This window comes from Ranitomeya variabilis, chromosome 1 (genome assembly GCF_051348905.1).
Source record: "Ranitomeya variabilis isolate aRanVar5 chromosome 1, aRanVar5.hap1, whole genome shotgun sequence".
Taxonomy (NCBI): domain Eukaryota; kingdom Metazoa; phylum Chordata; class Amphibia; order Anura; family Dendrobatidae; genus Ranitomeya; species Ranitomeya variabilis.
The window spans coordinates 1114613565-1114901922 of NC_135232.1; positions in this window are offsets into that span (position 1 = coordinate 1114613565).

Consider the following 288358-nt stretch of genomic DNA (forward strand, 5'->3'; position numbering starts at 1 on the left):
GTGTCAAATGGCTTCGCTGGTGGCGGTTTAGGAGTCAGGTGGAAGTTGCAGACAAGTTAAGGTGGACTCATTTTAACTAATAGAGGATGTAAAACCTCATGGTGGTGAGCAGGCTCGGCTTTGGTGGCCAGCCTCAAGGACGTTGTAATCGTAACATCAATCAGGGGCGGGCACAGTGGTTAAGCACAGGAGTGAGGATAATAGGGTCATTGGTGCCCTGAAAGTTTACTGGCTCTGCTTGAATGGCAAGCCAGTGCGTGCCACCCCTTTATGGCTGTCTGTCCTGGTGCTGTATGTCAGACAGATGGGGATATCGCAGTACTTGTGAATCCCAATGTACTAGCACTCCACCTGACTCCTACTGTGATTATCCTACTGTGATTATTTAATCCTGTGATTTGAATAAAAGCTGTGGCCATTTTGACAACCAAAATAATGTGTTTTGTGTATTTATTTTAGTACCTAGGTTTACAGTAGTTATGGTGGTTTTAAGAAGGAGTGGGGTCCATCCCATATCCAAAAGTCAAGAAACCACCGGAGACTAGATGGAGGTGGACATGACTTGGGGATGGGTGGACCGAGAACTCCTGCAGCTTTTGTTTGTATTGCGGTGTAGATTTTAAACAAGAGTGTTGTTGCTTTAAGAGGAAGTTTAGATGTTTGTGCCTGGTGTATTACTGTGAGGAGGGTGGGGCTTATATAGGGGAGGCATCTCTGGCTCTCCCTCTCTCTCTCTCACAGGATGGACAGGAGGAAACATTACCCGCCCTCCCGCCCTGTTTATAATCTTTGTCCTTAAACTTTTTAATTATTGCTTGTATAATGATAAATGTTTTATTGTATTTTTGAATTTGTCATTGTATATCTTGTACCATGTTCAATTGTATATTGGCTATAAAGAGTTATTATTTGTGGTAACCTTCTAAGCCCAAGGGAAGGGCAATCCTTCAGCCATGGTTCCCTGGAGGTTTCCTCCACAGGGGGTTTTTCCTCTCCTGAGCGCTGTAGGATGACTCTTTGTGAGTCGGGGGTTTGCCAAGTTTAGTCCCATTAATGCTTTTGCAGGGACTTCTAGTTTTTAAGTTTACAAAAATGATTTAATTATTTATAAAAAAAAAAAAAAAAAGGTGTCAAATGAGACTTGGAATATTTAACCCGTCACGGCTTTGTGGTTTAGTAATCAGGTGGAAGTTGCAGACAAGTTAAGGTGGACTCATTTTAACTAATAGAGGATGTAAAACCTCATGGTGGTGAGCAGGCTCGGCTTTGGTGGCCAGCCTCAAGGACGTTGTAATCGTAACATCAATCAGGGGCGGGCACAGTGGTTAAGCACAGGAGTGAGGATAATAGGGTCATTGGTGCCCTGAAAGTTTACTGGCTCTGCTTGAATGGCAAGCCAGTGCGTGCCGCCCCTTTATGGCTGTCTGTCCTGGTGCTGTATGTCAGACAGATGGGGATATCGCAGTACTTGTGAATCCCAATGTACTAGCACTCCACCTGACTCCTACTGTGATTATCCTACTGTGATTATTTAATCCTGTGATTTGAATAAAAGCTGTGGCCATTTTGACAACCAAAATAATGTGTTTTGTGTATTTATTTTAGTACCTAGGTTTACAGTAGTTATGGTGGTTTTAAGAAGGAGTGGGGTCCATCCCATATCCAAAAGTCATGTGATACTGACTGCTGAGCCGTGTATCTAATCCTGTCCTGTGATACCGACTGCTGAGCCGTGTATCTAATCCTGTCCTGTGTGATACCGACAGCTGAGCCGTGTATCTAATCCTGTCCTGTGATACCGACTGCTGAGCCGTGTATCTAATCCTGTCCTGTGTGATACCGACTGCTGAGCCGTGTATCTAATCCTGTCCTGTGTGATACCGACAGCTGAGCCATGTATCTAATCCTGTCCTGTGTGATACCGACTGCTGAGCCGTGTATCTAATCCTCTAATTGGGCACCTACTTGCGCACCACCCACAATAGTAGTGCCTACGGTTACTTCTCACGTGTATCTAATCCTGTCCTATGTGATACCGACTATTCTGACTCATGGATATGTAGAACGCAGTGGTGCCTGGATAGGCCTCTCTTTTCGGGCGCTTCCGTATTCACCTGTACTCACGTTCATACCGATTTATCAGATAGCTTAACTCAGCCACGATCTCATGTAAGAAGATTCTAGGAAAAGAGGATTGCTTTAACTGAAATTCTTGTATTATGATGAAAGTAGCAGGTAAAAAGGAATATTCAACAGAGGACATGTAGTAGGATGCATACAGATGGAGGAATGATGACAAAATGGAGAATAAGGGCGTGAACAAACATACATCACAGGACTACAGTGAGAGAGTTGGGACAAAATACAGGGAAAGGCAAACTTCTGCCTAGAAAGAGGGATTGAACACAAGCAATGCAAATATTAAATGATTTCCCAAGTCGTGAGACATGACACTCCCCATCTGAAATCCTTGGATTTCACGATGTCCGTAATTCTTCGAAGTCGTTCGAACCTGAAAAAACAAGAGGAAGAAAACATGCATGCAATAATGAACATCAAAGATTTTAAAGTCCAAACTCGTTGTTGTCGACACGTAGATCAAACCGAAAGATAAGTCCAAATATATTAAACCCATCTTCAGATTGGGGAAGCCGCAAACATGCCAACTCTTCCACCAACCCAGAATCCAATGAGAATGTTAACAGTTCAATAAACTGGGGAATGAAGAGGAATGCTCCCCGCCGTGAGCAACGTCCAGGAGCATGTTCAGTTCATGTGATGTCCTCCTTTCGTAGAAGCAGCACGAGTTCAGTGACCGGGCGGAAGAAGGTTCGGGTAGAGCCCCCTTTTGTCACCTTAACTTCTACCTTACGAGTCTTTCCGTCCTCACTGGGTAAGACCTTGGTAATAAGTCCCATTGGCCAGTCATTACGATGAGCCTCTTTATCCTTTAAGAGAACAAGGTCTCCTTCTTGGAGATTGGGACTGGGCGTCTGCCATTTGTGACGGTTTTGAAGCAAGTGCAAATATTCGGTCTTCCAGCGATGCCAAAACACATTAGCCAGGTGTTGAACTTGTCTCCACTGACGTTTGTAAATGTCCTTGTTATCGAAATTCCCAGGTGGGACTGTAGCGGCTCCAATCTTCTGTGTAAGGAGTGTAGCTGGAGTAAGTATCGTTGGAGCATCGGGGTCGGATGATACTGGAACCAAAGGTCTAGCATTTATTATAGCTGACACTTCTGCGAGGAAAGTGACCAGAACTTCATGAGTAAGGGGAAGTTTATGGTCCAGCAACATGGAGTCGAGGATCCTTCGTGCAACACCAATCATGCGTTCCCAAGATCCACCCATGTGTGAAGAGTGTGGAGGGTTGAATACCCAAGTGCATCCATTGTCGGACAAGAAGTTGTCAAACTGCAGTTCCTTGCAGGCTCCTACAAAGTTTGTGCCGCAGTCGGACCGGAGTTGCTTGGCAGGTCCCCGGATAGAAAAGAATCTTCTTAGGGCATTGATGAAGCTAGAGGTATCCATGGATTCAATAACCTCGATGTGAACTGCACAGATACTGAGACAGGTGAATAGGACAGCCCATCGCTTACTGTTCGCGGCTCCTCCACGGGTTTTCCTGGTAACAACCGACCATGGCCCGAAGACGTCTACACCAACATATGAAAATGGTTGGTCCATGCTCAGTCGATCTGCTGGGAGGTTCGCCATTTGTTGTTGTTGGTGTTTTCCTCGTAACCTTCGACACTTGACACATCTATGGAGAACTGAAGAGACGCACCTCTTCATTCCCATGATCCACAAGCCAGCAGACCTGATGGCACCTTCAGTAAGATGTCTGCCTTGGTGCTGTACTCGTTCGTGATAGTGCCGAATCAACAGAGTAATGACGTGATGTCGACCTGGAATGATGATAGGATTCTGCTCCTTATTGTATAAGTCTGATTTACTTAACCCCTTAGTGACGGAGCCAATTTTTTTTAAATCTGACCAGTGTCATTTTATGTGGTAATAACTCTGCAATGCTTCAACAAATCCCAGTGATTTTGAGAATGTTTTTTCGTGACACATTATACTTTATGATAACGGTAAATTTAGATCAATATGTTTTGTGTTTATTTATAAAAAATATAAAAAATGTGAGAACATTTTTTAAAAATTAGCAATTTTCTAAATTTGAATGATTATCCCTTTAATCCAGATGGTCATACCACCGCAAACCATTAATAATTAACATTTCCCTCATATTGGCTTTACATCAGCACCATTTTTAAAATGTTATTTTATTTTGTTATCATTTTAGGAGGTTTGAAAATGTAGCAGCAATTTTTCATTTTTTCAAGGAAATTTACAAAATTTATTTTTTTAGGGACCTATCCATGTTTGAAGTGACTTTAGGGGTCCCATATATTGGGAAACCCCCAAACGTGATACCATTTTAAAAACAGCACCCCTGACATATTGAAAACTGCTGTCAGGTAGTTTATTAACCCTTCAGATGCTTTACAGGAATTAATGCAAAGTGGTATGACACAAATGAAAATGTGTATTTTTACCACCTAAATGCCTCTAACTTCTGAACAGATTACTAGAGCTGTCAGACTGTAAGGCCGCTTTTTGGACGTGAATTGACATCGCAAACATCAGGACCACAAAATAATGATCTGAGGGCACAATTTTGGATAAAGAGGAAACCCCCACACTCTGTTAACCATTTATATGATGTAGTCAATATTGACAGCAGCATCTAAGGGGTTAAACAGATATGGACGGTGCAAACACTGATTGTGGCTGATGCAGCAAGTTGTCAGCTATAGTGTACAGCCGACAGCTGCTGGATTGTTACCTGTATGGGGAGACTATTCTCTTATATCTCAGGTCAGTTAAAAGACGTATTGGTGGTCATTAAGGGGTTAAACGTCCTCCCACTCTTAGAAACTTGAGATGATCGACTACTGGATTCAAGTCGAGTAGAGTGCTGTTTTTGGACATGCTGACTCCCTTGGTAATACTGCCAATCTCATGTGAATATTCTTCTTGTTGCACACACCTGATGATAACTTGTTCAGCATGGTCTAGGTCGTCGGCAGTAAGACGACTCTTACACACGTGCCAACCATGGCACCCTGAGGGCTTGTCCTTTGTAAAACAGCGAGCAATGTGAATGAGACGAGCTACAGTTCGTACAACGGAGGACTAGCTTGAAAAGCGTTCAAAACGATGAGACTTCAAACCTTGCCTAGATGTCATTGAAGTATAGTGAGCAGAGATAGTTTGTCTTATCTCCTTGTCAGATTCTGGTTCCACTAGCTCATAAGCATTTTTGGTGTTGTTCGCACAGAAATCTTCGTACAGGAGACTGGGAGGCGTCAACCACATGTTGTCACCAAGCTTAGAAGCAGCTGCGAGTCTTGTACCTCGGTCGGCTGGGTTTAAATCGGTGGAGATGTGATGCCACTGCTCAGGGGTAGAAAAACTTCTGATGCGCTCTACTCTGTTGCTCACATATGTATAGAACTGCTTTGTTTGGTTGTGAATGTACCCGAGTACCACCCTGCTGTCAGTGTAGAAGGTAAAGGAATCAATTGTAATGTCCATTTCGTCTTGTACAACTTCAGCAATTTCTACTGCCAATACCGCAGCGCAAAGCTCGAGTCTGGGTACAGAGTGTGCAGGCTTTGGAGTTAATTTGGCTTTACCCAGGATGAAACCACAGTGTACCTTGTTAGCTCCTAAGGTCATCAGATAAGCTACTGCGGCTATGGCTTCTGTAGATGCGTCAGAGAAAATATGGACTTCTCTTCTGATTGCAGTCAAAGGTGATCTTGGAGAATAACAACGTGGGACTTGGAGTTGCTCTAAGAACTTCAGAGACTTCTTCCACGCCTCCCACCTTTGCTGTTTCTGAGTTGGGAGCGGGGTGTCCCAATCCGTGTTCTCGGCCGTAAGCTGTCTTAACAGTATCTTGCCTTGAATAGTGATGGGTGCTACAAACCCGAGAGGATCATAGATGCTATTTATGACAGATAGTACTCCTCGTTTGGTAAAGGGTTTGTCATAGGGTGACACTTGGAAAGTGAAGGTGTCCCGTTTGATATCCCACAGTAGACCAAGGCTGCGCTGTGTTGGAGAAACATCGGAACCAAAGTTGAGGTCCTTTAGGTTTGTGGCATGGTCTTCAGATGGAAACGCGTTCATTACCTCTTGACTGTTAGAGATAATCTTGTGGAGTCTGAGGTTTGATGTGGATAGCATTTCCTGTGTCCTGGAGAGTAGGTCAATTGCATCTTCGCTTGTGGGCAAGGACTTGAGCCCATCGTCCACGTAGAAGTTCTTCTCTACAAATTGCCGAGCATCGGAACCGTACTCTCTCTCACCTTCCTGGGCTGTCCGTCTCAGTCCATAGATCGCCACAGCAGGTGAGGGACTGTTGCCGAAGACATGGACCTTCATCCGGTAGTCTATGACCTGATTGTTGACATTGTTGTCTTTGTGCCATAGGAACCTAAGATAGTTTCTGTTGTCTTCTTTTACAATGAAGCAATGAAACATCTGCTGAATGTCGGCCATTATGGCAACAGGTTCTTGTCTGAAGCGGATCAATACTCCAAGGAGGCTGTTGTTCAGGTTGGGCCCAGTTAGGAGCAGGTTATTGAGAGAGAGGCCTTCAAACTGAGCACTGGAGTCAAACACCACTCTGATCTGATTAGGCTTGCGAGGGTGATAGACACCAAAGGATGGAAGATACCAACATTCTTCTCCCTCCCTCAGTGGTGGCGCAGGTTCAGCATGATTTCTGTCAAAGATGTTCTGCATAAAGTCAATGAAATGCTTCTCCATCTCTGGTTTCCTCTTTAGGGTACGCTTTAAGGATGAGAACCTTGCAGTTGCTTGCTGCAGGTTGTTCGGCAACCTCACTCTTGGGAAACGAAAGGGTAAAGGAGCTACCCAACTGTTGGAGTCGTCTTGAACAAATTCTTTATCCATAACCTTTATGAATTCTTTATCTTCCCTTGTGGGTGCCAACTTGTTGTCGCTACTTGTAGAGTCGAACACTGATGACCCGAGGTTTTCATCCCAGGGCTGGTGCGTGTTCATGTTGTTGAAGGATTCCTGTTGCCACTTGGTGTTGCTCACTTTCTCTTTCACCCAGTAGTGATGTGGGCATGGTTGGAAATGAGTGCTGCGACCATTTGACAAGATGTGTGTTTTGTAAGAGGAGATGTTGTTAGGTCTCTTCATCTTATGTATGCAAACATTGCCTATGATTACCCAGCCTAGATCTAAGCGTAGGGCAAATGGTGCATCGTGTGGTCCGTTAATTTGCTGACGCACCTTGTGCAGCCGGAGAATGTCTCTGCCAAGCAGAATCAGGATATCTGCATTGTTGTTGAGGGCTGGTATCTTGTTTGCTATCCCCTTGAGATGTTGGTGATGAAGAGCAGCCTCTGGCGTTGGGATCTCTTCTCGATTGGATGGAATCTGGTTGCACTCGACCAGTGTAGGTAACGGTATCTCGACGGTGTTCTCGAGAGATGTCGCTGTAAGACCACTGGCCCTTCTCCCAGAAACCTCTGTAACACCACTGCAGGTACCTAAGGTGTAAGGGTAAGCATTTCCCTTTAAGTTAAACATATCAAAGAGTTCTGACCTTGCAAGTGATCGGTTGCTCTGATCATCCAGAAGGACGTACACCTTCACGGCTTTCTCTGGGTGACCGTTGGGATACACGTTCACCAGGCAAATCTTCGCACAGGACTTGTCCCAGAGGTCTTCTCCGCAGACTTCTGTGCATGAAGAAGATATTGTGGTATGGCTTGCAGTTTGAGCTGCGTCCTCTCCGCCATGGCTCATGGTGGGGGAAGGAGTAAGTGTAGAGTCAGGACGGAATGGGTGGAGCGCTTGTACGTGGTCCTCACTGTCACACTCCATGCACTTAATTGTAGCTTTACAGTCTTTAGCAAGGTGTTCAGTAGAAGCACAACATCTGTAGCATACCCCGAACTTCTTTAGAAGCTCCTTGCGTTCTTGGAGCGGTTTCTTCCTGAAGCCGATGCACTTTTTTAAGGGATGTGGCTTCTTGTGGATGGGACATTCACGATTTGGGTTCTCTATCTTTTCACCCTTGTTACTCTTGCTTGGGGCTGATGTTGGTAAGGGAAGAATATCCGTCTTCTTCACTGACACTGGACCCCTGCGGTTTCTGTCGTTCGAGCGTGCGCTGACGTATTTAGAAGGAGGTGAAGCTGGGCCACTGGATTCTTGGTAGGAAAAGCTTGGGTCGTTCTTGTGCTCTGCCACATCTTTTATAAACTCACAGAAGTAGGAGAATGGAGGAAATGACACTTGATGGTCTTTCTTGTATTTTGACCCTAGTGTAGTCCACTTTTCTTGCACGTTGTACGGTAGCTTGGAGATAATGGGATTTACTCCATGAGCAGTGTCCAGGTAGCTGAGGCCAGGTAGTTGGGTGTCTGCCTTGGCCAGCTAGAGCTCTAACAGCAAGTCACTGAGCTCTAGGAACTTTGAACTGTCCTTGCTTGATATCTTTGGAAAACTCTGTAGACGCTTGAACAGTGCATCCTCTATGGCTTCTGGACTGCCAAAGTTTTTCTCTAGTCTTTCCCATGCAGCCATGAGACCAGCCATTGGATTACTGGTATGTACAGACCTGAGTCTCTTGACACGCTCTGTGGATTGTGGTCCTAGCCATCTGATTAGCAGGTCCAGCTCTTCGGCAGCAGTGATGCCAAGGTCACTAGTTACGGTTCTAAAGGCATTTTTCCAACCTCTGTAATTTTCAGGTTGGTCGTCAAACCTTGTGAGACCGGTTTTAGTAAGTTCGCGGCGAATCATGTACCTTGCGAAGTCGGACATGTCTGTTCTTTCTGACTTAGGATGCACGAATGTGGGCTGAGTGGTGTTGTACATAGGAGTGGAGACGTCTTGGCCTTGAAACGTGGGTAAGTATGGAGTGGCATATGCATTTAGTCCAGCAACCGGTTTGGTGGGTATAGTCTCTGCTACATGCGGAGCTGGCACTGTGCGGTTGTCGAGAGTATAATGACCTGCCGGTATATTGGGTTGCGTGTAGATAATAGCCTGTGGAGTTTGATGAGATGCATGGTCTTGGCGCATACTGGAATTCGAAGGAAGTTCAAGTTTGGGAGCATTGTACTGACCTTGAGTGTAGGGTTCTGTAAGTGGATCGGCATCCTGGTTGTCATGCCCTCAGCCGCAGGCCCAGTCTCCGCTGTGCAGGGAGACCGGCGCCTATCACACAGCCTTACTCACCCTGTCCGTGGCTCCAGACGATCAGCGGCTTCTTTCTCTGCTAGGAACCTGCATCCTCTTGGCAGGTCTCCTGGAAATGCTCTTAGGAGCCGCGCCCTGCTTCCTGCACATACTTGAAACAGCAGGACACCTGTTCATTATTAGGGCTGTCTGTGTTGTGATGCTCTGTGTATAAAAAGCACCCTCCCCTTAAGGGAGGTGCTTGTGCAATGTGTTCATTCCATTGTTTGTGGCCTTCTGCTCAGGCCACACTCTGCTGTGCTCTGCTCTGTATAGTTTAATTTTGGTTGCTAATCCCTCTGTCTCCTCAGTATCCTCCGCTGGCAGTTCTCGATTCTGGATCCTCCTGGACTCTCCAGTTTCCACTTCAGGCTGGCTAAGCTGCTCCTCACTGAACCATCCAGATTTGGCTGCCGGCTGGATCAGCCTTTCCAAAAACTTCACAGAGCTTCCAGGATCCTCTTCATTGACTGAGCCTGAGTTCCACCATCTTGTTTATACGGTCTGTACGGGTCATCCCTCTGGTCCGGGTACTGCGGCATTTTGGCCATCTGGTGTTGTGACGGGGGAATCCCTGTATAGGGGTACACCTTGCCCGGTGCTCCACTACATGGTTCTGTGTTGTGGCCCAGAGAGTTCTTCTCTCAGGCACCTCTTTCTGTTTGTTTTTCATTTAAATAAATACCTTTGCTTTTTGGAAGCACATTCTCCTGTCTCTTGTGTACCGGGTATACAGCTACCACTGCTTCATCAGTGGTCTAGTGAGTCCACTATATTTCCCCACGCCCTGTGGGCGTTACACTGGTGTCCTGGAGAAGCATGAACGCCATCAGGAGTGTTAGTGATGATCTGCGGTTCGCCATTTTGGCTTAGCACGTAGTCTCTTGTGCGTTGAATAGGGTCCTCCGCCTCCACTTCACACAAACTGATGTTGTCTCTTTGACTCCCACTGATAGCTCGCTCCAGGATCCTTAACTCCGCCATGGCTGTTGCGTGCTCACATTCCTTCTCCAGAGCTTCCTTGCGTGCTGCATCCGCATCCATTTCTGCTCTCTTTTGTGCTGTGGCTGCATCCATTTCTGCTCTCTTTTGTGCTGTGGCTGCATCCATTTCTGCTCTCTTTTGTGCTGTGGCTGCATCAATTTCTGCTCTCCTTTGCGCAAAGGCTGCTTGTATCTTAGACGTTTCTGCCTTAGCACGTGCCCTTATAAGCTGCTTGCTGAGAGTGGAATGTTTTGATGAACTTGACCTAGATGAGCGTTTTGAGTGCTTAGACGATTTGGATGAGCGAGATGATGCATCTGGTGTCCGTGCAATTTTAGCCTCTATCTTTGTCTTAATGTCGCGTACGGTGTAGTCTCTTTCAGAATTAAGCTGCTGGAAACTTTGCAATTCTTTTAAAGTCTCTGGCAGATTCAGTTTCTTCAGGAGAATAATGTATTGGTCAGTCTTTTCCATATACCTTTGGTATGCTGTGCATAATTGTTCTAGGGCTCCCTCAAGTGGTAACTCGTGAGAAGCAGGCCTTGATACAGTGTCTATGTGACTCAGCACTTTCTCCCACAGTGAAGACACATCACGATATACGACACCTTTTGCAGTCTCTAAATTCTCCATGACTTTCCATGTAGGTTTAACTGTACGTTTTCCTCTTTCACTAGCTGGTGGATGGGGATCTGGGTCTCTTTCCTGTGTTTGTAAGTCTGGTAGGGACATTGTATACCTCGCTTCAGACATGATTTGTTTGCAGGCAGGAAGAGTGGATGATGAGGGTTATACTTCTCACTGTTTATCTGCAGTGTGTGGCTTCTATGCACGCTAGGGTCTGGCTGGGAACTGGGTTACTGTGTATCTGGGAAATGTCCTTTTCCACTGAGGTTCAGCACAGACCTTGAGTTACTGTCTCTGAAGGCAGGCTATTCCTTTTTACTATTCTGACTCATGGATATGTAGAACGCAGTGGTGCCTGGATAGGCCTCTCTTTTCGGGCGCTTCCGTATTCACCTGTACTCACGTTCATACCGATTTATCAGATAGCTTAACTCAGCCACGATCTCATGTAAGAAGACTCCAGGAAAAGAGGATTGCTTTAACTGAAATTCTTGTATTATGATGAAAGTAGCAGGTAAAAAGGAATATTCAACAGAGGACATGTAGTAGGATGCATACAGATGGAGGAATGATGACAAAATGGAGAATAAGGGCGTGAACAAACATACATCACAGGACTACAGTGAGAGAGTTGGGACAAAATACAGGGAAAGGCAAACTTCTGCCTAGAAAGAGGGATTGAACACAAGCAATGCAAATATTAAATGATTTCCCAAGTCGTGAGACATGACACCGACTGCTGAGCCGTGTATCTAATCCTGTCCTGTGTGATACTGACTGCTGAGGACACAGTACACGGGACAGGATTAGCTACCCAGGACAGAGGTAGCAGTGGTAGGTGTATATAGAGGCAGGTAGCAGTGGTATATAGAGGCAGATAGTGGTATACAGAGGCAGGCAGGCAGTGGTATACAGAGGCAGGCAGGCAGTGGTATACAGAGGCAGGCAGGCAGTGGTATACAGAGGCAGGCAGGCAGTGCTAGGTGGTATATAGGGGCTGGTAGCAGTGGTAGATGCATAAGAAAATAAAAACGCTGTACTTACCTTCTTTCCTCTACCAGGAAGTACTGAGTCATGTTCAGGGCAGAGCAGTGCGACGATCTCCCTGCTGTGCTCTGAACAGGTCGGCAGTGATTGCAGCCTGTACTGTAATACTAAGTACAGGCTGCAATCACAGCTCCTCGCTGCAGATATTTACCCTGGACCCTCGGCAGCAGCTTCTCCCAGCAGCAGCTTCTGCCATCGCACGCACTGAGCTGTGTGTGCGATGGCAGAGGGAAATAAACAAAATGGCCGCGATCTCCTCTCACAGCTGTGACGCGGCAGCTCAGTGGGCGTGGCCAAGTCACAGCTGAGAGGCAGGAGATGGGGTCGGAGCCCAACCGTTGGCTCCTATGTACATGGCTGCCGTAAGTGAGGTGTGCAAGTGTCGTGCCCAGACACTTACACCCACACTAATGAAAATGGCGGCCTCCAGTGGTGAAAGTAAAAGTGAATAAATAAAAAAGTATGAAAGAGTTACATTTACTTTTGTATTAAAAATAATTGATTGTATAATCAATAATTATTAATACAAAAACTAAAATCACGGCACCCTCCCTTTAAGCTCCCCAGATACTGCAGAGGTAATGCTACCTCTGCAAGCAGAATCAGCAGTACAGTCCTGCCTTCGACTTTAACTACCAATCTTCAAGAGACCCGGAGGCAGAGGATAGGTGAGGTCCTGAAGATAAAAAAACAGCCTTTTCAGGGGAAAGAGAAGGTTGATGGGAAATAAAAGATGATTAGAAGATGAAAACCTCTCTAAATAAGAACAGCTCTGCTCTGTCATTACAGACCTCGTTTAATGTATGCTTATCATCGTTTCTACACGTGCCACATTATATTCTCTCCATTCAAGCAAGTTCATGCAAACTCTGCAAATGCTATAGTGGAAAATCATACAATTCTCAGTAACATATTGATGCTTTACTAAAAAAAGAAAACATCTTTCTTCAAAGAGCCATGTTCAGAGAGACTGGCGGTCATCCAGAATTGTCAATAGAGAGGCCTTTATATCATTGTCAGATGAGCATTATTAGTATTTGCATTAAACATGGCCATTAAATCATGGCACAGACTCCTTTTGTTAAAATATAATGTGCAGTCATTTTGCTCCCCGCTAAAAGCAGTTTCAGATGGGAAGGGTAAAACTGCTCAACTACATGGCTGCATTGAGTTTGCATGATAATGATTTTGCAAAATCGAGGTTACGTTCCCACGATGAGTTTTTAACGTTGTGTATTTTCAGTGGGCAAAGTGATCAGAGTCTTAAAGTTCCATCAAACTGCATGAGATTTATAGAACTTTCACAACCATTGAGCTTTTTTTTCACACTGTGCAAACTGACTTGCCGTGCATTTGTGAAATCCTCTACATGTCTATTTTTCTCCTAGGCACGCTGAGATTTATGTGCGGATTTTCCCCTGAATTAAAATCTGTAGTTCAGAATTGTGTGATCAGCACATGACGGTATCAATAATATTTTGTCAAAGCCAAATGCCAAGAAGTATCAAAAACAAAGCAGCTTTGTGGAGCGCCCCCAGACGCAGGGCCGCGGGGTACTCGGTACCGGGCCTCTCTGTCTCGGTCCTGGGGTTGTCACGGTGGCTATACCCGGTCCGTGACCCTGCTAAGGGGCGTCCAATGAAAGATGTGATGATGGTGCGTGGTGCAAGGCGCGATGAATAACGAGGACACAGGGTTGGAGTCTCTTTACCTCTTTACTGAAGGCTTCAGGGTCCGCAATCCAGAGCACTGCTAACAGGGCTGGCTGAGACCGGCCGGTCCGAAGGCACATCCAGAGTTTCCTTTGCAGGTGGAAATCAGTGCCTACCTTTCAGCGCCTGGGTGTTGTAGTACCTCCCTGCTGAGCACCACGGGATAGTCCTCACAACTGTTGTGTCTGTTTCTGATGTTCTTCTTCACAACTATCGTTTCTGTTCTGATGTTCTTCTCCGTCCCCCAGATGATATGGATAGGACGCACCCGTATGACAGGTAGGACTGGAGTTCTTCCGGGACCCTAGAGTCGCCCCTCTCCCACAATTGCCTCCTATGTCTGCTTAGGTGATTTAGGTGAGACAGCCAACCTAAAGTCAACTGCCCTGCCGCTGTTTGAAGTAATGCTTGGAGCCCAATACTTGCTCTGCATTCCGGCCACCGGCTACGCGCCTCAGTAGGATGTTGCCACGATCTTAAGGCACGACTCCTACTGGTTCTATTCTCCTTTGTGCTGTGATCTCGTTTCTCACTTCTCCACAATAAACCTCTCTTCGTGTCCTTTCTTAGGATGCCACCGCAACGGGTGGAGGTGCGGCTCCGTAACGTTCTGTCCTTTTCGCTAGGCCGCTGTCAGGATCCCACCCCTGACAGGGACCCCCCTGAATCTTCCCCGCAACACCCTCTGCCACAGGATGTTGCCTGGGCAAAACCCAGTCAGCTTCTCTCTAACTTCCTATCCAACCCCCAGTTTTACCAGATTGTGAGGAGTGGCCTAATACATAGAACCCTTTGCTCCCCCTGGTGGCCAGAGTGTGAAGTGTAATGTGTGACTGTGATACCTGGTCAGGTGAACTCCTTTAGTGCCATCAGACGTACCATCACTCCCCTTAGTGGCGGATAGTCAGTACTGCAACGACCAGGACTCTGGGGCGCTGCAAAAACATAACACACCAACTAGAGAAAAAAACTCAGCAGAGTCAAAAACGCAATACAAAGGCATGTAAAAAACATATTAAATAAAGTAAGTAACCTAATTTTTAGGGGCAAAAACATGACCGAAAATCAGCAACATAAAAAACCTCACCAAATACTCATCATAGGAATGTAGTTTAGGAGGTGTTAGAGGCCAGGGTTTGGTGCTCAGAAGCTTTCTGCTCTGGTGATGTTCCGGATTGGCCCACGGGCAACTCCCCGTCCGACTGGGTGTGAGTGCTTGGGGTGGAGTCTGGTGCATAAAGGGTTTTGCGGCAAAGCACGTGGACAGGCTACTTTCACTTGTGTTTGGTGTATGTGTGGGTGGATATGCTACCACTCTGTGCGTTTTGTGTGTTTTGCACCATATCAGCTACCAGTGGGACGTCAGTGATCTGTGTCAGCATGTGTTCAGGGCTGGCCCTGTGCCATTAGAATTCCAGCACCTCCGGAGAGGAGATTTGCTGTGTGAGTTCATGGCTGGCATCAAGTCATTAGAATTCCGGCTCCTCCAGAGAGGAAGCTTGCTGCGTGTTCTTGCTGACTGTGAGTTTTTGCTATCTGTTTCTGTCCTATATGTATGCTATACTTCCCTGTGGAGTTAACTTAACAGGGTATTGCACCACAGAGCAAGTTCCACCCACGTGTTCTTTAGCAGTGGTTTTAATGGGGTATTGCACACTTCCTATGGTCCCTGTACCCCTTGGTGTTTTGCTGAGCTGGTACTTACCTTCCCTGTACCCCTCGGTGTTTAGCTGAGCTGGCACTTACCTTCCCTGTACCCCTCAGTGGTTAGCTGAGCTGGTACTTACCTTCACTGTACACCTCGATGGTTAGCTGAGCTGGTACTTACATTCCCTGTACCCCTCGGTGATTAGCTGAGCTGGTACTTACCTTTCCTGTACCCCTCAGTGGTTAGATGAGCTGGTACTTACCTTCCCTGTAGCCCTTGGTGGTTAGCTGTGCTGGCACTTACCTTCCCTGTACACCTCGATGGTTAGCTGAGCGGGTAGTTACCATTACCATCCCTGTAGCCCTCGATGGTTAGCTGAGCTGGTACTTACATTCTCTGTACCCCTCGGTGTTAGGTGAGCTGGTACTTACCTTCCCTGTAGCCCTTAGGGGTTAGCTGAGCTGGTACTTACCTCACCTGTACCCCTCGGTGGTTAGATGAGCTGGTACTTATGCAGCGCTCCAGAGTCCTGGTCGTTGCATTACTGTTGCTCCGCCACTAAGGGGGGCTATGGTACGTCTGATGGCACTGAAGGAGTTCGTCTGACCAGGTATCACAGACACCAACACACTTCACAGTCTGGCCTCCAGGGGGAGCTAAGGGTACTATGTATTAGGCCACTCCTCACAATCTGGTAAAACTGGGGGTTGGACAGGAAGTTAGATCAGAAAGCTGACTGGGTTGGAACCAGGCAACACCTTGTGGCAGAGGGTGTTGTGGGGGGAAGATTCAGAGGGGTCCCTGTCAGGGGTGGGATCCTGACAGAGACCTAGCAACCAGAGAGAACGTTACGGGACCGCGCCTGCACGATATAGCGGCGGTACCCCAAGGAAGGACAAGAAGCGAGGTTTATTGTGCTGAGTGAGAAACGAGATCAACGCAACAAGGAGAATACCAGTAGGAGTCGTGCTGTAAGACGAGGCAACATCCTACTGAGGCGCATAACCGGTGGCCGGAACGCCGAGGAAGTATCAGGCTCCAGGCAATACTTCAAACCTACGGCAGGACAGTCAGTTAGAGGCGGGCTGTCTCACCCAATTGACCTAGGAAGACACAGGGGGGGTAACAACAGGAGTGGGGCGACGCTAGAGTCCCGGAAGAGCTCCGAGCCTCCCCCGTCATATGGGTGCGTCCTCACCATAGCATCTGGGGGACGTAGAAGAACATCAGAATCGAGTTGTGAGGGAACACGAGAAACAGACACAACAGTTGTGGGGTACTATCCCGTAAGCACAGCAGGGGAGGACCACAACACACAAGCGCTGGAAGGTAGGCACAGATTTCCACCTGCAAAGGGAACTCTGGAGGTGCCATCGGACCGGCCGGACTTGCGCAGCCCGGTTAACCGTATTCTGGACTGAGGACCCAGAAGCCTTCAGTAAAGAGGTAAAGAGACTGCAACCTGGTGTCCTCGTTATTGACTGCGACCGGCATTACACCGCACCATAATATCAGCACCATCCCACCACCTTTCATTGTGCGCCCCTCAGCAGGGTCACGGACCGGGTCTAGCCACCGTGACAACCCCAGAGCAGAGACTCAGAGGCCCGGTACCGGGTACCCCTCGGCCCTGCGGCAGTGGGGGCGCTACAAACTTGGTGTCACGAACAGGATCTACTTAAGCCTGAAGAATCGGGTCATGTGTGCCTTGGAACTGTGATTTATTGTGCTTGGACTGTGACTTATTGCAAGGACTGTGAATTGCCAAGAGTTCCCGCCAAAAACCACCGCCATTGCAGCGCCACAGGGAGCGCAGAGGGAGAAGAAGGGCGTGCCATGGGAGGAGACTACCAAAGCGGCGCCAAGAGTAGCGACCGCCCCCTCCGACTTCTGCTGCGAGATGATGACCTGCCCAACAGCGGAGAAGGACTGCCCCCCGACTTGCAACAGTGGGGACGAAGTGCAGTGAGAGCTCGACCCCGGAGAAATGGCGGAGCCAGGTGCATGCGTTGCCACCGAATGCCGGACAGCGATGACGATCAGCAAGTGCCCGAGCGATGGCGAAAGGAAACCGGCTTGCCCTCACCCACCAGGGGCGGACCCGCGACCACCGCAGCGGAAAGATCTGAACTCCTTGGAACTGCTGGCGGAGGAGCCTAGCCTACCTATCCCGACCACGGAGCCATGGAGGGCGGAGCCACATTGGGAGGCCGCCTTGGAGGAGTCACGGTCCGGGCTGCAGCCGATTCCAGCGTCCTCGTCAACGGAACGGAGCGACATCGGTGGAATCACATCAGGCGCAGGTATGGAAGACGCTCCTGCTCCCCTGACCGATCCCGCTCCCGCGACCGATCCTCATCCCAACAGTAACCGCCTCTTCTCGGTTGAGCGGGTAATCCTCACCCCCGACGCGATGGGGAAGCTGGTACCTCCACTACCGACCAAGATGGGAGAACCCATAGATGTGGGTCCAGACGGGGTGATCCTCCGGTGGGACACCCCCTGGATCGAGCCGGATGGAGCGCGGGGGGAAGGCCTCACCCTTGCTGTGCTCACTTGGGAGCAGTACAAACAATGTCTGATCCTACATTGGAGAAACCGAACCGAGACAGAACAACCCGATACGCCAAAAATGCAATGCAGAAAGCCTGCACACGGCAGGAAAGACGTGGTAAAGCGGGGAACTGTGCTGGCCTTCCACCCGAAGAGGGGTTGGGGCTCTATACAGGAACCGGGGCTACCGACTGACGTCTTTGTTACTAGTTACAACGTGAAAACTCCCTGCTGCAACAGATATGGTGACCCATTGCAAAGGGGGGATCAGGTGACCTACACCCGCCATCGGAATGCACAAGGATGATGTGTTCGGAACGTCCAACGATGCGAGCCTGAGGGAGCGTCATCTGTTGCCCCGATCATGACTGATCCGGACTTGACAGACCTTGTTACTATCACCACCGTCCGCCTTGTAGTGGCTACCAAACTTGCGAGCAGGGTTAGCCTTCAAATCCAGACACCGGGTGATCTGACGGTACCTGAGGGACCAACCACCGGTACTGACATTGCATCGGCCGGGGACCAAGGACCGCCCCCTGCGCTGCCAGAAACTGAGTAAGCAAGAATGCTTTATAAAGTGTAAATAGTTAACTGTTTGTTTTCCTGCTTTTTGCTACTTTAAACCCGGCTAGGGTTAACTCTTAAAGGGATCCCTTTGTTGACCCGGGATCCCTTCTGCTGCTTTTTGTTTTGTTTCCTGTTTATTCATCATTGAAAGAACTGCTGAATCATGAACAATGCATGATTACAAACTTTTTGTACATAGTTTGCACCTTCTTAAAGGTGCTCTCTACTGGTTTTACACAAGGAAAGGACTCTTTGCGAAGACACTGGTCTTGGAACCAGCACCGGAGTCCTTACTGCGAACAGACTTGCAGCTTGAGAAGTTGCACTACCTCATAGAGACTTGGTCCCCTCTTAAAGGGAATGTTCACATATTGCACTTATGAACAGTGTTGCCTTAAGATGGTTAAATGGCAATAATGTCTTGAAAGAAAAGTTAAATGTAGCTAAATAGTTGATTGTAAGAAATGTTTAATAATGTTGATAGAAGAATGAGGACAGAAAGTGAACCCGTACGGGGTTAGTCAGTGAGTCCTCCTAGGAGCCATATAGAGATGGCTCAGTAATCTTGAACTGAAAGATGGATGATATGTTCTATACTGTGTATAGTCGCAGAAAGGCAGAAGGCCCGGGCGGAAAGGGGCGGTCCTGTAACAGAAAGGAGAGGCAGCAGGCCTGGAGCAGATAGGACAGGCGGTCCTGCAGATGTAAAGAAGGAGAATTGTCATGATCTCAATGGCAAGAGAACATAGCATAAGCATATATAGGAACTAGCTCTTGGAAGATGGGAACTGAGCTGACCATGAACTAAACCTAACGCACAACTAGCAGTGGCCGGGTAGCATGCCTACGTTGATTCTAGATGCCCAGCACCAGCCGGAGGACTAAATAATGCTAGCAGAGGAAAATATCAGTCCTAGCTCACCTCTAGAGAAATACCCCGAAAGGAGACAGAGGCCCCCCACATGTATTGGCGGTGAATAAAGATGAAATAACAAACGTAGTATGAAAATAGGTTTAGCAAATTTGAGGTCCACTTACTACATAGCAGAAGACAGAAAGGACACTTTCATGGTCAGCTGAAAACCCTATCAAAACACCATCCAGAAATTACTTTAAAACTCTGGCATTAACTCATAACACCAGAGTGGCAATTCCTGTTCACAAGAGCTTTCCAGACACAGTAACGAAACTACAGCTGTGAACTGGAACAAAAATGCAAAAACAAACATGGACAAGAGTCCAACTTATCTAGTAGTTGTCTAGGAGCAGGAACAAGCACAGAGAGGCTTCTGATAACATTGTTGACCGGCAAGCAACTAACAGAGCAGCAAGGTTATATAGCGACTCCCACATCTTGATGGAAACAGGTGAACAGAGAAGATGAAGACACCAGTTCAATTCCACCAGTAGCCACCGGGGGAGCCCAGAATCCAAATTCACAACAGTACCCCCCCCTCAAGGAGGGGGCACCGAACCCTCACCAGAACCACCAGGGCGATCAGGATGGGCCCTATGAAAGGCACGAACCAGATCAGAGGCATGAACATCAGATGCATTCACCCAAGAATTATCCTCCTGGCCGTATCCCTTCCACTTGACCAGATACTGGAGTCTCCGTCTGGAAACACGAGAGTCCAAGATTTTCTCCACAACGTACTCCAACTCACCCTCAACCAACACCGGAGCAGGAGGCTCAACGGAAGGCACAACCGGTACCTCATACCTGCGCAATAATGACCGATGAAAAACGTTATGAATAGAAAAGGATGCAGGGAGGTCCAAACGGAAGGAAACAGGGTTAAGAATCTCCAATATCTTATACGGGCCGATGAACCGAGGCTTAAACTTAGGAGAAGAGACCCTCATAGGGACAAAACGAGAAGACAACCACACCAAATCCCCAACACAAAGCCGAGGACCAACACGACGGTGGCGGTTGGCAAAAAGCTGAGTCTTCTCCTGGGACAACCTCAAATTGTCCACCACCTGCCCCCAGATCTGATGCAATCTCTCCACCACAGCATCCACTCCAGGACAATCCGAAGATTCCACCTGACCAGAGGAAAATCGAGGATGAAACCCCGAATTACAGAAAAACGGGGACACCAAAGTGGCAGAGCTGGCCCGATTATTGAGAGCGAACTCCGCCAATGGCAAAAAAGCAACCCAATCATCCTGGTCAGCAGACACAAAACACCTCAGATATGTCTCCAGGGTCTGATTAATCCGCTCGGTCTGGCCATTCGTCTGAGGATGGAAAGCGGACGAAAAAGATAAATCTATGCCCATCCTAGCACAGAATGCCCGCCAAAATCTAGACACGAATTGGGTCCCTCTGTCAGAAACGATATTCTCAGGAATACCATGCAAACGAACAACATTTTGAAAAAACAGAGGAACCAACTCGGAAGAAGAAGGCAACTTGGGCAGAGGAACCAAATGGACCATCTTAGAGAAACGGTCACACACCACCCAGATGACAGACATCTTCTGAGAAACAGGCAGATCTGAAATAAAATCCATCGAGATGTGCGTCCAAGGCCTCTTAGGAATAGGCAAGGGCAACAATAATCCACTAGCCCGAGAACAACAAGGCTTGGCCCGAGCACAAACGTCACAAGACTGCACAAAGCCTCGCACATCTCGTGACAGGGAAGGCCACCAGAAGGACCTTGCCACCAAATCCCTGGTACCAAAAATGCCAGGATGACCTGCCAACGCAGAAGAATGAACCTCAGAGATGACTCTACTGGTCCAATCATCAGGAACAAACAGTTTATCAGGTGGGCAACGATCAGGTCTATCCGCCTGAAACTCCTGCAAGGCCCGCCGCAGGTCTGGAGAAACGGCTGACAATACCACTCCATCCTTAAGGATACCTGTGGGCTCAGAGTTACCAGGCGAGTCAGGCTCAAAACTCCTAGAAAGGGCATCCGCCTTAACATTCTTAGAACCCGGTAGGTATGACACCACAAAATTAAACCGAGAGAAAAATAATGACCAGCGCGCCTGTCTAGGATTCAGGCGCCTGGCGGTCTCAAGATAAATCAAATTTTTGTGGTCAGTCAATACCACCACCTGATGTCTGGCCCCCTCTGTACCCCAAAAACACACTTAGAACCCTTCACACACAAAGAATTAGACCGCAAAACCTGAAAAACCCTCCTGACTTGCTGGACATGAGAGTCCCAGTCATCCGAAAAAATCAGAATATCATCCAGATACACAATCATAAATTTATCCAAATAATCACGAAAAATATCATGCATAAAGGACTGGAAAACTGACGGAGCATTTGAAAGACCAAAAGGCATCACTAAATACTCAAAGTGGCCCTCGGGCGTATTAAATGCGGTTTTCCACTCATTCCCCTGCCTGATTCGCACCAAATTATACGCCCCACGAAGGTCAATCTTAGAGAACCACTTGGCCCCCTTTATGCGAGCAAACAAATCAGTCAGCAACGGCAATGGGTATTGATATTTAACAGTGATTTTATTCAAAAGCCGATAATCAATACATGGTCTCAAAGAGCCGTCTTTTTTTGACACAAAGAAAAAACCGGCTCCTAAGGGAGATGACGATGGACGAATATGTCCCTTTTCCAAGGACTCCTTTATATATTCTCGCATAGCAGCATGTTCAGGCACAGACAGATTAAATAAACGACCCTTTGGGTATTTACTACCTGGGATTAAATCTATGGCACAATCGCACTCTCGGTGCGGAGGTAACGAACCAAGCTTGGATTCTTCAAAGACGTCACGATAGTCAGACAGGAACTCAGGAATTTCAGAGGGAATAGATGATGAAATGGAAACCACAGGTACATCCCCATGAGCCCCCTTACATCCCCAGCTCAACACAGACATAGCTCTCCAGTCGAGGACTGGGTTGTGAGATTGCAGCCAAGGCAATCCTAGCACCAAATCATCATGTAGATTATACAGCACCAGAAAGCGAATAATCTCCTGGTGATCCGGATTAATACGCATAGTTACTTGTGTCCAGTATTGTGGTTTTTTATTAGCCAATGGGGTGGAGTCAATCCCCTTCAGAGGAATAGGAGTCTCCAAAGGCTCTAAATCATACCCACAGCGTTTGGCAAAGGACCAATCCATAAGACTCAAAGCGGCGCCAGAGTCGACATAGGCGTCCGTGGTAATAGATGACAAAGAGCAAATCAGGGTCACAGATAGAATAAACTTAGACGGTAAGGTGCAAATGGAAACAGATTTACCAAGCTTTTTAGTGCGCTTAGAGCATGCTGATATAACATGAGTAGAATCACCACAATAGAAACACAACCCATTTTTCCGTCTAAAATTCTGCCGCTCGCTTCGGGACAGAATTCTATCACACTGCATACTCTCTGGCGACTTCTCAGTGGACACCGCCAGATGGTGCACTGGTTTGCGCTCCCGAAAACGCCTATCGATCTGAATAGCCATTGTCATGGACTCATTCAGACCCGCAGGCACAGGGAACCCCACCATAACATCCTTAATGGCATCAGAGAGACCCTCTCTGAAAGTCGCCGCCAGGGCGCACTCATTCCACTGAGTAAGCACAGACCATTTACGGAATCTTTGGCAGTAAATTTCCGCTTCATCTTGCCCCTGAGATAGGGACATCAAAGTTTTTTCTGCCTGAAGCTCCAAATGAGGTTCGTCATAAAGCAACCCCAAGGCCAGAAAAAACGCATCCACATTGAGCAACGCAGGATCCCCTGGTGTCAATGAAAAAGCCCAGTCTTGAGGGTCGCCCCGGAGCAAGGAAATCACAATCCTGACCTGCTGTGCAGGGTCTCCGGCAGAGCGAGATTTCAGGGACAAAAATAATTTGCAATTATTTCGAAAATTCTGAAACCCAGATCTATTCCCCGAGAAAAATTCCGGCAAAGGAATTCTCGGCTCAGATACAGGTGCATGACAAACAAAATCTTGCAAATTTTGTACCTTCGTGGCGAGATTATTCAAACCTGCAGTTACACTCTGAAGATCCATTACAAACAGGTGGACATAGAGCCATTCAAAGATTAGAAGGAGAGAAAAAAAAAAAAAAATTTCAGCAGACTACTTATTTCTCTCCTTTCTCAGCCAAGGATTTTAACCCTTTAGTGGGCCGGTCAAACTGTCATGATCTCAATGGCAAGAGAACATAGCATAAGCATATATAGGAACTAGCTCTTGGAAGATGGGAACTGAGCTGACCATGAACTAAACCTAACGCACAACTAGCAGTGGCCGGGTAGCATGCCTACGTTGATTCTAGATGCCCAGCACCAGCCGGAGGACTAAATAATGCTAGCAGAGGAAAATATCAGTCCTAGCTCACCTCTAGAGAAATACCCCGAAAGGAGACAGAGGCCCCCCACATGTATTGGCGGTGAATAAAGATGAAATAACAAACGTAGTATGAAAATAGGTTTAGCAAATTTGAGGTCCACTTACTACATAGCAGAAGACAGAAAGGACACTTTCATGGTCAGCTGAAAACCCTATCAAAACACCATCCAGAAATTACTTTAAAACTCTGGCATTAACTCATAACACCAGAGTGGCAATTCCTGTTCACAAGAGCTTTCCAGACACAGTAACGAAACTACAGCTGTGAACTGGAACAAAAATGCAAAAACAAACATGGACAAGAGTCCAACTTATCTAGTAGTTGTCTAGGAGCAGGAACAAGCACAGAGAGGCTTCTGATAACATTGTTGACCGGCAAGCAACTAACAGAGCAGCAAGGTTATATAGCGACTCCCACATCTTGATGGAAACAGGTGAACAGAGAAGATGAAGACACCAGTTCAATTCCACCAGTAGCCACCGGGGGAGCCCAGAATCCAAATTCACAACAGAGAATGCAGCAAAGTTGCTTAGTATTATAATGTTTTATAAGATGGTCTTTAGTGGATCCAGCGTGTACGTCCTTAAAGGCAATGTTAAACTATTGTTCAAAGTTTGCACTAAGTAGAATACCCGGTTGGGTAAAAGCAGTTATTTATAGTAAGTTATTTTAACCCTGTTTGTAACGTTCAAGTGTCCTCACCTCCCATAAAGGGAAGCTCTGTTCACATCTGCTTATTGTTATTGCATTTCAAAATTGTATGTCTTTTTGCTGACATGTATTGTTGTTTTCTTCCCAGTCCAGGAGTACTGGATTTAACCGGGGGGGAGTGCAGCGCCCCAGAGTCCTGGTCGTTGCAGTACTGTTGCTCCGCCACTAAGGGGGGCTATGGTACGTCTGATGGCACTGAAGGAGTTCGTCTGACCAGGTATCACAGACACCAATACATTTCACAGTCTGGCCTCCAGGGGGAGCTAAGGGTACTATGTATTAGGCCACTCCTCACAATCTGGTAAAACTGGGGGTTGGACAGGAAGTTAGATCAGAAAGCTGACTGGGTTGGAACCAGGCAACACCTTGTGGCAGAGGGTGTTGTGGGGGAAGATTCAGAGGGGTCCCTGTCAGGGGTGGGATCCTGACAGAGGCCTAGCAACCAGAGAGAACGTTATGGGACCGCGCCTGCACGATATAGCGGCGGTACCCCAAGGAAGGACAAGAAGCGAGGTTTATTGTGCTGAGTGAGAAACGAGATCAACGCAACAAGGAGAATACCAGTAGGAGTCGTGCTGTAAGACGAGGCAACATCCTACTGAGGCGCATAACCAGTGGCCGGAACGCCGAGGAAGTATCAGGCTCCAGGCAATACTTCAAACCTATGGCAGGACAGTCAGTTAGAGGCGGGCTGTCTCACCCAATTGACCTAGGAAGACACAGGGGGGGTAACAACAGGAGTGGGGCGACGCTAGAGTCCCGGAAGAGCTCCGAGCCTCCCCCGTCATACGGGTGCATCCTCACCATAGCATCTGGGGGACGTAGAAGAACATCAGAATCGAGTTGTGAGGGAACACGAGAAACAGACACAACAGTTGTGGGGTACTATCCCGTAAGCACAGCAGGGGAGGACCACAACACACAAGCGCTGGAAGGTAGGCACAGATTTCCACCTGCAAAGGGAACTCTGGAGGTGCCATCGGACCGGCCGGACTTGCGCAGCCCGGTTAACCGTATTCCGGACTGAGGACCCAGAAGCCTTCAGTAAAGAGGTAAAGAGACTGCAACCTGGTGTCCTCGTTATTGACTGCGACCGGCATTACACCGCACCATAATATCAGCACCATCCCACCACCTTTCATTGTGCGCCCCTCAGCAGGGTCACGGACCGGGTCTAGCCACCGTGACAACCCCAGAGCAGAGACTCAGCGGCCCGGTACCGGGTACCCCTCGGCCCTGCGGCAGTGGGGGCGCTACACTTACCTTCCCTGTACCCCTCGGTGGTTATCTGAGTTGGTACTAACCTTTTCTGTAACCCTCGGTGGTTAGCTGAGCTGGTACTTACTGTCCCTGTACCTCTCGGTGATTAGCTGAATCGGTACTCCTCTCCCTGTGCACCTCTGAGTTGTATTTGTGTTTGATTTTCTGCGTTCCATTCACACTGTGTGGAGTTAACTCAGTGTGTTAAAGGAGGAACATTTTGCAGGTTTTTTATCCATCGTTATTCACACTAGCAGCAGTTATTCATCTCTACATGGTGGACCCTGGGTTGCGATTGCACTTCAAGTTAATTTAATTTAGTGCAATCCGCCAACCCTAACAGGAGGACCTGTCACCACGTCAAAAAAAGGCACTTTTTGCTCGTATTTATTTCAGAGTATTCAAATGTTTTTAACTTTTAAAATATCTGCCATATGGTTCCAGTGATATGGGCCTTTTTATTTTGTGCTAGTTTTTAAGGTCTTTTCCAAGGCAGCATTACTCACGGAATAATAATACAGAGCATCCTAAAGACACGCCCCAGAGGATCAAGGAAGCCACGCCCCCTTAGTAAAGACTATACAACTGAACACCAAAGAAAAAGGTCCATATTTCCATAATTGTATGGCAGATTTCGAAAAAGAAAAAAGCTAAATACTCAAGTGAGCAGTGGGAATAAAATTTAGGCAAAAACTGGGCAATTTTTATTTGGTGACAGGTCCTTTTTAAGGAGAGCAGATTTGAATAAAATACAGCAAGATTTAGGGTGTGTGCACACGTCAGGATTTCTTGCAGAAATTTCCTGAAGAAAACCGGAAATTTTCTGCAAGAAATCCGCATTTTTTTTTTGCGTTTTTTTCCCGTTTTTTTCGCGTTTTTTTACCGTTTTGCAAGCGAAATTAGCTTGCAGAATGCTAAAGTTTTCCAAGCGATCTGTAGCATCGCTTGGAAAACTGACTGACAGGTTGGTCATACTTGTCAAACATAGTGTTTGACAAGTGTGACCAACTTTGTACTATAGATGCTGCCTATGCAGCATCAGTAGTAAAAGATAGAATGTTTAAAAATAATAAAAAAAATTAAAAAAATGGTTATACTCACCTGCAGACAACCGATCTCCTCAGCGGCGTCCGTTCCTATAGATGGTGTGTGTGCGCAAGACCTTCGATGATGTCGCGGTCACGTGAGCGGTCACATGAGCGGTCACGCGACCAATCACAAGACCGCGACGTCATCACAGGTCCTTCACACACACCAGCTATAGGAACCGAAGCGGCGGCATGCACCGGAGAGGCGGGAAGACTCCGGGGGCCATCGAAGGTAAGTATATCCCTATTTTTTATTTTAATTCTATTTTTTTTTACCAATTATATGGTGCCCAGTCCGTGGAGGAGAGTCTCCTCTCCTCCACCCTGGGTACCAACCGCACATGATCCGCTTACTTCCCGCATGGTGTGCACAGACCCGTGCGGGAAGTAAGCAGATCAATGCATTCCTAGGTGTGCGGAATCCCCGCAATTCCGCAAATTTAATGAACATGTTGCTTTTTTTTCCGCGATGCGATTTTTTCGCGGAAAAAAATGCAACATTTGCACAAAAAGTGCGGAATACCCTGAAAATAATGGGAGGCATATGTTAGCATTTTTTTCGCGTTTTTTTCGCGTTTTTATCACGTTTTTATAGCGAAAAAACGCCAAAAAAACGCGAAAAATACTGAACGTGTGCACATGGCCTTAGAGTGGACCTTAAACTGTGGAACAATATAAATAATTGACAGACAAAAGTTATTCTTCCCTTCGCTAGCTTTGCTTACCTTCTCTGATAACAAAAGGATTGGGAAGGTTAAAATACAAGAGCTCAGTCCTTCTCTCCCCCAATGACATATGTTATTGAGACACCCACATAAGATGGTGATTCAGTCTAGATGAAATGTGTACGGTTTCCCTGTGATTGGGTCTGTAGCCTGGAGAAATAATGAAGCTGTGGCCTGTAGTTGGATCAGCGCTATATCTTTTGCAAGAAGTAGATGGACAATCTGGATAATGACCCAGAAAGGTCAAAATGGAGCTGTGCCCTTTGGTGAGCTCAAAGCCTGGAGAAGGTATAGAGATGTAGTCTGGAAATAAACTCATACCAGGCTTTAATCTTTTATGAAGTGAGCTGTGAATTGGTTGCAAGCCTGGAGAGCTGTATACACTTTACTTAAACCATATATAAAGTCAGTCTTATTGCCTTATGTTGGGTTGGTTCTGCAGTCTAGAGCTGAAGTAAAGCTATTGCTTCACCTGCGACCAAATGTGTGGGAGTAGAGCAGACTCGGACTGCCACCTGATGATGATTCTGGCCTTGAGTGAGATTAAAGCTCTTGTCTACAGATGGGCCAGAAGTAGACTCAAGTGGACTCATCAGGAGTGAAGAGGAATGGAGGATTAGTGTAGGTACCTTTGATCATTATCTTTCATTGCCAAAATAATGTGTCCTCTTTTCAGAGCAGCAGTTCCTTCTTCAACCTGCTCTGTCCCCCAAGTGTTGGTTTGCCTCTGTGCTACAATGTGTCTCCACCAGCAACGACTGACCTATACTCTAGTAGTTTAGAAGAAAACGGCTAGTTAGACCCAGGATGATAGTAGTAGACGACTGGACAAAATTAGTCCATAATGATATTGGAGTTGATGAAGAAAGAGACTGTAAAGGTGTGGAAGAGCTATTGGCATCCCTTCTGAAAAACATGTGCATTGATGTAATGCTATGATTCTTATTTGTTATTTGATATGTGGTTTTACATAATCTGTGTTGCAACAGTTAATTAGCCTGTGGACAGGGTTAACTAATAGGGACAGCCTAGAGTTAAATGGGCATGTAGGGACTTAAGTTCTTGTTTAGTTTAATAGTGTGGAAACAGAGAGTTGAAAAGGAGTTACTGAAAGAGAAGGAAGCTTTTCTGTTATGAAGAAGGCCACAAGTTGGAGAGTGTGTTTAGCTTAGATGAATTAAAGATAGCAAGTTTTACAACAACCTCTACCAGCAACTGAATTCTATAAGGCCGGAGTACAGAGATTGAAAGAAAATATAATAACAAAGGTGTGGGAGGCATAATTCCTGAAAGCAGTTAGAAGGAGAGGGAGTTTCTATTCTGACCATAAGTGGACACAAAGGTACACCTGCAGTAGAGGATAAAGAAAGTGAAGGCCAGAGCTAGAAAACTTGGGAAGTATTCTGATATATGTGCAGAATATCAAATTGTACAATTGAAATGCAATAGTACAATAGCAAACTTTGCCACGAATGGTCCCTTACAAGATGGCTTCTCTATATATATGCCCTATCAGGGACTTTGTAACCTGGAGCAATGTCCCGAATGGAGGAAATCCTGTTCTGGTGTAGCCACTTCTCATTTACTTTATATATTGATATACTGTATTTCTCTTGCAGTGGACAGAAATATAAGCATAGCTGAAGCCTTCCCCTACACCAACAGCTAATCGCTATGGGTTAGACAAGGTGGCACCGCAATCAGCAGATTTTCTGGGCCTAAAACCACCACCTTTCCAATTTTAACTCTAAACTCCACATTTGGGAACCTTTATTGGAGTCCAGCTGCATCTACTAGATAACCTTTATGTTGACCAATGTTGCAATGTGAATGATAATGTTGCAGTACTAAAGAGTTCCATGGATTTTACCTTTTTACATGTGCGCTATTTATTTTTTTAAAAATTGGTCAAAATATGGAAGCCATTTTTACTTTTTGGGCACAATGAGTCATTATAGTATTGCGCTTACCAGTTTTTTTTTTTTGCACACATGTATCATGATTGATAATTTTTTGTCTTGTGGTATTAGTTGCAAAAACATTTGAAATTGCTAAACTCTGCCCGCATAGTGGAAACATTATACAAAAACAGGCGAGCACATGTAAAATAGACTTCGTAAAAGGCCCAAATAGAATAATAAATTGGGTACAAACAAAAAAAGGCGCAAAACACACAAAACTAGACAAAAAAAAAAACAGAAGCAAAAGCAATGATGAATCAGGGTCCATTTTTGCACGCATGCATCTGGTCTGTTTGGGTTGCCAGTGGGCACAGGTTCCAGTGTAGATGCCAGTTGCCTGCTGGTTTATTTTTGGTATTTTTCTCATGGATTTTCATGTGATGATGATCTTTTAAATTTATTTAGTAAATCACCTTTGGATCCTCACATCACATCATGTCATTGACCAGAACTCCTCCCCGGCAAAAACAAAGCAATCAAATAGTGATGCAAGGTTATATGACTTGCCAGATTTTCTATGGTTTCCAATCTAGTCTCGCTGATGCTTCTGCTTTCACGTCCCAACAGCTGCAGCAGATGTTGTGATATTTAGCACCATCTGTAACGGCCTCATGCTGTGTGGAATGAAGCCAAGGCCACATTGTGCAATTTCCTTTACGATTGTAATATTCTAGGAATATTTAACTCAATGAATGTGATATTAATTATAATGGATTTATTGAAAGCACATCTCTGACTAAATATAAAATTCTGTGCTTGCTCATAAATATTCCTTACTATCAAAGGTGGAAATGCCATAGAGATAACAATGTGGGACCCAAGGACAGAGAAGGCCTTGTCCTGGCTGACATCATCCCTTATGTTGTTAAGGTACCGTCACACTCAGCGACGCTGCAGCGATATAGACAACGAGCCGATCGCTGCAGCGTCACTGTTTAGGTCACTATAGAGATGTCAAACACAGCAGCTCCAGAACGATGCAGGAGCGATCCTGTCACGTAGCGGTGACTCACTTATCGTTCTCACAGGTCGTTAGCTTCATGTTTAACATTGCTGACATCGTTGCTTTTGCTGTCAAACACGACGATACACGCCGATCTGACGACCAAATAAAGTTCTGGACTTCTAGCTCCGACCAGCGATATCACAGCGGGATCCAGATCGCTGCTGCGTGTCAAACTCAACGAGATCACTAACCAGGACGCTGCAACGTCACGGATCGTTGTCGTTCTCGTTGTAAAGTTGTTTAGTGTGAAGGTACCTATAGGAAGTAAAATCTGAAGAACGCCCCGCCACAGAGGAGCTATTTAGTTATCAGATACAGAGGTTGGGGATTGGGCAGAAGGTCAGAAGAGAGGTGGAGAACAAAAAAAACACCAAGCCTTGATGCCCTGGGTAGTAAGAATTTGTATTGAATGGGGCATCTTATCATTTGTGTACATGTTTGATTATTTTTCAGACTTATACACTAAAGGTACCGTTACACTAAACGACTTACCAACGATCAAGACCAGCGATACGACCTGGCCGTGATCGTTGGTAAGTCGTTGTGTGGTCGCTGGGGAGCTGTCACACAGACAGCTCTCTCCAGCGACCAACGATCAGGGGATCGGCCGGCACTGACAGTCAGTGCGGGAAGCTGACGGCGGGGGACGTGACACACATCGGAATGTGAGTATGTAGTGTTTTTTTTTTTTACTTTTACAATGGTAACCAGGGTAAATATCGGGTTACTAAGTGCGGCCCCGCGCTTAGTAACCCAATGTTTACCCTGGTTACAGGTGAACACATCGCTGGATCGGCGTCACACACGCCGATCCAGCGATGACAGCGGGTGATCAGCGACCAAATAGAGGTCCTGATCATTCCCTACGACCAACGATCTCCCAGCAGGGGCCTGATCATTGGTCGCTGTCACACATAACGAGATCGTTAGAGGGATCGTTGCTACGTCACAAAAAAGAGTAACGTTGCAACGATATCGTTAACGAAATCGTTATGTGTGAAGGTACCTTTACACAAAACTCTTCACTCCCCTTCAATCTGTCATGTTTATGTTACTTTCATCCCATTGTTGCTACGTATTGTGGAAGGTCGGCTCACTCAGCTGCTTCCTGAGGTAGACCCAGGAACACTTTATATTCAAGTCTCTGGGTGGTTTACTGCTTCATAAACCATAAAGCCAAACTAGTAAAAATATAAAAACAGCCTCTCCTGGCACAAATGAAAATAAAAAGATCATACAAAAGTCCTCCCCAGTATGGCTCTAGCCTTCTGGGACAAAAAACACATGGCAGTTCCCATCGGAGCTTCAGCCTGGAGGCTTCCTTCCTCCAAACAGACCAAGCTGAAAACAAAAACAGTAGCTGGACATTTAACTCCCTCCAACCTAGTGCTGCCACTAGAAATTTCAGGGCCCCATACTGGCAAAATGTTCAGGGCCCCTCCGAGACTCAGCCCAGGCTCCACCCCTCGAACTGTCCCCAGCTCTACCGCTGTCTTTTGGAAAAACTCCACCAGATCACACATATAGCCAGCAGCTTTTGTTTTGGCCAAAAGATTTTTTAAGCCGGCACCCTGACAAGGTAGACTTTTTTGGCCGAGCACTACTCTACTCTAACCTATTGATCATTTTTTTCAAATATCCAATACAATTTAGGTATATTTTTACTTATTTTTAAATTTTTTAAATTACCAATAACATCATATACAAGGGACAAATTCCACCGCACCATGACCAGACACCATATTACCACCACATAGAGACCCATAAGACCACATACAAGGAACATATACCGCAACACCATGTCCAGACCGCATATTACCATCACAGTGACCGAATAACATCACATACAAGGGACAAACACCACCGCGCCATGTCCAGATCTCATATTAACAATTAGCCAAGGGAATCTCCTATATCCATAATAAAACATAACCTTTAATAATGACAATATAAAACCGTTTTCTGGACGACAAATGTGATAAAGTGCAAATAGTGCTCAAAATACCAGTGCTTAGTAATAAAAAATGGTTTTGTCTCACCAAATAAGTCGCTTTTTCCTTTTGCAGGAGAACTCAATTGTATACCGGGGGAGGGGGAGAAAAATGTTTTACTATTCTACCCCGGTCGTGCCCCTGTATTGCTCCCGCCCTGACAAGGGCAGTCCCCAAGTCAGGCTCAATAATTGTACCCACCACAAACTAGGTAAACTTCCCTACGCGTTTCCTCTCCCATAAGGGAGACTCATCAGGGGAAAATATAAATATAAATTGTGGGATCTTATTCTGTTTTAAAGCAAGAACCACTCCATCGGGAGATGGTACCTATGTGTCCAATGCGCCTGGTTTTGGGTATGGACTATTCATTATAGTCCCATATAGTCCCATTGGGGATGATCATAAAAGGTGAGTATAACAGTTTTTTAAATCCTCTTCCTGGCCCTCTAAATCCAGAAAAAAAGGTTGGCTTCTATTTTGCTATATCTGCATAAAATGAGACCCCCAAAAATTCAGATTGTGGCAAATCCCAATTTTTACATTCAATGAGGTAGTCATCTCATATATATGTCCTCAGTAATGTCTAAAATGAGCTCATTATGATCATTTTCTTTATTTTTATTGACTTTCATCCCAGCATTACTGTGAGATGCCACATGGAATGCAGAAGCATGAAACTAATGGGATTTTCTAATGATAAGATGACATGCGATCCGGCCAGGAGCATTCACCCAGCTGTTGCCATTAAAATTGGAGAGGCTGTGTCAGTATGAGAATCCAAACTTGTGATTCACATAATTATCTTGATACAGGGAAACAATGAGCTCTTTTATTGGCTCTATTTATACAGCCGTGACAGCCCTAAATAATAGTGATGTTTTACCGGTGACGTTATGATTAGTGTGCTGGGTAAATCTGCCTGCCAAATTCCATCGATTTAATAGAGACATTAGTAGATATGAAAAAAAAGACTAATATAAACAGAGAAGACATGAAATAGAAGGAGCTCTATGACTTGCCTACACTTTGACCCATTGTGGAAGCCAAGTGATGAATATGACTGCACTCAAAAATGAGACATGATGTCAAGTGGGAGCTGGACAAGAGGGCAGAAGGGAAATTGCCCGAGGACATAGTTGCTCTTTTTGGATGATATAATTACCAAAAGTGGGAAGTCTTTCTCATGGCACGAAGTTTTTGTATGATGCACTTTCTTATAAAGGTTTGATGACTAACAATGTTGGTGGTGTAATGGCATCATTTATATGATCTTTACCCAAGACCACAACATAGTCTATTGGGGGATGCATGGAAGCTTGAATAGATGACCACGGGAAATGTGGAGAAGAAGTGTGCAAGATGAGAAGTTAGGCCATATTTTCCGGATCCGCGGGGGCGGTAGCAAAGAGAGCATCTTGGCTAGGAGACTGAAAGTGATCTACAGGGTCAGTCCACCAAAGGTTTATCTAAACAGATCAACCCTATTTCTTATGTTTCACTTTATGAGAGAATTTGGATATCACAATGGATGTTGGTCAGCAGTCTTAGATCTAAAGCAGGGGTGCAACTATTGCCTGTGGTCCTCACTTGTTATCTATTGGATTTTATTAAGTAAATTGAGGCCAGTACCTCTACCAGGTCCTTTTCACTGCTGGCAAGGATGAACACACGACCATATGTGCAGTGACACAAAATGATTGAGCTGGACAGAGGATTCAGTAAAATGATGGATCGCTTCTGGGGTCTAAAATAATTTTATAGTCTGAAGTCATTTTTGGGTCCGGTCTTGGATCTTTACTTAGAGGTACTGTCTGCGTACTAAATTGCTTTTTTAGGATCTGAATTTATTTAGCAGTCTGATCTAGAGTCTGAAATTATTAACAGTTCAGGATGTATTTAGGCACTTGGATTGATTGTGGGGTTTACTCTTGGTTCTGAAATAGATTTGGGGTTTGGTGTAGGGAATTCATTTTTTCTTCGACACTGGTCTGGAGTCTAAATTATTTGGGGAATCTGACCTGGAGTCTCATTTATTTTTGATGTGTGGATTAGTTTTAGGGTCTGGGGTAAGTCTGATTTTTTTCAATTTCCAAACCTGTATGTAAGGAGAATGAAGAACAAAATTTCCACTAGTTACAGATTACGGACCACCAGTGTATTTTGTGTGTTTTAATCCCTTAATGACACATCCATTTTTCATTTTTGTACTTGAATTTTGTTATCCTCTTCTTCAAAGAGCCATAACCATAACCTTTTTATTTTTCCATCAGCATAGACGTAGAAAGCTTCTTTTTTTTGTGGAACAAGATGTAGTTTTGATCAACATAATTAATTTTACCACTCTGACGTAGCAATTACTAAGCGGGTTGGGGTACACTCACTTGGCAGTGATATTTGAATATACGATTTATCCATTTATAGTTTACTACACAATCATAAACCACTATGTCCACACAGTTCCATCACTGACACCCATCAGTGCACACAATTCCCCATGCTCTGGGTGACCTGCTTAACAGCTTTTCAGGCTTCACAGTCTGGCTTTATATTGGTCCTGTCCCTATTCCAGACCCTCAGTAGCTTCCTGGACTTTCAGGCGCTCCAGCCAGCTCCAGACTCTCACATGTGTGTCCCCCCCTTATATGGTGCAACCAGGAAGCATATAGGACCTTTCTGACACAGCAACACACCCCCTGGGAGGTATGTGGTTAAACAGACCCAACCATCATTTTTTGGTTAACCCTTAAATCCAGCCCTAATCAACTATACAGGTTTGTGGGACAACAAGACCCAGCATACTGTCCTAGATTTAGATCGCAGCAAACCTCTGTGAGATACATACCTGTCTCTCGTGATACCACTATTTGGTACATCACATACCCTCCCCCTCTGTTCAAACCTGTGGGGATGAACACATGACCACAATCCGGAGCCCCCATGAAGGACATCCCTGTCGTCTCGAGCTAACAGTTGAGGGGACCCTCTCCATCTATTATGAGTGTTGGCTTCTGGAACACGATCCCTCTTCATCACCTGATTCCATAGAGAGCTGTCACCAACTTCCTTTTTGTGGCAAATGCGGCATCAGACTTTATCATCCCACAATCCCGAGTCACGACTTGGTTAGACCGCCCCCGGAAGGCAATACAGCAGTGTGATTCACTTACCTCTGTATCTACGGTCAGGACCAACTCAGTATCATCACATACACTATTAGGTCTCTTGTCTAGGACCTTCAGCATTGGTTTAACAGGGGATTCACTACCCCTCCACCTAGAATGCCCACTATCTTCCGGATGTCTTTGGAAAGCTCTCAGCGCCTTTCTTTATCGGCTAGAGACCTGTTGCACTGTTTGTCTCTAGCTTCTGCTGTGGCCTGTCTATTACTGCGTGGATCCCCACTTCGTTGGGTACTATGATTTAAAGATGGCTTCCATCTTTGGCAGTGATGCTGTCTCTCGATTCTCGCTCTTTCCAGCCCTAGCTGCTGTACTTCTTTGAGGTGAGCCACCCTATACATGAGAGGAATCTGCATATTACCAAGACTCTCCACTGTCCCCACCATGAGGAACAGAACCATACCCACTTCTCTGGGTATCTTGTCTTTGCTATTATCGGTAATTCTTACCATGATCATGTGAAGGAAACCCAGATCCTCCCACGTCACCAATCCATGACGTCACTACACAGGCACAGCTCTCAGGTGTCCCCTTTGTCTCTCAGGTCAACAAGGGAACTGCACCTAGAGCAAATGGCCTCCGGGGAGACTGCCCCGCTACCCACGCTGGGTATTCTAAGATTCGCAATCAGAGTAAAAGGATCAGCCCAAAATTAATTTATGATTTAATTGCCTTAAGGGCGCACTAGGTAATTACAAAAGTATACAGTAAAAATATATCAAGAGTTACAATCAGAGTAAAATATAACAATAATAATACAAGGCTTAGAGGTATAAAGCTGGAGGTCAATTTACCAGGTTGAAGGTCGCTTGTGGAAGCCGGGGGGCTCAGCGTTCCGCAGGTCCAAGACATAGTTGCTGGGCAGCCCCCAGAAAGCGTGTGCTTGCTCCCTTCTGGCTGGCATATGCCCTGTTCCTTAGTTAGTCATCTTCCTCTGTTCTGACCCACTCTCCAAGTGTCCCAGCTCTTAACCCTGCTGTGTCCCTCCCCCTGTAGCTGGGTGGGCTTAGCAATCTCCACCCCTCTGCCTCCCTGCAAGATTTATTCCAATATCTAATAAATGGGATAACTTCTCTCAGGATGATCGGATCAGTACATGGGCAGTACCAGCGCATGTGGTTTGTTCTGCCGATCATACAGGGATCAAACCTGGACCCATTCGGTCGCTGTGGGAGGCTGGTCTCTATATCTCGGGTTTCAGAACTCCCACGGACTCGGGAGTCGCACTGTCAGATGTGCAATTTCTTTAGGATGAGGGGGATATTTTTTATGAGCCGGTACCTCAGACGATGTGTCCATAATTCACGATTCCATGTTGGAGACGGTTCAACTGGACGGCCATAATAGATGTGTATCCTGTGGCCACTTGACATGCGTGCTTTAATTAAGCCCCTCAGGCACCTCTATATCCCCTGCTGGTGTGGCTTCCTCACTCAGGCTTTGAAATGCCATCTGCCTGCTAAACTGTGCTCAGCCCATTACCATACTAAAAGGAACTTTATTCATGAGAAAAGGTGGGGGCCAGGAGCACTCCTCTCTGCAGACCTGTGACCAGGAGACAAAATGGAGTCACGCCAATCTCTGTTAGTATGCCCATCCAAGATGGCGGCTGTTCCCTCATCACACGTCACTCCAGACTTATCCACCATTTCCTGCATGAGTTATCCGATTACTTAAATAATAAGTAATCACGGCCAGGGGTGGGATGGGCCATGGAAAAGAGACTGAGAGGAGTGATGTACTGAAGAAGGAGGCTATGTATATAGGGGCTGAGAGGAGTGATCTCCTGCTGATGGAGACTATGTAAATTGTGACAGGGTCTCTGGTGTCGTACATGAGGGGAGATATGTGTCACAAAGATTGCTTTCCTGTGTGATGTGAAAGCCATAAGTGTTTTCTCCAGCATGATATGTGCTGAGAGCAATCCAGTCGCTTTATGGGCCTGGCTTTCATGGTGGGTAGGTCAGAGATGGACGGGATGCCTACCCACCATATCTCCACCTCTAGGGTGTGGCTGGAGGGGAGTTAAATGTCCAGCCAGTTTTTTTTCTCTGTGTATGTGTGTGGAGGAAAGCACTACACAGTACAGGAGTGATTACAAGCTCCTGTCAGTATGTCGTTGGCTCCTGGGTAGAGCAGTCGCACCAGCTGATGTTACTGCTCTACAAGTTATCGGAATCGTCATAAGGAAGTATGGATTATGGCGGATAGGTGAGGGATATGGTGGTTTATTATTTTTTCACTTTTCCAGGTGACATGGACAGAGATTAGGCATTAAGGTGAGTATATGGTTCTTTTTTTTAATATTTTTACAGAAGACAAGGGTTTCAGGGATTAGGTGAAAGGTGATAATATACTTTGTATTTTATTTTTATTTCAATATTTAATTATATATTTTAACTTTTTTTTTCTTTACTTTGAACACAGGCGTCGGCTGATGACTACGCCCTTCAGCCGCTGCCTGCTCCCTCTGTTATCAGTGACAGCAGGTGTATGCTGATGGGAGTAGTAGTCTCTCACCAGCCTATACGTGTGACCTGCAGTAAGCTTTTTACCGCGGGTCACAGATACAGCTGTGGGGTCACGCTGACATCTGACAGCGTGACCCTGCAGCGCTCTGTTCGACGGTAATGTTTCCACTGATCAGAGCAGCCATGTGCAAACAGATTTATTGGAAACTCGATCCTTTACCAAACTTTGACTGAATTTTGCCGATTTTGAGGAAAATGCTAGGGAATCTGAACACGGATCCGAATGTGCAAGGTTCGTGCCGACTTTGAGATTGGCGAATGATTTCCGAACAAGTTTGCTCATCTCTAGTGATTATGATGGGAGGAAGGTGCTTCAGATTGAAATGTCTTTCCATTGCATAATTAAAAATGAAGAACAGATTGATTGCTTATTGTTAATGGCCGCATGTGTTTTGCTGAAATTGTACAGCCATTATTAATTAGTGAACCATTTTTGATCATTTCTAAGCATGCAGCAGTAAGAGACTGAGTTTTATGAAGTGACTTGTTAGCAGCTATTCGGACTCGCAGCAAAATATACATGAGACATAAGAAGACTATTGATGGATTGCACCACTTATGGACCAGTACTTTTGGGCTTGCCCTTCAAGGCTATAACTTGCCCCTGATCATGGCTGCTCAAAATTGTGCAGAAAACCCTTGTAAAAAAATTGTTTTATTAGCAATGGTTCTGCTGCTTGTCCAGCAGGTGGCAGCGGTTGATAAGGTAATATTACAGAATCGTTAGACATTTCTGTTATGCCTCTAAACCAAGAGATTGGTATCAAGTACCGCAAGGTCCATATCAGTCATGTTCTGTAATACTACACAGGCCACGTCTGAGTTGTGATATTGCAGCCATACCTCCATATTTCTTTGATTTGAAAATATATTACACTAATTTGACCTATTAATGCTCTGTGGCTGCTCATCATTGGTATTGGAGTTAGGAAACAGGTTGGGAAGGAATGGCTTTAGGTTATTCACATCCCCCTTGTCTTCATATAGCACTGCTAGCATCAGATTGGGAGGGCACTGCATGTGGAACACTTGCCCCCTGTAACTGTACACATCAAAGTCAATGAATTTCCTTTTGGTTCTGATTAATTGCATAGACAGCATGGTATTTTGCTACAGCCGGGAAACAAGACCGGTTGCAGTGGGCAACTGCACCGCCGCATATGCTGATGGTGCCAGGCCTTTTGCCTCAGTGTTGCCTCACACAGGTTGAGCTCTGCAGAGCCTTTTGCTCTGCCTCCCTGCAAGACCAAAACTGACACACCCAACCCTCCGCTGAAGGGATTTTTACCAAAGAACCTGTTACCATCGTGGGGCGGGGGGGGGGGAGGGAACGGACTGCCCCACTACCATCCTGTAGTCCGTTTCAAAAATAAAAGCCCAGAGCAAGTTTTCTTAATTCTGCCTTGGACAAATAGCTTTTGACTAAAAGCTACTGTTACCATCCACCTTTCGTGTCTCCCCTTTTTCCTCATAGATTGTAAGCATGGGAGCAGGGACCTCACTCCTCTTGGTATCTGTTTTGATCTATGTGTTCATTGTTATTGTGTAATGTCTTTGTCTGTGCAAATCCCCTCTAAATTGTAAAGTGCTGCGGAATATGTTGGCACTGTAGAAATAAAATTGTTATTAATATTATTATTATTATTATTATTATTAAGAATGACAACACTCACTTTTATTCTGCATTGCAATCACAGCTAGGCCTGTGACTGCAATGCACTCTAATGGCCTCAATATGCTAGTGTGCGCATCCCGGGGGACATATAGCGACCCTCGCATATGACCCCGGTCACTGCCTCACAAGGTATAAATAAGGGCTATAAGCTGGAAGTGAGACAGTCTGTGGCTGTAACCACATGAGAGGCAGAAAGCTGCTAAGATTAGGGAAGTAAAAAAAACAGGTATGACACTGTTTCCAGAGTTCTGTGATGTTAGATGAATATGTCATTGGCTCACCTGGTAAGGTGGGATCATCAATTCATAAGTTGGGGTGCACATCATGGATTGAAGGTGAAGGCACAGAGTGCAGAACTTGCTGGATGGAACAGCCAGGACAGCAGGCATTCTGGATGGCAGGCAAAAAAAACAGAGCAGGAAACACAAGGGGACAAAAATAGTCCGTAGTTTAGACATTTAGACCAACTGAAGATGGTCATTCAAGACTTGCAGCAGAATCTGTAGTGTGAACAGCTCCAGGGAAGAGTTCATTAGGCTTTCAGTAGATAAAATGTCAATCAGCAATCAAATGGCTAATCCCTGGCAGTAGTAATGAATGGGAGGGTAAGCTTGTTTGTAGAGAAGATAAACTCTACTCTACTACAGCTATGTTTGTGTACAGCTCTAGAGAAGAGTTTGTTATACTTACAGCAGGCAAAGGATTAATTGCATATCTGTGTCAAGAGCCAAGTGCAGATTTGTAGAAATTAGAAAGTTGGAGGACTATGAGAGAGAGCTGGTGAACTAGAGAGTGACTGAGCCTGTGCAGTGATATATGCCAATCAGCCGCTGTATCAGCAAAGTAAAAGAGCAAAACCAGTCAGGATGTGGGTTCAGGTACTCGCTAGTGGTGAATAAGACCAAAACTGGCAATATGTTGGGCTTCTGAGCGGAAGACTCACTAGTATTTGCTCTCCAGGGGCCTGTTTTGACCAACTCAAATTGACGTCCTCAGCTAACAGAAATAGAAGTGCAAGAAGAACCCAGAGATAGTCTCAGCTTGACTCCGGAGTGAGCGGACGTGTCTGTCTGCTCTCTGCAAGACGGAGGAGATAGAGGAGATAATTACCGTGCTACTGGCAGCCCATTCCAGCAGCAGCAGCTACTCGGTTTGTTTGTGTTACAGTTTTGCCTGTTGCCTGTTTGCCTGTTCTTTTGGACTTTCTGAACTTTGACGGACCCATAATTTTAATTTTGGATACATAATGTGGTTAGTCATGTGCAAGATCTGTATCTAGTAATTACTTTATGTAATGCTGTTTGTAATGTTGTAATGTTTGAAATGCTGTTTTGTAACACTGCTGTAATACCATAATTTCCCTCGGGATCAATAAAGTGTATTGTATCATATTGTAGATAAGTAAATGAGTGTAAGGGTATGTTTCCACGGGGCCTATTGCTTGAGTTTTTGCTGCGGATTGGACGCTGTGTACAGCCCATCCCATCTCCACTATACGTACAAACACGCAGGTGGCAGACCTGTGTAACCGGACATGCAGCGTGTCTTAGTAGACCGCAGCATGTCTATTTATCTTGCAGAGACGCTCCGTCTCCGCAAGATAAATAACACAGTCTATGTATATGATGTGTTCAATGATCACATTCGGAATCACCACGAGTACAAAAGGGGGGCAGGGTTTTGGGCAGAGCGGGGTATCTGCTGCGTCCAAAGCGCTGCCAATACACCTCATGGACACATAGCCTTAATGTCAAGTTACTAACATGTTTCACAGTGATATGTGTGCTGTGAACTACCTCCATGGCTAAGTGTACCTCCATGGCTGAGTATAGCTCCGTGGCTGAGTGTACCTCCATGGTTGAGTGTACCTCTGTGGCTGAGTGTACCTCTGTGGCTGAGTGTAACTCCGTGGCTGAGTGTACCTCCATGGCTGAGTATATCTCAATAGCTGAGTATACCTCCGTGGCTGAGTGTACTTCTGTGGCTGAGTATACCTCCATGGCCTAGTATACCTCCATGGCTGAGTGTACCTCCATGGCTGAGTATACCTCTGTGGCTGAGTGTACCTCTGTGGCTGAGTGTACCTCCATGGCTGAGTGTACCTCTGTGGTCGAGTGTACCTCCGTGGCTGAGTATACCTCCATGGCTGAGTGTACCTCCATGGCTGAGTGTACTTCCATGCCTGAGTATACCTCCGTGGCTGACTGTACCTCCATGGCTGAGTGTACCTCCATGGCTGAGTATACCTCCGTGGCTGAGTATACCTCCGTGGCTTAGTGTACCTCCATGGCTGAGTGTACCTCCGTGGCTGAGTGTACCTCCGTGGCTGAGTATACCTCCGTGGCTGAGTGTACCTCCATGGCTGAGTTTACCTCCATGGCTGAGTGTACCTCCATGGCTGAGTGTACCTCCATGGCTGAGTATACCTCCATGGCTGAGTGTACCTCCATGGCTGAGTATACCTCCGTGGCTGAGTGTACCTCTGTGGCTGAGTATACCTCTATGGCTGAGTGTACCTCCATGGCTGAGTGTACCTCTGTGGTCGAGTGTACCTCCGTGGCTGAGTATACCTCCATGGCTGAGTGTACCTCCATGGCTGAGTGTACTTCCATGCCTGAGTATACCTCCGTGGCTGACTGTACCTCCATGGCTGAGTGTACCTCCATGGCTGAGTATACCTCCGTGGCTGAGTATACCTCCGTGGCTTAGTGTACCTCCATGGCTGAGTGTACCTCCGTGGCTGAGTGTACCTCCGTGGCTGAGTGTACCTCCGTGGCTGAGTGTACCTCCATGGCTGAGTGTACCTCCATGGCTGAGTATACCTCCATGGCTGAGTGTACCTCCATGGCTGAGTATACCTCCGTGGCTGAGTGTACCTCCGTGGCTGAGTGTACCTCTGTGGCTGAGTATACCTCCATGGCTGAGTATACCTCCATGGCTGAGTGTACCTCCATGGCTGAGTGTACCTCCATGGCTGAGTTTACCTCCATGGCTGAGTGTACCTCCATGGCTGAGTGTACCTCCATGGCTGAGTATACCTCCATGGCTGAGTGTACCTCCATGGCTGAGTATACCTCCATGGCTGAGTGTACCTCCATGGCTGAGTATACCTCCATGGCTGAGTGTACCTCCATGGCTGAGTATACCTCCGTGGCTGAGTGTACCTCTGTGGCTGAGTATACCTCCATGGCTGAGTGTACCTCCATGGCTGAGTATACCTCCATGGCTGAGTGTACCTCCATGGCTAGTTGTGATTTTGCAGGTGCACAGTGGTATCTCATTTGCGAGGAGTTACTGATTGCTTCGGGCACAGGCTGCCCACTAGACTTCATTCTAGGAACAGTAAAGCCTGCAGCAACCAGTCCATTGATTGTTGTAGCTTTTCAGAAACTGTAATAACCAAGCCTGTGTGTCCTGCCCATTTCTGCGATCCAGTGGGCGCCTAACAGATCCTCAGCCCCAAATCACAAGATCAGTAAGGCCTGGCTACAATACAGACATACTACTTGCCCCACAGAATGAGAGGGTGACACATGACTACAGGATCAGACTAAATCCCACTACGTAGCGTTCCACAGATTTTTATTTAACCTTTTCCTAGACATAGAACACGTTGAGTACATGTATGAGTGTATGGATTGAGCTTACCTCACACAATAAAGGTACCAGTTGAATTATACAGGTGAAATCTGCCTTTAACGGCCATAGTCAGAGCTAGCACCGATCACGGCAGTTTAACGGCCAAGATGCCATGCTGAAATGAGATGGCAGCATTTAAACAGACAGAACAAGAATCTCCTTCTCACCATACGTCACTATCGCAGGGTGCCAATGGGTCCCCAATGCGACCTGGAGCCTACAGAAAAATTCCATTGTGCTGTACAAGTGATAAAGTGATTCCACTAGTGGGGCAAAAATGCAAAAAAAAAATATATATATCTATATAAAAAAGAGAATTCAAATCACTCCTTTACCTTTAAGAAAAAACTTAAGCCATTATAGCAAAAAAAAACACAAACCACATATTTAGTTTCATTATGTCCATAAAATTTTACAAATTATTTTATTATTATTCAGTATTTTACAATATCACAGTAATTATCCTGCAAATGTCATCTAAAATAAAGTTTGGGTCACTTTTTTCGCTGCCATAATATGGAATAAAGGATAAACAAAATACCCCAAAATGAAGCTTTTAAAAACTACAGTTTGAGCCGCAAAAAAATAATCATCGGACAATTTTATTGCCAGAAAAAAAGTTACAGGATACAAATTTTTTTTTCTTATTTTTTAAAAACAGCTGAAAAAACGAAAAAATGTTTCATCACATAATCAACATAGTAAAAATGTAGCTTTTAAAACAATAGTAGTTATTTTTTGTGATCTTATACATTTTTATTCTTTCACAGTTGAAGATTAATATGCAACTTATCAAGATGACCATGCAATTCTTTATCTCTAAAAAGATGCAAAAAAAAAAATCCCAAAAAGCCAAAAAATAAGCCTTTTTAAATCTACGCCAAATCATCAAAGATTGTGCACCAATTTTTATCAATTACCGGCTAAATCTGCTACTAATTTAATAATTGATTAAAACAAACAAAAACCCGCAAATGATGAAACGGGGCCATGGATTTTATATGTTGCAAACTCATGCTTGCTCACTAGATGGCGCTCTTACACCTCTTTTCATGACTCGCTTAGACTTTCTGTAACTACAGGACATGTTACAATCAATATTTTCCTTCATTACTATGAAGTGAGGACGCCAAGGTTTACCATAATTACAAAAATCCGGAAGTTGAAATAAATTATTTTAAGGACTTTTCAGGGATTTTTTAAAAGTTAAGAATGTAATAAAATACAGAAATAATCATTGCTTCCCTTACAGGCAGATGACAGCTGGATAATATCTGTTACTTTATCTGCTTTCTAATGTTTTTTTAAGTATTTTTATTCTATAAAATTATTATTACAGAAATAAGTCGTTCAAATAACTCATACAAGTAGCAAAATGTATTGAAATTCTCGATAGAAGATAATTCTGTGAAGCTACTGACAAATGACTATACCTAAAATATTAAGAAAATGCGCATATACTCTTCTGTACTGAAGTAAATAGTAATAGTGTTATAAATAATATAAGGCACTTAGTAAACACTGTTTTGAATCAAAAAAGGGTATAAGTCATCCAACCGCGTCAATGTGACCCAAATCGGGACGGTTCTGTCCTCTACTGTTAAAACCTCACCTTGTGTCAGACGACCTCAATGTAGATGAGGGCAGAACAGGACCAGAGTCCGCCTGTTTCGACACCTGCCATGGGAAGCTATATAGATGAAATGCCTAGCTCAAAAAAGGAGGCCACATCCCTGTTTGTACAAGAAATTACAGCAAAACCAAAAAAAATGAGCCGGAATACAAGTTGGTATTACTGCAATGTGTAAGAGTGTGTTAACTCTGTGGCCATCTAACAGACGAAACCTAAGAGAGAAACAAAATGAACATTTAGTAAGTAAATAATAATAGTACATATAAATAACATAGCGCACTCAGTAAACAGTTTTTGATTAAGAAGCATAAAATCCATCCCACTGCAACAAGGTGTACCCCAATCGGATGGTTGGGTTCTCTAGTATTAAAACCTCACCTTGTGTCATATGACCTCAATGTAGATGGGGGCAGAGAAGGACCAGGGTCCGACTGTTCAGATGACAAATGATCGGAGAATGCCGGGATAACGTCAGCTGCAAAAAGAGAAAAATGCAAAATGGTTAAAATTTAGACCCCAAAATAATTCTGATCTGAGATTTAGACCCCAAACCTTGCACAAAATTATTTACCACCCTTAAAATGAACGGAGCTAAAATTCATCAAGCAGATTATGACAGTTTTCTGGATTGAAACTTTGCAAAATTTTGGGGCAACTTATAAGTGCCCAAAATGTAGTAATTTTGGCTGTTAAATGCCAATTTAGAGTCCACAAACTTTTAAAAGTGTAAGGAGATCAGCCAGGAGCAGAAAGCACCCGAGAAAGTCATAATCATTTACGTTACAAAAGTGGCATAAATTATGACCAAGATGTTCTATAGTCCTGGACTGACGTATACTTGATACAGATGAGCTAAATTCATTCAATTTGGTACAACGTACTCCAGCGCACCCTTCCTCAAGTCCAAAATGCCAGTCTTGATGAATCACTGGCCCAAAAATATAAAAAATCCAAAATCCCAAAATAAAAGCCAGAACAGGCTCCAAAATTATTTTAGACCTCAAATTAGAACCCAAAATAAATCAAAAGCAATCTCCAAAATGTGTGTAGATCCCCAAACTACTCAAAACCACCTAGACTCCAAAATTAATTCTGACTCCAGACCAGATTATGAAACTACCAGACCAATCAGACCAAAAGAAAAGTATTCAGGCCACATACCGGACCCAAAAATGAACTCAGACCCCAGATCAAACTCCTAAATGAAATATTGATCTATTTCAGACCAATAAAATAATTTAGATTCTACTAAATTAATTTCGACTGCAGATCCCCAAAATGTATAAAAATCCAAGATCCCAAAATAAACTTCAGAACAATCTAAAAAAAAAAAAATTTAGATCTCAGACCAGACCAGATATCAAAATAATTCCAAATCAGACAAAATATAGGTAGACCCCCAAACTTATCAAAACCAAGACCCCAAAATGAATTCTGGCTTTAGATACTAAAACTGCCAGATCAGACCCCAGATCAGAACAATGAATTTGCATTTGCCAGGTTAGTGGTGTAATTTAAAGTTTGAGGGACTAGATGTAAAATGATCAATATGGCTCCCAACTATCAAGAGTCTTTTATTGGTCTTTGTTTCATAAGGGTCAAAGGGACTTTTTTAGGCCTCCCCAAGCTCCAGGACACCCACTATACAGTGGCTTGCAAAAGTTTTCACCCTCTTGGTTTTTACCTATTTTGTTACATTGCAACCTGTGCTTAATTTTTTTGTAGTCCGATTTGTGTGTGTGATGCATTAGCACTAAATTAAATTTATGAGATCAAATGACTAAAAATTGGCATGTGTATATGTATTTACCCCATTTGCTATGAAGCCCCTAAAAATGTCTGGTGGAAGCAATTCCCTTCATAAGTCACATGCTTAGTGACAGGACGTCCCCCTGTGTGCAATCTAAGTGTTACATAGCCTTCAGTATACACACTTTACCCTTTCTGAAAGGCCAAAGAGGCTGCAGCACCATTAAACCATGAACCAAAACCATTAACAAGAGACGCCACTAACCAAACACCATGAAGACCAAGGAGATCTCCGAACATTAAGAATAATAAGTCAGGGTTGGGTTATAAAAAAAATCCCAATCTCAGATGATCCCCCGGAACACCATCAAATTCATTATGTTCAAATGGAAAGAACATGGTACCACAACAAACTTGCCAAGAGAGGGCTGTCCACCAAAACTCTCAGCAAACTCAATACCAACCAAGATGAAACACCACTGCCCCCTCACACCACTCCAACACGCGTTTTCGTCAGTGTTATATGTCTGCTTTATATTTATTTACTGTATATCTTTATATACTTATTATATATTCCTGACATTATTAAAGCTATATGGGTATTTATATCAATTAACTATTGCTCTGTGCACTTTTTTATCATTATTCATTACGAGGCAGTGAGGGTGATCATATGCGAGGGTCGATATGTATCCCCCAGGATGCAGACGGAGTCCCATTAGACCCGCTGAAGTGCATTGTAGTCACAGCAGGACACCTGTGAGTCACAAGGCAAAATAAAAGTATGTGTGGACCTGGTCAAGCTATTTGGTTAAGGCAATGTTCAGCAAAAACCCATTGAGGGCTTTTATTTCTGGAGCAAACTACAGGATGCTAGTGGGGCAGTTCGCTCACTCTGGACCAGGTCTTACAAGTGGCCCATGACCACAGATTCCATTTAAAAATCCTGCAGCAAAGGGTTCGGTGTGTCAGTCTTGGTTTGCAAACTGCAGAGCAGACAGCTCTGCAAAATTTAGCCTGGGTGAAATAACATGGAGGTGAGCAAAGTCAAAAGGCAGGCAGCGTTACACGGCAGTGCAGTCGCCCACGGCAACAAGTCTCGAACATGGACTATCTTTATGCCCCAGCTGTGATCAGGAGGACACTTATTATTTTCCAGTTGTGAGTTTCCTTGGACATTAAAAGACATTTGCTTTGAACTTTTCTATGGTTCATGCCTATTTTTTGCACTGCATCAACCCTACTGAACTACATATGGTGGAGAATGCGGGCAGTGTGAACTGAGGCATACCCAAAGCCCACTGCATGGCAGTTATTTGGCCTGAAACACTGCAGCACAAGCCTGCCAACAAGATGGAGGAGCTTTTGAATCAGTTGGTCCTCATTCAGCAATGGCAGCAAGAGCAGCAGCAACAGCAGCAGCAGCAAAATCACCAGCAGCAGCAGAAACTAATGAGCTGATCCTGCAACAGATTATGGCTCTGCAATAGGCACCCTAACCAGCAACCCCGGTCCATTCAGAGGCCCGGTACTTCCTCAGCGATGAGGAAGATGAGTCCTGAGGACAATTTGGAGGCTTTCCTCACTGTGATCGAGCACAGCAGAGTGGGAGAGCTTGCCGATGTCCCAGTGGGCTGAAGTGGTAGCCCCCTTCCTGACGGGAGATGCCCAAAAGGCTTTCTTGTATCTCAGTCGGGATGATACCCTGGACTATGAGAAACTGAGAGGTGAGATTCTAGCCTGATTGGGGGTTAAAAGATATGTGAGGGCCCAATGGGTTTTTCAGTGGTCCTTTGTGGAGTTTTGCCCCACCAGGTCTTAGGCATATCACTTGTTACAGCTGGTAAGAAAATGGCTTCAGCCTGAGACCTTAACCCCTTACTAGATGGTGGAGAGAGTGGTGGTCGACCGGCTAGTACGAACTCTGCCAGCTATTCAGCGTTGGGTGGGTCAAGGGGATCCCAGCACCCTAGACCAGGTGGTCAGCCAGATTGAATAGCATACAGCCACTCATGACTTTATATGGGACTCTGCTCCACTACAGTTATCATGTTGGGCCCCATCAGCCCAGGAGCCTGGGAAAGGTCTGTGACCCTCTGCTGGGGCCAACCAGGACCAAGCTAGTAGTGAGGAGGTACCCCAAAGTGAGAGTAGCAAGAGACCTGGTTCCCCTAAATCAACCCCAAGGTCCAGTCATGCCCCAGCTATTAAGTGTTGGCGGCGCCAAGGGCTAGGATATGTGGCTGCTAACTGCCCCTGACAGATGAACCCATGGACTGCGGGTATACTCGCCATATGTCCAAGTACGCATGGGCCATTTTCACTGTGGATTCATTTGTCCCAGCGAGTGAACCGCATTTGTGCCAGGTGCGTGTCAATAGACACCAGGCCAAGGCCCTCCTGGAGTCAGGAGCCTGACGACACTTGTGCCTGGGTTAATAATCTTGGGCTTAGAGCCCACAGGGAGAAATGTGGGTGTTGTATGCATTCATGGTGAATTCCGCGAGTACCCAACAGTGGAGGTCTCATTTGTTTTGTCCTGCAGGGAAATTAAACATGTGGTGGGGGTAGTGAAGACCCTTCCTTATTGGGCTGTCTTGGGAAGGCATTTGTCCCTCTTCTGGTGACTATGGAAAAATAAAATTAACCATTCCAGGGTAAATGATATTCCAGGTGCGGAACCCAAAGATCCCGAGTCAGGGTTAGCTGCCGTAGGGGTCGCCAACCTAGGGACAGAGTGTAACCCAGATAGGTTCCCCTAGAGGTATTGGCAGGACAGGTAGAGGAGACCCCCATTGATCCCCGAGCTGGAAGTGTCTCCTAGTAAGTTTGGGACAGCTCAACTCCAGGATCCCACTCTGACCCGGGCACAGGAAAGAGTAATCGAGGTAAATGGGGTAGCTCAGCAATCAGGTGCAGAGATGGTGTTCCCATGCATGGCGATCAACCAGGAGTTATTATACAGGGTTGATGAGGTGGTAGAACAACTGGCAGTGCCCAAATCCTACCTTCGAGTAGGAGTAGTGCTCAAAATGGCTCACACCCATATGCTGGGAGGGCATTTGAGGGCCAAAAAGAAGCAGGAGCGCATTTTTCACCTTTTTTTGGCCTGGGGTATACGCTGAGGTACAGAGGTATTGTGAAACGTGTCCTGAGTGCCAACTAACCTCACCCACCACAAACTACAGGAGTCCGTTGGTACCACTGCCCATTATAGAGGTACCTTTTGAGCGGATTGCGATTGATTTGATAGGGCCAATATTAAAATCTGCCCTGGGCCACCAACACATACTAGTGGTCGTAGAATACGCCACCAGGTACCTGCAGGCCATTCCGCTTCGGCACACCTCAGCTAAGCTTATCGAGTTGCTCTGTTGCCTTGGGCTACCAAAGGAGATCCTTACTGATCAGGGGACTCCTTTCATGTCTGAGGTGACGAAGGAACTGTGCAAGCTTCTCAAAATAAAACAGTTGCACACTTCGGTTTACCACCCCCAGACCAATGCGACGGACTAGTCAAGCACTTCAACAAAACCATCAAATCCATGCTGAAGAAGGTAATTTCCAAGGATGGAAGGGATTGGGACACGTTGTTGATCTACTTGATGTTCGCCATTCGCAAGTTACCACAGACTTCCACAGGATTTTCACCCTTTGAGGTACTATATGGCAGGCATCCTAGGGGTCTGCTGAACGTAGCCAAAGAGATGTAGAAACAGGAACCTACGCCACATAAAAGTGTAATTGAGCACGTGGCCAATAAGCAGGACCGGATTGCAGCGGTCATGCCTATAGTGAAAGAGCATTTGATGGATGCTCAGGCAGCGCAGCGCCACATATATAAAGCCACGGTCTGCTCCTTTAAAGCAGAAGATCAGGTTTTAGTCTTGGTATCCACCGCTGAAAGCAAGCTTATGGCCAAGTGGCAAGGGCCATATGAAGTTTGGGAAAAAGTGGGGGAAGTAAACTACCGAGTTTACCAGCCCGGGAAACGAAAACCTGAACAGTTGTATCACGTCAATCTGTTGAAAGTGTGGGAGGACTGGGAGCATATGCTTATGGATGTAACTCCAGACATGTCATCTGCGGACCCTCCGATATCAACCTGGACAGAGGCTAAGAGAGAGGTAAAGACAGGAGACACTGGTGCATCTTCTAGAGGATATGTTGAATCGCGGGGACTAGGACTAACTGGAAACTCAACAGATGGAGAGATGTAGAAGCATAGATAGAGCACACCAAACAAGGAACACTAGAATCTCAATTCCCATATGCGTGGAGCACAGCAGAGGGCAGCAGACCTAGGAGAAGGGAGCGGAGCCCGTAATACCCAGGACAGGTGTGTAGCAACCATTGCTTTAATTGATGTTACAAGCTGCTCAGAACCTCTGAGATCACTAATTGGCTGCAGCGCTGTCGACATGACGTCGCCATTGCAGACAAGAGCAGGGTGGACTCGGACAGGGAGAATAAAGCACAGGTTTTTTTCATGAACTCCAGTGTGGTACAGAGGTTCACCAAATCTGGAGAGCTCCTTAAAATATTCATGTTTTTCATATCAAATAATATTTAGAGTTCCCATATAATTACAGGATAGTTCAGCACTAACTGCACCATTGCATGGCATCAGCATGCAGGCAGCGCCTTCGCTATACCCACCTTAATTAGTATAATATAGAAATTTCAATGTATCATATGCAGAATATTGGAAATTCTATTGACTGATCAATTAACCAATGAAGTAAGCCACTAGAAAATCAATCAAGTAATGAGGCCAACATTTCATTTGACAGAAACTGAATAATACATAATATATTTAAAACCAATCTCCAATTTTCTCCTCTCTCTGAAAAACGCTGTCGGGATTGTAATTCAGTATTAAGCATAACAATTATGGTTTGCGAGAAGGAGAAAAAAATAATTGTAAAACTAATTGACTTAAATAGAAATCATTAGTTGCAGGTGAATCATTAACATTTTAACATCGGCTCTACGCTTACATAATGTATAATCAAATACTCAGCGGCTGCCAAATGAATAGCATTTAGTTATTGATCAATATGCGGGACGAAAATGTGATTATTCTTGGTAATAGCTATTTGAACTAAAGTGCAAGAGAAAGATATGAGCTTTTTACTGGCTCCTGTGGGGCCTGATGGTAGCAGAGGGTGTCCTTACTCCAAACTTTAATTCTTGTAGTTAGTGGGTCTAACCCCAAGAAGGACCACTGGGGCCAGTAGTTGAGGTTAGTCCAAATGTTAGCTCAGATTCAGGACCCTAAAAATTTCAGATACCCTTTGACAAGGGGCCACAACTAGTGTTGAGCGATACCGTCCGATACTTGAAAGTATCGGTATCGGAAAGTATCGGCCGATACCGGCAAAGTATCGGATCCAATCCGATACCGATACCCGATACCAATACAAGTCAATGGGACTCAAGTATCGGACGGTATCCTGATGGTTCCCAGGGTCTGAAGGAGAGGAAACTCTCCTTCAGGCCCTGGGATCCATATAAATGTGTAAAAGAAAGAATTAAAATAAAAAATATCGCTATACTCACCTGTCCGACGCAGCCTGGACCTCAGCGAGGGAACCGGCAGCGTTGTTTGTTTAAAATTCGCGCTTTTACTTGGTTACGTGAAGTCCCGGCTTGTGATTGGTCAGGGCGGCCATGTTGCCGGGACGCGGACCAATCACAGCAAGCCGTGACGAAATTACGTCACGGCTTGCTGTGATTGGTCCGCGTCCCGGCAACATGGCCACCATTAACCAATCACAAGCCGTGACGTCACGGGAGGCTGGACACGCGCGCTTTTTAAAAAGCGCGCGTGTCCAGCCTCCAGTGACGTCCCGGCTTATGATTGGTCACGGCGCCATGTTGCCGGGACGCGGACCAATCACAGCAAGCCGTGACGAAATTACGTCACGGCTTGCTGTGATTGGTCCGCGTCCCGGCAACATGGCCGCCATTAACCAATCACAAGCCGTGACGTCACGGGAGGCTGGACACGCGCGCTTTTTAAAATGGGCGCGTGTCCAGCCTCCCGTGACGTCCCGGCTTGTGATTGGTTGCGCCGCGGTCAACCAATCACAAGCCGGGAGGCTGGACACGCGCGCATTTTAAAATTTTAAAATGCGCGCGTGTCCAGCCTCCCGGCTTGTGATTGGTTGATCGCGGCGCAACCAATCACAAGCCGGGACGTCACGGGAGGCTGGACACGCGCCCATTTTAAAATGCGCGCGTGTCCAGCCTCCCGTGACGTCACGGCTTGTGATTGGTTGCGTCTCCCATGTGACTGCGACGCAACCAATCACAAAGCCGGGACGTAATTTTAAAATCCTTAAGGACCTGAAATTACGTCACGGCTTGCTGTGATTGGTTGCGTCGCCCATGTGACTGCGACGCAACCAATCACAACGCTGGAACGTAATTTTAAAATCCTGAAGGACCTGAAATTACGTCACGGCTTGCTGTGATTGGTTGCGTCCCGGTCACATGGGCGGCACGCAACCAATCACAAGCCGGGACTCACGTAAAGGAAAGAAAAGCGCGAATTTTAAACAAAGAACGCTGCCGCTTCCCTCGGTAAGGTGCAGGCTGCGTCGGAGAGGTGAGTATAGCAATATTTTTTATTTTAATTCTCTCTTTTACACATTTTTACATTAATGTTGTTTCGATACCGATACCCGATATCACAAAAATATCGGATCTCGGTATCGGAATTCCGATACAGCAAGTATCGGCCGATACCCGATACTTGCAGTATCGGAATGCTCAACACTAGCCACAACTCTACTGCATACTGTACAACATGCAAACCACCATATTCTGCCTGAATGGGACCTTTAGATCATCATAATGTTCTTATCTGATTTTATCAATGTCATAACTATGGTAATCATTGACTCAGGACCTCAATCATTGGGCCTAATTAATGAATTAAATGGCTGCTATGTTATATAGTTGTGACATCATTAAGGTTAGGCAGTATTTTTTTACTCTTGGTGCAAAGATCAGAAAAAAGTTCCATACAACTGACTGGGGGTCGGAATCAGCCAGACTATCTAGTAGTCTTATGTCATCCAGCATGTTTGCAGGAATGCCCAAGACAAAGGAAAGCCCTTTTTAAGAACTATAGTTTCTACATTAGTAAGTGTCCGTGAGGACAAATTGAGTACCTGTAGATTAGATGTCAGTTGTGGATCTTCTGGGTGGCTAGGCGATTCCTTATGGTATAATTCACATCTATCCAAACCTTTCCCTCCCCCTTTGATAGTCATGACCCTGACCTCGTCCCAAACCCCTCCCTCGCTGGCCCTTACTTTTGGCTTTGTTGTGATGAAGTGGACGAGGGCAAGGCCGCCCATGCATATCCATGATCTGGCCCAGCAAAACTTCCACACTCAGATTCCATCTTAACAAACGTATCTTTACTGTTATACATTTTCATTAACACAGCGGAACACAATAATAGACAGTACGAAATATGCCTATTCACAGAAATAACGTGTAATAACAAACTATCCCTCACTGTCCCTATCCACACGTTACCAGTTCCTTTGCTCCAAGAGGTTATCTTCCCACGTCGCAGGCCTGTCTGTCACTGCAGGGAGACGTTCCAGCCGAGGAGAAAACAACAGGGAGTGAACAAAACTCTGTCTCTCAGGTCCAGACTGTAATCCTTGGGGTTCAGCAGATAAGGGTGGAATGTTCGGCCTCTCAACAGAGGACCCGCTTACAGTTCATGGGCTCCAGGATCTGTGAAGATATCACCGCTGAGTGCTCTGCAGTGTGGGAGCTGGGAACAATCTGGATGTCAGTTTCCAAGAGAGAGAGATCCTCCAGGCAATCCTCTATATCGCATCAACAGGAGGAGGTCAGCACACACAAACTTCTCTCTGCACCGACTGGTTTCCCGGGCTCTTCTTCTTCTCCCTTCCCTTCCTGGTCACATGACATAACAGGGGGGAGCTTAGCCAATACAGTTTGTTTCTCTGTAATCACATTCGGCATAGGTATAACTTCTGGCCACACGGGGGCAGTGTCTGTCACAGATTCTATGTCAATGATAACAGAACAGTCACAGCCGGCCAGCTCATTACACGCCCCCCCACTTGAAGGTTGGCAGTCCCTGTCAATGACTGACTCCAGGGCGGCGATGGCTGTGGAGGTTGTAGGACCCGGCTGTGAAAAGGGCCACACATATTGGTCTCTGTAGGACTGTCCCGGGGGCACTCCTGCCGTGGTCCTCGCTGTCCGCCTAACGGGTGCTAGTCTCTCTCCCCGATCAGTCACTCCACTCTCCGCCCCAGTCGGTAAGTCAGTCGAGGAGGTAAGGGGTTCAGACGCGTCAGTCAGGCGAGCAGGGGTAGGGATGTCTTCCACCTCTACATCCCCGGTATCGGTGTCTCCCACAGTATTAGTGATATCCGTCTCTCTAGGCATTATAGCAGGGGAGTCAGGCTGAGAACGACAGGGGCGCAACATGTTACGGTGCAGGGTGCGGAGGCTGCCGCTGTCTTCGCCTTGTACTTGGTAGACGGGACCACCAGGGTACGGGTGTCCAACTATTCGATAGACTTCGGTCTCCCACTTGGGCCGGAGTTTTCCTTGCGGTTTCTTTATACGAACTAGGACTAGTTGACCCACACTCAGTAGGTCTTGTATTGGAAGTGGATCAGCATGGACCTGGTCCTGGATCTGCTGTTCCACCAGCCGGTAGACAGTTTCCATCCTTTGATGGTGTGCTTGTAGCCAGGAAGGATAGGTACCACAGGTGTCTTCATCAGGGTTAGACAGGTGTAGCTCATGGATGCTTTTGCCTGGGCTGCCAAAAAGGAGGGTGTAAGGCGTGTATCCGGTGACAGAATGGACTTGATTGTTATAGGCCCACAGCAGTTCTGGGAGGAATCGAGGCCAGTCGGGCTTTTTGTCTTCTGCTAAGGTTCGGATCAGTTGTAAGAGGGTCCGGTTGAAACGTTCACAGGCGCCATTCCCTTGTGGATGATACGGGGTGGTCCTGGACTTCTTGATTCCATACATCTGCTGAAGTTCTTCAATGACTCGCCCTTCGAAACACGCCCCTTGATCAGAGTGCAGCCACTCCGCACACCCGTAGACCTGAATGAAGTGTTGACAGATGGCCTGTGCAGCTGATTCGGCAGTCTGATCTTTGGTAGCAACAGCGATGGCGAATTTCGTGAAGTGGTCCACCATCACCAGACACTACTGGTAGCCACTATTCGCCGTTCCGATCAACAGATAGTCCACCATCAACAACTCGAGGGGCCTGGATGTGCTAATAGTCTGGATGGGTGCACGCTGCTCAGTAGACTTGTGGAGTTCACATGTACGATATCTTAGGCAGACGTTTTCAACCAGCTTACGGAGTCCTGGGCAAAAAATGAATTGCTGGGTCCACCGGAGCGTCTTGTCTATGCCGAAGTGGCCGTTCCTTCTGTAGGCTTCAGCCACCATCTCATGGGCTAGCTGCAACGGGACGACAATCTGCAAACATTCTTCCAGCATATGGGATAAAAGGGCCCTGCGATACAAGACTCCATCCTTCACGATCAGCCGATCCCATTGGGCAAGTAGGGCAGAGGCCCTGGTTGATAGTCGGGCTCTTACTTCGGAGGGTGGTTTCTCTTGTGTCTTCACGTACTGTTTCAGTAAGACGTGTTCAGGGTCTCGATCTTGAAGCTTGGCCCATTCTTGTTGGGACAGGGGGGACCCCACTACGGCTTCGATCCCACCTACAGCATACTGGCGGCTATCTTCTATTTGTTAAGCTAGCCGGGCAAAGTTGGGCAGTTCATCTTCCTCCAACTCTTCATCCCGGTCCCCCACTGGCGGGGATGATGTCACTCTGGAAAGGCTGTCAGCATTCTGATTCTCCGTCCCCGCTCTGAATTTAATTTTGTATTGGAATCTAGAGAGCCTTGCCATCCAGCGCTGTTCCATTGCCCCTAGTTTGGCATTTTCTAGGTGGGCAAGAGGATTGTTGTCTGTCACGACCAGCACCTCCGCCCCTGTCAGGTAGCCAGCAAATTTCTCTGTCATAGCCCAGGTCAGGGCCAGGAGTTCCAGGCGGAAAGAGCTGTAGTTGACGGGGTTCTTTTCGGTGTCACGGAGGGATCTACTGGCATAGGCTATTACGCGTTCCTTGTTATCTTGGACTTGGGAGAGGACCGCCCCGAGACCTTGAAGGCTGGCGTCGGTGTATAACTGGAACGGCAAGGTGTAGTCTGCAAATGCCAGAATAGGGGGTGATGTCAGAGCAGCTTGAAGCGCCCGGAAGGATCTTTCTTGGTCGGGCCCCCAGCTGATGCATCGTCCTCTGGGACTGTTCGCGGTCCCTCGGAGGGTCTCATGCAGTGGTTCCGCAAGCCAGGCAAAGTCCTTGACAAATCGGCGGTAATAGCCTGCTAGCCCCAGGAAAGCCTGGACCTCTTTGATGGTAGTTGGTTGTGGCCACTCTCGGACAGCTGCTATCTTCTCTGGAGAGGGTTGGACACCTTCGGCCGAGATCCGGTGTCCCAGGTAACCGATCTCCTGCTGGAATAGACGGCACTTGCTGGGCTTCAACTTCAAGCCGTGTTTCTTCAAGTGCTGGAACACTTTGCCAAGCTTGTGAAGATGATCCTCAAAGGTGGCGGCGTATACCACGATGTCATCAAGGTATATCAGCGTGAATTCGAAGTTGAAATCTCCCAGACAGCGTTCCATCAGTCTCTGAAAGGTCCCTGGTGCGTTACTCAAGCCGAATGGCATCCGGTCAAACTCGTACAGGCCCATAGGAAGGATGAAGGCGGTCTTTTCTCTGTCCTTCTCACTCATAGGGACCTGCCAATATCCACTGGCCAAGTCTAGAGACGAAAAATATTTGGCCTTTTTCAGGGCGGTCAGTGACTCTTCGATCCGGGGGAGTGGATAGGAGTCCCGGATCGTGCAAGCGTTCAGCCGACGGTAGTCTACGCAAAATCTCAGGGATCCATCTTTCTTTTTGACTATCACCACGGGTGCAGCCCATGGGCTCTGGCTCTCCCGCACCACTCCGGCGTGTAGCATAGATTCTAAGAGGCTTTTCACCTCCTGGTATTGTTGAGGTGGTATTTGTCGGTACCTCTCCCGAATAGGAGCAGCATCGCCCGTGGGAATCTTGTGTTGGATACTAGTGGTGTACCCGAAGTCGGTGTCATGCTTTGCAAAGGAGTCTTGGTGTTCTCGCAGTAGTTTCTCCACTTGAGACACTTCCTGTTTGGTGTACTGGGACGGGTCCAGTTGCACTTTTTCCAGTAATTTTCGCCCAATGTCTTCATCATCTGCTTGAGCATTTATGGCTGAGACAGTTACCGTCCGGCCATCTTCTATAGACAGGGTGAATTGTAAGGGTCCCATGGGGTTCACTTCTGTGGGTAGAGCATATACTCTGGCAAGTTGCGTGCCAGCCTCGAGAGCTACACCTACGTCTGCGGTGTTGTTTAGCCTGACAGGGACTCTTCCGTTCCTCACGACGGCTAGGGTGCGGGCGACCAGTGGGTTTAGCTTACCCCCACTTGGAGCCCTCGGCTCGATTAACACTTCAACTCCTTCAAGTTGTCGGTTGGTGTTAAGAGGCAGGGAAATGACTGTCTCTTTTTCAGCAGGCAAAGTAATCCGAGTACAGCGGGGCACTTTAATGGCTGCTAGGGGTAGTTGTTCCTTTGCCATCTGTTGAAGTCCAACGGTCCGGATTACGCGCTGGAGCGCCAGATGAGTCGGTTTATGTTTGGTAACTTTCTGCCAGTACTTGGGCCCTTTTCTTGTCAACAGCATAAGATCCAGGTCTTTCAAGATATTCATTCCGATTATTACTGGGGTCTCGGAGCCGAAGCCTTCCTTGACAATGACGATTCCTCGTTTCCCTAGGTCTTGTCCACAGGCCTTCGTATCCATCCAGGCGACTCCGGTTACTGGAATGGGTAGGTTATTAGCTGCAATTATCTTAATGGTGGTATCTGGATCACAAGCAGTTCTTGGTTTGAGGTACTTTTCATAAAACTGTTCAGAGATCGTGGTCACTTGCGACCCAGTGTCCATCAATCCTTGCACCACAACTCCCTCCAGAATAACTTCAAGTATAGGACTACTCGAGGCAAGAGTACTCCGTTGCTGGTTCTGTTTTTCTACACCCCGTTCTCTGTCCCCCCCTGCTGCTCGAACCTCAGCTGCAGGGGTGTCTAGTTTAACGGCGGCCATTGTGGTGAGACCTGGCGTGGTGGCTCTGCTTGTGGATGTAGCCGATATTCTGTTCGTCGTGGTAACTGATGGTTTGTTCGTTGAGGACAACGATTCGCCCTGTGGCGAGGGTCACCACATGACCAACACGGTCCCGCGGGACGGCTAGGTCGTATCCGCTGGTCTCTCTGTCGTTCTAGTGTTAACTGTGACACCTGTTGCTGTAAATCTGCTACCATCTGTTTCAGCTCCTCGGTGTCACTGTTGGGCTGTTTACTGTTTAATATGGATCTGCACGCAGCGCTCTGAGTCCCCACATCCATGACGGGTCCCCTAGAACGTTCTATGGCTTCCTGCTTGACTTCAGCGAAGGTGAGAGTCGGCGTCATCCGAATCAAGTCCTGTAGCATACGGTTAAGATACTGGTCTCTCAGCCCTATAACGAATTGGTCTCTCAGTACCAGGTCACGAGGAGCCATAGTAGCCAGTTGTTCCCCTTTTGCACAGACTTGTTCAAGGAGTACCTGAAGGGCATTTGCATATTGGGGAATGTCTTCCCATTCAAGCTGTGTCCGTCTAAAGAACAGGTATCGCAGTGTTCCCTGGTACGTAGTAGGTCCATAGGTCTTTTCCAGCACCCGCACCAAATCCTCCAACACACGCTGCCCCCTGACCGTCTCCAGTCTGACTGTCGTCCATGCCTCCCCCTCTAGCGTCAGTACCACCATTTCTGCCAAGGTCTTAGGGTCAATATTATACATTTCTCCCAGTATCCGCACTTGTTCCGCCCACTCTGGTACGGGGTAGTTTCGCCCGCCAAATTTCCTGACCTGGTTTACAATGGACACCGGCGGCGGTTTCTGACTGTATACTGGGCCTGGGTGGGAATCCTGCTGGGCACAGATCCTGCCGACTACGCCAGATGAAGTGGACGAGGGCAAGGCCGCCCATGCATATCCATGATCTGGCCCAGCAAAACTTCCACACTCAGATTCCATCTTAACAAACGTATCTTTACTGTCATACATTTTCATTAACACAGCGGAACACAATAATAGACAGTACGAAATATGCCTATTCACAGAAATAACGTGTAATAACAAACTATCCCTCACTGTCCCTATCCACACGTTACCAGTTCCTTTGCTCCAAGAGGTTATCTTCCCACGTTGCAGGCCTGTCTGTCACTGCAGGGAGACGTTCCAGCCGAGGAGAAAACAACAGGGAGTGAACAAAACTCTGTCTCTCAGGTCCAGACTGTAATCCTTGGGGTTCAGCAGATAAGGGTGGAATGTTCGGCCTCTCAACAGAGGACCCGCTTACGGTTCATGGGCTCCAGGATCTGTGAAGATGTCACCGCTGAGTGCTCTGCAGTGTGGGAGCTGGGAACAATCTGGATGTCAGTTTCCAAGAGAAAGAGATCCTCCAGGCAATCCTCTATATTGCATCAACAGGAGGAGGTCAGCACACACAAACTTCTCTCTGCACCGACTGGTTTCCCGGGCTCTTCTTCTTCTCCCTTCCCTTCCTGGTCACATGACATAACAGGGGGGAGTTTAGCCAATGCAGATTGTTTCTCTGTAATCACATTCGGCATAGGTATAACTTCTGGCCACACGGGGGCAGTGTCTGTCACAGATTCTATGTCAATGATAACAGAACAGTCACAGCCGGCCAGCTCATTACAGTCTGATACCTCAGTATCAATCGAGAAATGATTAGTTTATAGTTCCTGACCAGAATTTCTATTGTTAAAGAACACATAGGCCCGATTCTCCTTGAAATCTTGTAGCTCTCTAACAAACTGCTTATGTTTATGTTCTTTATTATTATATTGAAAGTGTTACATTGGCTTTAAGCCATAATCATCAACATTAACAGAAGTAAACACCTGAAATAGATCACTCTGTCTGTAATGGCTCTATGTAATATATGAGTTTCACTTTTTGTATTGAAGAACTGAAATAAAGTAACCTTTTGATGACATTATAATTTTGTGAGAAGCACCTGTACCTTGTAGATGATGATGATGATGATGATGATGAGGAAGCTGGTGTAGTACGTTCAGTAAAGATGAAGCTAGGATCACTCTTCTTCTGAAGTTGATCACTGATGAACCTGAAAATGCGAAAAAGGGAGGAGATGACAAGTTATGCTCTCTTTGTACTTTGAGCCTTGATCTGCCCATTTTTTCTGCTCTGCATGCTGTATTGCAACTTGGACTCCACTGGATTCATGCCATGAGCAATGTCAAGGTAACTCAGCCCTGAAAGATGTAGGTCTAATTTTTCCAATTCTGTTTCCTTTAGCAGGTGACATAGATCTTGAAGTTTTTGGTTGTCTTTGTTAGTTACTAGTGATGAGCGAGTATACTCGTTGATCACGTTTTCCCGAGCACGCTCGGGTGGTCTCCGAGTATTTGTAACTGCTCGGAGATTTAGTTTTTGTTGACGCAGCTGCATGATTTACGGCTGCTAGCCAGCCTGAGTACATGTGGAGGTTGCCTGGTTGCTAGGGAATCCCCACATGTATTCAAGCTGTAAATTAGCGTGCTCAGGAAAACCCGAGCAACGAGTATACTCGCTCATCACTATTAGTTATCTTTGGGAAGGTTTGCAGTCTCTTAAATAAGACACATTCTGTGGCTTCTAAGCTGCTGTAAGTTTTTTAGTCTATCTCATGCTGTAATAAGATCTGCATATGAATGGTCTACATGAACTGCTCTTATTGTCTTGATACTGATTCTGGGCCAAACCAGTTAACAAGAAAATCCAGTTGTTCCTTGGTTGTGAGGTTAAGGTCTTGGATTGACACTTGAAAGGTCGACTTCCAGGCTTTATAGTTCTCGGTACTATCATCAAACTTTTAGAGACTGACATTTATTAACTTCCTGTGAATTATATACTGCCAAAGTCAGATATTGTCTGATTTCCCAGTCATAGTTGCAGGATTAATGCATGGTATACCCGGGGAGGGAAAATTCCCTGGCTTAAATGACTGTGACGAATCACGGCAAAATGATGCGGCATAAGCTGTGGTTAAGTCTCTAGAGGGTCTGCTGGTTGAGGCCTAAATTATGGATTAATTCTGAAAGTTAACTTGTCAGAAGTAGGTGACATCCCTTGTCTTGGCGGTGCAACAATGTGGTAGATTAGAGGTGGCACTGATACAGACAGTAAATGTCTTAGCACAAAGTCAGTAGTGTGATCAGCTTGGTCTTCCACTTCTCCTGGAATGACGTAGTCAATATCAGCTTCCTGACCTATTGCTTCTTAAAGAACTTTCAGTCTAACGAGGGTTGTTGCTTCTTCCCTTTCTTCTAAGAGTATGTTTCATTAGGCTTCCATCTTGTTTCTTTGGTGTTCTATCTCTGTTTCCTTTCTAGCAAAGGAATTTTTAACTCTAGCTTCCTCTGCAGTGGCACAGATTTCCAGTAGCTTGTCAGACAATGTTGACTTCCTAGAGTGAAATGATCTAGAAGATTGAGATGTGATGTTTGTGACCTAGCCTCTTGGAGGTGTGCGATGCAGAGTTCTGCCTTATCTTTGGGATCTCGTACTAGTGCAGTCTTTTGCTTGAGTAGACTCTCCCCCTCAGCTAGATCTGCTGTGACATCATCCGTGTCACAGTAAGGCTGGTTTCACTTTTGCATTGGGCAGAGCTGCGGAGGGCTGCGTACTTCTACTGTGAAGCCCTGCCCACTGCCGAACCGAACTGCGTCGAACGCAATATGTTGCATTTTGTTGCAGACAGCGCAGCATCAAAACGACGCATGCGAACACATCCGCATACATCCGCATGGCCTGAGTACCCAATTTTAAAGATAGGTATGCAGGACGCATGCAGTCGTAGGTGGAGCTGAATGGAAGAGGTGCGGCAGTGGGTGGGGCTTCACAGAAGAAGTACGCAGCCCTCCGCAGCTCTGCCCAACGCAAATGTGAAATCAGCCTTACTCTGGTATGTGGCTATTAAATCTGCTGCATCGCTGTTAGAGCGTGAAAGAGCTGCTAAATAGTGATCATCTCTGCCCCATAAGTTATATAGGTTGTCATGGAACTCATCAATACTTCTCTCAAAGTTCTCTCTGACCTTTGATATCGGCTTGTTTACATGTTTAGGACGTACGCCATGTTCGGCAGTAAGCATGTGACGCTGCTCCCGATGCATCTATTGTGTCAGGAACATGATGTTCTTGCCTCACAGAGGGATCCACAGAGATTTTCGTGGACGTGCTTTCGCTAAGATGGCAGATAACTCTAGGGTTGCTAACAGACTATGCATAAGCACACTGTCACTGAAGACGTAGGTCTGCTGTTACTATTATCAATGCACATGTGTGAGATGTGTCTGAGGGATGTGAGCACAGATCTCTGTACAAGCAATGGTAGATAGTGTTACTCGCTACCCTTCCCTCCTATGCTTGACCAACTGCATGTGGTTGATCCAGGAGGACGATACAGTGATGAACTTTAACCACTTTAATTCACAGTACCTTGGTGAGATGAGGTAGGATGTCAGGGAAGATGAAGGGTTGAATATGACATAGAATATGAAGGATGAAGGATAGAGGTAACAGGAGAATCCTATCTTCAGTCCTGATGCTGCAAGATGGCACTGACCAGGAGAAAGGATGTGAGGAAACAAGATAGGAGGAGTTGCAGAGAGAGACGTATTATGGCAAAATCCAGTAATACATGAACTAAGCAAAGTACAACAAATACTGTAACCGTAATATTTATATATGATAATAACGAATGATGTAAACTGTAAAACATTAGGAAAAAACCTTTGCAGATGATTAGCTGAACAGCTAGTTAAAAATGTTTAATACTTTTCAGTTTAATTGTCTATTTCCCCAATTTCTTCATAAACTACCACATTCTGTGGCAAATTCCTCAACAAGGGGAGGAACAAGGGTCCACAAAATAACAATCCTTCTCTCCCCTTGATAGTAGATATTGGCGATGACTGACAAGCTGACAACATACATGTTGGCAGATGTCAATGGTTTTGGCACTGCCAGCAATTTTTCAGGAGTTTTGGATGGGGTGAAAGAGCACAGAATAAAGTCATGCACATATGGGAAGAACACGTCTTCAGGGAAAATTTGCTAACCATTGAGCTACTATGTTTCCTGTAAGATTACACATCTTGAAAATTGGTTAGTAGTTCTCCAACATTGATACAGTTGTTGTAGTTAAAGGTAATGTATCAGCATGATTTTGCAAGTTAAGTTAGTAGTATGGCTGTATAGTTCCCAGCAAAACAATCAAAATGATACCGGTCTTGTAGTAATCCAAAAAGCCAGTGCTGAGAAATCAAGCTTTGATGCCATATGCAAATGAGCCTGGAAGTGCATTGGAGGCACATAGATACCAGCCACACCCCCTAGTACACTTCCAGGATAATTTGCATGTGCTTCAAAGATTTATGTCTCAGCGCTGACACATCGGATTACTACAAGACAAGTATCATTTTCATCGTTACACTAGGACCTATATGGCCATACCACAAGATTCAGTAGTGAAATCATCATGAAAGGTTCCCTTTAATGGATATATACTATAGAGCATAGATCATGTGACTAATATGGGACCCTTGAAGAGCTGGGAATCAGCATTAGTTGCTCTCATCGTTTTTATGCTAAGTGTCCATGTGCTGCATTGGAAAACAATGGAATGGGAAATTAAAGGGTTATTCCCATCTCCAATATTATATCCCAATATGTAGTAGGTGTAGTAAATAATAATATTAGCAAATACCTCCAATTAGAAATGTAGTGTAGTTATTCTGATTCGCTATGTTTGTTTCCTCATGTGCAGGCATTGCAGGAACCTTAGGTATTTATTTATTTTTTTTTTTTATATAGCGCTAACATATTCCGCAGCGCTTTACAGTTTGCACACATTATCATCGCTGTCCCCGTTGGGGCTCACAATCTAAATTCCCTATCAGTATGTCTTTGGAATGTGGGAGGAAACCGGAGTACCCGGAGGAAACCCACGCAAACACGGCTAGAACATACAAACTCTTTGCAGATGTTGTCCTTGGTAGGGTTCGAACCCAGGACTCCAGCGCTGCAAGGCTGCTGTGCTAACCACTGCGCCACCGTGCTGCCCATGGTATTCATGGACCATAAGGAAAGAGACAAAGCGAATCGGAAAAACTATACATTTCTAATTGGAGGTATTTGCTAATATTACACTACTCAAAAAAATAAAGGGAACACTTAAACAGCAGAATATAACACCAAGTAAATCAAAGTTCTGTGAAATCAAACTGTCCACTTAGGAAGCAACACTGATTGACAATCAATTTCACATGCTGTTGTGCAAATGGAATAGACAACAGATGGAAATTATTAGCAATTATCAAGACACACTCAATAAAGGAGTGGTTCTGCAGGTGGGGTCCACAGACCAGATCTCAGTACTAATGCTTTCTGGCTGATGTTTTGGTCACTTTTGAATTCTGGTTGTGCTTTCACACTCGTGGTAGCATGAGACGGACTCTACAGCCCACACAACCGGCTCAGGTAGTGCAGCTCATCCAGGATGGCACGTCAATGCGAGCTGTGGCAAGGTTTGCTGTGTCTGTTAGCATAGTGTCCAGAGGCTGGAGGCGCTAACAGGAAACAGGCCAGTACACCAGGAGATGTGGAGGGGGCCGAAGGAGGGCAACAACCCAGCAGCAGGACCGCTACCTCAGCCTTTATGCAAGGAGGAACAGGAGGAGCACTACCAGAGCCCTGCAAAATTACCTCCAGCAGGCCACAAATGTGCATGAATCTGAAACTGACTCAGTGAGGATGGTCTGAGTTCCCGACGTTCACAGATGGGGGTTGTGGTCACGGCCCAACACCATGCAGGATGCTTGGGATTTGCCACAGAACACCAGGATTGGCAAATTCACCACTGGCACCCTGTGCTCTTCACAGATGAAAGCAGGTTCACACTGAGCACATGTGACAGACATGACAGAGTCTGGAGACACCACGGAGAGCGATCTGCTGCCTGCAACATCCTTCAGCATGACCGGTTTGGCAGTGGGTCAGTAATGGTGTGGGGTGGCATATATTTGGAGGGCCGCACAGCCCTCCATGTGCTCACCAGAGGTAGCCTGACTGCCATTAGGTACAGAGATGAGATCCTCTGACCCCTTGTGAGACCATATGCTGGTGCGGTTGGCCCAGGGTTCCTCCTAATGCAGGACAATGCCAGACCTCATGTGGCTGAAGTGTGTCAGCAGTTCCTGCAAGATGAAAGCACTGAAGCTATGGACTGGCCCGCCCGTTCCCCAGACCTGAATCCGATTGAGCACATCTGGGACATCATATCTCGCTCCATCGACCAATGTCACATTGCACCACAGACTGTCCTGGAGTTGGCGGATGCTTTAGTCCAGGTCTGGGAGGAGATACCTCAGGAGACCACCCTGTCGCCTCATCAGGAGCATGCCCAGGCTTTGTAGGGAGGTCATACAGGCACGTGGAGGCCACACACACTACTGAGCATCATTTCCGTGTCTTGATGCATTTCGACTGAAGTTGGATCAGCCTTCAATTTGATTTTCCACTTTGATTTTGAGCATCATTCCAAATCCAGACCTCCATGAGATATCAGTTGTGATTTACATTGATAATTTTTAGGTTTTATTGTTCTCAACAAATTCTATGTAATAAATAAAGATTTACAACTGGAATATTTCATTCAGTGATATCTAGGATGTGGATTTTAGTGTTCCCTTTATTTTTTTGAGCAGTGTATTATTATTACACATACTACAAATTGGGATAGGATCTTGGAGGTCAAAGAATCTAGATTGAGGGGTAAAAAAACATTGAGCCTTTCTGCCCTGTCTCTTAAAAAAAAAAAACAATGCCAAAATAGTGATTCCATTTTTATTATTATTGCAGTGGGTCCCCATATAATCTATGCATGCCTCTGGTGTAGAAACTGACTCTGTAAGATGCAGGGGCTAAACTTTGATGCAGGGGTTGAAATAGCATCCGTAAAAGACTATTAATATTAACACTTGTGATAGTTTGGGGCCCTGCTGGAGATTTTGCCATGGAAGGTACCACAAGCTTCAAGTTGCGCCACCAAGTAGATATAATAACTTAACATATAATATGTACTGTACATCTATTCAACAGTGTTGGATAGAATTTGCTAAATTTTAGGGTATCCACAAAACACCTGATAACAAAAGGTCAAGGAGAGAACTAATTTATGTAAATCAAATCATGAATATCCAGTCAATATTTTCCATTATAATTTAATTGATCAATCTCGTTGTGCAAATAAGTAGTAAAAGTCTGATCCTTATTATATAGAGCAGTCAGCCGAGTATATTTATGGGTGACTAACTGGTTAAATGGGAGCTTTCATCCAAACATGTATTAAGGTAGCTTTACCGTCACTGGTATAAAGAACACTTTCTTCACTAATAAAGTAATTGCAATCTTTAGAGGAAATACGAACGACTTCATGAGAACATTCATCATATTCACTCAACAGTGACATAATTTACATATTTCTGATAAAATTTCTCACCAAGTAATGGCAGCTGCTTGATAAATTCTAAGGATTCGGTTTTACCTCTTAAAAACCAATTGAAATAATAAGTGTATATTAGAATTATTTGTTATTTTGGGTGCTACATTATATTCTATGGTGGGGACTGCATTATACCTGAGGGGGTTGCATTATATTTTGTGGGGTGCTGCATTATATTCTATGAGAGGGGACTGCATTATATTCTGTGAGGGGGCTACCCCAACCCTTGCTACATAATTAAGATGTGAACTACCTTATATTATACCTTGATATTAGCGCTTTTTACGGCACAATTGGTGGTCTTGTATCTATTTCTATGTAGCTACATAGTGGGCCCCAAGAATGATTTTCTCTGGTGGGCCCAAGGTGCTCCAGTCCGACGCTGTTTGCAGCTCTCTATATATGTATGCACCTTAAGCTCTTGGGCTCCAATTCCAAACCTGTAACAGAACCCCCCACAGAACCATATGCCATCTGCAGTATTATTGTTTTGCCTCTATTGGCATGGAGGGCTTAAGACCTCCACAGTTGTAAGGGCATAGGTACGACCGCTACCTCTACACTCATTATAACTTTGTTACAGAGGCCATTATTCCAATTTAGAAGTATCTGGGGGTCAGATTACTACCATTGAGAATACCAGAAATACAGTACATAAGCATGTGATTTCCAAAAATCTCCAGGGGCTTTTCTGGAGTGTTCGTATATTTATAGGTTTCATAAATGTAGGCGTTCCGTACATAAGTGTAGGTGTTTCTTACTTCTTACATAATTGCAAAAAATAGAATTCCTAGCTGCATTATAACTAAAATACAACCATGTGTCCACTAAGTTTAGTCACAGCCTGGCCTCAACAGATCCTTGTTAAAGCATTTGCGATAACTACCATACTTTATGATGTATGGCAGGACTCAAGACCTTAACCCCTTTCGTACTGTAACAACTTACACTGCAATACTAATGCTCGATATAGGGCTGTCAGCCCAATATTACACTGAAGAAATCTTTCAAAAATAGAAATGCTTCTAGTTTATTTTTGTCAAGTACCAAATGCAAAGTTAATGATCAAAGAGAAATCTAAATCATCAATATTTGGTGAATGCTCGTCGCCTTCATACATTCTTTTAGGTACTTGTCCTTTGAGCACAGTTTGTGAAGGATCTTGGCAGGAGGTTGTTCCAAACATCTTGGAGATATAACCATAGATCTTCTGTGGATGTCGCTTGTGCAAATTCTTCTGTCTCTTCATGTGATCCCAGACAGACTGGATGATGTGAGATCAAGGCTCTGTGAGGCCGTATCATCACTCCCAGAACTCATCCTTCTTTACTCTGAAGATAGTAACATTGACAGTATGTTTGGGGTCTTTTTCCATATGAGCCAATCAGACCCCTCCCTAATGTTATTACATGAAGGATAAGTATCTGTTGTGATGATCCGGCCCCCACAGAGCCTGATCTCATCATCCAGTCTGTTTGAATCACAGGAAGAGACAGAAGGATTTGCACAAGTGGCATCCACAGCAGACCTGTGGTTAGTTCTTCGGGATGTTTGTAACAACCTCCCTTCCAAGTGCATTCAAAACTGTGTACAGTACATATTTCAATTTTTAAGCCATCCTCCAGTTATATCACTGCTAATTCTTAACATAGGAGGTTCACGATGTTCTGCTTTACTTCCATAAGGTTTGACACAGAAAAGCTGAAAATTTTGTATTCGGGGGGGGGGGGGGGGGGAGTTGCTCTAGTAGCATATTTTAATAGGTATGCCAGCACCCTTTTATATCACAGTTAGTTTTTTAGATGGAACAGGTTGATTTAGCTGTTGAAATTAGCCAGTCCCGTCATAAACAGCATGCTTTCAATGTTCACACAGACAATGCTATTTTGTGTCAAACCCAAGTCAGAAATGGAACTGCTGGTGCCATGGACTAGTACTGACAGTAAGAAGGGACCCGGATGACCATAAGAGCTGACACTCTACAGGAGAGAGAGGACCCTGCTGACCATAAGAGCTTACACTCTACAGGAGAGAGAGGACCCCACTGACCATAAGAGCTTACACTCTACAGGAGAGAGAGGACCCCACTGACCATAAGAGCTTACACTCTACAGGAGAGAGAGGACCCCACTGACCATAAGAGCTTACACTCTACAGGAGAGAGAGGACCCCGCTGACCATAAGAGCTTACACTCTACAGGAGAGAGAGGACCCCACTGACCATAAGAGCTTACTCTTTACAGGAGAGAGAGGACCCCACTGACCATAAGAGCTTACACTCTACAGGAGAGAGAGGACCCCGCTGACCATAAGAGCTTACACTCTACAGGAAGGAGAGAGGACCCCACTGACCATAAGAGCTACACTCTACAGGAGAGAGAGGACCTCACTGACCATAAGAGCTTACACTCTACAGGAGAGAGAGGACCCTGCTGACCATAAGAGATTACGCTCTACAGGAGAGAGAGGACCCCACTGACTATAAGAGCTTACACTCTACAGGAGAGAGAGGACCCCACTGACCATAAGAGCTAACACTCTACAGGAGAGAGAGGACCCCACTGACCATAAGAGCTTATGGAGCGCCCCCACACCGCCGCAGGGCCGAGGGGTACCCGGAGCCGGGCCTCTAGGTCTCAGTCCTGGGGTTGTCACGGTGGCTAGACCCGGTCCGTGGCCCTGTCTGTCAGTGGGGGACGTCCGGTGCAATAAGTGATGTTGTAGCGGTGCAGTTATGGGGTGCAGGTCGCGGTAAATAACGAGGACACCAGGTTGCAGTCTCTTTACCTCTTTACTGAAGCTCTCTGGGTCCTCAGTCCGGAATACGGCTCACCAGGCTGCGCAAGTCCGGCCGGTCCAATGGCACTTCCAGAGCTCTCCTTGCAGGTGGAAATCGGTGCCTTCCTTCTAGCGCTATGTGTTGCAGTCCTTCCCTGCTGTGCTTACGGAAAGTACCCCACAACTGTTGTGTCTGTTTCTCGTGTTCCCTCACAACAACTTAATTCGCAATGATCTTCCTCGTCCCTCCAGATACTATGGTAGGAACGCACCCGTATGACGGGGAGGCTCGGAGATCTTCCGGGACTCTATCTGCGCCCCTCTCCTGTTGGTACCCCCCTTTGCCTTCCTGGGTGATGCGTGAGACAGTCCGCCTCAAGCTAACTGCCCTGCCGTAGGTCTGAGGTATGGCTTGAAACTCTTTACCTCCTCGGCGTTCCGGCCACCGGTAGTGCGCCTCAGTAAGGTGCTGCCTCTTTCAGCACAACCCTCACTGGTATCTCCTTTCGCTTGATTTCGTTTCTCACTCAGCACAATCTATCTCGCTTCTTAGTCCTTCCTTGGGCACCGCCGCTATGCTGAGCAGGCACGGTCCCTTTACGTTCTTTCCATGCCAAGCCTCTGCCAGGATCCCACCCCTGGCAGAGACCCTACAGTCTCTCCCTTCACAACACCCTCTGCCACCAGGTGTTGCTCCGTTCAATCCCGTCAGCGTTCTCTCTATCTTCCTGCCTGACCCCCAGTTTACCCACTATGGTGGGGAGTGGCCTAATGAATAGCACCCTTAGCTCCCCCCGGAGGCCCAGCTGTGAAATGTATTGGTGACTGTGATACCTGCTCAGAGAACTCCTTCCGTGCCATCGAACGCAGCATGGCCCCCCTTAGTGGCTGAACCATGCTACTGCAACGACCAGAACTCTGGGGCGCTGCACTCCCCCCTGGTTAAACACAGTACTCCGGGACTGGGAAGAAAAACAACAATACAGGTTAGCAAAAAGACATACAATTTTGTTGAGTGCAAATAACAATAAGTATACTTAAGTAGGCTTCCCTTTATGGGAGGTGAGGACACTTGTAACGTTACAAACATAATTAACCTTATAATTTACAGGCTATGCATAACTCCTGTTACCCAACCGGGTATTCTACTTAGTGCAAATTCTGGAACAATAAATTAACATTGCCTTTAAGAAACATACACTCTTAGTTTACCAAAGGCCTTCCTATAATCACATTATAAGGCATTTCAACTTTGCATTCTCCTTCTTGTGAACCTGCAGGACCGCCTGTCCCTACGGCACCAGACCTACTGCCTCTCCTTTCTTCTACAGGACCGCCCTGTTCAGCCAGGGCCTACTGCCTTTCGCTACTATACACAGTATAGACATAACATTCCTTTCGGTTGAAGAACTCTGAGCCAGCTCTACTCGGCCCCTTTAAGGACTCACTCTCTAACCCCTACGGGTTCACTCTCTGTCCTTAGCAATAAAGTAACTTTTCAATGGGGACGCAGGGTTTACCTTCTATCCTCACCCTCATTATTACTTCTCTTACTTTCAACTATGCAGACCTCTACTTCTACCCCTACGGGCTCTCTGCATCTTTCCTGTCTTCAAAACATTATTCAAATTTCACATTTTAACAAATTCAACACATATAACTCGGCATGTAAAACAGTTACATTTTCTTTTTAAGGCATCATTACCACATTACTGTTCTGTAACAGTATCGCTTTCAAGTACAATTCTTCACATCCCCTTTAAGAGGGGACCAGGTCTCTCTGAGGTAGCTCGCCTTCTCAGCCTACCAGTCTCATGCAAAGTTCCGGTCCGGTATCTTCACAAAGTGTCTTTAACTAGGACCAGTAGGAACGGTTTCTTCGCAAAGTGTCTTTTGACTAAAACCAGTAGGGAGCACCTTTAAGAAGGTGCAAACTATTTACAAAGGAAAGTTCGAATCATGCACAGTCCATGATTTCTGCAGTTTGTGTAACTTTGTGGAACAAAAAGCAAAAATGAAAGTGAAAGCAAAAATAAAAAGCAATAGGGATCCCGGGTAAACAAAGGGATCCCTTTAAGAGTTAACCCAGGACGGGTTTTAGCAGCAAAACAGCAAGGAAATAAACAGTTAACTATTTACAGTTTCAGGTTTCCGAGGTTTAGTTGGACGGCTTCCAGGGCTGCACCTGGCACTTAACCCTTCTTGGCCTGGGCAAAGTGAGGTCCAGGGTTACACCCAGTGCTGGACAAACGCCGTTAATCCGTCCTTCATGTATGGTTAAATCATGCGCAGCGATGGAGGTCTGCGCAGCTTGAGTATGGGCATTTGCTGCAACAGAGGTAGCGGCCGCTGCAAGATCAGTCACTGGAACGGGGTCAGCAGCTGTGGCACTAGCAGTCGCTGGGGTGGTGTCGGTCGTCAGGGCAGGGTGGCTCTTCCTACCTGCTTCAGATGCGGTTCCTCCGGTGCCGGTCTGCTCCGTCTCCGCTGGGGTCTGGAACGCTGGCTGCGGGGCCTTGTTCTGCGACGCTGTCATCTCTGCTTGCAGCACCTCGCTTTCCGGCAGGGCCTTGCTTTCCAGCTCCGGAGCGCTGGGACTTCTTCCCTGCTCCGATCCAGATGAGGCTGCCGACAGATGTCCGGTGAGGCTCCTGATGATGGCCTTCTTCCACCCGGCCTCGGTGCTCAGCTGCGTCCGCCGGGGTCGGTCGCTGAGCTCGTCCACTCCGGCCTGCAGGAATTCAGCATCAGCGGTGGAGGCCTGGTTGCGGTGCCCCTCCGGGTGGCTGGGGGAGTCCTCTGCTCCGACCCCACGCTCCGGCTCCGGGCGGCTCGCCATGGCGTCCTCCATGTCGCTCGCTCCTTCTTCCTGGTCCTTTTCCCGCTCTCTTCTTCGTGGGCGGTTTCGTTTTCGTTGTCTCTGCCCACCATTAAGGATCAGGAGGCGGATCTCGGCTGCTGACGGACACGTCCTCAAGGGGCCGAGATATTTAGACTGGGCGGCCATTGTCTTTCGCGCTCTTCAGCTTGTTCACGCCCACTTCCACGCCCTTCTTCTTCTCCTGCGCTCTCCTTAGCGCTGTAATGGCGGCGGTTTTGGCGGGAACTTCTGGCGGCAAGTGGCAGCACACAGTCCTTGTAATAAAGCACAGTCCAAGCACGATAAATCACAGTTCCAAGGCACACATGACCTGATTCTTCAGGCTTAAGTAGATCCTGTTCGTGACGCCAAGTTGGAGCGCCCCCACACCGCCGCAGGGCCGAGGGGTACCCGGAGCCGGGCCTCTAGGTCTCAGTCCTGGGGTTGTCACGGTGGCTAGACCCGGTCCGTGGCCCTGTCTGTCAGTGGGGGACGTCCGGTGCAATAAGTGATGTTGTAGCGGTGCAGTTATGGGGTGCAGGTCGCGGTAAATAACGAGGACACCAGGTTGCAGTCTCTTTACCTCTTTACTGAAGCTCTCTGGGTCCTCAGTCCGGAATACGGCTCACCAGGCTGCGCAAGTCCGGCCGGTCCAATGGCACTTCCAGAGCTCTCCTTGCAGGTGGAAATCGGTGCCTTCCTTCTAGCGCTATGTGTTGCAGTCCTTCCCTGCTGTGCTTACGGAAAGTACCCCACAACTGTTGTGTCTGTTTCTCGTGTTCCCTCACAACAACTTAATTCGCAATGATCTTCCTCGTCCCTCCAGATACTATGGTAGGAACGCACCCGTATGACGGGGAGGCTCGGAGATCTTCCGGGACTCTATCTGCGCCCCTCTCCTGTTGGTACCCCCCTTTGCCTTCCTGGGTGATGCGTGAGACAGTCCGCCTCAAGCTAACTGCCCTGCCGTAGGTCTGAGGTATGGCTTGAAACTCTTTACCTCCTCGGCGTTCCGGCCACCGGTAGTGCGCCTCAGTAAGGTGCTGCCTCTTTCAGCACAACCCTCACTGGTATCTCCTTTCGCTTGATTTCGTTTCTCACTCAGCACAATCTATCTCGCTTCTTAGTCCTTCCTTGGGCACCGCCGCTATGCTGAGCAGGCACGGTCCCTTTACGTTCTTTCCATGCCAAGCCTCTGCCAGGATCCCACCCCTGGCAGAGACCCTACAGTCTCTCCCTTCACAACACCCTCTGCCACCAGGTGTTGCTCCGTTCAATCCCGTCAGCGTTCTCTCTAACTTCCTGCCTGACCCCCAGTTTACCCACTATGGTGGGGAGTGGCCTAATGAATAGCACCCTTAGCTCCCCCCGGAGGCCCAGCTGTGAAATGTATTGGTGACTGTGATACCTGCTCAGAGAACTCCTTCCGTGCCATCGAACGCAGCATGGCCCCCCTTAGTGGCTGAACCATGCTACTGCAATGACCAGGACTCTGGGGCGCTGCACTTACACTCTACAGGAAGGAGAGAGGACCCCACTGACCATAAGAGCTTACACTCTACAGGAGAGAGAGGACCCCACTGACCATAAGAGCTTACACTCTACAGGAGAGGACCCCGCTGACCATAAGAGCTTACACTCTACAGGAGAGAGAGGACCCCACTGACCATAAGAGCTTACACTTTACAGGAGAGAGAGGACCCCGCTGACCATAAGGGCTTATGTCATGATCTCAATGGCAAGAGAACATAGCATAAGCATATATAGGAACTAGCTCTTGGAAGATGGGAACTGAGCTGACCATGAACTAAACCTAACGCACAACTAGCAGTGGCCGGGTAGCATGCCTACGTTGATTCTAGATGCCCAGCACCAGCCGGAGGACTAAATAAAACTAGCAGAGGAAAATATTAGTCCTAGCTCACCTCTAGAGAAATACCCCGAAAGGAGACAGAGGCCCCCCACATGTATTGGCGGTGAGTTGAGATGAAATAACAAACGTAGTATGAAAATAGGTTTAGCAAATTTGAGGTCCACTTACTACATAGCAGAAGACAGAAAGGACACTTTCATGGTCAGCTGAAAAGCCTATCAAAAACACCATCCAGAAATTACTTTAAAACTCTGGCATTAACTCATAACACCAGAGTGGCAATTCCTGTTCACAAGAGCTTTCCAGACACAGTAACGAAACTTCAGCTGTGAACTGGAACAAAAATGCAAAAACAAACATGGACAAGAGTCCAACTTATCTAGTAGTTGTCTAGGAGCAGGAACAAGCACAGAGAGGCTTCTGATAACATTGTTGACCGGCAAGCAACTAACAGAGCAGCAAGGTTATATAGCGACTCCCACATCTTGATGGGAACAGGTGAACAGAGAAGATGAAGACACCAGTTCAATTCCACCAGTAGCCACCGGGGGAGCCCAGAATCCAAATTCACAACAGTACCCCCCCCTCAAGGAGGGGGCACCGAACCCTCACCAGAACCACCAGGGCGATCAGGATGGGCCCTATGAAAGGCACGAACCAGATCGGAGGCATGAACATCAGATGCATTCACCCAAGAATTATCCTCCTGGCCGTATCCCTTCCACTTGACCAGATACTGGAGTCTCCGTCTGGAAACACGAGAGTCCAAGACCTTCTCCACAACGTACTCCAACTCACCCTCAACCAACACCGGAGCAGGAGGCTCAACGGAAGGCACAACCGGTACCTCATACCTGCGCAATAATGACCGATGAAAAACGTTATGAATAGAAAAGGATGCAGGGAGGTCCAAACGGAAGGAAACAGGGTTAAGAATCTCCAATATCTTATACGGGCCGATAAACCGAGGCTTAAACTTAGGAGAAGAGACCCTCATAGGGACAAAACGAGAAGACAACCACACCAAATCCCCAACAGAAAGCCGAGGACCAACACGACGGTGGCGGTTGGCAAAAAGCTGAGTCTTCTCCTGGGACAACCTCAAATTGTCCACCACCTGCCCCCAGATCTGATGCAATCTCTCCACCACAGCATCCACTCCAGGACAATCCGAAGATTCCACCTGACCAGAGGAAAATCGAGGATGAAACCCCGAATTACAGAAAAACGGGGACACCAAAGTGGCAGAGCTGGCCCGATTATTGAGAGCGAACTCCGCCAATGGCAAAAAAGCAACCCAATCATCCTGGTCAGCAGACACAAAACACCTCAGATATGTCTCCAGGGTCTGATTAATCCGCTCGGTCTGGCCATTCGTCTGAGGATGGAAAGCGGACGAAAAAGATAAATCTATGCCCATCCTAGCACAGAATGCCCGCCAAAATCTAGACACGAATTGGGTCCCTCTGTCAGAAACGATATTCTCAGGAATACCATGCAAACGAACAACATTTTGAAAAAACAGAGGAACCAACTCGGAAGAAGAAGGTAACTTGGGCAGAGGAACCAAATGGACCATCTTAGAAAAACGGTCACACACCACCCAGATGACAGACATCTTCTGAGAAACAGGCAGATCTGAAATAAAATCCATCGAGATGTGCGTCCAAGGCCTCTTAGGAATAGGCAAGGGCAACAATAATCCACTAGCCCGAGAACAACAAGGCTTGGCCCGAGCACAAACGTCACAAGACTGCACAAAGCCTCGCACATCTCGTGACAGGGAAGGCCACCAGAAGGACCTTGCCACCAAATCCCTGGTACCAAAAATGCCAGGATGACCTGCCAACGCAGAAGAATGAACCTCAGAGATGACTCTACTGGTCCAATCATCAGGAACAAACAGTTTATCAGGTGGGCAACGATCAGGTCTATCCGCCTGAAACTCCTGCAAGGCCCGCCGCAGGTCTGGAGAAACGGCTGACAATACCACTCCATCCTTAAGGATACCTGTGGGCTCAGAGTTACCAGGCGAGTCAGGCTCAAAACTCCTAGAAAGGGCATCCGCCTTAACATTCTTAGAACCCGGTAGGTACGACACCACAAAATTAAACCGAGAGAAAAATAATGACCAGCGCGCCTGTCTAGGATTCAGGCGCCTGGCGGTCTCAAGATAAATCAAATTTTTGTGGTCAGTCAATACCACCACCTGATGTCTGGCCCCCTCAAGCCAATGGCGCCACTCCTCAAAAGCCCACTTCATGGCCAAAAGCTCCCGATTCCCAACATCATAATTCCGCTCAGCGGGCGAAAATTTACGGGAAAAGAAGGCACAAGGCCTCATCACGGAGCAGTCAGAACTTTTCTGCGACAACACTGCCCCAGCTCCGATCTCAGAAGCGTCGACCTCAACCTGAAAAGGTAGAGCAACATCAGGCTGACGCAACACAGGGGCAGAGGAAAAACGGCGCTTAAGCTCCCGAAAGGCCTCCACAGCATCAGGGGACCAATCAGCAACATCAGCACCCTTCTTAGTCAAATCGGTCAATGGTTTAGCAATATCCGAAAAACCAGCAATAAATCGACGATAAAAGTTAGCAAAGCCCAAAAATTTCTGAAGACTCTTAAGAGAAGAGGGCTGCGTCCAATCACAAATAGCTTGAACCTTGACAGGATCCATTTCAATGGAAGAGGGGGAAAAAATATATCCCAAAAAGGAAATCCTCTGTACCCCAAAAACACACTTAGAACCCTTCACACACAAAGAATTAGACCGCAAAACCTGAAAAACCCTCCTGACTTGCTGGACATGAGAGTCCCAGTCATCCGAAAAAATCAGAATATCATGCATAAAGGACTGGAAAACTGACGGAGCATTAGAAAGACCAAAAGGCATCACTAAATACTCAAAGTGGCCCTCGGGCGTATTAAATGCGGTTTTCCACTCATCCCCCTGCCTGATTCGCACCAAATTATACGCCCCACGAAGGTCAATCTTAGAGAACCACTTGGCCCCCTTTATGCGAGCAAACAAATCAGTCAGCAACGGCAATGGGTATTGATATTTAACAGTGATTTTATTCAAAAGCCGATAATCAATACATGGTCTCAAAGAGCCGTCTTTTTTTGACACAAAGAAAAAACCGGCTCCTAAGGGAGATGACGATGGACGAATATGTCCCTTTTCCAAGGACTCCTTTATATATTCTCGCATAGCAGCATGTTCAGGCACAGACAGATTAAATAAACGACCCTTTGGGTATTTACTACCCGGGATTAAATCTATGGCACAATCGCACTCTCGGTGCGGAGGTAACGAACAAAGCTTGGATTCTTCAAAGACGTCACGATAGTCAGACAGGAACTCAGGAATTTCAGAGGGAATGGATGATGAAATGGAAACCACAGGTACATCCCCATGAGCCCCCTTACATCCCCAGCTCAACACAGACATAGCTCTCCAGTCGAGGACTGGGTTGTGAGATTGCAGCCAAGGCAATCCTAGTACCAAATCATCATGTAGATTATACAGCACCAGAAAGCGAATAATCTCCTGGTGATCCGGATTAATACGCATAGTTACTTGTGTCCAGTATTGTGGTTTATTATTAGCCAATGGGGTGGAGTCAATCCCCTTCAGAGGAATAGGAGTCTCCAAAGGCTCTAAATCATACCCACAGCGTTTGGCAAAGGACCAATCCATAAGACTCAAAGCGGCGCCAGAGTCGACATAGGCGTCCGTGGTAACAGATGACAAAGAGCAAATCAGGGTCACAGATAGAATAAATTTAGACGGTAAGGTGCAAATGGAAACAGATTTACCAAGCTTTTTAGTGCGCTTAGAGCATGCTGATATAACATGAGTAGAATCACCACAATAGAAACACAACCCATTTTTCCGTCTAAAATTCTGCCGCTCGCTTCGGGACAGAATTCTATCACACTGCATACTCTCTGGCGACTTCTCAGTGGACACCGCCAGATGGTGCACTGGTTTGCGCTCCCGCAAACGCCTATCGATCTGAATAGCCATTGTCATGGACTCATTCAGACCCGCAGGCACAGGGAACCCCACCATAACATCCTTAATGGCATCAGAGAGACCCTCTCTGAAAGTCGCCGCCAGGGCGCACTCATTCCACTGAGTAAGCACAGACCATTTACGGAATCTTTGGCAGTAAATTTCCGCTTCATCTTGCCCCTGAGATAGGGACATCAAAGTTTTTTCTGCCTGAAGCTCCAAATGAGGTTCGTCATAAAGCAACCCCAAGGCCAGAAAAAACGCATCCACATTGAGCAACGCAGGATCCCCTGGTGTCAATGAAAAAGCCCAGTCTTGAGGGTCGCCCCGGAGCAAGGAAATCACAATCCTGACCTGCTGTGCAGGGTCTCCGGCAGAGCGAGATTTCAGGGACAAAAATAATTTGCAATTATTTCGAAAATTCTGAAACCCGGATCTATTCCCCGAGAAAAATTCCGGCAAAGGAATTCTCGGCTCAGATACAGGTGCATGACAAACAAAATCTTGCAAATTTTGTACCTTCGTGGCGAGATTATTCAAACCTGCAGTTACACTCTGAAGATCCATTACAAACAGGTGGACACAGAGCCATTCAAGGGTTAAGAGGAGGTAAGAAGCAGCTAGACAGCAATTAAGGGCTAGGCAGCAAAACTCTGAGGGGGAAAAAAAAAAAAAAAAAAAAAATTTCCCTTCAACACTTCTTTTTCTCCTGCTTCAGCCCAAACAATTAACACTTTGAAGGCCGGTCAAACTGTCATGATCTCAATGGCAAGAGAACATAGCATAAGCATATATAGGAACTAGCTCTTGGAAGATGGGAACTGAGCTGACCATGAACTAAACCTAACGCACAACTAGCAGTGGCCGGGTAGCATGCCTACGTTGATTCTAGATGCCCAGCACCAGCCGGAGGACTAAATAAAACTAGCAGAGGAAAATATTAGTCCTAGCTCACCTCTAGAGAAATACCCCGAAAGGAGACAGAGGCCCCCCACATGTATTGGCGGTGAGTTGAGATGAAATAACAAACGTAGTATGAAAATAGGTTTAGCAAATTTGAGGTCCACTTACTACATAGCAGAAGACAGAAAGGACACTTTCATGGTCAGCTGAAAAGCCTATCAAAAACACCATCCAGAAATTACTTTAAAACTCTGGCATTAACTCATAACACCAGAGTGGCAATTCCTGTTCACAAGAGCTTTCCAGACACAGTAACGAAACTTCAGCTGTGAACTGGAACAAAAATGCAAAAACAAACATGGACAAGAGTCCAACTTATCTAGTAGTTGTCTAGGAGCAGGAACAAGCACAGAGAGGCTTCTGATAACATTGTTGACCGGCAAGCAACTAACAGAGCAGCAAGGTTATATAGCGACTCCCACATCTTGATGGGAACAGGTGAACAGAGAAGATGAAGACACCAGTTCAATTCCACCAGTAGCCACCGGGGGAGCCCAGAATCCAAATTCACAACAGGCTTACACTCTACAGGAGAGAGAGGACCCCACTGACCATAAGAGCTTACACTCTACAGGAGAGAAAGGACCCCACTGACCATAAAAGCTTACACTCTACAGGAGAGAGAGGACCCCGCTGACCATAAGAGCTTACACTCTACAGGAGAGAGAGAGGACCCTGCTGACCATAAGAGCTTACTCTCTACAGGAGAGAGAGGACCCCACTGACCATAAGAGCTTACACTCTACAGGAGAGAGAGGACCCCACTGACCATAAGAGCTTACACTCTACAGGAGAGAGGACCCCGCTGACCATAAGGGCTTACACTCTACAGGAGAGAGAGGACCCCGCTGACCATAAGAGCTTACACTCTACAGGAGAGAGAGAGGACCCTGCTGACCATAAGAGCTTACACTCTACAGGAGAGAGAGGACCCCACTGACCATAAGAGCTTACACTCTACAGGAGACAGAGGACCCCACTGACCATAAGGGCTTACACTCTACAGGAGAGAGAGGACCCCGCTGATCATAAGAGCTTACACTCTACAGGAGACAGAGGACCCCACTGACCATAAGGGCTTACACTCTACAGGAGAGAGAGGACCCCGCTGACCATAAGAGCTTACACTCTACAAGAGAGAGGACTCCGCTGACCATAAGAGCTTACACTCTACAGGAGAGAGGACCCTGCTGACCATAAGAGCTTACACTCTACAGGAGAGAGAGAACCCCACTGACCATAAGGGCTTACACTCTACAGGAGAGAGAGGACCCCGCTGACCATAAGAGCTTACACTCTACAGGAGAGAGAGGACCCCACTGACCATAAGAGCTTACACTCTACAGGAGAGAGAGGACCCCACTGACCATAAGAGCTTACACTCTACAGGAGAGAGAGGACCCCGCTGACCATAAGAGCTTACACTCTACAGGAGAGAGAGGACCCCACTGACCATAAGAGCTTACTCTTTACAGGAGAGAGAGGACCCCACTGACCATAAGAGCTTACACTCTACAGGAGAGAGAGGACCCCGCTGACCATAAGAGCTTACACTCTACAAGAGAGAGGACTCCGCTGACCATAAGAGCTTACACTCTACAGGAGAGAGGACCCTGCTGACCATAAGAGCTTACACTCTACAGGAGAGAGAGGACCCCACTGACCATAAGAGCTTACACTCTACAGGAGAGAGAGGACCCCACTGACCATAAGAGCTTACACTCTACAGGAGAGAGAAGACCCCACTGGCCATAAGAGCTTACACTCTACAGGAGAGAGAGGACCCCACTGACCATAAGAGCTTACACTCTACAGGAGAGAGAAGACCCCACTGACTATAAGAGCTTACACTCTACAGGAGAGAGAGGACCCCACTGACCATAAGGGCTTACACTCTACAGGAGAGAGAGGACCCCACTGACCATAAGAGCTTACACTCTACAGGAGAGAGAGGACCCCACTGACCATAAGAGCTTACACTCTACAGGAGAGATAGGACCCCACTGACCATAAGAACTTACACTCTACAGGAGAGAGAGAGGACCCCACTGACCATAAGAGCTTACACTCTACAGGAGAGGACCCCACTGACCATAAGGGCTTACACTCTACAGGAGAGAAAGGATCCTGCTGACCATAAGAGATTACACTCTACAGGAGAAAGCGGGGACTCTGTTGACCATAAGAGTTACCACTCTACAGGAAAAAGAGAGAGGATCTGGCAATAAATGCTTACACTCTACTGGAGAGAGGGGAGCCCACTGGCCATAAGAGATTACACTCAGCAGAAGAGACAGCCTTACCCTATAATTCTGGAGGTAGAAAACGGCTCTGCCGTACAAACTGTGCTCTGCTGGGAACCGCTGATCTGTGATGGTCAGATCCTGACCACCACTGTACATGGTATGATAATCGCGGACCAATCCTCTCTAATATTAATAAGTTTTATATTTCAATTTCAGAAACACCTCAAATATCTAATTTTCTACCAAGGACCCTGGACCTAGACATCTGAAAAAAACCTACTCACATCAACATACAAGATGTGTAGCCAGTCCTCACTAATGTGGATAATTAGTGCTACAGCCTATTGAGTGACGTCTAATGAGCACTAATATGTTTAACTACCATTAATGCTATAAATTGTCGCTTCCAAGAACTTCACCGTTCTTGCACGGATCGTCAAGCTTCTCTAGAAAAAAAAGAAAAATACTATTTAAAAAATCTTACAGTCAGTGACTAATAATGCATTTGTCAGAAAAAAAATCCCATTTACTGAGGAATATTTTAGTTCATCTGTTTTATAATTAGTAATATCAACCTTATTCTATTAAATAGGGAAGAAGGTAAAAAATAAGCCCCCAATGATCCCGATGAAGACCCTGAATCATTTTTTTAATTGATCCCATAATTAGATGTTATTGGATAAATGAAGTATGTGATAGTTCAGCAGATCCTCGCCCTTTGTTGAATATGGACGTCAATAGACAATTCATATAGATGATACTTACTATCATCAAAGGGGTGATAGACTCTTTATTGATAGATAAATCTCGGACGGACAGAACAAATGGTAGTTAACTGGCCATGCATGACATTAACAGGGATGAGCTGGAAACAGCCTTGCAGGCATGTTAGTTTAGGAAGATGAGAGAACCATATGTAGTGAGATTAATTTCCAAACTTACAAGGTCAAATCTAAAATGATAATGTGAAAAAGTTGAGCTCAGCTATAAACGAGGTATAAATAACCAATACGGGCTCTGAAGGCTCATCATAAGAAACCGTTTTTCATAATGGTCCTTCTCCATTTTCAGACGATTATTTGAGGTCCAATCGTTGTACTATAACAATACATTTCCCATTTAGAGTAATCTGTCACCAGATTTTATAATACAATCTTCATGCATTATCAAATAGAGCTCATAGACCTGATGAGGCTGATGTACTTACTTTGAAAATCCTTATAGAATGGCATTTCAGTTAAAGAGTGATAGAGCTCAGAATCCCAAGTACGTTCAGTTTCCGTACACCCAAAAGTGTGGCACAACTAGCCATGCTGTTTTTTTCACTCACAAACCACAGAGACAGGAAAGCTTTCATTGCTTCATTGCTATGGCCACTTTTGCAACCAATTTTATTTATCGTTCTAATGCAATTAGAATAAAAATAATCCTCTTTGTAAATAGTATTATTAAATATTTATCAGTTTGTGCCTACAGCTTCAATGCAGGGCCGGGACAAAGAGTTGGCAGGGTAGGCACCCACTTAGGGTGCTACCTCTTGCCTTCCTTAGGGGGGCACATTTTCAAGGAAAAAAACCTGACAATGCCTGCTGCCACCTGGCACCTTCTTCCGGCCATGTGCATTCAGTACAATGATGCACAGGTGAGCATCAGAACACTAAAATACACAGGGCCAGACTGGCACTAAAATTCAGTCCTGGCATTTGAAGTTACACAGGCCCACTTGTCACATGGTGACTGTATAATATCTTTGTACACTTGTAGGTTACAAGAAGTGAGGGGAGTGTAACACGACTATATAACATATAATCACAGCTGTATCCAGCATTACAGCTCAGTCCTATTTATTGCTTTTAGTTGCAGTACCAAGAAAAGCCGCTACTTTACCTACAGAACTGGATCTCATAGATAATGAAGGGATTGTGGAACCTCATTCTGATGCTCCATAAACTTTGCCTACAGCCACTTTTGGTTCCGCTGCGCAGCACGAGACCCGGTGACTCTGAAGAGCGGTGACATCAGTAACGTCACCGCTCTTCAGATATTCCGGGTCTTGCGCTGAGCTCGGCGACTGTGAAGAGCGGTATTGTTACTACCGTCACCGCTCTTCAGAGTCGCTGGGTCTCGCCAGGTCTGGGCTAGTAGTGCGGGGGTCTGATAGACACCTCTCCATTACTTACACCAGGGATTGATAGCAGCTGACATTACGCAGCTGATATCAACCCTAAAAATCATTACACATACCAGAATTAAATGCTCTGGTGGCTGGGAAAAGCAGTAGAGTTAGCGCTATTCCCAGGCGCCGGGTGCTAACTACAACTGTAATCATCCTTTCCTGGTCTCCCTGCAAAGCATTTCTGCTGTATTTACATACACTGATCTCAGGCTGCTAAACGAGTGTGATCGACAATACTGAAGTCGTTCGCTTGTTTCCCGGCCTCTTTACGCCAACTGAGAAAGAGTGAAGGGAACAGAACAATCACAATTAGATCAATCTGTCCCCATACAGTATCATGTTATCAGCAGCACATCTACAGTTTACACCGGCGATGTGCTGCTGAGAACAAGGATTTCTGTTCCCACATAAACAATCCAATCACTCGATGAATAGGCAGCATTTTGCGTGTTTAGTATAATACACCCCATAGTCCTCCATATATTATAATGTGCACCTCAGTCCTCCATATAGTATAATACATTCCTCAGTCCTCCATATAGTATAATACACTCCTCAGTCCTCCATATAGTATAATACACTCCTCAGTCCACCATATAGTATAATACACTCCTAGTATAATACACTCCTCAGTCCTCCATATAGTATAATACACTCCTCAGCCCTCCATATAGTATAATACACTCCTCCATATAGTATAATACACTCCTCAGTCCTCCATATAGTATACAGTATACCCCACCATAGAATACAATGCAGCCCTCCTCATATAGTATAATGCAGCTCCCCATAGAATATAATGTAGCCCCCTCATAGAGTATGATGCAATTACCCCTCATAGAATATAATACAGCCCCCATAGAATGTAATACAGCCCCCAGAGAATGTAATACAGCCCCCATAGAATGTAATACAGCCCTCCCCATAGAATGTAATACAGCCCGCTGCCCCCCATAGAATGTAATACAGCCCTCCCCATAGAATGTAAGACAGCCCCCCCATAGAATGTAATACAGCACAGCCCCCATAGAATATAATACAGCACAGCCCCCATAGAATATAATACAGCACAGCCCCCATAGAATGTAATAGAGCCCTTCCCCATAGAATGTAATGCAGCCAGCCCCCATAGAATGTAATGCAGCCAGCCCCCATAGAATGTAATGCAGCCAGCCCCCTTAGAATGTAATGCAGCCAGTCCCCATAGAATGAAATGCAGCCAGCCCCCATAGAATGTAATACAGCACAGCCCCCATGGAATGTAATACAGCACAGCCCCATAGAATGTAATACAGCACAGCCCCCATAGAATGTAATACAGCCAGCCACCATAGAATGTAATACAGCCAACCCCCATAGAATGTAATACAGCACTGCCTCCATGGAATGTAATGCAGCCCTCCCCATAGAAAGTAATGCAGCCAGCCCCCATAGAATGTAATACAGCCAGGCCCCATAGAATGTAATACAGCCCTCCCCATAGAATGTAATACAGCACAGCCCCCATAGAATGAAATACAGTACAGCCCCAATAGAATGTAATACAGCACAGCCCCCATGGAATGTAATGTAGCCCTTCCCCATAGAATGTAATGCAGCCAGCCCCCATAGAATTAAATACAGCCAGCCCCCATAGAATGTAATACAGCACAGCCCCCATAGAATGTAATACAGCACAGCCCCCATAGAATGTAATTCAGCCCTTCCCCATAGAATGTAATGAAGCCCTTCCCCATAGAATGTAATGCAGCCAGCTCCCATAGAATGGAATGCAGCCAGCCCCCATAGAATGTAATGCAGCCAGCCCCCATAGAATAAAATACAGCACAGCCCCCATAGAATGTAATACAGCACAGCCCCCATAGAATGTAATTCAGCCCTTCCCCATAGAATGTAATGCAGCCCTTCCCCATAGAGTGTAATGCAGCCAGCTCCCATAGAATGGAATGCAGCCAGCCCCCATAGAATGTAATGCAGCCAGCCCCCATAGAATAAAATACAGCACAGCCCCCATAGAATGTAATACAGCACAGCCCCCATAGAATGTAATACAGCACAGCCCACATAGAATGTAATGCAGCACAGCCCCATAGAATGTAATACAGCACAGTCCCCATAGAATCTAATACAGCACAGCCCCCATAGAATGTAATGCAGCCAACCCCCATAGAATGTAATGCAGCACAGCCCCATAGAATGTAATGCAGCACAGCCCCCATAGAATGTAATACAGCACAGCCCCCATAGAATGTAATGCAGCACAGCCCCCAAAGAATGTAATACAGCACAGCCCCCATAGAATGTAATACAGCCCTTTCCCATAGAATGTAATGCAGCACATCCCCCATAGAATCTAATACAGCCCTCCAATAGCCCCACCATCCAGTTATCACTCATTGATATATTTTAAAAAAAAAACCACTCTCCTCACCTCTCCTCATGCCCCGCGCTGCTCCCGGCTCCGGTCTCAGCGGCTGTAGTCTGCCCACCCGACACACAGCAGGTGCGCGATGATATGATATCATCGCGCACCCGCAATGTAAGAGGCAGAGCGGGGAATGATGGGAGAGGGAGCTACAGCAGACGCTCTCTCCTCCATCATTGCATTCAACTTACCGGCGTCATAGACACACAGCCCCCATAGAATGCGGGGCGGGGATGCCGTGGAGTGTGCTGACAGCGGGGGGAGTGTGCTGACAGCGGCACACTCGAGCGGCCCACTACTGCCACCGGCCCTTCTGATATTTGCCAGAACTGCCCGATGGCCAGTCCGGCCCTGCTTATACATCACCAGGACCACCATCAGTACATGAATACATCACCAGGACCACATCAGTACATGAATACATCACCAGGACCACATCAGTACATGAATACATCACCAGGACCACCATCAGTACATGAATATGGAGCAGCCCCCAAGCGCAGGGCAGCGGGGTACTTGGTACCGGGTCTCTCTTGGTTCTGGGGATGTCACGGTGGCCTGACCCGGTCCATGGCCCTGCTAAGGGGCGTCCAATTAAAGATTTAGGTGATGGTGTAGGTCACAGTAAATAACGAGGACACAGGGTTGCAGTCTCTTTACCTCTTTACTGAAGGCTTCAGCATCCGCAATCCAGAACACTGCTAACAGGGCTGGCTGAGACCGGCCGGTCTGAAGGCACATCCAGAGTCCCCTTTGCAGGTGGAAATCAGTAGCCTACCTACTAGAGCCTGGGTGTTGTAGTACTTCCCTGCTGAGCACCACGGGATAGTCCTCACAACTGTCGTGTATGTTTCTGTTCTTTCTCTCCGTCCCCCAGATGATATGGATAGGACACACCCGTATGACGGGGTAGGCCTGGAGTTATTTTATAGGGACCCTAGAGACGCCCCTCTCCCACAATTGCCTCCGTTGTCTTCATTAGGTGAATAAGGTGAGGCAGCCAACCTAGAGTTAACTGCCCTGCCGTAGTTCAAAGTAATGCGTAGAGTCTATTACTTCCTCGGCGTTCCGGCCACCGGCTACGCACCTCAGTAGGATGTTGCCGATCTCGGGGCACGACTCCTACTGGTTCTATCGCCTTTGTGCTGTGATCTCGTTTCTCACTTCTCCACAATATCCTTCGCTTCGTGTCCTTTCTTAAGATGCCGCCGCAATGAGGTGCAGGCACGGCTCCGTAACGATCTGTCCTTTGCTAGGCCACTGTCAGGATCCCACCCCTGACAGGGACCCCCCCTGAATCTTCCCAAGTAACGCTCTCCTCTCACTAGATGTTACCTGAGCAAAACCCAGTCAGCTTCTCTCTAACTTCCTATCCAACCCCCAGTTTTACCAGAGTGTGAGGAGTGGCCTAATACATAGAACCCTTTGCTCCCCCTGGTGGCCAGAGTGTGAAGTGCAATGTGTGACTGTGATACCTGGTCAGGTGAACTCTTTTAGTGCAATCAGATGTACCATCACCCCCTTAGCGGCAGAGCGACGTTACTGCAACGACCAGGTCCCTGGGGCACTGCAAATACATCACCAGGACCACATCAGTACATGAATACATCACCAGGACCACCATCAGTACATGAATACATCACCAGAACCACCATTAGTACAGTAATGCAGCACCAGAAACATCTTCAGTTTTCTTGTAAACTGTATTTGTCACATGATGGACACAAAAAACCATCAGACGTATCCATTTATCTACTGCATAATGGAGGTCTATAATGGAGGTCTGTTTAGTTTCCAAATGCTGGACAGTTTAATTAAAATCAAATGGCCCCCACTATAATCAAGCTATATTAGTTTCTGCATATGATGACATGGGCTGTAGGAGGGCAACATGAAATCCCATCTGAGATAGGTGGACTTCTCATTGACATTGACCTTCATGTTGTGTGAGGTTCAGGTTCAGCACTGACCGCAAATTGTCTTCTATCAGTTCCAGGTCTATCTGACTTACTTGGGAGACCATCCTACTGTATTGCAGAAACAACAGTGTCCTAGCAGCTTACAGCCCGGAGTAAAGTCTCTACCTAATCCATCATTCCTTCTTTTTGTCTATTAGCTCATACATTGAAGAGGAAACACATCTTCTGGATATTTCCATTGCATGCAACATATTCATAATTTTATTTATTTTTTAATGCAATTTACCATTTTATGCCAATAGTATTATAAACATTTTAAGACAACTAATGTAATTGACTTTTTTTTTCTTGCTTTGTCAGCCGTCACAATCGTATCTCTGACCATTCCCTTGTATTTAGTGATAGCTTCCTGCAGTTAACCAGCCGATATCCCTCTCCCCTTAACAGCTTTATTTCTTTCCAATTAATTCATTGAAAATGTCTGCAAGGATTTGATTGATAATTGCAATAACGGCCCTCTTCTGCCGACCCGTCCAACACCTAAGAAATGATAATACCCCCAATCTGCATGATAGGGCTGAGCATCTCCTTTCACTACAGTGCACCTCTGAATTATTGCAGGGAGCGAGCTGTTTGGTTGAGTGTAATTTGAATACAGATTAGCTGCCCCGGTGTTCCAGAGCTTTGACATTATCATTACTGGGGACAGTAATTTGACTGATGAACACATAGGTTATCGCAAGGTCATCACCTTCACGGCATAGAATGGTCCATCTTCTCCATTTTGGAGGTTTGGAGAGCAAAGCTTTCAATAGCAAAATTAAGTCTTGTAATTAACTTGTCCAATAAGTTATTGAATAAATCCTTTACTAATTAAAGAACCAATATGGCTTTTTGTTCTAAGATCATGAAAGGCTTTATTAAAATCAATGAGGTAGCATTAGCTTAACAGTATTTCTGAACATGAATTAAAAGTCCTTTATCCAATTATACAGAAGGGGTATGCACTCCAGACAATGAGCTGGAAGCTGGGTTCTGAATTAAACATGTCACCCAATGATTTAAGCAATTATTAGATTTGCATTACATTTCTTTTCATAATAAGTATGTATTTGGAAGCTCAGTTGAAATATTCCTTGCATTCCGTACGGCACTCAGGTGATGCCTGGGTTAACCTTAGTCGGATTCTACACCCTTCTTACAAACTTCTACTCAGGGGAGGGGAGTTAACAGGTTTCCAGGTATCACTTGCACCAAGAGGACCCAATGGCTCCCCTATCGCATAAAGAAACATTAGTATGGTAAATGGCATATTGTAAGTATAAGACTCAGGGATAAATTTTGCAATGATGTCCAAAGTACTTTTTCAAATATACATAAAACGATTTCAGTGTGATACCTAAATGAATGTGAAGAAGGAACTTGGGAAACAGTGAGGAAAAAAAATCCATTCTCTTGGCTAGCTGGCATTTCTTGTGGTAACTAGACAATAAAATATCTAGATATTAGGTTTGAAGAAGCTCCGCCCCTGCCTAATTCAGGTTCCACCCCTGCCTAATCCAGTTCATGCCCTGTCTTTGCATTTTTGAGTACAATCTAATGATTAATCAACATTACTATGTGACATCGTGATTTGAATACTATCCTGAGGAAATAAGAACACCCTTTTCAATAATTAAAGGGATTGTCTCAGAACCCTACATTCAGGAGTGCACCAAACCTTAAAACAGTTTCAGTGTTATACCTTAATTAATGTAAAACGGGAAGTTAGGAAACAGTGAGGAATATCCCACTCTGTTGGCTAGCTAATAAGATATTCCTTGCTGTAACTAGACCACTAGACATTAGAATATCCAGATATTAGGTCTGAGGGAGTCCCACCCCTGCCTCATTCAAGTCCCACCCCTGCCTAAACCAGCTCATGTCCAATCTTTGATTATTTTTTTTTAGGACAATATAATGATTTACAAAATATTAACAAACATCACTTTGTGAGTTGTGAACACTGTCCTGAGGAAATAAGAATACCATTTTCTAAAATTAAAGGGATTTTCTCTGGATCCTACCATCAGGAGTGCATCACTTTTTAAAGGAGTTTCAGTGTTATACCTTAATGGAAGGAAGAATGTTGGGAAACAGTGAGGAGTGTCTGTTGGCTAGCTGAGCATTCCTCATTGTAACTAGACCACTAGACATTAGAATATCTAGTTATTTGGTCTAAGGGAGTCCCACCCCTGCCTATTTCAAGTCCCACCTCTGCCTAATCCAGCTCATGGCCAATCTTTGATTTTTTTAGCACAATGTAATGTTTTTATATTACATTACAAACTTTAAAGAACATCACTATTTGAGTTTGTGAATATTGTCATAAAGAAATAAGAACACCCTTTCTATAATTAAAGGGGTTATCTCTAGATCCTACCTTCAGGAGTACACTGCTCTCACGTCTCCTGGCTCCCTGTTTGCCAAGGGGGCAGTGCATTCCTGAATATTTACAGCTTGGGCCAGCAGTATGTGTCACTGTCCAGATCTGTATGCTCTGTGATTCTGCTAGCACAGGCAGCTTTGTGTCTGAAGCATTTGAGAAGTGCAGGGACACCGAATCTGGCCGGATCCAGCAATCTAGCCTGCTTCAGAGCAGAACTTGCAAGTTGTATGGCAAATATCTTCCAATCATGCGCTTCTTGCCTGAAAAGACTGCAGAGACCTTCGTAATGAGTTGTAAACTATAGAACTATTAATCCCTCTGTTCTTAAGAATGGAATGAATTTTAATAAGAGGTAAATTACTAAGTTGTTTGTCTTTACAAACACTTTGCAATTTTAGCCACTCAATAAGAAGAGCAAACCCTTCTATGTTTTCCTGGTCCTCTTACTTACGATTTTAGATACCATTGTGTTTCATAATTCTTATACATTTTCCTCCTTTAGTTTTTGAAATAATTACAGAGGGCATTATTACTTATTGTATTCTTGTAACTTAAATGTTATTTAATTGCTGTACATTTTTTCATTTTAAGTAATGCACCGTATTTTTCGGACTATAAGACGCATGGACCATAAGACGCCCCCCCCCCCCCCCAATTTAGAGGAGAAAAATAGAAAAAATATTTATTAACATGAAAATAAGGATCTGTCTTACTGTCCAAATTTAGCTTACCAAGGAATGGGGGGGGGGATGGGGGGGGGTCCTGGCGATACCATCAGGGAGCCATTGATCTCCCGGCGATGGGCTTCAGGAAAATATCAATGGTACAAGGCAGGAGGTGAGTCCCCGCTGTGCACATTGATCTCCTGGCAGTGGGTTTCAGGAAAATATCGTCAGTGTAAGGCAGGAGTGCAGTCCCAGCTGTGCACATTGATCTCCTGGTGGTGGGCTTCAGGAAAATGTTGGCGGTGCCAGGCAGGAGTGGAGTCCCCGTGGTGCACATTGATCTCCTGGCGGTGGGCTTCAGGAAAACAGCACCGATGTAGGCGCATGTGCAGGTGAAGATCCCGGCTCATCAAGCGATTAATAATTTTTCCTGATCTGCTAGTTTGTATAGATTGTATAGATCTCATAGCAAATATCGAACGAGGGAAAGATCCTGAAGATGGATTTCAAAGTGATGGGATTCTTTTATTCTCAGGATAATGGCTTCCCTGCCAAACTGGGTGTGCATATGTATGAGCTGTTAGGGGGGAACAGGTGCCCACATGTATAAAATGTCCATTGTCATTTACTAATGAATAAATACTGAATTTATCTGTTAAAGGTTATTACGTCCACCATCACAAGAATTTTTTTTATTATCCATGAATTACACAGATAGCCAATAGATATCAATTGGAGCCATGCAATTCCTCATTTCACCTGTGGAGGTGCTGTAGAAATATTGAAGACTTGCAGGTAGATTTCCTTGAAAGTTGAAGGTGATGGCTGTTCCCAGCAGCAGAATACCCTGTGATAATCTTGCAGTCAAGTGATTTTGTTAAGAACAAGTGACTTATCAAAGTAGAAGAACTCCTTTTATGGTTTATTAGTTTGTATCAGTGCACCTTTTACTTCTTGCTGTATTTAACCCGTAATATTATGTTTCATCTCCTTTCTATAGAACTTACTCCATTCTATCACTAGATAAAAATCAAAGACATTTAGTAAGACATTCTTTTTTATACAAAAATGCTATTATTAACGAAGAATGGACCATTAGACACGAGAACAAAGCAAATGCTAAAAGCCGAGCTCCTCACCTAATGAATATAATCACTGAATCATCGGCACAATTTGGCTCCTAAAATAGAATCGTCATTAAGATGTTATCTCCCAAACATATATATTCCACCTGCATAAAGATTACCCTCCGTTATCTCACCGCACATCCACCCTTCACTTAGCTCAAATGATGATCTGATAGTTGGCAAAACATCTGCCTTTGTCCTTGAATTTATAAGACCCCATGAGATGTGAAATCAATAGAAATACTGTACATCCAGGTAGAAGGAAAAAAATAATCAATTGTCAAAATTATAACCTTTTTTTAAAAACATTACTTTTGGGGTCCAATTTATTATTGCATTGCTGCCGTTTTTTTGTCTAGTTTTTGAAATTTTTTGCCTTATTTTTCTTTTACTTTTCGCCTTTTTTATTTTTTTATGTGTGTCTGGAATTTGTGGTTACCAGATGTTTTTTGCTAATTTATCAATTATGACTTTTTACATTTTTTTTTTTTTGCCAAATGGACTCACGTGGTCCCCATCCCCATCAATCTTTCACCGATTTCAGTGATTTTGTGTACGTCAAAAATTTTTGCTCGAAAATTTTCAACGTTTTTAGCTGAATATTAGCCAAAAAGGTTCAAAATAAAAAGGCTTTTTTTTTTCATTTTGTGCAAAATTTATGAACCACTTGAGCCATTTTGAAAAATTTGGGGCAAAAAAATGTCATCGAATCGAACAAGACAAAAAAAAAAGAAAAGTCACAAAGAAAAATCCAAATGATTAAATCGGTCTTTGAGTTTGCCACTTTCAGCCCTATATAATTTTAAATAGAATGGGGATTGCTAGAGCAAAAATATAAGGTCTGATTTAATCAATTTTTTTATACCAGAAAACTTTTGTAAAAGATGGGAAATGTCACAAATGTTTTGCGAAATGGGGAGATGTGTACAAATTTTGCTACTTTTAGCATTTTCATGGTTTGGAAGAGTGACACAGTTAGTGGATGTTTTGACCCATCCTGGGTCTTCATCATGAGGTCGTTAAGAAACAATAAGAAAGGGAAATTCATAAAGGGTGGTCTGTATAAGTCACGTGCGACTGTACTGTAAAAATCAAAAACACTTTCAACTTATCTACAGAGGGTTCAATGGATTCTACTTCTTGAATTCTTTGGATTAACGGTCCATTCCCCCACCTCCTCCTTTTACTGAGAACAGACCAATTTTCTTTATTTTGATACTCAGACGAGGCTCCGAATTAATTAAGAGGAATGTCCAACAGTCCTTTCGTTTTTTTTTGTTACCATGGTTGTCCACCACTTCTTTTTAAAAAGAAATCCCCCAACATAGTTTAAAAAGAAGAAAAAAAGTATACATACCTACTGATCCCCGGAAAATTTATGAGTTTCCTTTTCCAGAGTAAATGGGCCAGTGACCTCTGCAGCCAATCAGTGATCACAGTGATAACCAAGGCATCAAGCTGTGGCCACTGGTTGGCAGCAGTGGTGACAAGTCTACCCAACCAAAGCAGGATTTACACAGTCCGGTTCACAGTCTACTGAGCCATTTAGAGGTGAATATTTTACGATTTGCCCTACAGGGAATCTAAGTCTTTCTTTTCGGTCTTAGGATATTGGATATTCAGCTACCAACAAATGATGTTTATTTGTTGGAAAATGTACGGATTTTATATATTATCAAGAAAAATGTATCTCGGTTCAAACACCTTCCTAATGCTATTGAGCTCAAGATTAACTCCATACTGGCAGGTTCCCATTAATAACTAGCCAGTTTTTATAGGAGTTTTCCATGGGGATAACAAATATATATTTTTTAATCTCTGAATGCTAAAAAAGATAAAAAAAATTAAAACAAAACATAAGTAACACTTACTTTTACTTATCCTCCATTGGTCCCTCCCTGGGTCCCATTGGACTCTACTTCCTGATCCTGTTTCAACACACCAAACATGGCAGGCAGCTCCTAACTAGCCAATCACTGGCCACAGGTGTGACCCACCTCAGTTAGTGGTTGGCTGAGCCGATATTTCCAGTTCTTTCTTCTGGAATTATTACCAACAAAAACAGGCAAGATGGAGTAACAGATATGTGCCGAGACGCGCCATAATTCAGACTCAAATACCAACATAGAATCCAGTGCTATGTCTCATAAAATACTAAATTTATTAAACATGTAAAAATAGTAGAGCAGAATACAAAAAAATGGGAGGAACACTATATGGCAAAATACATGTAGGTAGATGAAGATATGTGCAAATAGTACTTAGACCACAGTGTGTTTGCCTATACCACACAGCAAGGCTGAGTGAAATGATTTACGCAAATAGCAGAAGAATATTCAAAGAATAGGCATAGTATGTACATCAAGTGATGTATTGCTGTCAGATGACCAGATAGTGTTGGATCCCCAGCCCCAACGCGCGTTTCACCAAAGCTTAATCAGGAGGCCTCCTCCATTGCCTAGAGCCTCCTGTTCAATAAACTTTGGATTTTATGAGACATAGTTAGCACTGGATTCTTTCTTATGGAAGTAGAAACCATCGGGGTCCAGATAAGAATCAGAATGCAAGCAGCAATGGAATGGGAAAGCTAAGTTTCACTTCTTTAATTTTTCTTACATACATCTACCATTTAAAAAATACTTTTTGCTATTCCCTGGAAAACTCCTTTAAGTCTAAGAATACACTGTAGCTTACCATGCAGAATGCCATAGTTTACCATCCCAATATTTAATATAGGATATCTATCACATTAAAAGTCTCCTTTATAGCAAAAGTCAGGAATAAGGGAGTTCATGTAATGCGTAATCATATTATTCTCCTGAAAATCTATATTCAATTCCGGAGTGGGGCTAGTTATATGGTGTAATCCGCTAACATACACACCGATGAATACAAGATGCATCAGAAGATTTAAGGCACCTGTTGTGTATATAAAAGAGTTATATCTTGTTTATTGTACAGTATAAAATCACAGCCGAGATTTATAGGGCCACTCGCCCATTGCGGGGAAAATCTCATTTCAATCATAAATGGCATGAGTTGATTTAAGAATTCATTCTTTAATAGTTCTGCAATGTTCACATTTAAACTCGTTCAATTCATCAGCGGAATATTCAATATGGGGCACAGGAAACTCATTTAAGCAAACAGCGACTTTTAATATAAATTTTCCAGGAGATTTCTTCATCGATTCAGCAGTTTAGTGCAAAATGATTTGTGCGATACATTTTCAAGGATCAATGCGAGCTGACTCAATGGGTAATATAAAACAATCATCATACCACGTACACAAGACGTCTCCCTGAACTTTGACTTAGCATTGAACGACCCCGCGAATGAAGAAATATCTGATGCGGTAATAGATTTTCAGCACGTCATCTACTCATGTATTTTAGAGACTTCATGTGTGAATCAGGCTATGTGCACACGACACGTATTTTTCTGGCGAATTCCACTCTGAAAACTGCCTGAAAAACGATAACCCAACACTCAAAAGAATGAACATAGGCATGACTTGCTGTTCTTATATTTAGGCTTTTGAGCGTCAGGTTTCCAAAGACACCAAGTGGTTAAAAGGAGTTTCCCAATCATTTTTCATGAGTTTCCCGCCCTGAAGACGCTCTATGCTTTATAATACTAGTTAATGGTAAGGCTCAAAGTCAGCCGGACTTCTATTTTAAGCATTTTGCCAGTGTTTGTGCATGGAAAACCTCTAACTGTATTTTCATTATTGCATGGAGTTATAAAACAATTTGAAAACTCAAGTAAAAAAATAGGCCACAAAAATTCTGGATAAAAAAAGCTGTAGTCCAAAAACATTGAAAAAGTGACAAAGGAAGCAACAAAAAAAAAGCTAAAGCAAAGTTATGTGTAGGGAAGAACAAAAAGTCTGAGGTCAAAAGCCAGGAGGGCACATTATGAACAGAGGGATGAGGCAAAGGTCACAGTCCATGGTCAGAATTCCAAGAAGGTAGTGGATCAAGCAGGGGCGTATCTAGGGTTTCAACTTAGGGGGGGCGAAACATCTGAGTGGGCCCCCTAACCAGCTAATCCTGATTACAGCTACGGTTGCGCACTCTTATTGTGAATATAGGGGAACCTCAGAATATGACCCTACTGTTACTGAAAATAAATCTATATACAAAAACGAACATTGACTTTACCGCCATATTGTGACCATATGCACAATAATAATGTCCCCTAAGTTCCCCCATGTACTGCTCCATTATACACAGTATCGTGAGCTTAAAGCTTCCCTATACACAGTCTAAGGCCCCCACAGCTCCCCTATACACATTATGATGATTCTATAACTCACCTATACACCGTATGATGTTCCCACTGCTCCCCTCTACACAGTATGATGATTCTATAACTCCCCTTTACACAGTATGATGTTCCCACTGCTCCCCTCTACACAGTATGATACCACTGCTCCCCTATAGATAGTATGAGCCCAATGCTCCCCTATACACAGTATAATGCTGACAGAACTCCACTATAGAAACTATAATGCCCCCCAGAGCCCCCTATATACAGTGTAATGGGCCAACAGCTCCCATATGCACAATATGCCGTCACAGTTCCCTATACACAGTATGATGTCCCTTACAGTTCCCCTGTACACATTATGATGATTCTATAACTCCCCTTTACACAGTATGATGTTCCCACTGTTCCCCTATAGATAGTATGAGCCCAATGCTCCCCTATACACAGTATAATGCTGACAGAACTCCACTATAGAAAGTATAATGCCCCCCAGAGCCCCCTATATACAGTGTAATGGGCCAACAGCTCCCATATGCACAATATGCATTCACAGTTCCCTATACACAGTATGATGTCCCTCACAGTTCCCCTGTACACAGTATGATGAGCCCACAGCTCCCCTGTACACAGTATGATGGGCCCACAGCTTCCTTATACACAGTATGATGGTCCCACAGCTCCCTTATACACAGTATGATGGGCCCGCAGCTCTCTTATACACAGTATGATGGGCCCACAGCTCCTGTATACACAGTATGATGAGCCCACAGCTCCCTTATATAAAGTATGATGGGCCCGCAGCTCTTTTATACACAGTAGGATGGGCCCACAGCTCCCTTATACACAGTATGATGGGCCCGCAGCTCTTTTATACACAGCAGGATGGGCCCGCAGCTTCCTTATACACAGTATGATGGGCCCGCAGCTCCCTTATACACAGTATGATGGGCCCGCAGCTCCCTTATACACAGTATGATGAGCCCGCAGCTCCCTTATACACAGTATGATGGGCCCGCAGCTTCCTTATACACAGTATGATGGGCCCGCAGCTCCCTTATACACAGTATGATGGGCCCGCAGCTCCCTTATACACAGTATGATGGGTCCGCAGCTCCCTTATGCACAGTATGATGGGCCCGCAGCTCCCTTATACACAGTATGATGAGCCCGCAGCTCCTTTATACACAGTATGATGGGCCCGCAGCTCCCTTATACACAGTATGATGGGTCCGCAGCTCCCTTATGCACAGTATGATGGGCCCGCAGCTCCCTTATACACAGTATGATGGGCCTGCAGCTCCCTTATACACAGTATGATGGGCCCGCAGCTCCCTTATACACAGTATGATGAGCCCACAGCTCCCCTATACACAGTATGATGGGCCCGCAGCTCCCGTATACACAGAATGATGGGCTCACAGCTCCCTTATACCCAGTATGATGGGCCCGCAGCTCCCTTATACACAGTATGATGGGCCCGCAGCTTCCTTATACACAGTATGATGGGCCCGCAGCTCCCTTATACACAGTATGATGGGCCCGCAGCTCCCTTATACACAGTATGATGGGTCCGCAGCTCCCTTATGCACAGTATGATGGGCCCGCAGCTCCCTTATACACAGTATGATGGGCCTGCAGCTCCCTTATACACAGTATGATGGACCTGCAGCTCCCTTATACACAGTATGATGGGCCCACAGCTCCCTTATACACAGAATGATGGGCTCGCAGCTCCCTTATACACAGTATGATGGGCCCGCAGCTCCCTTATACACAGTATGATGGGCCCGCACTCCCTTATACACAGTATGATGGGCCCGCAGCTCCCTTATACACAGCATAATGGACCTCCAGCTCCCTTATACACAGTATGATGAGCCCACAGCTCCCGTATACACAGTATGATGGACCTGCATCTCCCTTATACACAGTATGATTGGCCCGCAGCTCCCGTATACACAGTATGATGGACCCGCAGCTCCCTTATTCACAGTATGATGGGCCCGCAGCTCCCATATACACAGTATGATGGACCCCCAGCTCCCTTATACACAGTATGATGAGCCCACAGCTCCCGTATACACAGTATGATGGACCCGCAGCTCCCTTATACATAGTATGATTGGCCCGCAGCTCCCGTATACACAGTATGATGGACCCGCAGCTCCCTTATTCACAGTATGATGGGCCCGCAGCTCCCATATACACAGTATGATGGACTCACAGCTCCCTGTCATGATTTGGATACCCTGGTCATTTACTCATCCTCCGGCGTATTCACTATTTTGTGGCACTGCTGCAGTCCCACTGCTCAAACTTGTGAGTGCAGTCTCTGACAGGCCAGAAGTTAGAAGCTATGTCACAAGTGCTCAATGTAAGACTATGAGGCTATGTGCACTTGTTGCGGATTCGTGTGCGGATTTACCGCGGATTTCCTGTGTTTTTTGTGCAGATTTTGCCTGCGTTTTACCACCTGCGGAATCCTATAGAGGAGCAGGTGTAAAACGCTGCGGAATCCGCAAAAAGAATTGACATGCTGCGGAAAATACAACGCAGCATTTCTGCACGGTAATTTCCACACCATGTGCACAGCGGATTTGGTTTTCCATAGGTTTACATGGCACTGTAAACCAGATGGAAAACTGCTGTGAATCCGCAGCGGCCAATCTGCAACATGTGCACATAGCCTGAGAGTGAGAAAGAGGCCAGAACGAGGCTCCCACAGACTTACATTGATTAGTGACCTCTGCGCTGCTCCATGAAACACTGGAGCCACGGACAGGCCACAAACTGCAGGAGACAGAGCCGAGCGGATCCGCAGCAGTTTCCCATGCGTTTACAGTACAATGTAAACCTATGGGAAAAGAAATCCACAGTGCACATGCTGCGGAAAAAACGCGCGGAAGCGCAGCGGTTTCATTCCGCAGCATGTCAATTCTTTGTGCGGATTCTGCTGCGGGTTTACACCTGCTCCAATAGAAAACTGCAGGTGTAAACCCGCAGCGCAATCTGCAATAGAAACCGCGATAAATCTGCAGGAAAAACCACAGCGGTTTTGCCCTGCGGATTTATCAAATCCGCTGCGGAAAAATCCGCAGTCCTCCACAATACGTGTGCACATAGCCTAAAACAGATGAAAACGCCAGAAGGCGAGTATCAGACAGGCGGCAGGGGACATGAATTGTCAGCACCGCTCCAGCAATGAAATAAATAATAATGCTGCAGTGGTGCCGTAAATGTGATGCAGCTCCTGCTTACTGTACGGGGGCTCCTTATACTAATACTCATAAAAGGCCCAGGTAGTATGTATCAAAAGCCCCCGACCCCCCTCATCTCCAGCCTCCTCAGACAGGAAATATTACGTGATGGAGTACATATAATATCATAACTAAACATTATAATATTCAGCCCCCAGTGCCCTGTCCCCCACCCCCACTTCAATACCCCCATCAACTCCATCATCTCACATCCACCCCCTCAGTGCCCTGTCCCACCTCACCCACCTTCTGCCCTCACAACACCCAAATTGTCTTACATTCACCCCCCAGTGTCCTGTCTCCCCTCACTCACTTTCAGCCCCCACAATACCCCCAATACCCCAACGGTCTCACACTGGCATACCTGAATTTAATAAACCTAATAAGTTCCATCCCCAGCACTTACTGATACAGTTTACGGGCAGGACCAGGAAGTGAATTGCAAGATGTGGGCACTAGGACCCAGCGTGCCTGAGCCAATCCCAGCGTGCACAGAGGGAAGATTGCTGCAGCCATGGGAAAAGCTTCATGATCAGGTCAGAGGGGCGAAACCATTCACTGCAGGAGGGAGACTGCAGCCGGCCACTGTGCTAATAGCGTGCAGAATCTCTGTCAGATGGGAGCAGACATTATACTGCTCTGCTCCTATGCGGTGTTCTGCCTCGTCACAGGGGTGGCCCTGGCTCCCAGTGGGCCCCTTCATGTGACAGGGCCCGGGGCGATGGCCCCCCCAGTAGCTACGCTACTGGGATCAAGACAAAGGGGCTAGGAAAACGGATGGTCAAAGGCAAATCCAAGGTCGGTCAATAGAGATCAGAATACTAGAACTCAAATCACAGAGAAACACACACACACATCACTTGCGCAGAGCTACAACTGGCAGAGATACAAGGCAGACATTCAGCTAAACAGCCTGGGAATCATTCCAAACAGAAGACACCTGTAGGAAACTCAGCATGGCCCGGCCCTGATTGGGCAATTGGACTGTCACTCACCATACTGCTAGCTCAGCACCCCCTATAATAATAATAATAATATTTATTTATATAGCACCAACATATTCCACAGCGCTTTACAATTTAATAGTTCATACACAAGTCATAAGTAATAACGTTCAAAATAATTCAATAATTAAAGCAAAATAAGACAATCCTGCCTGGAAGAGCTTACAATCTACAATGAGGTGGGGGGAGACACAAAGTCGTGATGCTTATTTACAATGATGGTTCAGCCATCTTGAGGGAGTGGGGGATAGATAAAGGCTGCATAAGGCAGTCAACAGCCAGTATTTGTGGGGCAATTGGATGCAGTGGATTTTGATTGAGGGTCATTCTCAGATAGATAGTGAATGGGCTACACACACACACACACACACACATAAAATGAATTTGATTAGGGAACATGATAGGCCGCTCTGAACAGATGTGTTTTGAGGGAGCACCTAAAACTGTGTAAGTGGTGGATAGTCCAAATTTCTTGGGTTAGAGTATTCCAGAGGATTGGCGCAGCACAGGAGAAGTCTTAGAGTCAGAAGTGGAAGGTACAGATAAATGCAGAGATTAGTCGAAAATCGCTTGCAGAGCGTAACTAGTGGGTAGGCCGATAAACAGAAATGATTGAGGAGATGTAAGGGGGTGCTGCACTGTGGAGAACTTTGTGGGTGAGAGCAAGCAGTTTGAATTGTATCCTATAATGAATGGGCAGCCAGTGTAATGAATGGCAAAGAGCAAACGCGTCCAAGTACCGATTACCTAGATGGACGACTCTGGCTGGTGCATTAAGGATGGACTGGAGAGGGGAAAGTCGAGTGAAGGGGAGGCCAATTAATATAGCACTACAGTAGTCCAGTCAAGAGTAGATTGGGGCAACAGTGACAATTTTTGTTGTTTCCATGGTGAGAAAGGGGTGGATTCTAGAGATGTTCTTTAGGTGTAAGTGGCAAGAGCGGGCAAGAGATTGAATATGGGAGGTGAAGGAATGATTGGTGTCAAACATAACACCCAGACAGCGCGCCTGCTGCCAAGGCGTTATTATGATGCCACCCATGGAGAGGGAGATGTCAGTTTTAGGGAGGTCAGTGGACGGTGGGAGCAGAAGAAGTTCAGTTTTGGAAAGGTTGAATTTCAGATAGAGAGCGGACATGATGTTGGAGACTGCGGACAGTCAGTGGTGTTCTGTAGTACAGCAGGGGTAAGGTCAGGGGATGACGTGTATAGTTGTGTGTCATCAGCATAAAGAAGGTACTGAAATCCAAATTTGTTGATGGTCTGTCCAATTGGGGCCGTGTAGAGAGAGAACAGAAGGGGGCCAAGGACTGAGCCCTGGGGTACCCCGACAGTGAGAGGAAGAGGAGATGAAGTGGAGCCAGCGAATGATACACTGCAGGAGCAGTCAGAAACATAGGAAGAGAACCAGGAGAGAGCAGTGTCCTTTATGCCTATTGACTGGAGTAGGAAACAGCAGTCAACAGTGTCAAAAGCTGAAGAGAGGTCGAGAAGAATTAATAGAGAATGGTCACCATTACATTTTTCGGTCAGGAGGTCATTAGTCACTTTGATGAGTAAAGTTTCTGTCGAATGTAGGGGGCTGAAGCTGGACTGTGATGGATTTAGGAGAGAGTGAGTGGAAAGGTAATGGGTAAGAGGTAGACAAGGTGTTCCAAAAGTTTAGAGATGAAGGGGAGGTTAGAGATTGGTGGGTAGTTATTTGTGCAGGATGGATCAAGAGAGGGTTTTTATAATAATAGAGTAATGATAGAGTGTTTGAAGGAGGAGGGGAAAATGCCAGAGGAGAGGGAGAGATTGAAGATTGTAGTTAGGTGAGTAGTGACGACTAGAGAGAGACTGGAGGAGATGTGAGGGAATAGGGTTGGTAGTGCATGTAGTCGGATGAGAAGAAGAGAAGAGCCTGGAGCCTTCTTCATCTGTGATGGGTTCAAATGCGGAGAGTGAGCCAGAAGAGATGCAAGGAGGGATAGGAGTCACAGCACTTGGTGGCTGGGATGGGATTTTCTGATGGATATTCTCTATTTTCCCTATAAAGTGGGAGGCCAGGTCATCAGTACAGATGTCTGTGATAGGGGCCTGTGTTTTCAGACTGAGGAGGGAATGAAAGGTGTCAAAAAGTTGTGTTTTTTTGGGTTGTTAGATAGTGAGGAGATCAGGGTGGTGAAATAGGTCTGTTTGGCGAGGTGAAGGGCAGAGTTATAAGTCCTTAACATAAATTGGTGTGCGAGTTTTCCTCCATAGGCTTTCAGCACTCCTAGAGCATCGCTGAAGAAATCAAGTTTGCGATGTGAGCCAGTACTGTTTTAATCTGTGTATGGAGGTTCTGTGGGTGAGGGGCGCTACTTGCTCAAGGGCGCTTCTGAGAGTGTCATTTTGGTGGTGTACTGCAAGATCAGGACAGGAAAAAGAGGAGATTGGGGACAGTGATGAGTACAGGGAGCCTGTAAGTGAATGAGGGTTAATGACTTGTAAATTTCTGCAAGTGTGGTAGGTAGGAGTGTGCTGGGGTGGGTGAGGATTTGTGAGTGTGATGGAAAGGATATTGTGGTCAGAGTGGAGAAGAGGTGATTTATCTAGGTAGGAGCATTTGTGCATTTCTGAGGTTGAAAGTTGTGAGGCCAAGAGAAGTGGTTAGAGTTAGGAGCTGGGTGCCAGGCAGAGAAAAGGTTAATGAAGTGGGTAGGTGTCATGATCTCAATGGCAAGAGATCATAGCATAAGCATATATAGGAACTAGCTCTTGGAAGATGGGAACTGAGCTGACCATGAACTAAACCTAACGCACAACTAGCAGTGGCCGGGTAGCATGCCTACGTTGATTCTAGATGCCCAGCACCAGCCGGAGGACTAAATAATGCTAGCAGAGGAAAATATAAGTCCTAGCTCACCTCTAGAGAAATACCCCGAAAGGAGACAGAGGCCCCCCACATGTATTGGCGGTGAATAAAGATGAAATAACAAACGTAGTATGAAAATAGGTTTAGCAAATTTGAGGTCCACTTACTACATAGCAGAAGACAGAAAGGACACTTTCATGGTCAGCTGAAAACCCTATCAAAACACCATCCAGAAATTACTTTAAAACTCTGGCATTAACTCATAACACCAGAGTGGCAATTACTGTTCACAAGAGCTTTCCAGACACAGTAACGAAACTACAGCTGTGAACTGGAACAAAAATGCAAAAACAAACATGGACAAGAGTCCAACTTATCTAGTAGTTGTCTAGGAGCAGGAACAAGCACAGAGAGGCTTCTGATAACATTGTTGACCGGCAAGCAACTAACAGAGCAGCAAGGTTATATAGCGACTCCCACATCTTGATGGGAACAGGTGAACAGAGAAGATGAAAACACCAGTTCAATTCCACCAGTAGCCACCGGGGGAGCCCAGAATCCAAATTCACAACAGTACCCCCCCCTCAAGGAGGGGGCACCGAACCCTCACCAGAACCACCAGGGCGATCAGGATGGGCCCTATGAAAGGCACGAACCAGATCAGAGGCATGAACATCAGATGCATTCACCCAAGAATTATCCTCCTGGCCGTATCCCTTCCACTTGACCAAATACTGGAGTCTCCGTCTGGAAACACGAGAGTCTAAGATTTTCTCCACAACGTACTCCAACTCACCCTCAACCAACACCGGAGCAGGAGGCTCAACGGAAGGCACAACCGGTACCTCATACCTGCGCAATAATGACCGATGAAAAACGTTATGAATAGAAAAGGATGCAGGGAGGTCCAAACGGAAGGAAACAGGGTTAAGAATCTCCAATATCTTATACGGGCCGATGAACCGAGGCTTAAACTTAGGAGAAGAGACCCTCATAGGGACAAAACGAGAAGACAACCAAACCAAATCCCCAACACAAAGCCGAGGACCAACACGACGGTGGCGGTTGGCAAAAAGCTGAGTCTTCTCCTGGGACAACCTCAAATTGTCCACCACCTGCCCCCAGATCTGATGCAATCTCTCCACCACAGCATCCACTCCAGGACAATCCGAAGATTCCACCTGACCAGAGGAAAATCGAGGATGAAACCCCGAATTACAGAAAAACGGGGACACCAAAGTGGCAGAGCTGGCCCGATTATTGAGAGCGAACTCTGCCAATGGCAAAAAAGCAACCCAATCATCCTGGTCAGCAGACACAAAACACCTCAGATATGTCTCCAGGGTCTGATTAGTCCGCTCGGTCTGGCCATTCGTCTGAGGATGGAAAGCGGACGAAAAAGATAAATCTATGCCCATCCTAGCACAGAATGCCCGCCAAAATCTAGACACGAATTGGGTCCCTCTGTCAGAAATGATATTCTCAGGAATACCATGCAAACGAACAACATTTTGAAAAAACAGAGGAACCAACTCGGAAGAAGAAGGCAACTTGGGCAGAGGAACCAAATGGACCATCTTAGAGAAACGGTCACACACCACCCAGATGACAGACATCTTCTGAGAAACAGGCAGATCTGAAATAAAATCCATCGAGATGTGCGTCCAAGGCCTCTTAGGAATAGGCAAGGGCAACAATAATCCACTAGCCCGAGAGCAACAAGGCTTGGCCCGAGCACAAACGTCACAAGACTGCACAAAGCCTCGCACATCTCGTGACAGGGAAGGCCACCAGAAGGACCTTGCCACCAAATCCCTGGTACCAAAAATGCCAGGATGACCTGCCAACGCAGAAGAATGAACCTCAGAGATGACTCTACTGGTCCAATCATCAGGAACAAACAGTTTATCAGGTGGGCAACGATCCGGTCTATCCGCCTGAAACTCCTGCAAGGCCCGCCGCAGGTCTGGAGAAACGGCTGACAATACCACTCCATCCTTAAGGATACCTGTGGGCTCAGAGTTACCAGGCGAGTCAGGCTCAAAACTCCTAGAAAGGGCATCCGCCTTAACATTCTTAGAACCCGGTAGGTATGACACCACAAAATTAAACCGAGAGAAAAATAATGACCAGCGCGCCTGTCTAGGATTCAGGCGCCTGGCGGTCTCAAGATAAATCAAGTTTTTGTGGTCAGTCAATACCACCACCTGATGTCTGGCCCCCTCAAGCCAATGGCGCCACTCCTCAAAAGCCCACTTCATGGCCAAAAGCTCCCGATTCCCAACATCATAATTCCGCTCAGCGGGCGAAAATTTACGGGAAAAGAAGGCACAAGGCCTCATCACGGAGCAGTCAGAACTTTTCTGCGACAACACTGCCCCAGCTCCGATCTCAGAAGCGTCGACCTCAACCTGAAAAGGTAGAGCAACATCAGGCTGACGCAACACAGGGGCAGAGGAAAAACGGCGCTTAAGCTCCCGAAAGGCCTCCACAGCGTCAGGGGACCAATCAGCAACATCAGCACCCTTCTTAGTCAAATCGGTCAATGGCTTAGCAATATCCGAAAAACCAGCAATAAATCGACGATAAAAGTTAGCAAAGCCCAAAAATTTCTGAAGACTCTTAAGAGAAGAGGGCTGCGTCCAATCACAAATAGCTTGAACCTTGACAGGATCCATTTCAATGGAAGAGGGAGAAAAAATATATCCCAAAAAGGAAATCCTCTGTACCCCAAAAACACACTTAGAACCCTTCACACACAAAGAATTAGACCGCAAAACCTGGAAAACCCTCCTGACTTGCTGGACATGAGAGTCCCAGTCATCCGAAAAAATCAGAATATCATCCAGATACACAATCATAAATTTATCCAAATACTCGCGAAAAATATCATGCATAAAGGACTGGAAAACTGACGGAGCATTTGAAAGACCAAAAGGCATCACTAAATACTCAAAGTGGCCCTCGGGCGTATTAAATGCGGTTTTCCACTCATCCCCCTGCCTGATTCGCACCAAATTATACGCCCCACGAAGGTCAATCTTAGAGAACCACTTGGCCCCCTTTATGCGAGCAAATAAATCAGTCAGCAACGGCAATGGGTATTGATATTTTACAGTGATTTTATTCAAAAGCCGATAATCGATACATGGTCTCAAAGAGCCGTCTTTTTTTGACACAAAGAAAAAACCGGCTCCTAAGGGAGATGACGATGGACGAATATGTCCCTTTTCCAAGGACTCCTTTATATATTCTCGCATAGCAGCATGTTCAGGCACAGACAGATTAAATAAACGACCCTTTGGGTATTTACTACCCGGGATTAAATCTATGGCACAATCGCACTCTCGGTGCGGAGGTAATGAACCAAGCTTGGATTCTTCAAAGACGTCACGATAGTCAGACAGGAACTCAGGAATTTCAGAGGGAATAGATGATGAAATGGAAACCACAGGTACATCCCCATGAGCCCCCTTACATCCCCAGCTCAACACAGACATAGCTCTCCAGTCGAGGACTGGGTTGTGAGATTGCAGCCAAGGCAATCCTAGCACCAAATCATCATGTAGATTATACAGCACCAGAAAGCGAATAATCTCCTGGTGATCCGGATTAATACGCATAGTTACTTGTGTCCAGTATTGTGGTTTATTATTAGCCAATGGGGTGGAGTCAATCCACTTCAGAGGAATAAGAGTCTCCAAAGGCTCTAAATCATACCCACAGCGTTTGGCAAAGGACCAATCCATAAGACTCAAAGCGGCGCCAGAGTCGACATAGGCGTCCGTGGTAATAGATGACAAAGAGCAAATCAGGGTCACAGATAGAATAAACTTAGACGGTAAGGTGCAAATGGAAACAGATTTATCAAGCTTTTTAGTGCGCTTAGAGCATGCTGATATTACATGAGTAGAATCACCACAATAGAAACACAACCCATTTTTCCGTCTAAAATTCTGCCGCTCGCTTCGGGACAGAATTCTATCACACTGCATACTCTCTGGCGACTTCTCAGTGGACACCGCCAGATGGTGCACTGGTTTGCGCTCCCGCAAACGCCTATCGATCTGAATAGCCATTGTCATGGACTCATTCAGACCCGCAGGCACAGGGAACCCCACCATAACATCCTTAATGGCATCAGAGAGACCCTCTCTGAAAGTCGCCGCCAGGGCGCACTCATTCCACTGAGTAAGCACAGACCATTTACGGAATCTTTGACAGTAAATTTCCGCTTCATCTTGCCCCTGAGATAGGGACATCAAAGTTTTTTCTGCCTGAAGCTCCAAATGAGGTTCGTCATAAAGCAACCCCAAGGCCAGAAAAAACGCATCCACATTGAGCAACGCAGGATCCCCTGGTGTCAATGAAAAAGCCCAGTCTTGAGGGTCGCCCCGGAGCAAGGAAATCACAATCCTGACCTGCTGTGCAGGGTCTCCAGCAGAGCGAAATCTCGGGGACAAAAATAATTTGCAATTATTTCGAAAATTCTGAAACCCAGATCTATTCCCCGAGAAAAATTCCGGCAAAGGAATTCTCGGCTCAGATACAGGTGCATGAAAAACAAAGTCTTGCAAATTTTGTACCTTCGTGGCGAGATTATTCAAACCTGCAGTTACACTCTGAAGATCCATTACCAACAGGTGGACACAGAGCCATTCAAAGATTAGGAAAAAAAAAAAAAAATTCTCAGCAGACTTCTTATTTCTCTCCTTTCTCAGCCAAGGAATTTAACCCTTTAGTGGGCCGGTCAAACTATCATGATCTCAATGGCAAGAGATCATAGCATAAGCATATATAGGAACTAGCTCTTGGAAGATGGGAACTGAGCTGACCATGAACTAAACCTAACGCACAACTAGCAGTGGCCGGGTAGCATGCCTACGTTGATTCTAGATGCCCAGCACCAGCCGGAGGACTAAATAATGCTAGCAGAGGAAAATATAAGTCCTAGCTCACCTCTAGAGAAATACCCCGAAAGGAGACAGAGGCCCCCCACATGTATTGGCGGTGAATAAAGATGAAATAACAAACGTAGTATGAAAATAGGTTTAGCAAATTTGAGGTCCACTTACTACATAGCAGAAGACAGAAAGGACACTTTCATGGTCAGCTGAAAACCCTATCAAAACACCATCCAGAAATTACTTTAAAACTCTGGCATTAACTCATAACACCAGAGTGGCAATTACTGTTCACAAGAGCTTTCCAGACACAGTAACGAAACTACAGCTGTGAACTGGAACAAAAATGCAAAAACAAACATGGACAAGAGTCCAACTTATCTAGTAGTTGTCTAGGAGCAGGAACAAGCACAGAGAGGCTTCTGATAACATTGTTGACCGGCAAGCAACTAACAGAGCAGCAAGGTTATATAGCGACTCCCACATCTTGATGGGAACAGGTGAACAGAGAAGATGAAAACACCAGTTCAATTCCACCAGTAGCCACCGGGGGAGCCCAGAATCCAAATTCACAACAGGTAGGTAAGCCTGGGGGATGGTATATGACCGGTACTCTGAGGGAGAGGGGATAGAAGAGCCTGATGGTGTGGACCTCAAAAGAAGGGAATGAGAGTGATGGAACTGGGGGGATGACCTGGAAAGTGCATTTTGGGGACAGGAGTATGACTTCACCACCAAGTCTGTTTGCGGGTCTTGGGGAACTGGAAAATGTAAGCAGGGAGCCAGTGTCAGAATGATGAATCCAGGTTTCAGTGAGGGCCAACAGATATAGAGAGTTGTTTATAAAGTAGTCATGCAGGAAAGGAAGCTTATTGCATACAGACCATGGATTCCAGAGTACACAATTAAAAGAGGGAGATGAAGGAGTACAGCTAATGGTAATCAGGTCAGTAAGGTTTTGATGTGAGGTGGGGGAGGGGTTGAAGTTGGGGGCTGATGGACCAGGGTTGGGGCAGATATCCCCTAAAATAAGAAGCAGTAGAAAGAGAAAGAGCTAGAAAGAGAAAGAGCAAGTAGTTCTTGGAATTGTGACATGGTTTTTTGTGCAATGTCTTTGGGCAAGATGGACTGAAGTTTTCAGGAAGGTGAGACGTGCATGAGAGCTGTACATAGGAGAGGGAAGTAGAGAGGGGCTGATGTGTATTAGTGGTGATGGAGAGGGGATGGGGCAGTGAATGTGGATGGCAAGGGCACACAGGGAGTTAGAAATAAAGCACATGGCTAAAAGGAAGTACATAGAGTGGATTACCTGTCTCCTCCCCTGGCTGACTGTCATTGAATTAACTGCTGCTTCTGGATCCTTAGCTACAGGGATACTTTGCTGAAGGGTCACATTCATGCACCCCACACGCGTGCACCCCTTAGGATGCTACTAAATGTATAGGGCTGACTAGAGGGTCAGGTGAGAGGGATTGTAGGAGCTGGTTTAGGATAATTTAGCAGCTGGCCAGCACACCAGGGGGTGGATAGATGATCAAAGACACTAGGCTTGGCTTCATCTATATGCCACAACACCTTTCACCAGATAACATCTACAGTAACCTACAGGTACCATTACACTAAACGACTTACCAACGATCACGACCAGCGATACAACCTGGCCGTGATCGTTGGTAAGTCGTTGTGTGGTCGCTGGGGAGCTGTCACACAGACCGCTCTCTCCAGCGACCAATGATCAGGGGAATGACTTCGGCATCGTTGAAACTGTCTTCAACAATGCCGAAGTCCCCTTGCAGCACCCGGGTAACCAGGGTAAACATCGGGTTACTAAGTGCAGGGCCGCGCTTAGTAACCCGATATTTACCCTGATTACTATTGTAAAAGTTAAAAAAAAAACAGTACATACTCACATTCTGATGTCTGTCACGTCCCCCGGCGTCCACAGGGTTAAAACTGCTTTCGGCAGGAGCGCTGGTAATGCACGCGCTGCTGCCGAGAGCTTCCCTGCACTGAATGTGTTAGCGCCGGCCGTAAAGCAGAGCAGGGGGACGGGTCATACGTTGAATGGTCTGGCTTTTCCCATCACACTTGTCTGGGCAACGGGACGTGAGAACTTCTTAGCTGATCCACTTGCCTGGTCAGTTCCCAGATTGCGACCCTCACCTCAGCCAAGGAGTCAGACTGCTGATATTCAGCCTGGACTCCCTGTCCTCTGGGGCCATACATCCACACAGTACTAGAGCCCATATCATCCTCACATTTACAAGCTAAAGTTTCTGTGGCAACCTGGGCAAACTGAAGTGTCTCATTCGCCCATAACTGATCAAGCATTGTCCTTCTCAGCGATAAAACCATCAGTCCCTGAATAAACTGCTTTTTTCAGTATGGTAATAGGATGGGTGAAAATAGAGGCTCCAGCCTTGCATTTTTTTTACAGGTCTGTAACATTCTCTGTAAAGCAATTACAGTATATACTGGGAGATGCCTTTGTCTTCTTGCTGACACCTATTAAAGAAGCACTAGCCATCTTTCTTTCCGTAAACCTCCTCTAATATGGCCACAATGTCTTCTAGAGTTTTTCGTGTTGACACGGGATGTCACCGTTTAACAGGCTTCTCCCCGTAGAGCGTGCAGTGTGACGTTAGAGTGCAGCTCCTCAGCTACGTTGTACAGTCTACAGTGTATGTACATTGCATACGATTGGCTTGTTATCGCTGTCAAATTTTGCAAGTTGTCTCATTATGGACCCTGCTGACATGCTCAGGCTTGGAGCGTTTACAGTCGGTGGGAGAGCGACAGGGACTGGTGCTCCCCAGACCCTGCAGTCTATACGTCACTACCACCTCTAATCACGTTCTGCATTGTAATGCTGTACCCAGCTGGCAACACCAAATAAAATGTGGACGAGGAATGGCCGCAGGACGAGGGGTACAACAACCAGCAGACACACACAAAGATTAGATAACAGCATATGAATATTTACTAACCAGTTTATAAAACAAAGGGAAGGATGGTAGAGAAACAGTGTATACGTAACAAATACAATAACAGCAGTTACTCTCAAAAACACCAACTAATAGTATACATAGGTACACTTAAACAGAATTAACAGTTATATGCGAGCAAAATACAACACGATTAACCCTTTCTATGCATAAATCAATAAAACGACAGTGCCAGTACTTTAATAATCGCCTACCTGGGGCAGTATTTGCAGTGTTAGAAGAGGCCTATTCTCCTTACTAAGTGGACCTCTATAAGGCTATTCATATATGCGCATATACGGAAAGTTTTCAGACCCCTTTACATTTTTCACTGCAGCCATTTGGTAAATTCAAAAAAGTTCATTTTTTTCTCATTAATGTACACTCTGCACCCCATCTTGACTGAACAAAAACATAAATGTAGAAATTTTTGCAAATGTATTAAAAAAGAAAAAATGAAATATCACATGTTCATAAGTATTCAGACCCTTTGCTCAGACACTCATATTTAAGTCACATGCTGTCCATTTCCTTGTGATCCTCCTTGAGATTGTTCTACTCCTTCATTGGAATCCAGCTGTGTTTAATTAAACTGATAGGACTTGATTTGCAAAGGCGCACACCTGTCTATATAAGACCTCACAGCTCACAGTGCATGTCAGACCAAATGAGAATCATGAGGTCAAAGGAACTGGCCAAGGAGCTCAGAGACAGAATTGTGGCAAGGCACAGATTTGGTCAGTGTTACGAAATAATTTCTACAGTATTCAAGGTTCAAAAGAGCACAGTGGCCTCCATAATCCTTAAATGGAAGAAGTAAAGGGTAAGTGGTGAGTTATCTAGGTAGGAGATTGAACTGAGCTGGACAAAGACCATGAGAAGTGGCTAGAGATAGAAGCTAGGATGCAGTTGGGGAGGTGGGGCTGTTGAAGTCTCCCTGGATAAGGGTTCACAATTTTGAATACATGAAGTGTGGCAGCAAGGCAGAAAAATGGCCAAGGAAGTGGGTGGGTGAGCGGGGGGAATGGTATATGACCAATACTCGGAGGGAGAGAAGATGGAAGACCCTGATGGTGTTGAACTTCCAAAGAAGAATGGCATCCAATTGGCCCATGTTTTTTAAAAACAGGATTGTTGTTGGCATCTAGCAGTGTGGGGCTATCGTGAAGTTAGCAATGATCGTACGGCGGTATATACACATATTCCACGCGTTGTAATCTGGAGGTGGATATGCCATATGCTCACTATTAGTTTTCCGAGAAATAATTATTGTGAACAGCCTGCGGCCATGTTGGTAGATCGTAGCCCGATCATGTAATTGTCCGGACGATAGAGGAGAGCTGAGAGCTCTTCGCTCCAAAGATCACAGCGGGTTGTTCTGCATGACTCATGGCCTGTTATCTCTGTGATAATTTGACGGCCAATCCAATCTGTTGGCCATGGAAATGCAGCCTTTCCGCCTTATAGATACAGATGGTTTCCGAAAGCTGATGGCCGTCGCAGTCCCCCAGAACCAGTTGCCCAGTCAGCGTTACTTCTCTAAGAAAGATCCGCCTGTGCTACACCAGCTTGTCTCAGACAACATCACCCGTTCCCTGAAAAATTAAATGTCTGCCGGGGTGCATTTCAACACTGACACCTGTACAAGCAAGCATGGACAGGGGCCTTACATCTCACTGGTAGCTGTCGAGGAAAGGGGCTGCTCCACAAATCTTGGAATCCCTAAGGCTTGCAGGGCGTTTGAGGATGCAGAACTAAACCACTATACACCATAAGATGGAGAATTAAACTACTAGACAACAGGGGTTGGAGAACTAAACTACTAAACAGCTAGGGTTGGAGAACGATACAAATACACACCAGCACATGGAGAACTAAACTAATAGACAACAGGGATCGGAGAATTAAACTACTAAACAATGTGCATGAGCTCTGCAAACAGCTTAATTGCGCCACCATGAAATTTACAACATGGGATTTGGCGGGCTGCATCACGTTTGGCAAAAGAAAAAAAAATTGCCTTTTAATCTGCATGTGCTATGCAGACAGTTGAATTTCACCAACACTAAATGACAACGTGATATATGGCGTGCTGAATCATGTTAGCAACTGCCAAAACAATTTTTTTTACTGTGCAACAGCTCTACACTCAGAACAATTTCACCATCAAAAAATTGCAACGTGGAATATGGCTGGCTGTGTCACTTTTAGGAACAGAAAAAAATATTTTTTTAAATGTGTATGAGCTCTGCAGACAGTTTAATGTCACCACCACAAAATTACAACTTGAGATATAGCGGGCTGTATCATGTTTAGCAGCAATTTTTTTTTAATCTGCATGAGCTATGCAGACAGAATTTCACTGCCTCTAAATAACAAGGTGAGCTTTGGAATGCTGAATCATAGTAGCAACTGCCAAAACAAATATTTTTTTCCTGGCCACCAGCTCAAATCACAGAACAATGTCACCACAACACTAAATGACAAGGTGACATATGCCTTGCTGCATCACATTTAGCAACTAAAAATGTGAGATTTAGAAAGGTCTACTCATGCATGTGTAAGGGGGTGTGTAGGCAGCTCGTTTGAGCCCTGCATTCCTGTGCATGCCTACCTAATGAAACTGGGTATGTTTTGTGATTGCTGTGTGCCCTGTGTAGTTTATGATCAGGGCTGCCACTAGAAATTTCAGGGCCCCATACTGGCAAATTTTTTTGGGCTCCTTTGAGACTCCACCCAGGCTCCACCCCAGCCCCACCTCCACGCTCCACCCCTCGAACTGTCCACATTCCCACCGTTCTCTCTTGGAAAAACTCCACTTCTCACCTATCACACATTAATAGTTCCCATCACCAGATCACACATATAGCTGGCAGCTTTTGTTTTGGCCAAAAGATTTTTTAAGCCGCCTCCATATCACGGTAGACACTTTTGGCCGGGTGTTATGACCCCAATGGCGAGGGTCTCAGAGGAACGTGGAAGTCTGCAGAATACAAAAATCCAGCTCATAGGGCAGTGGTAACTGGGTTGACCATATATCTACTCCTAACGCCAACACTAGAAGTAGCCGGGGATCATTCCTACGTTGATTCTAGATGACACGCGCCAGCCGGAGAATCTAGCTACCCCTAGTAGAGGAAAACAAAGACCTTTCTTGCCTCCAGAGAAGGGGACCCCAAAGCTGGATAGAAGCCCCCCACAAATAATGACGGTGAGGTAAGAGGAAATGACAAACACAGAAATGAACCAGGTTTAGCACAGAGAGGCCCGCTTACTGATAGCAGAATAAAGAAAGGTAACTTATATGGTCAACAAAAACCCTATCAAAATCCACACTGGAAATTCAAGAACCCCCGAACCGTCTAACGGTCCGGGGGGAGAACACCAGCCCCCCTAGAGCTTCCAGCAAAGGTCAGGATATAGTTTTGGAACAAGCTGGACAAAAATACAAAACCAAAACAAATAGCAAAAAGCAAAAGGCAGACTTAGCTGATATAACTGGAACCAGGATCAGTAGACAAGAGCACAGCAGACTAGCTCTGATAACTACGTTGCCAGGCATTGAACTGAAGGTCCAGGGAGCTTATATAGCAACACCCCTAACTAACGACCCAGGTGCGGATAAAAGGAATGACAGAAAAACCAGAGTCAAAAAACTAGTAACCACTAGAGGGAGCAAAAAGCAAATTCACAACAGTACCCCCCCCTTAGTGAGGGGTCACCGAACCCTCACCACGACCACCAGGGCGATCAGGATGAGCGGCATGAAAGGCACGAACTAAATCGGCCGCATGAACATCAGAGGCGACCACCCAGGAATTATCCTCCTGACCATAGCCCTTCCACTTGACCAGGTACTGAAGCCTCCGCCTGGAGAGGCGAGAATCCAAGATCTTCTCCACCACGTACTCCAACTCGCCCTCAACCAACACCGGAGCAGGAGGCTCAGCAGAAGGAACTACAGGCACAATGTACCGCCGCAACAAGGACCTATGAAATACATTGTGAATAGCAAACGACACAGGAAGATCCAGACGAAAAGATACAGGATTAAGGATTTCCAATATCTTGTAAGGCCCAATAAAACGAGGTTTAAATTTGGGAGAGGAGACCTTCATAGGAACAAAGCGGGAAGAAAGCCATACCAAATCCCCAACGCGTAGTCGGGGACCCACACCGCGGCGGCGGTTGGCAAAGCGCTGAGCCTTCTCCTGTGACAACTTCAAGTTGTCCACCCCATGATTCCAGATCTGCTGCAACCTATCCACCACAGAATCCACCCCAGGACAGTCAGAAGGCTCCACATGACCCGAAGAAAAGCGAGGATGGAAACCAGAGTTGCAGAAAAAAGGTGAAACCAAGGTGGCGGAACTAGCCCGATTATTAAGGGCAAACTCAGCCAACGGCAAGAATGTCACCCAATCGTCCTGATCAGCAGAGACAAAACACCTCAAATAAGCCTCCAAAGTCTGATTGGTTCGCTCCGTCTGTCCATTAGTCTGAGGATGGAAAGCAGACGAAAACGACAAATCAATGCCCATCCTACTACAAAAGGATCGCCAGAACCTGGAAACGAACTGGGATCCTCTGTCAGACACAATATTCTCAGGGATGCCGTGCAAACGAACCACGTTCTGGAAAAACACAGGAACCAGATCGGAAGAGGAAGGCAGCTTAGGCTTAGAGATAGCGGAAGATCAGAAATGAAATCCATGGAGATATGTGTCCAAGGTCTCTTCGGGACAGGCAAGGGCAAGAGCAAACCGCTGGCACGAGAACAGCAAGGCTTAGCTCGAGCACAAGTCCCACAGGACTGCACAAATGACCGCACATCCCTTGACAAGGAAGGCCACCAAAAGGACCTGGCCACCAGATCTCTGGTGCCAAAAATTCCCGGGTGACCTGCCAACACCGAGGAATGAACCTCGGAAATGACTCTGCTGGTCCACTTATCCGGGACAAACAGTCTGTCAGGTGGACAAGACTCAGGCCTATCAGCCTGAAATCTCTGCAACACACGTCGCAGATCCGGAGAAATAGCTGACAAGATAACTCCATCTTTAAGAATACCAACAGGATCAGCGACTCCAGGAGCATCAGGCACAAAGCTCCTAGAAAGAGCATCGGCCTTCACATTCTTTGAACCAGGTAAATACGAGACAACAAAATCAAAGCGGGAGAAAAACAATGACCAGCGGGCCTGTCTCGGATTAAGGCGTTTAGCAGACTCGAGATACATCAGATTTTTGTGATCAGTCAAGACCACCACACGATGCTTAGCACCCTCGAGCCAATGACGCCACTCCTCAAATGCCCATTTCATGGCCAACAACTCCCGATTGCCCACATCATAATTTCGCTCGGCAGGCGAAAACTTCCTAGAGAAAAAGGCACAAGGTTTCATAACAGAGCAACCAGGGCCTCTCTGCGACAAAACGGCCCCTGCCCCAATCTCCGAAGCATCCACCTCAACCTGAAAGGGAAGTGAGACGTCAGGCTGGCACAAAACAGGCGCCGAAGTAAACCGGCGTTTCAACTCCTGGAAAGCCTCCACGGCAGCAGGAGCCCAGTTAGCTACATCGGAGCCCTTCTTGGTCATATCCGTCAAAGGTTTCACAATGCTAGAAAAATTAGCGATAAAACGACGGTAGAAGTTAGCGAAGCCCAAGAACTTCTGAAGACTCTTAACTGACGAGGGCTGAGTCCAATCAAGAATAGCTCGGACCTTGACTGGGTCCATCTCCACAGCAGAAGGGGAAAAAATGAACCCCAAAAAGGGAACCTTCTGTACACCAAAGAGACACTTTGAGCCCTTGACAAACAAAGAATTTTCACGCAAAATTTTAAAGACCAACCTGACCTGCTCCACATGCGAATCCCAATTATCAGAAAAAACCAAAATATCATCCAGATAAACAATCAAAAATTTATCCAGATACTTCCGGAAAATGTCATGCATAAAGGACTGAAAAACTGAAGGCGCATTGGAGAGACCAAAAGGCATCACCAAGTACTCAAAATGACCTTCAGGCGTATTGAATGCGGTTTTCCATTCATCACCTTGCTTAATGCGCACAAGGTTGTACGCACCACGAAGGTCTATCTTGGTGAACCACTTGGCACCCTTAATCCGGGCAAACAAGTCAGACAACAGCGGTAAAGGATACTGAAATTTGACAGTGATCTTATTTAAAAGCCGATAATCAATACAAGGTCTCAAAGATCCGTCCTTTTTTGCCACAAAAAAGAATCCCGCACCAAGAGGGGAAGAAGACGGACGAATATGTCCTTTCTCCAGAGACTCCTTGATATATGAACGCATAGCGGTATGTTCAGGTACCGACAGATTAAACAGTCTTCCCTTAGGAAATTTACTGCCTGGGATCAAATCTATTGCACAGTCACAGTCCCTATGAGGAGGCAGTGCACTGGACTCAGACTCACTGAAGACATCCTGATAATCAGACAAATACTCCGGAACTTCCGAAGGCGTAGAAGAAGCAATAGACACAGGCAGGGAATCCCCATGAATACCACGACAGCCCCAACTTGAGACTGACATAGCCTTCCAGTCCAGGACTGGATTATGGGTCTGTAACCATGGCAGCCCTAAAACGACCAAATCATGCATTTTATGTAAAACCAGGAAACGTATCACCTCGCGGTGTTCAGGAGTCATGCACATGGTAACCTGAGTCCAATACTGCGGTTTATTTGCTGCCAATGGTGTAGCATCAATACCCCTAAGAGGAATAGGATTTTCTAATGGTTCAAGAGTAAAACCACAGCGCTTAGCAAATGAGAGATCCATGAGACTCAGGGCAGCACCTGAATCTACAAACGCCATGACAGGATAAGATGACAGTGAGCAAATCAAAGTTACAGACAGAATAAATTTAGGTTGCAAATTACCAACGGTGACAGGACTAACAACCTTAGCTATACCTTTAGAGCATGCTGAGATAACATGTGTAGAATCACCACAGTAGTAGCACAAGCCATTCCGGCGTCTATGAATTTTCCGCTCATTTCTAGTCAGGATTCTATCACATTGCATTAAATCAGGTGTCTGTTCAGACAACACCATGAGGGAATTTGCGGTTTTTCTATCACATTGCACCGAATTAGGTGTCTGTTCAGACAACACCATGAGGGAATTTGCGGTTTTGCGCTCCCGCAACCGCCGGTCAATTTGAATAACCAGTGCCATAGTATCATTCAGACCTGTGGGAATGGGAAAACCCACCATAACATTCTTAATGGCTTCAGAAAGGCCATTTCTAAAATTAGCGGCCAGTGCACACTCGTTCCAATGTGTCAGCACGGACCATTTCCGAAATTTTTGGCAATACACTTCAGCCTCGTCCTGCCCCTGAGACATAGCCAGCAAGGCCTTTTCTGCCTGAATCTCAAGATTGGGTTCCTCATAAAGTAAACCGAGCGCCAGAAAAAACGCATCAAGATCAGCCAATGCCGGATCTCCTGGCGCCAGCGAAAAAGCCCAATCCTGAGGGTCGCCCCGTAAGAACGAAATAACAATTTTTACTTGCTGAGCAGAATCTCCAGATGAACAGGGTCTCAGGGACAAAAACAATTTACAATTATTCACGAAATTCCTAAACTTAAACCTGTCTCCGGAAAACAGTTCAGGAATCGGTATTTTAGGTTCTGACCTAGGATTTCTGATAACATAGTCTTGTATGCCCTGCACACGAGTAGCCAGCTGGTCCACACTTGTAATCAAGGTCTGGACATTCATGTCTGCAGCAAGCATAGCCACTCTGAGGTAAAGGGGAAGAAGAAAAAAAAAAAAACTCAGAATCTTCTTTCTTATAATCCCTCTTCTGCAATGCATTAAACATTTAATACTGGCCTGGCAAACTGTTATGACCCCAATGGCGAGGGTCTCAGAGGAACGTGGAAGTCTGCAGAATACAAAAATCCAGCTCATAGGGCAGTGGTAACTGGGTTGACCATATATCTACTCCTAACGCCAACACTAGAAGTAGCCGGGGATCATTCCTACGTTGATTCTAGATGACACGCGCCAGCCGGAGAATCTAGCTACCCCTAGTAGAGGAAAACAAAGACCTTTCTTGCCTCCAGAGAAGGGGACCCCAAAGCTGGATAGAAGCCCCCCACAAATAATGACGGTGAGGTAAGAGGAAATGACAAACACAGAAATGAACCAGGTTTAGCACAGAGAGGCCCGCTTACTGATAGCAGAATAAAGAAAGGTAACTTATATGGTCAACAAAAACCCTATCAAAATCCACACTGGAAATTCAAGAACCCCCGAACCGTCTAACGGTCCGGGGGGAGAACACCAGCCCCCCTAGAGCTTCCAGCAAAGGTCAGGATATAGTTTTGGAACAAGCTGGACAAAAATACAAAACCAAAACAAATAGCAAAAAGCAAAAGGCAGACTTAGCTGATATAACTGGAACCAGGATCAGTAGACAAGAGCACAGCAGACTAGCTCTGATAACTACGTTGCCAGGCATTGAACTGAAGGTCCAGGGAGCTTATATAGCAACACCCCTAACTAACGACCCAGGTGCGGATAAAAGGAATGACAGAAAAACCAGAGTCAAAAAACTAGTAACCACTAGAGGGAGCAAAAAGCAAATTCACAACAGCCGGGCCCTACTCTGCTGTAACCTAATAAATATTTGTTAAAATATGCAATACAATTTAGGAATATTTTTATTTATTTTTCAATTTTTAAAATGACCAATAATATCACATACAAGAAACAAATACCACTACACCATGTCAAGACCACATATTACCACCACAGTGATCGAATAACATCACATACAAGGAACAAATACCACAACACCATGACCAGACACCATATTATTACCACATAGTGACCAAATAGCACATACAAGGGACAAATACCACCGCACCATGACCAGACCACATATTACCACCAGTGACCGAATAATATCACATACAAGGAACAAATACCACCGCACCATGACCAGACCACATATTACCACCACAAAGTGACCGAATACTACAATACTGATCAGTAATAAAAAAACACAATATCATCACCATAAGTGCCATTATGCTCAGGAGATCTGTACTTAGCATGCAGTGTCTGTGTACAGGTGTGTCTGGTGATATTATACACAGGAGCTCTGTATATAGTATATAGTGCATAGTGTCAGTGTATAGGTAACACACTGACTCACCAGTGACGTCTCTAGGTGAAGTCCTTCATCTTTCATCTTTCATCCAGCGCATACCGCCATCACTTCTTTCAGCCAGGACTTGCCTCTGCAGGAAATAACACAGTTATCTCGCGCTCTGCTTGCAGAACACATTACTTAATTTTTCCCAACTTCTACATTACACCACATGAAGAAAAAAAGGCGACATAGTATCACTCTACACAGTAACAGGACCGCCCCCCCCATTTAAAGCAGTATACTCAAAAAATAAAATAAATACATCACTGCAGTAATAATATCCCTTAATTAGCCCCAATGGTAATAATATCCCCCATCCTGGCCCCGTGTGTCTCATTCCTGGCTCCAGCCATATGTTCTCGCATCCTGCCCTCATGATTATCCATTCTGCCCCATATGATCTCCCCATCCTGTCCCATATAATCTCCCCATCCTGCTCCATATGATCTCCCCATCCTGCCTCATCTGTCTCCATCGTATCCATCCTGCCCCATGATCCTGCATGATCTGTCTGCAATCCTGTCCCCAGTGTCTCCAATCATGCCCCCATGTCTTTCATTCTGCCCCGTGTCTTCAATCATGCCCATATCTCCGTTCTGCCCCCAGTGTCTCCAGCATTTCTTCCCCCATGTTTCCAGCATCTCTGTCCCAATGTCCAGCATCTCTGCCCCTAGTGTGTCCAGTTTCTCTGCCCCCAGTGTGTCCAGTATCTCTGCCCCAGCGTGTCGAGCATCTCTGCCCCCAGTGTGTACAGCATCTCTGCCCCCAGGGTGTCCAGCATCTCTGCCCCCAGTGTGTCCAGCATCTCTGCCCCCAGGGTGTCCAGCATCTCTGCCCCCAGTGTGTACAGCATCTCTGCCACCAGGGTTTCCAGCATCTCTGCCCCAGCATGTCCAGCATATTTGCCCCAGGGTGTCCAGCATTTCTGCCCCAGCGTGTCCAGCATTTCTGCCCCAGCGTGTCCAGCATTTCTGCCCCCAGTGTGTCCAGCATTTCTGCCCCCAGTGTGTCCAACATTTCTGCCCCAGCGTCTCCAGCATTTCTGCCCCAGCGTGTCCAACATTTCTGACCCAGCGTGTCCAGCATTTCTGCCTCAGTGTGTCCATCATTTCTGCCCCAGCATGTCCAGCATTTCTGCCCCAGCGTGTCCAGCATTTCTGCCTCAGTGTGTCCAGCATTTCTGCCCCAGCATGTCCAGCATTTCTGCCCCAGCGTGTCCAGCATTTCTGCCCCCAGTGTGTCCAGCATTTCTGCCCCAGCGTGTCCAGCATTTCTGCCCCAGCATGTCCAGCATTTCTGCCCCAGTGTGTCCAGCATTTCTTCCCCCAGTGTGTCCAGAAATTTTGCCCCAGCATGTCCAGCATTTCTGCCCCAGCGTGTCCAGCATTTCTGCCCCAGCATGTCCAGCATTTCTGCCCCAGTGTGTCCAGAATTTCTACCCCAGCGTGTCCAGCATCTCTGCCCCCAGTCGGGCAGCAAACCCCCTTTCCCTGGACCCTGTTTGAATGTGGGCCAGGCTTAGAGTCAGCTCACATGGCACGCCTCACGGTACTCACCCTGCTCGCCCGCCGCCTCCACCTGCTTGTCCGGTCTGCAGCCTGCACGTCGACCTCGGCCCGTCCTGCCAGTGTCCCCTGTCACTTAGTCTGGTCCTTCGTCATCCGGTGGTCCTCCCGCTGCCACCTGCCTCTTCTGCTTCGCCGTCTGCTTTGCCGTCCGCAGCCACGTGGCACACCACATGCTGCTCTGCTCCAGAATGAGGAAGTGGAGCAGGGCAGCGTGTGACATCACAAACTGGCCCATGATGCATCGGGCCCGGGCCACGGGCGGCGGCTTAAAGCTACAGTGCTCATTTCCGCTGCCTTACACCACAGTGTTGTTGGCATAATCGACAGCCTGAATAAAATGTCAGGGGGCGAGTGGAGTGCGGACCGGGCAGCCAGCGTGCTCGGGCCCCCCTTTTTGCTCCTCATCACCGGGCCCCATACTGTAGTAATGGCTGTTATGTCCTGATGGCGGCCCTTTTTATGATAGTTAACACTGTTTAATATGATAATGGCTGACACTGTTCTGATATCTGTGTGTTAGGGACAGGAATAGGGACAGTCATTGGCAGTGGTAGGTCAGCATTGGTAAGGGTTATGGCAGTGTAGTTGTGGGTTAGTGTTAAAGGGGCACTGTAGAGTAGGAGATTAGATTGTGTTGAGAACTGGTTTCAGTCAGTGTAGTGGCAGGGAGAGTGCCTTCCTGAGGTAATTTTCAGTTAGTGGGAGGACCTAAAGCTGTGTCAGGAGAATTGTTCTAGAAGGAGTTGTGACAGAAAGTTGAACAGAGCAACAGTGTAGAGTTGAGAGAGCGAGGCAGCCTGGAAGAATCAGTGGCTAGTCTGTGGGTTACCTCCCGTGGCATCCGGGACTTACAGTCCGAACAGTAATTGCGGAGGCAACCTGAATTTTCACCCAAGATGGGGAAAGTGGACGGGGAGCACTCAGTATCAGCTAGCTGGATGGTTCAGGAAGCTGCGGGCCTGGCAGCCACGGTGCAGGAAGAAAAGCTGAGGGAGCAGACCAGGGAAAACGCAGGAGATGGATTACTTATGTATTTGGAAAATGGATGGATTGTAACTGTTATGAAGATGCACGAGTTAAGTAAAGTTTTATTGAAAATGAACTTGGACTTTGAGAACATTGGTGTGTGTCTGCAACGTATAGGAGCCCTGTATGCTGTGAAGGATTCTGACCCACAGGTGGCTGAAATACATGACACACACAGCACACCACAAAATGGACATTCTGATATTTCTGTAGCGGAGCGTCATGGTGTGATGAGGAAGCAGCAGCAATCCCTCGATACAGCTACCACCCTGGCCCCCGTTACACATGGAGCACAGTAGGAGCAGTGCACAACACACTTCTATGAAATGTGCCCTGCTGTCTTTGTCTATGGACCTCAGTAATGGCACACAAAAAATTCTGCTGGAAGGTCAATTTCGCAGCCACACAGGACACTACCTAGCTAAACTATCTGACTTAGAAACAACTGCCTAGCTAATTAGCTAAAATCTATCAACATACAGTCACAGCATCATGAGCAGCCTTTCTGCGCTGTTACATTGTCAAAATGGCGCTTCAACAAGATGTCCGCTCTTTATATGGAGATGAACATGTGATTTCAGCAGCCAATGACGCAAGCCATTGTGTCAGGATTCTGGATATTTCTTGTGCCCTGATTGGCTAGTCAGTCACATTGTGCACACATAAAGTTGTAGAAAAAAAATTTCAAGCACACCGCTCCTCTGAGCTCTACCAACCCTTACATCATCAAACACGTTCTCCACGCTCATCATACACCACCATTATCGTAGTGAAAGAGCTCAAAATACTTAAGTTGCAACACAAAGATTTTCCAGCACTTTTTACTGAATGTTTCAGATTTTTCCTGATTTTATACAATTTTTCTTGTGTTTCCGATCATGAATCCAAATGTACCATATTCGTGCTAATTATATGTTTGGCAATCGTTTTCCAAACAAATTCTCTCATCACTAGTTATGACTATTTAAACTGATTAAGCTGTGTATAGGAAGGATCACCAAACTGAATTTTGTCCATGGTGAAAGAAAACCTAGATTCGCCTCTGTATCTGGAATCTTCTTCTGCCCACAGTCTTTACATAGGTCTCTCTGTATTGTGGTGCTGCGGTGTGGCGCTACGCAGTGATGAGGCAGTGACCAGGAAAGTTCAAAGTAAAACGTAGTTTTAATGTCCAAACAAAACACAACGGTATCCCTCGGATCGCAGCCGGGGAACAAGACTGTCTGTAAATGTGTCTGGTTGCTGAGGGCGACTGCACCACCGTATCACACTGCAGAGTGCCAGGAGTTCACTCTGTTTGGCTCTGTGTTCCCTCACACAGGCTGAGCTTTTGCAGAGCCGACTGCTCTGCTTGCTGTAAACTCCACACTGACATACCCAACCCTCTGCTGCAGGGGTTTTTACAAAAGAACCAGTGGCCGTCGGTAGGGTTGAGTGAAACGGATCGTTCATTTTCATAAGTCGCCGACTTTTGGCAAAGTCGGCGTCTCTTGAAACCAAGCCGATCCCTGTGTGGGGTCGGCCATGCGGTACACGACTTTCGCGCCAAAGTCGCGTTTCAATGATGCTAAAAGCACCATTTCTCAGCCAATGAAGGTGGACGCAGAGTGTGGGCAGCGTGATGACATAGATCTCAGTCCCCACCATCTTAGAGAAGGGCATTGCAGTGATTGGCTTGCTTTCTGCGGCGTCACAGGGGCTATAAAGGGGCGTTCCCGCCGACCGCCATCTTACTGCTGCTGATCTGAGCGTAGGGAGAGGTTGCTGCAGCTTCTTCGGAAGCAGGGATAGTGACACGCAGGGTACATAAAGCCACAAACCGCTTGTGCTGTAGCGATTTCCACTGTCCAATACCACCTTTTGTTTGCAGGACAGTGGAAGCTACATTTTTTTTTCCTCAGCGTTGTAGCTCATTGGGCTGCCCTAGAAGGCTCCCTGATAGCTGCGTTGCTTTGTGTGTACGCCGCTGTGTAAACCAACTGCTTTTTTCAAAGCACAAATCCTGTTTTTCCTTCCTTTCTGCACAGCTATCTTGTGTGTTTGTCTACACTTTTGTGTGCAGCAGTCCTTTTTACAGCTGCCTGCCATACTTTTCTGAGATAACTGCAGGGAGATAAATATTGGCAAGTCTGCCTCCGTGCCATTGCTGTGTGTGGCATCTCTCTCTCATTGTGTGGCACCGAAAACACTGTGTAATACTTGGCCTTTTTTTTTTTTTTTCTAAATTCTCCCTTTTCCAAAAAAAAAATTAGTGGGAGATAAATATTGTCAAGTCTGCCTCCGTGCCATTGCTGTGTGTGGCATCTCTCTCTCATTGTGTGCCACTAAAAACACTGTGTAATAGTTGGCCATTTTTTTTGGGGGGGAGTACATTCTCCCTTTTCAAAAAAAAAATAAAATATTGGGAGATAAATATTGGCAAGTCTGCCTCCGTGCCATTGCTGTGTGTGGCATCTCTCTCTCATTGTGTGCCACTGAAAACACTGTGTAATACTTGGCCATTTTTTTTTGGGGGGGGGTACATTCTCCCTTTTCAAAAAAAAAAAAAATTATTGGGAGATAAATATTGTCAAGTCTGCCTCCGTGCCATTGCTGTGTGTGGCATCTCTCTCTCATTGTGTGCCACTGAAAACACTGTGTAATACTTGGCCATTTTTTTTGGGGGGGTACATTCTACCTTTTCAAAAAAAAAAATATATATATTGGGAGATAAATATTGGCAAGTCTGCCTCCGTTCCATTGCTGTGTGTGGCATCTCTCTCTCATTGTGTGCCACTGAAAACACTGTGTAATACTTGGCCATTATTTTTTTGGGGGGTACATTCTCCCTTTTCAAAAAAAAAAAAAAATTTTGGGAGATAAATATTGGCAAGTCTGCCTCCGTGCCATTGCTGTGTGTGGCATCTCTCTCTCATTGTGTGCCACTGAAAACACTGTGTAATACTTGGCCATTTTTTTTTTTTGAGGTACATTCTCCCTTTTCAAAAAAAATAAAAAATATTGGGAGATAAATATTGGCAAGTCTGCCTCCGTGCCATTGCTGTGTGTGGCATCTCTCTCTCATTGTGTGCCACTGAAAACACTGTGTAATACTTGGCCATTTTTTTTTTTTTTTTTGAGGTACATTCTCCCTTTTCAAAAAAAAATAAATATTGGGAGATAAATATTGGCAAGTCTGCCTCCGTGCAATTGCTGTGTGTGGCATCTCTCTCTCATTGTGTGCCACTGAAAACACTGTGTAATACTTGGCCATTTTTTTTTTTGAGGTACATTCTCCCTTTTCAAAAAAAAAAAAAAATTATTGGGAGATAAATATTGGCAAGTCTGCCTCCGTGCCATTGCTGTGTGTGGCATCTCTCTCTCATTGTGTGCCACTGAAAACACTGTGTAATACTTGGCCATTTTTTTTGGGGGGGTACATTCTCCCTTTTCAAAAAAAAAAAATTATTGGGAGATAAATATTGTCAAGTCTGAGTCCGTGCCATTGCTGTGTGTGGCATCTCTCTCTCATTGTGTGGCACCGAAAACACTGTGTAATACTTGGCCTTTTTTTTTTTTTTTTTCTAAATTCTCCCTTTTCCAAAAAAAAAATTAGTGGGAGATAAATATTGTCAAGTCTGCCTCCGTGCCATTGCTGTGTGTGGCATCTCTCTCTCATTGTGTGCCACTGAAAACACTGTGTAATACTTGGCCATTTTTTTTGGGGGGGGGGTACATTCCCCCTTTTCCAAAAAAAAAAATTAGTGGGAGATAAATATTGTCAAGTCTGCTTCCGTGCCATTGCTGTGTGTGGCATCTCTCTCTCATTGTGTGCCACTGAAAACACTGTGTAATAGTTGGCCATTTTTTTTTTTGGGGGGGGTACATTCTCCCTTTTAAAAAAAAAATATATATATTGGGAGATAAATATTGGCAAGTCTGCCTCCGTGCCATTGCTGTGTGTGGCATCCCTCTCTCATTGTGTGGCACCGAAAACACTGTGTAATACTTGGCCTTTTTTTTTTTTTTTCTAAATTCTCCCTTTTCCAAAAAAAAAATTAGTGGGAGATAAATATTGTCAAGTCTGCCTCCGTGCCATTGCTGTGTGTGGCATCTCTCTCTCATTGTGTGCCACTGAAAACACTGTGTAATACTTGGCCATTTTTTTTTTTTGGGGTACATTCTCCCTTTTCAAAAAAAAAAAAATATTGGGAGATAAATATTGGCAAGTCTGCCTCCGTGCCATTGCTGTGTGTGGCATCTCTCTCTCATTGTGTGCCACTGAAAACACTGTGTAATAGTTGGCCATTTTTTTGGGGGGGTACATTCTCCCATTTCAAAAAAAAAAAAATTATTGGGAGATAAATATTGTCAAGTCTGCCTCCGTGCCATTGCTGTGTGTGGCATCTCTCTCTCATTGTGTGCCACTGAAAACACTGTGAAATACTGGGCCTTTTTCTTTTTTTTTTAGGGTAAATTCTCCCAGAAAAAAAAAAAAATTAGTTTGAGATTAAGATTGGCATTTCTGCTTGAGTGCTGGGCCTGTGTGTGCCATCTGTCTCAAATTATTGGGCCACAGAAAACCTAGTGTGTAACATTGGGCCTGATTTTCCTTTCAGTGTCAGGCCCCTATAAAGGTATATATAAATCCTACAGAAGTTTGAGTTCACCTTATAAGTTGTTTTACAGTAACAAATAGTGTTACTTTGGTTACGTTTTGCAAGCAATGAGGAAGTCTAGTGGAAGAGGTCGTGGCCGTGGGCGGTCATTGTCAGCTGGTAATGATGGTAGTGGTGGTGGAGCATCAGGTGGTCGTGGTAAAAGCAGTACAGCACCTAAGTCTCGAGTTGTTGAGCCAGGTTCGTTGTCTGGCTACACAAGGCCTCGAATGCTCTCTTTTCTGGGAGTAGGAAAACCACTTTTGAAGCCGGAGCAGCAGGAACAAGTATTGGCTTTCATTGCTGACTCTGCCTCTAGCTCTTTCGCCTCCTCCTCGGAAAGTGACAAATGTCAGAGCAGTGCATCGTCAGTGGATGCTCCTGGTCAGGGACAAGTCGCTTCCTTGTCTTCTTCACCCAGAACAAGAGAGAAGGATGCATCAGGAGACACAACGGGTTACTCCATGGAGCTCTTTACACATACCGTTCCTGGGTTAGACAGTGAAACAGTTAACAGGCCATGTCCATTAGAAGTTGAATTGGACATGGAGTGCACAGATGCACAGCCACAGCCAGATTACTATGCTGTTCCTTTGACTCAGACCAGAACATTGCCCTCGCAGTGTACTGAGGCAGAATCAAACCCAGCGGAGACTATGGTGCCCCGTCACGGACGCTATACCACCGGCTTACACAGTGACACAGACGAAATCGCACACGACATAGAAGAGGAGGTCATAGATGACCCAGTTGTGGACCCCGATTGGCAGCCATTGGGGGAACAGGGTGCAGGCGGCAGTAGTTCTGAAGCGGAGGAGGAGGAGCCGCAGCAGGCATCAACATCACAACAGGTTCCATCTACCGGGCCCGTATCTGGCCAAAAACGCGTGGCAAAACCAAAACCAGTTGGAGGACAGCGTGGCCATCCGGTTAAAGAAGCTCAGTCTGCAATGCCTGAAAAGGTATCCGATAGTAGAAAGAGTCCAGTCTGGCATTTTTTTAAACAACATCCAAATGATCAGCGCAAAGTCATCTGTCAAAAATGTTCAACAACCTTAAGCAGAGGTCAGAATCTTAAAAGTCTAAATACAAGTTGCATGCATAGACATTTATCCACCATGCATTTGCAAGCCTGGACTAACTACCAAACGTCCCTAAAGGTTGCAGCACCCTCGGCCAATGAAGCTAGTCAGCAACGCTACATCCCTTCCCTCCCTGTAAGCCGACCATTTCCCACACCACCTGCAGTATCTGTGCAGCTTTCGTCGCCAGGCCAAAGCAGTCAGGGAATCACCAGGTTAGTAGTAGGAAACACTGCATGTAGGGCACCGGCAAGAATACCATCTCCAACCCTATCTCAGTCACCCATGTCCACCGGCACCACTGCTAGTTCCACGATCTCCAGCTCTCCAGTCCAGCTCACCCTACATTAGACTCTTGTTAGGAAAAGGAAGTACTCATCCTCGCATCCGCGTACACAGGGTTTGAACGCCCACATTGCTAGACTAATCTCATTAGAGATGATGCCCTACCGGTTAGTTGAAAGCGAAGCTTTCAAAGCGCTGATGGACTACGCTGTACCACGCTACGAACTACCCAGTCGGCACTTCTTTTCTAGAAAAGCCATCCCAGCCCTCCAACAGCATGTTAAAGACCGCATCGCCCATGCACTCAGGCAGTCTGTGACTACAAAGGTGCACCTGACAACAGATGCCTGGACCAGTAGGCATGGCCAGGGACGTTACGTGTCCATCACGGCACACTGGGTGAATGTGGTGGATGCAGGGTCCACAGGGGACAGCAATATTGGGACAGTTTTGCCTAGTCCACGGTCAAGGAAAGAGTTGGCTGTAGGCGTTCTCCCCCCCTCCTCCTCTTCCTCCTCCTCATGCAGAAGCGAGAGCTCGTCCACACACCGCAGTCGCACATCCACTCCATCCGCAGCTGCCACTGTTGCACACCAGGTGTGCCATTATGGGACAGCTAGTGGCAAGCGTCAGCAGGCTGTATTGGCAATGAAGTGTTTGGGCGACAACAGACACACCGCGGAAGTTCTGTCCGAGTTCTTGCAGAATGAAACTCAGTCATGGCTGGGCACTGTACATCTTGAGGCAGGCAAGGTTGTGCGTGATAACGGAAGGAATTTCATGGCTGCCATAGCCCTTTCCCAACTGAAACACATTCCTTGCCTGGCTCACACCTTAAACCTGGTGGTGCAGTGCTTCCTGAAAAGTTACCCGGGGTTACCCGACCTGCTCCTCAAAGTGCGCAGACTTTGCTCGCATATCCGCCGTTCGCCCGTACACTCCAGCCGTATGCAGAACTATCAGCAGTCTTTGAACCTTCCCCAGCATCGCCTAATCATCGACATTTCAACAAGGTTGAACTCCACACTGCACATGCTTCAGAGACTGTGCGAACAGAGGCGTGCTGTTATGTTTTTGTGGGAGGATACACATACACGGGCAGGCAGTTGGATGGCAGACATGGAGTTGTCAGGTGTGCAGTGGTCGAAGCTACAAGACCTGTGTCAAGTCCTTCAGTGTTTTGAGGAATGCACACGGCTGGTTAGTGCAGACAACGCCATAATAAGCATGAGCATCCCCCTAATGCGTCTGCTGATGCAAAGTTTGATGCACATAAAGGAGCAGGCGTCTGCAGCCGAAGAAGAGGAAAGCCTTGATGACAGTCAGCCATTGTCTGGTCAGGGCCGTGTAGAGGACGCGGTAGCGGGCGAAGAGGAGGAGGAGGACGAGGAGGATGATGGGGATGAGTACTTTTTTAATGAGGAAGCTTCTCCTGGGCCAACAGAAATTAGTGGCATTGCAAGGCCGGGTTCTGTTTTTTTAAGGGAGACAAGTGACGTAGATTTGCCTGTAACTGCCCCTCAAACCAGCACAACCGCAGATTTGGCAACAGGAACTTTGGCCCACATGGCGGATTATGCCTTACGTATCCTCAAAAAGGACCCACACATTACTAAAATGATGAGCGATGACGATTACTGGTTGGCCTGCATCCTTGACCCTCGCTATAAAGGCAAATTGCAAAATATTATGCCACATGAGAACCTCGAACAAATCTTAGCAACCAAACAAGCTACTCTTGTAGACCGTTTGATTCAGGCATTCCCAGCACACAGCGCCGGTGATGGTTCTCACACAAGCTGCAGGGGGCTACATGGCAGAGGTGTTAGAGGTGCACAGATCAGAAGTGGCGTTGGACAGAGGGGTTTTCTGACCAGGTTGTGGAGTGATTTCGCAATGACCGCAGACAGGACAGGTACTGCAGCATCTATTCAAAGTGACAGGAGACAACATTTGTCCAGTATGGTTACTAACTATTTTTCAGCCCTTATCGATGTTCTCCCTCAACCGTCATTCCCATTTGATTACTGGGCATCAAAATTAGACACCTGGCCTGAATTGGCAGAATATGCGTTGCAGGAGCTTGCTTGCCCAGCAGCTAGTGTGCTATCAGAAAGAGTATTCAGTGCTGCTGGTTCAATATTAACCGAAAAAAGGACTCGTCTGGCTACCCAAAATGTGGATGATCTCACCTTCATTAAAATGAACTACTCCTGGATTTCGAATGATTTTGCCCCACCTTTCCCGGCTGACACCTAGCTTTCCTATAAAAAGGTGTTGCTTGTGGACTGGTCTTACTGAGTGTTCAAATCTCTTAATTTGCAGCAGCTGTATGACCAGCATACGACATGTTTACACATCCCCCAATGGGAAAACTGCCCCCACGGGGCCGTTGTCTCACTCTCGACACTTGGCGCAAGCACCGGTTTGTTACAGTGCTGTTTGTCAGAAGAGGTGGGTGTGCTCGCTTTTGGTCGACGGCACTGCCACTGGGTCCCTCATAGTACAATGTAGTGTCTCTGGCGGTGGTGGTGTGCACCCAATGTCAGACACACCGTTGTAACATGAGGGGCCCTGGGGCGGTACCGCCGGCCACAAGAGAGTCCCCCCTCCCAGCTCAAACTGTGCTCTACCACGTGCAAAATTATCTCGCACAGCTCCAACAATGTTTAGTCTATGCGCTGACATCATTCAATGCCTGGCACTGACAAACAATAACAATTTCTTGACATCTATGATGCTAGTTAAAGTAGTCTGGGTCAGTGTCCTATATTGACACCAGTACATACTAATTTACTGCCAAATTACTGTGTCATAAACTCTGCAGATGAGCCCACCCCTGTACCTAAGCATGCCACCCTTTTTTTATTTATAGTTGTTTTGCGAGACATTAACATCTATTTATTTTTTGGGAGTACTAACTGTGTCACACACTTCTTGCAATACTCCTCCACTGACCAGTGACCACAATGCTGCCTGGAGTGCCTGCCTGTGTATCCATGTAACCGATTTCAAACTGCCATGACTGTCTACTGTTTGTTATTTTAGGCCTTTGATAGCCTGTCTGCGGCCCCTACTTGCAATACTCCTCCACTGACCACAATGCTGCCTGCCTGTGTATCCATGTAACCGATTTCAAACTGCCATGACTGCCTACTGTTTGTTATTTTAGGCCTTTGTTAGCCTGTCTGCGGTCCCTACTTGCAATACTCCTCCACTGACCACAATGCTGCCTGCCTGTGTATCCATGTAACCGATTTCAAACTGCCATGACTGCCTACTGTTTGTTATTTTAGGCCTTTGTTAGCCTGTCTGCGGCCCCTACTTGCAATACTCCTCCACTGACCACAATGCTGCCTGGAGTGCCTGCCTGTGTATCCATGTAACCGATTTCAAACTGCCATGACTGCCTACTGTTTGTTATTTTAGGCCTTTGTGAGCCTGTCTGCGGCCCCTACTTGCAATACTCCTCCACTGACCACAATGCTGCCTGCCTGTGTATCCATGTAACCGATTTCAAACTGCCATGACTGCCTACTGTTTGTTATTTTAGGCCTTTGTGAGCCTGTCTGCGGCCCCTACTTGCAATACTCCTCCACTGACCACAATGCTGCCTGCCTGTGTATCCATGTAACCGATTTCAAACTGCCATGACTGCCTACTGTTTGTTATTTTAGGCCTTTGTGAGCCTGTCTGCGGCCCCTACTTGCAATACTCCTCCACTGACCACACCAATGCTGCCCGTGTACCCCTGGAACCTATTTAAAAGTTCATAGAGCCTAGTTATATATTTTATTTACTATTAATAAGGCCATGATGGACTACGCTGTACCACGCTACAAGCTAACCAGTCGACACTTCTTTTGCGAGAAAAGCCATCCCAACCCTCCACCAGCATGTAAAAGACCGCATTGTCCATGCACTCTGGCAATCTGTGAGTACAAAGGTGCACCTGACAACAGACGCATGGACATGTAGGCATGGCCACGGAAGATTACGTGTCCATTACGGCGCAATGGGTTAATGTGTTGGATGCATGGTCCACAGGGGACAGCCTACTAAGTCTGTCTGCAGTCCCTAATTCAAATTGTCCTCCACTGTCTAAATCGGAGCTTCCACCTTCTGGCTTTCGGCCTATAGTCAAGTAAAAAAGGCAGCACACTGCAGTGCTAAAACATGCAAACATGAAACATGAAAACTGAACTGCAATACTGCACTAGAAATATGAAAAATGAGAGCGTTTAGCGCATAAAAATGGCCAATTTTATGTGTACCTGATAGCCCCTTTACGGCATCTCTCGTATATCAGGTCATATGCTTGCCTACCTCGCTGAGAATAAACGTCTCCATGTGAATGGGTACCTGTGAAAACCTCTTCCTAGACTCATATTCTCTCTCTCTGTGGAGGGGTACTGGACCTGCTGCGATTAAAACACCTGGGCTAGGAGGCGGAGTGCTCAGTCAGAAGGCTAAATAATATATTTGGCCTTCAACTTTGGTTACGGCCTACTAACGGTGTCTGCCCCTCCCTGGTGTTTTTCCTCAACTGAATAAAGCTGAGCTTCCACCTTCTGGCTTTCGGCCTATAGTATCAGAAACTAAACTGCATTTGGCCTTCAACTTTGGTTACGGCCTACTAACGGTGTCTGCCCCTGCCTGGTGTTTTTCCTCAACTGAATAAAGCTGAGCTTCAACCTTCTGGCTCTCATTAAGTGCTGTGTTTTTAAAAATTGGTGGTTAGGGCCTACTAACGGTGTCTGCCCCTCCCTGGTGTTTGCCCTCAACTGAATAAAGCTGAGCTTCAACCTTCTGGCTTTGGGCCTATAGTATCAGATATTAAACTGCATTTGGCCTTCAACTTTGGTTACGGCCTACTAACGGTGTCTGCCCCTGCCTGGTGTTTTTCCTCAACTGAATAAAGCTGAGCTTCAACCTTCTGGCTCTCCTTAAGTGCTGTTATTTTAAAAATTGGTGGTTAGGGCCTACTAACGGTGTCTGCCCCTCCCTGGTGTTTGCCCTCAACTGAATAAAGCTGAGCTTCAACCTTCTGGCTTTGGGCCTATAGTATCAGATATTAAACTGCATTTGGCCTTCAACTTTGGTTAGGGCCTACTAACGGTGTCTGCCCCTGCCTGGTGTTTTTCCTCAACTGAATAAAGCTGAGCTTCAACCTTCTGGCTTTCGGCCTATAGTATCAGAAATTAAACTGCATTTGGCCTTCAACTTTGGTTACGGCCTACTAACGGTGTCTGCCCCTCCCTGGTGTTTTTCCTCAACTGAATAAAGCTGAGCTTCCACCTTCTGGCTTTCGGCCTATAGTATCAGAAATTAAACTGCATTTGGCCTTCAACTTTGGTTACGGCCTACTAACGGTGTCTGCCCCTCCCTGGTGTTTGCTCTCAACTGAATAAAGCTGAGCTTCATCCTTCTGGCTTTTGGCCTATAGTATCAGAAATTAAACTGCATTTGGCCTTCAACTTTGGTTACGGCCTACTAACGGTGTCTGCCCCTCCCTGGTGTTTGTCCTCAACTGAATAAAGCTGAGCTTCATCCTTCTGGCTCTCATTAAGTGCTGTGTTTTCAAAAATTGGTGGTTAGGGCCTACTAACGGTGTCTGCCCCTGCCTGGTGTTTTTCCTCAACTGAATAAAGCTGAGCTTCAACCTTCTGGCTCTCATTAAGTGCTGTTATTTTAAAAATTGGTGGTTAGGGCCTACTAACGGTGTCTGCCTCTCCCTGGTGTTTTTCCTCAACTGAATAAAGCTGAGCTTCAACCTTCTGGCTTTGGGCCTATAGTATCAGATATTAAACTGCATTTGGCCTTCAACTTTGGTTACGGCCTACTAACGGTGTCTGCCCCTCCCTGGTGTTTTTCCTCAACTGAATAAAGCTGAGCTTCCACCTTCTGGCTTTCGGCCTATAGTATCAGAAATTAAACTGCATTTGGCCTTCAACTTTGGTTACGGCCTACTAACGGTGTCTGCCCCTCCCTGGTGTTTGCCCTCAACTGAATAAAGCTGAGCTTCATCCTTCTGGCTTTTGGCCTATAGTATCAGAAATTAAACTGCATTTGGCCTTCAACTTTGGTTACGGCCTACTAACGGTGTCTGCCCCTCCCTGGTGTTTGTCCTCAACTGAATAAAGCTGAGCTTCATCCTTCTGGCTCTCATTAAGTGCTGTGTTTTCAAAAATTGGTGGTTAGGGCCTACTAACGGTGTCTGCCCCTGCCTGGTGTTTTTCCTCAACTGAATAAAGCTGAGCTTCAACCTTCTGGCTCTCATTAAGTGCTGTTATTTTAAAAATTGGTGGTTAGGGCCTACTAACGGTGTCTGCCTCTCCCTGGTGTTTTTCCTCAACTGAATAAAGCTGAGCTTCAACCTTCTGGCTTTGGGCCTATAGTATCAGATATTAAACTGCATTTGGCCTTCAACTTTGGTTAGGGCCTACTAACGGTGTCTGCCCCTGCCTGGTGTTTTTCCTCAACTGAATAAAGCTGAGCTTCAACCTTCTGGCTCTCAGTAAGTGCTGTTATTTAAAAAATTGGTGGTTAGGGCCTACTAACGGTGTCTGCCCCTCCCTGGTGTTTGCCCTCAACTGAATAAAGCTGAGCTTCAACCTTCTGGCTTTGGGCCTATAGTATCAGATATTAAACTGCATTTGGCCTTCAACTTTGGTTACGGCCTACTAACGGTGTCTGCCCCTCCCTGGTGTTTTTCCTCAACTGAATAAAGCTGAGCTTCAACCTTCTGGCTTTCGGCCTATAGTATCAGATATTAAACTGCATTTGGCCTTCAACTTTGGTTACGGCCTACTAACGGTGTCTGCCCCTCCCTGGTGTTTTTCCTCAACTGAATAAAGCTGAGCTTCCACCTTCTGGCTTTCGGCCTATAGTATCAGAAATTAAACTGCATTTGGCCTTCAACTTTGGTTACGGCCTACTAACGGTGTCTGCCCCTCCCTGGTGTTTGCCCTCAACTGAATAAAGCTGAGCTTCATCCTTCTGGCTTTTGGCCTATAGTATCAGAAATTAAACTGCATTTGGCCTTCAACTTTGGTTACGGCCTACTAACGGTGTCTGCCCCTCCCTGGTGTTTGTCCTCAACTGAATAAAGCTGAGCTTCATCCTTCTGGCTCTCATTAAGTGCTGTGTTTTCAAAAATTGGTGGTTAGGGCCTACTAACGGTGTCTGCCCCTGCCTGGTGTTTTTCCTCAACTGAATAAAGCTGAGCTTCAACCTTCTGGCTCTCATTAAGTGCTGTTATTTTAAAAATTGGTGGTTAGGGCCTACTAACGGTGTCTGCCTCTCCCTGGTGTTTTTCCTCAACTGAATAAAGCTGAGCTTCAACCTTCTGGCTTTGGGCCTATAGTATCAGATATTAAACTGCATTTGGCCTTCAACTTTGGTTAGGGCCTACTAACGGTGTCTGCCCCTGCCTGGTGTTTTTCCTCAACTGAATAAAGCTGAGCTTCAACCTTCTGGCTCTCAGTAAGTGCTGTTATTTTAAAAATTGGTGGTTAGGGCCTACTAACGGTGTCTGCCCCTCCCTGGTGTTTGCCCTCAACTGAATAAAGCTGAGCTTCAACCTTCTGGCTTTGGGCCTATAGTATCAGATATTAAACTGCATTTGGCCTTCAACTTTGGTTACGGCCTACTAACGGTGTCTGCCCCTCCCTGGTGTTTTTCCTCAACTGAATAAAGCTGAGCTTCAACCTTCTGGCTTTCGGCCTATAGTATCAGATATTAAACTGCATTTGGCCTTCAACTTTGGTTACGGCCTACTAACGGTGTCTGCCCCTGCCTGGTGTTTTTCCTCAACTGAATAAAGCTGAGCTTCAACCTTCTGGCTCTCATTAAGTGCTGTGTTTTTAAAAATTGGTGGTTAGGGTCTACTAACGGTGTCTGCCCCTCCCTGGTGTTTTTCCTCAACTGAATAAAGCTGAGCTTCAACCTTCTGGCTCTCATTAAGTGCTGTTATTTTAAAAATTGGTGGTTAGGGCCTACTAACTGTGTCTGCCCCTCCCTGGTGTTTTTCCTCAACTGAATAAAGCTGAGCTTCAACCTTCTGGCTCTCATTAAGTGCTGTTATTTTAAAAATTGGTGGTTAGGGCCTACTAACGGTGTCTGCCCCTCCCTGGTGTTTGCCCTCAACTGAATAAAGCTGAGCTTCAACCTTCTGGCTTTGGGCCTATAGTATCAGATATTAAACTGCATTTGGCCTTCAACTTTGGTTACGGCCTACTAACGGTGTCTGCCCCTTCCTGGTGTTTTTCCTCAACTGAATAAAGCTGAGCTTCAACCCTCTGGCTTTCGGCCTATAGTATCAGATATTAAACTGCATTTGGCCTTCAACTTTGGTTACGGCCTACTAACGGTGTCTGCCCCTGCCTGGTGTTTTTCCTCAACTGAATAAAGCTGAGCTTCAACCTTCTGGCTCTCATTAAGTGCTGTTATTTTAAAAATTGGTGGTTAGGGCCTACTAACGGTGTCTGCCCCTCCCTGGTGTTTTTCCTCAACTGAATAAAGCTGAGCTTCAACCTTCTGGCTCTCATTAAGTGCTGTGTTTTTAAAAATTGGTGGTTAGGGCCTACTAACGGTGTCTGCCCCTCCCTGGTGTTTTTCCTCAACTGAATAAAGCTGAGCTTCAACCTTCTGGCTCTCATTAAGTGCTGTGTTTTTAAAAATTGGTGGTTAGGGCCTACTAACGGTGTCTGCCCCTCCCTGGTGTTTGCCTTCAACTGAATAAAGCTGAGCTTCAACCTTCTGGCTTTGGGCCTATATTATCAGATATTAAACTGCATTTGGCCTTCAACTTTGGTTAGGGCCTACTAACGGTGTCTGCCCCTGCCTGGTGTTTTTCCTCAACTGAATAAAGCTGAGCTTCAACCTTCTGGCTCTCATTAAGTGCTGTGTTTTTAAAAATTGGTTGTTAGGGCCTACTAACGGTGTCTGCCCCTCCCTGGTGTTTTTCCTCAACTGAATAAAGCTGAGCTTCAACCTTCTGGCTTTCAGCCTATAGTATCAGATATTAAACTGCATTTGGCCTTCAACTTTGGTTACGGCCTACTAACAGTGTCTGCCCCTGCCTGGTGTTTGTCCTCAACTGAATAAAGCTGAGCTTCATCCTTCTGGCTCTCATTAAGTGCTGTGTTTTCAAAAATTGGTGGTTAGGGCCTACTAACGGTGTCTGCCCCACCCTGGTGTTTGCCCTCAACTGAATAAAGCTGAGCTTCAGTCTTAGGCTTTTGGCCTAAAGTATCAGATATTAAACTGCATTTGGCCTATTAGTGTGTTTGGGCCCTTAAAACAGTGTCTGCTGCTCCTGGGTTTGCTACTCCACTGAACAAAGCAATGCCGCCTGTTTAGTCCTGTTATCAATTTTGAACTGCATTTAGCCTACTGTATTCTTTGGCCCTATATCTGTTTCCTCCTCATCCTGCCCATTGCCCAGCCACTGCTAGATGAGTCTGCTGGTACATTGACCTCGACCACTACATTCCCCTTGCACTCTACACAGCCAGAATCTGACCCTGCTGAAAGTAAGGTTCCCCTTCCCGCATGTTATACCACCTTACACAGGGACAAAGAGGAAGGTGCAGATGAAAGTGCAGGTTCCTTCATCAGGTGTGGGGGGGCATACTCGTTGGCGACGTCACTGGCACAGGGCCCCTCAGAGTACGCAAAAGTGTCGCTGCTGGTGGGAGGCGCCCCCGCCGTGCAAACACACCGCTGTACTTTGAGGGGCCCTGTGCCAGTGCCAATGCGAACAAGTGTGCCCCCCTGCTTGCTCAGGATCACAGCACTTGCAACGTTGAAATACTTTCCTCTCCCTGCTCCACCGCCGTGATGTAGTCCACGATTCCTGGGCCCACTAAAACCTTGAACCAGCCCTACCCCCCACAAATTTGCCAAATGACCCCCAAGTTCCATTGAACAACTATTATTATAAAGTTAATTAAGATTGACAAGCTTCAGAAACAAGAATGGATGTTTTTGGCATTAAAATGGGCACTGTAGGTGTTTTCCTGGCCTCCACTCACTGCCGACTATGCTTCCCCATTGACTTGCATTGGGTTTCGGGTTTCGGTCGATCTCTGACTTTTAGCGATAATCGGCCGACTGCACTCGACTCGACTCTGGACAAAGTCGGGTTTCACAAAACCCGACTCGATCTTAAAAAAATGAAAGTCGCTCAACCCTAGCCGTCGGCAACATGGAAAACCCGGGGCCGGAAAGAAAATGGACTGCTCACTGCCATCCTGTAGTCTGTTTCAAAAATTAAAGCCCAGAACAGGTTTTCTTATATCTGCCCTGGACACATAGCATGCCCAAGACCAATAGTCACTTTTATTTTGCATTGCAATCACAGATATGCCTGTGACTGCAATTCACTCCTACGGCCTCCATATGCTTCTTTGCACATCCTGGGGGGACACATAATGACCCTCACATATAACACCGGTCACTGCCTCACAGTATATACTTCCCAAAATAATACCCAATTTGGATAGAGTAGACAGAGGAGGAAATATTCCATGTTATATCTGTCGAGAACGAATATTCTCAGCTATGAAAGTCTATATGGCTTTCTGTTACTACTGCAAATATAATCAAAGTTGCTATTGATTTAATTTCCAAATTATTAATCAATTTCACAGCTGAAGAGTAATATTGTATTGCTCATCTCAAGCAGATCTTAACATCCCTCCCTCTGGCTATGCATCCGGGAGGTGATGAAGGACAAAGCAATTATAGTATTATATCTATAAACTCAATTTGCTAAAGCTTCAGAACAATATTCAGCTGAACTTTATGTATGATGGAAAACCTCTGCTCCTTTTAAAGGTCTTTTGGAATAAATCCAGTAGAGACATTTGGTTGATAGTCATAAGACCATTGGCTGCATTTTAAGTAGATGCATAAAACATGTAACAGAAATGGATCTTCAGAAAAACATATATTGGGTATTTTATTACCGTATATACATATTTTTAAAGTTTTGGTTCTTCTTTTTTGTTACTATAAACATAAAAATATTAATACCAACTTGAATTATTACAGTTCTCACACAGAGCAGTAGAGCAATCGCAAAAAGCTGACTCATTTTCTATAGTTCACTTGTAAGCTTTGCTGTACAGATTGGGGCCCTGTAAGCTGAGTAATTTCAATAGCATTTTAGGGTGGATGATGTTACTCACCTGGCTCCAGACTCCGGTTTTGTTTCCTTCCCATATGCTTGATTCCCTCTGTAGTAGTCCACACTGATTTACTATGGTAACCTGGCAAGCAACTATGATGTCATCATCCAGTCTTTTTAAGACCAACTCAGGCAGCTGCGTGTGACCTGAGTATTCAGATAGTCATGCACTCTACTACCATGTTTTCCTGTTCATCCACACTTCCCTCATGGTTCTGCTGGAGTCATGTGTCTGACTGTTCAGACACTTAAATTATATTTGTTTAATTTATAATTAATTAAGTAAACCAAAATTAATTTTTTACTAAAAAAAAATGAAATTTCAGTGTCATTTATGAAGGAAGTAGGAAGTGCCAAAAATTAGGGACTCAGAGGTACACCCTGTATTAGAGATAAAGGAGGGCCTCATACTCATTATGTTCAAAGTGTAATATAGTGGAACTCTTAGACTCATAAAGATTGAACATTAAAAGCACTTAATGTGTGGCCTTCAACTGGTGGTGTGGAAAAGTAGGGTCTAAGCCAGACTTTGTTCATTGATATCAAAGTGAGCCTGTCAACACTTTCTGTTGATAGGTGAAAGTGCCTGTCTCTTATGACCCCCCGGTAGCACTAAAAACCTGCTCAGACAAGATGCTAGCGGCAAGCTAGTACAACACATCCGAGACATAGAACTCCTGCCAGGTGTCCAGCTTTGAGACCCAATAGCTGAAGGTCACAGAGTAATTAGGGAGAATGCTGGTTTTGTCAGCCAGGTATTGCTTGACCAGCTCTAAAAACATTTTCCTCTTTTTCAAAAAATACCCAGTCATCAGGACCTGGGCTCTAGAAGGGTGTCATGAAATTGGTCCAGGCCTTTGACAGTGTACCCAGAGGCGTAGCTAGGGTTTCAACTTAGGGGGGACAAAACATCTAAGTGGGCCCCTAACCAGCTAACCCTAATTACAGTTACGGTTGCGCACTCTAATTGTGAATATAGTGGAAACTCAGAATATGACCGCTCTGTTATTGAAAATAAATCTATATACAAAAACGAACATTGATTTTACCGCCATATTGTGACCATATGCAACTTTGATGGTCGCAATACTCTGAGTGCCCCTATAACAATACAGTAATGCTTAAGTGCCCACTTTACATTTAATAATGTCCCCTAAGTTCCCTCATGTACTGCTCCATTATACACAGTATGGTGAGCTCAAAGCTTCCATATACACAGTATAAGGCCCCCACAGCTCCCCTATACACAGTATGATGATTCTATAACTCCCCGATACACCGTATGATGTTCTCACTGCTCCCCCTTGCACAGTATAATGCTGACAGAGCTCCACTATAGAAAGTATAATGCCCCCCCCAGAGCTCCCCTATATACAGTGTAATGGGCCAACAGCTCCCATATGCACAATATGCCTTCACAGTTCCCTATACACAGTATGGTGGGTCCACAGCTCCCTTATACACAGTATGGTGGGTCCACAGCTCCCTTATAAACAGTATGATTGGCCCGCAGCTTCCGTCAAACAGTATGATGTCCCTCACCGTTCCCCTTTACACAGTATGATGGGCCCACAGCTTCCTTATACACAGTATGATGGGCCCACAGCTCCCTTATACACAGTATGATGGGCCCGCAGCTTCCTTATACACAGTATGATGAGCCCGCAGCTCCCTTATACAGTATGATGGGCCCGCAGCTCCCTTATACAGTATGATGGGCCCACAGCTCCCTTATCACAGTATGATGGGCCCGCAGCTCCCGTATACACAGTATGATGGGCCCGCAGCTCCCTTATACACAGTATGATGGGCCCGCAGCTCCCTTATACACAATATGATGGGCCCGCAGCTCCCTTATACAGTATGATGGGCCCACAGCTCCCTTATACAGTATGATGGGCCCACAGCTCCCTTATACACAGTATGATGGGCCCGCAGCTCCCTTATCACAGTATGATGGGCCCGCAGCTAACGTATACACAGTATGATGGGCCCGCAACTCCCTTATACACAGTATGATGGGCCTACAGCTCCCTTATATACAGTATGATGGGCCCGCAGCTCCCTTATACACAGTATGATGGGCCCGCAGCTCCCTTATACACAATATGATGAGCCCGCAGCTTCCCTATACAGTATGATGGGCCCACAGCTCCCTTATACACAGTATGATGGACTCACAGCTCCCTTATACACAGTATGATGGGCCCTGTTGTGAACTCTGTGTTCAGGCTCCCTCTTGTGGTCACTGGTGGTATGGTGTGACTTTTGCTTTGGGCTCCCCCTGGTGGCTTTGTCTGTTATCCTGCTGGTCTCTGGCTATCAGCTGGTTCGTTATCCTCTGGGAGGTTCCTATATAGCTCTGTTTTACTTTCACTTGTTGCCGGCTGTCAATTTAATCAGTGCTACTCAGATTCCTTCTGACTACCTTGCTCCCAGTCCATCCAGGATAAGCTAAGTTTTGTTTGCTCATTTTTTGATCAGCAGTGTTTATCATGTTTTCTGTTCCAGCTTGCTAAAATGTAATTCCCTCGCTTGCTGGTTGCTCTAGTGGGCTGAGTTTCTCCCCACACACCGTTAGTTGGTGTGTGGGTTCTTGAAATCTCAGGATGGATATTTTGTAAGGGTTTTTTATTGATCGCATAGACCCCTGCTCTATTTTCTGCTTTCTAGTACTAGTGGGCCTCTTTTGCTGAATCTGATTTCATCCCTATGTATGTGCCTTCTTCTTACTTCACCGTTAATATTTGTTGGGGGCTTCTATATCTTTGGGGATTATTTCTCTGGAGGCAAGCGAGGTCTTTCTTTCTCTTTAGGGGTAGCTAGTTCCTCAGGCTGGCTCGAGACGTCTAGGAATTTTTTAGGCACGTTCACGGCTACCTCTAGTTGTTTTGGATAAGTTCAGATTTGCGATCAGTCCAGTTACCATCTCCCTAGAGCTCGTCCTTAGTTTAATCACTTGCTTATCTATTTGTGATCCTCAGCCACTAGGGATCATAACAGTACAGCCGGCCCGCAAAGTGTTAATTGCATGGCAGAAGCAGGAGAAAAGAAGCCTTGAGAATTTTTTTTTTTTTTTTCTTGTTGTTGCCGTGTGTCTAGCTGCTGTGCTAGCTTCTCTCCTCCTCTTAATCTTGGTGTGGCTCTGAGTTCAGCTGCTGAATGGAAAACTGCATTTAATACGCCAGAAGGCCATTTTGAGTACCTGGTGATGCCTTTTGGACTTTCTAATGCTCCTTCAGTCTTTCAGTCCTTTATGCACGACATCTTCCGTGAATATCTGGATAAGTTTATGATTGTGTATCTGGATGATATTCTGTTTTTTTCGGATGATTGGGAGTCTCATGTTAAGCAGGTCAGGATGGTCTTTCAGGTCCTGCGTGACAATGCTTTATTTGTGAAGGGCTCAAAATGTCTTTTTGGAGTCCAGAAGATTTCTTTTTTGGGTTTCATTTTTTCTCCTTCTACTATTGAGATGGACCCAGTCAAGGTTCAGGCTATTCATGACTGGACGCAGCCTACATCGGTTAAGAGTCTTCAGAAGTTCTTGGGTTTTGCTAATTTTTACCGTCGCTTCATAGCTAATTTTTCTGGTGTTGTTAAGCCTTTGACGGATTTGACCAAGAAAGGTTCTGATGTGACTAATTGGTCCTCTGCGGCTGTGGAGGCCTTTCGGGAGCTGAAGCGCCGGTTTTCTTCGGCTCCGGTCTTATGTCAGCCAGATGTCTCACTTCCCTTCCAGGTGGAGGTTGATGCTTCCGAGATTGGAGCGGGGGCTGTTTTGTCGCAGAGAAGCTCCGATGACTCTCTGATGAAGCCATGTGCTATGAAGTGGGCATTTGAGGAGTGGCGACATTGGCTCGAGGGAGCTAAGCATCGTGTGGTGGTCTTGACTGATCACAAGAATTTGATCTATCTCGAGTCGGCCAAGCGGCTGAATCCCAGACAGGCTCGTTGGTCGTTGTTTTTCTCTCGTTTTGATTTCGTGGTTTCGTACCTGCCTGGTTCGAGGAATGTGAAGGCTGATGATCTTTCTAGGAGTTTTGTGCCTGACTCTCCTGGAGATTCAGAGCCGGCTGGTATTCTTAGAGAAGGGGTGATTTTGTCTGCCATCTCCCCAGATTTGCGACGTGTGCTGCAAGAGTTTCAGGCGGATAGACCTGATCGCTGTCCACCGGAGAGACTGTTTGTCCCGGATAGATGGACCAACAGAGTCATCTCCGAGGTTCATTCTTCGGTGTTGGCGGGCCATCCTGGAATATTTGGTACCAGAGACTTGGTGGCCAGGTCTTTTTGGTGGCCTTCCTTGTCGCGGGATGTGCGTTCCTTTGTGCAGTCTTGTGGAATTTGTGCTCGGGCTAAGCCTTGCTGTTCTCGAGCCAGTGGTTTACTGTTACCTTTGCCTGTCCCGAAGAGGCCTTGGACGCACATTTCCATGGATTTTATTTCAGATCTCCCTGTCTCTCAGAGAATGTCTGTCATCTGGGTGGTGTGTGATCGTTTTTCTAAGATGGTCCATTTGGTGCCCTTGCCTAAGTTGCCTTCCTCCTCCGAGTTGGTTCCACTGTTTTTTCAAAATGTGGTTCGTTTGCACGGGATTCCTGAGAACATTGTTTCTGACAGAGGATCCCAGTTTGTGTCTAGATTTTGGCGGACCTTTTGTGCTAAATTGGGCATTGATTTGTCTTTTTCGTCGGCCTTCCATCCTCAGACTAATGGCCAAACCGAGCGAACTAATCAGACCTTGGAGACTTATTTAAGATGTTTTGTTTCTGCTGATCAGGACGACTGGGTTACTTTTTTGCCGTTGGCCGAGTTTGCCCTTAATAATCGGGCTAGTTCTGCTACTTTGGTTTCTCCTTTCTTTTGTAATTCGGGGTTTCATCCTCGTTTTTCCTCGGGTCAGGTGGAACCTTCTGACTGTCCTGGAGTGGATGATGTGGTTGATAGGTTGTATCAGATTTGGAATCATGTGGTGGACAATTTGAAGCTGTCTCAAGAGAAGGCTCAGCTCTTTGCCAACCGCCGTCGCTGTGTGGTTCCCCGAGTTCGCGTTGGGGACTTGGTGTGGTTGTCTTCTCGCTTCGTTCCTATGAAGGTCTCCTCTCCTAAGTTCAAGCCTCGGTTTATCGGTCCTTATAAGATTCTGGAAGTCCTTGGCCCTGTGTCATTTCGTCTGGACCTCCCAGCATCATTTGCTATTCATAATGTGTTCCATCGCTCGTTGTTGCGGAGGTATGTGGTGCCTGTGGTTCCTCCGGTTGAGCCTCCTGCCCCGGTCCTGGTTGAGGGAGAATTGGAATACGTGGTGGAGAAGATCTTGGATTCTCATATTTCTAGACGGAGGCTCCAGTATTTGGTTAAATGGAAGGGCTATGGTCAGGAGGATAATTCTTGGGTTGTCGCCTCTGATGTTCATGCAGCCGATTTGGTTCGTGCCTTCCATGTGGCTCATCCTGATCGCCCTGGTGGTTTTCATGAGGGTTCGGTGACCCCTCCTCAAGGGGGGGTACTGTTGTGAACTCTGTGTTCAGGCTCCCTCTTGTGGTCACTGGTGGTATGGTGTGACTTTTGCTTTGGGCTCCCCCTGGTGGCTTTGTCTGTTATCCTGCTGGTCTCTGGCTATCAGCTGGTTCGTTATCCTCTGGGAGGTTCCTATATAGCTCTGTTTTACTTTCACTTGTTGCTGGCTGTCAATGTAATCAGTGCTACTCAGATTCCTTCTGACTACCTTGCTCCCAGTCCATCCAGGATAAGCTAAGTTTTGTTTGCTCATTTTTTGATCAGCAGTGTTTATCATGTTTTCTGTTCCAGCTTGCTAAAATGTAATTCCCTCGCTTGCTGGTTGCTCTAGTGGGCTGAGTTTCTCCCCACACACCGTTAGTTGGTGTGTGGGTTCTTGAAATCTCAGGATGGATATTTTGTAAGGGTTTTTTATTGATCGCATAGACCCCTGCTCTATTATTTCTCTGGAGGCAAGCGAGGTCTTTCTTTCTCTTTAGGGGTAGCTAGTTCCTCAGGCTGGCTCGAGACGTCTAGGAATTTTTTAGGCACGTTCACCGGCTACCTCTAGTTGTTTTGGATAGGTTCAGATTTGCGATCAGTCCAGTTACCATCTCCCTAGAGCTCGTCCTTAGTTTAATCACTTGCTTATCTATTTGTGATCCTCAGCCACTAGGGATCATAACAGGGCCCACAGCTCCCTTATACACAGTATGATGGGCCCGCAGCTCCCTTATACACAGGATGATGGGCCCACAGCTTCCTTATACACAGTATGATAGGCCTGCAGCTCCCTTATACACAGTATGATGGGCCCGCAGCTCCCTTATACACAGTATGATGGGCCCGCAGCTCCGTCATGATTTGGCAGTCTGCAGTCACATAAAGTGACTGCAGACATTTATTCCAAGCCTTTATCAACTTTATAGTAATAAATTGCTTATTATTAAATTATTAAAGCACCACTCTAGCAGGGTTTTTTTCACCGCTGGAGTGGTGTTTTAAGCGCAAGTCCCCTGCCCCAGTCATTTACTCATCCGTCGGCGTATTCACTATTTTGTGGCACTGCTGCAGTCCCTTGGCTCAAACTTGTGAGCGCAGCTTCTGACTGGCCAGAAGTTAGAAGCTATGTCACAAGCGCTCAATGTAAGACTATGAGGCTATGTGCACACATTGCGGTTTCGTGTGCGGATTTTTCCACACCATTTTTGCAAAATCCATAGGTAAAATGTGCTGCGTTTTACATGCGGATTTACCACGGATTTCCTGCGTTTTTTTGTGAGGATTTCGCCTGCATTTTTACACCTGTGGATTCCTATACAGGAGCAGGTGTAAAATGCTGCGGAATCCGCACAAAGAATTGACATGCTGCGGAAAATACAATGCAGTGTTTACGCACGGTATTTTCCACACCATGGGCACTGTGGATTTGTTTTTCTATAGGTTTACATGGTACACCGCATGGAAAACTGCTGTGAATCTGCAGCGGCCAATCCGCACCGTGTGCACATTGCCTGAGAGTGAGAAAGAGGCCAGAACGAGGCTCCCACAGACTCACATTGATTAGTGACCTCTGCGCCGCTCCATGAAACACTGGAGCTGCGGACAGGCCACAAACTGCAGGAGACAGAGCCGAGCGGAGACAAAAACAGATGAAAACGCCAGAAGGTGAGTATCAGAACGGGGGGCAGGGGACGGGGATTGTCAGCTCCGCTCCAGCAGTGAAATAAAAAATAATGCTGGAGTGGTGCTGTAAATGTGATGCAGCTCTTAGCTACTATATGGGGTCTTCGTATACTAATACTCATAAAGACTCAGGTGTTACGTATCAAAAGCCCCCTACCCTCCCCCCATCTCCAGCAAGCAAATATTACATGTGATGGATCACATATAATATCATAACAAAACATTATAATATTCAGCCCCCAGTGACCTGCCCCTCCTCCCCCACTTCAGCCCCAATACCCCCATCATCTCACATCCACCCCTCAGTGCCTTGTCTCCCCTCACCCACCTTCAGCCCCAACACCCCCATGGTCTCACATTTACCCCCCAGTGCCCTGTCTCCCCTCCCCCACAATACCCCCATGGTCTTACATTCACACCCCAGTGCCCTGTCTCCCCTCCCCCACAATACCCCCATGGTCTCACATCCACCCCCTCAGTACCCTGTCCCCCCTCGCCCACTTTCAGCCCCCACAATACCCCAATGGTCTCACATTCACATCACAGTGACATACCTGAATTTAATAAACCTAATAAGTTCCATCCCCACTTACTGATAAAAGTTTGCAGGCAGGACCAGGAAGTGTCTAGGTGAAATGCAGGGTGTGGGCACTAGGACCCAGCGTGCCTGAGCCAATCCCAGCGTGCACAGAGTGAAGAAGAAAACTGCAGTCGGGGAAAAGCTTCATGATCTCAGGTCAGAAGGGCAGCACCATTCACTGCAGGAGGGAGACTGCAGCCGCCACTGTGCTAATAGCCAGCCTGCAGAGTCTCTGTCAGATAGGAGCAGACATTATACTGCTCTGCTCCTATGCGGTGTTCTCCTGCCTCCTCACAGTAGTGGCCCTGGCTCCCAGTGGGCCCCTTCATGTGACAGGGCCCGGGGCGATGGCCCCCTCTGCCTCCCCAGTAGCTACGCTACTGAGTGTACCCCTGCCTCAGCGGTACCTGATGTGTGCCTCCTTCACCTCTCCTCCTTGGTTGGGCAAAGAAGCTTGCCCCCTGTTGCTAGCGTTCCCTGATGGGAATTTTTTCAACATATTTTCCACAATTTAGCACCACTAAAGCACCACTTTAGAAGACCTTTCCACCTCAGAAAGAAGAGACACAAAGTTCTTGCAGCATGGGTCTGGCAGGGTGAATAACCAGTACTCTTTTTGGCGAAGATGAAGGTAATGCAATGGTCATAGACAAGGCAGTGGTACATAAAGTTTGCCATGTCTGCCAAGTTTCCTACAGCTAACACTTCCCTGGCTCCACCTTGATGACTGCTCTCTATCTCCTCCTCCTCCCATCTCTTCCTCCTTATTCCCCTCCTTAGCACATCCATGTAGGAGAAATGGGAGGAAGGTTGTGTAATTACTAGCCTCTGTTTTGCTATTAGCCAGCTCCTGTTCCTCTCGCTCCTCCTCAGGCTGCACCTCCTCATTATTACCCAATCTATGCTGAGCACATGAGGGGAAGTTAGGATGGGTAGTGTCTCCCTGTCTCATGTCTTCTTCTAACTGCACCTGGTCCGCATCAAAGCTTCATGTTTAATTGTGACTGTTTTAGTAGGAACAGAAGAGGGATCATTGTGTTGTGTATTTGTGGAGCCCTCAAAGTCTTGGAGAATTGTCAGACATCATGCCCATTCTCCAGTTATGCGTGAAGGCTGACCAGAATACCGACAGGCATGTTGGAGCTGGTATTACCCAACTGGCTTCTGCTGCTCACAAGCAAGCTGTGATGTGTGGCATTCCAGCTCATGGTCATGTTGCACACCAGTCGGTGAGCGGACACTTGCATGCACTGCTTCAGCACAACCAGATTGGAGACAGCTGTAGCTAACTTGCAGAAAAGGGTGCCAACATGCCAGAACTTCTGGAAAATCTAGGAAAGTTTTAAAAAATCGCTGTATTACCAAGTTGAGCAAATTGGCAAAAGCCCCCTGTGTCACCTGCACCATTGCCTGATCCTACAAAGGAGGTGGGAAACCCCATGGACAGTACGATCTTTTGAGAGTGGTAGTAGCCCTGTCTCGAGCCACCACAAGGAGCCTCTCCTAGGTCCATTCATACCTTAAGAAGGGTTCATCCTGCTCCCATCCTTCTGGGATTACACATACTGCATACCAACAATGTTGCCCATCCATTTTGAGGAACGTGACCCTGGTGTCAGCCATCAGCTCTTTCAGCCTTCAAGGCAAGTGTTCCATCTCTACTGTCCCATAGTTGAACGACATGTGATGATAGGTGCTACACTCTTCTATGAACCCCCATCTCCGCTACCAGTTGTATGTAACAACCTCCCCTGAGATGCCAACTGTCGGTACCTTGTGACTAAAGGGCCCGCTAGCATTTCTCCAGCTCTGGTCTTGGCTCACCTCCTTGTCTCTTCCAACCAGCCTAGGCCCCACAGTCTGCTCACCAGTTCCTAAATCCTGGCTCTCTTGTGCACAGTACGCCAAAACCCCAGCAATGAAGGCTATGTCCAGGGTTCAGATCCGGGGGGTTCCAGGAAAGTGGACGTTTCTTGAACACAGACTCCTGCCACCTCCACTGTTGTGTTAGCTTCCTCTGGCTCCGATATTTCTCCCGTAACTCCCTCGGGAGTCTCGTGTGTTTCTGTCATCTTTGCCATCCTCAATATATGTAACACTGTATGGATAAGTAATTGAATACAGAAAAATGTTTCAACGCTTTTATGGACAGATATAGAACACCGAAATGTACACCAGACAATGTAAAAGTATATGGACGAGTAATTGAATACAGAAAACATTTTCAACACTTTTTTTTGACTGTTACATAATACTAAAATGTAGCACAGACTATGTAATAATATATGGATGAGTAATTGAATCAGAAAAATGTTTAATTCTTTTTTGGACTGTTATATAACATCAAAATGCATCACAGAGCAAGTAATAGCCTATGGATGAGTAATTGAATATAAAAACATGTTTAAACACTGTTTTGGAGTGTTATATTACACAGAAATGTACAACAAAGCACCTAATATTCTATGGATGACAATATAGTCCATTTTTTCACTCAAAAATTAAAAACGTGGTCAATTGCCACAGCTTTATATTTAGCAATGGAATGCAAAGCCCTAATCCCTGCGTAGAGACTGTATTCAGCCACTTTCCCTGCTCAATCAACTCTATTTCCCTCCCAAGGCTAAATGCAGATTGTATCTGATACAACCAGCAAAAAACAAAGTTAGCCCTTACAAGGACTAGTAGTATGATGGTTTAGCTTCAGCAACAGTATCAACACTACAGGACTGTGATTCGTTATACTATGCACACGCAGGCCTGGACAAGCACAATCTTCCTCCAATAACTGTCATAGAGCTGTGCAATGTCCTTAGTGTACCGAGCCTGGTGGCTCTTGTCCTTTTATAACCCCTGATGATGTCACATGGCCAGCCAAACACAGAAATACAACTACCAAGATGGCGACGTCATTACAGTGATGCCCAGGCAATCCCTGTATGCTTATAGGCTGCTTCACATTCAGCAGACATGCCTGGTGGGGATTCGTGTTTGAAATTGAGCACTGGCTAATTCTCGCTGAATGCCGAGCACATCCGAGCACCCAGATACTCAAATGATATCCGAGTATCACTGAGCACGTTCACTCATTTATAATCATTATTTGTGGATGCCATGCTGTTTTCAACTTAAGAGCTGCCACACTACATGAGAACAAGAACCCCACTGACTATAACAGCTTGCACTCTACAGGAGAGAGAGGACCCCACTGACCATACAGTGGGTACGGAAAGTATTCAGACCCCTTTAAATGTTTCACTCTTTGCTTCATTGCAGCAATTTGGTAAATTCAAAAAAGTACATTTTTTCTTATTATTGTACACTCTGCACCACATTTTGACTGAAAAAAACAGAAATGTAGTTATTTTTGCAAATTTATTAAAAAAGACAAACTGACATATCACATGGTCATAAGTATTCAGACCCTTTGCTCAGTATTGAGTAGAAGCACCTTTTGAGCTAGTACAGCCATGAGTCTTCTTGGGAATGATGCAACAAGTTTTTCACCCCTGGATTTTGTGGATCCTCTGCCATTCTTCCTTGCAGATCCTGTGCAGTTCCGTCAGGTTGGATGGTGAACGTTGGTGGACAGCAATTTTCAGGCCTCTCCAGAGATGCTCACCTGGGTTAAGGTCAGGGCTCTGGCTGGGCCAGTCAGGAATGGTCACAGAGTTGTTCTGAAGCCACTCCTTTGTTATTTTAGCTGTGTCCTTAGGGTCATTGTCTTGTTGCTCTTCCAGAGCACTCTGGAAGATGTTTTCATCAAGGATATCTCTGTACTTGGCCGAATTCATGTTTCCTTCAATGACAACCAGTCATCCTGTCCCTGCAGCTGAACAACACCCCCATAGCATGATGCTGCCACCACCATGTTTCACTGTTGGGATTGTATTGGGTAGGTGAGGAGCAGTGCCTGGTTTTCTCCACACATACTGCTTAGAATTATCACCACAAAGGTCTATCTTCATCTCATCAGGCCAGAGAATCTTATTTCTCATAGTTTGATAGTCCTTCATGTGTTTTTGAGCAAACTCTATGAGGGCTTTCATATGTTTTGCACTGAGGAGAGGCTTCCATCAGGCCACTCTGTCATAAAGGCCTGATTGGTGGAGTGCTGCAGTGATAGCTGACTTTGCGGAACTTTCTTCCGCCTCCCTACTGCATTTCTGGAGCTCAGCCTCAGTGATCTTGGGATTTTTCTTTACCTTTCTAACCAAGGCTCTTTTCCCACAATTGCTCAGTTTGCTGGATGGCCAGGTCTAGAAAGACTTCTGGTGGTCCCAAACTTCTTCCATTTAAGCATTATGGAGGTCACTGTCCTCTTAGGAACCTTGAGTACTGTAGAAATTCTGTTGTAAACTTGGCCAGATCTGTGTCTTGCCACAATTCTGTCTCTGAGCGCCTTGGCCAGTTCCTTTGACCTCATGATTCTCATTTAGTCTGACATGCACTGTGAGCTGTGAGGTCTTATATAGACAGGTGTTGTGAAATTGGATTTTGGGCTCCCCCGGTGGCCACTGGTGGAATTGAACTGGTGTGCATCATCCCCTCTGTTCACCTGTTTCCATCAGGATGTGGGAGTCGCTATTTAACCTTGCTCCTCTGTCACTTCCATGCCGGTCAACATTGTAATCAGAAGCCTTTCTGTGCATGTTCCTGCTGCTAGACAACTCCCAGCTAAGTTGGACTTTAGTCCTCGTTTGTTTTTGCATTTTGTTCCAGTTCACTGCTGTAGTTTCGTTTCTGTGTCTGGAAAGCTCTTGTGATCTGAAATTGCCACTCTGATGTTATGAGTTAATACTAGAGTCTTAAAGTAATTTCAGGATGGTATTTTGATAGGGTTTTCAGCTGACCATGAAAGTGCCCTTTCTGTCTTCCTGCTATCTAGTAAGCGGACCTCAATTTTGCTAAACCTATTTTCATACTACGTTTGTCATTTCATCTAAAATCACCGCCAATATATGTGGGGGCCTCTGTCTGCCTATCGGGGAAACTTCTCTAGAGGTGAGCCAGGACTATATTTTCCTCTGCCAGGATTAGTTAGTCCTCCGGCCGGCGCTGGGCGTCTAGGGATAAAAAACGTAGGCAACGCTACCCGGCTACTGTTAGTTGTGCGGCAGGTTTAGTTCATGGTCAGTTTAGTTTCCATCCTTCCAAGAGCTAGTACTTATGTTTGCTGGGCTATGTTCTCTTGCCATTGAGAACCATAACAGTTTGACCGGCCTCAAAAAAGGGTTAAATTAATTGACAGAGAAAGGAGAGAAAAGAGAAGTCTGCTGAAGATTTTTTTTTTTTTTTTTTTTTCCCCTTCCCTTCAGTTCTGAGTGTGCTTGTAATTGAATCTCTTGCAAGTCTGCCTATATTGCAGCCTTTCTCTCTCTCTCTCTCTCTCCTTCTAATCCTGGAATGGCTCTGTGTTCACCTGTTTAAAATGGATATTCAGAGTTTAGCTGCAGGTTTGAATAATCTCACCACGAAAGTTCAAAATTTACAAGATTTTGTTGTTCATGTTCCTATATCTGAACCTAGAATTCCTTTGCCTGAATTTTTCTCGGGGAATAGATCTTGCTTTCAAAATTTCAAAAATAATTGCAAGTTGTTTTTGTCCCTGAAATCTCGCTCTGCTGGAGATCCTGCTCAGCAGGTCAGGATTGTGATTTCCTTGCTCCGGGGCGACCCTCAGGATTGGGCTTTTGCATTGGCTCCAGGGGATCCTGCGTTGCTCAATGTGGATGCGTTTTTTCTGGCCTTGGGGTTGCTTTATGAGGAACCTCAGTTAGAGCTTCAGGCGGAAAAGGCCTTGATGTCCCTATCTCAGGGGCAAGACGAAGCTGAAATATACTGCCAGAAATTCCGTAAATGGGCTGTGCTTACTCAGTGGAATGAGTGCGCCCTGGCGGCGAATTTCAGAGAGGGTCTCTCTGATGCCATTAAGGATGTTATGGTGGGGTTCCCTGTGCCTGCGGGTCTGAATGAGTCCATGACAATGGCTATCCAGATCGATAGGCGTCTGCAGGAGCGCAAACCTGTGCACCATTTGGCGGTGTCTACTGAGAAGACGCCAGAGAATATGCAATGTGATAGAATTCTGTCCAGAAGTGAACGGCAGAATTTAAGACGAAAAAATGGGTTGTGCTTCTATTGCGGTGATTCAACTCATGTTATATCAGCATGCTCTAAGCGTACTAAGAAGCTTGATAAGTCTGTTTCAATTGGCACTTTACAGTCTAAGTTTATTCTATCTGTGACCCTGATTTGTTCTTTATCATCTATTACCGCGGATGCCTATGTCGACTCTGGCGCCGCTTTGAGTCTTATGGATTGGTCCTTTGCCAAACGCTGTGGGTATGATTTGGAGCCTCTTGAAACTCCTATACCCCTGAAGGGGATTGACTCCACCCCATTGGCTAGTAATAAACCACAATACTGGACACAAGTAACTATGCGGATTAATCCGGATCATCAGGAGATTATTCGCTTTCTTGTGCTGTATAACCTACATGATGTGTTGGTGCTTGGATTGCCATGGCTGCAATCTCATAACCCAGTCCTTGACTGGAAAGCTATGTCTGTGTTAAGCTGGGGATGTAAGGGGAAGCATGGGGACGTACCTGTGGTTTCCATTTCATCATCTATTCCCTCTGAGATTCCTGAATTCTTGACTGAATATCGTGACGTTTTTGAAGAACCTAAGCTTGGTTCATTACCTCCGCACCGGGAGTGCGATTGTGCCATAGATTTGATTCCGGGTAGTAAATACCCTAAGGGTCGTTTATTTAATCTGTCTGTGCCTGAACATGCTGCTATGCGAGAATATATAAAGGAGTCCTTGGAAAAGGGACATATTCGTCCTTCGTCATCTCCCTTAGGAGCCGGTTTTTTCTTTGTGGCTAAGAAAGATGGCTCTTTGAGACCGTGTATTGATTATCGGCTTTTGAATAAAATCACGGTTAAATATCAATATCCGTTGCCACTGCTGACTGATTTGTTTGCTCGCATAAAGGGGGCCAAGTGGTTCTCTAAGATAGATCTCCGTGGGGCGTATAATTTGGTGCGAATTAAGCAGGGGGATGAGTGGAAGACCGCATTTAATACGCCCGAGGGCCACTTTGAGTATTTGGTGATGCCTTTTGGTCTTTCAAATGCCCCTTCAGTCTTTCAGTCCTTTATGCATGACATTTTCCGTGATTATTTGGATAAATTTATGATTGTGTATCTGGATGATATTTTGATTTTTTCGGATGACTGGGACTCTCATGTCCAGCAGGTCAGGAGGGTTTTTCAGGTTTTGCGGTCTAATTCCTTGTGTGTGAAGGGTTCTAAGTGCGTTTTTGGGGTTCAAAAGATTTCCTTTTTGGGATATATTTTTTCCCCCTCTTCCATCGAGATGGATCCTGTCAAGGTTCAGGCTATTTGTGATTGGACGCAACCCTCTTCTCTTAAGAGTCTTCAGAAATTTTTGGGCTTTGCTAACTTTTATCGTCGATTTATTGCTGGTTTTTCTGATGTTGTTAAACCATTGACTGATTTGACTAAGAAGGGTGCTGATGTTGCTGATTGGTCCCCTGCTGCTGTGGAGGCCTTTCGGGAGCTTAAGCGCCGCTTTTCTTCCGCCCCTGTGTTGCGTCAGCCTGATGTTGCTCTTCCTTTTCAGGTTGAGGTCGACGCTTCTGAAATCGGAGCTGGGGCAGTTTTGTCGCAGAGAAGTTCCGATTGTTCCGTGATGAGACCTTGTGCCTTTTTCTCGCGTAAATTTTCGCCCGCCGAGCGGAATTATGATGTTGGGAATTCTGGAGCTTTTGGCCATGAAGTGGGCTTTTGAGGAGTGGCGTCATTGGCTTGAGGGGGCTAGACATCAGGTGGTGGTATTGACTGACCACAAAAATCTAATTTATCTTGAGTCCGCCAGACGCCTGAATCCTAGACAGGCGCGCTGGTCGTTGTTTTTCTCTCGGTTTAATTTTGTGGTGTCCTACCTGCCGGGTTCTAAGAATGTTAAGGCGGATGCCCTTTCTAGGAGTTTTGAGCCTGACTCCCCTGGTAACTCTGAACCTACAGGTATCCTTAAGGATGGAGTGATATTGTCTGCCGTTTCTCCAGACCTGCGGCGGGCCTTGCAGGAGTTTCAGGCGGATAGACCTGATCGTTGCCCACCTGGTAGACTGTTTGTTCCTGATGATTGGACCAGTAAAGTCATTTCTGAGGTTCATTCTTCTGCGTTGACAGGTCATCCTGGAATCTTTGGTACCAGGGATTTGGTGGCAAGGTCCTTCTGGTGGCCTTCCCTGTCTCGAGATGTGCGAGGCTTTGTGCAGTCTTGTGACGTTTGTGCTCGGGCCAAGCCTTGTTGTTCTCGGGCTAGTGGATTGTTGTTGCCCTTGCCTATCCCGAAGAGGCCCTGGACGCACATCTCGATGGATTTTATTTCGGATCTTCCTGTTTCTCAGAAGATGTCTGTCATCTGGGTGGTGTGTGACCGTTTCTCTAAGATGGTCCATTTGGTTCCCCTGCCTAAGTTGCCTTCTTCTTCCGAGTTGGTTCCTCTGTTTTTTCAAAATGTGGTCCGTTTGCATGGTATTCCGGAGAATATCATTTCTGACAGAGGAACCCAATTCGTGTCTAGATTTTGGCGAGCATTCTGTGCTAGGATGGGCATAGATTTGTCTTTCTCGTCTGCTTTCCATCCTCAGACTAATGGCCAGACCGAGCGGACGAATCAGACCTTGGAGACATATTTGAGGTGTTTTGTGTCTGCAGATCAGGATGATTGGGTTGCTTTTTTGCCTTTAGCGGAGTATGCCCTCAATAATCGGGCCAGCTCTGCCACCTTGGTGTCTCCTTTTTTCTGTAATTCGGGGTTTCATCCTCGATTTTCTTCTGGTCAGGTGGAATCTTCGGATTGTCCTGGAGTGGATGCTGTGGTGGAGAGGTTGCATCAGATTTGGGGGCAGGTAGTGGACAATTTGAAGTTGTCCCAGGAGAAGACTCAGCTTTTTGCCAACCGCCGGCGTCGGGTTGGTCCTCGGCTTTGTGTTGGGGACTTGGTGTGGTTGTCTTCTCGTTTTGTCCCTATGAGGGTTTCTTCTCCTAAGTTTAAGCCTCGGTTCATCGGCCCGTACAAGATATTGGAGATTCTTAACCCTGTGTCCTTCCGTTTGGACCTCCCTGCGTCTTTTTCTGTTCATAATGTTTTTCATCGGTCATTGTTGCGCAGGTATGAGGTACCGGTTGTGCCTTCCGTTGAGCCTCCTGCTCCGGTGTTGGTTGAGGGCGAGTTGGAGTACGTTGTGGAAAAAATCTTGGACTCCCGTGTTTCCAGACGGAAACTCCAGTATCTGGTCAAATGGAAGGGATACGGTCAGGAGGATAATTCTTGGGTGACTGCCTCTGATGTTCATGCCTCCGATCTGGTCCGTGCCTTTCATAGGGCTCATCCTGATCGCCCTGGTGGTTCTGGAGAGGGTTCGGTGCCCCCTCCTTGAGGGGGGGGTACTGTTGTGAAATTGGATTTTGGGCTCCCCCGGTGGCCACTGGTGGAATTGAACTGGTGTGCATCATCCCCTCTGTTCACCTGTTTCCATCAGGATGTGGGAGTCGCTATTTAACCTTGCTCCTCTGTCACTTCCATGCCGGTCAACATTGTAATCAGAAGCCTTTCTGTGCATGTTCCTGCTGCTAGACAACTCCCAGCTAAGTTGGACTTTAGTCCTCGTTTGTTTTTGCATTTTGTTCCAGTTCACTGCTGTAGTTTCGTTTCTGTGTCTGGAAAGCTCTTGTGATCTGAAATTGCCACTCTGATGTTATGAGTTAATACTAGAGTCTTAAAGTAATTTCAGGATGGTATTTTGATAGGGTTTTCAGCTGACCATGAAAGTGCCCTTTCTGTCTTCCTGCTATCTAGTAAGCGGACCTCAATTTTGCTAAACCTATTTTCATACTACGTTTGTCATTTCATCTAAAATCACCGCCAATATATGTGGGGGCCTCTGTCTGCCTATCGGGGAAACTTCTCTAGAGGTGAGCCAGGACTATATTTTCCTCTGCCAGGATTAGTTAGTCCTCCGGCCGGCGCTGGGCGTCTAGGGATAAAAAACGTAGGCAACGCTACCCGGCTACTGTTAGTTGTGCGGCAGGTTTAGTTCATGGTCAGTTTAGTTTCCATCCTTCCAAGAGCTAGTACTTATGTTTGCTGGGCTATGTTCTCTTGCCATTGAGAACCATAACAGACAGGTGTGCGCCTTTCCAAATCAAGTCCTATCAGTTTAATTAAACACATCCGGCCTCCAATGAAGGAGTAGAATCATCTCAAGGAGGATCACAAGGAAATGGACAGTATGGACTTAAATATGAGTGTCTGAGCAAAGAGTCTGAATACTTATGACCATGTGATATTTCAGGTTTTTTTAAAATTAAATTTGCAAAAAAGTCTACATTTATGTTTTTTCAGTCAAGATGGGGTGCAGAGTCGACATTAATGTGAAAAAAATAACTTTTTTGAATTTACCAAATGGCTGCAATGAAACAAAGAGCTTACATTCTACAGTATAGAGAGGAGCCCGCTGACCATAAGAGCTTACACTCTACAGGAGAGAGAGGACCCCATTGACCATAAGAGCTTACACTCTACAGGAGAGAGAAGACCCCACTGACCATAAGAGCTTACACTCTACAGGAGAGAGAGAACCCCATTGACCATAAGAGCTTACACCCTGCAGGAGAGGAAGACCAGCTGACCATAAGAGCTTACACCCTGCAGGAGAGGAAGACCAGCTGACCATAAGAGCTTACACTCTACAGGAGAGGAAGACCAGCTGACCATAAGAGCTTACACTCTACAGGAGAGGAAGACCAGCTGACCATAAGAGCTTACGCTCTACAGAATAAAGAGAGAGGATCTCACTGACTATAAGAGCTTACACTCTAAAGGAAAAAGAGAGCCCTACCCAGTGACTCTGGAGATGGAAAATGATTCTGCTGTACAAACTGTGCTCTACTGGAAACCGCTGTTCTGTGATGGCCCATGTGCAGGATACCACTCTACAAGCCATGATAATCCATTAGAAGTCATAGCTGCAGGACATTATTGGTAAACAAATGTGCCATGCAAAAAAATTTAGCCTGCTCTCTGATGCCTTGGCATGGTGGGAAATGTTACCAGGCAAGTCGATTCTCAAAATGTTCGAATTTGAGAGAAAACATGAATTTTAGGAGATTTTCCTTAAGTTCAATTCTGCGCTGATCAATCTTGGCGTGCTGCTGCCAAGTAGACCAGCCACGCCCCCAACACTGATTGGCAGCTTTCTACCTATGCACAGTGAATACAGAAAGCTGCCAATCATTGATGTGGGTGGGCTTATACATAACTCAGCATACAGAGAACTGCTAGGTCTGCAACAGATAACAGTTTTTAGTCAAATCTCTATCCTTACTAGTGTTGAGCATTCCGATACCGCAAGTATCGGGTATCGGCCGATATTTGCTGTATCGGAATTCCGATACCGAGATCCGATACTTTTGTTGTATCGGGAATCGGTATCGGGATCGATATAATGTGTAAAATAAAGAATTAAAATAAAAAATATTGATATACTCACCTCTCCGACGCAGCCTGCACTTTACTGAGGGAACCGGCAGCCTTCTTTGCTTAAAATGCGCGCGTTTACTGCCTTCCGTGACGTCACGGCTTCTGATTGGTCGCGTTCTGCCCATGTGACCGCGATGCGACCAATCACACAAGCCGTGACGTAATTTTCAGGTCCTGAATGCCTAATTCTAGGCATTCAGGACCTGAAAATTACGTCACGGCTTCTGATTGGTCGCGTGCCGCCCATGTGACCGCGACGCGACCAATCACACAAGCCGTGACGTAATTTTCAGGTCCTAAATGCCTAATTCTAGGCATTCAGGACCTGAAAATTACGTCACGGCTTGTGTGATTGGTCGCGTCGCGGTCACATGGGCGGCACACGACCAATCAGAAGCCGTGACGTCACGGAAGGCAGTAAACGCGCGCATTTTAAGCAAAGAAGGCTGCCGGTTCCCTCGGTAAAGTGCAGGCTGCGTCGGAGAGGTGAATATATCAATATTTTTTATTTTAATTCTTTATTTTACACATTAATATGGATCCCAGGGCCTGAAGGAGAGTTTCCTCTCCTTCAGACCCTGGGAACCATCAGGGATACCGTCCGATACTTGAGTCCCATTGACTTGTATTGGTATCGGGTATCGGTATCGGATTAGATCCGATACTTTGCCGGTATCGGCCGATACTTTTCCGGTATCGCTCAACACTAATCCTTACATCATGCGACTCTCAGATGGGTTAGCAAAAATCTGGTGACAGATTCATAGAAGTAACCACGTATCTTCTTGCAATCATCATGCCTATTAGCTATTTTCCCTCTTGCATCTTAAACAATTGTCGCTTCTACTACCTTGTTATGGGCTCCCTTCATTTGTATACAGTACATTATGAGGACTTAATTTACTACTTGAGGTGGTTGTAAAATCTTTGTTGCCGAAATTCAAAAAGCATTATCCCGACCCTCCTGAAATCTGTGATGATAAAAGTCTACCAAAATGTGGATACCAAATTAATGTTTTTCTCACTGATGATTGGTATATAATTATTCCAAGTTTTTACAATATTTCCATAGTTTGAGCTATGTGAAACCAAACCTTGAGACTTTTTGGAATGCCTCTGAATATAACAGATACAGCACTTACAATACAGAAAGCTCAGCAGACCATACAGACTTGTAAAGGCCAAGAAAATGTTCATTCTCACTTTAATTTACTCCAATTTTTATCTCCCACACCGTCCTCATTTATCATCTGATCAGTTAAAAACTTCCTTTATGGAATCGTAGTTCCATTATTTTGTTTGACTTTGCCAAATTACTTGAAAGGTCACAGTGCTTAGTTTTTGTCGAGATATTGAAGAGCTGATAAATGGCAGCATTTTGATCAATGCATCATTTATATGTTTGATTTTTTTTCATTGCTTGGGACATAGAACAAAAAAATGAACAAATTATTTAAATTAAAAAATTCTATAAAAAAAATTATTTACACATATAAAATGACTTTGCTGATCCTACTGACCTTAAATAGAGATCCTCTTCTACTACAGAAGTAGACTAAATGTGCCAATACGCATGCGGTGAGTCACGGGGGAGGCACCAGATGTTGCAGAAGGGCAAGCTGGGACATGCAATTCTACTGGCAGCAAATTTTAATGTCATGGTAGTTAAAGTAGGTGGACCCCTAAATACTTCCCTTAATTCCACAACAATTGTCAATAGCGGGAGCTGGCAATTATGGAGATGGTACAAGACCCACCTCGGGGCACTTGTATTGAGGTGGTGTCTGGGTGTAGGTGCTGGAGCGCCCGTGATGTTCCTGCAATTTCAAGCAACTAAACACACATGTTAACTTGTAAAGGTAACACTTTACGGAAGGAGAAAACAGGGTACGGTCTCTCTCTTAAAGGCAAAATGGTGGTAGCTCAAAGTGTAAGTTACACTGCATGTTGTGCGTATGAAAGAAGGTTTGTTCTCCTTATGAAATAAGCAGGTTTATGGCCTCAGGGCGGCTGGTGCACAGTTCTCATCACTTGCTATTGGAGGAAATATGCCCAGTCCAATTAATGCTACACTGATGGAGGGACCTTCACGAAATGGCTCCCATTGACAGCACACTTGTAGTGTGGAAGTATTCAGGGTTTGGGCCCTACCGTTCCCTACTGCAGGAGGTAGTTCAGAAAAAGTTCTTGGCATGGCAGAAATGGCAGGAAGTACTTAAGAAAACCAGTGCACAGGAAAGAAAATCAGAGTATGCAAGACGACCCAGGTATCTCACAGAACTGGAAGAATTTTCCAATGAAGAATGGATGAAAATCCCTCAAACAACTACTGAAAGACTCTTGGCTGGTTAAAAGAAGCATTTGCAAGCTGTGATACTTTCAAATGGGGGTGTTACATTAAAATGTAAAAGATGAAAATATATATATTTTGTCTAAAATGCAAAGAAAAGGTGTCATCTGTAACTTTAGGTTCATCTTCAACTTGCTTAACTTTTTACAATAGCAGTAATTTTGACCAGAGGTGCCTAAGCTTTTAATTGGCACTGTACACTACTGTCATGGTCAAAAGTTTTTAGACTAACACAAATTATGGTATTCATGCAGTTTGCTGCTTCAGTGTTTTTTATATCTTTTAGCATTTTAGAAAGATTTTAGCCTATGGTTACTGAATTGCAATTATCAACATTTCATATATTTTTAATCTTTTTATTGACACACACATCAACTTTATGTAAAAACTCAATATTTAGAGTTGACCTTTATTTTTCCAGACTTCTGCCCTTCACCCTAGCAGTTGGATCTCAGCTTCTGGGCCAAATCCTGACTGATGACCGCCCACTTTTGCCTAATCAGTGCTTGGAGTTTATCACACTTTTTGTGTTTTTGTTTATCGCTTTTTGAAGACAAGTTCTCAATGGGATTAAGATCAAGGGAGTTTCCCAACCATGGACCCAAAATGTCAATGTTTTGTTCACCGAGTACTTAGTTATCACTCTTGCCTTGTGACATGACCTCTGGAAGAAGCATTGTTTTTCTCCGAATTGGTCTTGGAAGCTGCTCTTGGAGAATGTTTAGATCCCATTCTTTTTTCATAGCCAAATTGTGATTGAGTCCCCCCCCCATGGACGAAAAGCCCCCCCACATGAATATTCTTAGGATACTTTACTTTTGTCATGACACAAGACTCATGGCAGCGCTCACCTTTTCTTCTCCATACAATCATTTTTCCGTTTGTACCAAACAGTCTGAAGGGGCTTCATCAGAGAAAATCACTTTGCAGGAAGTCCAAAGATTGGACTGCAGATGACGGGGTACAGTTATTTTCTCTCATGAAGCCCCCTTCAGACTGTTTGGGACATTTGTAGGAATGATTGGAGAAGAAATGGTGAGCGCTACCATGAGTCCTGTGTCATAAAATCAGTGTTATAAAACAATGAAATAGGAAACTTTGTAAAAACTAAAATTTGTGCCAGCCTCAAAAATTTTGTCCAAAATTGTACATTCAATTAGATAAGAAATAGGCCCATGATGGTTCTAAAATAAAACAAAAACAAATAAAATAAAATAAATCCTCACATCCCAAAACTCCACTGTTGTCAGTATTCTGCTATACTGTAGTCTCTTGTCTTCCTCTTTCAGTAGGTGGCATCAGATGACCGCTACAGCCATTCAGCAGCCACTGATTGACTGCAGTGATCATGTTTAGTGATGAGCGAGTAGCATTGTTGCTCGGGTTTTCCCGAGCACGCTCGGGTGATCTCCGAGTATTAGGATGTGCTCGGAGATTTAGTTTTCGTCTTCTCAGCTGCATGATTCACGGCTTCTGGACAGCCTGAGTACATGTGGGAATGCCCTAACAAACAGGCATTCCTCACATGTATTCAGCCTGTCTGGCAGCCGTAAATCATGCAGCTGAGGCGACAAAAACTAAATCTCCGAGCACATCCTAATACTCGGAGATCACCCGAGCGTGCTCAGGGAGACCCAAGCAATGAGTATACTCACTCATCGCAAATCATGTTCCTTTTCATCTAACAGAAAGAGACAGTAGACTCTTTCTTTATTTGATTAGACAGAATATCAGTGGCAGTGGTCAACTGATGGGCAGGAGACACGGGAGGAAGCCATAACAGTGACAGGGGTCTATTAGGTGAGTATGCTTTTCTTTTATTATTACTTAGGACTAGGGTTGAGCGAAACGGATCAGACAAATTCAAAAATCGCCGACTTTCGGCAAAGTCGGGTTTCATGAAACCCGACCCGATCCTAGTGTGGGATCGGCCATGCGGTCAGCGATCTTCGCGCCAAAGTCGCGTTTCGTATGACGCGTTCAGTGCCATTTCTCAGCCAATGAAGGAGGACACAGAGTGTGGGCAGCGTGATGACATAGGTCTCAGTTCCCACCATCTTAGAGAAGGGCATGACAGTGATTGGCTTGCTTTCTGCGGCGTCACAGGGGATATAAAGGGGCGTGCACGCCGACCGCCATCTTACTTCTGACGATCTGAGCATAGGGAGAGGTTGCTGCAGCTTCGTCAGAAGCAGGGATATAGTTAGGGAGGGAAGATTAACCCCCAAACCACTTGTGCTGTAGCGATTTCCACTGTCCAACACCACCTTTGCTTTGCAGGGACAGTGAAGGCAATATCTTTGTGCACCAGCTCTGTATCTTATTAGGCTGCCTTATAGCTGCATTGCTGTTTGCACCGCTGCTGTGCAAACCAACTGCTTTTTTAAAAGCAAAAATCCTGTTGCTCCTTTCTGCAGTTAACTTGTTTATTTGTCCACACTTTTGTGTGCAGCAGTCCTTTTTGTTGCTGCCATACTTGTCCTGAGATCATTGTAGGGAGATTGAAATTCTACTACAGTCCTTGTATTTTTTCATATATCTTCCAGCCACTTGCTGCCACTCACATTGTGTTGTGTTACACACAGGGCCTGAGTTGTAGTGCTGTCTCCCCCCCAAAAAAGGGAGATTCAAATTGTCACAAAGTGGATATATGTCAGTTCTTTTAGTTTGTCGTATATCAGCCAGCCACGTTCTGCCACTTACATTGTGTTGTGTTATACACTGGGCCTGAGTTTGGGTTCAGTCTCCCCCCCAAAAAAGTGAGATTCAAATTCTCACAAAGTGGATATACCTCAGTTCTCTTAGTTTGTCGTGTATCAGCCAGCCACTTGCTGCCACTTACATTGTGTTGTGTTATACACTGGGCCTGAGTTGTGGTGCAGTCTCCCCCCTAAAAAAGGGAGAATTAAATTCTCAACAAATTTATATACACCTTCTACCTTGTTTTACAGTACCATATAACGGTTGTTATTTCGGTTAGATTTTCCCAAAAATGAGGAAGTCTGGTGGAAGAGGCCGTGGGCGGTCGTTGCCAGCTGGTACTGATGGTGGTGGTGGTGGTGGTGGAGCATCTGGTGGTAGTGGGAAAAGCAAAATAGCAGCTAAGGCTGGATGTGTTGAGCCAGCATCATCGTCTGGCTACACAAGGCCTCGAAGGCTCCCTTATCTGGGAGTAGGAAAACCGCTTTTAAAGCCGGAGCAGCAGGAAAAAGTTTTGGCTTTCCTTGCTGACTCAGCCTCTAGCTCTTTCGCCTCCTCTTCAGAAAGTTTCAAATTTAAAAGCAGCGAGTCGTCAGTGGATGCTCCCGGTCAGGAACAAGTCACTTCCTTGTGTCCTTCACCCAAACCAACAGTGAAGGATGCATCAGGCGACACAACAGGTTACTCCATGGAGCTCTTTACACATACCGTGCCTGGGTTAGAAAGGGAAATTGTTAACAGCCCATTACAAGATGAATCGGACATAGAGTGCACTGATGCACAGCCACAGCTAGATTATTATGCTGTTCCATTGACTCAGATCACTACATTGCCCTCGCAGTGTACTAAGCCAGAAACTGACCCTGATGAGACTATGGTGCCCCGTCCCGAACGCTATAGCACCTTACACGGTGACACAGAGAAAGGTGCACATGACATTGAAGAGGAGGTGATAGATGATCCAGTTCTTGACCCAGATTGGCAGCCATTGGGGGAAGAGGGTGACGCTGACAGTAGCTCAGAAGCGGAGGAGGATGATCCGCAGCAGCCATCTACATCACAACAGCTGTCATCTGGCAGGCCCGTATCAGGCCAAAAACGTTTGTCAAAAACAAATACAGTTTTAGGACAGCGTGGCCATCCGGTGAAAGTAGCACAGCGTGCAATGCCTGAAAAGGTATTCCATAGTAGGAATAGCGGAGTGTGGCAATTTTTTAACCAAGATCCGAATGATCAGTGCAAAGTTATCTGTAAGAAATGCTCAAAGACCTTTAGCAGAGGGAAGAATCCCCAAAATTTAAATACAACGTGCATGCGTAGACATTTAACCAGCATGCACTTGCAAGCCTGGACTAAATACCAAATGTCCCGTACCGTTGGTGCACCTGCTCAGAATGAAGGTAGTCAGTAACGCTACATTGCTTCCCTCACTGTAAGCCCACCGGTTAGGACACCACCAGCAGCAAATGTGGAGGTATCATCGCAAGGCCAAAGCAGTCAGGGAATCACAAGGTTTTTGGTATGTAGGTCAACATCAAGAATACCATCACCAACTCTCTCTCAATCTGCCATGTCCACCACGACCACCACCACCGCTTGTTCCACCATATGCAGCTCTCCAGTCCAGCTCGCCATACAAGAGACTCTCGTTAGGACAAGAAAGTACTCATCCTCTCATCCGCGTACACAGGGTTTGAACGGCCTCATTGCAAAGCTTTCAAAGACCTGATGGCCTACGCAGTACCACGCTATGACCTACCCAGTCGGCACTTCTTTGCGAGAACAGCCATCCCAGCCTTCCACCAGCATGTCAAAGACTGCATTGTCCATGCACTGAGGCAATCAGTCAGTGGAAAGGTGCACTTTACAACAGATGCATGGACCAGTAGTCATGGCCAGGGACATAACGTGTCCATCACGGCGCACTGGGTTAATGTGGTGGATGCAGGGTCCACAGGGGACAGCCCCAGTGGGACAGTTCTGCCTAGCCCACGGTCTAGGAAACAGTTGGCAGTAGGCGTTCGACACCCCTCCTCCTCCTCCCCCTCCTCCTCCAGAAGCCAAAGCTCATCCACAGAGTGCAGTCGCATGACCACTCCATCGGCAGCTGCCAGTGTTGCACACGAGGTATCCCATTATCGAACAGCTAGTGGTAAGCGTCAGCAGGCTGTGTTGCAAATGAAGTGTTTGGGCGACAACAGACAGTCCGAGGAAGTTCTGGCCGAGTACTTGCAGCAAGAAACTCAGTCATGGCTGGGCAGTGTACATCTTGAGGCAGGCAAGGTAGTCAGTGATAACGGAAGGAATTTTATGGCTGCCATAGCCCTTTCACAACTGAAACACATACCTTGCCTGGCTCACACCTTGAACCTGGTGGTGCAGTGCTTCCTGAAACATTATCCGGGGTTACCAGCCCTGCTCCTCAAGGTGCGGAGACTTTGCTCGCACATCCGCCGGTCGCCCGTACACTCCAGCCATATGCTGATCCATCAGCGATCCCTGAATCTTCCCCAGCACCGCCTAATAATCAACATTGCAACAAGGTGGAACTCCACACTGCACATGCTTCAGAGGCTGTGCGAACAGAGGCGTGCTGTAATCTATTTGTGGGAGGATACACATACATGGGCAGGCAGTTGGATGGCAGACATGGAGTTGTCTGGTGTGCAGTGGTCGAAGCTACAAGACCTCTGTCAAGTCCTTCAGTGTTTTGAGGAATGCACACAGCTGGTAAGTGCAGACGACGCCATCATAAGCATGAGCATCCCACTAATGCGTCTGCTGATGCAAAGTTTGATGCACATTAAGGAGCAGGTGTCTGCAGCCGAGGATGAGGGAAGCCTTGATGACAGTCAGCCATTGTCTGCTCAGTGAACTCTCCTGGACGAGGTGGCGGACAAAGAGGACGAGGAGGAGGATGATGGGGATGAATATTTATGGGAGGAGGATGCTTCTCAGGGGGCAATAGAAACTGGTGGCGTTGCAAGGTCAGGTACAGGGTTTTTGCGGGACACAAGTGATGTTGATTTGCAAGAAAGTGCTCCTCAACCCAGCACAAGCAGTGAATTGACACCTGGAACATTGGCCCACATGGCGGATTATGCCTTGCGTATCCTAAAAAGGGACCCCCGCATTATCAAAATGATGACCGATGACGATTACTGGTTGGCCTGCCTCCTGGATCCACGATATAAAGGAAAATTACAAAATATCATGCCACATGAGAACCTTGAGCAAGTATTGACTACCAAACAAGCAACTCTTGTAGACCGTTTGGTTCAGGCATTCCCAGCACACAGCGGCGGTGATAGTTCTAACACGAGGCGTAGTGGGCAACATGGCAAAGGTGTTAGAGGTGTACAAATCAGAAGTGGCGTTGGACAGAGGGGTTTTATAACCAGGTTGTGGAGTGATTTCGCAATGACCGCTGACACGACAGCTACTGCTGCATCGATTCAAAGTGACAGGAGACAGCATTTTTCCAGTATGGTTACGAACTACTTTTCCGCCCTTATCGATGTTCTCCCACACAGGTCATTCCCCTTTGATTACTGGGCATCTAAAATAGACACCTGGCCTGAATTGGCAGAATATGCATTACAGGAGCTCGCTTGCCCTGCTGCTAGTGTGCTGTCCGAGTCTTCAGTGCGGCTGGTTCAATACTGACCAAAAAAAGGACACGTCTGGGTACCCGAAATGTCGATGACCTAACCTTCATTAAAATGAACCAATCATGGATTTCCAATTATTTGGCCCCACCTTCCCCTGCTGACATGTAGCCTGCCTGAAAAATGTCTTGCTTTTGGCCTCCTCTTACTGACTGCTCCAATTCCTCCATTTGTAGCTGCTGAATGTCCACCATAGGCCATTTTTATACCTCCCTAAATGGGCTGACTCCCCCCACAGGGCTGTGATCACCACCTGGCACCAGCACCCATGCGAGTGCTGTTTGCCTGGACAGGTGGGTGTGCCCACTCTTGGGCGATGGCACTGGCACAGGGTCCCTCATAGTACAACGAAGTGTCTCTGACGGTGGTTGTGCACAACCAACGTCAGACACACCGTCGTAATATGAGGGGCCCTGTGCCAGTACCGCAGCCCACGAGAGAGTTGTCCCCCCAGCTCGAACAGTGCTCTACCACTTGCAATACTTACCTCTCCCTGCTCCACCACTGTGTAGTCTGTGCTGTTAAATCCTTCAATGGCACTGCCAATACAAATTTGTTGAAATGATAGATGATAGTTAAAATATACAGGGGCCCTGGCCTCCATTTAGATCAGTTAAAACGTTGCGCCTACTACCACTGTCTGCTACTGAGCAGAGGAGCCCACCCCTGTACCTAGCTATGCCACCTGGTTCTTTCAGAAATAATTTTTGGCAGACATTTAGCCTACTTTATTATTAGGGCCTACTCACTGTGTCAGCCACTCCTTACAATTGTCCTCCGCTAAACCAAGCAACGCCACCAGTTTAGTCCTGTTACCAATTTTGAACTGCTTTTAACCTACTTAATTATTAGGGCCTACTCACTGTGTCAGCCACTCCTTACAATTGTCCTCCGCTGAACCAAGCAATGCCGCCTGGTTATTCCTGTTTCCAATTTTGAACTGCATTTAGCCTACTTATTTGGACCTACTAACTGTGTCTGCCTCCCATTACAGTTGTCCTTCACTGCACAAAGCTATGCAGCCTGTTTAGTCCTTTTACCAGTTTTGAACTGCATTTAGCCTACTTATTTGGGCCTACTAACTGTGTCTGCCTCCCATTACAGTTGTCCTCCACTGCACAAAGCTATGCCGCCTGTTTAGTCCTTTTACCAGTTTTGAACTGTATTTAACCTACTTATTTGGGCCTACTAACTGTGTCTGCCTCCCATTACAGTTGTCCTCCACTGCACAAAGCTATGCCACCTGTTTAGTCCTTTTACCAGTTTTGAACTGCATTTAGCTTACTTATTTGGGCCTACTAACTGTGTCTGCCTCCCATTACAGTTGTCCTCCACTGCACAAAGGTATGCCGCCTGTTTAGTCCTTTTACCAGTTTTGAACTGCATTTAGCCTACTTATTTGGGTCTACTAACTGTGTCTGTCTCCCATTACAGTTGTCCTCCACTGCACAAAGCTATGCCGCCTGTTTAGTCCTTTTACCAGTTTTGAACTGCATTTAGCCTACTTATTTGGGCCTACTAACTGTGTCTGCCTCCCATTACAGTTGTCCTCCACTGCACAAAGGTAAGCCGCCTGTTTAGTCCTTTTACCAGTTTTGAACTGCATTTAGCCTGCTTATTTTGGCCTACTAATTGTGTCTGCCTCCCATTACAGTTGTCCTCCACTGCACAAAGCTATGCCGCCTGTTTAGTCCTTTTACCAGTTTTGAACTGCATTTAGCCTACTTATTTGGGCCTACTAACTGTGTCTGCCTCCCATTACAGTTGTCCTCCACTGCACAAAGCTATGCCACCTGTTTAGTCCTTTTACCAGTTTTGAACTGCATTTAGCCTACTTATTTGGGCCTACTAACTGTGTCTGCCTCCCATTACAGTTGTCCTCCACTGCACAAAGCTATGCAGCCTGTTTAGTCCTTTTACCAGTTTTGAACTGCTTTTAGCCTACTTATTTGGGCCCACTAATTGTGTCTGCCTCCCATTACAGTTGTCCTCCACTGCACAAAGCTATGCCGCCTGTTTAGTCCTTTTACCAGTTTTGAACTGCATTTAGCCTTCTTATTTGGGCCTACTAACTGTGTCTGCCTCCCATTACAGTTGTCCTCCACTGCACAAAGCTATGCCGCCTGTTTAGTCCTTTTACCAGTTTTGAACTGCATTTAGCCTACTTATTTAGGCCTACTAACTGTGCCTGCCTCCCATTACAGTTGTCCTCCACTGCACAAAGCTTTGCTGCCTGTTTAGTCCTTTTACCAGTTTTGAACTACATTTAGTCTATTTATTTGGGCCCACTAACTGTGTCTGCCTGCCATTACAGTCGTCCTCCACTCCACAAAGCTATGCCGCCTGTTTAGTCCTTTTACCAGTTTTGAACTGCATTTAGCCTATTTATTTGAGCCTACTAACTGTGTCTGCCTCCCATTACAGTTGTCCTCCGCTGAACAAAGCTATGCCGCCAGTTTACTCCTGTTACCAATTTTGAACTGCTTTTAGCCTACTTACTTATTTGGGCCTATATCTGTGTTTCTTCCTCATCCTGCCCATTGCCCAGCCACTGCTAGATGAGTCTGCTGGTACATTGACCCAGACCACTACATTCCCCTTGCACTCTACACAGCCAGAATCTGACCCTGCTGAAAGTCAGGTTCCCCTTCCCGCATACTATACCACCTTACACGGGGACAAAGAGAAAGGTGCAGATGAAAGTGCAGGTTCCTTAATCAGGTGGGGGGGCATACTCGTTGGCGACATCACTGGCACAGGGCCCCTCATAGTATGCAAAAGTCGGGTTTCGCGAAACCCAACTCGATCCCAAAAAAGTTAATGTCGCTCAACCCTACTTAGGACCACCTTGGAGCCATTTTAAAATTTATTAAATGTAGAAAACTGCCCCTTTATATGGTTACTTTGCTTTGGATAATTTATATTTGTTAGATAGGTTCCTAGACAATCATTTGATCAAAGCAGTACTTTGTGGGAAAATTTTGCAACAAGTGTTGAATTTTACTGCAGTGCTACCACAGGGGAAATGAAGCATTACACAATGTCCATTCACATGAACAGGTTGTCTGTGTAATGTGGCACAGGACAGGTCCTCCAAAGAGGCAGACATGCTTTGAAATCACTCTCCACTTTGATCAGGAGATGAAGATCTTGGACTGAAAGATTTTGAGCTCTCTATTAGGCTAGGGTCACATGAGCGTAGATTCTCTTATCCCGAGAGAATCGGGTCAATTATACAAATCACAATCTGATCAAAGTTTGATCAGAGTTTGATCATAGTGTGCTCTGGTTGTCTTGGTTGAGGAGAGGATGGAAAAAAAATGTCTCCATTTTCTCCATTCGGTCAGTCCGTGAAAATCAGACCGTACTCAGATGTCATCTGGGTGCAGTCCGATGGTTTTCATGGTTTTCATGGACTCATTGACCTGCATGGTTTAGTGTGATCCAATAATCAGATCCAACTCGGACATGCTGATATTTTTTCCTGTGGCAAAGGCAAATCCAAGGAAAAAAAATTGGTCATGTGCACGGCCTCATAGAATAACATTGATCTGACACTGATTCGATGTTTTGTCGAATTGTACTTGGACCGAAAATATGGTCACATGCACGAGCCCTGAACTTGTAAAATCTGTTGCTTTTCAGAATAAATATTTAATTTTTATCATTAACCTGTAAAAATAAAATAGTCATAACTGAGCCGGATGAGAAAGAACACATTGATTTGTAAGGCTTTCTTTCCGTCGTGTAACAAGATGATCTTTTCGGAAAGAGGAACGCGGAGTCGATGTGATGAAAAAGAAATTAAATCTGTAGCCGACCCGGGTTAAGTTCACTGATGGTTGGTTGGTCACCCTGAGGGGAATGATATGTGAGCAGTAGCGATGATAAATTGGCTTTGCTTAAGCTATCACTATATGGGGAATGTTTATGGACCTTGGTATTTATAACACTTAGGAGTTGATTGAGTAATGTGAGTCGCCTTTTGGGTCCCTTTTGGTCAGCAGAGGTGACAAGCCTTGACAGCCAACATGAAGGTATTACTGCAGCAAGACTGTTCTAGGATGCTCTGATAATCTTAGGCAATCTGCTGCCTGTTCTACTGTGTAATGATTTCTATAGACTTCCTCCCACATCACTCACGCATCAAAGTAAACGTGGAAAGCTGGACAATTTACCTGTGGGATTTTCTGTTCTCCGAGTCAATAGACAGCGTAGACAAAGACTTGGGTTGCAAAAATTATATATACAGAGATGAAGACATATATATGTGGACATGTATGTAGCATTTCAAGGGTTATACTCAACTTCTTAAAGGAAATCTGGGAGAGTTCATGAGAGTTCTGAGAGTAGCATGATATAGGGGCAGTGTGATGTGTCACTTACTAACAGCAACAGGAGGACTAGGTGTCTCATGCTTCCTGGTCCAACCGAGCTCTCGACACTGATTGGTAGCTTTTTGTCACTTTACAATGAACACAGAAGTCAGTCAATCAGTAGTGTGGGCGGGGTTAAACAGATAAAGCTGCCAATCAGTATTGTGGGCGGGGTTATACACAGCTCAGCATTTGAGCTCTGCTAGATCTACAGCAGAGACTACTGTGATTTTGTACTCAGTAAACTAAGTGATACAAATGCACATCATATTTTCAGATTTATATGTTTTAGACATTTAGAAAGCCAGGTATAATTTCCTTTACACTTCACAAATACTTTGTGTTGGTATAAAGCATAAAATCTCAATAATATACATTTAGATTTATGGGTGTAATATGAAGAAATGTGGAAAAGTTCCAGGGGTATGGAAACTTTTTTCTAAGCCCAGTATGTGACCATTCAGCAATTATGATGTAAACCGCAGCCTTCAAGTGGTGTTCCCCGTAGCACATTCATGCCAATAATCTTTCATAAACTACCATAAAGTAAGCCAATAACAGTACCATGTATTGCTGAAATAATATTATCATGAAGAATAATCCCACCACAATGTCCAAAAGAAACAAAGCCTAAACAGAAAACGATCATACAGAACACTGGCCCTGCGCAATCTCAAGGTTTTTAAGACAAGAATTTCTTTTACGTGAAACTTAAGTGTGGAAGCTTGAAGGTATTTATCCCTTTCGCCATTATTTTTGGCTCCTGATACCTTTTTTCATCGTATATAAAGGGGTTGTCAGACACCTTTAATACTTTTTAAAAATTTAATTTAGCCCTAATCACTTTTGTAATTTGCTTTATTATAATAATTCTCTATCATTATCTAGTCATTATATCTTTCATTTTTTTTCTTTACTTTCTGTGACATTTTGTTTGATGGGAATCTTAAGTGGGACATCACTGGAGGATGACCCTGTAGTCTCTTCTCTGCAGTTTCTCTCTCACCCCCTGGAGCAGGACGTCATCAAGGGGTGGCACTGCGGTCACTTAACACAGCTTCTGTCACTGCTATAGCCCAATGATGCCCTGTTTTAGGGTGAATGAGAAGTGGCCACCACTACACTGCCATTTTTATTATATTATTATACTTTTTGCTTATATAGCGCCATTATATTTCGCAGCGCTTTACAGACATCATCACCACTGTCCCCATTGGGGCTCACAATCTACTTTCTCTATCATAATCTTTGGAGCTTGGGAGGAAACCCATGCAAATATGGGAAGAACATATCCTATGTGGCATATGAAACCAGGAACCCAGCGATGTAAAGCTACAGTGCTAACCACTGGGTCACCATGCTGCCCATACATACTTCACCTGTGGTTGCCGACTGTATCTTTAGTGAATGAAGTAAAATATTAGGGTATGGTGATAGATGCAGGGTGAGTGAAAGAAGTGCCACCCCATGACTTCTATTACCAATCTACAATGAATAATCATACAACGCTGGTGTCACTCACCCTTCTTGTATCACTGCCCCCGATGATGATTAGTTTGAGGGCAGTGATAGAAATTGTGGGGCAGCACTGCTGTCAATCACCCTGCTTCTATCACCACCCACTAATGACATCTTATTTCAAGGAAAGAGGAGAAAGGAACTGGAATGGTTTCCTATGAACAAGTATGCTTCATCAAGAGAATAGTTTATTTGTGGAATCACCAGCTTCCTGAAAATGTTTATGAGAAATAACAGTCCATCATTTCATTAAGATACAAAGGTTAGGCAATGTGGAAAATTGCTAGAACCTTGAAGGTATCTTCAAGTGCTTGAACCTTGATGGTAACCCTCAATTATTGTTATGAAACCTGGTCTCAGGATGACTACCCCAGGAAATATAAAACAAGAATTACATTTGCTGCAGAGGATCAGTTCATAAGAGTTACCAGCCTCAGAAAACTTAATTTAACAGCATCTCAGATAACAGACCTCATATATGATGTACGGAAAGTAAGTAGCAGACACATCTCAACATCAACTATCCATAGGAGACTGCGAAAAGCAGGTTTATATTATTGAATTGCTGCAAAGAAGCCACTACCAATATCACAAACAAGAAGAAGAAGAAGAGACTTGTTTGGGCCAAACAACACAAGAACTGGACATTAGATCAGTGAAATTATACTGTGGTCAGAGGCGTCAAAAATTGAGATTTTTGGAACCAACCACAATGTCTTTGTGAGACAATGAAAAGGTGAGCAGATCATTTCTACATATGTGGTGACCACTAGGGTTGAGCGAAACGGGTCGATCATTTTCAAAAGTCGCCGACTTTTGGCTAAGTCGGCGTCTCATGAAACCCGATCCGACCCCTGTGCTTGTCGGCCATGCGGTACGCGACTTTCGCGCCAAAGTCGCGTTTCAATGACGCGAAAAGCGCCATTTCTCAGCCAATGAAGGTGAACGCAGAGTGTGGGCAGCGTGATGACATAGATCCTGGTCCCCACCATCTTAGAGAAGGGCATTGCAGTGATTTGCTTGCTGTCTGCGGCGTCACAGGGGCTATAAAGGGGCGTTCCCGCCGACCGCCATCTTACTGCTGCTGATCTGAGCTTAGGGACAGGTTGCTGCCGCTTCGTCAGAAGCAGGGAGAGCGTTAGGCAGGGTCCACTAACCACCAAACCGCTTGTGCTGTAGCGATTTCCACTGTCCAACACCACCTTCGGTGTGCAGGGACTGTGGAAGCTATTTTTTTTTTTTTTTCCCCTCAGCGCTGTAGCTCATTGGGCTGCCCTAGAAGGCTCCGTGATAGCTGTATTGCTGTGTGTACGCCACTGTGCAAACCAACTGCTTTTTTCAAAGCACATATCCTCTTGTTCCTTCCTTTCTGCACAGCTATCTTTTTTGTTTGTCCACACTTTTTATTTAATTTGTGCATCAGTCCACTCCTATTGCTGCCTGCCATACCTGGCTTAGATTACTGCAGGGAGTTAGTAATTGTAGGACAGTCCCTGTTTTTTTTTTTTTTTTTGTGGAAGATTAAGATTGGCATTTCTGCTACAGTGCCATCCCTGTGTGTGCCATCTCTCACTGAGTGGGCCATAGAAAGCCTATTTATTTTTTCCGTGATTTGTGTTCTAAATTCTACCTCAACACAAAAACACTACATCAATCAGTGGGAGAAAAATATTGGCCTCAGTCAGGGCTTGTGTGCCACTGCTGTGTGTGCTATCTCTCATTCAGTGGGCTATAGCAAGCCTATTTTTTTTTTTTTTTTTTTAATATTATTTGGTTTCTAAAGTCTCCCTGAAAAAAAAAAAATACCTAAAAAAACAGTGGGAGAGTAATATTGCCCTTTCAGCTTGTGTGCCAGTCTTGACTCCTGGGTGTGCCACCTCTCTCCCTCTCATTCAGTGGGCCATAGAAAGCCTATTTATTTTTTTTTTTAAATATTATTGGGTTTCTAAAGTCTCCCTTAAAAAACAAAAAATACATAAAAAAACAGTGGGAGAGTAATATTGCCCTTTCAGCTTGTGTGCCAGTCTTGACTCCTGGGTGTGCCACCTCTCTCTCATTCAGTGGGCCATAGAAAGCATTTTTTTTTTTTTTCCTTGATTTGTGTTCTAAAATCTACCTCAACACAAAAACACTACATCAATCAGTGGGAGAAAAATATTGGCCTCAGTCAGGGCTTGTGTGCCACTGCTGTGTGTGCTATCTCTCATTCAGTGGGCTATAGAAAGCCTATTTATTTATTTTTTTTCTTATTATTTGGTTTCTAAAGTCTCCCTGAAAAAAAAACAAAAAAAAAAAAAAAACAGTGGGAGAGTAATATTGCCCTTTCAGCTTGTGTGCCAGTCTTGACTCCTGGGTGTGCCACCTCTCTCCCTCTCATTCAGTGGGCCATAGAAAGCCTATTTATTTATTTTTTTAAATATTATTGGGTTTCTAAAGTCTCCCTTAAAAAACAAAAAATACATAAAAAAACAGTGGGAGAGTAATATTGCCCTTTCAGCTTGTGTGCCAGGCTTGACTCCTGGGTGTGCCACCTCTCTCCCTCTCATTCAGTGGGCCATAGAAAGCCTATTTATTTATTTTTTTAAATATTATTGGGTTTCTAAAGTCTCCCTTAAAAAACAAAAAATACATAAAAAAACAGTGGGAGAGTAATATTGCCCTTTCAGCTTGTGTGCCAGTCTTGACTCCTGGGTGTGCCACCTCTCTCTCATTCAGTGGGCCATAGAAAGCATTTTTTTTTTTTTTCCTTGATTTGTGTTCTAAAATCTACCTCAACACAAAAACACTACATCAATCAGTGGGAGAAAAATATTGGCCTCAGTCAGGGCTTGTGTGCCACTGCTGTGTGTGCTATCTCTCATTCAGTGGGCTATAGAAAGCCTATTTATTTATTTATTTTTTTTCTTATTATTTGGTTTCTAAAGTCTCCCTGAAAAAAAAAAAAAAAACATAAAAAAACAGTGGGAGAGTAATATTGCCCTTTCAGCTTGTGTGCCAGTCTTGACTCCTGGGTGTGCCACCTCTCTCTCTCATTCAGTGGGCTATAGAAAGCCTATTTTTTTTTTTTTTTTTTTTTTAATATTATTTGGTTTCTAAAGTCTCCCTGAAATAAAAAAAAAACTTAAAAAAACAGTGGGAGAGTAATATTGCCCTTTCAGCTTGTGCGCCAGTCTTGACTCCTGGGTGTGCCACCTCTCTCTCTCTAATTGTGGGCCATAGAAAGCCTTTTTTTTTTTTTTTTTTTTTAATATTATTTGGTTTCTAAAGTCTCCCTGAGAAAAAAAAATAAATAAATTAGGTGGGAGATTAATATTGACATTAGTGCTTGAGTGACAGTCCTGCGTGTGTGTCATCTCTGTGATTTTGTGCCACAGAAAACAGAGTGTGTAACATTGTGCCTGATTTTCCTTGTGGTCTCACCAACCTGTTAAGGGATATTGAAATCATACTGAAGTTGTAGCTCACCGTGTAAGTTGTTTGACAGCAACAAATAAAGTTACTTTGGTTAAGATTTTAAAACAATGAGGAAGTCTGGTGCAAGAGGTCGTCGTGGGCGTTCATTGTCAGCTGGTAATGATGGTAGTGGTAGTGGAGCATCAGGTGGTCGTGGGGATAAAAATATTCCACCTAAGTCTGGAGCTGTGGAGCCAGTTTCGTCGTCAGGCTACACAAGGCCTCGAACGCTCTCTTTTCTGGGAGTAGGAAAACCGCTTTTAAAGGCGGAGCAGCAACAGCAAGTTTTGGCTTACATTGCAGACTCAGCCTCTAGCTCTTTTGCCTCCTCTTCCGAAACTGGTAAATGTAAAAGCAGCGCGTCGCTTGTGGATGTTCACGGTCAGGGACAAGTCGCTTCCTTGTCCTCCTCAGCAAAAACTACAACAAGAGAGAAGGATGCAGCAGGCGACACAATGGGTCACTCCATGGAGCTCTTTACACATACCGTCCCTGGCTTAGAAAGTGAAACATTTAACAGGCCATGCCCATTACAAGTATATTCTGACATGGAGTGCACTGATGCACAGCCACAGCCAGAGTACTATGCTGCTCCTTTGACTCAGACCACCACATTGCCCTCTCAGGGTACAGATCCACAATCAGACCCTGATGAGACTATGTTGCCCCGCCACGAACGCTATACCACCGACCGACACAGTGACACAGACGAAGTTGCACACGAGCTCGAAGAGGAGGTAATAGATGACCCAGTTATTGACCCCGATTGGCAGCCATTGGGGGAACAGGGTGCAGGCGGCAGTAGTTCAGAAGCGGAGGTGGAGGAGGGGCCGCAGCAGGCATCAACATCGCAACAGGTTCCATCTGCCGGGCCCGTATCTGGCCCAAAACGCGTGTCAAAGCCAAAACCTGTTGGAGCACAGCGTTGCCATCCGGTTAAAGCTCAGTCTGCAATCCCTGAAAAGGGATCCGAGTCTAGGAAGAGTGCAGTCTGGCATTTTTTTAAACAACATCCAACTGATCAGCGCAAAGTCATCTGTCAAAAATGTTCAACTAGCTTAAGCAGAGGTCAGAATCTGAAAAGTCTAAATACTAGTTGCATGCATAGACACTTAACCACCATGCATTTTCAAGCCTGGACTAACTACCAAACGTCCCTCAAGGTTGTAGCACCCTCGGCCAATGAAGCTAGTCAGCAACGCAACATCCCTTCCGTCACTGTAAGGCCACCATTTTCCGCACCACCGGCAGTATCTGTGCAGGTTTCTTTGCCAGCCAAAAGCAGTCAGGGTCAGGGAATCACCAGTTTTGTAGGAGGAAATATTGCATCTAGGGCACCGGCGGAAACAATACCGTCTCCAACCGTCTCTCAGTCTGCCATGTACACCGGCACACCCGAAAGTTCCACGATCTCCAGCTCTCCAGTCCAGCTCACCCTACATGAGACTCTGGTTAGAAAAAGGAAGTACTTATCCTCGCATCCGCGTACACAGTGTTTTAACGCCCACATAGCTAGACTAATCTCGTTAGAGATGATGCCCTACCGGTTAGTTGAAAGCGAAGCTTTCAAAGCCCTGATGGAGTACGCTGAACCACGATACGAGCTACCCAGTCGACACTTTTTTTCCAGAAAAGCCATCCCAGCCCTGCACCAGCATGTTAAACAGCGCATCGTCCATGCACTCAGGCAATCTGTGAGTACAAAGGTGCACCTGACTACAGATGCATGGACCAGTAGGCATGGCCAGGGACGTTATGTGTCCATCACGGCACACTGGGTGAATGTGGTGGATGCAGGGTCCACAGGCGACATCAATTTAGGGACAGTTGTGCCTAGCCCACGGTCTAGGAAACAGTTGGCTGTAGGCGTTCGCACCCCCTCCTCCTCCTCCTCCTCGTCCTCCTGCAGAAGCTACAGCTCTTCCACAGAACGCAGTCTGCCAACCACTCCATCGGCAGATGACACTGTTGCACACCAGTTGTCCCATTATGGGCCAGCTACTGCCAAGCGTCAGCAGGCTGTATTGGCTATGAAGTGCTTGGGCGACAACAGACACACCGCGGAAGTTCTGTCCGAGTTCTTGCAACAAGAAACGCAGTCGTGGCTGGGCACAGTAGATCTTGAGGCAGGCAAGGTAGTGAGTGATAACGGAAGGAATTTCATGGCTGCCATCTCCCTTTCCCAACTGAAACACATTCCTTGCCTGGCTCACACCTTAAACCTGGTGGTGCAGTGCTTATTGAAAACTTATCCTGGGTTCTCCGACCTGCTCCTCAAAGTGCGTGCACTTTGCTCACATATCCGACGTTTGCCTGTACACGCCAGCCGTATGCAGACCTATCAGCGGTCTTTGAACCTTCCCCAGCATCGCCTAATCATAGACGTTGCAACAAGGTGGAACTCAACACTGCACATGCTTCAGAGACTGTGCGAACAGAGGCGTGCTGTTATTTATTTGTGGGAGGATACACGGGCAGGCAGTAGGATGGCAGACATGGAGTTGTCAGGTGTGCAGTGGTCTAAGATACAAGACATGTGTCAAGTCCTTCAGTGTTTTGAGGAATGCACACGGCTGGTTAGTGCAGACAACGCCGTAATAAGCATGAGCATCCCCCTAATGCGTCTGCTGATGCAAAGTTTGACGCACATAAAGGAGCAGGCGTCTGCACCAGAGGAAGAGGAAAGCCTTGATGACAGTCAGCCATTGTCTGGTCAGGGCAGTGTACAGGACGAGGTAGCGGGCGAAGAGGAGGTGGAGGACGAGGAGGATGATGGGGATGAGTATATTTTTAATGCCGAACCTTTCCCGGGGGCACAGGAAATTGGTTGCGTGTCACGGCCGGGTTCTGGTTTTTTGAGGGACACAAGTGACGTAGATTTGCCTGCAACTGCCCCTCAACCAATCACAACCGGAGATTTGACAACTGGAACTTTGGCCCACATGGCGGATTATGCCTTACGTATCCTAAAAAGGGACACACGCATTACGAAAATGATGAACGATGACGATTACTGGTTGGCCTGCCTCCTTGATCCACGCTATAAAGGCAAATTGCAAAATATTATGCCACATGAGAACTTGGAACTAATATTAGCAACCAAACAATCAACTCTTGTTGACCGTTTGCTTCAGGCATTCCCAGCACACAGCGCACGTGATCGTTCTCACACGAGCTCCAGGGGGCAGCAGACTAGGAGTGTTAGGGGTGCACACATCAGAAGTGGCGTTGGACAGAGGGGTTTTCTGACCAGGTTGTGGAGTGATTTTGCTATGACCGCAGACAGGACAGGTACTGCTGCATCAATTGAAAGTGACAGGAGACAACATTTGTCCAGTATGGTTACTAACTATTTTTCATCCCTTATCGATGTTCTCCCTCAACCGTCATTCCCATTTGATTACTGGGCCTCCAAATTAGACACCTGGCCAGAATTGGCAGAATATGCATTGCAGGAGCTTGCTTGCCCGGCAGCAAGTGTCCTATCAGAAAGAGTATTCAGTGCTGCAGGTTCAATATTAACCGAAAAAAGGACTCGTCTGGCTACCCAAAATGTTGACGATCTAACATTCATTAAAATGAACCACAACTGGATTTCGAAATCTTTTGCCCCACCTTGCCCGGCCGACACCTAGCTTTCCTATGAAAGGCTCTTGCCTGTGAATTACTTTTCTAATGTCTAATTTGCTGCAGCTGATTGTACAGCATACGACATGTTTACACCTCCCTAAATGGCCAAACTCCCCACACGGGGCCGTGGTATCGCGACTTGGCGCAAGCACCCGTGAGACTGCTGTTTGTCTGAAGAGGTGGGTGTGCTCGCTTTTGGTTGACGGCATTGCTACTGGGTCCCTCATAGTACAATGTAGTGTCTCTGGCGGTGGTGGTGCGCACCCAACGTCAGACACACCGTTGTAACATGAGGGGCCCTGGGGCGGTCCCGCCGGCCTCTAGAGAGTTCCCCCCGTACCCCAGCTCAAAATGTGCTCTACCACATGCAAAATTATGTCGCACAGCTCCACCAATCTTTAGTCTATTCGCTGACATCATTCAATGTCTGGCACTGACAATACAAATTTGTAGACATCTATGATGCAACTTAAAGTAGTCTGTGTCTGTGTCCTATATTGGCACCATTAAATAGTTACTGCCAAATTACTATGTCAGAAACTCAGCAGATGAGCCCACCCCTGTACCTAAGTATGCCACCTTTTTTTTTGTTTTGGTTGTTTTGCGAGACATTAACATCTATTTATATTTTGGGAGTACTGGGACAGACACTCCTTGCACTACTCCTCCACTCACCACCAAGCTGCCCGTGTATCCATGTAACCGCTGTAAAACTGCCATGAGCCTATTGTTTGTTATTTTAGGCCTTTGAAGCCTGTCTGCGGTCCCTCCTTCCACTAGTCCTCCACTGACCAGACCACTGCTGCCCGTGTACCCCTGGAACCAATTATAAAGTGCCTACAGCCAGCCCATTTTTTTGTTAGGCCTTTGAAGCCTGTCTGCGGTCCCTCCTTCCACTAGTCCTCCACTGGCCAGACCACTGCTGCCCGTGTACCCCTGGAACCAATTATAAAGTGCCTACAGCCAGCCCATTTTTTTATGTTAGGCCTTTGAAGCCTGTCTGCGGTCCCTCCTTCCACTAGTCCTCCACTGGCCAGACCACTGCTGCCCGTGTACCCCTGGAACCAATTATAAAGTGCCTACAGCCAGCCCATTTTCTTATGTTAGGCCTTTGAAGCCTGTCTGCGGTCCCTACTTTAAATACTCCTCCACTGACCACCAAGCTGCCTGCCCGTGTATCCATGTAACCGCTGTAAAACTGCCATGAGCCTATTGTTTGTTATTTTAGGCCTTTGAAGCCTGTCTGCGGTCCCTCCTTCCACTAGTCCTCCACTGACCAGACCACTGCTGCCCGTGTACCCCTGGAACCAATTATAAAGTGCCTACAGCCAGCCCATTTTTTTATGTTAGGCCTTTGAAGCCTGTCTGCGGTCCCTCCTTCCACTAGTCCTCCACTGACCAGACCACTGCTGCTCGTGTACCCCTGGAACCAATTATAAAGTGCCTACAGCCAGCCCATTTTTTTATGTTAGGCCTTTGAAGCCTGTCTGCGGTCCCTCCTTCCACTAGTCCTCCACTGGCCAGACCACTGCTGCCCGTGTACCCCTGGAACCAATTATAAAGTGCCTACAGCCAGCCCATTTTTTTATGTTAGGCCTTTGAAGCCTGTCTGCGGTCCCTCCTTCCACTAGTCCTCCACTGGCCAGACCACTGCTGCCCGTGTACCCCTGGAACCAATTATAAAGTGCCTACAGCCAGCCCATTTTTTTATGTTAGGCCTTTGAAGCCTGTCTGCGGTCCCTCCTTCCACTAGTCCTCCACTGGCCAGACCACTGCTGCCCGTGTACCCCTGGAACCAATTATAAAGTGCCTACAGCCAGCCCATTTTCTTATGTTAGGCCTTTGAAGCCTGTCTGCGGTCCCTACTTTAAATACTCCTCCACTGACCACCAAGTCTCCTGCCCGTGTATCCATGTAACCGCTGTAAAACTGCCATGAGCCTATTGTTTGTTATTTTAGGCCTTTGAAGCCTGTCTGCGGTCCCTCCTTCCACTAGTCCTCCACTGACCAGACCACTGCTGCCCGTGTACCCCTGGAACCAATTATAAAGTGCCTACAGCCAGCCCATTTTTTTATGTTAGGCCTTTGAAGCCTGTCTGCGGTCCCTCCTTCCACTAGTCCTCCACTGACCAGACCACTGCTGCCCGTGTACCCCTGGAACCAATTATAAAGTGCCTACAGCCAGCCCATTTTTTTATGTTAGGCCTTTGAAGCCTGTCTGCGGTCCCTCCTTTCACTAGTCCTCCACTGACCAGACCACTGCTGCCCGTGTACCCCTGGAACCAATTATAAAGTGCCTACAGCCAGCCCATTTTTTTATGTTAGGCCTTTGAAGCCTGTCTGCGGTCCCTCCTTCCACTAGTCCTCCACTGGCCAGACCACTGCTGCCCGTGTACCCCTGGAACCAATTATAAAGTGCCTACAGCCAGCCCATTTTTTTATGTTAGGCCTTTGAAGCCTGTCTGTGGTCCCTCCTTCCACTAGTCCTCCACTGACCAGACCACTGCTGCCCGTGTACCCCTGGAACCAATTATAAAGTGCCTACAGCCAGCCCATTTTTTTATGTTAGGCCTTTGAAGCCTGTCTGCGATCCCTCCTTCCACTAGTCCTCCACTGGCCAGACCACTGCTGCCCGTGTACCCCTGGAACCAATTATAAAGTGCCTACAGCCAGCCCATTTTTTTATGTTAGGCCTTTGAAGCCTGTCTGCGGTCCCTCCTTCCACTAGTCCTCCACTGGCCAGACCACTGCTGCCCGTGTACCCCTGGAACCAATTATAAAGTGCCTACAGCCAGCCCATTTTTTTATGTTAGGCCTTTGAAGCCTGTCTGCGGTCCCTCCTTCCACTAGTCCTCCACTGGCCAGACCACTGCTGCCCGTGTACCCCTGGAACCAATTATAAAGTGCCTACAGCCAGCCCATTTTCTTATGTTAGGCCTTTGAAGCCTGTCTGCGGTCCCTACTTTAAATACTCCTCCACTGACCACCAAGCTGCCTGCCCGTGTATCCATGTAACCGCTGTAAAACTGCCATGAGCCTATTGTTTGTTATGTTAGGCCTTTGATAGCCTGTCTGCGGTCCCTACTTTAAATACTCCTCCACTCACCACCAAGCTGCCTGCCCGTCTATCCATGTAACCGCTGTAAAACTGCAATGAGCCTATTGTTTGTTATTTTAGGCCTTTGATAGCCTGTCTGCGGCCCCTACTTGCAATACTCCTCCACTGACCACAATGCTGCCTGGAGTGCCTGCCTGTGTATCCATGTAACCGATGTAAAACTGCCATGACTGCCTACTGTTTGTTATTTTAGGCCTTTGATAGCCTGTCTGCAGCCCCTACTTGCAATACTCCTCCACTGACCACACCAATGCTGCCCGTGTACCCCTGGAACCTATTTAAAAGTTCATAGAGCCTAGTTATATATTTTATTTACTATTAATAAGGCCATGATGGACTACGCTGTACCACGCTACAAGCTAACCAGTCGACACTTCTTTTGCGAGAAAAGCCATCCCAACCCTCCACCAGCATGTAGAAGACCGCATTGTCCATGCACTCTGGCAATCTGTGAGTACAAAGGTGCACCTGACAACAGACGCATGGACCTGTAGGCATGGCCACGGAAGATTACGTGTCCATTACGGCGCAGTGGGTTAATGTGGTGGATGCATGGTCCACAGGGGACAGCCTACTAAGTCTGTCTGCAGTCCCTAATTCAAATTGTCCTCCACTGTCTAAATCGGAGCTTCCACCTTCTGGCTTTCGGCCTATAGTATCAGAAATTAAACTGCATTTGGCCTTCAACTTTGGTTAGGGCCTACTAACGGCTTCTGCCCCTCCCTGGTGTTGCCCTCAACTAAATAAAGCTGAGCTTCAACCTTCTGCTCCAAATTACCATTTTAAAAAATGCAATAGGCTTTTCCGGCCTACTAAAGGTGTCTGTCTGTGTGCCCCTGCCTGGTGTTGTCCTCAACTAAATAAAGCTGAGCTTCAACCTTCCGGCTCTCATTAAGTGGTTTTAAAAAAAAAAAATGGTGGTTAGGGCCTACTAACGGCTTCTGCCCCTCCCTGGTGTTGTCCTCAACTAAATAAAGCTGAGCTTCAACCTTCTGCTCCAAATTACCATTTTAAAAAATGCAATAGGCTTTTCCGGCCTACTAAAGGTGTCTGTCTGTGTGCCCCTGCCTGGTGTTGTCCTCAACTAAATAAAGCTGAGCTTCAACCTTCTGCTCCAAATTACCATTTTAAAAAATGCAATAGGCTTTTCCGGCCTACTAAAGGTGTCTGTCTGTGTGCCCCTGCCTGGTGTTGTCCTCAACTAAATAAAGCTGAGCTTCAACCTTCCGGCTCTCATTAAGTGGTTTTAAAAAAAAAAAATGGTGGTTAGGGCCTACTAACGGCTTCTGCCCCTCCCTGGTGTTGCCCTCAACTAAATAAAGCTGAGCTTCAACCTTCTGCTCCAAATTACCATTTTAAAAAATGCAATAGGCTTTTCCGGCCTACTAAAGGTGTCTGTCTGTGTGCCCCTGCCTGGTGTTGTCCTCAACTAAATAAAGCTGAGCTTCAACCTTCCGGCTCTCATTAAGTGGTTTTAAAAAAAAAAAATGGTGGTTAGGGCCTACTAACGGCTTCTGCCCCTCCCTGGTGTTGCCCTCAACTAAATAAAGCTGAGCTTCAACCTTCTGCTCCAAATTACCATTTTAAAAAATGCAATAGGCTTTTCCGGCCTACTAAAGGTGTCTGTCTGTGTGCCCCTGCCTGGTGTTGTCCTCAACTAAATAAAGCTGAGCTTCAACCTTCCGGCTCTCATTAAGTGGTTTTAAAAAAAAAAAATGGTGGTTAGGGCCTCCTAACGGCTTCTGCCCCTCCCTGGTGTTGCCCTCAACTAAATAAAGCTGAGCTTCAACCTTCTGCTCCAAATTACCATTTTAAAAAATGCAATAGGCTTTTCCGGCCTACTAAAGGTGTCTGTCTGTGTGCCCCTGCCTGGTGTTGCCCTCAACTAAATAAAGCTGAGCTTCAACCTTCTGCTCCAAATTACCATTTTAAAAAATGCAATAGGCTTTTCCGGCCTACTAAAGGTGTCTGCCCCTCCCTGGTGTTGTCCTCAACTGAACAAAGCTGAGCTTCCACATTCTGGCTTTCGCCCTATACTATCAGATATTAAACTGCATTTGGCCTACTAGTGTGGTTAGGCCCTTGAAACAGTGTCTGCTGCTCTTGGGTTTGCTACTCCACTGAACAAAGCAATGCCGCCTGTTTAGTCCTGTTACCAATTTTGAACTGCATGTAGCCTACTTTATTCTTTGGCCCTATATCTGTTTCCTCCTCATCCTGCCCATTGCCCAGCCACTGCTAAATGAGTCTGCTGGTACATTGACCTAGACCACTACATTCCCCTTGTACTCTACACAGCCAGAATCTGACCCTGCTGAAAGTAAGGTTCCCCTTCCCGCATGTTATACCACCTTACACAGGGACAAAGAGGAAGGTGCAGATGAAAGTGCAGGTTCCTTCATCAGGTGGGGGGGCATACTCGTTGGCGACGTCACTGGCACAGGGCCCCTCAGAGTACGCAAAAGTGTCGCTGCTGGTGGGAGGCGCCCCCGCCATGCAAACACACCGCCGTACTTTGAGGGGCCCTGTGCCAGTGGCAATGCGAACGAGTGGGCCCCCCCCTGCTTGCTCAGGATCACAGCACTTGCAACGTTTAAATACTTACCTTTCCCTGCAACACCGCCGTGACGTAGTCCGCATTTCCTGGGCCCACGAAAAACTTGAGCCAGCCCTACTCCCCCCACAACTTTCCCCCAATTCCCTATGCCCAACTATTATTATACAGTTAATTAAGATTGGCAAGCTTCAGAAACAAGAATGGATGTTTTTGGCATTAAAATGGGCACTGTAGGTGTTTTCCTGGCCTCCACTCACTGCCGACTATGCTTCCCCATTGACTTGCATTGGGTTTCGTGTTTCGGTCGATCCCCGACTTTTAGCGATAATCGGCCGACTGCACTCGACTCGACTCTGGACAAAATCGGGTTTCCCAAAACCCTACTCGATCTTAAAAAAATGAAAGTCGCTCAACCCTAGTGACCACCATAAAGCATGAAGGTGGAGGCGTGATGATGTGGATGCGCTGTGCTGGTGACGCTGTTGGTTATTTATTCCAAATTCAAGGCACCTCTTCCCAACATGGGTACCCTAGCATTCTGCAACAGCTTGCTCTGGTTTGCATTTAGTGGGACTGGAGGTTGTATCAGATGACATGACCTTCACAGGCACGCAGCCTCAACCTAAGCCTTCTTTTACAAATACCATTGTTTGTGGCCCATTTTTGCGGCCCCAATAGATTTCTATGGGGCCACAAAAACGGGCCGCAATAATTTCATAGTGCGCCATATGGCCATGAGGGGCGTATTTACGGCCATGAAAAAAGATTGAGCCTGCTATTAATACTAATACTATTCCCATAGTATTGGAATCCTGAAAAACGGCGATCCGCAAGTTTTTTGCGGTCCGTTATTGCGCAGGCCATGAAAATTGCGTCAATACGGCTTGCAAAAAAAGACCGCAACAACGGGCTGCAAAAAACACGGCAAGTGTAAAAGTAGCCTAATAGATGGTTTCAGATGAGTTGGACACATAGTGAAGGCAAAGAAATCAAAGATTGCTCTGCACCTCAGGGAACTTCTTCAAAACTATTGGATAACCATTCCATGTGACATCTGATGAAGGTCCTTGAGAAGATGCCAAGGGGATCACTTTGAGAAATCAAAGGTTTAATACATATTCTGGGCAAGGAAAACCATTGCATGAACAGGTGTGTCCAAACTTTTGACAAAGAATATTATCTTATGATATACATACAGTATATATATATATATATATATATATATATATATATATATATATATATATATATATATATATAAGTGATGAGCGAGTGTACTCGTTGCTCGGGTGGTCTCGGAATATTTGTAACTGCTCGGAGATTTCGTTTTCATCATCGCCGCAGCTGAATGATTTGCAGCTATTAGCCAGTTTGAATACATGTGAGGATTCCCTAGCAACCAGGCAACCCCCCCCACATGTACTCAGCCTGGCTAGTAGCTGTAAATCATTCAGCTGCCGCAATGAAAATTAAATCTCTGAACACTAACAAATACTCGGAGACCACCCGAGCGTGCTCAGGAAAACCCGAGCAACGAGTACACTCACTCATCACTAATATATATATATACTGTATATAAATATATACAGTGGGGCAAAAAAGTATTTAGTCAGTCAGCAATAGCGCAAGTTCCACCACTTAAAAAGATGAGAGGCGTCTGTAATTTACATCATAGGTAGACCTCAACTATGGGAGACAAACTGAGAAAAAAAAATCCAGAAAATCACATTGTCTGTTTTTTTATCATTTTATTTGCATTTTATGGTGGAAAATAAGTATTTGGTCAGAAACAAAATTTCATCTCAATACTTTGTAATAAATCCTTTGTTGGCAATGACAGAGGTCAAACGTTTTCTGTAAGTCTTCACAAGGTTGCCACACACTGTTGTTGGTATTTTGGCCCATTCTTCCATGCAGATCTCCTCTAGAGCAGTGATGTTTTTGGCTTTTCGCTTGGCAACACGGACTTTCAACTCCCTCCAAAGGTTTTCTATAGGGTTGAGATCTGGAGACTGGCTAGGCCACTCCAGGACCTTGAAATGCTTCTTACGATGCCACTCCTTCGTTGCCCTGGCGGTGTGCTTTGGATCATTGTCATGTTGAAAGACCCAGCCACGTTTCATCTTCAATGCCCTTGCTGATGGAAAGAGGTTTGCACTCAAAATCTCACGAAACATGGCCCCATTCATTCTTTCATGTACCCGGATCAGTCGTCCTGGCCCCTTTGCAGAGAAACAGCCCCAAAGCATGATGTTTCCACCACCATGCTTTACAGTAGGTATGGTGTTTGATGGATGCAACTCAGTATTCTTTTTCCTCCAAACACGACAAGTTGTGTTTCTACCAAACAGTTCCAGTTTGGTTTCATCAGACCATAGGACATTCTCCCAAAACTCCTCTGGATCATCCAAATGCTCTCTAGCAAACTTCAGACGGGCCCGGACATGTACTGGCTTAAGCAGTGGGACACGTCTGGCACTGCAGGATCTGAGTCCATGGTGGCGTACTGTGTTACTTATGGTAGGCCTTGTTACATTGGTCCCAGCTCTCTGCAGTTCATTCACTAGGTCCCCCCGCGTGGTTCTGGGATTTTTGCTCACCGTTCTTGTGATCATTCTGACCCCACGGGGTGGGATTTTGCGTGGAGCCCCAGATCGAGGGAGATTATCAGTGGTCTTGTATGTCTTCCATTTTCTAATTATTGCTCCCACTGTTGATTTCTTCACTCCAAGCTGGTTGGCTATTGCAGATTCAGTCTTCCCAGCCTGGTGCAGGGCTACAATTTTGTTTCTGGTGTCCTTTGACAGCTCTTTGGTCTTCACCATAGTGGAGTTTGGAGTCAGACTGTTTCAGGGTGTGCACAGGTGTCTTTTTATACTGATAACAAGTTTAAACAGGTGACATTATTACAGGTAATGAGTGGAGGAAAGAGGAGACTCTTAAAGAAGAAGTTACAGGTCTGTGAGAGCCAGAAATCTTGATTGTTTGTTTCTGACCAAATACTTATTTTCCACCATAAAATGCAAATAAAATGATAAAAAAACAGACAATGTGATTTTCTGGATTTTTTTTTCTCAGTTTGTCTCCCATAGTTGAGGTCTACCTATGATGTAAATTACAGACGCCTCTCATCTTTTTAAGTGGTGGAACTTGCGCTATTGCTGACTGACTAAATACTTTTTTGCCCCACTGTATATATATATATATATATATATATATATATATTTATATATATATATATACACAAATAATCATGTGTTTAATATCAAATACTTCTTTTAAAAAGAAGTAAAATTCCCCTTTAACCCCTTCCCGACATTTGACGTACTATCCCGTCGAGGTGGGGTGGGCCCGTATGACCGCCGACGGGATAGTACGTCATCATCGATCAGCGGCGCTCACGGGGGGAGCGCGGCCGATCGCGGCCGGGTGTCAGCTGCATATCGCAGCTGACATCCGGCACTATGTGCCAGGAGCGGTCACGGACCGCCCCCGGCACATTAACCCCCGGCACACCGCGATCAAACATGATCGCAGTGTACCGGCGGTATAGGGAAGCATCGCGCAGGGAGGGGGCTCCCTGCGGGCTTCCCTGAGACCCCCGGAGCAACGCGATGTGATCGCGTTGCTCTGAGGGTCTCCTACCTCCCTCCTCGCCGCAGGTCCCGGATCCAAGATGGCCGCGGCATCCGGGTCCTGCAGGGAGGGAGGTGGCTTACCGAGTGTCTGCTCAGAGCAGGCGCTGGTAAGCCTGCAGCCCTGCACAGCAGATCGCAGATCTGGCAGAGTGCTGTGCACACTGCCAGATCAATGATCTGTGATGTCCCCCCCTGGGACAAAGTAAAAAAGTAAAAAAAAAAATTTTCCACATGTGTAAAAAAAAAAAAAAAAAAAATTCCTAAATAAATAATAATAAAAAAAATATATTATTCCCATAAATACATTTCTTTATCTAAATAAAAAAAACAAAACAATAAAAGTACACATATTTAGTATCGCCGCGTCCGTAACGACCCAACCTATAAAACTGCCCCACTAGTTAACCCCTTCAGTAAACACCGTAAGAAAAAAAAAAAAAAAACGAGGCAAAAAACAACGCTTTATTACCATACCGCCGAACAAAAAGTGGAATAACACACGATCAAAAAGACTGATATAAATATCCATGGTACCGCTGAAAACGTCATCTTGTCCCGCAAAAAAAAAGCCGCCATACAGCATCATCAGCAAAAAAATAAAAAAGTTATAGTCCTGAGAATAAAGCGATACCAAAATAATTATTTTTTCTATATTTTAGTTTTTATCGTATAAAAGCGCCAAAACATAAAAAAATGATATAAATGAGATATCGCTGTAATCGTACTGACCCGACGAATAAAACTGCTTTATCAATTTTACCAAACGCGGAACGGTATAAACGCCTCTCCCAAAAGAAATTCATGAATAGCAGGTTTTTGGTCATTCTGCCTCACAAAAATCGGAATAAAAAGCGATCAAAAATGGTCACGTGTCCGAAAATGTTACCAATAAAAACGTCAACTCGTCCCGCAAAAAACAAGACCTCACATGACTCTGTGGAGCAAAATGTGGAAAAATTATAGGTCTCAAAATGTGGAGACGCAAAAACTTTTTTGCTATAAAAAGCGTCGCTGGTTTCACACTTGCGTTTTTGTCTGCAGCGTTTTTTGCACAAAAAAACGCATGCGTTTTTTCCCTATATTTGACATTGAAAACGCATGCGGTTTTTTTGTACGCGTTTGGTCGCGTTTTCAAACGCATGCGGTTTTTTTCTGCATGCGTTCATTTTCAGAAATACAACCTGCAGTATTTTCTTGCGTTTTTAAGCACATGCGTTTGTTTGCGTTAAAAACGCATGCATTTTTATCGAAAAAAAACAGAAAACACACTGAAAAGCCACCCACCACCATCAAGGTGATAAAGGGATCCAAACCCTAACCCTAACTCTACCCCTAACCTCACCCCTAACCGTTTAATGAACATTTTCTGACAGTCATAGTGCCACGTATTTCAGTGCCACGTATTTCAGTGCCACGTATTTCAGTGCCACGTATTTCAGTGCCACGTATTTCAGTGCCACGTATTTCTGTGCCACGTATCACGTATTTCAGTGCCACGTGTTTCAGTGCCACGTATTTCAGTGCCACGTATCACGTATTTCAGTGCCACATATTTTAGTACCACGTATTTCAGTGCCACGTATTTCAGTGCCACGTATTTCAGTGCCACGTATTTCAGTGCCACGTATTTCAGTGCCACGTGTTTCAGTGCCACGTGTTTCAGTGCCACGTATTTAAGTGCCACGTATCACATATTTCAGTGCCACGTATTTCAGTGCCACGTATTTCAGTGCCACGTATTTCAGTGCCACGTATTTCAGTGCCACGTATTTCAGTGCCACGTATTTCAGTGCCACGTATCACATATTTCAGTGCCACGTATTTAAGTGCCACGTATTTCAGTGCCACATATTTCAGTGCCACGTATCACGTATTTCAGTGCCACGTGTTTCAGTGCCACGTATTTCAGTGCCACGTATTTCAGTGCCACATATTTCAGTGCCACGTATTTCAGTGCCACGTATTTTAGGGCCACGTATTTCAGTGCCACGTATTTCAGTGCCACGTGTTTCAGTGCCACGTGTTTCAGTGCCACGTGTTTCAGTGCCACGTATTTAAGTGCCACGTATTTCAGTGCCACGTATTTCAGTGCCACGTATTTCAGTGCCACGTATTTCAGTGCCACGTATTTCAGTGCCACGTATCACGTATTTCAGTGCCACGTATTTCAGTGCCACGTATTTCAGTGCCACGTATTTCAGTGCCACGTATTTCAGTGCCACGTATTTTAGTGACACGTATTTCAGTCACGTTTAGGGTTAGGGTGAGGGGTAGGGTTAGGGTTAGGGCTAGGGTTGGAGGTAAAGTTAGGGTTAGGGTTTGGATTACATTTACGTTTGGATTAGGGTTGGGATTAGAATTATGGGTGTGTCAGGGCTAGGGGTGTGGTTAGGGTTACCGTTGGGATTAGGGTTAGGGGTGTGTTTGGGTTAGGGTTTCAGGTAGAATTGGGGAGTTTCCACTGTCCAGGCACATCAGGGGCTCTCCAAGCGCGACATGGCGTCCAATCTCAATTCCAGCCAATTCTGCGTTGAAAAAGTAAAACAGTGCTCCTTCCCTTCCGAGCTCTCCCGTGCGCCCAAAAAGGGGTTTACCCCAACATATGTGTTATCAGCGTACTCGGGACAAATTGAACAACAACTTCTGGGGTCCAAGTTCTCTTGTTATCCTTAGGAAAATAAAAATTTGGGGGGCTAAAAATCATTTTTGTGGGAAAAAAAAGATGTTTTATTTTCACGGCTCTGCGTTATAAACTGTAGTGAAACACTTGGGGGTTCAAAGTTCTCACAACACATCTAGATAAGTTCCTTGGGAGGTCTAGTTTCCAATATGGGGTCACTTGTGGGGGGTTTGTACTGTTTGGGTACATCAGGGGCTCTGCAAATGCAACGTGACGCCTGCAGACCAATCCATTTAAGGCTGCATTCCAAATGGCGCTCCTTCCCTTCCGAGCTCTGTCATGCACCCAAACAGTGGTTCCCCCCCACATATGGGGTATCAGCGTACTCAGGACAAATTGGACAACAACTTTTGGGGTCTAATTTATCCTGTTACCCTTGTAAAAATACAAAACTGGGGGCTAAAAAATCATTTTTGTGAAAAAAAAAAAGAATTTTTATTTTCACGGCTTTGCGCTATAAACTTTAGTGAAACACTTGGGGGTTCAAAGTTCTCAAAACACATCTAGATAAGTTCCTTGGGAGGTCTAGTTTCCAATATGGGGTCACTTGTGGGGGGTTTGTACTGTTTGGGTACATCAGGGGCTCTGCAAATGCAACGTGACGGCTGCTGACCAATCCATTTAAGTCTGCATTCCAAATGGCGCTCCTTCCCTTCCGAGCTCGGTCATGCGCCCAAACAGTGGTTCCCCCCCACATATGGGGTATCAGCGTACTCAGGACAAATTGGAAAACAAATTTTGGGGTCCAATTTATTCTGTTACCCTTGTAAAAATACAAAGCTGGGTGCTAAAAAATCATTTTTGAGAAAAAAAATAAAAATTATTTTCACGGCTCTGCGTTATAATCTGTAGTGAAACACTTGGGGGTTCAAAGCTCTCAAAACACATCTAGATAAGATCCTTAGGGGGTCTACTTTCCAAAATGGTGTCACTTGTAGGGAGTTTCAATGTTTAGGCACATCAGGGGCTCTCCAAACGCAACATGGCGTCCCATCTCAATTCCAGTCAATTTTGCATTGAAAAGTCAAATGGCGCTCCTTCCCTTCCAAGCTCTGCCATGCGCCCAAACAATGGTTTACACCCACATATGGGGTATCATCGTACTCAGGACAAATTGGCCAACATTTTTTTGGGTCCAATTTCTTCTCTTACCCTTGGGAAAATAAAAAATTGGGGGCGAAAAGATCATTTTTGTGAAAAAATATGATTTTTTATTTTTACGGCTCTGCATTATAAACTTCTGTGAAGCACTTGGTGGGTCAAAGTGCTCACCACACATCTAGATAAGTTCCTTAGGGGGTCTACTTTCCAAAATGGTGTCACTTGTAGGGAGTTTCAATGTTTAGGCACATCAGAGGCTCTCCAAACGCAACATGGCGTCCCATCTCAATTCCAGTCAATTTTGCATTGAAAAGTCAAATGGCGCTCCTTCCCTTCCAAGCTCTGCCATGCGCCCAAACAATGGTTTACACCCACATATGGGGTATCATCGTACTCAGGACAAATTGGCCAACATTTTTTGGGGTCCAATTTCTTCTCTTACCCTTGGGAAAATAAAAAATTGGGGGCGAAAAGATCATTTTTGTGAAAAAATATGATTTTTTATTTTTACGGCTCTGCATTATAAACTTCTGTGAAGCACTTGGTGGGTCAAAGTGCTCACCACACATCTAGATAAGTTCCTTAGGGGGTCTACTTTCCAAAATGGTGTCACTTGTAGGGAGTTTCAATGTTTAGGCACATCAGGGGCTCTCCAAACGCAACATGGCGTCCCATCTCAATTCCAGTCAATTTTGCATTGAAAAGTCAAATGGCGCTCCTTCCCTTCCAAGCTCTGCCATGCGCCCAAACAATGGTTTACACCCACATATGGGGTATCATCGTACTCAGGACAAATTGCACAACATTTTTTGGGGTCCAATTTCTTCTCTTACCCTTGGGAAAATAAAAAATTGGGGGCGAAAAGATCATTTTTGTGAAACAATATGATTTTTTATTTTTACGGCTCTGCATTATAAACTTCTGTGAAGCACTTGGTGGGTCAAAGTGCTCACCACACATCAAGATAAGTTCCTTAGGGGGTCTACTTTCCAAAATGGTGTCACTTGTAGGGGGTTTCAGTGTTTAGGCACATCAGGGGCTCTCCAAACGCAACATGGCGTCCCATCTCAATTCCAGTCAATTTTGCATTGAAAAGTCAAATGGCGCTCCTTTCCTTCCGAGCTCTGCCATACGCCCAAACAGTGGTTTACCCCCACATATGGGGTATCAGCGTACTCAGGACAAATTGTACAACAACTTTGGGGGTCCATTTTCTCCTGTTACCCTTGGTAAAATAAAACAAATTGGAGCTGAAATAAATTTTGTGTGAAAAAAAGTTAAATGTTCATTTTTATTTAAACATTCCAAAAATTCCTGTGAAACACCTGAAGGGTTAATAAACTTCTTGAATGTGGTTTTGAGCACCTTGAGGGGTGCAGTTTTTAGAATGGTGTCACACTTGGGTATTTTCTATCATATAGACCCCTCAAAATGACTTCAAATGAGATGTGGTCCCTAAAAAAAAATGGTGTTGTAAAAATGAGAAATTGCTGGTCAACTTTTAACCCTTATAACTCCGTCACAAAAAAAAATTTTGGTTCCAAAATTGTACTGATGTAAAGTAGACATGTGGGAAATGTTACTTATTAAGTATTTTGCGTGACATATGTCTGTGATTTAAGGGCATAAAAATTCAAAGTTGGAAAATTGCAAAATTTTCAAAATTTTCGCCAAATTTCCATTTTTTTCACAAATAAACGCAAGTTATATCGAATAAATTTTACCACTAACATGAAGTACAATATGTCACGAGAAAACAATGTCAGAATCGCCAAGATCCGTCAAAGCGTTCCAGAGTTATAGCCTCATAAAGGGACAGTGGTCAGAATTGTAAAAATTGGCCCGGTCATTAACGTGCAAACCACCCTTGGGGGTGAAGGGGTTAAGGAACCTAAATAAGTGTAATCCCACAGATTTAGCATTCAGCTGACATTTATACTATATCAATGCAGTTTCCATTATACTTCCCGACTTAAGAGTCCTCAGTTTATCTTGTGGCGCTACATTTATTTAAAGAAAGTAAAACTCAATTAATGTGAATATAGTTCTTTTATCTGCTGCATAGTTCTACACCGCGGTAAATGAGCTGGGGTACGAGTTCAAATTAACAAATGTGTCTTCATGAATGTAAATGAGAATCTTAGGCAAGTTCCGTGAAGAAACATTTCTGTGTTTTCTTGAATCAGAGTCTGCATTATTATTTTTCCTTGACTTAACATGTGCCAGTAATCATGGATTATGTCTTGTCTGATATGTTTTTCGGTGAAGAATCACATTACATTAATATTAAATATTGAGTAAATGTAAAAACTACGAACATTGTAAACATTCTGAAAAAAAATAACAATAATAAATGTATATATATATACTGTACATTAATATATAGTTCCTAACTAGCTGTTAGGGCTCACCTGGTAACGTGGATCCTTTAAGCCTCAGGTCCAGGTTGGCACAGGACCCTGGGCATTGATGCTCCAAGCTGGAAGGTGGGCAGCGAGGATTTGCCAACACCGGAATCTCAGGATTAGCAGAACGGATGAAGTGGAGCCCAGCAGGGATGGAGGCAAGTTAAAGTACAATGAGCACAGAAGAAGGATTACAACAAACTTACAGGTCTGGAAACTCAATCCCAAGACACAGGTGTGTGTCCAAATGGCCCTTAAATAGGGAGTTGATTACATTGATCCACACCTGGTAACTTACGAAACCCAAAAAGGAGCACAACAGAGGGCAGTAGACCCAGGGGAAGGAAGAGGAGAATGGTATACCAGGGACTACTGTGTAACACTAGCTAGAAAGATGTGAAATAGATCAATTATTGAACTTAAATACTTGCCAACAATGCCAATTTCACCAGGAAATCCCACTTCTTGAGCTGAAAAAAGGGGCAATGACACAGCAAATCCTGCCTGAAAGTAGGCGTTTTGGGGGCCTTACTGAGCATTTTGGAGCATAAGGGGCTGTCCTTATTATAAAACACACGTAAAATTGAAAATAGTTGGTAAAAGCAAGCAAATTTGCAATTTCCTTGTTATTAGTGATGAGTGAACATGCTCGGATAATGTTATCTGAGCATGCTCGGGTGTTATCCGGGGATATTGGGCATGCTCAAATACTGTTCGAGTCCCTGCGGCTGCATGTTTCTCGGCTAACAAACAGACAATCCCCCACATGTGTTACAACCGCATTATAGAACTTCAAAGAAGCACTCTGAATGAATTCTTCTAAAAGCTTCACTAAATGAACTATACTGTAATAATGTTAAAGGGGTTTTCCATGATTTATCAATTAATGACTAGTGATGAGCGAATATACTCGTTACTCGAGATTTCTCGAGCATGCTCGCGGGCCCTCCGAGTATTTTTTAGTGCTCGGAGATTTAGCTTTTCTTGCCGCAGCTGAATGATTTACAGCTGTTAGCCAGCATAAGTACATGTGGGGGTTGCCTGGTTGCTAGGGAATCCCCACATGTACTTATGCTGGCTAACAGATGTAAATCATTCAGCTGCGGCAAGAAAAACTAAATCTCCGAGCACTAAAAAATACTCGGAGGACACCGAGCGTGCTCGAGAAATCTCGAGTAACGAGTATATTCGCTCATCACTATTAATGACCTATCCAACATATAGGTCATTAATAGCACAGGGGCGAATCTAAGTTTTCCTGCAACTGGAGTAAAACTTCTATCTGGCTCTCCCTCCTATACACACACCTTAAAGAGGACCTTTCACCAAATTGTTCATGTTGAAATGGACACATAGTAATACAGACTGCAAAGAGTTAACATTTTTAAGTGCAAGTGGGTGTTATCAGATAGCTTTCACTGGGGTGTGGTGTACTTCTGCCTGTATGAGTTGCCCAATCATGAACCCACTAAAGCTTAGGTTTTTCAGTGTGCGAGACGTAATTATACAGAGCCGGCCTCCTGGTCTCACCTCCTGCGTGATTAGACAGTGCTGGGTATAGAACAATGATGACTCACATCTTTCAGATAAGGTGGATGTCCAGGAAGGGGATGGACAACTGACTTTATAATACTTTACACAATGAAATTCATAATTGTGTTGTGTAGAAACAGATGTTGGCTGTGTAGCATAGCCAGTATCTACTGTGTGTGTAGTGGACGCTGCTCCTGAGCCCGCTGCACACACTTTGACCCCTCTGCGCTGTTACCAATGCTCACTCGACTCCTTATTTGCCTGATGGAAAACACACCCCTTTTCAGACTATACTCCCATCTGCAGACCACACCCAATTACTCGCCCCTTTCTCATCCTTAAAATAAAAGTAAAGATAACCAAAATCAAAGAGAATCTTTCAGCAGGTTGTTGCTTTCTAATCTGGGAGCAACATTTTGTAGGGGCAGAGGCCCTGATTCTAGTGTTGTATCAGTTGCTATGCTACTTGTTATTTTTCAATACATTCAGTGTTTTATCAGCAGGAGATTATCACTAGAAGACTAAGTGCCTGGTGCCATGTAGTTCTCCTGCTCTCTATGACCACTGATTGGCGGTTTTCTATCAATGTACAGTCTACACATAAAACTGCCAATCAGTGGTGTGGTCGGGGTTATACACAGCACAGAAAACAGGGATTTTATCAAAAGTGCACCAAGCAGCCCAGTAATTGACATAATGCTGGAGTCAAGGTCTCTGCCCCTACATTATGCTGCTCTCAGCTAACATACAACACCATGCTACATACTATAATCCCATATAACACCATGAATGCAAGCGATGATCCATCCACTGCCAGAGTAGCAAACAGCTCATGGTTTTTCCATCAAAAACTGCCCCATCTGATGCTTACATTAATGCTTGACGGACCCCCTTCCCCCTATATATTGCAAGCCATAGGATCGCCTATAACTCCCTAAGTTATCATACTAGCCGAAAGTGCTCTATTTAGAGCAAATAACAATGCCCCAATCAGTACACCACTACTTCTCCAAGCAGCAATAGCCAGTGACCCCATTCCAGTACCAGCCATTTCTTTGACCTCTACATATATTCCTCCATGAAGTGCAAGACAAAAGTTTACTTCCAAATGACATTTTTTTTAAACATTTTTTTTTTTTTAAATAACATTTTCTAAAAATATTTTTTATTACATATATTATTGCTTTTTTATTATAATGACACACTTTTATTTAAATAATAGCAGTTTCTAAAAATATAGTTTTTATTAATTATATTATTTTTTACATAGTAATGATACATTTTTTATTTTAAAAAATCAATAGTTTCTAAAACAATTTTTTTTTAATTAAATATATTATTTTTTACACAATAGTGATACCTTTTTTATATAAAAAATAACAATTTCTTAAAAAAATATATTTAATAAATATATTTCTTTCCATAATAATGATATATCTTTTATAAAAAAAATTGCAATTTATAAAAAAAATTTTTTTTATTAAATATATAAAAAAAAATTTACATAATAATGATAAATTTTTTATGTAAAAAAATAACAATTTCAATATATATATATTTTATTACATATATATTTTTTACATAATAATGATACTTTTTTTATTTAAAAAATAACAATTTCTAAAATAAATTGTATTAAATAGATTATTTTTTTACATAATAATGATAATTTTTTTATATAAAAAATAACAATTTCTAAAAAATGTTTTTATTAAATATGTTTTTTTTTACATAATAATATACATTTTTATTTCAAAAAATAAAAATTTCTAAAAAAATATTTTTTATTAAATTTATTATTTTTACATAATAATGATGCAATTTTTTTTAGTAAAAAAATAATAATTCCTAAAAAAATATGTTTTATTAAATATATTTTTACATAATAATGCTAATTTGTTTTATTTAAAAAAGTTAACATTTTCTAAAAAAAATTATTAAATATCTTATTTTTTTACATAATGTTACATTTTGTATTTAAAAAATAATAATTTCTAAAAATATATTTTTTTAATTACCATATTATTTTTTTTACATAATAAAGATACATATTTTATATTTTAAAAAAATCTTATTTGAACTGCTTTCTATAATATTGCACTGTGTATTTTTCCCTCTGTGGCAGTAACAATAGAGCATGGCGGTGGCAGGCAGTCCGCAAACCCCTTAGAATCGACTTTAAATGAAATTCTGTTTAGATTACATATTTTACTGGAAGTGAATCCATGAAATATGATAAGGTCATGATAATAATGTCAATTCACTGTCTGGTAGGAAGGGAATAGGATTACACAGAGTGAGTTCCTGCAGAGGCCTATCACGTACAATAGTCCTCTGACTAAATGAAATGGTATTTGCCTGTTTAGGTGAAGAATGATGAAACTTTAAATGGATTGTTGACCTCTGTTGAATGACATGCGACCTGTAAGGTATCTGCGCAGTACATCAATACTAGTTGTGGAAAATTGCTGTCTGCTGGCTGAAAATAAACAATATGATATAAAATATGATTTTGAAACGACTCGGTAAAACACTGAGAATGTTATTTCTCCTGCCGGCCTCGCTCTCATCTCTTGTTAGTAAATTGAACTGTACTGAAAAGTGAAAAAGCATTCGAGCAGGTATATTTACTTCAGAAGAAACTCCACTCCAAAAGTTTGTCACAAAAATGTGACATTGAAAAAAACCTATTCTTAAATATATGTTAGTGGTTACCTTTAGTTAATAAAATTGCATTAAGTTTTAGTCTGCAATCTTCACTCCTTCATTCTTTATCAGGACCTTGATATGCAGTTTGTAGTCCGGGTCCATGTTTCAGATTTTTCACCTGTGGGAGTGTCTCTCCCAGTAATATATCACGATGCAGAAGGTGCTCACTATAATGAGTCAAGGTGCTCAGGAGAAAAATAGGAATATATGAAAAATGACTCCGGCACACTTTAAATAATGAATTTCAAGATTTCACAGTTTATTTTCCATTGTGGTAAGAAAAGGGGTTTCAAAAAATGCATATATCTTCAGTACACTTGATTTGGACACATACAATTCTTTTCTCAACGTTTCGGCTTAAAACGCCTTTTTCAAGAGATTAAATGTCCTTCTGAAATATATATATAAGAGTAATTATATACCAAATAACACATAAAATAAATCCAATACAAGAAATTATCCTGAGGAAAAAATAGAACACAAAATAAGGGTGGACATTTCCCTCATGTCCCCCTATTTTGTTCGTGGGATTGAACCACAATAACGTCGTTTAGACAAATTATAGATTTTCTGAGGCTTGTAATATAAAGAATACGTAGGTACATATCAAATCATTGTAGGTATGACGGTAACTCCAGGATACACATTAAAGAAATAGCCATGCTGTATATATGCAATTATGTTTCTATGATATAAAATTGCCTGTACCCAAGTGTCCAATATGCTGGAGAAGAAAATAACTAAGTCCCGCACAATAAAATATAGAAAAATAAAGGATATACTTATAGGTATGAAGAGCGTGGCACGGAAACCCACTGTTGAAAAGATAAAGGGAAAAATAACTGCATGTCAGCGCTGATATCAGAGTCGCAGTTGTGCGCATGGCACCCATAGGGGCAGGTAACACCACTGAAGATAAATACCTTGAATGACAATGTCTCATATAGATACGGTGTCCGTAATGGAGGACCGGGGAGCTGAGACCCTGAGGAAGGCACGTGTGGCAGTCGGCATGCTGGCGGCTATTTACCTGCTGTGAGTGAAAGTGAATCCGGAAGAAGGTGAGACATGTGACCGGAAGTGAGGTAGAGCCGAGAAGCCGAGGAAAGCCGGAAAATGCCGAGGTGGTGCGCATGCGTCACAACTCAGACGCCGGGTACTACGTTCTGCTTGTGAACTATAGGAGGAAAAGAGAAGCGGTTATGAAAAACCATAATATTGACATGCAGAGGTTATTGTATCATGTTTAGTGCGGTGATTATGGTCAAATGGATCCATTATTAACAACAAAAATAGAAATAAAAGACAAGGAAATTGCCTATGGAGGACCTCAATGGCTATTCATAAGGAGTCTAAATTAGAGTATTTTTGGCAAATAAAGGCCTCAAATGGACATCATAGAAAGGAGACAAAACCCAAATCCTGTTATGATGTGACATAAGGAGGACCCACATACAGAAATTCCTAGCATGATTGAATCAATAGGAGACTTCATATTCTCTGTTTAAACCGAACGGAGATAAAGTTTGCAACGTGTGAATCCAGAAGGATTCGCGTTCCTTCAGTTTCTTTATCCTGTCACCCCCCCGTCTGGATAATGGTACATGGTCAATTATTTGATATTTCAGCTGTGCTATAGTGTGGTTATTTTGTGAAAAGTGAGCTGGAATTGGCAAGAGGGTCCTCCCACAGCGAATGGTGGATTTGTGTTTGGAGATGCGGTCCCGGATATGCTGGGTGGTCTCTCCAACATATCCGAGACCGCAAGGACACTTAATTAGATAGACGACAAATGAAGAACTACATGTAAAGTGCCCTTTGATGGGGAACCGTTTCCCAGACCGTGGGTGAGTAAAGGAATCACCTTTCAATATATTGGAACACTGGTAGCAACTTAGGCATGGAAAGGTACCATTTCGTGGGGAGGAAAAAACTCTCTGTGTAAATCCTCTGCTGGTTGAGCCCACGTCTGCCCTGACTAGATGGTCCCTAATGTTGGAGCAACGTTTACTGCACATAATTGGTCTCGTATTGAACTCCTGTACCCGAGGGTAAGCATTTTTTAGAATGTCCCAATGTTGTAAAATGCATTTGTTAATGAGATAATTTAGGGGATGAAACGTGCTAACAAAAGCTAATCGGGGTATTTTGGGTTGTGGCTCCAGTCTGGTGATATTCCTTTTAGGAATTAGGACATGGTCGGGATAGCCTCTATTTTTAAATTTGTTATTCATTTCCTGGTGTCTGAGTGCACCAGTCACCGGATTTGAGACAATCCTTTCTACCCGATCATGCTGGGATTTGGGGAGGGCTCGCTTGACATGGTGGGGGTGACAGCTCTCATATCTCAGAAGGCTATTCCTGTCGGTTGATTTGATAAACAAATCTGTTTCTAATAGCCGATCTTTAGTAATGGTGACTTTGGTGTCTAAAAAATTCATTGTGCAAAAGTCGTATGATAATGAGAATGTTAGACCTGGTAAGCAGGAATTCAAGTCTCTGTGAAAATTCAGAAGAGAGTCTAGGTCCCCATTCCAAATTAGAAAAACGTCATCTATATAGCGACGCCAGTAAATGGCGTAAGAGACAAAATCGGAGTGGGTATAGACATGTGATAATTCAAACTGATCCATAAAAATATTGGCATAAGGGGGTGCCATGTTGCTTCCCATGGCAGTACCTCTTTTTTGAATGAAGAACTGATCTTCGAACATAAAAAAGTTCCGAGTCAATACCATAGTAAGACAATCTTTACAAAATTTCTGTTGTGGATCGGTAAAGTCTGTATGACGGGTCAAAAAGGACATAACTGAGTCAATTCCATCTGAATGACGGATACTGGTGTATAGACTATTAACGTCCATAGTCACTAGAATACAATTTGTTGGTAATACACTTATGTCTTTAAGGGAAGTCAGGAACTCCGTAGTATCTTTGAGATAGGATTTAATTTTAGGTACCAGAGGGGATAAGATTTTATCTAGTGTAATGGCTAATGGAGATAGAAGTGACTCCGTGGATGCCACAATGGGTCGTCCTGGGGGCTTCGAGGGATGTTTATGGATCTTGGGGAGAGTATAAAACACCGGTATTACCGGATGTTGTTTAATTAGAAATTCTCCCAGTTTTTTATCAATCGTCCCCAAAGTAGTGTGATGAGACACTAAATCTTTGATTTCCCTGCCTATGTCAAAGGTGGGATTATGATCTATAGGTAAATATGTGTCCAAGTCATTTAATTGCGTCCTAATTTCATCCATATAATACCCTCGGTCCAGTATCACTATTGAGCCCCCCTTGTCGGCTGGTTTTATTATAATATTTTTATTCTCTTTAAGAGATGTCAGAGCCTGATTTTCCTCTATGGTAAGATTATGTTTAATTTGGTAATCGCCCCTTCCTATGGATGTCAACACCTTCCTGATGTCATTTTTAACAAATTCTATATACGTCTCTACGGGATGATAAAGATGTGGTGGTTGAAAGGAACTATGTAGTCGTAAATTCAAAGCATTTAAAGTAAATTTGGGACAAATAGAGTCATGTGTGATAGAAGGAATAGCTGGTTCAGTAGAAAAATGGGCTTTTAAACGGATATTCCTAAAGAAGCGACACAGTTCTTGATCCAGCTGGAACGAGTTAAACCGCGGGACCGGACAGAAACTCAGTCCTTTCTGCAGAACAGTCATTTCAGCGGGGGATAAACATACGGAAGAGATGTTGTAAACGATGTTATTGATGGTCTCATTACCTGTGATCTCGTCGCCATTCTGCGTTGCTCTTGTCCGTATGCGTTGCCCCCTCCTCGTTTTCCTCTGTAAGTGCGTCCTGGACGTTGTTCTAAAAAAGTAGAGCGAGAAGCACCAGGATCGCTCTCTGAACTTGTGGAAAATGGACTGTAGTCCCGTCTTGCTGGTCTCCGATATCTGGAGTAGTTGGAGAATTGCCATTTGTAAACCTGGTTATTCCTGTAGTCCTCGGTGTCACGTAGAAATTTGTTGCGTTTCTTGTTTTGTAAGCTGTCACGTAGGTCAGATGTAGATTTATCCACTTTATCCTTTAGCGCCTTAAAGTCCTCCGGCGAAGATGTGCTCTTGAGTTGTTGTTCCGTCGTCGAAATCCTGGAACTCAAATCTGTAATTTCCTTTTTTAAAAAGTCAATGGTTAGTATTATCAGGTCCATAGAACATTTATTTAATATTGCTTCAAATTTACCACAATATTCCGTATTGTCCTGAAATAGGGTGGGTCTTAAGGGGACCCTCAAACCTCTGGGTATACGTTGGACTCGATGGTACTCTGCCAGAGTTATACTATGGAGATCCAGAGCTGTGAACCGTTTCACGTCTTTTTCATAGTCTCTAGTACGTAATTCCTCAGAGGGGGTATGCAAAAAAGTACCGGAAGTGGTAATTTGAGAAATAATATTGGTGGCCTCTTCCTGGTTATATGATAAAGTGGAAAAAGACATTTATTCTGGTAGGAGCTACCTTCAAATAACTATAAAATATATCACGATGCAGAAGGTGCTCACTATAATGAGTCAAGGTGCTCAGGAGAAAAATAGGAATATATGAAAAATGACTCCGGCACACTTTAAATAATGAATTTCAAGATTTCACAGTTTATTTTCCATTGTGGTAAGAAAAGGGGTTTCAAAAAATGCATATATCTTCAGTACACTTGATTTGGACACATACAATTCTTTTCTCAACGTTTCGGCTTAAAACGCCTTTTTCAAGAGATTAAATGTCCTTCTGAAATATATATATAAGAGTAATTATATACCAAATAACACATAAAATAAATCCAATACAAGAAATTATCCTGAGGAAAAAATAGAACACAAAATAAGGGTGGACATTTCCCTCATGTCCCCCTATTTTGTTCGTGGGATTGAACCACAATAACGTCGTTTAGACAAATTATAGATTTTCTGAGGCTTGTAATATAAAGAATACGTAGGTACATATCAAATCATTGTAGGTATGACGGTAACTCCAGGATACACATTAAAGAAATAGCCATGCTGTATATATGCAATTATGTTTCTATGATATAAAATTGCCTGTACCCAAGTGTCCAATATGCTGGAGAAGAAAATAACTAAGTCCCGCACAATAAAATATAGAAAAATAAAGGATATACTTATAGGTATGAAGAGCGTGGCACGGAAACCCACTGTTGAAAAGATAAAGGGAAAAATAACTGCATGTCAGCGCTGATATCAGAGTCGCAGTTGTGCGCATGGCACCCATAGGGGCAGGTAACACCACTGAAGATAAATACCTTGAATGACAATGTCTCATATAGATACGGTGTCCGTAATGGAGGACCGGGGAGCTGAGACCCTGAGGAAGGCACGTGTGGCAGTCGGCATGCTGGCGGCTATTTACCTGCTGTGAGTGAAAGTGAATCCGGAAGAAGGTGAGACATGTGACCGGAAGTGAGGTAGAGCCGAGAAGCCGAGGAAAGCCGGAAAATGCCGAGGTGGTGCGCATGCGTCACAACTCAGACGCCGGGTACTACGTTCTGCTTGTGAACTATAGGAGGAAAAGAGAAGCGGTTATGAAAAACCATAATATTGACATGCAGAGGTTATTGTATCATGTTTAGTGCGGTGATTATGGTCAAATGGATCCATTATTAACAACAAAAATAGAAATAAAAGACAAGGAAATTGCCTATGGAGGACCTCAATGGCTATTCATAAGGAGTCTAAATTAGAGTATTTTTGGCAAATAAAGGCCTCAAATGGACATCATAGAAAGGAGACAAAACCCAAATCCTGTTATGATGTGACATAAGGAGGACCCACATACAGAAATTCCTAGCATGATTGAATCAATAGGAGACTTCATATTCTCTGTTTAAACCGAACGGAGATAAAGTTTGCAACGTGTGAATCCAGAAGGATTCGCGTTCCTTCAGTTTCTTTATCCTGTCACCCCCCCGTCTGGATAATGGTACATGGTCAATTATTTGATATTTCAGCTGTGCTATAGTGTGGTTATTTTGTGAAAAGTGAGCTGGAATTGGCAAGAGGGTCCTCCCACAGCGAATGGTGGATTTGTGTTTGGAGATGCGGTCCCGGATATGCTGGGTGGTCTCTCCAACATATCCGAGACCGCAAGGACACTTAATTAGATAGACGACAAATGAAGAACTACATGTAAAGTGCCCTTTGATGGGGAACCGTTTCCCAGACCGTGGGTGAGTAAAGGAATCACCTTTCAATATATTGGAACACTGGTAGCAACTTAGGCATGGAAAGGTACCATTTCGTGGGGAGGAAAAAACTCTCTGTGTAAATCCTCTGCTGGTTGAGCCCACGTCTGCCCTGACTAGATGGTCCCTAATGTTGGAGCAACGTTTACTGCACATAATTGGTCTCGTATTGAACTCCTGTACCCGAGGGTAAGCATTTTTTAGAATGTCCCAATGTTGTAAAATGCATTTGTTAATGAGATAATTTAGGGGATGAAACGTGCTAACAAAAGCTAATCGGGGTATTTTGGGTTGTGGCTCCAGTCTGGTGATATTCCTTTTAGGAATTAGGACATGGTCGGGATAGCCTCTATTTTTAAATTTGTTATTCATTTCCTGGTGTCTGAGTGCACCAGTCACCGGATTTGAGACAATCCTTTCTACCCGATCATGCTGGGATTTGGGGAGGGCTCGCTTGACATGGTGGGGGTGACAGCTCTCATATCTCAGAAGGCTATTCCTGTCGGTTGATTTGATAAACAAATCTGTTTCTAATAGCCGATCTTTAGTAATGGTGACTTTGGTGTCTAAAAAATTCATTGTGCAAAAGTCGTATGATAATGAGAATGTTAGACCTGGTAAGCAGGAATTCAAGTCTCTGTGAAAATTCAGAAGAGAGTCTAGGTCCCCATTCCAAATTAGAAAAACGTCATCTATATAGCGACGCCAGTAAATGGCGTAAGAGACAAAATCGGAGTGGGTATAGACATGTGATAATTCAAACTGATCCATAAAAATATTGGCATAAGGGGGTGCCATGTTGCTTCCCATGGCAGTACCTCTTTTTTGAATGAAGAACTGATCTTCGAACATAAAAAAGTTCCGAGTCAATACCATAGTAAGACAATCTTTACAAAATTTCTGTTGTGGATCGGTAAAGTCTGTATGACGGGTCAAAAAGGACATAACTGAGTCAATTCCATCTGAATGACGGATACTGGTGTATAGACTATTAACGTCCATAGTCACTAGAATACAATTTGTTGGTAATACACTTATGTCTTTAAGGGAAGTCAGGAACTCCGTAGTATCTTTGAGATAGGATTTAATTTTAGGTACCAGAGGGGATAAGATTTTATCTAGTGTAATGGCTAATGGAGATAGAAGTGACTCCGTGGATGCCACAATGGGTCGTCCTGGGGGCTTCGAGGGATGTTTATGGATCTTGGGGAGAGTATAAAACACCGGTATTACCGGATGTTGTTTAATTAGAAATTCTCCCAGTTTTTTATCAATCGTCCCCAAAGTAGTGTGATGAGACACTAAATCTTTGATTTCCCTGCCTATGTCAAAGGTGGGATTATGATCTATAGGTAAATATGTGTCCAAGTCATTTAATTGCGTCCTAATTTCATCCATATAATACCCTCGGTCCAGTATCACTATTGAGCCCCCCTTGTCGGCTGGTTTTATTATAATATTTTTATTCTCTTTAAGAGATGTCAGAGCCTGATTTTCCTCTATGGTAAGATTATGTTTAATTTGGTAATCGCCCCTTCCTATGGATGTCAACACCTTCCTGATGTCATTTTTAACAAATTCTATATACGTCTCTACGGGATGATAAAGATGTGGATATGTTGGAGAGACCACCCAGCATATCCGGGACCGCATCTCCAAACACAAATCCACCATTCGCTGTGGGAGGACCCTCTTGCCAATTCCAGCTCACTTTTCACAAAATAACCACACTATAGCACAGCTGAAATATCAAATAATTGACCATGTACCATTATCCAGACGGGGGGGTGACAGGATAAAGAAACTGAAGGAACGCGAATCCTTCTGGATTCACACGTTGCAAACTTTATCTCCGTTCGGTTTAAACAGAGAATATGAAGTCTCCTATTGATTCAATCATGCTAGGAATTTCTGTATGTGGGTCCTCCTTATGTCACATCATAACAGGATTTGGGTTTTGTCTCCTTTCTATGATGTCCATTTGAGGCCTTTATTTGCCAAAAATACTCTAATTTAGACTCCTTATGAATAGCCATTGAGGTCCTCCATAGGCAATTTCCTTGTCTTTTATTTCTATTTTTGTTGTTAATAATGGATCCATTTGACCATAATCACCGCACTAAACATGATACAATAACCTCTGCATGTCAATATTATGGTTTTTCATAACCGCTTCTCTTTTCCTCCTATAGTTCACAAGCAGAACGTAGTACCCGGCGTCTGAGTTGTGACGCATGCGCACCACCTCGGCATTTTCCGGCTTTCCTCGGCTTCTCGGCTCTACCTCACTTCCGGTCACATGTCTCACCTTCTTCCGGATTCACTTTCACTCACAGCAGGTAAATAGCCGCCAGCATGCCGACTGCCACACGTGCCTTCCTCAGGGTCTCAGCTCCCCGGTCCTCCATTACGGACACCGTATCTATATGAGACATTGTCATTCAAGGTATTTATCTTCAGTGGTGTTACCTGCCCCTATGGGTGCCATGCGCACAACTGCGACTCTGATATCAGCGCTGACATGCAGTTATTTTTCCCTTTATCTTTTCAACAGTGGGTTTCCGTGCCACGCTCTTCATACCTATAAGTATATCCTTTATTTTTCTATATTTTATTGTGCGGGACTTAGTTATTTTCTTCTCCAGCATATTGGACACTTGGGTACAGGCAATTTTATATCATAGAAACATAATTGCATATATACAGCATGGCTATTTCTTTAATGTGTATCCTGGAGTTACCGTCATACCTACAATGATTTGATATGTACCTACGTATTCTTTATATTACAAGCCTCAGAAAATCTATAATTTGTCTAAACGACGTTATTGTGGTTCAATCCCACGAACAAAATAGGGGGACATGAGGGAAATGTCCACCCTTATTTTGTGTTCTATTTTTTCCTCAGGATAATTTCTTGTATTGGATTTATTTTATGTGTTATTTGGTATATAATTACTCTTATATATATATTTCAGAAGGACATTTAATCTCTTGAAAAAGGCGTTTTAAGCCGAAACGTTGAGAAAAGAATTGTATGTGTCCAAATCAAGTGTACTGAAGATATATGCATTTTTTGAAACCCCTTTTCTTACCACAATGGAAAATAAACTGTGAAATCTTGAAATTCATTATTTAAAGTGTGCCGGAGTCATTTTTCATATATTCCTATTTTTCTCCTGAGCACCTTGACTCATTATAGTGAGCACCTTCTGCATCGTGATATATTTTATAGTTATTTGAAGGTAGCTCCTACCAGAATAAATGTCTTTTTCCACTTTATCATATAACCAGGAAGAGGCCACCAATATTATTTCTCAAATTACCACTTCCGGTACTTTTTTGCATACCCCCTCTGAGGAATTACGTACTAGAGACTATGAAAAAGACGTGAAACGGTTCACAGCTCTGGATCTCCATAGTATAACTCTGGCAGAGTACCATCGAGTCCAACGTATACCCAGAGGTTTGAGGGTCCCCTTAAGACCCACCCTATTTCAGGACAATACGGAATATTGTGGTAAATTTGAAGCAATATTAAATAAATGTTCTATGGACCTGATAATACTAACCATTGACTTTTTAAAAAAGGAAATTACAGATTTGAGTTCCAGGATTTCGACGACGGAACAACAACTCAAGAGCACATCTTCGCCGGAGGACTTTAAGGCGCTAAAGGATAAAGTGGATAAATCTACATCTGACCTACGTGACAGCTTACAAAACAAGAAACGCAACAAATTTCTACGTGACACCGAGGACTACAGGAATAACCAGGTTTACAAATGGCAATTCTCCAACTACTCCAGATATCGGAGACCAGCAAGACGGGACTACAGTCCATTTTCCACAAGTTCAGAGAGCGATCCTGGTGCTTCTCGCTCTACTTTTTTAGAACAACGTCCAGGACGCACTTACAGAGGAAAACGAGGAGGGGGCAACGCATACGGACAAGAGCAACGCAGAATGGCGACGAGATCACAGGTAATGAGACCATCAATAACATCGTTTACAACATCTCTTCCGTATGTTTATCCCCCGCTGAAATGACTGTTCTGCAGAAAGGACTGAGTTTCTGTCCGGTCCCGCGGTTTAACTCGTTCCAGCTGGATCAAGAACTGTGTCGCTTCTTTAGGAATATCCGTTTAAAAGCCCATTTTTCTACTGAACCAGCTATTCCTTCTATCACACATGACTCTATTTGTCCCAAATTTACTTTAAATGCTTTGAATTTACGACTACATAGTTCCTTTCAACCACCACATCTTTATCATCCCGTAGAGACGTATATAGAATTTGTTAAAAATGACATCAGGAAGGTGTTGACATCCATAGGAAGGGGCGATTACCAAATTAAACATAATCTTACCATAGAGGAAAATCAGGCTCTGACATCTCTTAAAGAGAATAAAAATATTATAATAAAACCAGCCGACAAGGGGGGCTCAATAGTGATACTGGACCGAGGGTATTATATGGATGAAATTAGGACGCAATTAAATGACTTGGACACATATTTACCTATAGATCATAATCCCACCTTTGACATAGGCAGGGAAATCAAAGATTTAGTGTCTCATCACACTACTTTGGGGACGATTGATAAAAAACTGGGAGAATTTCTAATTAAACAACATCCGGTAATACCGGTGTTTTATACTCTCCCCAAGATCCATAAACATCCCTCGAAGCCCCCAGGACGACCCATTGTGGCATCCACGGAGTCACTTCTATCTCCATTAGCCATTACACTAGATAAAATCTTATCCCCTCTGGTACCTAAAATTAAATCCTATCTCAAAGATACTACGGAGTTCCTGACTTCCCTTAAAGACATAAGTGTATTACCAACAAATTGTATTCTAGTGACTATGGACGTTAATAGTCTATACACCAGTATCCGTCATTCAGATGGAATTGACTCAGTTATGTCCTTTTTGACCCGTCATACAGACTTTACCGATCCACAACAGAAATTTTGTAAAGATTGTCTTACTATGGTATTGACTCGGAACTTTTTTATGTTCGAAGATCAGTTCTTCATTCAAAAAAGAGGTACTGCCATGGGAAGCAACATGGCACCCCCTTATGCCAATATTTTTATGGATCAGTTTGAATTATCACATGTCTATACCCACTCCGATTTTGTCTCTTACGCCATTTACTGGCGTCGCTATATAGATGACGTTTTTCTAATTTGGAATGGGGACCTAGACTCTCTTCTGAATTTTCACAGAGACTTGAATTCCTGCTTACCAGGTCTAACATTCTCATTATCATACGACTTTTGCACAATGAATTTTTTAGACACCAAAGTCACCATTACTAAAGATCGGCTATTAGAAACAGATTTGTTTATCAAATCAACCGACAGGAATAGCCTTCTGAGATATGAGAGCTGTCACCCCCACCATGTCAAGCGAGCCCTCCCCAAATCCCAGCATGATCGGGTAGAAAGGATTGTCTCAAATCCGGTGACTGGTGCACTCAGACACCAGGAAATGAATAACAAATTTAAAAATAGAGGCTATCCCGACCATGTCCTAATTCCTAAAAGGAATATCACCAGACTGGAGCCACAACCCAAAATACCCCGATTAGCTTTTGTTAGCACGTTTCATCCCCTAAATTATCTCATTAACAAATGCATTTTACAACATTGGGACATTCTAAAAAATGCTTACCCTCGGGTACAGGAGTTCAATACGAGACCAATTATGTGCAGTAAACGTTGCTCCAACATTAGGGACCATCTAGTCAGGGCAGACGTGGGCTCAACCAGCAGAGGATTTACACAGAGAGTTTTTTCCTCCCCACGAAATGGTACCTTTCCATGCCTAAGTTGCTACCAGTGTTCCAATATATTGAAAGGTGATTCCTTTACTCACCCACGGTCTGGGAAACGGTTCCCCATCAAAGGGCACTTTACATGTAGTTCTTCATTTGTCGTCTATCTAATTAAGTGTCCTTGCGGTCTCGGATATGTTGGAGAGACCACCCAGCATATCCGGGACCGCATCTCCAAACACAAATCCACCATTCGCTGTGGGAGGACCCTCTTGCCAATTCCAGCTCACTTTTCACAAAATAACCACACTATAGCACAGCTGAAATATCAAATAATTGACCATGTACCATTATCCAGACGGGGGGGTGACAGGATAAAGAAACTGAAGGAACGCGAATCCTTCTGGATTCACACGTTGCAAACTTTATCTCCGTTCGGTTTAAACAGAGAATATGAAGTCTCCTATTGATTCAATCATGCTAGGAATTTCTGTATGTGGGTCCTCCTTATGTCACATCATAACAGGATTTGGGTTTTGTCTCCTTTCTATGATGTCCATTTGAGGCCTTTATTTGCCAAAAATACTCTAATTTAGACTCCTTATGAATAGCCATTGAGGTCCTCCATAGGCAATTTCCTTGTCTTTTATTTCTATTTTTGTTGTTAATAATGGATCCATTTGACCATAATCACCGCACTAAACATGATACAATAACCTCTGCATGTCAATATTATGGTTTTTCATAACCGCTTCTCTTTTCCTCCTATAGTTCACAAGCAGAACGTAGTACCCGGCGTCTGAGTTGTGACGCATGCGCACCACCTCGGCATTTTCCGGCTTTCCTCGGCTTCTCGGCTCTACCTCACTTCCGGTCACATGTCTCACCTTCTTCCGGATTCACTTTCACTCACAGCAGGTAAATAGCCGCCAGCATGCCGACTGCCACACGTGCCTTCCTCAGGGTCTCAGCTCCCCGGTCCTCCATTACGGACACCGTATCTATATGAGACATTGTCATTCAAGGTATTTATCTTCAGTGGTGTTACCTGCCCCTATGGGTGCCATGCGCACAACTGCGACTCTGATATCAGCGCTGACATGCAGTTATTTTTCCCTTTATCTTTTCAACAGTGGGTTTCCGTGCCACGCTCTTCATACCTATAAGTATATCCTTTATTTTTCTATATTTTATTGTGCGGGACTTAGTTATTTTCTTCTCCAGCATATTGGACACTTGGGTACAGGCAATTTTATATCATAGAAACATAATTGCATATATACAGCATGGCTATTTCTTTAATGTGTATCCTGGAGTTACCGTCATACCTACAATGATTTGATATGTACCTACGTATTCTTTATATTACAAGCCTCAGAAAATCTATAATTTGTCTAAACGACGTTATTGTGGTTCAATCCCACGAACAAAATAGGGGGACATGAGGGAAATGTCCACCCTTATTTTGTGTTCTATTTTTTCCTCAGGATAATTTCTTGTATTGGATTTATTTTATGTGTTATTTGGTATATAATTACTCTTATATATATATTTCAGAAGGACATTTAATCTCTTGAAAAAGGCGTTTTAAGCCGAAACGTTGAGAAAAGAATTGTATGTGTCCAAATCAAGTGTACTGAAGATATATGCATTTTTTGAAACCCCTTTTCTTACCACAATGGAAAATAAACTGTGAAATCTTGAAATTCATTATTTAAAGTGTGCCGGAGTCATTTTTCATATATTCCTATTTTTCTCCTGAGCACCTTGACTCATTATAGTGAGCACCTTCTGCATCGTGATATATTTTATAGTTATTTGAAGGTAGCTCCTACCAGAATAAATGTCTTTTTCCACTTTATCATATAACCAGGAAGAGGCCACCAATATTATTTCTCAAATTACCACTTCCGGTACTTTTTTGCATACCCCCTCTGAGGAATTACGTACTAGAGACTATGAAAAAGACGTGAAACGGTTCACAGCTCTGGATCTCCATAGTATAACTCTGGCAGAGTACCATCGAGTCCAACGTATACCCAGAGGTTTGAGGGTCCCCTTAAGACCCACCCTATTTCAGGACAATACGGAATATTGTGGTAAATTTGAAGCAATATTAAATAAATGTTCTATGGACCTGATAATACTAACCATTGACTTTTTAAAAAAGGAAATTACAGATTTGAGTTCCAGGATTTCGACGACGGAACAACAACTCAAGAGCACATCTTCGCCGGAGGACTTTAAGGCGCTAAAGGATAAAGTGGATAAATCTACATCTGACCTACGTGACAGCTTACAAAACAAGAAACGCAACAAATTTCTACGTGACACCGAGGACTACAGGAATAACCAGGTTTACAAATGGCAATTCTCCAACTACTCCAGATATCGGAGACCAGCAAGACGGGACTACAGTCCATTTTCCACAAGTTCAGAGAGCGATCCTGGTGCTTCTCGCTCTACTTTTTTAGAACAACGTCCAGGACGCACTTACAGAGGAAAACGAGGAGGGGGCAACGCATACGGACAAGAGCAACGCAGAATGGCGACGAGATCACAGGTAATGAGACCATCAATAACATCGTTTACAACATCTCTTCCGTATGTTTATCCCCCGCTGAAATGACTGTTCTGCAGAAAGGACTGAGTTTCTGTCCGGTCCCGCGGTTTAACTCGTTCCAGCTGGATCAAGAACTGTGTCGCTTCTTTAGGAATATCCGTTTAAAAGCCCATTTTTCTACTGAACCAGCTATTCCTTCTATCACACATGACTCTATTTGTCCCAAATTTACTTTAAATGCTTTGAATTTACGACTACATAGTTCCTTTCAACCACCACATCTTTATCATCCCGTAGAGACGTATATAGAATTTGTTAAAAATGACATCAGGAAGGTGTTGACATCCATAGGAAGGGGCGATTACCAAATTAAACATAATCTTACCATAGAGGAAAATCAGGCTCTGACATCTCTTAAAGAGAATAAAAATATTATAATAAAACCAGCCGACAAGGGGGGCTCAATAGTGATACTGGACCGAGGGTATTATATGGATGAAATTAGGACGCAATTAAATGACTTGGACACATATTTACCTATAGATCATAATCCCACCTTTGACATAGGCAGGGAAATCAAAGATTTAGTGTCTCATCACACTACTTTGGGGACGATTGATAAAAAACTGGGAGAATTTCTAATTAAACAACATCCGGTAATACCGGTGTTTTATACTCTCCCCAAGATCCATAAACATCCCTCGAAGCCCCCAGGACGACCCATTGTGGCATCCACGGAGTCACTTCTATCTCCATTAGCCATTACACTAGATAAAATCTTATCCCCTCTGGTACCTAAAATTAAATCCTATCTCAAAGATACTACGGAGTTCCTGACTTCCCTTAAAGACATAAGTGTATTACCAACAAATTGTATTCTAGTGACTATGGACGTTAATAGTCTATACACCAGTATCCGTCATTCAGATGGAATTGACTCAGTTATGTCCTTTTTGACCCGTCATACAGACTTTACCGATCCACAACAGAAATTTTGTAAAGATTGTCTTACTATGGTATTGACTCGGAACTTTTTTATGTTCGAAGATCAGTTCTTCATTCAAAAAAGAGGTACTGCCATGGGAAGCAACATGGCACCCCCTTATGCCAATATTTTTATGGATCAGTTTGAATTATCACATGTCTATACCCACTCCGATTTTGTCTCTTACGCCATTTACTGGCGTCGCTATATAGATGACGTTTTTCTAATTTGGAATGGGGACCTAGACTCTCTTCTGAATTTTCACAGAGACTTGAATTCCTGCTTACCAGGTCTAACATTCTCATTATCATACGACTTTTGCACAATGAATTTTTTAGACACCAAAGTCACCATTACTAAAGATCGGCTATTAGAAACAGATTTGTTTATCAAATCAACCGACAGGAATAGCCTTCTGAGATATGAGAGCTGTCACCCCCACCATGTCAAGCGAGCCCTCCCCAAATCCCAGCATGATCGGGTAGAAAGGATTGTCTCAAATCCGGTGACTGGTGCACTCAGACACCAGGAAATGAATAACAAATTTAAAAATAGAGGCTATCCCGACCATGTCCTAATTCCTAAAAGGAATATCACCAGACTGGAGCCACAACCCAAAATACCCCGATTAGCTTTTGTTAGCACGTTTCATCCCCTAAATTATCTCATTAACAAATGCATTTTACAACATTGGGACATTCTAAAAAATGCTTACCCTCGGGTACAGGAGTTCAATACGAGACCAATTATGTGCAGTAAACGTTGCTCCAACATTAGGGACCATCTAGTCAGGGCAGACGTGGGCTCAACCAGCAGAGGATTTACACAGAGAGTTTTTTCCTCCCCACGAAATGGTACCTTTCCATGCCTAAGTTGCTACCAGTGTTCCAATATATTGAAAGGTGATTCCTTTACTCACCCACGGTCTGGGAAACGGTTCCCCATCAAAGGGCACTTTACATGTAGTTCTTCATTTGTCGTCTATCTAATTAAGTGTCCTTGCGGTCTCGGATATGTTGGAGAGACCACCCAGCATATCCGGGACCGCATCTCCAAACACAAATCCACCATTCGCTGTGGGAGGACCCTCTTGCCAATTCCAGCTCACTTTTCACAAAATAACCACACTATAGCACAGCTGAAATATCAAATAATTGACCATGTACCATTATCCAGACGGGGGGGTGACAGGATAAAGAAACTGAAGGAACGCGAATCCTTCTGGATTCACACGTTGCAAACTTTATCTCCGTTCGGTTTAAACAGAGAATATGAAGTCTCCTATTGATTCAATCATGCTAGGAATTTCTGTATGTGGGTCCTCCTTATGTCACATCATAACAGGATTTGGGTTTTGTCTCCTTTCTATGATGTCCATTTGAGGCCTTTATTTGCCAAAAATACTCTAATTTAGACTCCTTATGAATAGCCATTGAGGTCCTCCATAGGCAATTTCCTTGTCTTTTATTTCTATTTTTGTTGTTAATAATGGATCCATTTGACCATAATCACCGCACTAAACATGATACAATAACCTCTGCATGTCAATATTATGGTTTTTCATAACCGCTTCTCTTTTCCTCCTATAGTTCACAAGCAGAACGTAGTACCCGGCGTCTGAGTTGTGACGCATGCGCACCACCTCGGCATTTTCCGGCTTTCCTCGGCTTCTCGGCTCTACCTCACTTCCGGTCACATGTCTCACCTTCTTCCGGATTCACTTTCACTCACAGCAGGTAAATAGCCGCCAGCATGCCGACTGCCACACGTGCCTTCCTCAGGGTCTCAGCTCCCCGGTCCTCCATTACGGACACCGTATCTATATGAGACATTGTCATTCAAGGTATTTATCTTCAGTGGTGTTACCTGCCCCTATGGGTGCCATGCGCACAACTGCGACTCTGATATCAGCGCTGACATGCAGTTATTTTTCCCTTTATCTTTTCAACAGTGGGTTTCCGTGCCACGCTCTTCATACCTATAAGTATATCCTTTATTTTTCTATATTTTATTGTGCGGGACTTAGTTATTTTCTTCTCCAGCATATTGGACACTTGGGTACAGGCAATTTTATATCATAGAAACATAATTGCATATATACAGCATGGCTATTTCTTTAATGTGTATCCTGGAGTTACCGTCATACCTACAATGATTTGATATGTACCTACGTATTCTTTATATTACAAGCCTCAGAAAATCTATAATTTGTCTAAACGACGTTATTGTGGTTCAATCCCACGAACAAAATAGGGGGACATGAGGGAAATGTCCACCCTTATTTTGTGTTCTATTTTTTCCTCAGGATAATTTCTTGTATTGGATTTATTTTATGTGTTATTTGGTATATAATTACTCTTATATATATATTTCAGAAGGACATTTAATCTCTTGAAAAAGGCGTTTTAAGCCGAAACGTTGAGAAAAGAATTGTATGTGTCCAAATCAAGTGTACTGAAGATATATGCATTTTTTGAAACCCCTTTTCTTACCACAATGGAAAATAAACTGTGAAATCTTGAAATTCATTATTTAAAGTGTGCCGGAGTCATTTTTCAAATCTCCCAGTAATATAGGCTGAACATAAGTTCTGTGTGTATCCACGGTGCTGCTGTCATCATTAGCCCTTCATAAATCAGCACAGCTGTTATCCTGCACTTATTTCCTTTTCATGTGGTTTGCTCCTTTATAGCCTCCCTGTGGCTGTAGATACTTTCCCCCCTCTCCACAATGAAGATCAGTGTACAGCCATACCTCGTCCTTACTACTTTCTCCAACACTAAGAAAAGGAAGGGGGAAGCAGAGATAGCTGTCAAAACTGAGAGCAAAAGCTCTGACATATTTGGAACATTTTTGTAAAATAGCTGCATAAATGAGTTACAAAACCTTTACATTATAGCTGCTACCTGCTCACCCGCTAGTGAGGTTGGGTTGAATTTATCACTTCCTGTTTTTTAGCTATTGGATGAAACTGCACAACCCAGACTTCCTGTTCTCTTTGCTTTCTGCATTTATTCTCAGTGCTAGATACAGAGTGGCTCTCTGCTCAAATACATAAGGAAGCAGTTAAGGCTCTTTTTGCACTGATTTGCACTTTACCAGTGTACGTTTGCTGTATCCACCAGGAAAAATTTTGGTACATTCACCAGTTAGGCCGGGGACACACTTAACGTATAAAAAAACGGTCTGTTTTTCACGGCCGAGAATCGCACAAATGTTTCAAAAACAGTGATCCGTGTGCAGTGCGAGGATGCAATTTCCTCGCATCAAATGATCCGTGTGACATCCGTGTGACATCCGTATGGCATCCGTATGCCGAGATTTTCTCGCAAGCTTGCAAAACCGACATCTAATGGATTTATGTGCTCAAATGTTCGGGAAAACATATATACAGTATATATATATATATATATATATATATATATATATATATATATATATATATATATATATATATGTCATTGAGACACATATATATATATTCTGTATTTATATTTCATTCAGCGCGATATCTGTGAAAAGCCGGTAATTCAATTGCCGGCTTTGCATTTCTCCTTCACAAACCCGACAGGATATGAGACATGGTTTTCATACAGTAAACCATCTCATATTCCCATTTTTTTTGCATATTCCACACTACTAATGTTAGTAGTGTGTATGTGCAAAATTTGGCCGCTGTAGCTGCTCAAATAAAGGGTTAAATGGCGGAAAAAATTGGCGTGGGCTCCCGCGCAATTTTCTCCGCCAGAGTGGTAAAGCCAGTGACTGAGGGCAGATATTAATAGCCAGGAGAGGGTCCATGGTTATTGGCCCCCCCGTGGCTAAAAACATCTGCCCCCAGCCACCCCAGAAAAGGCACATCTGGAAGATGCGCCTATTCTGGCACTTGGCCACTCTCTTCCCACTCCCTGTAGCGGTGGGATATGGGGTAATGAAGGGTTAATGCCACCTTGCTATTGTAAGGTGACATTAAGCCAGATTAATAATGGAGAGGCGTCAATTATGTCACCTATCCATTATTAATCCAATTGTTTGAAAGGGTTAAAAAACACACACACACATGATTAAAAAGTATTTTAATGAAATAAACACAGCGGTTGTTTTAATATTTTATTGCTCTCTCAATCCATTTTCAGACCCTCGCTTTGCAAAACAATAAACACACAATATACATACCCTCTCTGATGAACTGTCACGTCCCACGAAGTAATCCATCTGAAGGGGTTAACTAATATTACAGGCAGAGCTGCGATAATCCACTCGCTCGTGCCTGTAATCCCTGGGTGCAGAAAGGAAAGCAGTGATCTATACTTACATTCAGTCGCGGTGATGCGCCCCTGCTGGATGTTCTCATGAACTGCAGCCTGGGAACTTTTTCCCACGCTCCAGGTCATATGAGGACATCCACCAGGGGGCGCATCACCGCGACTGAATGTAAGTACACATCACTGCTTTCCTTTCAGCACCCGGGGATTACAGGCACGAGCGAGTGGATTATCGCAGCTCTGCCTGTAATATTAGTTAACCCCTTCAGATGGATTACCTCGTGGGACGTGATCTGACATCAGAAGGTATGTATGTTGTGTGTTTATTGTTTTGCCAAGCGAGGGTCTGAAAATGGAATGAGAGAGCAATAAAATATTAAAACAACCGCTGTGTTTATTTCATTAAAATACTTTTAAATCATGTGTGTGTGTTTTTTAACCCTTTCAAACAATTGGATTAATAATGGATAGGTGTCATAATTGACGCCTCTCCATTATTAATCTGGCTTAATGTCACCTTACAATAGCAAGGTGGCATTAACCCTTCATTACCCCATATCCCACCGCTACAGGGAGTGGGAAGAGAGTGGCCAAGTGCCAGAATTGGCGCATCTTCCAGATGTGCCTTTTCTGGGGTGGCTGGGGGCAGATGTTTTTAGCCATGGGGGGGCCAATAACCATGGACCCTCTCCTGGCTATTAATATCTGCCCTCAGTCACTGGCTTTACCATTCTGGCGGAGAAAATTGCGCGGGAGCCCACGCCAATTTTTTCCGCCATTTAACCCTTTATTTGAGCAGCTACAGCGGCCAAATTTTGCACATACACACTACTAACATTAGTAGTGTGGAATATGCAAAAAAAAAGGGGATATGAGATGGTTTACTGTATGAAAACCATGTCTCATATCCTGTCGGGTTTGTGAAGGAGAAATGCAAAGCCGGCAATTGAATTACCGGCTTTTCTATAGAACACCGCTGCGTATTTCTCGCAATGCACACGCATGGTCCGTGTGTAATCCGATTTTTTTCTCGCACCCATAGACTTGCATTGGCGAGTCTCGGCGGAGATACGCTGACAATCGCAGCCTGCTGCGAGTTCCCTCGGATCCGAAATACGGTGGAGAAAATATCGGATGATGGGAGCTGCACCATAGATTAACATTGGGCCGAGTGCTATGCGATTTTTTATCGCATAGCACTCGTCCGTATTACGGTCTAGTGTGACCCCGGCCTTAGAAGCAAAAGCAGTTTTTTTTTTGTTTTTTTTTGCTTCTTTCTGGACCTATGTAACGTGCTATGCAAAATATGGCCTTCCGCCTTGGCACATGTGTAAGAGGGTTGCAGAGACTCTAAAGATCCGAAATCCTTCTCTAGGTCCAATGTTGATATTTGTGTATGTTTTAATATTTACAAATATTGACCAAAAGAAAAGAGTGACCGGCACTGAAAGCGCTATAGAACCAATTTACACAGCTGCGGACATCGGTCCTCTAGGCAGGGCGGGATACGCTTACTGTGAAGGTAGGGAGGTGCTGTATTTTCAGAGGCAACATATCCAGATGAAAGTCAAAGAATAAAGAAGGTAGCACTCACCCAAAATCTTCAAATGTGAAAGTCCACTTGGACCCGTAGAAGCGCCTGTGCGCGAAACGGCCGTCGTCAGTCTTGTCTCCACACGCTCCCTCTCCTAATATTATGCCCTAACCTGCACCGCACCGTGTCTGGAACTTCGTTATTTATGGAATAAAGGACTTTCACATTTGAAGATTTTGGGTGAGTGCTACCTTCTTTATTCTTTGGTTTTAATATTTAGTGCTGCTATGTACATAATGTTATTTACCTATTGCTGCTGTGTTGGGGCCACTAGAGGGGGCGCATTAGCAGCACATAGTATAGACCTAGTAGATAGTTAATGTAGGATGGGCCAGTTGAGGGTAAGCTAGGAGATTTTTCTCATTTGATTCAGTAGGGCCTTTGAGTCCACTAAGGGTGGCTGTAACGCAATGTTACCCAAGAGTATGGCCCAGTTTGTCCATGGCGTTTAGTGGCTGAAGGTTGCAGCAGGGAAGTGATGCAAGGCAGCAGCAGGATGTGGCAGCTAACTAAATGGGCAGATGCTCTTATGTCTGGTGCGAAACGGACAGGGGAATCCCTAAAGTTAGTGAAGCTGGACAAGAGAGATGCTGCGGAACCAGACGAGTCGGTACATCCCGGGGACACCCTGGGAGGAATGAGGGAAGACACAGGGAAAGCGAAGGATGCATACTGTGTGGAACCCTATGCTGTGGCTGTAACTGAAATGGACATACTGTGCACGGATGCAAGTACATTTTTCTATGTTGAATTGGAACTGGACTCTGTTTCCCTTTGTGCGAAGCCTATCGGAGCGACCCCACGGCAGATCAGAGGGGGCCTCGATGACACTGAAGGCGTAAAAGAAGATGCGCTGCAAAGAGAACATTGTATGTATGAGGCAGGAGACCAGGGCGTGATTGAGCAATATATGTCAACCACGACTACGGCCCTGGCTCCCCTCACACACGAACACTCATTAACATGCAAGTCTGCAAGCAACAAGAGCATAGGTCTTTATTTCTCAAGTACTCATCCCTATCTGAATAACAACAGGAAACTGTCTTCCTATGTGCCCACATAACTGCTGCAATCCTGTGCTGCTCCCAATAGCTTACCCTGTCTGAAGCTAAGCTACTGTTTGAACCCACAATCTGAACATTACAGGCAGGAACCTAAGCTCCAGTGGTTGTGTCTCATTAGATAAGCTACTGTTGCAGCACACAACTAGATAAAACAACATTTAAAACAGTACAATGCATTATATAACCTTCGAGACAGCGTGGGCTGCTTTTCCACTGATTCTCACCACACCGATATGAGCGTGATGACTTACCCTAAGCATGGCTCATCAACACTTCAGTTATGGGCGATCCCTTTAAAAGAATCAGTTGTTTTCGCAAAAGGAACCTGAAGCCTATTCCATAGCTTCATAGCTCTTACAGTAAGGAATCTTTGTGACCTCTGAAGTTGGAAACCTTCTAATTTGTCTCCACATCGTGGGATCCTACCCTTAGACTAGTAGCCACAATTACACCCAGATAGTTCCATACAAATTACTCTGCCAGCTTTAGTAAGGCAGAATATTAGTTTCTCGATGTATAACATTGCATTTATCCACACTAAGGGGCGCCATGCATATTGGACATATCCTCTGAACGATTATTCAATGGATTGTTTGGCCATCCGCCCACTGGCGTAGCTAGAGCTTTTGCCGCCCGGGGCTGTTCCTGAGTTTGGCGCCCCCACCCCCCCATTGCCGTCACTCAACGCCGGGCACCACACCCTCAGCACTGTTTACCCATGAAATCCGGTGCCTGCGCTGTGTATCGCTGTTTGGTGCAGGCGCAGAGAGCTCTGGCCGTCTGACGTCACAGCCAGGCTTGCAGACTGCACCTGTGCGGCCACCCACCTTGGTAATCCCAGCCCCGCAGTGTGTTATGCATTATGCAGAGTGCGGGGCTGGGATTCACAAGCAGGGCGGCCGCACAGGCGCAGTGTCCAGCATTGCCCCAGTGTGTCCAGCATTGCCTTAGTGTGTCCAGCAATCTGCCCCAGTGTCCAGCATTGCCCCCAGTGTCCAGCATTGCCCCCAGTGTGTCCAGCAATCTGCCTCAGTGTCCAGCATTGCCCCCAGTGTGTCCAGCAATCTGCCCCAGTGTCCAGCATTGCCCCCAGTGTGTCCAGCAATCTGCCCCAGTGTCCAGCATTGCCCCCAGTGGGTCCAGCAATCTGCCCCAGTGTCCAGCATTGCCCCCAGTGTGTCCAGCAATCTGCCCCAGTGTCCAGCATTGCCCCCAGTGTGTCCAGCAATCTGCCCCAGTGTCCAGCATTGCCCCCAGTGTGTCCAGCAATCTGCCCCCAGTGTCTAGAATTGCCCCCAGTGTCCAGCAATCTGCCCCAGTGTCCAGCATTGCCCCCAGTGTGTCCAGCATTCTGCCCCAGTGTCCAGCATTGCCCCCAGTGTGTCCAGCAATCTGCCCCAGTGTCCAGCATTGCCCCCAGTGTGTCCAGCAATCTGCCCCAGTGTCCAGCATTGCCCCCAGTGTGTCCAGCAATCTGCCCCAGTGTCCAGCATTGCCCCCAGTGTGTCCAGCAATCTGCCCCAGTGTCCAGCATTGCCCCCAGTGTCCAGCATTGCCCCCAGTGTGTCCAGCAATCTGCCCCAGTGTCCAGCATTGCCCCCAGTGTGTCCAGCAATCTGCCCCAGTGTCCAGCATTGCCCCCAGTGTGTCCAGCAATCTGCCCCAATGTCCAGCATTGCCCCAGTGTGTCCAGCAATCTGCCCCAGTGTCCAGCATTGCCCCCAGTGTGTCCAGCAATATGCCCCAGTGTCCAGCATTGCCCCCAGTGTGTCCAGCATTGCCCCCAGTGTGTCCAGCATTGCCCCCAGTGCGTCCAGCAATCTGCCCCCAGTGCGTCCAGCAATCTGCCCTCAGTGCGTCCAGCAATCTGCCCCCAGTGCGTCCAGCAATCTGCCCCCAGTGTCCAGCATTGCCCCCAGTGTGTCCAGCAATCTGCCCCAGTGTCCAGCATTGCCCCCAGTCTGTCTCCAGCATATTGCCCCCAGTCTGTCTGCAGCATATTACCCCCAGTCTGTCTCCAGCATATTGCCCCCAGTCTGTCTCCAGCATATTGCCCCCAGTCTGTCTCCAGCATATTACCCCCAGTGTGTCTCCAGCATATTACCCCCAGTGTGTCTCCAGCATATTGCCCCCAGTGTGCCTCCAGCATATTGCCCCCAGTGTGCCTCCAGCATATTGCCCCCAGTGTGTCCAGCATACTGCCCCCAGTCTGTCTCTAGCATATTGCCCCCAGTCTGTCTCCAGCATATTGCCCCCAGTCTGTCTCCAGCATATTGCCCCCAGTCTGTCTGAGTCAGACATAAAGAAAAAAGAAAAAAAAAAGTACAATCCTCACCTCTCCCGTTCCCAGCGCAGGTCCCGTGCACTCAGCGTCTCTCCGGCTCTGCAACACTCAGGACAGAGAGGCTGAGCGCGCAGTGATGACGTCATCGCACCCTCTGCCCTGAGACGTCGCAGAGTCAGAGGGCGCTGAAGACGCTGCAGCTGCCGCAGGAACCAGGAGAGGTGAGTATTAAAGGGGGGCCCAATGCCAGCGCTGGCACCGGGAGGGGGGGGCCTGGTCGTGGCGGCGGTCGGTGCCGCCCAAAGATTTAAAGGGCCCGCGTCTCTTTTTTTTTTTTTCTTCCTCCTCCTCTCTGGGTCAGAGCCGCCCCCGGCATTGTGCCGCCCGGGGCGGCCCGCCCCCCCCCGCACCCCCCTTCCTACGCCACTGCATCCACCATCTCTCCTGACTCTTCCATACAAAGAAAGCTTCCTGTATTTTCTATGAAAGAGCTGCTGCCAGATTCCTGTGGCGATGGCTTATCTTGCCAAGCCATATAAAATCAGCAATCCAACATAGGACAAGACCAACATAACCCTTATCTCCAACGATATCACCAGTCAGGGAAGAGGTGGAAGGCTCCCATACACATTAGACCAGCGTTTCCCAAACTCCAGTCCTCACGGACCCCAACATGTCATGTTTTCAGGATTTTCTTAGTATTTCACAGGTGATGTAAGCATCATCAAGGCATCAGAAATTCTCTCACATGTTCAACACTATGGAAATCCTGAAAACATGACCTGTTGGGGACCGCGAGGACTGGAGTTTGGGAAGCACTGCATTAGACTGTTGGCTGACGGCACTAATTCTAATGTGTTTGGGGGTCTTAGTTCTCATTCCCAAAGTGAACACCTAAACACTACAGTGTGTCTAACTCAGCTTGTAAAAGTAGACTTAACATGGGAAGACATTTTTCTCTTGTAGCATATTTTTCCCCCGATTTCCTACAGTAAGTGAACTGTTTTTAGTAAATTTACGTTGAGAGCTTTTGAAAATACCTTTTTGTCAGAAGGTTCCCCTGAAAATAAAGCTATCATAGCATATCCAACTACTTGGACCTCAAGTGACCTTTCCTAATCTGTGAGGGAACCTAGCAGTAAGTGTTCGATTTCCCTACAGTGCCCCTACAGGGGAAACAAAGGATTACATACTTCTCATTGAAATCAGTGAGACAAGAAAGGTCCTCCACTGCAAATGATACTCTTTGTAGTCCATCTTCTGTTCGACTAATAGATAATCCAAAATGGGAAAACGCTCTCTAAATTCCATATTAGGGTATCTGAAATGCAGTTTTCGAAACCAGTCAACCTCATTAATGTAACGATGGAGTATATTTTTATATATCCAGGAGAATATCTTTGAGGAAACTAGAAATACATCAATATATTATGAAGCCCTCAGCCTGAATTTCTATTAAAGGTTGAAGCATCTCATTATATGGGCAATACTGGGTTAAAATAAAATGCATACATCCCAAGGACAATATGGAGGAAGAAAAAATGACATTATGAAAAATTTCCAATGATTTGAATAAAAATGGTTTCCCCGTGGTCAGGTCTATTGAAACGTATAAAAGATGTCCTTAAGAAGACCTACAGAGCAGGTAATGTGGACTGAGTCTCCGGTGGAAGTTGCAGAAGAAGAGCAGAAAGATAACTGATGGGCTGTATTTTAAGGCATATTAACCCAATTATGAGTATATTTTTACCATCGGGGCCTCGACATCTATCACACGGCATTTATTAGACCTCTGAGCTAGGTTATGTCAAATGGAAAGGCGAGAAACTAAGGCATTTCATTAAACTGCTGCTCCAGCCCGGTATTCAATCCAGATACTCTTAAACCGCACGATTTTATCAAAATCTTCGGAAATTGAAGCAATCAGTAAAAAGTGTCGGGGAATTAAAATGTTCTGTCTCGGTGAAAGAGATACGTCCCTTGTAACATATATCAGAAGGGTTTTTTCTTGATTTTTTTTTCTTTTTAAAGACACATTACGGCCCTAGGGAAAGACATCAAACACGAGGAGTTCACTGTACAGTCTAGAAAAATCCAAGATGGACCATTTTTCATACTTAAAAATAGCAGCTACGTTCCTTCTTTGTGTTGCCGCGAAACAAAGGATGCCATAATATAGTGATTGATAAAAAGTTCAGAGGAAATATGCAAATCATCGCGGTGTACAGATAGTACGACGGCAGAGGAGACATTTATTTGGGGAAGGTATTTATCGAGGCTAGCATTGGCATAACGATTAATTCATGCAATCTGTAATATGTTTTTTTTTTTTTGCTTTTTTATAAACGTTGACTTTTGTTGCCTACGTGAACATTCTTTGTTTCTAAAATAAAATCATGGAATTATTTGAATGCACATTTTATAATTATTATATTAAACCAAATAAAAAAAAAATATAGCATTTTTTATACATTGAGGAATCACAAAAAGGATAACATTTCCTGTACCTCAAAGGTACGTTCAAATGTTGTGGGTTTTTTTTTTGCTACAGTTTTGTTGGTGTGGATTACCTGTGTGATTTGTCTACAGTACATGTTAAGAAAGTTAGTTTCATTCATCAAACACACAGCACAAATGTCATGCTACGGTTTTTCTCATTTTTCCAGTTTCTCTCCTTGTCCCTAAAAAGCAGGTTTTGCTTCGTTTTTTGCAGCATTTTTGGTGCATTTTTTGCAGCATTTTTGTCAGGGTACATTTGTTGTACATGCTGATAAAGTTTAGTGCAAAAAAAAATCTGATTTACTTCATTAGGTTTTGCCACAAAGAAATGCAGCAAAAACTGATTCCTGCATTTTTGCTGCGTTTTTTCAGCTTTTTTGCACCACCCATTGCTTTCTATGGTTGCAAAACGCTGAAAAAACACTGAAAGAAGTGACATGCTGCATTCTGCAAAAAAACAAGGTATTGCACAAAATACTGAGGACCGAAAAACCAAGCTGTGTGCATGAGATTTATGAAATCTCAAACACTTTGCTGGTACTGTAAAACGCAGCTGAAAAATTTGCATAAAAAAAAGCATAAAAAACACTGAAAAAATGCAACGTGTAAACATAGCCGGAGAGTTTATCAAAGAGATTTTCAAAACTCAGGTCCAGCAGACACATCAGTAGTAGTGATGGGTGAGCGTGCTTGGATAACGTCTTATCCGAGAATGCTCGGGCCTTATCTGAGCATCTGGGCGTGCTCGTATATTATTATCGCGTCCCTGTCACTGCATGATTTGCAGCTGTTAGACAGCCTGAATACATGTGGGGATTCCCTAACAAACAAGCAACTCCCACATGTGCTGAGGCTGTCTAATAGCCGTAAATCATGCAGCTGCAGAGGCTAGATCATAATATACGAGCACTCCCAGATGCTCGGATAACACCCGAGCGTGCTTGGATAAGACATTATCCGAGCACGCTCACCACTAATCAGGACCAGAGCCCTGCAATCCTTCTCCTTCCTGCCACAATCCCCTCTTTTAATGTAATCCCAATGTTGTACAAGGTCTACTAATTAATGGGGATATCCGGGATTTTTAAGAAAGATGTGCCTAACCACTAACAGGCATGTAGTTGCTAACAGAGGCAACTGCCTCCCTGTTGTACCCAGTGCCGGTCATTTACTGCTCCTGCCAGATATTCAGCCGCTCCCAGTAAGCAGAGCGGCAGTTTCTGTTCCTGTTGACAGGGCGGAACTACTGGAGTCATGTTGATTGACAGCAGGCTTCATCCAATTAGGCAGAGGAGAGTCAGCTGTCAATCAGCATGGCACCAGTAGTCCCACCCTGTCAACAGGAAAATAATCTGCCGCTCTGTTGACATGATGCCAGAGGAAGTATGTGACCGCTCTGGGCCTGCGGAGAACGTCGCCGGGCACAACAGGCAGGAACCTGGTACCTGTCCATATGGGTTGAAATACATGGAGGAAAAAATAGTAACAACATTTTCATTGGGGTCTGTTACAAACCCCAAATATAACAGAAGTCATGGAAAGTCTACTACTAAGGCAGATAGATGAAGCTGCAACCCATAATGAGGTTCTGGTTATGGGGGACTTTAACTACCCGGATATTAACTGGGAAACAGAAACCTGTGAAACCCATAAAGGCAACAGGTTTCTGCTAATAACCAAGAAAAATTATCTTTCACAATTGGTGAAGAATCCAACCAGAGGAGCAGCACTTTTAGACCTAATACTATCTAATAGACCTGACAGAATTATAAATCTGCAGGTGGTCGGGCATCTAGGAAATAGCGACCACAACATTGTACAGTGTCATGTGTTTTTCACTAGGGGGACTTGTCAGGGAGTCACAAAAACACTGAACTTTAAGAAGGCAAAGTTTGACCAGCTTATAGGACAATGTCCTCAGAAATAAGAATACAGATAATAAATGGCAAATGTTTAAGAACATCCTAAATAGGCACTGTAAGCGGTTTATACCTTGTGGGACTAAAAGGACAAGAAATAGGAAAAACCCAATGTGGCTAAAAAAAGAAGTAAGAGGGGCAGTTTATAGTAAAAATAAAGCATTTAAACTACTAAAGCAGGATGGCACCGTAGAAGCTCTAAAAAACTATAGGGAGAAAAATACTTTATCTAAAAAAACTAATTAAAGCTGCCAAAAAGGAAACAGAGAAGCACATTGCTAAGTAGAGTAAAACTAATCCCAAACTGTTCTTCAACTATATCAATAGTAAAAGAATCATAAGTGAAAGTGTAGGCCCCTTAAAAAATTGTGAGGAAAGAATCGTTGTAGATGACGAGGAAAAAGCTAATATATTAAAAACCTTCTTCTCCAGGGTATTCACGGTGGAAAATAAAATGCTAGGTGAAATGCTGAGAGACAAAGAAAACCCTATATTAAGGGTCACCAATCTAACCCAAGGAGAGGTGCGAAACCGGCTAAATAAGATTAAAATAGATAAATCTCGAGGTCCGGATGGCATACACCCATGAGTACTAAGAGAACTAAATAATGTAATAGACAAGTCATTATTTCTTATATTTAGGGACTCTGTAGCGACGGGGGAACAGACAGGACTGGCGCATAGCAAATGTGGTACCAATATTCATAAAGGGCTCTAAAAGTGAACCTGAAAATTATAGGACAGTAAGTCTAACCTTTATTTTTGATAAAATATTTGAAGGGTTTCTGAGGGATGTTATTCTGGATTATCTCCATGAGAATAACTACACAGCTCAAAAAAATAAAAGGAACACTAAAATCCCACATCATACATATCACTGAATGAAATATTCCAGTTGTAAACCTTTGTTCATTACATAGTGGAATGTGTTGAGAACAATAAAACCTAAAAATGATCAACGTAAATCACAACTAATATCCCACGGAGGTCTGGAGTTGGAATGATGCTCAAAATCAAAGTGGAAAATGAAGTTACAGGCTTATCCAACTTCAGTGGAGATGCCTCAAGACAAGGAAATGATGCTCAGTAGTGTGTGTGGCCTCCACGTGCCTGTATGACATCCCTACAATGCCTGGGCAAGCTCCTGATGAGGCGGCAGATGGTCTCCTGAGGGAACTCCTCCCAGACTTGGACTAAAGCATCCGCCAACTCCTGGACAGTCTGTAGTGCAAAGTGACGTTGGTGGATGGTGCGAGACATGATGTCCCAGATGTGTTCAATCGGATTCAGGTCTGGGGAACGGGCGGGTCAGTCCAAAGCTTCAATGCCTTCATCTTGCAGGAACTGCTGACACACTCCAGCCACATGAGGTCTGGCATTGTCCTGCATTAGGAGGAACCCAGGGCCAACCGCACCAGCATATGGTCTCACAAGAGGTCTGAAGATCTCTTCTGGGTACGCAATGGCAGTCAGGCTACATCTGGCTAGCACATGGAGGGCTGTGCAGCCCTCCAAAGAAGTGTCACCCCACACCATTAATGACCCACTGCCAAACCGGTCATGATGAAGGATGCTGCAGGCAGCAGATCGCTCTCCACGGTGTCTCCAGACTTTGTCATGTCTGTCACATGTGCTCAGTGTGAACCTGCTTTTATCTGCGAAGAGCACAGGGTGTCAGTGGCAAATTTGCCAATCCTGGTGTTCTGTGGCAATTGCCAACCCTGGTGTCCTGTGGAAAATGCCACGCGTCCTGCACGGTGTTGGGCTGTGAGCACAACCCCCATCTGTGGACGTTGGGCACTCAGACCATCCTCATGGAGTCAGTTTCTAACCGTTTCTGCAGGTACATGCACATTTGTGGCCTGCTGGAGGTCATTTTGCAGGGATCTGGCAGTCTCATGCTACCACGAGTGTGAAAGCACAACCAACATTCATAAGTGACCAAAACATCAGCCAGGAAGCATTGGTACTGAGATGTGGTCTGTGTTCCCCACCTGCAGAACCACTCCTTTATTGAGGGTGTCTTGATAATCGCCAATAATTTCCATCTGTTGTCTATTCCATTTGTACAACAGCATGTGAAATTGATTGTCAATCAGTGTTGCTTCCTAAGTGGACAGTTTTATTTCACAGAACTTTGATTTACTTGGAGTTATATTCTGTTGTTTAAGTGTTCCCTTTATTTTTTTGAGCAGTGTATTTAACTCTATATCAGCATGGGTTTGTGAGGAATCGCTCCTGTCAAACCAATCTAATCAGCTTTTATGAAGAGGTAAGCTATAGAATGGACCAAGGTGAGTCACTGACATGGTATATCTTGATTTTTCCAAAGCGTTAGGTTCAGTGTTGGGAGCTATTCTCTTCAACATATTTATTAACGATCTGGCAGAAGGTTTACACAGTAAAATATTGATATTTGCAGATGATACAAACTATTTAAAGCAGTCAATACAAGAGAAGATAGTATTCTGCTACAGATGGATCTGAATACGTTGGGAACTTGGGCCGAGAGGTGGCAGATGCGGTTTAACAATGATAAATGTAAGGTTATACACATGGGAAGAAGGAATCAATATCACCATTACCCACTGAACTGGAAACCACTGGGTAAATCTGACATGGAGGAGGACTTGGGCATCCTAGTTAATGATAAACTTACCTGAAGCAGCCAGTGCCAGGCAGCGGCTGCCAAGGCAAACAGAATCATGGGGTACATTAAAAGAGGTCTGGATACACATGATGAGAGCATTATACTGCCTCTGTACAAATCCCTGGTTAGACCGCACATGGAGTACTGTGAACAGTTTTGGGCACCGGTGCCCAGGAAGGATATAATGGAACTAGAGCGAGTACAAAAGAGGGCAACAAAATTAATAAAGGGGATGGGAAAATCACAATACCCAAAGAGATTAGCAAAATTAGGATTATTTAGTCTAGAAAAAAGATGATTGAGGGGCAATCTAATAACCATGTATAAGTATATAAGGGGACAATAAAATGTCTCTCGGAGGATCTGTTTATACCAAGGAATGTGACAGTCACATTGGGGCATTCTTTGCCTCTGGAGGAGAGAAGGTTTTTCCACCAACATAGAAGAGGATTCTTTACTGTTAGGGCAGTGAGAATCTGGAATTCATTGCCTGAGGAGGTGGTGATTGCGAACTTACTCTAGGGGTTCAAGAGAGGCCTGGATGTCTTCCTGGAGCATAACAATATTGTATATTAGAGTTATTAGGTTCTTTAGAAGGACGTAGATCTGGGGATTTATTCTGACGGAATATATGTTGAACTGGATGGACAAATGTTTTTTTTCGGCCTTGCTAACTATGTTATTTTAGCCAGGCTAGGCAACTCTTGCTGCCCCTGCAAACTGCAGAATCACAACCTGTGCTGGCCACATCCAGAGCTGTGGCTTAGGATGCAGTGTTTGTTGTGGTTGCATCATTCTGGAAGCCACAATGTAACCTCCTCTTCTTCCTCCTCCTCTAACTCCTCGGCTGAGGTACTCAGCTGCATACCTCTGGGTTCACACTTAGTCAGATCTACAACCTCATCGACATCCTCTCTGTTCTCCCATTCCTCATCCTGAAAATCACCCTCCTCCTCTTCCTGCCCTGACACCACAGTACAGTCCGTGTGTGCCTCTGATATTTGAGTCTCATCAGGATCACCTGCACCCTTAGTGGTTAACATCTAGTGATGAGGGCCTGGATTCTGTTCGAACCCTACTTTGTCCAGCCCCAGATACAACGTAAAAACATTTTGGGCATAGGTGCAGATGGTTCCCTCCTCTGGATTTTGTGAAGGTTTTGAGTAGACCTCTGATGCCTATGGAATAGATTGTGTGAACAGCCCTGTAGAATGGCCCATCTGTGTGAAACCGAACACAAATCCGAATCTGCTACGTTCATGCCAAATTTGAGATTGGTGAATGTTTTCCGAACAAGTTCATTCAACTCTAGTAATTAGTCAGATGCATTCATAAGCAGACCGCTCCTCCTGTTTCCTCACAACCACCAGCGCAGTCATTGACAGGCAGTTGTGCATATATTTATTACCAGCATCCTGTCAATCACCGCCCTGAGAGGCAGGAAGGGATGAACGGAATCAGTCTCTCCATGAACACACCTGACTCATAAATTATAAGACCAATGTATTTTTTCAGGGCTCTGATTAGCCGTAGAGCAAATTTTTATGCAGTTTGAATACTAGGAGTATGAGCCTGTAGTTTGATGCCCTAATATTGGAGCAAGGAGAGGACTATAGCCATAGCAGCCACAGTGGTTGCTACAGGGCCAGCGGTAGAACCAGAACCAGAGGTTCAGGATGCGGGGCATCAAGAAGAATCAATTTGTGTGTGCCACCCATGGGCACTCCTGCAGTGTTGGCATCAGACCTAGTAGCACTGCCTTAGGACCCGGCGGTGAAGAACAGGGAAAGATGTCGGAGTGGAGAAGTGCCAGAGTATGCAGCACTGTAGGCAGGGCCGGCCTTTGCCCTGTGCGACCTGTGCGGCCGCACAGGGCGCCAAGCAGTGGCGTAGGAAGGGGGGCACAATGCGGGGGGCGGCACAATGCGGGGGACGGGTCGCCGGCGGCGCAGAATTTACCTGTTCGCATGTCGGCTTCAGAAAAATGGCCGCCGCGATCTCCATCTGCGCATGCGCGGCATCCCGCGGCCATTTTCCTGAAGCCCCAGGCAGCAGAGCACTCCACCTGCGCACGCGCGGCCTCAGGAAGATGGCCGCCCCCACCGATAACCAGACAGAGCAGGATCGCGGTCAGGTAAGCAGAACTTCTTTTGTTTTTTTTTTTATTGAGAGCGGCGATCGGTGGGGGGGCCCAGGGCAGAAAGCTGGACACAGGGGGGCAGAAAGCTGGACACTGGGGGGCAGAAAGCTGGACACAAGGGGGCAGAAAGCTGGACACAGGGGGCAGAAAGCTGGACACTGGGGCAGAACGCTGGACACAGGGGGGGGCAGAAAGCTGGACACTGGGGGGCAGAAAGCTGGACACAGGGGGGCAGAAAGGACATTGGGGCAGAACGCTGCACACGAGGGCAGAACGCTGGACACGGGGGGCAGAACGCTGGACACTGGGGCAGAACGCTGGACACGGGGGCAGAACGCTGGACACTGGGGCAGAACACTGGACACTGGGGCAGAACGCTGGACACTGGGGCAGAACGCTGGACACTGGGGGGCAGAAAGCTGGACACTGGGGGGCAGAAAGCTGGACACTGGGGGGCAGAAAGCTGGACACTGGGGGGCAGAAAGCTGGACACTGGGGGGCAGAAAGCTGGACACAGGGGGGCAGAAAGCTGGACACAGGGGGGCAGAAAGCTGGACACTGGGGCAGAACGCTGGACACAGGGGGGGGCAGAAAGCTGGACACTGGGGGGCAGAAAGCTGGACACAGGGGGGGGCAGAAAGCTGGACACGGGGGCAGAAAGCTGGACACTGGGGCAGAACGCTGGACACAGGGGGGAACGCTGGACACTGATGCAGAACGCTGGACACTGGGGCAGAAAGCTGGACACTGGGGCAGAACGCTGGACACTGGGGCAGAAAGCTGGACACTGGGGCAGAAAGCTGGACACTGGGGCAGAAAGCTGGACACTGGGGCAGAAAGCTGGACACAGGGGCAGAACACTGGACACAGGGGCAGAACGCTGGACATTGGGGCAGAACGCTGGACACTGATGCAGAACGCTGGACACTGATGCAGAACGCTGGACACTGGGGCAGAACGCTGGACACGGGGGCAGAACGCTGGACACGGGGGCAGAACGCTGGACACTGGGGCAGAACGCTGGACACTGGGGCAGAACGCTGGACACTGGGGCAGAAAGCTGGACACTGGGGCAGAAAGCTGGACACTGGGGCAGAAAGCTGGACACTGGGGCAGAAAGCTGGACACAGGGGCAGAACGCTGGACACAGGGGCAGAACGCTGGACATTGGGGCAGAACGCTGGACACTGATGCAGAACGCTGGACACTGGGGCAGAAAGCTGGACACTGGGGCAGAACGCTGGACACTGGGGCAGAAAGCTGGACACTGGGGCAGAAAGCTGGACACTGGGGCAGAAAGCTGGACACTGGGGCAGAAAGCTGGACACTGGGGCAGAAAGCTGGACACAGGGGGCAGAAAGCTGGACACAGGGGCAGAAAGCTGGACACTGGTGCAGAATGCTGGACAGTGGTGCAGAATGCTGGACACTGGTGCAGAATGCTGGACACGGGCAGAATGCTTGACACAGGGGCAGAATGGAGACACGGGGCAGGATGACAGACATGGCGTCATGACTGGAGACACTGGAGGCAGGATTGGAGACAGATGGGGCAGGATGGATACGATGGAGACAGATGGGGCAGGATGGGAAGATCATATGGGGCAGGATAGATACTCATTAGGGCAGGATGGGAGAATATATGGCTGACGCCAGGAATGAGACACATGGGGGCCAGGATGGCGAATATTATTACCATAGGGGCTAATTAAGGGATATTATTACTGCAGTGATGTATTTATTTTATTTTTTGAGTATACTGTTTTAAATGGAGGGGCGGTCCTATTACTGTGTAGAGTGACACTATGTAGCCTTCTTCATGTGGTGTAATGTAGAAGTTGGGAAAATTAAGTAATGTGTTCTGCAAGTGGAACTCGAGATAACTGTGTTATTTCCTGCAGAGACGAGTCCTGGCTGGATGAAGTGATGGCGGTCTGTGCGGGATGAAAGATGAAGGACTTCACCTAGAGATGTCACTGGTGAGTCAGTGTGTTACCTATACACTGACACTATACACTGTATACTATATACTGAGGTCCTGTGTATGTCACCGGTGATCACTGTATTACCTATACACAGACGCTGCATACTAAGTACAGATCTCCTGTGTATAATGGCACTTATGGTGATAGTATTGTGGTTTTTTTTATTATTGATCAGTATTGTAGTATTCAGTCACTATGTGGTGGTAATATGTGGTCTGGTCATGATGTTGTGGTATTCGTTCCTTGTATTTGATATTATTCGATCACTGTGGTGGTAATATGTCATCTGGTCATGGTGTGGCGGTATTTGTGCCTTGTAGATAGTATTATAGGTCACTGTGGTGATATGGTGTCTGGTCTGTCTATTGAACTGGGCGTGGCTTATTAGTATGGGCGGGGTTATTGAAAATGGGCGTGGCCGAAATTCCGGCCGCCGCGACTTAGAGGACCTGTTGTTAAAAATTTGAATCCCACCCCTGATCACAATGTAGACGCTTAATGGCCTGAGGGCGCCCGCACCTCTTGTGGCGCCCCCCGCCGCGCCATTTGCGCTATCTGTATCTGCTGCTCGCCTGCTCCTGCCCAGTGCCGCCCGCCCTGTCGCTCGGCTCTCTGCGTGTGACGTAGGCTGGACTGCACTTCAGATTCTGTGCACCATCCCGATTTCTGTGGCCTCAGGAGAGCGCAGTTTTTCAAAACTTAAGCTCATTAAGACATATTTAAGGTCCACTATGACAGAGAGCAGGTTATCCTCACTTGCAGTCTTGTCAATTGAAAATGATGTGTTGGCATCTCTAGACTTAAATGAAACTATTGATGAGTTTGCCAAAGTAAAAGCACGGAAAGTTGCTTTTTAAATCAGTTTATGTAGCACGTTATTATGTTCTTGTTGTTGCTGGATTACAGTATAGTGCACTTTATTTTTATTTTTTTGTCTTGAAGGTTGAAAATTGTGCACATATTTAATGACAGTTTTTCTCATGTATGTTGCATATTTATTATATTATTTATATTTGATATTTTAAGATATTTTATTTAGTATTAAGGTGGATCAAAAGTCATAGAATGACTCTTGGTCCGCACGGCACCCGACCTGCTGCCACCCGTCCGGAACTCTTCTCCATGCTGGCCATCATCTCTGCACTCCGATTGGCTGTCAGCGTTGGGCTGACAGCCAATCAGAGTGCAGGGCGGTGTTTGGCCTTGCAGGCCGCCGCTCTGCACTCTGATTGGCTGTCAGCCCATATGGCTTTGGACCAAGCGTCATTTTTTCCTTTTGGTCCGCTTTAACCCCTTCCCGACATTTGACGTACTATCCCGTCGAGGTGGGGTGGGCCCGTATGACCGCCGACGGGATAGTACGTCATAGCCGATCGGCCGCGCTCACGGGGGGAGCGCGGCCGATCGCGGCCGGGTGTCAGCTGCATATCGCAGCTGACATCCGGCACTATGTGCCAGGAGCGGTCACGGACCGCCCCCGGCACATTAACCCCCGGCACACCGCGATCAAACATGATCGCAGTGTACCGGCGGTATAGGGAAGCATCGCGCAGGGAGGGGGCTCCCTGCGGGCTTCCCTGAGACCCCCGGAGCAACGCGATGTGATCGCGTTGCTGCGAGGGTCTCCTACCTCCTTCCTGGCTGCAGGTCCCGGATCCAAGATGGCCGCGGCATCCGGGTCCTGCAGGGAGGGAGGTGGCTTACCGAGTGTCTGCTCAGAGCAGACACTTGGTAAGCCTGCAGCCCTGCACAGCAGATCGTCGATCTGGCAGAGTGCTGTGCACACTGCCAGATCAATGATCTGTATTGTCCCCCCCTGGGACAAAGTAAAAAAGTTAAAAAAAAAATTTTCCACATGTGTAAAAAAAAAAAAAAAAAAAATCCTAAATAAATAATAAAAAAAAAAAATATATTATTCCCATAAATACATTTCTTTATCTAAATAAAAAAAACAAAACAATAAAAGTACACATATTTAGTATCGCCGCGTCCGTAACGACCCAACCTATAAAACTGCCCCACTAGTTAACCCCTTCAGTAAACACCGTAAGAAAAAAAAAAAAAAAACGAGGCAAAAAACAACGCTTTATTACCATACCGCCGAACAAAAAGTGGAATAACACGCGATCAAAAAGACTGATATAAATATCCATGGTACCGCTGAAAACGTCATCTTGTCCCGCAAAAAACAAGCCGCCATACAGCATCATCAGCAAAAAAATAAAAAAGTTATAGTCCTGAGAATAAAGCGATACGAAAATAATTATTTTTTCTATATTTTAGTTTTTATCGTATAAAAGCGCCAAAACATAAAAAAATGATATAAATGAGATATCGCTGTAATCATACTGACCCGAAGAATAAAACTGCTTTATCAATTTTACCAAACGCGGAACGGTATAAACGCCTCCCCCAAAAGAAATTCATGAATAGCTGGTTTTTGGTCATTCTGCCTCACAAAAATCGGAATAAAAAGCGATCAAAAACGGTCACGTGTCCGAAAATGTTACCAATAAAAACGTCAACTCGTCCCGCAAAAAACAAGACCTCACATGACTCTGTGGAGCAAAATGTGGAAAAATTATAGGTCTCAAAATGTGGAGACGCAAAAACTTTTTTGCTATAAAAAGCGTCGCTGGTTTCACACTTGCGTTTTTGTCTGCAGCGTTTTTTGCACAAAAAAACGCATGCGTTTTTTCCCTATATTTAACATTGAAAACGCATGCGGTTTTTTTGTATGCGTTTGGTCGCGTTTTCAAACGCATGCGTTTTTTTTCTGCATGCGTTCATTTTCAGAAATACAACCTGCAGTATTTTCTTGCGTTTTTAAGCACATGCGTTTGTTTGCGTTAAAAACGCATGCATTTAAACACACTGAAAAGCCACCCACCACCATCAAGGTGATAAAGGGATCCAAACCCTAAGGCCGGAGACACACTGGTGCGAGAGACGGCCGAGTCTCGCTGGTTAAAAGCAAGCTGTGGCACCTGCATTCCGGAGCTGAGCGTGCAGCTCCATGTATTGCTATGGAGCCGCACGCTCCGCTCCGGAGTGCAGGTGCCACAGCTTGCTTTTAACCAGCGAGACTCGGCCGTCTCTCGCACCAGTGTGTCTCCGGCCTAACCCTAACTCTACCCCTAACCTCACCCCTAACCGTTTAATGAACATTTTCTGACAGTCATAGTGCCACGTATTTCAGTGCCACGTATTTCAGTGCCACGTATTTCAGTGCCACGTGTTTCAGTGCCACGTATTTCAGTGCCACGTATCACATATTTCAGTGCCACGTATCACGTATTTCAGTGCCACGTATCACGTATTTCAGTGCCACATATTTTAGTACCACGTATTTCAGTGCCACGTATTTCAGTGCCACGTATTTCAGTGCCACGTATTTCAGTGCCACGTATTTCAGTCACGTTTAGGGTTAGGGTTAGGGGTAGGGTTAGGGTTAGGGTTAGGGCTAGGGTTGGAGGTAAAGTTAGGGTTGGGGCTAAAGTTAGGGTTGGGGCTAAAGTTAGGGTTAGGGTTTGGATTACATTTACGTTTGGATTAGGGTTGGGATTAGAATTATGGGTGTGTCAGGGCTAGGGGTGTGGTTAGGGTTACCGTTGGGATTAGGGTTAGGGGTGTGTTTGGGTTAGGGTTTCAGGTAGAATTGGGGAGTTTCCACTGTCCAGGCACATCAGGGGCTCTACAAGCGCGACATGGCGTCCAATCTCAATTCCAGCCAATTCTGCGTTGAAAAAGTAAAACAGTGCTCCTTCCCTTCCGAGCTCTCCCGTGCGCCCAAAAAGGGGTTTACCCCAACATATGTGTTATCAGCGTACTCGGGACAAATTGAACAACAACTTCTGGGGTCCAAGTTCTCTTGTTATCCTTAGGAAAATAAAAATTTGGGGGGCTAAAAATCATTTTTGTGGGAAAAAAAAGATGTTTTATTTTCACGGCTCTGCGTTATAAACTGTAGTGAAACACTTGGGGGTTCAAAGTTCTCACAACACATCTAGATAAGTTCCTTGGGAGGTCTAGTTTCCAATATGGGGTCACTTGTGGGGGGTTTGTACTGTTTGGGTACATCAGGGGCTCTGCAAATGCAACGTGACGGCTGCTGACCAATCCATTTAAGTCTGCATTCCAAATGGCGCTCCTTCCCTTCCGAGCTCTGTCATGCGCCCAAACAGTGGTTCCCCCCCACATAGGGGGTATCAGCGTACTCAGGACAAATTGGAAAACAAATTTTGGGGTCCAATTTATTCTGTTACCCTTGTAAAAATACAAAGCTGGGTGCTAAAAAATCATTTTTGAGAAAAAAAATAAAAATTATTTTCACGGCTCTGCGTTATAATCTGTAGTGAAACACTTGGGGGTTCAAAGCTCTCAAAACACATCTAGATAAGTTCCTTAGGGGGTCTACTTTCCAAAATGGTGTCACTTGTAGGGAGTTTCAATGTTTAGGCACATCAGGGGCTCTCCAAACGCAACATGGCGTCCCATCTCAATTCCAGTCAATTTTGCATTGAAAAGTCAAATGGCGCTCCTTCCCTTCCAAGCTCTGCCATGCGCCCAAACAATGGTTTACACCCACATATGGGGTATCAGCGTACTCAGGACAAATTGCACAACATTTTTTGGGGTCCAATTTCTTCTCTTACCCTTGGGAAAATAAAAAATTGGGGGCGAAAAGATCATTTTTGTGAAAAAATATGATTTTTTATTTTTACGGCTCTGCATTATAAACTTCTGTGAAGCACTTGGTGGGTCAAAGTGCTCACCACACATCAAGATAAGTTCCTTAGGGGGTCTACTTTCCAAAATGGTGTCACTTGTAGGGGGTTTCAGTGTTTAGGCACATCAGGGGCTCTCCAAACGCAACATGGCGTCCCATCTCAATTCCAGTCAATTTTGCATTGAAAAGTCAAATGGCGCTCCTTCCCTTCCAAGCTCTGCCATGCGCCCAAACAATGGTTTACACCCACATATGGGGTATCAGCGTACTCAGGACAAATTGCACAACATTTTTTGGGGTCCAATTTCTTCTCTTACCCTTGGGAAAATAAAAAATTGGGGGCAAAAAGATCATTTTTGTGAAAAAATATGATTTTTTATTTTTACGGCTCTGCATTATAAACTTCTGTGAAGCACTTGGTGGGTCAAAGTGCTCACCACACATCTAGATAAGTTCCTTAGGGGGTCTACTTTCCAAAATGGTGTCACTTGTAGGGAGTTTCAATGTTTAGGCACATCAGGGGCTCTCCAAACGCAACATGGCGTCCCATCTCAATTCCAGTCAATTTTGCATTGAAAAGTCAAATGGCGCTCCTTCCCTTCCAAGCTCTGCCATGCGCCCAAACAATGGTTTACACCCACATATGGGGTATCAGCGTACTCAGGACAAATTGCACAACATTTTTTGGGGTCCAATTTCTTCTCTTACCCTTGGGAAAATAAAAAATTGGGGGCGAAAAGATCATTTTTGTGAAAAAATATGATTTTTTATTTTTACGGCTCTGCATTATAAACTTCTGTGAAGCACTTGGTGGGTCAAAGTGCTCACCACACATCAAGATAAGTTCCTTAGGGGGTCTACTTTCCAAAATGGTGTCACTTGTAGGGGGTTTCAGTGTTTAGGCACATCAGGGGCTCTCCAAACGCAACATGGCGTCCCATCTCAATTCCAGTCAATTTTGCATTGAAAAGTCAAATGGCGCTCCTTCCCTTCCAAGCTCTGCCATGCGCCCAAACAATGGTTTACACCCACATATGGGGTATCATCGTACTCAGGACAAATTGCACAACATTTTTTGGGGTCCAATTTCTTCTCTTACCCTTGGGAAAATAAAAAATTGGGGGCAAAAAGATCATTTTTGTGAAAAAATATGATTTTTTATTTTTACGGCTCTGCATTATAAACTTCTGTGAAGCACTTGGTGGGTCAAAGTGCTCACCACACATCAAGATAAGTTCCTTAGGGGGTCTACTTTCCAAAATGGTGTCACTTGTAGGGGGTTTCAGTGTTTAGGCACATCAGGGGCTCTCCAAACGCAACATGGCGTCCCATCTCAATTCCAGTCAATTTTGCATTGAAAAGTCAAATGGCGCTCCTTTCCTTCCGAGCTCTGCCATACGCCCAAACAGTGGTTTACCCTCACATATGGGGTATCAGCGTACTCAGGACAAATTGTACAACAACTTTGGGGGTCCATTTTCTCCTGTTACCCTTGGTAAAATAAAACAAATTGGAGCTGAAATAAATTGTGTGTGAAAAAAAGTTAAATGCTCATTTTTATTTAAACATTCAAAAAATTCCTGTGAAACACCTGAAGGGTTAATAAACTTCTTGAATGTGGTTTTGAGCACCTTGAGGGGTGCAGTTTTTAGAATGGTGTCACACTTGAGTATTTTCTATCATATAGACCCCTCAAAATGACTTCAAATGAGATGTGGTCCCTAAAAAAAAAATGGTGTTGTAAAAATGAGAAATTGCTGGTCAACTTTTAACCCTTATAACTCCGTCACAAAAAAAAATTTTGGTTCCAAAATTGTACTGATGTAAAGTAGACATGTGGGAAATGTTACTTATTAAGTATTTTGCGTGACATATGTCTGTGATTTAAGGGCATAAAAATTCAAAGTTGGAAAATTGCGAAATTTTCAAAATTTTCGCCAAATATTCGTTTTTTTCACAAATAAATGCAAGTTATATCGAATAAATTTTACCACTAACATGAAGTACAATATGTCACGAGAAAACAATGTCAGAATCGCCAAGATCCGTCAAAGCGTTCCAGAGTTATAGCCTCATAAAGGGACAGTGGTCAGAATTGTAAAAATTGGCCCGGTCATTAACGTGCAAACCACCCTTGGGGGTGAAGGGGTTAAAGCACTTTATAATTCCCGTTATTGCAATATTAGTGTTTCTTCAAGTGTTTTGCAGGGAAACACAAGTTTTCTAAGTAAACGTGTTGTTGTGAATATTAAAGAGTTATTGTTTTCTTTCAAAGTTTGGAGGGGGGGGGGGCGCCGTCCTGCAGTCTCGCACAGGGCGCCTTTTGGGCTAAGTCCGGCCCTGACTGTAGGAGAGTCTTGTTGTCATGAGTGGCCCAATGTTTATGATCCATTACTGTAGGGGAGGCTCGAGAGTCATGATCGGGTGTCGTGATTAGTTTCAGAGGAGGGCGTTGATAAAGAGAGGGGGACACAATTCAAGAATTTTAGTTGGCCAATGGCCAGTCAAGCCACGCTCAGTATGCTCATTACTTTTTATGCAAATACAGAGAAGGGAGCTATAAAGCTCAATTCATTCTTTAAGACAGCCCCCTTCTCTGTCTATGCATCAGCAATGACAGGCATGTAAAGTAATAGAAGATGTCTGGCACCCTCTGAAATGGTTTGCTGTTAAGACACAATGCTTTATTTGCTATGTTGCTGCATGGTATACTCTTACTGCATGACACTGATGCATTATCTCTTGCACTGATTTAAAGCATTGTGATTTATAGTCAGTGCTATGGTTTATTGTACTCCCATTTATGTGAAAGTTATGGGAGAATAGGCAGCTGGGCAGGTAAGAGTTGCAGTGAGATAACCCTGTAGCCGGAAGGAGGCTTGGGAGATGTTACCAGGTGGTTCAGAGTTCAGTGCAAATTGTACTGTACTGTATATACAATAGGCAGCAATTATAATGCATGATTCCTTCCATGGGCACTGTAGAGTTAGGTTTTGGCCCCATCTCCTGCTAATTGTGGGTTCTCTTAGCGTTAATTGGGTATGTAGAACATTCTGTAAGAAAGGCAGTGGTTTAGTCTATAAAAAGACGCTTGAATGTTGTGAAGAGTTTGGTTGGGAATTGAGAGTTGAAGAGAGAAAAATGAGGAGCTGAGAGTCTATGTGGCAGAGTGTGCACGGGTAAAGGAGAAACATTGGTAGCATGAAAGTAACTGGATTGTAAAAGTGCCCTGGAAAGTGGGGCAGATAGAAAGAAGATGCAGTTGCAGTGGATACAGAGCTGGGAGCCAAAGAGTGCATAGCTGTGGAATTATGGGGAACCTAAGGCTGGTTTCACACTTGCGTTTTGATCTGCAGCGTTTTAGCGCTAAAAAACGCATGAGTTTTTTTTCTATACTTAACATTAAAAAACGCATGCGTTTTTTAGCATGTGTTTTGACGCGTTTTCGGCAACGCATGCGTTTTTTGACGCGTGCGTTTAGTTGCAGAAATGCAACCTGTAGTAATTTCTAGCTGCATTTTTTTGCCGCAAAAAAACGCATGCGTTTATTCACGGCAAAAAAATGTATTGCTGTCTATGTAAACGCATGCGTTTTTATAGAAAAACACAAGAAAACACAAGAAAAAACAAGAAAACCCTAACCCTATCCCTAACCCTAAACACAAGAAAAAACAAGAAAACCCTAACCCTAACCCTAACCCTAGGGTTACTAGGGATCCTAACCCTAACCCTAACCCTAACCCTAAGGTTAGGATCCCTAGTAACCCTAGGGATCCTAACCCTAACCCTAACCCTAGCTATTTCTGTTTATAGGGGTTATTTCTGTTTATAGTGGGTTTTCTAGTTGATTTTGATGATTGTCAGCTGTCACACACTTCTCAGCATGCGTTTAAAAAACGCAAACGCTGGAAAAAACGCATGTAAACGCGGCAAAACGCCGCGTTTTTTTTCTGCATGCGTCTAAAAAACGCAGCGTTTGCACGCGTTTACATGCGTTTTTTCACCACATGCGTTTTTTAAAAAAACGCTGTAGATCAAAACGCAAGTGTGAAACCAGCCTAAGACATCAAAAGCAACAATGGAGCTGAGGCAACGTGTAAGCCGGACCTGGAACTGTTAGTGAAAGAAGACTGGACTTGCCATCCTGGGGCGAGGATGGTGCACAGGAGAGAGCTGTGGGCAGAGGAGAGGAAGGATGTTTCAAAGTATTGATGGCTGAGATCAGTTAAGCCATGAAATAGAAATGGAAATGTTGCTAACAAGTGGTGTTCTGCCACATGTAATCTCTGTTCAATACAGAAGATGTTACCATTAAGTTACCTGTTAGCAATTTTATATGTGTGTCTTTAAGTTCTACAGTAAAATCAAGTTTATTCTTGTAAAGCGGGCTGACTCCTTCCTTACCTGTACTAAGCGTTCAGGGTTCCTATTACAACTTAAAGTATCCAAACAAAGAATATATGTCTTCAATGCTTTATTAAAATTTAAAAAAAAATGTGTAGCAAATACATAAAAAATTCATATCACCAACGTGTTTCTGGCATCAAGTGCAGTTCATGAAGGGCAATTAATGCCAGAAACATGTTGGTGGTACGTATTGCTATTGGATTTGCTGTACCCATTGTAAAAGGTGCGACCTTTACCAGCATACTGAGCAAAGTTGGACTGGTCCACCAGAGTGGTGAGCACCAGGAGCAAAATAAGGCATGCACAGGAGTACATGCCCTAAGGCCATCAACAAATAAGAGGCTTCCATGCCATCCAAGCTATCTCATGGTGTTTGAATGTACAAGGAAGTGGGAGTGACAGTGTTGAAAAAGGGGGTCAAAAATAAGGACATCAGAGCAATTAATTAAATTTCAATAAAGAAAGTATATTGGTAATCTTAATTTGTTTCTATTTATAAATAATTAAAAAAACTTTTTATGTCCCTGAAAAGTGAGTTGTGTCTCTCTAGATTGCCTTTACATGACATATACTCACCAGTATAACCATATCACATATATGCAGCCTGCATGAAAGCATGAAAGGCCATGCGTTGCTTTCCCTATATAATGAACTTGCAGTGCCGCTAAAAATGTATGTTCTTCTGTATCTAATTTCTATTAACTGGCAAAATAGAATTCCTTTGTGGTGTGAGCGATGTCACATCACCTGGCCCTGATCTTATTGATTTAATTACTCTTCTCTGAATAAATGTTGTCCAACCTAAAACAGATACTTAAAATGTAAATCAATTCAGTGATGCAGAAAAGTACCTCACTCATCGCAACCGCACCGCAAACCCTCATGAGAAATAAAGTGGCGGCTTTTTATAATCATTCTGAAAGTGGAATTAGAAAAATGATGAAATTTGAAATGTATATTATTTCTGGTTATAGAAGCAGACTGATACTTTGTAAGTTAAGGAAGATGCACATTTTTAGGACCACGTGCAGAGAAAAAGCATAGCCGTGTTGCTTTCTTCCCCAACTAAGAGTTAAAACTTCATACCAGTCTAATATGTCTGAGAACTGTCCCAATTCTTATGTTCTGTAGCTTACTATCCACTAGTTTACAGTGAGTGGCTCCTCTTCAGAATTCTACCAGCACTATGGTGGCATGAACTTTTTTTTGCTTACATCCAAACATACATTGCTGTTGCCACTGTCTAATGTAGAGAGAAAAAGTCCCGATCACACTGCCTATAGAGAGATAACGACCCATCACCACTTCCTGTAGAGAGACAAAGACCCTCCTTCACTTCCTGTAGAGAGACAAATACCCTCCTCCACTTCCTGTAGATGTAATGATTATAAGGGATAACTCAGGAGACTCTTTGCATGGAATAAAACAACTACAGGACACAGTTTAATAAGTGGTAAATAGTGTTGAGCGATACCGTCCGATACTTGAAAGTATCGGTATCGGATAGTATCGGCCGATACCCGAAAAGTATCGGATATCGCCGATACCGATACCCGATACCAATACAAGTCAATGGGACACCAAGTATCGGAAGGTATCCTGATGGTTCCCAGGGTCTGAAGGAGAGGAAACTCTCCTTCAGGCCCTGGGATCCATATTAATGTGTAAAATAAAGAATTAAAATAAAAAATATTGATATACTCACCTCTCCGGAGGCCCCTGCACCTCACCGCTGTTAACTGGCAGCCTTCTTTGCTTAATATGAGCGCATTTAGGGCCTTCCATGATGTCACGGCTTCTGATTGGTCGCGTGCCGCTCATGTGACCGCCAGGCGACCAATCACAAGCCGTGACGTCATTCTCAGGTCCTAAATTCCTAGAATTAGGAATTTAGGACCTGAGAATGACGTCACGGCTTGTGATTGGTCGCGTGGCGGTCACATGAGCGGCACGCGACCAATCAGAAGCCGTGACGTCATGGAAGGTGCTGAACGCGCTCATTTTAAGCAAAGCAGGCTGCCGGTTACTACCAGGGCGCGTCAGAGGGTGAGTATATCCCTATTTTTTATTTTAATTCTTTATTTTTTACATGGATATGGATCCCAGGGCCTGAAGGAGAGTTTCCTCTCCTTCAGACCCTGGGAACCATACACTGGGAACTTCCGATTCCGATTCCCGATACCACAAAAGTATCGGATCTCGGTATCGGAATTCCGATACCGCAAGTATCGGCCGATACCCGATACTTGCGGTATCAAAATGCTCAACACTAGTGGTAAAGTCTATATTATCACACTGTGATTCAAACAGGTGCAGAAAGAATCTCAAGTCCACAACACTTGGTGTAAATATTAAACGCAGCTTAACAGTCTATAGGAAACTTCAGAGGAAAATGCAATCACGCAGAAAGTCTATGAAGCACAATTATTCTTGAGGATACTTGACACGAATAAGTCCTTGGTAGTCCAATATCTTAGCACAACCATGGAGGCTTGGGTGAAAGTGTCAGGTTTAAGCAGAGCAACAACAGCTTACATGTCCAGCAAAAGCAGATGGAAACAAACACAAGCAGCCAGATGGAGGATTACTGGGAACCAATGTATGCAACAGAAACTCAAAGCTGAGTAGCAGGATTTCCACACAGGTTCACAGGAGCAGGTGCAGGTGCAAAGCCAGGGAGTCATCAGGAGCTGGATGCAAGGCAGAATACTCTAGCACAGACTAAAGACTGGGGTGGAGTTATATAGCAGGAAGACAAAGTGCACATGAGACCAAAGACGCCATCTTGGAAAAGGGCAGTAATGCACAAAAGGTAATCAAAATGTTCAGAGTCATGACATTACTCCCTCCTTAGAAGTGGCCTCAGGAAGATCCTGGTCCTGGTTTCTCAGGGAATCTTTGATGAAAATGAGAGATCTTCTGTTGGGCATTGATGTTTTCCACAGGTTCCCAAGAGTCTTCCTCAGGGAGATATCCCTGCCATCTTATAAGATATTGGAGCCGATTCCTGCAAATCCTGGAATCAATAATTTCCTCCACCACAAATTGTTCTTGCCCTTCAATCACCACAGGCTGCGGAGGTGGCACAACACGTCCCTGGAAGGTATTAGGAGATACAGGCTTTAGTAAAGATACATGAAAAACTGGGTGTACCTTCATCGTCCTAGGCAGCTTCAGACGGCAGGCCACAGAGCTCACAATACCCTTGATCTTAAAAGGGCCAATGAATTTCTGTCCAAGTTTTTGTGAAGGAACGTTTAACTTCAGATTCTTAGTTGCTAACCACACGGAATCTCCTACCTTGAACATGGGTGCAGGTTTACGGAATCTATCAGCCGATCTCTTATAACGTTCTTGAGCCGTGGTCAGGGATTCCTTCAGAACCTCCAGATTTTGCCTCATCTCAGTCAGCCTTTCCTCAACTGCTGGAACCGGAGAATTAATCGGAGACCTAGGTAAAATACATGGATGATAACCCAGATTGGCATAGAAAGGAGTGAACTTAGTGGAGGCGCTCTGAGAATTGTTGTATGAAAATTCGGCTAACGGCAGTAATTCCAACCAATCATCTTGGAGATGACTAACATAACATCTTAGATATTGTTCCAACGTCTGGTTGGTACGCTCAGTCTGACCATTTGTCTGGGGATGGTAAGAGGAAGAGAGCCAGACATTAATATTGAGTGCAGAGCAAAACCCCTTCCAGAATCTTGAAGTGAACTGTACGCCACGGTCAGAGATGATCTCATCCGGGACCCCATGCAGCCGGAAGACATTCTGAATAACCAAGTTCACTGTATCCTTAGCTGAGGGGAGGCGGGTCCATGGAAGAAAATGAGCGGCTTTAGTCAGGCGATCAACTACCACCATGATCGTATTCATGGCCCCCGATAAAGTCCATTGATATAGACCCCCAAGGTCGGGACGGAACAGGTAATGGTTGCAGGAGACCCGTAGGTGCCACACGATGAGTCTTGTAATTAGCACATACCTCGCAAGAGAGAACATAGTCCTTAGTATCCTTCAGGCAAGTTGGCCACCAGAAAAATCGGCTTAGGAACTCTTGTGTCTTCTGTACCCCCTGTGACCAGCCAACTTGGAGTCATGTACCAACTTGAGGATCTGCAGATGGACGACCTCAGGGGCGTAGATACGTCGATCTCTGAACCACATGCCACCCTTAAAGACAAGATTAATATCAACAGGTGGGTTGGCCAGAAATACATCACCGTCATAAGCCTCCCTGCACTCCTTCCACAAGTCCTGATCATGGATAACTCCGATGAAATTGGCATCAGATAGAATGGTCTTGGACAGGGCTCAAGGTACGGAATCCGCAGCATGGATTCGGGATAAAGCATCAGCCTTCCCATTATGAGAACCTGGATGGTACAAGATAACAAAGTTAAATTGATTTAAAAATAAAATCCAATGAGCCTGATGAGGAGAAAGACATCTAGCGGATCTGAGGAACTCTAAATTGCGATGGTCAGTAAGCACTACGATCTGTTGTGCAGCTCCTTGCAGATGATGCCTCCATTCTTTGAAAGCCGCAATAATAGCCAGCAATTCCTTGTCTCCCACATCGTAATTCTTTTCTGTTGAGGTTAGTCTACAGGAAAAGAAAGCACAAGGATGTAGCAGACCCTTCTCTCCAGTTCTTTGGGAGAGAATAGCCCCCAAGGCATTATCAGAAGCGTCCACCTCCACAATGAAAGAAAGTGTTGGATCTGGGTGTATCAACAGCGGTGCTGAGGTGAAACAGATCTTAAGCCGATCAAAAGCTTCTTGAGCCTGTGATGACCACTTAAAGGGCTTTTCCTTCTTTGTCAAGGAAGTAATGGGACGGACAATATCAGAAAAATTTCGAATGAAGCATCTGTAGAAATTTGCAAAACCAATAAAACGTTGGACCTCCTTTATGTTCTTGGGTACCGGCCAGTCAAGGATAGCCTGAATCTTACCAGATTCCATGTTCAGCCCCTGGGAAGAGATGATATAACCTAAGAACTGTATCTCAGAACGATGGAACTCGCATTTCTCTGGCTTGTTATACAGATGGTTCTCTTTCAGATGTCTTAAAATAGCTTTGACATGTTCTTCATGTTCCTGTAGAGAGTCAGAAAAGATTAGAATATCGTACAAATAGATCACCACAAACTGGTCAAACAAATCTCTGAAAATGTCAATAGCAAGGTGTTGAAACGTTGCAGGGGCATTACAAAGCCCGAAGGGCATCACAAGATATTCAAAGTGTCCATACCGGCATCGGAATGCTGTCTTCCACTCATCCCCTGGACGAATATGCACCAAATTGTAAGCCCTACGAGGATCCAGTTTAGAGAACACCTTAGCATGGCGGACTCTTTCCAGTAATTCGGGAATCAGAGGCAAAGTGTAACGATTCCGAACGGATACCTTATTGAGCTCTCAATAGTCCACACAGGGTCTCAGGGACCCATCCTTCTTCTTTACAAAAAATATTGGTGCCCCTGCTGGTGAAGAAGAAGGACGTATGAAGCCTTTGGCCAGATTTTCATCAATATACTCCTTTAAGGCTTGAAGCTCAGGTGCCGCCAAAGGATATACGTTACCAAAAGGAATAGCTGCCCCAGGAAGCAACTCAATAGGACAGTCATAATGCCTGTGTGGAGGAAGCTGATCTGCATTCTTCTTGTCACAGATGTCAGAGAACTCTTTATATGCTGAAGGTAAAGTAAATACCTGTACAGGTGGTTCCGTAGCTGTGGACTCGGGGACAGCTTCAGTTAATGCTGAGTTGCTCCTTGTTGGAAAGATAATCTCCTTGGTTTACCAGTTAATAGTTGGATTCTGAGAACGCAGCCAAGGGATGCCTAAAATCACAGGAAAATGAGGAGAAGAAATTAACAAGAAAGAGAGTTGCTCTTGATGATTAGGCTCCAACAAAATCTCAAAGGGTGCGGTCTCCTAATCCACAGGCCCGGAGATTAAAGGTGACCCATCCACTGTTTCCATGGTAATTGGAGAGGCTCTTTGCTGAATTTCAATACCATGTTCCTTGGCAAATGCAATATCGATAAAATTGCCACCTGCACCAGAGTCAATCATAGCTGCACTGGAAATCCACTGTCCTGTACACAGGATCTTAATTGGGAGAGAACAGTGAGAGTTCTTTTCATTTAGCTCCTTGGCTGGTGAAGTCATAGAAAGTGAATGGAATACAGCGTTTAAAGGCAGGCTACATTCAGAGATGTCGAGATGTCATCATCATAGTTGTCATACTCCCCTACTGCTGCTAGCACCTTGTTAGGCCGCTTGGGACACTTGGGACAGTTGATTAGAAAGTGGTCAGACTGGCCGCAGTATAAACATAGACTTTCTCGAAGGCGATGCTCCCGGCGCTCATTACTCTCGCACCTCTGAACAGACTCAATTTTCATGGGCACCTCCTCTACCTCTCGAGATGTTTTACCTGCAGGCTCTTTGGAAGGAAGGGAAAAGTTAGAAATATGGTTATATGCAGCAAACTTCTCCTGCCTACGCTCAGTAAGGCGAATGTCAATGCGCACACAATGCTGTATAAATGTTTCTAGCTCTTGTGGTAAATCAGAGCGAGCTAATTCATCCTTTACAATGCTAGACAGACCCCTTTTAAAAATAGGTAATTGTGCATAACTGTCCCAATTAGTATCTACCGCTAATCTCCTGAATTCAGTAGCATACTCAATAACAGAACGTTTAGCCTGGCGTAAAGACAATAAAGCAGATTCAGCGGTTGCACGGCGATTAGGGTCATCAAACATTAATACCATAGCGGCCAAAAAATCGTCCAAATCATTTAACCGCGGGTCACGAGACTCAATCATCGGATTCGCCCAGGCGAGCGCTCGTGCGGTCAGCAGCATTATTACACACAATACTTTGGATCTATCATTAGGAAAACAGTCAGAATGCACATCAAAATATAGCATACATTGATTCACATAGCCACAAAACTTTGTCGCGATCACCATTAAATCTGAATGGGGGCAACTTAGGTAGGGTAGCTGGTGACGGTTGCCCAGATGGTAAAGTCGCTTGTGCAGCCATTTGCGTGCTTATGTCCTGAAAAGCCCGTCCATACTGGGACTCTATGCCAGCAAGTTTGTTTTCCTGGGCTGCCATGCGGGTGCTTAAGTCCTGCAAAGTTTGTCCAAACACTTGTTGATTGTGTTCAAAGCTTCCAAACTTCTTTTGCAGACCTTCCACATCTTTCTGCAGTGATCTAATTATGGAGAACACCTGCTCTAGTCTGCTTTCTGCAGTCATTATTCCAGCAGTCTCCTTTTTTAAGGCCAGCGTATCCTGTAATGATTATAAGGGATAACTCAGGAGACTCTTTGCATGGAACAAGACAACTATGGGTTGAACTAGATGGACTTAAAGTCTTCCTTCAACCTTAATAACTATGTAACTATGTAACTACAGGACACAGTTTTATAAGTGGTAAAGTCTATATTATCACACGGTGATTCAAACAGGTGCAGAGAGAACTCAAGTCCACAACACTTGGTGTAAATATTAAATGCAGCTTAACAGTCTGTAGGAAACTTCAGAGGAAAATGCAATCATGCAGAAAGTCTATGAAGCACAATTATTCTTGAGGATACTTGACACGAATAAGTCCTTGGTAGTCCAAACACAGATAGATATGCTTATAAGGCAGTTCAAATAATATCTTAGCACAACCATGGAGGCCTGGGTAAAAGTCTCAGGTTTAAGCAGAGCAGCAACTGCTTACATGTCCAGCAAATGCAGATGGAAACAAACACAAGCAGCCAGATGGAGGATTACTGGAAACCAATGTATGCAGCAGAAACTCAGAGCTGAGTAGCAGGAACTCCACACAGGTTCACAGGAGCAGGTGCAGGTGCAAATCCAGGGAGTCGCCAGGGTCAGGAGCTGGATGCAAGGCAGAATACTCTAGCACAGACTAAAGGCTGGGGTGGAGTTATATAGCAGGGAGACACAGTACACATGAGACCAAAGATGCCTCCACTGCCTGTTGAAAAACAAATACCCTTCTCCACTTCCTGTAGAGAGACAAATACCCTCCTCCACATCCTGCAGAGAGACAAATACCCTCCTCCACTTCCTGTAGAGAAATACCCTCATTCAGTTCCTGTAAAAGCACTGCACCACTTTAAGGGAATGCGGCTCTTGCCAGTGCATCACAGAGTCCAGTTTGGCAGGATCCATGGCCAACCCTTCGGCTGAGAAAATATACCCCAGGAAAGGCAAAGATTCCTGCTCCAGCACACACTTCTCTAACTTAGCGAAAAGGGAATTAGCGAGTAAGAGTTTGATGACTTTACAGACATCTCTTCGGTGAGTATCAATATCTGGAGAGTGAATAAGTATATCATCCAGATATACTACGACCGAGGTGGATAAAAACTCCCGAAAGATGTCGTTAACAAAGTTTTGGAAGATGGCAGGAGCATTACAGAGATCAAACGGCATTACCAGATGCTCATAATGACCGTCCTGCGTGTTAAACGCGATCTTCCATTCATCCCCTTCTTGAATACGTATTATGTTGCATGCACCACGTAGATCTAACTTGGAAATTACCCTAGCCCCATGCTGTCTGTCAAAGAGCTCCGAGATGAGAGGCAGAGGGCATTTATTTTTGATGGTAATAGCATTTTAACCCCCTACAGTCAATGCATGGATGAAGTTCCCTGTTCTTCTTCTGAACAAAGAAGAAGCCAGCTCCAGCAGGAGACACTGACTTCCTAATAAACCCTCTATCCAAATTCTCCTTGAGGTACTGGGACATAGCCTCAGTCTCCGGGAGAGATAGCGGGTAAACATGCCCCCGGGGAAGCTCAGAACCCAGCAAGATGTCAATGGGACAGTCATATGGGCAATGAGGTGCTAGAGTCTCCATGGCTTTTTTGGAGAACATGTCTGCGTATTGCCAAAAATGTTTAGGGAGAGAAGTTAGATCTGTGGTGACCAGAACCTGGGACCCCAGACACCATCCCTCACATTACCTACTCCATCTTAATATGCTCCTAGTAGACCAGTCAATGTGAGGTAAATGGTGACGCAACAAAGGTTCTCTAAAGGGTTGAGGTCAGGGGAAGATGGTGGCCACACCATGAGTTTATCTCCTTTTACACCCATAGCAGCCAATGACTCAGAGGTTTTCTTTGCAGCATGAGATGGGGCATTGTCAGCATGAAGATGATTTTGCTCCTGAAGGCACGTTTCTGCTTTTTAGACCATAGAAGAAAGTTGTCAGTCAGAAACTCTATATACTTTGCAGAGATCATTTTCACACCTTCAGGAACCTTAAAGGGCCCTACCAGCTGTTTCACCATGATTCCGGCCCAAAACATGACTTCTCCACCTCCTTGCTGTTGTTGCAGCCTTGTTGGGACATGGTGGCCATACACCAACCATCCACTACTCCATCCATTTGGACCATCCACGGTTGCTCAACACTTATCAGTAAACAAGAATGTTTGGAAATTAGTCTTCATGTATGTGTGGGCCCAATGCAACCATTTCTGCTTGTGAACACTGTTTAAGGGTGGCCGAATAGTAGGTTTATGCACCACAGCAAGCCTTTGAAGTAGCCTACATCTTGAGGTTCGAGGGACTCCAGAGGCACCAGCAGCTTCAAATATCTTTTTGCTGCTTTGTAATGGCTTTTTAGCAGCTGCTCTCTTAATCCGATGAACTTGCCTGGCAGAAATCTTCCTCATTATGCCTTTATCAGCACAAACACATCTGTGCTCAGATACAGCCACAAATCTCTTTTTGTACGATGATCACGCTTAAGTTTTCAGGAAATTTCTAATGTTTTCATCCCTTCACCAAGGCATTGCACTATTTGATGCTTTTCAGCAGCAGAGAGATCCTTTTTCTTTCCCATGTTACTTGAAAACTGTGACCTGCTTAATAATGTGGAACATCATTTTTAAGTAGTTTTCCTTTAATTAGAATCACCTGGAAAACTAATTATCCCATGTGTTTAAGATTGATTTCAGTGATCCATTAAGCCCTGAGACACAATACCATCCATGAGATTATTTGAAAAACAAAACAATTAAATCTTTATCACACTTAAATCCAATTTGCATAATAATTTGGAACACAGTGTATATATATATATATATATATATATATATATATATATATATATATACAGTATATATATTTATATTTATTACAAATTTGCAGAAAAAATGTTTAAAATAAAAAAGTATATATTTGTTATCACAGCAGCCATACCGGTCCACAGAAAATAATAAGAGTTATAATTTATGTAATAAGTACCCTGAAAAATAACTTTAAACCCCACTAAAATTTTACAGAAGTCAATGTGTAAATAGGAATCCCACAATGGTGGCAATAAAACATACAACTCATAATTCCACATGTGTCTTCATTGATGAAAAAAACTGGATGCAGTGTCATAATTTTTTTATGAAATGTGCTTTAATTTTGCAAAAAAACTCTATAAAGTATACATATTTCATACAATTGCAAACTGTAAAAATACAGATAACACATTATTTATACCATAATTTAAACAGCATAAGAAGAAATAGGATGCCTCTCAACTAACTCATAATTCTCTATTAGATTGCGTAAAATTGGATTTTCTAAGCCAAACAACCCTTTGAATGGGGCTGATCTGCAATACTAAATGAAGTCAATTCTTCTAGGTACATTTGCACAAAGTCAGGGATTTTGTAGGATTATAGTCAGATGTATAAGTAACCAATTATACCAAATAGGTGAAAATGATCATTATAATTTGTAGGTTCTAACTGAAACCAAAATAGCTGTGTAGGAGGCTAAAAACTGGGTCAAAAATGGCAAAAACCTACTACAAAGGTGAGGTTGTGGAAGACAGTTTCATTTTTCAGGTCATACACCATAACAAGACTGAGCACAGCAACAAGACACAAAGCAGTTACACCGCATCAGCAAGATCTTTTCCAGGTAAAGACTTCAGTGCAGACTGGGGTTTCAAGATGTGCTGTATAAGCTCATTTGAAGAAGTACCAAGAAATGGGCCATAGATGCAATGGTCGGGCAGAAAAATTAGTGCAACAAATCAAAGATACATCATGCTTACCTCCTGTCACAGGGTTACAGTGACAGAAAGGCACCAAAAGACCGCAGTGTCTGTTTGCTCCTGCTCCTGCGCTGAAAAGAAGCACTTCACCTTCTTTTTAAATGGCGTAAATTTCTTTTCGCGGTACAGGGGTTAATTGGTCATGTTGAGAGCTCTGGCAGCTAGGGCTCTCAGCTGAGCATGGTTAGCCACTCCTATCCCCTATATAATCTGGGTCCTGACTGACACACATTGTCAGAGCTAGCTTATGCTGCATGGCTTGGGGGAGAGTTGTTTGGTGGTTATACGAAAAGGAGTTTGGTGAATTTATCTGTGACTGTTGCTTGGGTTTGTAAGTGTGATAATTCCCTTCCCTTCTCTTACTTTGAATTTTCTCTATTCTCCACTCCCTGGTGCATTCCTCTGTTATATGTGAGTGAATATTTGCATGCCTGGTATTTTCAGTTGCCCTTGTTCTTGTTGTCTTGTTTGTCTGGTTGGTGTATTGCAGTGCAAGGCTGCTTCCCTCTTCCTTAGGTGGGGGAAGGAAAAAGACGGAGGGCCGATACAAGAGATAACACAAGGTTCATGGCTCAGGCATCTTCACCTTCAGAAGTAACCTGGGGAACAGGGCAAGCTAGGGCGCCCCGTAGCATTAGGGACAGGGAAGGAGCCCCACGTCCTGGGTCACCTGACATCCGAGTTGTGACACTCACCTTTAAAATTAGAAGATGTCCAGCAGTGCCATCAGTTTTGAACTGGCAGCAACCAGTGGGACCCAACTACACCCCTCTGCTGTCCAGAGAAGTCTGGCCAGTAGTGTTATTCATGGAGGCATTCGATTTGATCCAAATTTATTCTGCAGCACGACAACGACTTAAAACATCCATGTATTGTTATTAGGAACTATATTCAGCATAAAAATAATAAAGGAGTCTTGAAAGTTATGATTTAGCCCCACATGTCATCTGTTATCAAAATCATAATATCTGTTTAGAATTATGAAAATATAGAAGGATTTGTGCAGTTGAGTAAATGGCTGAAATTTAGGTGAGAAACAGCTAAACTCTGCTGCGAAGGTAAGGTTGTGGAAGACAGTTTCATGTCACAAGTCATACACTATGGCAAGACTGAGCACTACAACAAAACACAAGGTAGTTATACTGCATCAGAAAGGTGTCTCCCATGCAAAAATTATTTCAAAGCAGACAGGGGTTTCAGTTTATGTTGGTTAAGCCTTTTTGAAAAAATAACAAAATATAGGCAACGATAAGCTAATCACATTATCCATTCACTTTGCATTTTGCCAATTGATAAAAATAAACTATAATTATTACACTTCTATTTTTTAAAACGTTCTTGTTTTGCAGCATTTTTTCCACAACTGCCCAAAATGTAATTTATTATAGCGTTCAAATGTGAAAGTTAGGAACAAAAAATGTATGTTACCGGGAAGTTAAAAATGTTCTAAATTGGACCTAATTTGCTAAGTTGAAACCAATAATTATCAAATTGTTTTCTCTCCTTTTTTGTTCTCATTAGATCTTTCTTTACTTAATGTTTCCATTTAAAAAAAAACCTTAAAGAATTACAAAAATGTTTTATTGGGTTGTTGAGTCAGGCCCTCTTTTTAAAGTTCCTCTTCGACTCATGTAATGTTAATAGATATATCAGTGGAAGAGGTGGAGGGAAAATCATTTGCGCGGATTACTTTATGCAGATTATGAAATAGGCTTACTCCAAGTTAATCACCAAGCACAATTTTTGCTATGTAGCCTCTTGGCCCATTATTAACCTCTCGACAAAGACAAAAAAAAGATAGCGTTCTCGGTAGATGTGATTTCTCTTCCTTCATTCGCCAGGCAGCCCTTAAATAAGCTATTACTCTCAACAAACCCCCATCACTTACATTTGTAATAGAAAGACAATTCCGCGGCCCGATTGTATTTTCTACTTCAGAAAGCGTTGCCATCCGGGGTCAAGAGTTATCCTGCCTCGTCTTTTGTGTTCTAAATTTAATTGTTCCACTCCTTTTTTTTTCTGTTTAAGAGATCGGTAAAAACTGTTAATTTGATCAATACTTAATTTTTTCACCCAGAGCTCTTTTCTTCTGCTGAACTCCGATAAGCAGTCAAAAGGGCACTAGGACAAGTAAATTGTCAGAATTTTCTTCGTTCTCTTCAGGCCATTCCACCACTTAGAGTGATGTAATTTATACCATAGTAGTGGCTCTGCAATTACCCTGTCTATTGCTGTCGACAGTATCTCACTATCTTTTAAATGGATCCGGCTTCAGTCGTCCGGCAGAGCAAACACTACAAATGATGCTATTCCTCATGCAGCAAGCCCTTAAGAGATAAGTTCCTTAAAGAGGGGGCCATTTATCAGCTGATACAAGCAGGATACTTACAAGCGCGCTTCTTTGTTTAGATTCTTTGGCAGCCTTTTCACATTTCCAAAAGCTATCGATCTACCGGGAGAGGAAGGAAAAGAGGGCGAAAATCATAGGTGGTGTTATTACCAATGCAGTCATGTAGGCAAAGCCTTTGCAAGGGTCCATTGTTTTGGAAGGAGTACAAACATTTTTTAAAAAAAAAATTAGAAACATAGGAAAAAAATCAAATATTTATTTTTCAAATTGATCATTTAATCAGTGTCATAGTTTGGGGCTTAACCAAGTGGTGAGTGCCAAAAAGCCACTTTACCTTGGTTTGCGTACTGAGGTAGCCGGGAAGACCACCAAATTAGCTAGCATGTAAAACAGAGGAGGACTGATAATGGTGTGGTCTATCGTAGGTGTTAAAGGTCCAGGGAACCTTGCCAATCATTGATTTAGGTTAATAAATTTGCATTTCATGAGCACTAATTACTTGTATTTCGTTTGCAGTCCAAATCGAATAATGGGCTCTTGAGCCTTCAGTCATTGTCCCAATGCCAAAGTGGTCCACCTGGGGTTAAAGTGGATATCGACCTTTGGGAATATTTTTCTTTACTTAAATGCATGTAATTGGGACTAAAACCCATTTTTGCAATTGGGTTGCATGAAAAAATTTGCATCGTTTGCCTTTTTACGGCCTCTGCCTTCTACTGTCTATTGCAGGCTGCAGAATGAGTCAGCTGAGAATCTGTCAGACAACCCTCTTTGACAGTCTGACAGGAGAGTCTTTTTCTGAGCTCCTCTCCACTGATTTGTGACCAAAGGCCATGTCAATGTCAAATGGACATGGAGGCAAAGGGCCTGTAAAAACTAACTAAAAAAAACTAAGCGGTGCAAACAAATTTTATGAGACCCAATCGCAAACATGATTGCTATCCCCAAAAACAAGTAATTAGGTTGCAACATTTTTTGCCCAAGGTGGACAATCATTTTAGCCATGATGTTATTGTGATTGCTTGGTAATGTAGCAAGAATAAGCCAAAATAAACTAGTTAATAAAAAACCTATACTCATCACAAAATTGAAGCTCCAGGGTCCCAATGTAAAATTTGTAAAATGGCCCCCACCTTTCCCATTTATAATTAGTGTATCCTTATATGGCTCTTTACCTGATCACTTAATGTTACATTGATGATCTCCCCATTAGAATCCATTGAGGTGTAGGCGCTGGAAGGTGAAAATGTCCTATTTCTTCTTAGAGCCATAATTGTAACTTAAAAATAAAATCCACCCTAGTTAGAGCTTATGGCCTCCTGACTTTATGTCGATGCTAAATTATACCTTCAATGAGGTAGACCTCTTAAAATCCCAGGTTCTCAGAATCGGTGATAGTCCCAGCGTTCTGACCTCCCCTAAATATCACATGTATAGGGGATAACTTCCAAACTTCAGAATACCCTTTGAAGTTGACTCGTCTCAAACAATATGTGGAATGTCCAGGAGCAGAAACATTTATGCTGTAGAGAAAGCTGTAGCTACGCAGTTGCTACAATGGAGAAATCATACTGTCATTTTTATTAGTTCCCCAACCACAGCACTGTACATTTGGTTGTGGTTGAACCTGGTACTGCAGCCTCCGTTCATATCCAAAACTTATAAACCATAGAAGCAGCCAAGAGACAGGTATAGACTGTGGAGAGCCAGTGTTCAAGAATTTTACTTCGGGTCTCTTGCTCTCCAATAACTAATCACGGCATAGCCTCTTATGTTTCTCTCTAGCAATTGTGAAAGATGAAATTCTTTAGCTCGGTCCCTTAAATGTAACCTAATACGCTGTAGGACAGAGGTGTCAAACTGCATTCCTCGAGGGCCGCCAACAGGTCATGTTTTCAGGATTTCCTTGTATTGCACAGGTGATAATTTAATCACCTGCACAGAATGATTCCAGCACCTTGTGGAATGCTAAGGAAATCCTGAAAACATGACCTGTTGGCGGCCCTCGAGGAATGCAGTTTGACACCTCTGCTGTAGGACATTTAGCAAGTAGTGGGGCCCCCTTACCCATCAAGCCTGTGCACAGCTTCAGACATAAAATATGGCTTTCCATGATGTGGCTGCTGTAAAACCTCAATAGAAAGAAGGCCCATGCCAGATTGGGGCACGGTCTCTACGAGAGATGAGCAAATTTGCTCAAATTCAGCATTGTATTTATTCGATGCTTGTTGAATGTGACTTTTTATAGTCTTACGTCTCTCCAGACCCTGGAAAAAAATAAAATAGCATTTTAAAAAAATATATATAATACTCACCTCTCTTCGACCTTCACTTGTACACTTTCTCGTCTTGTCCTCTGGTCATCTTCTAGATTCTTCTGGTCCTCTTCCATTTTCACAGTGGTCTTTGACTCCTTAGGCACTGACTATGATGTTGCATGAGGTCTAGTGAGAGAGGAAGAATAAAAAGAGAAGACCGGGCAGCGAGCTGTACAGAGGGACAGGTGGAGGCCGGAGAGAGGTGAATATTATACCGTATTTTTCGGACTATAACACGCACTTTTTTCCCAAAAAAAATGTGAGGAAAATGGGGGTGCATCTTATAGTTGTAATGCAGGATTACCGGCAGTGGTGTGATGACGTCGGCAGAGGTGCGGCCGCAGCAGAGGTGCGGGGATGATGAGCGGTATGGCATGAGCAGGGTCCCTTCCACAGGTGAGGTGACGCAGCGGCCCGGTATCCAATGTGAGCAGCAGAGCTGGGTTAATCACCGGTTTCTCGGTGGCGGCGGCCATCTTCCTGACGCCGCGCGTGCGTAGATGGAGTGCTCTGCTTCCCGGGGCTTCAGGAAAATGGCCACAGGAGGCCACGCGTGCGCAGATGGAGATCGCGGCAGCCATTTTTCTGAAGCCGAGTTCGCAGATTTAGATCACACTTGTAGGAGCCTGAAATGCCATAGCTGCAGCTCCATGGCTGGAAGAGACTATCGTCCAGATAGCACGGAGATGATCACTATCCGCAGGCTGCGGCTCATGAAAATTATGAGATCAGAAGACTATAAGCAAAGTGTTTTATTTGCACCAATGGGCCTTTCTCAAGGTTAAAAGCCTATCGCCTTGTGCAAACTTGTTTTTTTACCTTGAGAAAGGCACCGAAACGCATTGGTGTGATTCTAAAAAACGTACTTATTCTCTCCGGACCTCATCCTTTCCTTGAGCGCTGATAATCTACACTTTACCAAACTTATAATGCGTTTTGGACACCAAAATGTCCTACCTTTGGAATTTAGAAGGGTGGTGGTGTCAATTGGCTCTTGCCTAATTTTACTACGGGGTCACTTCTCATATTTGTATCCCAACGATGGTTCATGATAGTTAATGGGTGTCTCGTTTTACTTCTGTAAGGCAAAGATTGTTAGCTTGAAACCCAAAAAGATATCTATGAACCATAAAAACATCCCAGAAAGCACTGCTAAAAATAAATGAATAAATAAAGTAATTCCGTGTACAGTTCTATCCCATTGCCCGCAATGCTTCCACTTTATGGAATGTCTCATTTTATTTAATTTATCCGGTCTCTTATTCGGGGATGATAACTGGAAAATAAGCAATTCAATTTCACAGCCATGCAAATCATTACCGTGTTCTGTTTCAACATTAACATTCCTATGGGTGACTCCAATGATTTAAACATGATATTGTCCTTTTTATTTTTCTCCCTTTACCCCGATGTCGAACGCTACGGAGAGATATAAATTCTGAGACGGGAAAGAAAAGCATTAAGCCTGGTGTCAGAGGACAGTGATAGAGAAGTGTTTCTAATAATCCTTTCGAGTCAAAGACTAGCCCAGCATTTTTTTTTTTTTATTTCTATGTGAGCTTTGTATGCATGCAATAAAAAGCCGCAATGCTAAACCACTATTCAATGAAACCCACGGCAGTTACCATTTACAGTATATCATAGAAGGATGACAGCTGGAATAGTGGGAGTTCATTATAGGGACCATGAATTGTTGGAGGTAATTTAGATTACGATTCAAAGTTTAATTTAAAAATCTATCAACAAATGTGAAAGTGCTCGAGGAACATTTTAAAATGCACTTTAATCTCACCGGCGCAAATAGCTTTTCAGAACCCTAAACATCATCACCTGGGAGAGGGAAAAAAAACAGTAAAACTTTACAGCCTCCTTAATTAAATTACAAACACAAACGATAATTAACTTTTTTTTTTATTTTTTATTTTATTCATGTCATTGTTTCGCTCCAGAATCAATATCTCGAGGTTGCAGAGACTGGATAAAGGTGGAGGAATGGGGGTCCTTTATGGCTTCCGAGGAAAGGAGGACATTTAGCAAATAAAATGCATTTTATATATAAATATATATTTATATTTTACCCTTAAAAATGAGGGGGGGAAATATGAAGACAGCACGGCTATCCATTTCCTTCCAAATAATTGAAACATTGATTTTAAAGCAGGAGAAGCCATAAATTCACATGGTTGTAAATGTGTTTAAGACAATATGTGAAAGCTATATTTCTATTTTGCAGAATGTGACTTGTCATGGTGTCATACATCTTTACCGAGGCATAAATAAAAGGCAATGGCAGGCTTAGCCACAGAAGCTTTCGTCTTACAATAACTAGAAGAATATTATGAATTAGAAAAAGGGGACGTAATTGTTGGAGAAGAGATGACATCTGTGGAATATGTCAATTTCCTGGACTTCAACAGAAGAAGGAACGAACTGCTGAAAAACTCCTCTGGCAGTCGCTTATCTCCCCTCAAAACAAAAGAGTCAGATGTTAAAATGTCAACCACCAGACCCTTTTTTCCCTTGTCATCATCTTTTGAGTGAGAAACCGGTGTACCCCATACATATCAGATGATCATCAGGTCCTGCTGAAATCAGCAGTTTTGGATAACTTTCACCTAATGTGTGTGGTGCCAGAAATTTTGTTAGGACTCAATTTGTGAGATGGATCCACTAAACTTCATGTGAGTGAGGTGATGGCTCAGGAGTGAAGACCTGGATAACGAACTATGCTTGTAAACAGAGCAGGACAAACCAGAAGCCATAGAGCTAAAAATATAGACAAACACAAGAGAGCAGATGAAGGGTTGAACTGAAGGTCTGAATCAGAATGTAGAGGCAGGGTGAAGAAACCACAGGAGTTTGCAGTATGATGGGAATCGTCTCTATATAATAGTTCGCAATGCATACAGCAGATGATGAGTTAATCAGCAGATTTGAGGAGCACTGGATGCAGTAGAAGTCTCAGGAGTTCGCATGAATGATTGCAGTGTAGTGTGGACAGTCTTTAACAGTTTGTAATGCATACAGTAGATGACAGGTTAATCAGCAGGTCTGAGAATCAGTTTGTAAACAGGATAAACATGAGTGAAAGAAGTATGTTTGTGCATGTAGTTCTTGCATCTCTTGTTTTCCATGTCTTCCTATTATTTCATTAATTGTTAGTCAGTATGAACTGTGTCTGCAATGTTTCCCTGCATGGTCTCCATGAAGGTGAAGTCTGTAATCTGAATGGAAGAAGTCTTCCAACTGTCAGTAGATGTAAGGTGGTGCAAGAAGAAAGAAAGAGAAGGACATGTTGGCGAAGTGTGGGCCAAAGGTGAGTGACCTGATTTGCCTGGACCTCTTAAGTAACAAAGAACAAGATAGCAGTGACATCAGACACATACAAAAGGTAAATATCCACATGCAATAAAAACCATTTGGGCCTATTATGTTGTCAGTGCCTGCGCCATTCCCTGAGCCAATCTGATTTTGAATAATATTTCTGCCAAGGGGCTCTGGATTTTAATTTGCAAGAGAAGAGAAGAATCCATAGTATAATCCAATATTATCATGTTTGTTAAGGTCGAACTGCAGAATAACTTGAGATCACCAAGGCTTCCAATGGTTTCAATATTTCGCTATGGTTAAAGAACATGACCATGTCCTCTGTAAGTAAGCCTTAAACATATGTCATAAATTGAAAGTGATTTTAGTAGAAATTGGGGAAATTATTCTGTAAATATAGAGAACTATCCTATATTACAGCCTTTTGGGAAGGATTTCTACAAAATTCTAGTGGAATTTTTGCCCATTCATCCAGAAGAGCATTTTTGCGGTTAGAAGCTAATGTCGGAAAAAACGTTCTGGCTTGGAATCTCCAATCTAGTCAATCTCAAAGATCTGGGGTCCGAGCTCTGTGCGGCCAGTCATGTTCTTTCACACTCCACCCATCCCTTTATGGACATTGCTTTGTGCACTGAGCACAATCATAGGGAAAAGAAAAGGGCCTTCCCCAAACTTTTACAACAAAGTTGGGTGCAATATTGGGTATATACAAGTGTCAAAAAGGTTTTGTATGCTGAATTACTAATATTTGCCAAATGAAACTAAGGAGCCAAGTCTGACGACTGAGTAACTACTCCATGGCATTATCCGTCCTTCATGAATCTCAATAACTGGCACAATGCAGGCAGGTAATGTTCTCCTGGCATTCACGAAACCCAGACTTGTCCATCAGATGCCAGATAGAGAAGATTTATCCATCACTCAACAGAACATGTTTCCACTGCGCTAGGATCCAGTGGTGGCTGCTTTGTACTACTACATCCGACACTTGGCATTGTGCTTGCTGATGTAAGACTGCATACAGCTACTTGGCCATGGAATCCCAAGCAATGAAGCTCCTAAGTTCTGCGCTGATGTTAATGCAAGAGGAGGTTTGGACTCTGCAGTTATCTACAAAGTGTTGCCGACTTTTATGGACTATGTGCCTCAGCACTCAACGGCCTGGTTGAGTTGCCGAGATTCCTAATCATTTCCACTTTTCCAAAGTAGCGCACAGCTAAAAAATAAAATAGGTTTCCAGCTAGTACATTTTAATGGCTTTTTCTGGGCAGTGGGATAGATTTGTATTTTGTCTACTTTCTTCGAAAACCAGTGCCACGCTTGCCTATTAGTTAGATGTAGTATAGTATTACAACCGAGTAATATTTATTCTACTGAATGATAATGGTCCTATAAGTAAGACCCCCTCCTCCACTAATCACACATTGGTGGTCTATAGATATGCATTCGTGAAAAGAAAAACTTTCATATATATAAACAAAATCATTAATTAGCATTTCTAAAGATTTATGTAGTCCCTCTTGCCTTATCTCCAACTGGGGATTTTTTTTCCCCAAAATCCAACATCCAATAAAACTTTTAGTAACTAATGATATGAATAGCATATTCCCGAATGTAACGCCATAAAGTCTATTTCACTTAATGAGTTTTAATTAGGTCCATTGTTCTCCATTACAATACATATTTAATAGTTGCTCTTGCTTTTTGCAGTGTCACAAGATCCTTCCATAAAAGTGCAGCATAAAAAAGGGCTACACAGCCAAGGAAAAAAAAAAAAAGAAAAAACTGTCCGATAATCATTTTTCTAGACGTTTCCTGCTTTACAAAGCATCACGCACATGAGGGAAGTGTACGCCGAGGAAGACAAGCCAAGTAATTTCTTTGATAAAAACGAGCAGGCATGACACATTACCATCACAAAAGAGGAAGATCTGCCCATGTGTATTAAACATGAGCGCTCCGGCTGCTTAATTATTGGTTAATCTAGCAATTATGCATGCTTCATTTAATTCTAATTAGGTGAATTAATAGGCAGAGAATAAAGATTCTAATAGACTGGCACAAAACAAAATGAGTGCTAACTTCATTTATACTCTCCAAGCCTCCGGCTCGCTAAATGCAGTGACTCCAGTGGGTAAAGTTTCACCTTCTGGGCCTGGCTAATGACATAGCTGCTTTTTATATAAATGTTATGCTTTGTAGCAGTATATTAGAATGTAATTAATGTAATGATGGTGGAAATTGTTCCTGTAGTCACTTGAAAATAAAATTCTAAAAGGTCATAATATCGTTAGACTTTGCCAGATTTGTTTTTTTTTAAAGTTTTTTTTAACTTTTCATGTTGTTATATAAAAAGAAACAAATTAAAAAATAAGTAAAATAAATTGCAGTTGCCGTACATTTCGATTTTCGGATTGTGCTGTGTACGCTAAGGGCAAGATCAGCAGTAGACATGAATGAAATTCAATTGGAGAGATTCATTTCAGAATAAATACTGTCCAAATCAAAAGAGAATGGTTAAAAGTTGAAAAATACTTTATACTCATCTATCCTCATTTATTCTTACTCTGTCTCAGTTGGTCTCCAATTCCTCTGTTGCTTGACTTGCTCCATTCTGGCACTGAGGTGAATTTGAGGTCTTTTCCAACATGGTGCCAATCAATCTAAGGTCTGTGATTGTCACCACACAGTTGTAGGGGAATGTAAATATGTTGTGTTCCCTTCTTCTCCCCAACCCCTTTAAGAATGTTTAATGTGTATTATTAATGTGTTCATAAACAGTGGCACTGCTACACATAAAATGTATTGTCATCGTGTACAAGAGTATTGCTACACTTTATGCGTACTACTCTCCATATTTTTATATTGTGATTGTTTGCCATGTATTGCACACAAATATTAGGGAAAGTTTGTCCCCGGGCCTAGTATAATGATAGGGGCATAGTGTCCATAGTTGGCCATTAGAGGGAGGCACTGTAGCATATAGTTAGAATAGGAGGGGCACAGTGCATAAGTATACTGTAGCTTCCTGGTATGAGTTAGTCAGGGCCTGGGCGCCCATGCAGCTCACTGGGCTGCCTAGCCAGAAGTCGCTGTGCCCTGTAACATTAAGGAAGGGGGACCCAGCATAGAACAAGGAAGGATTCCTCTAAGAGGAAAAGAGAACGGAAGCGCTGCGGATGCGGCTGAAGGAAGTCTGCCCCTATAAAGCAAGAAGACATGTCAGCACGATCACTACACACGAGATGTGGCAGATCTTTGCCTGGGCGGCAGTACTTAGAAGCAGGGCGAAATGGTATATGACTCCCCCATGTGAGGCAAGAATTCCAGATGGAATAGATTCTGCGGGACCGAGAGAAGGTCCGACCTGGGACTGAATATAGTGAAGGAAAGAGCAGAGCATGGACAGAAAAGAATGTTGTATTATGCGTTACACAAAGTGCCTGTAATTGATCAAGCTGTGCTGAGTAAAGAAGTTGTCATTGAAGTTAACCCACAGTGTGTCTCATTTATTCTGGAGCCATCTGTGAGGAAACCACCCCCATATCGGGCAAGTCTAAATGGTGCAGAAAGCCAGCACAGAAGTAACGCAGCGGAGAAATGGGAACTTTTATGGGGATAGGGAGAAGGGAGCCACACAAGGATTACTGTTGGCCATGACTATCACTCTGGGACCCCCTGGCCCTTCCTTCACTTGGCATAGTCGGTAGGATCTCACTGGCCCATATGTCGATGAAGCTGGCATGGTGGTGAAGAAAGAAGAAAGTATTTTTGATGAGACTAGCGCCACAACTTCAGGAGGAACGGATGCCCTGGAGATGGCAGTAAATATGACTGAATGTGACTGGAAATTTAGTAAGGACTGATGCAACCAAGATGGCGACCAAGATGACAGTAAGTGGCGCCAAAAAGAAGGACTATTGCATTGCTTGTACCCTCCGTGCATGTGTCTGCGATGAAACAGTGTGAAAATCCTTTGAGCGATGCCTCTGGAGGAAATTTACCGCCATGCCTCATGAGGCGATTTGAAGAGAAATGGGATGAGCGACTGGAAGCGACCCCACAGTGGAATGGGTGGGGCACAGAAGAATATCATGGGTGTGGCTGCGCAGTGTCATTATGCGATTCGGCACCGGCAGACATGTATCGGTCCTGTGGCGTTGGAGGAGTGAGCCGTTTCGAGTGGCAATGGTGGCAGGAGAAAGAGTGGGCCCGGTCCATGCAGCAGAACAACGTTGCGTGGGAAGCGGAGTCCTACAGCCGGGGAGAACCTCGGAGTCTGCTGGAGACCGGTTGCCATCCTAAGAAAGACCAGCAACAAGCCCCAGCAGAGCAAGCGACAGTCTGTCTGAAGCTTCTGGGTCCGGAATTGGGCCATCCTTCAGGAGTGGGGCCTATAGCCAAGATACCGGACCCGTAACTGCACCGGAGGCCGTACGTCCACGAGAGCCTACACCGGAAGCAATGCCGAAGCTAGGACTACTTCAAGAGAGAACGCTCCGCACCATCTCTGTGGAAGAAGACAGCAGTGATACCATCAACGGAGCCAGACAGCGACAACGTGAGGCGGTGAGTGAGCCTCGACCAGTGTCACAAGAAAGCGAACCCTCTCCCATGTCACCTGTTCCTGGGGTCCCATCTCTGTCTGTCTGCAGGGAGTCGGAGGTCCAGAGCTGCACCACAGCTCACCGGGTACTAGAGGGGAGGTGTGTCATGTGTCACCAGGTACCCCAGGGAGCTGCGGGTCCTGCTTGCCTCGCAGGGGGTCCTTTCCCTTCCCCCGACCAACAGGCCTGGATCATGGGGTCCTGGAGCAGAAAAGAAAAGAGAGAAGGAAGTGTGGGCTGAATTGCGCCAGCCAGGAGGTGGCGCTTTGGCTGGTCACCGCACTTATGGCCAGCTCACCTATGTGGAAACAGGACGAGGCTACGGCTTCATGTGTGAGGTCGGGACCCATCGCAAGGTCTATGTAAATGTGGCCTTAGTTAAATGTGGATGGCTGCTGGAAGAAGGGAAGTGGGTCTCCTTTTTCAAAGAGCGTTGTCCTCGGGGCTATTTTGCAGTGATGGTGGCCCTATGCACTCCAGAAGAGATAGCACAGCATGTGGACTTGAGCCCAGCACAGTCGAGTGCCCATGATGTTCATGCCAGCTCTGTCACCCCTGCCTCTCTGAGGCAACATGTGATTGCTGCGGCCGCAGAGTCACCCCTGACCCAGGATTGGGAAAGGGAACCTCATGTTATTGGAGCGGCGCGAGGCGCATGCCATTGAAAAAACTGAACTCTTACATTTATGGTGCTGTTGCACCGTATATTAAAGGGACTGTTCCGCGTCCTGTCAGGGCAGAAGAGAAGCCCTCTGTTGTTTTTCCAGTGAAAAGGGAGTTAGGTAACCAAAGGAGGTCACAAGGACTTGTTGTTGTTGTTTGCCTGTTTTGTTCCTGAGGACTGCAAGCCGGATTAAAAAAAAATATTTAGCGCCTAGAACACTTTTTCTTTTTTGTTGCACCCGTTGTGCTTATTCTTCTGTAGAATCAGGACTCTCCAGTGAAATTATGTTCCCAGTACTGGGGTACCATGTTTAAAAGAAGGGGGTCATCTCCCCTTTGAAGAAATTAAAGGACCCGATTCATATAGAGTTTTATTCTAATGTTTTATAATGTTTTACTTTACAGTTTGCCATGGTTGAGGACAAGCTTCATTAAAGAAAGGGGGAAATGTAGAAGATGTAAATATGTTGCGTTCCCTTCTTCTCCCCAACCCCTTTAAGAATGTTTAATGTGTATTATTAATGTGTTCATACACAGTGGCACTGCTACACATAAAGTGTATTATCACCGTGTACAAGAGTATTGGTACACTTTATGCATGCTACTCTCCATATTTATATATTGTGATTGTTTGCCATATATTGCACACAGATATTAGGGAAAGTTTGTCCCTGGGCCTAGTATAATAATAGGGGTGTAGTGTCATAGTTGGCCATTAGAGGGGGGCACTGTAGCATATAGTTAGAGTAGGAGGGACACAGTGCATAAGTATAGTGTAGCTTCCTGGTACGAGATAGTCAGGTCCTGGGTGCCCATGCAGTTCACTGGGCTGCCTAGCCAGAAGTCGCAGTGCCCCGTAACATTATAGAAGGGGGGCCCAGCATAGAACATCTACAAGGAAGGATTCCTCTAAGAGGAAAAGAGAACGGAAGCGCTGTGGATGCAGCTGAAGGAAGTCTGCCCCTATAAAGCAAGAAGACATGTCAGCACGATCACTACACACGAGATATGGCAGATCTTTGCTTGGGCGGCAGTACTTAGAACCGGGGCAAAATGGTATAGGACTCCCCCATGTGAGGCAAGAATTCCAGGTGGAATAGATTCTGCGGGACCGAAGGAAGCTGTCCGACCCGGGGCTGAATATAGAGAAGGAAAGGACAGAGCAGGGACAAAAAAAATGTGTTATATGCGTTACCCGAAGTGCCTGTAATTGATCAAACTGTGCTGAGTAAAGAAGTTGTCATTCAAGTTAACCTGGAGTGTGTCTCATTTATTCCGGAGCCATCTGTGAGGAAACCACCCCCGTATCGGGCAAGTCTAGATGGTGCAAAAAGCCAGCACAGAGGTAACGCAGCGGAGAAATAGGAACTTTTATGGGGAAGGGGCCAGGGAGCCATACAAAGATTACTGTTGGCCATGACTATCACTCTAGAACCCCCTGGCCCTTCCTTCACTGTCACGGGGGGAACAATGCATATCATGATGTATGCTGCACCCCCACATTTGAGTGGATCCAATCATAGCTTCAGATTGGCCTCAGCATCGGAATGGAGCGAGTTGACCAACAAAAGGATGGAAGACCGGGGAGTTGCAGAACAGGAAAAGAAGGGTGAGTATAAAGAATTTGTCACAGATTTACCACGACAAAAAGGAGCAAGAAGACCACAGCATCTGATTTCTCCTACTACTAGAAGCACTTCACCTTCTTATTAAATGGAGTAAATTTCTTTTAGCAGTGCAGAGGTTAATCTGCTCAGTTTAGAGCTCCTGGAGCATTAAGGCTCTCTGCTGTGCACTGTTTACCACTTCCATCTCCTATATAATCTGGGCCCTGGCTAGCACTCATTGTCATAGCTAACTTAAGCTGCATGGCTGCAGGTTGTTGTTCATAATTATTGGAGAAGGTGTTTGGTAGATTTATCTGAGACTGTTGCTAGGTTTTTCATGTGTGTTAATCCCCGTTCTTCTCCTGCTTTGGTTTAAGCCCATCCTCCACTCCCTGATGCATTCCTCTGCTATATGTGTGAGTATATATCTATGTTTGTATTTTTCGTTACCCCTATTCCTATTACCTTGTTAGTCTGGTTGGTGTATTACAATACACTACTACTCCCCTTTTCCTTGGGTAGGGGAAGAGTACAGACCAAGCGCAGATTCCAGAGCAAAGTAGAGGTATGTGGCCCTGGCGTCTTCACCATCAGAAGTAATTCGGGGAAAGGGCGAGCTAGGGCACCCTAAGCATTAGGGACAGGGAAGAAGCCCCTGGTCCCAGGACACTAGATAACAAAGTCATGACATTATTGGTTTTAGGATCCCTTCTATGCCCTTAAAAAAGGGATGCCAATTTGATGGATTCATGCAAAGTGATTCCTCAACTCGAACTAGTCAAACCCCTTTTGTAGTTGATAACCTTTTCAGCCTGGTTAATCTTGAATTTTCCATGTTTCTATCTAAAAAAAATCAACCTAGGCCTAGAAAATTTAGGGTTATTTGCAACTATGCAAAGACAGGATTTTAAATAAATCTCTATTTTAGAGCTAGAGGCAGCAAACACAGAATTACATCATTGACAATAGGTGATATGAACTATTGATCTTAGAAAGTTGTCAGAATGTAGAACCCAGGGTAGCCTAAATAAAATTCTTACCCAAAAATAATGCCACCTTTGTGCAACAACCTACAAAATAAAAGTTTATACTCACCTAATTTGAGTCCTCTTCACGCGCAGAGTAGTTTAGAATCTTTGGCTCAATGTAGTGATAAAATAATAATTAATAACCATTTTATTTATATAGTGCCAACATATTCCACAGCACTTTACAATTAATGATGTAATTGCATCATCGAAATGCTGCTACCTCGTACACTTCAGGCCTACAGGAGTTTTAAATGATGGATAGTGGTGGCCAGGGAGCATATGGATTCCTGCTCCACCAACTGTCATGTTGCCTGGAGGTCTGCAGCATGTGCACTGCTCCTAATATTTTGCACTAGTGATACCACTGCTGCTTTCTTTTTTTTTTTCTTCTATAGACATTTTGCACCCCTAAGACTTTTTTGATCAATGGCAACTGACCCTCCCTTCTTAGGCCTCTGGTTGCGACAAGCAAATACCTAAAAATAATCGTAGAGATCTGTTTTGATGGCAGGATCGAAGTTTACAAAATTTGAGAATGACGGTTACACTAGGATAAGTCATGTTCTCTTACGACAGTACAAGAATAAAGATGTGCCAGTCTTCCATTTCACCGGATGGGCTTCCCTTTATCCTCGCCCCCCCCCCCCCCCAAATCATTTCATCCTGATTTGCATGGTATGTTTGTCTTTGTTAATCAAGCTTCACACTGCGACAAGGCCTACTACATTGGGCATGGCTGTTCCTCTAATTAAGGTGCTAATTGAATTAAATGGCTGCTGTAATGAGCAGATGAGCAGCATAAAAATAAAGAGTCAGATAGCCCAATTAACAAAAGAGCTGAGCATAATTATAACATTTAAATACATGCAACTCAGCACCAATATTGTTAATTGTTACAGGGCAATTTATGATAATTGGTTTCACAACAGGCGCACAGGTTTAGTCACAGCCTCTAATTAAAAAAATGATATCCTACACAAATGCAGCTCAGGGATAATTAACACTTGATTTACATAAAATATATTTATAGAATGTCTATGGCTAAGAGTTTGCGACTAAAATTAGGAATATATCAATGAGGCAAGCTAAAACCTTTCTCGGTAATTGGGCAAATATTACATTGAGAAGATTTATATATATATATATATATATATATATATATATATATATATATATATATATATACACTCACCGGCCACTTTATTAGGTACACCATGCTAGTAATGGGTTGGACCCCTTTTGCCTTCAGAACTGCCTCAATTCTTCGTGGCATAGATTCAACAAGGTGCTGGAAGCATTCCTCAGAGATTTTGGTCCATATTGACATGATGGCATCACACAGTTGCCGCAGATTTGTCGGCTGCACATCCCAAAGATGCTCCATACAAGGCAGGATGGATCCATGCTTTCATGTTGTTTACGCCAAATTCTGACCCTACCATCCGAATGTCGCAGCAGAAATCGAGACTCATCAGACCAAGCAACGTTTTTCCAATCTTCTACTGTCCAATTTCGATGAGCTTGTACAAATTGTAGCCTCAGTTTCCTGTTCTTAGCTGAAAGGAGTGGTACCCGGTGTGGTCTTCTGCTGCTGTAGCCCATCTGCCTCAAAGTTCGACGCACTGTGCGTTCAGAGATGCTCTTAGGCCTACCTTGGTTGTAACGGGTGGCGATTTGAGTCACTGTTGCCTTTCTATCAGCTCGAACCAGTCTGCCCATTCTCCTCTGACCTCTGGCATCAACAAGGCATTTCCGCCCACAGAACTGCCGCTCACTGGATTTTTTTTCTTTTTCGGACCATTCTCTGTAAACCCTAGAGATGGTTGTGCGTGAAAATCCCAGTAGATCAGCAGTTTCTGAAATACTCAGACCAGCCCTTCTGGCACCAACAACCATGCCACGTTCAAAGGCACTCAAATCACCTTTCTTCCCCATACTGATTGTTGAGTCCTCTTCCGTCCCTGGCTTCCTGGATGTAGGGATCCAAGTAAATGACACGCAGCACAAAGGTTGTGTGGTCATAAACAGGGTTAGCCCTGGAGCACGCCTGCCTCACTGGGCGCTGCCCCTTCTTTATATAGTAAAAAGTTAGACATTTTACAGACATGCGCACAAGCGCTCATATTTCACAATCACTTACAAAGCAAATCTATTCTAGTGAAAAGTTACAATATCTGGTATGTGGATGAAAGGCTACAATTTCAAGGAGAAATGCGCGCGTGATTACTTTCCATAAAAGAAAATGTCAAGTTTGCTCAATTTTCCTGTTGTAAACCAGATTTCTCAGGAGGAAGACAAGATGGATTCTTTGGTTCAGTCTGATCTCCACAATTCCCCCCTTTGACATATTCTTTTATAATCTATCACAAATTCTTGCATAAAGTCTATGCATTTTCTTCTTTATACAGCAGTATACTAAAATATAAAAACAAAAATTAGTTCGGCAATAATAATTAGAATCACTAAAAGATAACATAAAAACTTTATACTCTTGCATCTATTACACAAAATTTATCGGTGCATACTGAGATACCCTTGAGCACAATCTTGAATAATACATATATGATTACAATAATCATAACTATATGTATAATGCTCTGCATAATCCCAGCAACCCACCCACCAATCCCTCTGAACCAGTTGGCTGGGTTGAGAAAAGAAAAGGTATCTGACCACCAGCTATCCTTATTCTGGTCATTGTCTTTGTCATACTGATCTCTGAGTTGTTGTACGTCCTTTAATTTAAATGTCATACTCATAGTACTATTCGGGTCTATATAATGACAGCAGGTGGGTCCGATGATTTGACACATACCCCCTTGTGAGGCAGTTAGGTAATCCAATACCAGGGTATGTTGGTTGACGACTATTATAAGCTGATTCTGTACAGCTATACTAGTGTTTAGTATATCCAATATATCCCAGATCTGATCATCTAGATAATCTGTGGCTCTAACTAATTTATCCCACATTTGTGTTAACATAGGATAAATAAAAATGGTACTAAAAATTTTGTTGGGAATTCCCATTTGTACTATATGCGGCCTCCCCGAGGGGCGTGGTGAGTTATCTGCAGCTCTTTTATACAGTGTGTGCTTGGGCACGGCTTGCATATTTACTTGTTTATTTGAAATTATGAAAGTAGCCGGGGTTAGGCGTCCTAATGTACAAGTACCCTTTATACCTACGGGAAGCCATTTATATGCTCCTTCTCCACATATCCAAAATGTACCCTCAGGCAGATCCCATAGAGCTGAGTGCTGCAATACCAATCTGTGAGCCAAATCCACAAAACTAGATACATTCTGAAGCATACACCAAGAGGGTTTTTGTCCCAAGGGGCTACAGTACCCGGCTGCGGGATTCCCACATACATGCATTCCGTTGACATACTCATCGGATTCATTACAAACCAGGTTCCCTGGCTTACTTGTACAACTGTTTGCATCACCTTGGGGGAACAACTCAGAATGTTCCCATTTTCTATTATGTATGTATCTTTCCAATACTACAGGTTTGAAAGCATCAGAGGGATCGGCGGTTGTACTGAAACTGAGCTGTAGATTTTCTGTGGGGACCTGTCCTAAATTAGTTAATCCAGTCTTATTCCTAGGTACCCAGGCCCCACCCTTATAGGCCAAATATTGTAGATGTGTACCAGTCCCTGAGAGATTACCCTGCCACCAAGGAAATTCTACCCATCCCACAATTGGTATGGCGATTGTAGTATTCCACAGCCTAGTATTACCAGTTTGGTTGTTGGCCAGGTTGTCTGAACAATTAGGCCAAGCGAATATTTCTTCAACTGACACGGGAACTGCTAGAAAAGGTATACTTGTGGCTGATACTGGTGAATGGGTACAGATCCAACAATCTGCCAGGGGTTGCGTATTATTTAACAAGTCATGTACTAATTTTCTATGATGTTGTACAAATCTATTGTTCAAAGGGGCTAGAGAATTCAGTCTATCCCATGCCTCCGTTGAGGTTAACATTATTAACATCAATATCATGAGTTTATACTGCTTTTTTGCAATGGCTTGCATGTATCCATGATGCCTTTCCTTCAAGCTTGACTGATGTAGGTGTTGTCAACAGGACTTGGAAGGGTCCGTCAAATCTTGGTTCAAGAGCCTTTCTGGTGTGTCTTTTTACATAGACTTGATCACCTGGTTCCAACTTGTGACTTCCTTCAGTGTTGTCAGGATCTGGAAGGGAAGCAAAAACTTGTGCATGCACCTTAGTTAATTGTTTCTGAAGATTTTGCACATAAGAAGTCAATGACTCAATATTTAACACAAGTTGCTGTGGAAAATAACATCCTAAATTGGCAGTCCTGCCAAACAAAATTTCATATGGAGACAGTTTAGTCTTACCCCTTGGGGTATTGCGTATTGAGTAAAGGGACAGTGGAAGGCATTCTGTCCAAGGCTTTCCTGTTTCAGCCATGGCTTTCTGTATTTTTAATTTTAAAGTTCCATTCATGCGTTCCACCTTACCAGAACTTTGTGGATGATACGGAGTGTGTAACTGACTTTCAACACCCAACATTTTCAGTACATTTTGAAATATTTCTCCAGTGAAATGAGTACCCCTATCTGACTCGATCACTTCAGGGAGACCATAACGGGGCACCAGTTCGGCAACTAGCTTTACAGCAGTGTTTTTAGCTGAAGCCTTCCGAACTGGATAGGCCTCTGGCCACCCCGAGAACATGTCCACACACACCAACACATACTCATACCCATTACTTTTTGGCAGCTGGATAAAGTCTATCTGTAATCGCTGAAACGGGTAGAGAGGTCGGACGTGGTGCTTCATAGGGGTCTTTGTTGTCTGTCCGGGATTATGTGCCAGGCATATAACGCATGCAGCACAATAGTCTCTTGCATAGTTGCCAAAACCTGGAGCCAACCAGACTTGCTTTGCCAGTAGTGTCATTGCTTTTGCAGACACATGAGTAGGGTGGTGCAATCCACCAACTACAATCGGGTACCAGGCTCTAGGTAGACATATTAGTCCATCTTTCTTCCAAATTCCTGCTTGTTCTTCTGCCCCTTCCTTTTTCCACCTGTCCCTCTCCTCTTCTCCTGCATCTTCCTGTGCTTGTCTCAGTCTATCTTCAGTATTTTCTGTGGGGTTTACAGTATGAACCTGTTGTAAGGGTTTGACTGCTGCTGCTTTGGCTGCTTTATCAGCCCTATCATTTCCCCTAGATTCCCTAGTGTCGAGTCTCACATGTGCAGCTACCTTGATTACTGCTACTTCTTTTGTTTCTTGTGCAGCCTCTAAGATCTGTTTGATCAGAGAAGCATGTTTTACAGGTTGTCCTGACGCTGTCATGTAACCTCTAGCTCTCCAGATTACTCCAAAATCAAACACAATACCATGTGCATACCTAGAATCAGTGTATATATTAGCTGTCTGATTCTCAGCTATTTTTAGCGCTTCAATCAATGCTGTTAGTTCTGCTTCTTGTGCAGACTGTTTCGGTGGAAGTGGTTCTGCTTTGAGAGTTTCAGATTCTGACACAACTGCATACCCTGTATGGAAGTTACCTGTGTCATCTGCAAACCTACTACCATCTATAAACAGCTCTAAATCTGGATTTTGAAGTGGTGTTTCGGATACATTGGGTAAGCCTACCGTTTCTTGTAAAATGAGCTCTGTACAATCATGTGTGTCTGTAGGGAAAAAATTTGCGTGTGGATCAGTGTCCTTATTCCCCCCTTCAGACTCGAGAGGTAGCAGTGTAGCTAAATTGAGAGTCTGAAGCCTTGTAAATGTGATAGTAGAGGGGAGCAGCAAAGAACACTGCAGCCGCAAATGTCTGGCCATGGAAATGTGTTTTGGTTGGACCTGGTTTAATATCCCATAAACATCATGTGTAGTTTGAACTGTGAGTGGATGCTCTAGGACAATTTCTGATGCTTTGTCCAACAATAGTGAGACAGCAACAACTACACGTACACAGGTTGGCGCTGCTCTAGCTACGGGATCTAACCTTGCTGAAAGATATGCAATTGGTCTTTGTTTCCCTGCATGCTTCTGGGTAAGAACTCCTGTAGCATGGGAATCAACTTCTACAGCCATAAGCTGAAATGGTTTAGTGTAGTCTGGTAGCCCTAACGCTGGAGCTGAAACAAGGGCATCTTTTAATTGTTGGAACGAAATCTGACCTTCTTTTGTCAACAGGTAAGGTTCACTTTTTACACAGTCATACAGTGGTTGCATTAGTTGACTGGCATGTATAATCCATTGTCTACAATGAGACACTATTCCTAAAAATGCTCGTAGCTGTTTATGATTTCTAGGCTCATTCATCTGTCTTATTGCTTCAGTTCTTTGAGGTGTAAGATGCTTTTTACCTTGAGAAATGCAATGACCTAGAAAGACCACTTTGGTCTGACAAACTTGTAACTTTTGTCTATTCACTTTACACCCTTCTTTTTCTAGAAAACATAGTAAACTTACAGTGGACCTTTCTGCAGTTTCTAGGTCTGGGCAGCAAAGTAGTAGGTCATCCACATACTGCAAAATTACTACCTGTGGTTCGGGTTCAAACCTCTGAAGGACTGTTTGTAGGGCATTTGAATAAAGAGTAGGGGAGTGTATCATTCCCTGTGGAAGGCGTGTCCACGCCAACTGTTTGCCCTTAAATGTAAATGCAAACAAATGCCAACTGTCTTGGTGTAAAGGAACCGAGAAAAATGCATTTGAAAGATCTATTACAGTAAGCACTTGAGAACTGGCTGGTATCTGTGATAGTAACGTATGAGGATTGGGTACAACTGGGGTGATTGGATCTAGAACTTTGTTTATTTCTCTTAGATCATGTACCATACGATATTTGGGCATAGAACTCTTATCAAGAGTTCTCTTCTTGACTGGATACAGAGGAGTGTTAGCAGGTGATTGTATCTCTACCAAAACTCCTTTCTCTCTATATTCCTCTATCTGTTTTGTGATCGCTAGTTCCTGCTGGGCACTCACAGGGTATTGTCTGAGCTGTGGGAGAACAGTTCCTGGTTGCACAGATAGTTTTACAGGAGCTATATGCAATAGTCCTACATCAGTATCTCCCTGTGCCCACAGTGTTTCTGGGACCGTTGAGATGTCTAGATCTGTAGTGTACACTTTTTCTTCAGTATAATCCTCAAAAGCCTGAATTCTGACATATTGTTCTAATGTTTCTGCATCATCAGGGATAGTCAGCATAACTGTGCCATCTTCCCTAAAATTGATATTAGCTTCTAATTTCTTTAGGACATCAGTTCCTAACAAACATGTTGGGGCACCTCTGGCATACAAAAATCTGGATGCAAAACATTTAGGTCCTAATGAGACCTCTAGGGGCACAGTATATGGCAATATTCGAATTACCCCATCATAACCCTCAGCAAAAGTTGTTTGTTGTGAAATATCTTCCGGATTCGGAAGAAAATCTTGATTCAAAATTGAGGAAGTTGCACCTGTATCTATCAAAAATGGAATCTCTCTCCCCCTACATTCACCTGTATCATAGGTCTTCTAGCTGGTAGGGAGGTTTGTAACACATTGAGTCAATCTGAATCTGGTATGGGACCATCCACTATGGATGTCTGTTGGATGTCTGAGGGCTTATTCTTTGGTACAAATTTTCCTGATTTTATGTCTGCCTGCTTCTTTCTACATTCTCTCTGGAAATGTCCTGGTTTCTTGCAGTAATGACAAGGAAAATTGTGTCTTGCTCTCCCTCCTGTTGTGTTTGCTTGCGCTATTCTGACAGGCTTATGATTTTCTCTTAAATCCAACTCTATCCCTACGGCTTTTTGCCTAGCCAAGTGTGGGTCTTCCAAGGTTGTCCAATCAGGAGTTGCGGCCTTAAGTTTCTCCTTCACTTTTGGAGACAATCCATCTATGAAGGTTTTTGTAATTAACCTCATCATTCCTGGAGTGGTCAGATCTATTCCTTCATCTCTAAAGCTATTTTCTACCCCTAGATAATACTCATCTACTGATTGACCAGGTTTCTGAGCCACCACTCCCGTTGTTCCTCTCTGCCTCTGTTTCTGCCTCATGAAAATTATTAAGTGGTCTACAAACTGATTGCCTGATTCTACCGTTTGTAGGGCACCTTCTCCTGCTTGTCCTACTTGTCCTGCCTGTCCCACTTGTCCTGCCTGTGGCCTATGTCCCTGTAGATATGCCAGTAATTCCTGGAAGAGACCAGGAGTCATTTTCATTCTACATAATTCCTCTCCATCCGCCCAGACTCCTGCGTGAGTCTGCATAATTTGCTGTATATATTGTGCAAATCTGACTGGAAACTGGGTGGGGTCTGGCGCGTTATGCAAGAGAGACATACCTTCAGCAGGGGACCAAGGGAAATATTGCCGAGTTTGATGATACCTAGTTCCCATTACCCCGTCAGCATTTGTTTCCCTAAAAGGTCTTGGTACTACCCTAACAGGAGCAAGTACAGTGCCATGTCTAGGCGCACCACAGGCTAGGCAATCATTCCTCCAATCTGGATTTTGTTGTCCACAGTGTGAACATACCCATCCTCCTACCCCACCAAGATTGGGATACAAGGCTGGAAATTGTTTTCCTCCTTCTGCTCCTCCAGATGGTACAAGTGATTGGGCATTTGGATCTAGGTAAGGGGGTGGGATACCACAACACTGTCCCTTACCCATAGTCCATTTTGAAGTATCTGGGTCATACTTCCAATTTTCTTCTCTCGCTGTTTTTGAGACTTGTATCATGCAGTGCACGATGTCTTCCCATCCATTATCTTTGATAATTCCTCCTCTCTCTCTCTTTGCTCTTTCCCATTCAGTGCTAAACACTAGAGCTTCTGAAATTCCCAATTTTTCTCTTACCCTTCTAATCTGCCTTCTGACTGTCTTTCCACATCTTTCCTGTATGATATCTGCTGCTTCCACTTGTCCTAAGATGGTTTTTGTCTGTTTATTTCCCATTTTGTCCCAATACTAGCTATGACTACCCTAGGTGACGTTTGGACAACCACTTCCTCTGTTGGTGGCGTCTCGTTGCCTTCTCTCCTAAGGAGCTAAAATATTGAAGGGCTTGTCTGCTCCGTTTTTTCTAACGTGTAAAACGTACTTGAGTGCTATTGCACATGCAAACAGACCTAGCAACACCATACAGATCACAAAACTCTCAGTCTCAGATATCATACTTGTCCCAGGCTCATGGGTCCGCGTCCTGGGCTCATTCTATCAAACCTTATCCAGAAATAAAGGGTTTCAAGCACTTAGAGAGAGTCAAGCATGGGCGGAGGTCTCCCCGAAAGGACGCAACCACATGACCCAGTTAGGCTGACTTTCGTGTATAAGGCTTGTGTCCCAAATATTTTGGCTTATTGTTCTACGTACTTTTGCTCTTCTTTCACAACATGCCACAACCTTCACACTGTTCACACACTGCCAGGGACAAGACTCATAAATCTATACAATATGGTAACCCGAGTTTTATAGGTATCTACTCACTACTAGACTAACCCAGCGTGACACGGCTCGTAGAGATCTTCCGGATAATACAGGGCAGATAAAAGAGAACTAATAATGTCTCTTACCTGGCCAGGTTTTTCAGTTCATTTGCCATCCATTATCCCAGATCTCCGTTGTCCGTATCCGCAGGTGAATCTCGAGCAGATACTCTCGCCTCGGGTCCCTGTTCGGGCGGCCAAGAAATGTTGAGTCCTCTTCCGTCCCTGGCTTCCTGGATGTAGGGATCCAAGTAAATGACACGCAGCACAAAGGTTGTGTGGTCATAAACAGGGTTAGCCCTGGAGCACGCCTGCCTCACTGGGCGCTGCCCCTTCTTTATATAGTAAAAAGTTAGACATTTTACAGACATGCGCACAAGCGCTCATATTTCACAATCACTTACAAAGCAAATCTATTCTAGTGAAAAGTTACAATATCTGGTATGTGGATGAAAGGCTACAATTTCAAGGAGAAATGCGCGCGTGATTACTTTCCATAAAAGAAAATGTCAAGTTTGCTCAATTTTCCTGTTGTAAACCAGATTTCTCAGGAGGAAGACAAGATGGATTCTTTGGTTCAGTCTGATCTCCACACTGATGCTCGGTTTGAACTGCAGGAGATTGTCTTGACCATGTCTACATGCCTAAATGCACTGAGTTGCCGCCATGTGATTGGCTGATTAGAAATTAAGTGTTAACAAGAAGTTGGACAGGTGTACCTAATAAAGTGGCCGGTGAGTGTATATATATATATATATATATATATATATATATATATATATATAGCCATAAAAGTCTCTTTTGCCAGAAAAAGAGAGAAGTCAAACTGTTCCATTGGCTGGAACCTAAAGGTACCTTCACATTAAGCGACGCTGCAGCGATACAGACAACGATGCCGATCGCTGCAGCGTCGCTGTTTGGTCGCTGGAGAGCTGTCACACAAACCGCTCTCCAGCGACCAACGATGCCGAGGTCCCCGGGTAACCAGGGTAAACATCGGGTTGCTAAGCACAGGGCCGCGCTTAGTAACCCGATGTTTACCCTGATTACCATCGTAAAAGTAAAAAAAACAAACAGTACATACTCACCTGCGCGTCCCCCGGCGTCCGCTTCCTGTACTGTGTGAGTGCCGGCCCTAACAGCAGAGCGGTGACGTCACCGCTGTGCTTTTACTTTCACTTTAGGGCCGGCGCTCAGTCAGTGCAGGAAGCGGACGGCGGGGGACGCGAATGTGAGTATGTACTGTTTGTTTTTTTTACTTTTATGCTGGTAACCAGGGTAAACATCGGGTTACTAAGCACGGCCCTGCGCTTAGTAACCCGATATTTACCCTGGTTACCAGCGTAAAACATCGCTGGTATCGTTGCTTTTGGTGTCAAACCTGACGATACACGGTGATCGGACGACCAAATAAAGTTCTGAACTTTCTTCAACGACCAGCGATATCACAGCAGGATCCTGATCGCTGCTGCATGTCAAACTAAACGATATCGCTAGCCAGGACGCTGCAACGTCACGGATCGCTAGCGATATCGTTTAGTGTGAAGGTACCTTAACAGATGATTAACATGAAAAGTTGAACATAAGTCCAGTAGAACACCCTTTGGAGGTCAGATTTCACGTATTACACAATGTCAACTTTTAGTATGTCTTTGGTAGAAAGTAGAGGCATTTTGTAGAAATATATAAAGAAAATTAATGAAAAAAATATATAAATTAAGAATCCTAAGAAGACTTCAAAGTTCTTAGTGATCTCAAATATAGATTATATAGATTTACATATTCCACCACCTTACTAATGACTGGACTTTTTACAAATACAAGCCCCGATTTATGGTCAAACACGGTCAAAACATCCAGGAAAAAGGGAAGATCTCCCAAACTTTCAGAAGAGTTTGCAAATTTCCTGAGCATCTCAGAAATTTTCTGAAATCTCCCAGAAGTAGTGCTTCCGGAAGGTTTCTGTTCCATTCGACCAGAAAGCTTTGTTTTGAGATGGAACCCTGGCTTCCAGTCATACATTCCTTTAAGGCGTGTGTGCACTTTAAAAAGGGGTTCAGTTAAGCAATAACATTCAAAAGCATGTTTCAAGATTTGCTCTACATCATCTCTGGCATTACCACCTCCAAAAAGCTGGCATGTACGTATCAGATACTAGATTTTATAAAATGTTATAGCAATTCTATATCCAGAAAACCAAATGACCAAAAGCATCAAATGGAAAAATAAAATATTACTCACCGTATTGCTCCCGTTCATAGTTCCCTGCTGGTCTATAATTTCTGGCCTCCAGCAATAATGTTGTGACATAGACATGTGACCTTAGGTTGCAGCAATCACATGTTCATATCAAAATGTCATTGCAGAAGATCAGGACCGAGAGATTGTCAAGAACCTGGGAAGCAGTAGCATGTGTCTAGGCTTTTGGTTAAAAAATGTCAATGGCTTGGGCAATCTTTTGGAATCCTGTTGATGCAACATCAATAGAGGCAAAAATGAGCCATACAGAGAAGTGGCCCTAATTGGTATTATCAACCCCCATTGCTTTGAGAGAATCTGTGTAAAAGTCCCTTATCTTGAGGAAGTGGACTGTTAACAAATAAAGGGATGTAAAATTGGTCCAAGAGTTATGGAAACAGTGGGAAAAATACTAGGGTCATTCTTTGTAGTGGAAAAATCTAACACCATAATTGAGGATCATTTTAGTCTTCTCTGTGGTTCAGCATTGAAAAAAATGTCCCAATACTAAATCATCATCGCTTGTCTATTGGATGGTAGGAACCTGCGTATGAATCAGCTTTGTAGAGGAAGTGTATTGTTAGCAAACACAGGTGGGTGGTGGTAAAAATTTGTGTCAAAGATCATAGAAACTTGTGGTAAAAACATTGGGTTTTTCGTCTTGGTGGCCAAATCAAAGACTCAAATGGGGAAATATTTTGGTCTCTTCTATGGACCAATATTCAAGAAAATGTCACAATACTGGATTAGGAAAATGTCAGAATACTGGGTCATCAACCCCTTTCACAACTGGGTCGTGGGACCTTATTTAGGACTCTTATCTATAGCTGTAATGTATTGTTAGCAAATACTAGGGTTGTGAGAGATTAACTCAAATCTATTGGAACGGGTTGAAAAAACATTTGGTGGCAAAATCCACATAATAATTGAGCACAATTTTCATATCTTCTATAAACTTCATGTTCCAACATTTGAGAATCGTGACTCAATACTAGTTTAGGAAAATGTCTCTATACCTGATATTCAACCCTTCGCTACTAGATGGTGGGACCTTGTGTATGACTCCCATGTCTAGAGGTAATGTATTGTTAGCAACTATTGGGGGAGAGAAAATAATTCAATGCTCATGGAAAAAGTTGGAAAAATATCGTTGGCAAAATTCATACAATAATTGAGAACTATTTGGATGTCTTCTATGTCCCTTATGTTCCTACTCAAGGTCCCCTTTATCAAGGCACTGGAGTTGTTAGATGTTGTCATTTGATCAATGCACAATGTATCGCTATGGCCATATTGTATGCAGATGACTACAGGTTTACAGGGATAATCCTACTTTCATATTTGTCTGTTACTTATGTATATATCTGTGAAAATTCCATTACCCAACTATTATTAAACTTTATCATTGCATAGTTTCCCAGTCATGACTTTGATGTGTTGATACATTATGGGGTTAAAACAGAGTGATTCTTCTTGAATGGGTCATCATCAATATAGAATACTGTATAAACAGACAGGAACGGTGCCACCACCCGGCACACCGGGAGTAAGGGGATCCCGGGGCCAGTACTGGCACTGTCCCCCCTCAAACTGTCCCCCCTCAACTGCAGTTTCTTCAGCGTCTTCTGACTCTCTGTGACACCTCAGGGCACTACAATGTGCCCTCTGTGCTGAGCACTGCATACAGTTAGAGGATGCTGATGAGACTGAAGCAGCAGGGAAAGAGGAGAGGTGAGTATTTGATTTTTTTATGTATGGAGCATTTTATGGAGCTCATTATACTGTATGGGGCTATTATACTTGATGGAGCAATATATCGAGCTATTATACTGTATGGAGCAATATATGAAACTCAAACTGTATGGAGAAATGTATTGGGCTTATTATACTGTATGGAGCACTATATTGGGCTTATTATACTGTATGGAGCAATATTTGGGGTCATTATACTGTATGGAGCAATATATGGGACCCACTATTCTGTATAGAGCAATATATGTGGCTATTATATACTGTATGGAGCAATACACGAGGCCCATTATACTGTATGGAGCAACATATGGGGCCCATTATACTATATGGAGCAATACACGGGGCCCATTATACTGTATGGAGCAATATATGGTGCCCATTATTCTGTATAGAGCAATATATGGGGCCCGATAATACTGTATGGAGCAATATACAGTGGGTACGGAAAGCATTCAATATTCAGCAAGATGTCTAATTTTATTGCATTACCAGCTTTACCGAATGCCAAGTC